Source organism: Dreissena polymorpha, chromosome 1, assembly GCF_020536995.1.
Source record: "Dreissena polymorpha isolate Duluth1 chromosome 1, UMN_Dpol_1.0, whole genome shotgun sequence".
Taxonomy (NCBI): domain Eukaryota; kingdom Metazoa; phylum Mollusca; class Bivalvia; order Myida; family Dreissenidae; genus Dreissena; species Dreissena polymorpha.
Window position 1 is genome coordinate 7,031,527 of NC_068355.1, and position 288,358 is coordinate 7,319,884.

Below are 288,358 nucleotides of genomic sequence, written 5' to 3' on the forward strand. Positions count from 1 at the left end.
GAGAGGCGCAGGGTGGAGGCTGAGAAAAGGAAGGGGCCAAAGACCCCTAACTTTACCATTGTCAAGAAGGAAGGGGCAAGCAGCACAGATGAGGTGAGTGGGATGGGGTGTACTCTCAGAGGTGTCTTATAGGAACTGTTTATGAAGGCTGTAATATTAAGATTTCCAAGTAAAATTACAGAGTAAATCCAAAATAAGAGAAGTTTCAATTATAGTAACCTTAGTGTTGTCAGCTCACCAGAAGTTGTCATAAGAAACTATTGTGGTCACCCTATGTCCGGTGTTATTCATCTGATATGTCTGTTGTAACATTTTGCTAGTTCTCATGCTAGAGGTCACATTTTTCAGCCTATCTGGATGAAATGTGCTTAGTAAGTTTATATTGATAATATCTAGGCGTTATAAAACTATGTGAACATTTTAAATCTGGGAAAAACCTTGTTATTACTTTAGAGGCTACATTTATAACTTAGTCTTGATGAAAGTCATAGTGAAAGTGGTATCAAGGCGGAGATCAAACCTGAGTTGCTTGTAGAGTCCCATGTGCCCTAAATAAGATCATAATGTCAAATCTTAGAAAAGCTCTTTTTATTAATCTTGAGGTGGCATTTATGACACAATTTTTATAACAATTGGTCTGAATGTTTATTCTGACCATGTCTAAGCAAAGTTCTAATGTAGGTCAAATGCATAAAAAAATAGGTCTCTATGAAAAATGTTTAAATAAAACTTTTGACCACTCTTGAGGCCACTTTAATCACTCTGTCTTGATGAAACATGGTCTGATTGTTTGTTTATCTTGACATAACAAAGACGAGTTTGATTCTGAATTCCGAGCGTCAAATAACTAGGTCCGTAGGTCAAATAACTAATTCTGTAGGTCAAATCTTGATGAATCTTGGTCAGAATGTTGAGCTTGATAAATACCTGCGTCAAGTTTTAATCTGGATCATGTGCCCAAAAATTAGGTTAAAAGGTCATGTTTCAACAATTGAGTCGCGTTTTGAGAAAAACTGGGCATAATGTATGTGCATAAAGTGTCGTCCCAGATTAGCCTGTGCAGTCTGCACAGGCTAATCAGGGACAACACTTTCCGCCTAAACTTGATTTTCTGTAAGGAGGGACTTCCTTGAAACTAAAAATACCATAAAAGCGGAAAGTGTCGTTCCTGATTTGCCTGTGCAGACTGGGAGGACACTTAAAGCACAAGCATTAAGCCCAATTTTTTCAGAACGTATTCAATTGGTTTACCTGGATATCAGGTTAGCACTTCAGGGCAAACATGGCCATCTTGTTTCATTTATCTTAGCAGAAGATGAATGCATGTGTTGATAAGCACAGAAATTATTGTTTTCAACAAATATGCTACTTCACACTTTATGAAACATTTTATCATGTATATCTTATTCATTTAAGAAAAAAATATTTGCAATTTTTTTCCCAACACATGTATATACCCTATTCAATGAACATGTTTTATTGCTTTTGACTAGGAGGTAGAAAAGAAAGCTCCCCAGAAAACCAAGGAGGACCTTGAGCGGGAAAAGCAGGCGTCGCTGAAAACTAGGGTGGGTACCGTGCCTGACATGGGCTCCATGACTGCTGACCAGCTGAGGGACACCGCCAAGGAACTGCACGACCAGATCTGGAACGTCGTCAGCAACATGTACAACATGATGGAGCGCTATAAGAGGCAACAATATGACGTAAGTGTCTGGCATTGAAATGTCATGTGCAATTTTTATTAATTTTAAGAAAGAAGTTCGGCCTTACATGGAAATCAGCTCTTTGAGCATGGCATCAAATAAGCCTATAATAACCGGCCTTTAAACTAGCATTCTTACTCTATTATTTCAGTCAAAAGTTGTACCTGTCTTTTCTAAAAACTTCATATACTCTATTGTAACTTAAATAAAAGATTGTGTGAGACACTTTTGTGACTAATATGGGTAGAACTGGTACTAAGGTATTTTAAGTAAGATCTATTAATCAATTTATATTAGTCGTGTTCTTAGAAAACTGGGCTTAATGCATGTGCGTAAAGTGTCATCCCAGATTAGCCTATGCAGTTTGCACAGGCTAATCAGGGACAACACTTTCCGCCTAAACTTGATTTTTGGTAAGGAGTGACTTCCTTTAAACTTAGAATACCATAAAAGCGGAAATTGTCGTCCCTGATTAGCCTGTGCGGACTGCACAGGCTAATCTGGGGCGACACTTTACGCACATGCATTAAGCCCAGTTTTCTCAGAAAGCGGCTCAATTTTGTACAGTGTATGGATCAGACTCACAACCTCCTCATTGCTAGACTGTGCCTTCTCCATTAAGCACTGCTGTAAAGCGGGTTGTTGTATAGCTGTTCTTATTTCTTACTAAATTATTCAACGAAGTTTGCAGTTATCTTACAAGATCCTTTATTTGATCTTACCAGCAAGACATATTATAGTGCTTTTTCTGAACATGTTTGTTTTTAAACTGCATTTTAATACAGTACTTAATGGTCTGAGAGTTACCTACTGTCAGTTACCTACATATAGATTCCTCTAAGAATGTTCTGCTATTGTTTCTTACAGATCGTTGAGCTCCAGGAAAGAGCCAGGGCTATGAGCAAAACGTAAGTTCATTAATGTTTGATCTTATGTTTTAAATATTATTTGTCAACATGTATTCTATTTAAATTTCTTACTTTTGTGCGTGGTATTTGTTGCTTATTATATGAACCTCTCGCTGTTCTGTTAGTATAAACTGTTTTTAAGTTCTTTTGTACCAGATGAAGTTTGTTGTTGTTCCCAGCTCAGAGTGGACCTCATACACTTAACCCATTTATGCCTAGTGGACTCTCCCATCCTTCTAAATTGGACTTATTTCCAAAATTAGGGATGTCAAGTATATTTGTTTCTATATTTAGAATATTTATGCCCCCCTTCGAAGAAGAGGGGGTATATTGCTTTGCTCATGTCGGTCTGTCGGTCGGTCTGTCCACCAGGTGGTTGTCAGACGATAACTCAAGAACGCTTGGGCTTAGGATCATGAAACTTCATAGGTACATTGATCATGACTCGCAGATGACCCCTATTGATTTTGAGGTCACTAGGTCAAAGGTCAAGGTCACGGTGACCCGAAATAGTAAAATGGTTTTTGAATGATAACTCAAAAACGCATACGCCTAGGATCATGAAACTTCATGGGTAGATTGATCATGACTTGCAGATGACCCCTATTGATTTTGAGGTCACTAGGTCAAAGGTCAAGGTCACGGTGACCCGAAATAGTAAAATGGTTTCTGGATGATAACACAAGAATGCATACGCCTAGGATCATGAAACTTCATGGGTTGATTGATCATAACTCGCAGATGACCCCTATTGATTTTGAGGTCACTAGGTCAAAGGTCAAGGTCACGGTGACCCGAAATAGTAAAAGGGTTTTCGGATGATAACTCGAGAACGCATAGGTCTAGGATCATGAAACTTCATAGGTAGATTGATCATAACTTGCAGATGATCCCTATTGATTTTGAGGTCACAAGGTCAAAGGTCAAGGTCACGGTGACCTGAAATAGTAAAATGATTTTCGGATGATAACTCAAGTACGCTTTTGCCTAGGATCATGACACTTCATAGGTACATTGATCGTGACTCGCAGATGACCCCTATTGATTTTTAGGTCACTAGGTCAAAGGTCAAGGTCACAGTGACAAAAATCATATACACACAATGGCTGCCACTACAACGGACCATATATGGGGGGCATGCATGTTTTACAAACAGCCCTTGTTCTTACAGAAATTCCTTTAAGCAAACAGCTCAGACCCTCATGAGACGCCGCATCATGTGGCGTCTCATCTGGGTCTACGCTGTTTGCCAAGGCCTTTTTTCTAGATGCTAGGCATAAATGGGTTAAACATTGCAAGAGGCTAGATTTCTGTAGTTCTTTATGTTGATGACTTTCAGAAAGAAGAAGGGCATAGCAAGTGTACAGGTTGATGACTCGTAAGTTGTTTCTTGTCAGCTTTATTGTGTAATGCAATGCAATGAGTTGTCTTTTGGAATAATAAATAATATGGATATGAATATGAGGCTGTTAAATGTAACTTAATATTTATTGTTAACAGTAATATATATGAAACACATTGTTTGTGGTTCTTTTTTTTCTTTCTTATTTATTTGTTTGCTAGCAGTTCCTTTAGTTGAAATACTATGCGTTGCTTCTTAGTACTTTCTAAGGACTGGTCTTTTATGGTTTTTGTGTCTGTAGACAAATAGTTATACATTTGTTTGCCATTTCAGTTATGACAGAATGAACGACAAATTTGGAAATGCACCTGTAAGTATTGCATATGTAAATAAATATTGTACATGTATATACTTATTTATTGCTAAGATGAACTGGAAATTCATTTTTGTTTGTTTATTGAACATTCAGTTAAGTAAATGGTGTTGGTATGCTCATTTTATGTTTGCAAAAATTAATAAAAAAATGATTACCGTAATTACTCTATGTTTTCGGACACTAAGTTTTTTGACACCCCATTTTTTAGCAAAAATAATTATTTTTCGTGATTTTATTTTTGGACACACGAGTTTTCGTCCATAATTAATGTCTTAAAGTTTTCGGACAGTCTTTTTTACAGCGCTATTTTACCAAATTTCGGTCCTGTTTTCAATATCTAATGACACTTCGATCATGGGGTTTTACAACCAGATTAACATCATAAAACATGGCAGGTGCATGCCTGAGGGCAACAGACCATTACATTTGCGTTATTAGGTAATTAATCTTGTAAGCCGGTATGAAACAATGGTTTCACCCGATAGCATAAGCGTTATGACAATTATCAGGGGTAGTGCCAATTAACACTTCAATTATCTACCGCAATGGTACTACCATTCTTAGTAAAATAACTGTGACAAATACTGAACGCTTCAAAGTGTGATGCACCCTATTGCAAGTTTACGAACAATGGAACGTGTAAGACAACAACTATCGAAAATAAACAAATAAAGAATTCATACCAGTAGTTTTGTTTGTTTTTTGCGTTAATTACATACTAGCGAGTATCGGTACATCACATGCTAATCTATGAACTCTTGGTGAAAGTATAACCTTGAAGTGACTTTCTGTCAAATAAATTAAGCATTTAAAATTATTTTAATTGCAGTGCAAACATATATATAACTGTAATTTATACTATACGGCATAGTATTTTTCAAGCGCTTGCTATTACCGGTTGTCGTTGAATTAACGCTATTTTCGGACACTTCAATTTTCGACTTAAGTTTTCGAACACCTGTATTTTGTGAATACTTTTCGTATCTAAGTTTTCGGACACGAAAAAAAAATTATTTTTAAGTGTCCGAAAACATAGAGTAATTACGGTAAAACAAATTATAAAAAGTATATATATAAATATACTTAAGTCTTTGGAAATTAGAATGAATAATATTACATGTAATGGCATTCTTGGATTAATAATGATGAAAAGTGCAACTTAATCTCTTTAAAAATCTGTGTTGCTCCTACTGTGTTTTTGCTTTCTAAAAAATCAAGAACTGGTATTTTGATATGCGGTGAAAACATCAATTTATGCGTCTGAACATACATATGTTGCAACAAAGATAAATACTGTCTATTAATTAGTAATTATTTGATGTTTTGAAAGAAAACTCAATAAGTAAATTGATTAAAGATTGATGTTTGCTAGTGACAAATTAACTTGATGCCAAAAGTCTTAAACAATAATACATGATTGTAAAGTTTCAAGTTTACACACTTCTTCAAAATCTTGGATTTTCAGCCAAAAATTCTTGTTGCAAATAAGTATGAAGCGAACCTAGACCGCCGTTCCTGGAGGGAAAAGGTTGATGCTTTCAATACAAAGGTAATAAGAGTGACAATATATGTTTGCATCACCTCTCATTCTCATCTCACATTCTTGTCATTTTCCCCCCAAAACCTCCACACGTTCTAGCCCAAAATCCTGCTGTGCAGCAAATATGAACGGCACACTGACCAGCGTTCCTTTGACCAACGCTACAAACTATACGAGGAACTGTCGGCTGATAAGCCCTTACCTGAGCTGTTAAGACTACAGGCATTTGGACCGGGCTATCAGGAGGACTAGCATAACCATAGCAACTGTTGTCAAGGGTGAAAAAGGTGAACTGGATTGCATGTTATATACCTGCAATCATCCTTGATTGTAACCCATTTGCATGGGCTGTCGTATAACTCTGATCAGCTGATAATATACACTGATAATATTCACTACACCTTCCTAACTTGTAACATGGCTAAGCAATTGAATAATAACTATTAACATGTAATTCTTATATAGGTATGCACAGAACTTCTTAGCGCCTTTAAATGTTTCTGTACATCTGTTAATATTTGTTTTTTGAGTAATTCTTTCTTGCATATGAAACGTATTTAAAATAGATTCTGTTTATGTTCACCTTTTTCTCATAATAAACATAGCCTTCTGTGGCTTTTGAAAGTTGTTGACTTTGTGCCTACATGAAATACTGATTAAGTCAACACATTCATGGGCTCCTGTGTTGATGTTTAATCTTTAGTACTTGCATTAACACTCCAATTCCTCAACCACCTATACACATCTTCTGAGGAAAAGAGAATGGGTCCTCATATCTGTCTTACATTAAAAAATATATTTTAATGTAAAGTGTGACTCATAGTTGCCATAGGAACACACATTGTGATCTATTTCCTCATATGATAGGTTGAAAACACTTCAAAACTATGTAAACAAAATGGACAGGTTTAAATGGATTGAACTGGTGAGATTCTATTTTGACTTTGAATTATTTGACCATGGCCCAGTTGTTTTTTAACTTTATTAAAGCCACACACAATATTTGGCATAGTAAATTTAAGTATAAATAAGAAACATATTTTATCTATGCCAATTAGAATATATCTGGTGGTTTCATGGTAGAAATCCGTATTTTTTGTGCTTAAAAACATTAAAATAATCGTGTTTGTCGAAATGGACGTATATGTCTAGAAATCCTACTTTCGGTTTTAAAAGCGGTACCGTTTGAAAAATAATACATTGCTTACTAGGCTAGAGTTAATTTTATCTATGCCATTTAGAATATTTCTGGTGGTTACGAGGTTGAAATACAGCTTTTTGCGCTTAAAAACTTAAAAATAATCACGTTGGTCGAAATGAATGGATGTTTACGTCCTACTTTCAGTTTTAAAAGCGGTACCGTTTGAAAAATATTAAATTACTTGCTAACTAGGCTATAGATTTAATTTTATCTATGCCAATTAGAATATTTCTGGTGGTTCTAAGGTAGTAATCCATCTTTTTTGTGCTTTAAAAAACTTTAAAATAATCGTGTTTGTCGAAATGAATGGACGTATACGTCCAGATATCCTACTTTCAGTTTTAAAAGCAGAACCGTTTGAAAAATAATAAATTACTTGCTAACTAGTCTATAGATTTAATGAGAATTTGCACACTTTTGCATTGCATCTATATGTATTGATTAACATGTATTTCATTTCAAAGTCAGAGGCAAGGTGTGTGGCTTAAAATGATATTGCATGATTGTGAAGAATAACTATTAACTATTTTAACTTCGTATACTTAATGCTTATTTTTATTCTATACATGTATATATAAATGGGAGGGGGGGGGGGTTGAGGAATGGGATTGTTGATGCAAGTACCTGACAGTGTGGCTTAATAAAACTAGTTCACTTTTAATGCTTTTGAAATATTTAATATTGTTTGTCTGCTAATGCACAAAATGCTATACCTCAAATAGCAAAAATAACCTTTTTAATTCTCAGTGTGTGGTTTTGTTAATTAAAAATTTCAACTTACTTGCACTTATCAATTCTTCATGTCATTGATTTTGTCAAACTACTTTTCTCATTAAAATTTCACATTCATAGAGATTCTACAATCTGGTCAAATACTTTTCAAGAAGCACCTCATAATTTGGGATCAAAATAAACTAAAAAATTGAAAGTTTGCATGTCTGTAATTATTATGCTTTTGCATAATTAACCATAGATATATCCAATCCATAAAAATATTATGCACACCAGGCATCTATTCATGTTCAAATACCCTGGCATTGCTTTCTAAGATGTCCTTAAAGAGATGTAATTAAGTAGAGGTACCTTAATTATCCATGTATACTAGACCAATAGTATTGCCCTTCATTCATATTTCATATATCATCCATATATTCCTGAATTTGCATGCTTTATCACAGTATTTGTAAATAATTTATAACTTATGTATATATATGATGGTTAGTATGTGCAACAAAATAATATTAGTTTGATAATAAAGTAGTTTTAAAAACTCATTTATTCCAGGTAATTAATGGAGAACTGTTTTAAAACATGTGGATGCAATTTTAAATTACTGTTAATAGTCAAACTTGAGTTTTTTTCTTTAATTAAAAATAATTCATTTAAATATACAGTGGTAAAATACAGTTATACTGATGATAATGTTAAAAGTGTTGAAAATTAAATATACTTTCTACATGTACCTAGTAAAGCAGACCAGTAAGTTGTTCCTTACATTGATAAGCAAAAAAGGATATCAGGTTTCTTTAACAGTTTTTGGCAGGAAGATGCCTTTGAGCAGCGCTCTCTGTGAAATGAGGACTTACTGCATGTGTGTTAAGTTTCATCACAGATTAGTCTGTGCAGTCTGCACAGGCTTATCAGGGACAACACTTGCCACTATTATGTAATTATTTCATACTCTACATGGAAAGTGTTGTCCCTAATTAGCTTGTTTACACTGCACAGGTAAATCGAGGTGAAATTTTTCGCACATGTATGAAGCCTGGTTTTCTCCGAGTGTAGTGCATTTGTCATTATGATGAATTTGATTGATCCAGCAGTTGGGTTGTGTCAAGAGCTTACAGGTCTGTTTTCATAAAAGGGAGACGGCTTAGCCCTTTCAGCGCTGGAACCGAATTTTAAATGAATTTGCAAACAGTTTGGGTCCAGATGAGACGCCACAGAACGTGGCGTCTCATCAGGATCCAAACTGTTTGCTATTCTGATGGTATTCTTTGAAAAAAAATGTCGAAGAAAATGCAAATTTTAGAAATTCAGCAGACGACATTTTAGCAGATGACACATTTCCCAGCATGCAAAGCGTCTTACTTTGCTCTGTTGTCTTTTGCAGGAGGACCTTTTAGATCTAAATAAAGTATATAGTGACTATTACAATAATTTGGCGGATACGTATCTTACAGGAGGATATTGATATTGGACTGAAAACATTTTATGCGTTTGCATGTAAGTATACTGCATTGCGGTAGTACCGCTGCGCTTGCTGGCACCTTCAAGCTATCATTCTGTTGTAGTACAAACAAAACACAAAGTAATGCTGGGCTGCTTACAAATGATAACATGGTATGATCACATTTAATCCCATGATTTTTTCCACCCGAGCTAATTGATACAGTGAATATTTAAATGTGGACATGAGGCCAAAACCTAAAATGATATTTTAAATTATCACTTTTAAATGCAATCAGGAAAAAAATCAGAAAAGTTTGTTACAAATTTTAAAATTGTGTTAATATATACATTTATACTTTGTTTGGTATGTTATGAGAGCAAAAGGACCTATATTACAGTGATATTGAATAATAGCTTGTTGGTGTTTTAAGTAACAGTAGATGTTTATGTATGAGGCATGGCGTAAATAATTTGCACTATTCAGCTAATAGTTAACAATAATATTGATTACAGTAAGACAATTTGAAAGCATTTTGCTACTGGATATAGATTTTCTTTATGATGCAAAGCAAAGCCTGCAAAGAGTAATGCCTGGGTATATGCTTTTCAGATTTTTCATGTAAATAGACTAATTTTGTGCACAATTGTGGTTTGAAATACATTCTTGTATCAATTGGATTTCTTTGCACTCTCAGGCATTTACATGTATCATATCTTCACAACTTTATCATCATAGATAAATGCGTCTTTTTCTTACTGGAGTACCGCTTTAGTGATTACCTTGTTTCATTTTTTGCAAACACTCTGGAAGACTTATGTTTTGACCAATTTTCATTTAAGTTTGTATGAACAATTGTTTCAACGATATCTCAGCTGACTTAAAAATTGGTTGATGTTGGTTCAAAAACTTGACAACTAGGTTAACTTCAGAAAAAGCTTGTGAACACTTTAGGTCAATTTTTAGGTCAATCATCCTGGAACTTGCTCATAAAATTTGTTCTTATGATATCTTAACTGAGTTTGAAAATGGTTTATGTCAGGAGAAAACATTGCCGCTAGGGTTTAGGGCAGTAACACATCTTGATATAGTAAAGCACACTAGAAATCTAATTTCACTTTACTTTATATTGAATTTATTGAGTTGGTTTTATAATTTATTATCACACAATAAGGTACCTTTTTAATATGTTTGCAAATTTTTAAGTTTCACCATAGCTTCGCTTTACTATATATTAGTTTATTATCAATTACTTTTACCCTTTGTTTCCATTATTTTATTGGCATTATTCTAACATTTATTAGGGCATTTTGAGTGTTTGATTTGAAAGAAGTGTTGCATATTAAGTGTAATTATTTTGTTAACACAATGAAAAGTGCATCTCAACATATTGTAACATAGAACAATTAATTACCAATGAGATTTGTTGAAAATAAATGGATGAAATTTACCACAAGAGATGTGTTTGATCATGCTTGTGATTTTTGCACCAACTAATACACTAAAATAATATTGGTATCAACTTTGTAAAAGTGATGATATTTTTTATACGTTGTGGTCTATAAATTGTAATACATGTATTATTCTAATCACTGCTTTTGTCATAAAATTTTCATGATGTAATTTAAAGCTGGAATCATTTTATATTATCATGCTTAGTCTGGACATAAATTGATTTAGCATTTTTATTCAGTTCTAGATTTTTACAGTATGATAGCACCTGTGCCCAGACAGTGGAAGTTATTATTTTTATTTTTAATATTTCTGTTGCATTATCCTTTGTTTTCGTACATGTATACGTTTTAAGTGTTGCTACTGTCAATTAAAAAATATGTTACTTTTTAACGTTGAAAACGGTGCTTCTTCATATTTGCTTGTTCATGTTTTTAATTCCCCGACACCAAGGGAGAGGGGTAGTAGAGAAATGACCTAAATAAGTCTGGCTGCTCAAAAGCTCATATATCATATGATTAATAGGCATTTAACTTGCACCTTATATGAATGACATTTATATAATGAGCAGAAGGCGTGAGTCAGTTATGCAGGTTTAAGATCAAGGTCATACTTCAAGGCTGAAATTTTAAGTCTCTATTTCATGTCAGCTGAATATCACCTATACCATTTGAAGTATTGTGATCAAACTTTTGTCCAATGTTATGATAAAGACAATATGCAGAGCTAGAAGGCATAAATAAGTCACGGTGGTCAAAAGTCAATGCCATACTTCAAGATCAAAAGTTAGAGCCTTTATTTTTGTGTCCACTATGCCTCCTCATAAAATTAGGCTTTAACCCATCTATGCCTAGTGGACTCTCCCATCCTTCTAAATTGGATCAATTTATTTCCAAAATAAGGGATGCCAAGTATATTTATGCCCCCCCATCGAAGAAGAGGGGGTATATTGTTTTGCACATGTTGGTCGGTCCGTCCACCAGATGGTTTCCGGATGATAACTCAAGAACGCTAGGCCTAGGATCATGAAACTTCATGTACATTAATCATGACTGGTAGATGACCCCTATTGATTTTCAGGTCACTAGGTCAAAGGTCAAGGTCACAGTGACTCGAAATAGTAAAATGGTTTCCGGATGATAACTCAAGAATGCTTAGGCCTAGGAACATGAAACTTCATAGTTACATTGATCATGACTGGCAGATGACCCCTATTGATTTTCAGTTCACTAGGTCAAAGGTCAAGGTCACAGTGACTCGAAATAGTAAAATGGTTTCCGCATGATAACTGAAGAATGCTTAGACCTATGATCATGAAACTTCATTGGTACATTGATCATGACTAGAAAATGACCCCTATTATTTTTCAGGTCACTAGGTCAAAGGTCAACAGTTAAATGGTTTCCGGATGATAGCTCAAGAATAATGAGGCCTAGGATCATGAAACTTCATAGGTACATTTATCATAACTGGCAGATGACCCCTATTGATTTTCAGGTCACTAGGTCAAAGGGCAAGGTCACAGTGACAAAAAACGTATTCACACAATGGCTGCCACCACAACTGACAGCCCATATGGGGGACATGCATGTTTTACAAACAGCCCTTGTTATTTCTATATTTAGAATATTTCTTACAGAAATTCCTTTAAGCAAACAGCACAGACCCTGATGATATGTCTCATCTGGGTCCACGCTGTTTGACAAGGCCTTTTTTCTAAATGCTAGGCATAAATGGGTTTATATTAAGGTCATGGAGAAGATATGCAAAAGGCATTAGACAGTCACACTGGCTCTAGGTCTATGCAATAGTTTAATGTCAAAAGTTTGAGCCTTATTGTCATGTCTGCTCAATATTTCTTTTACCGTTCGAAATGTGTCAATAGAACCTGGCTTCAGTGTTAAGGTCATGAAGATGATGTGCAGAAGGCATGAGTAAGTCAAGCATGGTTTAGGTCACACTTTAAGGTCAATAGTTAAGCCTAGTTTTCATGTATTTTAGGTACTTTCCATTCCCATTGAAGGACTTTCATGAAAATTCAATGTCATCCAGAAGATGTTCAGAAGAAATGAGTTAATTGCCCTGACATATAGTCACTTTCACCAAAACAAGTTCAAAAGAATCTTAGTGGGGAATAATGTCTTGTATTAAATATTTAGGCACATGTACAATGGTGGTAAACAAACGAGGACAATAGGCACTTTAAATCCCCCACAAATTAGGATAAATAACAAATGTACTTTGTATGTATATACATTCTTCACTTTGGTCATTTAGTTAAAATAACTTCAAGATAAAATGTCACTCAGTGGATAGGTTAAATGTAATTTTCTTTTTAAGTAAGTTTCAGCAAAAGTTGAGCATGTTGTGACACTGTGTTTTTAGCCCAAAGTCAAGGGCACATGCATAGGGCCATAGCTATGGATCAACCATGTATTGTTTACGTATCTGTGCCTGAGGAACATACATTTACCATACAGTTTCTGCAATTTTATATCAGATTGTTAAGTGCATATGTATATATTTTTGTATGCCAACACTGTATTTGATATTTTCGGTCTTTTATAGCGTGTACAAATTGAATTGTTTAACATTTTAAGTAAAATATGAACTGCTTAATTTGCACACTCAATATATTTGTACCTAAATTAGTCTTTTTTATAGGTTGACATGTTTTTTTTCTGCAAATATTGTCATGGTGACCATAAATTGAAATGTTTGTCTTTTGAAGGGTAGAGGGAGCAGCTCAAGTGAAACAGTAATAAAATTTGTAAAAACAAATTTCTTTAGCAATCAAGATCAGATCCAGTGTGGGTGTTAACAAATCTACTATTTCTGTTTCAGAGACGTCCTCCTTTTTTCGCTTCACCTCCTATGTGCTATGCTGTATCCATGGAAACCAACTCTGAATTGTACCTCAGCAACAGCAACAATATTGAAACATAAGTCATATGTATTCATAAATAGAACAGTTGTGAAGTTTTAGTTAAATGTTAAGGCAATGGATAAAGGAAGCTTTTTTTTTGGTAAACATGTTTGTTTCATCTTGTTACCTATAAGTTACATCTGTTTGAGGTTATAAAAGGTCGATACAAGTATGCTATATAAGTAATAAGCAAAATTGTAGTCATGAATTGGTTAATAAAATACAAAGTATTAATACAAATGCGAGCAAGTATTGTTAGCTCACTATTTCTTTAATGGTGATAAAAAGAGTAAATTGCAAGATTTTGAAGCGCCTATTTAATGCTTGCCAAGTTGTGTGGGTTCATTCTTTTTATGTACTTTTGAATATTAACCTTGACAACAGATGCAATGTATGTGATTTTATGGAATGTGTATATGCTATTAATTTTGTATTTCCTTTTATTTATTTTCTCTGTCGTTTTTTCACTGTGTTTGTGAGATACAATATTTGTTTGGAAAAATTTCTACGAAATGTACTGATCTATAACTACTACCTTATGTTTATAATTTCCTTCATGGTGTATATTGCAGTCATTTTGTTATTATTATACATGCGCTACAGTATATTTTGGTCTAAAAAATATAATAGACAAATCAGGAGTCGAAACAGAAGTATGGAGACTAAAACAAAAGACGCAAAAATGGTTTTTGAAATAAGATCTTCAGTGTGTTAATGAGAGTTGTGTCTCGAAATTATTTTTCTGTTCATTGTAAAAATGTGTGTCTGTATTTGGTCCATGTACAATTAAACTCTGCTAACGTTAAACAAAATTGTTCACTTTTAGTTCATAATAGCGCTAAGGCTCAAATTGAGCTATTGTTAAAATGTTATGTCAGGTGTTGTGTATTGTCATTCATCTTATTTGTCAACACTTTAGAGGCCACATTTTTCATCCATTCTTTAAGTTACTGTGACAGAATGTGAATATAAGTTGGAATCAGTCAGAGTGTAATAATTGTTTAAAAACAAGGTCTTGAAAATCTTTTTAAATTGATACCTTTTAAGAAGCAACACTTATTTCTTAGTCTTGATGAAACTTTGTCAAAATTGTTATTCTGTCAATATATAGGCAGAGTTTTAATCTGGGTCTTGTGCGTCCAAAAACAAAGTCACTAGGTCAAATCTTAGAAAAACTTGTAACTACCTAAAAAGCCACATTTATTACTCAATCTTCAAGAAAATTTGTCAAAAATACTAACCTTGAAAATTTCAACGCATAGTTTGAATACGGGTAACATTTGTACATTAACGAGATAACCAGGTTCACTTGTACATTAACGAGATAACCAGGTTCACTTGTACATTAACGAGATAACCAGGTTCACTTGTACATTAACGAGATAACCAGGTTCACTTGTACATTAACGAGATAACCAGGTTCACTTGTACATTAACGAGATAACCAGGTTCACTTGTACATTAACGAGATAACCAGGTTCACTTGTACATTAACGAGATAACCAGGTTCACTTGTACATTAACGAGATAACCAGGTTCACTCTTTAATACAACAACAATTTTACTACTTAAGAAGCCACATTTATAACTTTTTTTTTTCTTCGTCAAAATGTTTTATATTACTTATACTTACCCAGTTTCATATAGGTAACATGTGTACTAAACTATGTCAAAAGCCACTTTAAAGCCACACACCCTGAAATGAAATACATGGCATAGTAAAATTAAGTATAAATAAGAAACATATCTAATCTATGCCCATTAGAATATATCTGGTGGTTACAAGGTAGAAATCCGCCTCTTTTGCGCTAAAAAAAAAGAATCGGCTTTGTTGAAATGGACGTATACGTCTAGAAATCCTAGTTTCGGTTTTAAAAGCGGTACCGTTTGAAAAATAATAAGTGACTTGCTAACTAGGCTATAGATTTAATTTTATCTATGCCATTTAGAATATATCTGGTGGTTACAAGGTAGAAATCCGTCTTTTTGCGCTTTAAAATTTAAAAATAATCGAGTTTATTGAAATGTACGTAAATGTATAGAGATCTTACTTTTGGTTTAAAAAAAATAAAAATACTTGCTTACTAGGCAATAGATTTAATGACAATTTTGCACACTTTCAAATTGCATCTATATGTATTGATTAACATGTATTTCATTGGGATTTCATTTCAAGGTGTGTGGCTTTAATGACTCAATCTCAGTGAAATGTGGTCAGAATGTGTTTTTTTGGCAAAATGTACTAGATGCTATGTCACTGTCTTATCTGGGTAATGTGCGATTAAAAAAAAAAAGGTCACCAGGTTAAATCATCAAAATAAACTTAATACCATTCTAGAGGCCAAATTTACCTTATTAAATGTATAAATAACGTTAATATTGGGGTATACGGACATTTGCCCCTTCGTGAAATCAGGAGTTAACGGACATTTGCCCCTGCACTCAAATTATCAAGGTGGACATTTACCCCTTCACTCAATTTCTCAAGGTGGACATTTGCCCCTTTGGACATTTGGTGCTGAGAATAACTTCCATAATGAAAATATGATGAGTTATGTGGATAGTACATTTTTGCATTTCTTTTTATATCATTTGTATAAACTAATAAACTAATGTCACTTGAGTTAAGGGGCAAATGTTCACCTTGAGAAATCGAGTGAAGGGGCAAATGTCCACATTGAGAAATTGAGGCAAGGGGCAAATGTCCACCCTGAGAAATTGGCTAAATCGTATAAAAAACCTTTCCTCTGTAGCAGCCACATTCAGCACTCAATCTAGATTAAATGTAATATCTTGACAATATAAAGACAAAGTTAGAATATGGTCACATTTTCCTCAGACATCTATTATAAAGTTCTTAACGCTGTGAAAGCCATATTTATGAATCAATCTTAAAAAAACAATTGTTATCATGACAATATCAATATCTAGACAAGACATTTGCTAATTAGTTTACATTGAAATCAGATGTGTGCTTAAATGCAATCATATCCCTTTTGTATTATTTACTAGTATATAATTTTCTTAACATGTTCATGCCCTTTCTATTACACCTTTCTATATGGATTGTGTCAAACTAAAGAAACAGCATGTGTGGGTGGGGGTCTGAAAAAGGTCAGGGTGATATATTTTGTCAAAATTTAATGGATGGTAAACATCATTCATAAAAAGCGACTTAATAATGCTGTTATTGTTAAAGTACTCATATTTAATCATCTATTCAGCATAATTTCATGAGATATTCTCTGTATACAATGTCATAATAATATTAAGTAATAATGTACTGTACACAATTGTCAATAGGCCAATACAAACACATTGTGCGTTACTGTTTAAAGTGTTTTATCAGAACATTGGCTGGATAGCAGAAGAATCTTTTTTTAGCCGAAAGTGTATACAATACGGATGTATAAATATAATTACATATTAACATATGTATGTTATAGATCTAAGCTGGAAGTACATGTAGAAACACTCCCTACGCCAGAGTTTTGGGGCGGGGCAGTTTTCTTATATTTATATAGTAAAAAAAAGCTTGTGAACACTCTAAGAAGTCACATTTGCCCAATCATCATGAAACTTGGTGATTAGATTTGGTTTATATATATCTCAGATGAGTTTGCAAATGGTCCTGATGGGTCACATGAATATGGCTGCCAGGGGGGTGGGGCAGTTTTCCTTATGTGACTATATAGAGAAACCTTGTGAAGGAATTTATAGAAGTCACAATTTTTGCCCAATCATTGTGAAACTTCGTTAAAACATTGGTTTTATTGATTTCTTGGACAAGTTGGGAAATGGCTCAGATCGGTGAAACACACTTTTTAGCTCACCTGATTTCTCAGGTGTGGTTTTAGGATTGGTCTTTGTCCGCTGTCTGTCCGTCAACATTTGGTTTGTAAACACTCTAGCATTCACATTTCTTAAGCATACTTTATCAAAGTTGCTGAAAGATCTCAGTCAAGTTTGATGATGAGCAAAATCACATAATTAATTCCATAATTATTGCTCTTAGATTGTCCAAATTTTAATTATATTATACAAAATCCTTGTAAGCAAAGTTTGATGTTTGGGGGGTCAACTCAAAATAAAGGTCACCATTTCAAATCTTACAAAAACACTCCCTACGCCAGAGTTTTGGTTCAATAATGATGAAACTTGACCAGGATGTTTGTCTAGTCAATATCTAGGTCATGTATGACATTAGGTAAAGATTGAATGAACAGACTCCTCTCAGGTGAGCAAACTAGGGCCATCTTGGCCCTCTTGTTTACCTTGAAGGATGGCCTTGATCTTTCACTACTAAAAATGTGCAGCTTCATGAGATACACATGCATACCAAATATCATGTTGCTATCTTCAATATTCAAAAAGTAATGACCAAACTTTTAAGAAAGGTAAAGTTTAAGGAAAGAAAATACAATGATCTTTGACCTTGAAGGATCACATTGACCTTGACTTTTCACCACTCAAAATGTGCAGCTTCATGAGATACACATGCATGCCAAATATGAAGTCGCTATCTTCATTATTGCAAAAGTTATCAAACTTTAACCAAGTTTAAAGTTTTGGGACAGACAGACAGGCCAAAAACAATATACCCCCGATCATTCGATCCGGGGGCATAAAAAACAGAAGTAGACATATATAAAAAGGGTGGAGATAATTCACAGAACTTGCCATGTTTTCATAATAATGAGCAAATAGAAATGGTTCAATAGTTAAACTATCTCTGCATTGAATTTGTGTTATCAAGTGGTGGGTCATTCGTAAAAACTACTCAAACTTTATCAGATATAGGCTTGATACATCCAAATAAACATGCTGCTATGACACTTGCGTCTTTTTTAATTATCCGGGTGAACACGTATTCGTTTAGTATGAGTATCTATCAAAAGTACGCCTGTTACATTTTGGGGGCTCGTCCGTACTAAAAACAAATAACTAGTTAGTCATTTTGTGTGTGTTTTATTTGAAGTTACAACATCAGAGTATGCTCAACATGTCAATGTTGTAACAAGGTTTAAATCTCTACAACAATATGTGTACACGCTACAGAAATGGTAGTGGCTTTATATATGCACTGACTTGTAATAGATACAAAATTGAATCGTATCATCTATAACATACTATTTTGTTAATACAAACACATCACTTGTTCATTGAAGAGCGAAGTGTGGGATATACATAATGAGGGGTTCCGATTCAAACAAGCAAATACACATAGATCTACAAAGTAGCTATACACAGTTTAAATAATTAACTTGGCAATTTGTAATTTAAATGTATGACAATTAGTTAATAAATGTCAAATGCCATGGTGGGTCCCTTCGAGAGAAACAATGGAAGTTAAATGATCAGAACTTTCAAAGTCAAACGGATAACATATCACAATGTTCATTCAAAACACTCATACACACAATGCCTGCTACGTCGACAATGCCAAGAACGACTAGGCAAACTTAAGCTTCAAACACATACCAACAAACACATGTGTAAAACACCAACACCAACTTGTATCAAGCACATTACAGCGAACACCTGTGTCAATTAATTACCATCAAACCCCCGTGTCAACCACATAATTATCAAAGCAGGTCATAACGAAGTGCAACAAATACTAACACGTATGGACAAGGCTCTGATGCACACATGATAATGCTGCATTACAATACAAGCAACTCTTACATTGACACACAAATGCACCCAAAGCAGTAGACAAACACATACAATACATACCAACACAAACATCACACACGCGGACACACAACTTCACCCAATGTATCACACATAACACAGTGGGCGAATACCGCAAATGAAAAGTAACACAGGGCCTGAAAAAATATCATGTAGAAGTTTACAATCAAGAAAATCAAGCTGCTTACATATGGGCACACACATTGACCGTATGTCACAAAATCTACCAGCTTTGGCTATGCCTAACACAAGCTTTTGCTGCAAGTGTACCCCTCTGTCCAATCAGATACACGAGGTATGTCCAGTTCATTAACAACTTGTCAAGACCGAAAGTACGAAGTCACGTACAATTTAGCCAACCATCATTAATTTATGCAGCCATTGCTTTGGCAATATAATAAGAGGCATTCGAAGGCTCTCATGACATTCTAACAAAACCCTAGGTTCGATTCAGATACGTTTCACTTAGAATGAAATACAATTAAGGAAGGCCAGAAGGCGAATGACACATAAGACAATATTGAATACTTATTAAACGATCAGCTGACTCAGAAATGGCAATCCATGCAAATATGGGTTACTTTTTCAGCAACAATTTTAAGTTGATCTATACAAAGTAGTACACAAACGAGGCTAACTTACGGCAAAAACGGTTATTGATGTTAATCGGGCCGATATTCCAGTTACTTATATGAACTTGACTAATAGAAGTAAACAAAAATGGACCGACAATTGACAACAGCTTGCAGCCAACGTTGGCAGTGAATGAGATAAAAGAACATAATATTGCAATTCATGACCCAATAAATTTGCCTACTCATATGCAGCCATTATTTGATAATGCTTGCAAAACTCGCAATACTGACCGAACAAAATCAGCTTAAAAGTCGCCTGCGTGAGTATAAAGACATTTGATGATAACTCTGAATAGGTCTCATATAAAGGCTTGGTAGAGCATAAAGTTGCTGAAGAAACGCACAATCTGTATAATTTCACCCAAGACGTGTTCCTAATGCTCAGAAAGTTGGTTTGAATCTGAAATTGAAAAAATGCTTAATGATGAAATGATTGAATCTAGTTCCAGTGTTTTGCGGCAAAAAATGTTTTAGTAAAGAAAACAGAAAATACTGTCCGATTTTGCAATGACTATCGCAAACTTAACGCATCAACTAGAAAAGATGAATATCCTTTACCTAAAATTTATGATGCCCTTGATACTATAACATGTGAAAAATATTTCTGTACATTAGATTTGACTAGTGGATATTGAACAGTAAAGATGGCCGATGAACATATGACCGCATTTACCTCACATTGTTTTAAAAAATAAAAGGTCTTGCCCTTTGGCATATATAAGGCACCCGCACCTTTTGAGCGGTTGGTAGCATTAGTTCTGCGATGCATTGAATATATATATATATGGTTTTCGATAGATTCCGTACTTCAAAGTTGTTTCTAAAATCAACGAAATGTCATTTGTTTAAAAAGCAAGTTGAATATTTAGGCCACATTGTTTTAGAAGAAAAACATTCATATCCTCATCAAATATCGAGACAGTTCAATTATTGCCTGTGCCACAATATAAGACTGAATTAAAAGCTTCTTCGGCATTTGCAATTACTTCAGAAAGTTTATTCCCAATTTTGCTCATATTGTTTTTCCATTAACCGAATAAACTCAGAATTGGTGCAGCTCTTTCTCAAGTCCATGATGGTGTTGAAACAGTGGTGGCGTTTGTCAGTAGGTCACTAAATAAGTCACACTTATTAAGTATAACAACCACCTCCTTCAGGTCACCTGTCCGTCGGTCAGTTGGTTTAAAAAATCTCTTAACGATTACACATATTTATGGCTTCGCTGCATATATTTAGTCACAATCACTTATACAATAGAAATAGAAATACATTGTTTTAAACGATTGGATAAACTATGACTCGAAACATGACAATTCATCGACACAAGTTTCAACGTTGTATTCATTAATCTTCATTACTTTTGCTATGTTAAAATATGTATGCAACGTTAGCTTCCTTTATTATCTCAGAATATTACTTCTATCCTTACTTAAGTTATGGCTAAGAAACTGTTTTAAGTTACAATGACCTTGACCTTAAACCGCAGATCGCAAGCTATGTCTTCATGTAAGGAAATTATACACAACATGCATTGCAGTAATTCCATTGAAAATTTGAAAACATATTGACGTAGATTTCGATCTTTAAACCTCCGAAGTATGTTTCTCGTATTTTTGTTTCGAAGAGCGATCCTTCTTAAGCCTTTGTCGCAACGCATATGTTTTTAGTTTTTCTCTTCGCTTCATGTAGTTTGATTTAATATGAATCCACACACTCGTCAACAAGTCAAATACGCGGCAGCCAAATGTCCATTTAAATATTCAAGAAATACAGGACGTATTCAACAGAGAGATTTTAATTTTTAATAAATCTAGTAAAATCGATACTTTTTCTATCAATTACTAACGAAGACAATAATTTAAGTTGGCGTAGAGTTTTTGTTTGATTGTAAATCTTAGCAGGGGATGCAATTTGAAGAGACGAGTTGTACCGACTTAAGAAAGTGAACACATTAATCTTAATAAATAGTTTTCTAACAACACGCGTTTTTGCCATTGATCATATTTTTATTTATAAATAATATGTCGCATGCGATATATAAATAAATAATAAGTAATCACAATGTAATGTATTAAGTTACGTTATCAAAAACAATGAAAGATTTATAACCGTGTCGTTGTAGGCCGTGTTGTAAAAAAATAAGTAATAATATGCATATATAGCATAAGAGTATATACGAAACATAGCATAAGACAATATACGAAACCATACACGCATTTAGTTCTCCTAGTCAAATGCATTAACAGTGCGTATTCATACAATTTTCCAACATAATTGACACATATTGTTTTACTACTCATTTAAAACATATTTCAAACGGCTACTACATGCACTGTAGAGAGAATATTCACGTATCAGGTGTAACGAGTATTTTAAAAGATACTTTTAAGTCATGTACTGTCATGCATTACTATACCTGCGACTATACACGCACATGTAATTACATATGTATATATGTTGCTTTTGCGTTGTATATGTGCTCTTATTATTGTCATGGTAATTTGTTAAAGCTGATTGTACATGCATTTGTAACTGTGCATTTCGTATGGATGTTGCAGGCTATTTATCAAAGCTCGACAATTATGAAACAGAACAAACATTAAGGAGAACAGGTTATTAAATAGCTAGTTGTGGTTAATTGATACATAATACTGTCGTAAGACATTTTAATTTTGTGTTTGGGAATGCTTTAGCAGAGGGGATAATCACATGATAGTCAAGATGACGACGTCCATGCCGAGGTAGGGTTTTTTCGCTATTGTAAACCCTTTCTTACCTGTATTTTTTAATGCCGCTCACTTTCCAGACATATCATCAAGAAAGTTATTAGCGTTGATTTCGTATTAATACTTGTTCTTTATCTCGACTTACTCGCTGCGAAATTTCTAAGCGGGTTGACCTAAAAACAGCTCCATAAAGAAAACGTGCGGGAGTAAAGTCGAGATATAAAGCAATTATTATTACGAAATTAACGCTGATCACCTTTTTACTAATATGGTTAGAAAGTGAGCGTCATTTGACAATAAAACAAAAGTAATAATGGGTATAAAACGGCGAAAAAATAACTGTTTTAGCATGAACGTCGCCATCTTGACTATCACGTGATTACCCCCTCTTTTTACATTGAATGCCGTTGTATGTGCTCTCTAGAGTATGTAAAACCACTGTCGTCATGTACTTAAGAGGATCAGTTTTTCATATTAGTCTCCACGCCAATAAAATATTATGCCGTTAATGGGAAATACTAGTCAGTACTTCAGATATTTAAGATATACTTAAGATATTTCGATATATACAATGTCTCCATCTTACAATTGCGGTTTTTGTTACGTATTGACTTTTTCATCTCATATTGTCGCTTTTTCGGCGTAAGCTGTATTAAGCCAGCTTTTCACCCTGACTTGACCTTTGTAAGTGTCCAATAATATTCAAATAAAATTTCCCGCGGCTAGGTACGAATGAATACACTTCATTTATAGCTTCTACCATTGGCTGATTTGAGTTTAACACCAGAACATTGGAAACATATCCGCGTCTTTGTAACACTGTTTTACTGCATGAAACAATTTTATCTCTAATGAAAAGGCTCAATAGATAGAACAGTTTTACAATCGATTTTCGACATAAATACAGTTTGTGCGTTCACCTTTTATTTTCAGAGAATTACCAACGCAAAAGCGTTTATACTAAAGGCTATATTCTCATATTTAGTACTTACTTGCATTGCATTTCAACCCGCGAGGTTTCGGGTCAATTCGCGGCCAGTGTGTAAAAGTCAGAGTTTATATACAGTTCATCACCGGAGTTCGCAGAAGGGGTTGCGATCTTTTCATTGAAGGAAAAAATTGGAATCTATGCTATTTTTGTCTGATGGAGTAAATAGTTCGTTTAGTCGCTTTGTCGATATATCAATATTTTAGGCACAGCTATTGCCTTGGTCGTGTACAGTTGGCGTAAACAAGCCGTCGTTTCAGCAGCAGAATTGTTACCTAACTTTAATGCATTGCATTCCAATCCGCAAGGTATCAAGGTCAGTTTGCGGTCAGTTGCAGAAATCTTTATATAAACGCCGTCTCGTAAACTTTGTGCACTTGAAGTCTGTTTTGATCAGAAAGATACTAAATAAAGATATTCGGCGATATTATTGTGGTATGTCAATCATCGATTTTTAATATGTTTTCAACATTTGCATGATAAGGACCAATTTTGATAAAATAAATGAGAAATATTTATCCATTTAGACCAGTTTATTAAGCATGAGCACAATAATTCACTATACTATAATTATGCAATTAAATTAAGATTTGAGTATTGCCGGCTGACCTATATGCACTCGTTTATTTTCATGTTTCTTGTGTTTTTCTATTCTGTAAATATAGATATCTGAGTAATAATATCACATAAAGCAAAATAAGCCACGAAATCTGGCGCAACACCCCGTAATTGATTTGCTTGTGATGTAGCTAAGAACTTCGCAGAAAAAAGGCATCCGCTACTTTTTATCTCATAGAGATAACTTTTGATCGTTCATAAACATCGACCACAATCAACGCCGTATATCTTTTTTAAAGATATTTCTTGTTTTAACTAAGACGTGTTAATTGAAACAGCGTGAAAACGAACTGTTTTTTGACAGAACCATTTAGTGCGCAAAAATTAAACTCACGTCTACATGTGTTTTGTCTTACACAGCTTTATGCTCAGACCAATATCCTTTTAAAGTGAATCGTCATGAAACATTGATTTCAAAGTTTGCAAGAGCAAGCGAATATTGTGTCATGCGTACCACATTTTCCTTGATTTGCGAGGCACTTTACGCTCAACCTCTACCATCATAAATAAATAATCACGATGAATCGATAATAAAAATTAATTTATATAAAAATTCGTTTATTTTATGTGAAGAAGCGAATAATTGTCTTCGGTTGAGATAAATGTTTGAATCTCTTTTCATTTAAAGAATACATTAGGCGTGACCTAATTATTTGGTTTGATTCCTTTGGACATTTCGACGGGTTCCCGTTGTTCACGATCGATACTGGCTATCAAATGACGAAATCAAGTTATTTACTGATAGTTCGGGTGATTTATGTTTCGGTATCTGGTTTAATTTTTAAAGCATAACTGCCACCCTCAAACCGACTATCACTGAGTGATAGATGACGACAAAATGTTAAATGGACCTCCCCCGGACGTATTTATTGCATTATATAGTTATATATTTATATTTTTAATGCTGCCGGTCACCTAAAACACAATAAATTTCCGCAACAAACTTCATTTATATATTATCACCAATATTCTATGACATGTTTTAAACTAATTTTGATAAAAACTCGCGCACTGAATCCGAGTTCATGTAAGTCCGACATCAGATAAATTGATCGACATCATTCCTAAAAAACGGGGAATTCCAAGTAAAGGTCGATTTTTAAAACACCCCCTCTTATATCGAGCATAATTTTTGTGGCCAAAGTGATTTACACATTCGGTTTGTATATATGTCTTTGTTTTCCGTTTCTGGAGCCCAAAATTTGAATCTTTGCAAAATGTCTGTCAAGACTATGATGGTTGCTGGAAATGCAATATCAAAATATTCAATTTAGTCTTGAATTCGTTTAGATTAGTCCGGTTATGCCGGACCAAATCATTACCCCTCCCCCTGGTAGACTTCTCATACCATAGGTGGCATCTGGAATAGAGCGGGGAGCCCCATCTGGTTTACGTCGCCTGCCCACGCCATTGCGCAAAAGCCCATTTAAACTACGCGCGTTCCACCCGGGGGTTAAGGTTTGGCATCCCTCGCTGCTGATCCAGCGGACCGGCCAATTAAAGGATAGAATCTCCCATGATCCACACTTCTGAAATGACATATATAGAAGGGTAATTACCAAATATATTACATCTACGCATTCGAGTCCTACCTTGCAATCCGCACCTTTAGTTTGATCGCCTGACACCCCCATACTTGCTAAATATGTCCCTCTGGCTATTCTAAATACGTATGATTTAAACATATTGCAATCAGAGCCAGACTGTACTAAACACTGCTTAAAGGGATCTTTTCACGCTTTGGTAAATTGACAAAATTGAAAAAAGTTGTTTCAGATTCGTAATTTTTCGTTTTATTTATGATATTTGTGAGGAAACAGTAATACTGAACATTAACCATGCTCTAATATAGCCATTAAATGCATCTTTTGACGATTTTAAAACCTAAAAATTATAAAGCGTTGCAACGCGAAACGATTGAATAATTTGGAGAGTTTTGTTTTTGTCGTTAAATTTTGTGAAACTACGAAGATTGCTTATATAATGTATTAAATACGTCAAGAATGTGTACTCGGCGGAATAGCTCAGTAGGCTAGAGCGTTTTTACTTTAGGACTCTGGCAGGACTCCAGGGGTCACTGGTTCGAACCTGCCTCGGGCCATGTTCTTTTCCTTTTTTTATTTTTTTTCTTGATTTTTTACTGGAGCTTTTACGACCCAATGTTTACATTTATCAATATAAAGCATTTAATGAATAAGTTAAAAAATGTCAAAATCTGTGAAAAGGCCCCTTTAAATTCGATAACACGTGAATGGTCTATAGTAACTGTGAACAATTAGCTGACCCGATGTTACGGACCTAATGCCAAATTATAGATTGAGGTTGCAAAATTGGCTTATTAATTTCACAAGGAAGTCTTGAGTGAACAGGATTCCTAAATAAGTGTTTGACGCCCATAAACATATAAAAAAACTTGCTGAAGACTTGCGGCAAGCATACGTCTTCAAACAAAAGTGACCTATTGCCATTTGGTGTAAAAACTTATTCGCTGATTCTGAAGTAACCAAACGTAAAGATAGTCTTGAACAATACAGATTCGAATTTATCATGTGCAACCGTTGGAAGAATTGAACATATTTTATTAAAAATTAGAGATCGTTCTAGGGGCTCTTTTATCCGCGACAGGTTGTTACCTACGACAACCTTTGAGTATTTTGCTTACATCGAATACGTCCAAGATGAAGTACCAACCATCAATCATATGAGAAAAGGGCAACCTCGATATGGATGTAGTTATAGAAGACGCCGAATAATGTTTCTCGAAATAGTACGTAACAAACATAATTAAATAGCAATGTGGAGCTGGACTACTAGTAGATTACTACAACTATTCTATACAACTCACTGAATCTTTTCTTAAGCTCTATATTGAATATACTCCATAGATAGGTCGGTATAAGAATTTTCCGCCAACGTAGTAAGTCTCCGGACACGCTCTTGTTGATAAAGCATCTGCAATATTGTTTTTTTTTCTTCCGGGCATATGTGCCGCTTTATGTACACAATTGTAAAAAATTCCTTGCCTGGGCAATACTCTCAATAAAGCAAGAACACGAACTGACTTGGACGGCATCGAATTCAAAATTTTAACAACGGCCGTATTGTCACAACGAAAGCGACTTTTCTTGCAAGTCATATATTAACCGAACACGACGGTCTCCACCAGTATAGGACACAACTCCAGTAATGTTAAGTAAGCCCTTTACAAACCCAATCTGCCTGCCACTTTTGGGCACCAGTGGATCAATACGGATAAAGTTTGTAGGAGATATATATAAGTATGAAAACTTTGTTCATATCTGTTGATAAATAATCGAACAATAATGAAAATGTCAGCTTGTGAATGTTCATAACATTTAGAATTGTAGAATGGGAAAACTAATAGACTGAACGACATAATTATTTGTAATCTCCATAGCGGACAGAGGAAATTTTAGTATAATGCGTTTTTGTACGCAAATCGACTTTGCTCGGCATAACGATCGTCTAAAAACCGTCGCAACTGTAGCGTTTTTACACGGAAACTCTTTTAAATGAATTTCACAATCGTATAGATCTATCTTTTTAAATCAACACGGATCTTTGTAATACAATAAAATATATTTTGATTATTTATATTGTTGACGATTTACATGCTTACAAAGTACGGAAAGTTGTGGCTTGCGGTTTGTCATTGGGAAATGAGCTCAGACAGTTATGGCAAAATGTCAGGATGTAAAGTTAAACCAATTGTAAAAAGCAACAATAGTAAACCACTGTTGATCAATCATTATCAACAACGTGTTTATCTGTTCAATGCAACAGTAGTTTTTGACTGTTTAATGAATGATATTGGTTTGTTTGTGTTGAACGACGTTTATAATTTTATGTCAGTCATATAGTTGGGGTTAAGTCAGCTGCATGCAATAGGGAAGCTTAGAGAATCTTAGCGATTCACAAGAACTCTCTTTGGAACTGGTCAACCGAATTAAATGCTTTGAGGAGAAAAACCATTTTCCGAAATCTTACCAGGATGTTAACTCAAGGACCCAGTACTGGTAGTCCTGCGCTCTAGCGATTTGGACCTTAATATATTACAACAGTTTAAGAAGCATTATGCAAGCGCATAAATAAGAATGAGGAATGCTACATACAAATATTTAGGTTTATTGGTCTAATAAATCAAATGTTGTTTACATCAATGAAATTCCTAACAAGAAGTTTGACACGGATACAAAGCCGTTAACGCGTATGTGTTGCTAAAGGCAAATTATCCCCAAGTTCGTATAAACGAATCTGCACTATTAATGGGGATGTCCCGAGTTTGAATTTATATACATTAAAGATTTGCTCAACAAAATGCAATTATTAACAAATGTATAAATCTCTTGTCTCAATAATGATCCGGTACATCTTTTCCTAAGCTTCTATTCTTGTTTTTCAGGAACTTGTTTTTTCATCTGTTTTGATAAAAACAAAGCAATAAATTATCTACTCGCTGTACTTATGTACATTACTTAAATTTTGAACATTCCACAGTGGTAACCAAGAACTCTTGTTGTTTATTTCTGAACTGAAAATCCAAATTAGCTTTTCTTGCTGTTTTGAAATGTCAACACTTTTTTCAGGCGCAGATACTGTATAACATGTTAACATTTGGTTATTGCAATCTATTGTCTTGTGCCTACTTAGGAAAAGGGTGAGTACAGTTAAATTTTATATGTTTGAAAACAACAATACGATTCGTTTCATGTATTGTGTGTGTCTATAAAAGGTATTTATTATAATATGGGACACATTTGCGTTAAACATTTGAATTCATACCTTTAGCAAGGGTAAAATGTATTACATAATGGCTGTATGGTATTTAAATGATAACCATATTTATGATTTCTACCAACATATGGCAAAATGTCAAACTAAAACTAGTGCATGTTTTATAACTTTGAAGCGAATGTTTTTTTTCACTTTATGGGCCAGCCATAAAATGGGATCAAAGAAGAACACATATTTTAAAGTTGTATACATAAAGACAAAATTTACTTGAATTTGATCATCGTCTGACTACTAGTTTGTTATTGCATTCAATTCCATTTAGTGTCAAATAAACCTTCATATTTAGGTTTATATTTGAACAAATTCCAGAAAATGACATCATTCGTGCTGATTGTAGCGTTTGTCGTCACGTGCGTCTCATGTCAAAGTAATACTTTTGATGTAAAAGGTACGGTTGGACAGGATGGGCACATAATTGGTGGATGTACACCTGTCTTTTGCCCCTTAAGGCCCAGAGGGAACTTCGGGGACTTTATTAGGGGTTTGAGCAGGTTCGAACGTAAAAGGAGAAGTGTTGAACAGGTTAGGTATAGTTTTGTTATATGTTATAAATTAGTTCTTTAATTGTATTTTAATTATTTTTTTTAATCAAAGGGATAATTCTATATTATGTGTGGAGTGTTTACCTAGTGTTTTACTTTCAGATAAGGTATAAATGGGAAACATAAATTAGGTTCGAGTACTAAAGGAATACAAAAAGTTATCGTTTATTGTTCAAAGAAAGACATGTTATTGTTATTGCTATTTTATTATTTCGAGCGGGACAATCTTACAGATTGTCGATCTTGTTTCTTGTAAAGGCGAAATACACCTTTGAGATATATATCTACATTTGACACATTGTAAGCGGGCTTAGTCATTTTGCTCAAGTGAGTGGCTGAATGTTAATATTATACAAATTCGACCAGTAGTATAAGCCAACGATTTGTATAGAAAAGTATAATATTTTATTAACCAATAACCACTTGCAAGTTTTGCTAGGACAAAGTTTGTGTGCACTTTTATGTAAACGGTGAAACATTGCAAACGTCGGATCATTTGTTTATATAAACATTCACTGATTTGTTTCAGATGAAGTTTTTCACTCTGAGTTTGGATGTCAATAAGTGCAACTTCAATCTGTACGATGCCAACCGAGATGATTTTCTAACAAAGGAAGAACTTGTAACAGTGTTTGGAGACAACACGAACACTACTGCATTGATTGATGCACTTGATATGTTATCCGGTGAGTCAATATGTTCAAGGATTTCATACCATACTTCTGCACGTAATTACATGCACACGTGTGTATGTGTTCGATAAAGATTGTATTGCAGTAAGCACTAGATTAACTAACGGACGCTGCGTGGTTGACTGGGCCAATATGAGTAACTATCATAAAACATATACGTGTATTTCATAAAACAATCTATACTTCATATACGTTCACTGGTCCCCGTTAATCTAAACAAATCTTATTAATGCTAAAGCCAATTGAATCATATGTAAATATTTCTGTATGTGACAATATGAGCGTTTACTGTGTTTGTTCGTCTACAACGATTGATATTTTGAAGGTCAGCCCTTATCATTCGACATTAAACACGTTTGATATGAACTAAATAAACAAATACTCTCATTCTATCTTACTCCAATTCATAAAAAGTTTCGCCATACTGAAAAAAGCAGTACAAATTACCACAGCGTTTTTACAATATTAAAGTAACTATTTCGGTGCGCGTTTTTTGTTGTTGCTATGTTAGATATCCGATACAAACAAATACAAAGATATTTCTTAATTGTCGAGCTAAGACATACACTGACCGACGCATCTGCCTCGCCTTTTCGTAAGTATACATGTGATGCATTATTTGCAGGTGACGGTTTAGTTAACAGAGAGGAGTTCCACTATGTGATGTCGAGAACAGTTGAAGGATGTTGAACTGATGTTGATTTCTTCGTACGCTTGGGTTTAAATTCTTTTAAACGCTTGAAGGAATTTCAACAATGACGCTTTGTGGGAAGATTTTTTAAATTGTATACTTAGAAAATCAACAGAAAACACCGATTGAAGATTGTATACCTGTTTGTGATTGTTTTGAAACCGTTTATGCTGTACACCTATCATGGACTTGAATTTCCAAAAATGTTCAAATAGTCAGAATAAATCTTAATACATATTTAACTACTTATTGTTTGTGTATATTTAATTAATTTAAATATCTTTTGAATTGCGATGAATACGACTTTTTAAAATGATTATTTTATCTCAGTTAATCGTACATGAACGTGCCTATAGTTCCAGTAGGAAGCTACGCCACAAACTTAATTTAGTGAACGATGCGTGTACGAAAAGCTCATACAGTAAAATTTTAAAACTAATAAATATGTTTCGATTTGATAAATGACATAAATAAAGTTTATACATGTAGTATGTACCTATAAAGAGTAAATGAAACTAATGGGAAATGGAAGGTTTCACAAACATTCATAAATGTGTAAATATAAAAAATGGTCGTTATAACATTAAACATTTAAACTGACATTAACATCTGAAACGAAAGATTTGCGAATATTCGCCATTAAAAACTGACTCTATCCGTCATTACAGTATTAATTACAAACGGGATATTTGGATCTGAGTTTAAACGTACCATTCATAGACAGGCCATTAAAAGAGATCAATGTAATTGGACAATAACCCAATTATCTTATCTTTCAAAAAGAACATGTCTGCATTTTATGTTTTATATTGGGTACACGGTTAGTGAAAAGATTTAATTATCATGGCGTCCTAAATTAATAATTATTTATGTATTGTTTTAATGATTGACTCGGGAATTTGCAGCTGTTGTTTAAAATAAGCGATGAATCATGTATGTATTCTTATTTCATTTAAAATTCTACATCGGAGAGGATTAGACTTAACGATAGGTCGTTAAAGATAAGCCTATGCCACGGACATTAACATTTCTTCCGCGATCCTTATTACTGCTCGAATCTTTTTTATGTCATGGTATATGTCTTAAATATGTTACAATTAATCTCGGAGAAAAAAGTATTGAAAATATTTTTTTTACATTTTGAGACCGGTTATTACGGTTTAATATAAGTTATATTCCAATAAAACGAACGTCAATATATTATTTTACCGTGTTCAGCACTTTTATCTGATAAGTACATCCAATCAAATGCATATAATGTAGTGTATAACCAAATAATAATGTAACAAAGAAGGAGAAAAACACAGCAAAGGTGTGTCTTATCCTACCGCTTCTTATAACATATCAGGTTCAAATATGATATAACACATCAACAGCATGCAAAACCAAGCCAGATGTATTCTAAAATCGTTTACATGTCCACGTATAACACAAAAATGGTCAATTAAAATGTTTCTAAATCAACTGTCACATTCGCAAAAATGTTAAAAAGGGGTGTTGAAAAACCACGACTTATATGTTTTAAATTGTCTGTTATTATTCAAATAAGTTCACACAAGTATATTTACAAGAATTCATAAGAAGACACACACGTTTACATTCGAAAGAACATAAATTCATATAGGTTTTATCCTGCCTCTGTTGCAAACATTCACCTTATAAAGCAGGGTCAAATAAACTAGTTGATATAAGGCAGTACCTCGCGTGAACGCGTTCTACCGTAAGTACGTATTCCTAGGCGCCGATTAACAAGTTCGAATATTTGACCTTAAAATCGGTCTTTGAAATTTATTGAGACGCATTATGAATGTTATCGTGTTATTATATATGACCCTGTTTTGTTTATTCTTAAAAATATATAACCGAACCAGCTTTCCGTATTTTTTATTTTCATTTACTTGATTTCGCAATTTATGACGTACCTAGTGTGACCTCATTTCTCTGACGAAATATTCTAGTTCAAGCAAGACTTTCTGTATTTTAGGGACAATTTTGACGTGGTGCTTTTTAACAGACGTAATACTTTTTTTAAAGCATCGAACGAATCCATTACGTATTTCGGATTGTGTGTTTGTCTTACTTAATGAGTAATACATTTTTTAAAGCATCGAACGAATCCATTACGTATTTCGGATTGTGTGTTTGTCCTTCATAATAATTGATAACTTCAATAGCATTTTTTAAGGAATAAAATATCGCTCTCCTACAGGATTACGATTTCGTAAATCGTGTTTTGGGTCAGACTCAGGGTCTGAGAGTGGTAAGCATTTGATACAAACGCTATCAAAAAAGTGTGGTTTATAATACATTTCGATAAAGGGATGGAAGAACGGAAATGGATTTTGATAAAGGAATGGAAGAACAGAAAATGGAAGTTCATATCGGTGTAACTTTATTGTTATATGCAATGGATTAAAGTTGTCATTGAGGTAAATAAAATTGAGTTTTTGTTTTGCGGTTGCATTGTTTTTTCAATTTCTACCAAGAAAAGTATCATATTCTCGTTTCGTTTTTTGTTTCTTCTCATATTTTCAATAGGAAAGTATAAAAAGGAACAGTTTAATGTGAAACTGTTTTTTACGTGACACAATCGGTATTTATTCGGTCGTAAGGAAAGCTGTGTACACGAAGGAGGCCCGACCAAAATCATTATTTTATGTCAACCGATCATGTGTCTTTGATAAAAAGTGTTAACGGCGTAAATCAACGTGAAGCAGGATAAATATAATACATGGTTGGTGCCGAGATGGAGAAAGTTCATCTGATTCGGCCCGAAAAAGAAAAATATGTCTCGCTAAAGTTCGTCCTATTTTCTTTTTCTAAGCCTCATCGGATCAACTTTATCTATCTCGGCACCAACCATGTATTCTCTATGTCATCTGTAAAATGTTCACTACCCCACTGAAATGCTTCATTTATTACATTTACCGTTAATAAAGAACATAGTACTTGGAGTCTCAAGTGAAGATCTTGAACACACTCCTCAGGTGGTTATAAAATCCAGGACTTCCTGATGTCTAGGCAGACACTACATATAATATAAAGCCGCGACCTTTATCGGGGCATAAAACACATTTTCTGAGCAAGCTACATTTTTATAAGGCTTCACTTATGAATTCTACAAAGTTTGCAAGATTAAAATATCGCCATACGAGAAAACTTGCCATTTCCCCTGATGGCCATGTTTTGTCAGTATATCAGAACCATTTTAAAACTAAAGTATCGTAAGACAAAATATTTCTCGCAGGTTCCCTGATGCTGGGGAAAAATGTGACTTATGAAATGTTTACAATGTTCCACAATAGCCAAATATGGAAAAACTGCCATGCACCTTGGTGAGCATATTGTTTATTGGCACAGAACCATTTTCAAACTGGGCCCGATATAGCATTATTAGACATGATGTTATGGGCAAGTTTCCTGATGATCAGGCACAAAATATTACCTCTATAATTTTCATATGGATTTAGAAAATCTTTATTAGAACAACTGATCCATCTCTGGCAGACATGCTGTGCAGTGGACAGAAACAAATTGTTGAAATATATTGAGATAAAATGTCCCGGGCAAGTTTCATAATAATTTGCCAAAATGACGCATAGATTGCTTACAAGCTTTTACTTCGATACCCTTTAATCAAGTTTTTGACCCCCATTAGGCCATTCCAAATTGAGTTGTTTGTATACGGATATTTTTTGAAAAATAAATTGAAGAGCCGAGCGAAAATTAAATAAAAATATTTTGTTTTAACAGGAACATTCTCGAGCGAGCAAAGAGCGGAGAATAAAAAAATTACATTTCGATAGAAAAATATTGCGTTAACAAGAGATACAGGTTTAAACAGCTATATTTTACATTCAAATCAATTCTTATACAAAGAAAAGAATCTACGATGCTACAGCAAATTGACGTTAACAGATATGAGGTCGATGTATATAGACCTCATATTTATAGGAGTAAGTTGCATATGACCTTTGACCACGAAATATAATCACATTATTGAAGTGAGGGGCACATGTCTACCTACCGCTGCTTATATTTGTTTGGAGTTTTAAATAGTGAAAGCTGTGAAAAGGTATACCATGTTGCAAGCTGTGAAAAGGTATACCAAGTAAGCCCATGTTGCAATAGAACTTGAAGAGGGATTCTCATCAAAATGATAATGACAGCCAATCGGACAAAGGCCATGCATATAATCCATTGTCGCTACCTTATTTTATAAGGGGCATATCGATGGCTAGTACAGTATTGTATTTTTCTGAAACAAATTTTTACAAATTACAAAAAAAAACGTATTTGATGTTTCTGAAATACACGGACCTAGCTGTTAAACATGTTCCATCAATCATGTATTTTAATACTTATAAAACATTTTACCTGTGACACTTTTAGAACCAGCCTCTCATGATTTTTTTGTTAATTTTTTGTTCACTTAACATTGTGTTAAAACACTTAAAATTTGCTTACATATAGGAAAATACCGTCTATTTGCCCATTTAATGAAGAAAAAATCTTACGTCATGATTTCATGTTTCCCGATGTTGTTTGAAATTGATCATGCTCCAACGGTATCTGCTGATAGTTGCATGTACGAACGTGAACAAACACATTTTAATAAGTCACATAACGTAGCAGATGTGGTTATATTTATAAGGGTTGGCTGCAGGAACTTTTCCCGGCAATTTGTTAATACGGTCACGACAGCGAAACATGTGCTGCTCACGCAGGAAGTCATTTTTTCTGGTCGTCTCGATCGAATTTTTGAGCGTCTACACTAATCGATTAAAAAGGTTACGAAACACTATATTTGGCATTCGTATTCAGTGCCAAACTCGTTTCTGCGAGATTGCGTTTTTTTGTTTTTTTTGTTTTTCACAAATTAAAAAACACACACGCGCTATGGTTACAGAAGGATACAAAAATGAGTGCGAGTGGTTTTTTTTGTTTTCCATATTGAAAAAATAGATGCGGCAAATCCGACGACCAACACATCAATTTGGAGTGGCCTTAACCGGTTTTAAACTAGAGCAATTATAATATGTATGTATGTATGTTTTTCTTTAGACCTTGCAGTCAAGGATGACCCATACAAGTTCAAGCACTTATTGCCGATGGGGTCCTTTGTTTTTTGCTGAAGAGACATCAAGCAGAATAGACAGTATTGAGAAACAAAGAATCCGGGTGCGATACCCTAGCTCTATGCGAATAGATCTCTTGTTTCATTTACGTACTCAAGTGTATAGCATCGATACACGCGAGAATTACATTGGTTTCAAACCAGTGCATCTCTAGTTGGGTGGGAAACACTTGAAGCATTTCTAAAATTGCAAGTGCCCCGGCCAGGAATGGAACCGGAGACCTCTGGAATTGTAGACCAGTGTGTTTCCACTCGACTACCGCATAAATCTGGACTTTAGAGTATACACAATGGCAATACTCCAGAACATATGACATTATAAGGACAAGCTAGCACGAACAAAAATGGATAAACAAATTTGATCTTGAGCACGTGATATTCAGGTAAGCTACAAACTCGAAAACACACACAATTACACACACATTAATTGCACTATTTTTAATATTTATTTCATGCATTACATTATTGGGATTTGCTTTGTTTTTCACAGGAATAGAACTCATGCCCATCTTAAGGGTTAATACCTCAGACAAAGGGATCACTGCGCTAGAAAAATGCGTCTCTTTTTTTTCATAACATTTTATTTCTGAAAACATACATTTTACAGTTGTACAAAATACCATAGAGGATTGGATGATTGATGCTTAGAAACACTGTTATGTTATATAGTGATGCTCTGTACTTACAAGACGGGTTATTGAGATCTGCGAAGAACTAATTTTATTGCGCATGAATTAAGTGGTAAATCGGACTTTTGGGAATTTGGATTTTGGCAGCCAGCCAATTCTGACTGTCTCCGAAATGTGTATCATTGCTTTGGCCTTGGGGTTACGCCAATTCTCAACAGTATCTGTAATGGACTCAATTAGAACAACACACATTAATCAAATGTTGTTTTGATACAATTTGTACCGCTTTAGTTGTTTTTATAAGATATTTAAATGATAAATAAACATGATATAACAAAAATAAAATAAAGCATGGACCCAATGATTTCTAAAATGCCACTTCATACACTTGATATATATATATATATATATATATATATATATATATATATATATATATATATATATATATATATATACTTACATCATTTACATGCTTCTGCTTGCGGGTTAGCCAAGAAAAACAATGACTGACATATAAATAAGCTTATATGATTACTGATGATCTATGTTTTATTGTATGTGTTATTTGAATGTTTAAATTAAAAAAATATGGATGATATAACATTATGCATTCTAATATTTGCATTGAAATCGTAGAGCTACAAACAAAGTTAATGCAGTTTAGACTGTGATTTAAGAATTGCTATAAAATGGCTAGCTTTAGTGGCGACAAAATTAAAATATTTTGCTACAAAATGGCTAGCTTTAGTGGCGACAAAATTTTAACTCTTCGTCAATAGTTTGCGAAAGAAAATAAGAACCCTGCAATATACATGTGTTTATAAAATATTTTAATTGCAAAACAAGTATGCTGTCATGCTGTTTCACATAATTATACATTGATAATAAAAAGACAATTATCGGTGTTAACGTTTCCAAACAGTAGAAATCATTCTGCTGATGAAGTTCGTAGAAGACGGACGAAAGCTCCAGGTATGGCTTTCAATACTTTGTGTGTTTAATTTGACAGTCTAAAACTTATTGTTTTAAACAAAAATCCTGTCAAATTTGTCAATCAAAATTGATTTGAAACATCACATGATTTTGATTTTGTTAAATCAGTGTACTGTATGCTAAAACCAACTGCTTTTGCAAGATGTTAAGTTGACTTGAGACATTTGATGAAATAAACTGTTTCCTGGGTAGGACTAGTACTTAGTGTCTTTAGGGTGATCTAAAGAATGATCCCACTTAAGGGATCAAAACAGAGACCTCCCAGTGACTAAGCCGACACCCTATCCACTATACCTGCAGCAACCGAACAAGCTTTAAATGCATGCGGCTAGAAAACACAAAATTATAAGATGCTAGATCTTAAAGCTAGGGACATGTAACTCGTTTTAAGATTGATTTGTTTGGATGCATTACTTTATTATTGAAACAGTTATAATATATTGAACACAATAATATCCATGTATTTATTAAAAATACATGGTTATCAAAAACTTAAATAGCTTTTGCCCGTAAATTAGGTAGCACCTATAATCATATTAGATAAATGCATATACTCACTATTATCAACGTGTTTCGATAAGCCTAGGAACACATCTTGGGCGAGAGATAGTTTATACTTGCCTTAGTTTTATTTGAACTTGCCTCAAAAAGTTATGTTGCTGTGCTGTTCAGCTAACATTTTAGTAGTTTTAAAAGAAAATTAAATTAAATTATGAATTATCTATTGTATTGTTATTTTATTTGAATTGCGATGCTATTAGGTAAATTATAATTAACACTTTAATGTTTGTTTTAATTACTCTTGGCAAAGTGTGTACAATACAACTGCTTTGCGTTCATCGGTCCTAAGCGATGGCCCCAGGTTTATTACTTATTGTGAGTTGTTTGTGTTTGCTTGTATCTAGAAGATCTACATTTGTAACGTGTCTCACTGTTTAGTAATAGAAAACTTGACATAATAAAGGACCACATGCTGTAATACGGCTTCTCTCCTCATGATGCAGCTGAAATTTCAATTTGTGTATTTACAAGATAAGTATTGATGCAAAGCATCAAAGGGCGTCGGGAATTTCAGTGTAAAAGGCACTCAATGGAGTTACATGGAACTGATTTTTTCTACTGTAAATATTAATATATTGGCCGATTATTTTAAACAAAATATAAAAAGATACTGGTATAACCATTATCTATAATTTTGTGTTATAACCCCCAAATAACCATTATTAATGATGTTGTGTTATAACCCCCCCCCCCCCAAAAAAAAACAACAACAAACTATTATCAATGATTTTGTGTTGTTACCCCCCAAATGTTTCATAGTTCATTTTATTTACATTGGTTTCCTTTTTTTACTGGCATCCGCGTGCAGTTTTCATTAATGGAACAGAACTGTGTAGGTTTAAAAAAATCTGCTTCATCTTGTAAGCGTAATTTTATATTTTTCACAACTTCAAGGGGAGATGATTCTGAACTTATTCTTACGTTGCTCATTTACGAATGGGGTTGAGAACTCATTGATATGAAAACACTGTAAACGTTTGAAAATATTTTGAATGGAAACTGTAAATTGCATAAAGAAGCTGCATTTCACAATACTTTGAAATTCAGTAAAAGATCATAATATATTTATTGCTCCGATATTCGTCATTTTCAATAGGGTTCGAGTAATACTGATATAAAAACACTTAACAAGTTTTGAAAGATTCAGACGAAAATTGTGAAATCTTTTAAACAAGTGGAAATTGTTTATTTTGTCAAATTAATAGAAAAAAAATCTGGACTTATTGTCCCGATGTTTTTTTCATTTTAAATGAGGTAAAAATGCTCATTGTTATGAAGACACTGTAAGTTTGGAAAGAATCTGATGAAAAATGTTGACATAATCACCTAACCAATCAGCTTTTCACTTTTATTTTTAAATTCAAAGAGACATAATTCTCGACTTATGGTCCGATATTGCTCATATAGAGTTTAGGTTGGGTCCTCGTTGATAAAAAAAACCTGTGCAAGTTTGGGAACAATCGGATGAAAATTTTGGACTTCGAACAACGATTTCGAAATTTCTAAAATTCTAAGGAAGATAACTATGGACGTAATGGTCGGATGATGCTAAAGGGCCCATACCACCTTGATAGTAACACGTGTCGCGCTTCGCGCTCTATATGTGGTTCTTAAAAAAAACTCCGAGCAGTGCTTGACTCTATGGAAACGGGTTGCTGGGACACAGCTCCTCCTTGATAAGCGGCTGCTTCCTTTATCGCAACTCATTGTTAAAATCAATAATACTTGTCGCGCCTCGCGCTCTATATGTGGTAGGGATAGTACTGAGGGCCTATGATAGACAAGCATAAAATACATGGATAATATGTGCTGTTTGCATTTGTTTGTTAATATAAACACACTTGTATTTTTTTATAAGATATTTAAGTGATGTAAGAAACTTTAATTAACGTTGTTACCACGCGGCATCCATTAATTTTAATAAAAATGTCCAATTGTAGTAAAATGAATTTTAAAATGCCTACATAAAATAAAGCTTTATTTGATTTATTAACCTGACTGCAAAATATTGTCAGCCTTCGAACTGTTCCGTTCGTGCCGGAACCGGGGATTGAACCTGGGGCCTTTAGATGATTGTTGCGTAAACAACTTCATTCTAACGCTCTCCCAACTGAGCTATTCCGGCTGACATTATTCATGTACTGCTATTTGGTGAAGTTGTTATCGTTATCATATGTCTATTAATACACTAATACATTGTACGTTTTCGTACCACTACGCCTTCCAATAAACTTGCTAGCGCGATATGTCGTCAAATATCGTACTACATTGATTCTCTACTAAATAAGCAAATTAGAAAAACCACAAAATAAATATATGTTGATTATGTTTCGTTTTTATACAAAACCAGAAAGTTTCGCGTATTTGCCCAGTCCCTGTGATCTTTCCCCTGTGACCAGTTGTGGATCAGTTATTAATTAAAACAATTAGCTTTGCATTATTGGCAATAAGTGTTGTATTAAAGTGAATAGGCACAAATGAAGTACTTATCTACACTAATTTACACAAAAAATCACCACTATGCAAGATATTCTTAAAACAAAAATATATATATTGATCCGTAAAATAACTTCTCCTCCCATAAGCGAAAAAAATTACAGGTTACGCATGCGCAATTAATTTCCTTCTATATTACATATAAAATAGTTGATGTTCGATATCAATTTTTACCATGACCAAGCGTTTCAACACTATATCATCATACATCATTGGAAAGATAAATGCATAATCTTTTGAAAAAAATGCATGCCATCAAATTCTATGTGTTGTAACTCAAAATATTTACCTTAGAATAGGCACACCAGTTTTGACACATGTGGAGGCGACCATTTTTACTCAAATAGTATGACCTACTTTCAAAGCCGGGAACCATCGACAGAAAAAATAGAGTACAAAAATGGCTTTTTTTCTTATTGCTTACAAATATACCTTCAAATTAATACCAAAAACAACCATTTGTATTCTATTTTACAAATCCTAGGCAGCATTCACTGAACAATGTGTGCTATATATCAAATTGACTGCATGTAACCCTGTAAACAGGAGTTCCGGTTTGGGATTATGTGACCTTAAAGAGAACCCAACCCCTTTAAATTTATATAAAAGGCACTTTTCCCACAGGTATAATCTGTTTTGAGACAGATCACAAAGTTCCGGTACAATGACACACAGATTTATTCATAAAAGTCGCCGTTGAAAGCGTCATGCGCAACAGCGTTTCGCGTCAAGAATTATGGAAGAAAAGCCAAACTTGGTTTCATCATACATGCAGCACTTAGACTTCATACAAGTCATCACTTTCGATTCTAATAGGCAAAGTTGATGTAACAGATGACTGAAGAAGTGACAAAAATCATCAATGGCAATATTTGTGCATCAAAGCAGGTTTTGAACAGGTTTCGAACAAACTTTTTTTTGGGGGGGGGGGCACATTTTAGGTAAAATCCATGTAGAAGCAGCATTTCTGATGTCATTTCACCCAACAAAAGGGCTTGCTTGCATGGAAAGACAACACACTTGAATTCCTGACTCAAAAAAAGTGATCGTCAGACATGAGCTTTAAGTCTTTTGCCACACCTGGACCTATGATTCCTAGGCTCGCGTTCCGTCTCGGACAGGCTCCGGAAAGTGTCAGTCTGGCCCGGGTGCTCGATTCCGTGTAATCTGAGGAAACAAAAAGGTTTCTTGTGCACATTTACCAATAACGGTGCCAACTAATGTAAGTGGGATACAATTAGAGTAAGCTTTCAATAGTCTTTGTTGCTTTATTTGCTGCAAAGGGATAAGTCACCACGCCGGAATCACATTGTTGGGCACACTGGTAAAGTTATCGCCTTAAAATGTTGTTTCAGAGCTGCAGTAAATGTAAAACACCCAATTTTCCTAATTTTGGGGACAAACGTGTTCCAAGGTATCAAAGAAATCATTTTACAATAGATTTAATTGAAAATAACGGTGTACTTACCTACAAAGACACCGATCCTCTCGACACGACTGGGCGAGTGTTGAGGGCTGTCTCCGAATCAGTCATGCTGTACAGTTTTTGATGGCCTGTCACTTCAGCCGGACCTGTAAACCAATTGGACGACAGTTCAGACAGAGCTATAGACCCATTTCGACAACGCCTACAAATGCACGCTTAGGTTTACGCATAATAATAGTGATAATGGGGTCACTTAAATACAGATTCTCTGGTGTTTTTCATGCGGGGTCTATGACAACAACATTCCTCCAGCAAAGAAAGCATAATATTATTATCATTTTTGTGTTTTCAGCTGAACACTTGATTTTGCTTGAACTCAGCAAGATATCCAAACAGGAAAAATAAGGCAAAGTAGTGTTATTAAAACTTATTCTGAGTAGAATTGCCTGACGGGGTTGAAAGCGAAGGCAAATAACAGTGTCGGTCAAATATTGGCAGGCATTTTTAACAGTAAAAGGTTCAAAAAGTAAACAATAATAATAGATACAGATGAAATAAAGACATGCATTAGGTTCATTTTTGAGATTGATGCAAATTAATGTCAAAATGTCACTAAAAACAATACCGAGTGTTTAAGTAGTCTTAGAATATGTCTCCGGAACAGGTTTCGGTGTGATTTTCCAGCATTTACCCCCCTTATTACCCCAAGTGCTACAGCCCAATTGCAAACAGCCCTAATTTAGGTCAAAATGACATCTGGCAGTTATGTTTTGCAATACAGAGAGTTTTTGATGGTCAATTGTCAAAATTCTGGCAGACGACTAACTTGGTCGGAAGTTCTTAAAGGTTACGCATGCGCAATTAATTTCCTTCTATATTACATATAAAATAGTTGATGTTCGATATCAATTTTTACCATGACCAAGCGTTTCAACACTATATCATCATACATCATTGGAAAGATAAATGCATAATCTTTTGAAAAAAAATGCATGCCATCAAATTCTATGTGTTGTAACTCAAAATATTTACCTTAGAAAAGGCACACCAGTTTTGACACATGTGGAGGCGACCATTTTTACTCAAATAGTATGACCTACTTTCAAAGCCGGGAACCATCGACAGAAAAAGTAGAGCACAAAAATGGCTTTTTTTCTTATTGCTTACAAATATACCTTCAAATTAATACCAAAAACAACCATTTGTATTCTATTTTACAAATCCTAGGCAGCATTCACTGAACAATGTGTGCTATATATCAAATTGACTGCATGTAACCCTGTAAACAGGAGTTCCGGTTTGGGATTATGTGACCTTAAAGAGAACCCAACCCCTTTAAATTTATATAAAAGGCACTTTTCCCACAGGTATAATCTGTTTTGAGACAGATCACAAAGTTCCGGTACAATGACACACAGATTTATTCATAAAAGTCGCCGTTGAAAGCGTCATGCGCAACAGCGTTTCGCGTCAAGAATTATGGAAGAAAAGCCAAACTTGGTTTCATCATACATGCAGCACTTAGACTTCATACAAGTCATCACTTTCGATTCTAATAGGCAAAGTTGATGTAACAGATGACTGAAGAAGTGACAAAAATCATCAATGGCAATATTTGTGCATCAAAGCAGGTTTTGAACAGGTTTCGAACAAACTTTTTTTTGGGGGGGGGGGGCACATTTTAGGTAAAATCCATGTAGAAGCAGCATTTCTGATGTCATTTCACCCAACAAAAGGGCTTGCTTGCATGGAAATACAACACACTTGAATTCCTGACTCAAAAAAAGTGATCGTCAGACATGAGCTTTAAGTCTTTTGCCACACCTGGACCTATGATTCCTAGGCTCGCGTTCCGTCTCGGACAGGCTCCGGAAAGTGTCAGTCTGGCCCGGGTGCTCGATTCCGTGTAATCTGAGGAAACAAAAAGGTTTCTTGTGCACATTTACCAATAACGGTGCCAACTAATGTAAGTGGGATACAATTAGAGTAAGCTTTCAATAGTCTTTGTTGCTTTATTTGCTGCAAAGGGATAAGTCACCACGCCGGAATCACATTGTTGGGCACACTGGTAAAGTTATCGCCTTAAAATGTTGTTTCAGAGCTGCAGTAAATGTAAAACACCCAATTTTCCTAATTTTGGGGACAAACGTGTTCCAAGGTATCAAAGAAATCATTTTACAATAGATTTAATTGAAAATAACGGTGTACTAACCTACAAAGACACCGATCCTCTCGACACGACTGGGCGAGTGTTGAGGGCTGTCTCCGAATCAGTCATGCTGTACAGTTTTTGATGGCCTGTCACTTCAGCCGGACCTGTAAACCAATTGGACGACAGTTCAGACAGAGCTATAGACCCATTTCGACACCGCCGACAAATGCACGCTTAGGTTTACGCATAATAATAGTGATAATGGGGTCACTTAAATACAGATTCTCTGGTGTTTTTCATGCGGGGTCTATGACAACAACATTCCTCCAGCAAAGAAAGCATATTATTATCATTTTTGTGTTTTCAGCTGAACACTTGATTTTGCTTGAACTCAGCAAGATATCCAAACAGGAAAAATAAGGCAAAGTAGTGTTATTAAAACTTATTCTGAGTAGAATTGCCTGACGGGGTTGAAAGCGAAGGCAAATAACAGTGTCGGTCAAATATTGGCAGGCATTTTTAACAGTAAAAGGTTCAAAAAGTAAACAATAATAATAGATACAGATGAAATAAAGACATGCATTAGGTTCATTTTTGAGATTGATGCAAATTAATGTCAAAATGTCACTGAAAAACAATACCGAGTGTTTAAGTAGTCTTAGAATATGTCTCCGGAACAGGTTTCGGTGTGATTTTCCAGCATTTACCCCCCTTATTACCCCAAGTGCTACAGCCCAATTGCAAACAGCCCTAATTTGGGTCAAAATGACATTTGGCAGTTATGTTTTGCAATACAGAGAGTTTTTGATGGTCAATTGTCAAAATTCTGGCAGACGACTAACTTGGTCGGAAGTTCTTAAAGGTTACGCATGCGCAATTAATTTCCTTCTATATTACATATAAAATAGTTGATGTTCGATATCAATTTTTACCATGACCAAGCGTTTCAACACTATATCATCATACATCATTGGAAAGATAAATGCATAATCTTTTGAAAAAAATGCATGCCATCAAATTCTATGTGTTGTAACTCAAAATATTTACCTTAGAATAGGCACACCAGTTTTGACACATGTGGAGGCGACCATTTTTACTCAAATAGTATGACCTTCTTTCAAAGCCGGGAACCATCGACAGAAAAAGTAGAGCACAAAAATGGCTTTTTTTCTTATTGCTTACAAATATACCTTCAAATTAATACCAAAAACAACCATTTGCATTCTATTTTACAAATCCTAGGCAGCATTCACTGAACAATGTGTGCTATATATCAAATTGACTGCATGTAACCCTGTAAACAGGAGTTCCGGTTTGGGATTATGTGACCTTAAAGAGAACCCAACCCCTTTAAATTTATATAAAAGGCACTTTTCCCACAGGTATAATCTGTTTTGAGACAGATCACAAAGTTCCGGTACAATGACACACAGATTTATTCATAAAAGTCGCCGTTGAAAGCGTCATGCGTAACAGCGTTTCGCGTCAAGAATTATGGAAGAAAAGCCAAACTTGGTTTCATCATACATGCAGCACTTAGACTTCATACAAGTCATCACTTTCGATTCTAATAGGCAAAGTTGATGTAACAGATGACTGAAGAAGTGACAAAAATCATCAATGGCAATATTTGTGCATCAAAGCAGGTTTTGAACAGGTTTCGAACAAACTTTTTTTTTGGGGGGGGGGGGCACATTTTAGGTAAAATCCATGTAGAAGCAGCATTTCTGATGTCATTTCACCCAACAAAAGGGCTTGCTTGCATGGAAATACAACACACTTGAATTCCTGACTCAAAAAAAGTGATCGTCAGACATGAGCTTTAAGTCTTTTGCCACACCTGGACCTATGATTCCTAGGCTCGCGTTCCGTCTCGGACAGGCTCCGGAAAGTGTCAGTCTGGCCCGGGTGCTCGATTCCGTGTAATCTGAGGAAACAAAAAGGTTTCTTGTGCACATTTACCAATAACGGTGCCAACTAATGTAAGTGGGATACAATTAGAGTAAGCTTTCAATAGTCTGTGTTGCTTTATTTGCTGCAAAGGGATAAGTCACCACGCCGGAATCACATTGTTGGGCACACTGGTAAAGTTATCGCCTTAAAATGTTGTTTCAGAGCTGCAGTAAATGTAAAACACCCAATTTTCCTAATTTTGGGGACAAACGTGTTCCAAGGTATCAAAGAAATCATTTTACAATAGATTTAATTGAAAATAAAGGTGTACTAACCTACAAAGACACCGATCCTCTCGACACGACTGGGCGAATGTTGAGGGCTGTCTCGGAATCAGTCATGCTGTACAGTTTTTGATGGCCTGTCACTTCAGCCGGACCTGTAAACCAATTGGACGACAGTTCAGACAGAGCTATAGACCCATTTCGACACCGCCTACAAATGCACGCTTAGGTTTACGCATAATAATAGTGATAATGGGGTCACTTAAATACAGATTCTCTGGTGTTTTTCATGCGGGGTCTATGACAACAACATTCCTCCAGCAAAGAAAGCATAATATTATTATCATTTTTGTGTTTTCAGCTGAACACTTGATTTTGCTTGAACTCAGCAAGATATCCAAACAGGAAAAATAAGGCAAAGTAGTGTTATTAAAACTTATTCTGAGTAGAATTGCCTGACGGGGTTGAAAGCGAAGGCAAATAACAGTGTCGGTCAAATATTGGCAGGCATTTTTAACAGTAAAAGGTTCAAAAAGTAAACAATAATAATAGATACAGATGAAATAAAGACATGCATTAGGTTCATTTTTGAGATTGATGCAAATTAATGTCAAAATGTCACTGAAAAACAATACCGAGTGTTTAAGTAGTCTTAGAATATGTCTCCGGAACAGGTTTCGGTGTGATTTTCCAGCATTTACCCCCCTTATTACCCCAAGTGCTACAGCCCAATTGCAAACAGCCCTAATTTGGGTCAAAATGACATCTGGCAGTTATGTTTTGCAATACAGAGAGTTTTTGATGGTCAATTGTCAAAATTCTGGCAGACGACTAACTTGGTCGGAAGTTCTTAAAGGTTACGCATGCGCAATTAATTTCCTTCTATATTACATATAAAATAGTTGATGTTCGATATCAATTTTTACCATGACCAAGCGTTTCAACACTATATCATCATACATCATTGGAAAGATAAATGCATAATCTTTTGAAAAAAATGCATGCCATCAAATTCTATGTGTTGTAACTCAAAATATTTACCTTAGAATAGGCACACCAGTTTTGACACATGTGGAGGCGACCATTTTTACTCAAATAGTATGACCTACTTTCAAAGCCGGGAACCATCGACAGAAAAAGTAGAGCACAAAAATGGCTTTTTTTCTTATTGCTTACAAATATACCTTCAAATTAATACCAAAAACAACCATTTGCATTCTATTTTACAAATCCTAGGCAGCATTCACTGAACAATGTGTGCTATATATCAAATTGACTGCATGTAACCCTGTAAACAGGAGTTCCGGTTTGGGATTATGTGACCTACACACTAGTCGCCATACTCCAGAGCGACGCCAATAAGAAAAACAATTTCATCGTAATATTACGTTAGCGCAGTATTTTGCATATTTGTTTCACTGGTGTATGGCCCAATGTGCGTTTCGATAGTCTGATATTTATTACTTTCTATTTTGCCTTATTCACGTTTTTAAAATATGATAGAGTAAATGCGCATTTTTTGCTGCAATTTCACAAAATATTTATTGCGCATATTGCATTCATTTGGCGGACGTTTTGACCGGCCTGTTACGCGATGTACTGAAAAGCACGTACAAATGATGGACACGCCTGTAAATAGGTCAGAAAATGATGCCCTTCTTATCAAGGACTTGAATTACGAAGTACAAACGGCCGAATGTCGTTTATCTTTATCGAGCCGACTATTTATAGATTGTATATTTATAAAGGAGAAGATAACGGTCAGGGGTTTAATAAAGGTGGTAACAGCTAGCTATCACATATCTGCGTAGCTATCAAATTTGTCATAAATGTATAATATGTTTGATTGAACGAGTGTGCATTCAGATTTGAAATTAAATTCGATTAATTTGACATATACTTTCACAATTTAATTTAGAATATGAAATACCTCTATGTGAATGCGCTCTTTGGACAATGATTTGCAACAATAATTTACTATGTGTGTTTAAAATTGTATATGTCATATGCTTAGTTTAAACACTGTCGAAAATAAAAACCGGCAAAAACTTCCGTTATGTCAGAACATTTTTTAATAAAGTAAAATGTAAATTGTTGCTCGTGAATATAAAAATAACATGATAACATACTGAGCCATTTTAATAGTGAATATCTATGTTATCCGATGTACATGTTAATATGAACGAATTTTCTCTCGTGATTGATCTCTTCCAATTAGTATGTCAATAAGTGTTTTGAAGAAAATAGCTACAACTATGTCACAGCGCAGTCCTTGAAGGTACACATGTCCTTTTTCCCATACAGAAATCTTATCTCAACCAATACAATGGTGAAACTATTACATGTGAATGACGTGATTAATCTTGGCGTTGTTTGTTTAAACGTAAAGTCGGCAATTCATCGCGTTTTATAGTGGTAGACAAATAAGTGCAAACAGTCAGATATGTCCAGGGGAAATTCGTTTGAATCAATACATAAGTAAAATGCATTACTATGAATGTTTACTTCAGTAAATATGGACATGTGCAACACAGATTTATGTATTACGGTAAGATACAATTTATATTATACGGTGGAACGGATGGAAATTATTCAGTTTTATAACAAGGTTGAACGCTATTTGTCACGTGCGGAGATGGCATTGACAATTTAACAGTGTGAAATGAATTTCGTCGAGGAAATAACATTTCAATAAATGTATTGGTATGTAAACATTTAATATACTTGTTGTTAAAACTTCATTAAAATATTAAATAATAATAATAATATTAACATCCTGGCAATTATAAATTTGTCGTTTGAAAATTCGCGAATTCCGTCAGTCCATATGTCATAACAGAATTGAAAACAAATTTGTTTCCATAAGTTGATTACTAGATTCGTTTTTTAAATTTTGTGTTCAATGGTTTCAATACTAAATCACATTGACGCATACAAACACGCTTAAATGATTAAACGCAAAAACATATTTGAAGTGTAAAAGTTAAATTGAACACACTATACATATTATTAAGTATATTAATTTATATGTGGGTGCATTTATTTAAGGTTTTATTAACTTTGCGTTCAAATGTATACATGTTGAACGGCTAATGTAGCTCGTTTTGGTTAGCAATACGCCCAATATGCAACGTTATTTAAATGGAATTGGTAGACGTATATTGTTATTTTGAAATGTTATGATTTTCTGACACCACTGAACGTTGATATAATAACCATATTATGTTGTAAGACAAACTACTTAAGATTGTATTAGAATCAACATTACTGAGCGTTCAACGTTTATTGTTTTTTTAATTCAAACCAAGTTATTGTTCCGATACTTGTTGTATGCCTACTACGTTATTCTAAGCGGATCCCAGTTGGTAATTGCCACAAAAAACATTGCTCATCTGTCAGTTATTTCTCCAAAAAGTACTATATATGTAAGTTTTGAATCACATTTACCAATACAAGAACACTTGACCACTATAATAAGTTTGTACCTATTCATTCTTAAAGATATGAAATTGATACATGTTAGTTTTTCACAGTTTGAATTAATTAAATATATTATCATAATCGTGTACAGCCGAAGAAAGGCATATTTATATAAGACGACTATTTTATTGACAAGAGCGTAAATTTAAGAATTTGTACATTCTATCGCTATTATAGTCTTATCTACAGTGTCGTTGTATACAATAGTTTCCAGTATATTATTTTGAATTACAATTGTTCATGATTTTGATTAGGAGAGCAATGTTTGTATCAGAAAATCGTCTAAAGAGTTCACTACATCAAAGCAGGGGATCAAAAACTTGAAACAAACATGCAGGTAATCATTATCGTTGGAGTTTATCTATAATTTATACTGAACATAATACATTCATATACAAAACTAATCAGACATAAAGGCCAACTAACAGACAGACATGCATACAGATGGAATGACGGTCTTACGGACGGACTAAATGACGGAATGAACAAAGAACCGGTCGATCGACAAAAACAAATAAGTCGAAAAGACAAATCTGCTTGACAAGATAGGCAATACATACATGCATATAGAAATCAGGCGGACGAACGGGCACCATTCGACCGGGTGGGATGGCGAGGAGTCGTTCGTACTGGCAAACAGACAGACATATATACATAAAGATAGACAGATAGACAAAAAGGAAGCACAGACTGACTGACGGACAGCCTTTTAGATTTAGGACAAGACAAACCGACCAGCAGGTATGCGGGCAGATAGACGGGCGAAACTACCGACTTACAGACATGATAGACAACCAAAGTTATATGTCGACTATTGTTCTGTTAAAAAAAAACTTTGTTTACCAAAAAAATGTTACTTTTTTGTTAAAACAAACAAATCATGATTAAATTAGACTTTATGTAATTGTATTTGTATCATATCTGATTTATCTGTAATTGGGCTTATATCGATTTTTCAGTTCTCGTGTACATTTTAAACAACTTTACAGAATTTAATGATAAGACTTCAACCTATTGAATCAGAAATACAAGGAATACACTAGGTTTCATACATTAAACACAACGCATGTTTGATACAAAACAATCAAATTCACTAGTAAAGAGATATATACAAACATACGAAACTTATTTATATCAATTTAAGCAAATGACATAAACATATGCATCAGTCCCATTTTAAAGCTATGTAAAGACTGTATGTAACATAACACAACTAATCAAAAGTGAAATAATATGTGTATTCTAGGTTTCAGAACAATTCACAAAATTGTCTATCCGTTTGTCTGAAGAACTTGATGACAGTGGGGCCGGAAAGATAGTGTAAAGGAGCGGAGACGAACTTTCTAATTAAGGGAGGGCATAGAGATGTTAGGATGGAAACTAGATTGAAAGGACGTTGAATGTTTTCATTTTGGGAGCCAAACGGAAGGCACCACCATTCCCGGTCTCCAATCTGATATTGATATGTTAACAAGTCACAACAAGGTGAATATCATGAGAGTCTGGGGAGACTGGGAGGCCGGGCTTATTAACGTTCTGATGCTCCGCGACAACATTACACCTCCTCAACAGTACCTACTACAGGTCTTCAGAAAGGACTCACCCGAATCGATGGCAAATCTGTTTGTGAGGAAAGACTCTGGGCAAATACTGTTCAGCGCTCAACGATGGAAACAGTATCAGGAGCATACAATGCAAGATTACGGACACCCAACATAAATGGCCCTTCTGTGAGTTATATAGCTTACTGGGATATGGTGCAAGGGTGTATCGTACGCAAACCTCTTCCTGAAATACAACACTGGAAAGACAGATGTAGATGTAGAAACTGGCCGCCGGTTCAGCTACTTGAGTCTGCATGGTTAGCTTCGTGTTTCCTGGTACCATCCGGTCATCACGATAGTGATTATAAACGCGAAGAATGGCGCCTGTCTCCGAACCTGATAGAACGAATGTTAATGTTTAGCTTTAATATGACACAAATAAAATGTAACATTGTGTTAAAACTAATTAACAAATCCTTATTTTCAAATGTCGAGGGAGATTATATAACAAGCTATCATTGTAAAACTTTAAGGTTTTACACCATAGAAAGAACGCATCCGTCTCTGTGGTGCGAACGTAACCTCATGTTTCTCCTTTGGCTTTGTTTACATGCATTGAAGAAATGGCTGCGATTGGGAAGGCTCCCGCATTATATCATAGGAGGAGTGAACTTGTTCGATGGGAAAGTTTCTAAGTTGCAGCAGAGACGCCTTTTAGTGTATATAGACCCAATGATAAAGAAAAACTTGCAAGATGCATTTTACATTGATATAGATGAAATAGGAGGTCGGTTACAAGCATGTAGTATACGGCGAATTGGACAAGATGGAGGGCTTGGACGTGAATGTTTACGTAACAGCATCAGCTTACTGCTGAAATTTGAGTTTTTGGAAACAGTGTTCAACTCTTTTCCGCGTTGTATATTTAAAAAACACGGTTCTTATGCAACCTTAGAGCAAGAGATACAATGTGCATTTCGCAAAATTTTTGAATACTCCAATGATATTAGATTGAAAACGGTTGCTTTAGAATTTATTAAACACGTGTATGCGTTACAAAATTCAATGCAATCATCTAAATGTTTGCGACTTCGAAACGTTCTTATCAACAAAAATTTAAGTCGTTTTCAATATTCCTTTAACACAGATGTAGCTTCTTGTCGCTTGAAGATGGCTTCAATATTGTACTAAGTGGGCATTTTCACGCGGCCTTAAGAGTGTTGAAGGATTCGGAAAGAAGGTATCACAGCAAGGTAAAGGCTGTGTGCGGATTAATACTTATAGAAGGAGACCGTGATCTCCAGATGTTTGCTAACATGCTATCAGGTAGCAGTGACAAGGGATTCAGTGAACACCCATTCGCATGTTGTGTCAGGTTTCTAAGGGAAGAAGCTTACTGTGTTCCAATTATATTATGGTATGAAATGAATCGCAAAATCACTGATCAGGAAGTTGCAGAGAGACACCTTGTTCATAAACGATGGATGGGCGGTGCTGAGGTGGATGCTCGTCCGTTCCTACACTACTTACAATACCTCACGTATGGAGGGCTCGGTGATCGTGACAATCAGCTGCGTGCATTGGACGCCTTGTGGTCTTTTGAATATGGTGCAAGAAATAAAATCAACCTGTATCACCATGAGACTGCACTGAACTTGCTGGGGCATTGCTATGAAATTGTAGGAGAATATGATTTTGCGTTATATTACTACGAGTTGTCGTTAAGTGGGTGCAATTCGAACAATGCTGCTAACTGGCACGTAATGCGTATGCGGCGTCTTATAAGAGGTTAAAAATAAGACAAAAACAATTTTCTTCTGAACGATATACAAAATACTGTACACGCATTTGTTAAGGAAATCAATTTTGTGATCAGTTATTTTCCTATGTTTAATATTTTCAATAATATAAAACGATGAAGACAAGCAATGTTCAAGTATATTTCAAAATAGTAATATAGGTACTATGGTGCATGCCCTGTTATGATTTTCTCATACAGCAGGAACTATGTTGTAAACTGTGTGATGTTGTTTTGTAAACTGATTAATGCGTGTTGTCAATGTCCATGTATGCATAAGTAAGAAGTTATGAGGTGCAACTACAATTATTAATATAACTCAATTTGAAAATGATACGTATGTACATCGCGATTCCGATACCGTCGTACGATAAGACTTTCATATAAATCCTGTACATGTAACACATTTTATTTCCAAAATAAAGAACGGTATAAAATACTCTCAAGCTCAATTGATCGCTCAAGATTTTTGTGAAGAATATCAATTTGTGCTTTAGATACGTGTTCTTCTCTTGAATATTTAACATAAATGGATAGCATTTGTAAGTAATTTACGAATTATTAAAGCTTAATTTGATTAGTTTTTATTAGCATACCTTGGCATTGAAGTGCTAAAGGTTAGCTTATGTGATCGCACTATGTCGCCCGTAGTCGTACAGTGTGCGGTCTAGGTCGAGTTTAAATCTGGATAATATGCGTCCCACAACTAGGTCACAAGGTCATATTTTTAGTAAAACAAACATTGTAACCAGTAAAGAGGCCAAATGTATTACTAAATCTTTATAAAACTTGGTCAGAATGTTTTTCTTAACATTTTCTAGACTGAGTCCGAATCTTGGTGCCAATAACTAGGCCATAAGGTCGAATCTCAATAAAAAAAATATTGTTATCACTCTATAAGACACACGGTCGCCTCAATCTTGTTGAAACTTGGTCGTAATGTTTATCTTGGCAATATCTAGGCCGAGTTTAAATCTAGTCACACGCGTCCAAAAACTTGGTATTTAAGTAACCAGGTCACCTGGTGAAATTGTTGTTCAAAACAACTTGTTACCACATAGAAGCAAGAGTTATTACCCAATCATGATGAAACTTGGTCATAATGTTTATCTTGACATCTTTTCAGGCAGAGTTTGAATTACGGTCACGTGCGTCCAAAGTGAAATCTTAGAAAAACCTTGTTATCACTTTAGGGACCACAATCATATTTCAATATTGAAGACACTTGGTCAGAATGTTTATCTTCACAAAATTTAGGCCGTGTTCGAATTTGTATTATGTGCTTTCAAAAACTAGTTCCCCAAGTCAAGTTTGACCAGTAAACATTATATTCGTAATGTAACTTTGTCACTAATCATTCGTTTTTATATCCGTGAATGTAGGTAAACACTTGAAAAACAACAACACTTGTTCCCACTTTAAAGGCCTCATGTATGACTTGATAAAACATGGTCAGAACGTGTATTTGGGCAGTATATAAGCCGAGTTTGAATCTCATTCGCATTTGTTCAAAACCTAAGTCACCAGTAAAATGTTTTGTATCAATAAAACACTTGTTACCACCCTAGAATCCAATGTCAGTATTCAATTTAATGACTAATCATGGCCCTCTTGTTTGACACTGAACTCCTATATAACCGTTTACCGAAAAAAATAACTATAATTACCCAACATGAGCTTGTTTTAACCTCGGCTTTATGCATGTAAATATCCATAATGTACAAAACATGCAAGACTCAAAATATTTTGGAAATTGAATATATGTCTTATTATGTTTATTTCTTGGGACTTCTTCTTCGGAACTTTTATTTCTTTTTTTATGAATCACCGTTTTATCTGATTTAAAAAGATATAAGATCGTATATATTGAGTGATAATACTCACCTTAAGATTGTTTAAATAAATTTCACAAGCTATGACCTTCTTGCGTATGAATCTTTAATATTAATATTGATAAATCTGCAAAGATTAACTGCAAGAAAAAATAATATTCATCACTGACAAAACATTACGTTACATGGACTATTTTATTCCAGACAAAACCCTTGATCAGCTTTGAAAATACGAATAACTACTTAAGTGAATAAAGAAAAGGTCTGGAAAAATAAAGTTCAAGTCCAATCAAGCATTATAAACACACAAACTCAAATTAAACACATACAATTAAACTAAATTAGGATATCTGATTTTTAAATCTATATCGTGTGACGATAAGAACGATGAATATAACAATCGCAAATACATTGCAATATTGAACATTTGTCATATGTTAAACGTCTTAACGAACTATATCTCTATTGTAACAGCGCTACGTCCTTACTACACGGTCACTGTATCACACATGTATTGATACATTATTTAGGTTTTAGGCATAAAACGTAAAAGATAAAATATCAAAAAACTCACGAAATTTTCCAACCTTCTCTAGATATTTGACTAGATCAGCGCGTATATCGTATTCAACCACCTCGCAGAGATTCGCCTGGTTCTGATCGAAAATCTTATTCAATCCCGAGCATATATGTGACTGGATCAGAGCGTAGCTCGTATTCAACCCTGGCATACACATCACGTGCTCATAGTCGATTCTAATAATGGTTTAATTATACATGATTTTAAATAGTTTTTTTTAACTAAAATTTACTTTTGTCTCTGTAAACTATACATAAAAGGTCGATTATTCGCATCACATTGCTTCGATTTTACTTAAATTAAAAAAAAATTACACCAATTATCTTTCCAGATCTGGAAGGGCTTGTAAATGCTGTTTCTGTCGTTGACTCGATAACCTTGTTCTAAGGTTTTGTTAACATGCAGAAATAGTTACAATACGTGTACAATGCCTTTTAACAAACACACATTTAACATTTTCATACCCTTGAGTTGTTTAATCACAAACATAAAAACTCAAAAAATGTATTCGGCGTATGTTAAACTACAGTGTACATAAGGCCGATAAATCAAGTTCACACATACAGAATTAAAACAGTGTAACTAAAGTCTTGATTATAATTGAACACATTACTTAAACGCTTATGGGACACCATTATATACTGGTACATGTTTTATCTAATAACACGTATATGTGTTTCAAACATCAAAATAATACATACCATCTATGATTAATTTATTAAGAATAGTTATAAAAAACATTCTAACTGTTCGCAATTATATATTTATAATATACTATATCTGCTCAAGTTTTATAACAGCGTCTGACAAAAAAGAACAAGAACACGCTGTTAAACAATCATCTTCAAAGAAGGTGCTTATCTTAATAAGGTTTGACCCTGTATAGACATTTCAATAATGAGAGTCATTCGCTTTCAACAGTATGAGTCGATGAGATCTTGAACATAAACAACAGTATGAGTCGATGAGATCTTGAACATAAACACACGATAAGAGTCATAACTGTAAAACTGTTTATTAATTTGAAATAAAATTGACCAACAAAACTTATATGCATACATAAATTCGTATATTCTGCCAGAGTGTTAGAGTGATTGAAAATTGCCAATTTGATAAAAAATGACAGGCATTTAAAACATAGAACTCGCCATAAGCATAATAAGTAGGTTCTTGAAAAATAGTGTGGCAAAATGATGTATGTTTTTGTTAAAATACTATCTGTGTAATAGTTACAACCATTGCCACTGGGAATATTTAGTTAATTCATTGAACTTTCAAAGAAAGTGTGCTGCATTATAATGGGTTAGGATCATAAAGAGCATGGTTGGATTCCGAGAGGGGCCTGATGTGACCTTGGGGCGGAAGAGTACTGCAGTAATGACCGGTGTATACACAACGGAACATTCCCAGTGTTAGCGGAAACCTCCGGAAATTAGACAATATTGTCATCAAAGGTCGTGTATCTAAAGTAAGCTATGGAAAGAAGAATGGGAGCTTCTGTTTTATTTATCAACCAGTGCCAATTCTAGTCTTCTTTTTCATGTAAACTATTAAACTATAATTATATAATGTAAATTGTTAAACTAGTATTATACATCTGACGAAGTAACAGCAAAAAAAATACACGTGAGCTGACTGTACTTCATGGGAAATCCGCGTAAAATCCATGCTGTTACTTCCGATTTCACGTGAAACATTAACCGATTGTCATGGCTTGTTTATTTAAAAGTCATTATTAATTCAACTGAACATAAGCTTATCTTCTTGTTTTATACATTAATATCAATAATTATACATCTTACAATAATACCAGTGAAAAACGTATACAAGAGCCGTCGATTAACTCACTGTCGATTTTATTTGAGTCGTTATTGTATTGTCATGATATACTGATTCGAGCAAACAGGTGAGTAATATTGTCTATTTTTTTATTTATTATAAAATGTTTATTAAGGAAGGCGTTATATTTTTAGGAGTTTTAATATAAATAATAATTCTACCATGTATAAGTAAAAAGTGTACATTAATATGCATAATGCTGCATGCTGACTGTGAGATATATATTGAATCTTATTTAAAAAAACAATCATGCATTTATAATGATTTAATAAAAATATCATATATTTTAAAGCGGATTCATTGTGAATATATATCTGACCACATTTATGAGCATTTTTATACAATTTATCGTGCTTACGTCATCGAACTCAGTGGTCGCCCGTTCAACCCTTAACTACTCTCGCATGAGACATTAAACGAATATGCAGTATAGATGGTGATGCACAAAAGGCACTAAAAGAGGCAGGGTCGTCTTAAGAACAGGATGTTTCCTGTTTATCGCATTATCCCCAGTAACACAACAAACAAGTCTAAGGACCGAAAGTGTTTACAATACAACGGGAATTATTTAATTTGTCGCGGTTGGAAAACCTAAACCGCAAAAATTGGGAACATAAACCAAAACATATGAGAGACTTACTGGATATCCTAAAAAATCAATTTCCTCTGCCTTTGCAAGAAAGAAAAAAGAAAAACAAAGACAAAACAAACAAAAATGGAGGCAATCAAGTTTACATCAGTTGAGAAATTATTGGGTCAATTCATGTGTAATTGACCATTTCACACCAAGGTTCACCAAATGTCTTAAAATAGCACCAAAAGGTCTCCAATTTAAATATTTCTGAACTATTTACCAAATGACTGAAAACCGATTGCTGACTGAAGCCGGTTATTGCTTAGTTAGATTGTATGCATAAACAAAGCTGCTGCAAATTTCAGTTCTCTCAATTTCTTTTATTTTAAAATACCATTTATTGCAAATTGAAAATTCTGGAAACAATATAAAATTGCACAGATTGTCAACGTTCACTTCTTCGTTCACCTGCGATAACATAAATATAAAAAAAACGGCAAACCAGACGAAACTGTTCACTGTGTAAACACACCATAGAGGCCTCGTTGAAAAGTATACTTCGTTTCTAAAAACGAAACAGTATTTAAAATATTTAAAATCAAACGCCAGTACGGTCGTTAGATAACTAAATAAACTACTTTTAAATAAGTTTTTTAAGAATTACGTACTATTACGTTGATTTTCAAATCTAGATAACTATGTGTTCACTTGGACATACTTTGATATATTTTAAGTGATATTTCCGTTTCTCACACTATTGCTATACGATAGAACGTATGTGCATTTTATTGCAACTCACACCCTTTCATTGTGCAAATTGCATTCATGATTCGTACGTTTTGACCGTTCTGTAAAGCATGTTACCTGGAAGGTAAACATACCTTTATATGTGTCAGAAAATGATGCCCGACAAACCAGTTAATTGAATTATAAAGTTCAAACTGCGGCATGCCGTGCATCAAGTTGACTATTTATATACACTCTATTTATAGAGACGCAGATTATAAACAGGGTCTCGATAAAGTTAGAGTAACAAAAGGTAGGCACATGCTAGTTAAGAAATAGAAAACCTCACTGAGGGCCCTATGTCAGAATAGTTACCAGCAAGGCCACCAAATTTATATAGCGTACTTTTCATACTCGAGATGTGCGTTCAACAAGGTGCCTGAACCACGTGACGTTTTCGGCTATGTGTGGGACAATTGGATGTAAACAAAACGTCGCTTCATATAACGTTTTTGATAATTTCTTCATTATTTCAAAACCATTTTCAAAAAAAACAAAGACGAGTTCCCGGTCATTGTCAAAAGACACAACTTTGGTAAATTTGCGCTAAATTAATTAAGTAATTTTTCCAAAAAGCGCAACCGCGTGCTTGAAACACACGAAGTGAAATGCTATGTGTGGTATATTCTTTAATCGATCAACAAAAACGTTGATTACAATGTTGTCGAGGGTTTAAAAAGTAGGGCGGACATTGTAATTCTTCAGAGAAGCTACATACATTGTATGTTTGCGCAAATACATCTGATTCGGAGTGTGTGTATGAAAATGTAATGATGCTATGTGTGGGACAATTTTTTTAAATGCTATGTGTGGTATACAAACTAAACTAGAGAATCGAAAGATTGACATTAACGTCAATAATATTTAAAGTCTGTCTGAATAACAAAAGTTGGTCAATAAACATTGTTGGTAGTGTTTTGCGCGCCTTCAATATGATAAACCTACGTTCATGTCACTCAAAATTATCATGATTGTCGATAACTTATATTCATATTTTGTTTACTTTTAGAATGCCATTTGTTTGCGAACAGTGTGGCAGAGAGGTCAAAACACGGTCGGAGATATCCTAACACAAAGCCTCCCACGCACGGATAGGAAAAAAGTTCCGTTGGGCAAACTTTTTCTTGTTTGTTTCTATAAAATTGATTGTTACAAAATGTTGAATTTTCAGTGAATTGTTACTGCCAACTAATGCACTTGTTTAATACACAAAATCGTAAGGATTGTTTGTGCAAGATGTCATGTGAATATTATTGTAACAAAACTACAAAAAGTGTTAGTTGTGTATTTTTTAGCAGGAATGTGTAGGCATTTTTGACTGTAACGATAGTTATTAAATAAGCATAAAGAGATCATACAGCATTTTTAAACAAATAGACACTAGGATAAATAACATTTTTTTTTCTGGAAAATCATGTATTTGTATCTAAATCCTATTGAGCTATCTGATATATCACGCATGCTATTATATTTTTTTTTAAGTTTAACAGTTTATTTCATTTGTATTTTGTTCTTTTCAGGGAGATTAAAGTATTTTTGGAAGCACCTTCAAGAGACGTACTGATATCTTGATCAATGAAAAGTTGTCATATACAAACATGTATAGTAAATGTTCCAAAGTTTAAATAACTGTTTGTTTTATTACCAGATGGTGCACGTATTGCAGGGAAAGAAAACAATCAAAGTAAACATTACATAAAAATTTGACATTTCAACAAATTGAACAACATTATATGATTTAATGTTAATTACTTGGTGCAGTGGTAACAAGATCTTGCAGCGCCCTTTCATGACCGGGGCAAATGAGTATTTTCATTAAACATCTCAAACTATTTTCAGTTATTCAGATTTCATTTGAATTTGAGTAAATGAAGTATTGATGCAATTCAATATGTTTGTTGGTATAATAACCCCCACAAGTCAAGACGTTTTGGCGATGATCATTTGTTATGACTTAATTGGAGCATTCATATGTTTGAATAGCAAGATTTGCAAATTCATAAATTGACTGATTACAATTTCTTTGTGAATACTAATGTACTTCTTTATGTATTTGGTGCTTTAATTTCTATTGTTATATGTGCATGCTAGTTATAAAGTAATGTTATTATTAATGACGTGTTTATTTTGATATACTGAAGATATTCATATGGAGATAATATTGGAACAGACCACAAACAAGCATTATTGGATTCGAAGATGTTCATATGGAGATGATATTGGAATAGACCACAAACAAGCATCATTGGATTTAAATTGTTATTTGTTATGAAACACCTGTTTTATTAACACACATAATCAGATTTTATATTCATCTAATCAATTTTAGTAATAACATAGTTACAACACCCATAAATATACACACATATCAATACACACACTTTGTTTTGCTTATGCAAAAATACATGTTAAATGGTATGTTTGCATAGTTGAAATAGCTTTCCATAAACATCACAGAATAAAGCGGGGTCCCTTTCTCTGTCACTGTGGTTTTGATAATTAACTTGCCACATATCACCTTCCGTGTGGTTTGATGGTGTTCATGTAGTTCTTACACAGCTTCGAACCTTAAAAGCGTTACAGATCTTTCGACTAATCCTTTTCAAGTCTGAAAAACAATAGAAGTAAAACCCATTTTAAAGCATGTGCTCTTATTTTCTTTGTCATTCATTAAAAATGGACCAAATTCAATGATCAGGCAGAAATATGAATCATTATATTTATTTAAAGACAATAAGTAAAACAAAGAAGTATTATATTTCAACATAACATGTATGCTTTTATAAGAATTATGTTCAGTTAAACATAAAGTGTTTAATCATTACACGATTACTTCAGTATTCAATAATGTAACATTTGGTTAATTTGATATATTTTCAGGACAGACTAAAGTTTATGTTCTAGATTCTTACAAAAATGTGTTCAGATTAAATGCAGAACTGACGGGCAAATTCTTGTATACCACACATAGCATTTAAAAAATGTGTCCCACACATAGCAGTATAACATTTATATACACACACTCCGAATTAGATGTATTTGCGCAAACATACAATGTAAGTAGCTTATCTGTGAAGAATAACAATGTCCGCCCTATTTTTTAAACCCTCGACAATATTATAATCAATGTTTTTGTTGATTGAACAAAAAATATACCACACATAGCTTTTCACTTCATGTGTTTTCAAACACGCGGTTGCAATTTTTGGAAAAAATACCTAATTAATTTTGCGCAAACTTGTGTCTTTTTACAATGACCGGGCACTCGTCTTGGTTTTTTTGAAAATGGTTTTGAAATAATGAAGAAATTATCAAAAACATTACCTGAAGCGACGTTTTGTTTACATCCGATTGTCCCACACATAGCCGAAAAAGTCACGTGGTTCAGGCACCTTGTTCAAATGCACTTTACATTTTTCCCTTATCACTGGGTCTTAAGTCGTCCGTTAACATCTTGGCGCAGTATGCAGCCACGGCACATTGGCTTATTTACCTCACAGGTACCAATTTATACACCTGAGTGGAGAGAAGCAGATGTGGGGTAAATTTCTTGCTAAAGGAAATTCCAGTGGTCAGGGCGGGATACGAACCCGGGACCTGTCGATCCCTAAACCAGTGGCCTACCATTAGACCTCTGCTCCCACAAATAGTACATGGACCGAAGCCGAAGGCTGAGGTCCATATTCTATTTTGGGTTGCCTGGCTGGTCACTATTATGCCATTGAGCCTGAAGTGAAGTTTTCTATTTCTTATATTTTGCCGAACATTTTTGAGCAGATAAATGTCAATAGAAATAAAAATAAACACCATATAAATTCCATCAATATTTATCAGTTACTATTAATAATATGTACCGTATTCTTGTTAAGCGCGAGCTGTCTCCCTGCGAAAGTTGGATAAGGAAAAATTCACTTCTTTATACAAAATTCTTTTTTATTGTAAAGCATTTCACATACTGAGATACATTTTACGTAAAGATAACTGCTTATATCACAGACAACATGTACATTTTTGTATTTTTTAAGATGTGATTAATAATAGAAAAACACATTCGTAACCTGCCAAACGAATCGTGCGTTTATACTTAGTATGCAAAGACAAATCTTTGCGTTGTATAACTTGCACACATGTAACAAATCAATCTCCACGCAGAGTTGTCGTTTCTTGCTCTCACATACAACTCTGCATAAGGCTCAACACGCCATTTTGTCTACCAAATAGTTAAAACCGAACAAACGCAATCAATGTATATTTGAGTGGATATTTAAGACCGCATGCATTAAATTAAGAAATATGACTTTGAAATTTACGATAAATCGTCCAAAAACTTGTGAGTTTTAATGCAACTCTTTGGAACTATTTTATTGCCCATTTACACAGATGGAAACATTCCACGCACTTCACAAATGTAAACAATTGAATATATTTTTTATTGAGTGACGTTAGGCATTTCTTCGACGTATTTATGTATGGTGGTTTCTAAACATAAAAAAAAAACACATCAATTTTATAATAATGAATTAAGACTGATATAAGATATCATGTTATGAGATGGTTTTCTTTTTAGCAGTGATTGTAATGTAACCGTCGGGCAAGAGATTGTTTAGTATACTGTAACCTCAATGATGAACGCTTGGAATGATCATGACATGAATGAGACGCTTTCATAACAATAGTCCGTTCTGTATGGAAGCATATTTGTGCCACTACTTACCAAATGAAATAACGTGAAAATAATGGCGGATTTCGTGATAAAAACTTTTTTTTCTCGATAACAGATAAATTTTCACGAAAATAAAATGAATTATGTTAACACAAATTTGTCCCTGTTAGTGCTCTAAACTGCCACCACATAAAGATAAATTAAAGTTTTCACGAAAATAAATTACTTTTCTCGAAAACAGATAACTTTCCATGAAACCTTGGAAATAATACATTTTCACGAAAAGAGTAAAATAACGGAAGACTCTTCTTGAAAACTTTTCACGAAACCTTAAAAAACTCGCGAAAGTTGCCAGATCTAAAACTAGAAGCACTTCAGAGCCTTTAACGTGAATACCTAACATGGTGTTCTACGCGTGGTCTGTAAGTATGTTTTAATTACCTAATACAAAGTAGATCTTTTAATTGCATAAAAGAATGATATTAATTGTTATTAAAAATGTTTGAATTGTTTTTGGTCTACACTTCTTTTATCAATATAATTTGGGAAGGCATTTTTTCATAAAAATCAATGTTTTCAGTGGTAAACTTATATTTTTTGTTACAGCTGTCCCAGAGCTTTTTTACTTTTTGCTGTGTCGTAAATATACTGCAATAGAGGTAACCAGCAGCTGGAGGGGCATTCATCTGGGAACCATCAGCTGGACGGGCATTCATCTGGGAACCAGCAGCTGGAGGGGCATTCATCTTGGAACCAGCAGCTGGACGGGCAATCAACTGGGAACCAGCAGCTGGAGGGGCATTCATCTTAGAACCAGCAGCTGGACGGGCATTCAACTGGGAACCAGCAGCTGGACGGGCAATCAACTGGGAACCAGCAGCTTGACAGGCATTCAACTGGGTACCAGCAGCTGGACGGGCATTCATCTGGGAACCAGCAGCTGGACGGGCATTCATCTGGTAACCAGCAGCTGGACGGGCATTCATCTGGGAACCAGCAGCTGGACGGGCATTCGGACCATGATTATGTGTCACCAGTGGTAAGTTGCTTAAATTCTCTTTAAAAATGGAAGCAAGCTGGAAATACACCAAATTTCCCTGTTTATGTACAAGAGATGATATTTATTAGATGTTGTTCTTCATTTTGTCAACTGATTTCCTTAAAAAATAGAGTTTAAACAATTCTAAAATAACTAATGACCCAGAGTGTGAGGCACTTTATAAAACCTTGTAAGACCTTAATTATTTAACATGAAGTGTTAAAAGTGTAAGTATGGTCTTTGTGAATGTTTTTGTTTTTTCTTTTCAGAGTATTACGTATCCTAGAATTCCAACATGCCAGATTTGCAGAGATAGATATTGCGATACCTTTTAAGTCTGTGGACACATACTGTGCTACGTTTGCAGCTGCGAATTGGAAGAAAGGGGTTCAGTATGCCCCATTTTCAGGTGTCAGTTCAAAACGTCACAAAAACTGTTTTACTAAATAAAACTATGTTTCTTGGACAGATTTATGGTAAGGGAGTAGTTGGGTACGATTGATAAACCAATGAAAACCCAGATGGTTTTTTATACAACCGTAACCAAGCTCATACTATGTAGTTTTAATAGATATTTAATGAAAAGTATTAAGAAATACCCAAGGAGGGTGACACTCATGATGTTATGATGTTTTTTCATTATTTTAGAAATTAGGTTTTACTCACTTGAGCACAAAGTATTTCTTCTTTTGATTTCCATGTTGTCCTGTTGGTAAATAGTTTTACATAGACTTATTTAGCGCCATCTTGGCCTTGTTTATTTGACTTGAAGGTTTTAAACATGAGATGCCAGCATATATGTTCATGTATACTTGTGTACTGTTGGATTTTGTTCTATAATTGCTATGTTTTTACATTTCTTATAGAGCACTTATTAATTCACGGTATCTTAAGTGTTGATATTAATTTGTTCAAATTTGGATATTGATTTCAAATTTCTTAATGTCAGATTGACATAACATGAGTAAATATTTTGATATTTTTATATATAACATAGTTTGTTTTAATTCTTCCAGATTTCATTTCAATGAAAGTGTATATTTTAGCAAAAGTGTCAAATGAACCAATTTAAGACAATAGAAGTCATTTTTGATAAGGCTGAAAATAATTAATATTGTAAATTAACTATAAAATACATTTTAATTCACCCTAGAAATTGCTTGATAGCTGGTAAAAATATTCCTGCTAATGAAAGGGAAACTGTGTCCCTTTATGTAAAACGGTAATTTTTTAAGATTTTATTCTTCAGAACAAAGTTTAAACTTAAGTTTTCTGATAAAAATATGTATACTTTTAATAACATTTAATAAAATATTAATGTATTCTTTTAGTAACATTTTAATAAAAAATAGCAAATACCAATGAACATAAATGTTATACATTGTCATCTTTGAGATTATTATTTAATAAAGCTTACTCAGTATAAAAGGCCTGTCTGTGAAGAGTTTGAAATAGATCTGTATTACACAAATGTTCAAGTTTTTTCGCGTTTTATATCCTTCTGTTTTAGTTGTTATCCCACCTGATAGGTCGGAGGAGGATATGGGAATCGCGATCGTCCGTCCGTCTGTGTGTCCGTCCCGTTTTTGTCCGGATCATAACTTTGCCATTTATCACTGATCAAATTTCACTCATCTTGCTACAAAGGCTCCCTACTATAAGACGATGTGTCTCGCCATAAATTAAGATTGCTACCCCCAAGATCAATGTCACACTTATAGGTCAAATGTCCATATATGACAATATGATAGTGTTTCGAGTCCAGAGCATAACTTCGTCATTTATCAAGAAAATTTCTCTTAACTTGGCAAAAGTGATCCCCATCAAAAGACGATATGTCGCGCTTTACAAACCAGGGTCCCTACCTCTAAGGTCAAGGTCACTGTTATAGGTCAAATATCTATTAATGACAATTTGATACAGTTTTTAATGTCTGTCCGAAGCATAACTTTGTCATTTATCATGCAAATTTTAATTAACTCAAATGTTCCCCATTATTTGATGATGAGTTGCACATAACAACCATTTCCCTTTCTTCAAGGTCAAGGTCACACTGATAGGTCAAATTTCTATATATGACTATACGAAACAATGTTTTGTGTCCGAAACATAACATCTTCATTTATCAAGCAAATTTCATTTAACTTGGCACATATGTTCCCCATCATTTGCCTATGTGTCGCGCTTAACACCCAGGTTCCTACCTCCAAGGTCAAAGTCACACTTATAGGTCAAATGTCCATATATGACAATATGATAGTGTTTTGTGTCCAGGGCATAACTTCGTCATTTATCAAGCGAATTTCATTTAGCTTGACACAAATGACCCCCTTAATTAAACGATGTGTCACGCTCAACATCGAGGTCATTACCTCCAAGATCAAGGTCACACTTATAGGTCAAAATGTCTATATATGACAATATGATACAATTTTTTGTGTCCAAAGCATAACTTCGTCATTTATTAGGTGAATTTTAATTAACTTGGCACATATGTTACCCATCATTTGACGATAAGTAACGTTTAACACCTAGGTCCTTACCTCCAAGGTCAAGGTCACACTTATAGGTCAAATTTCAATATGACAATATGATACAAGGTTTTGTGTCCTGAGCTTAACTTCGTCATTTATCAAGCAAATTTCATTTATCTTGGCACAAATGTTTCCCACCATTAGATTATATGTTGCTTTTAACACCCATGTTCCTACCTCAAAGATCAAGTTCACTGTTATAGGTCAAATGTCCATATATGAATATATGGTACAATGTTTCGTGTCTGGAGCATAACTTTGTCATTTATTAAGCGCATTTCATTTAACTTGGTGCTAATGTTCCCCATCATTAGACGATGTGTCGCGTTAAACACCCGGGTACCTACCTATAATGTAAAGGGCACACGTATAGGTCAAATCTCCATATATGATACAGTTTCATGTCTCATTCGTGTCTGGAGCATAACTTCGTCATCTTTCAAGTGAATTTCATTTAACTCGGCACAAATGTTCATCATCATTGTCCATTGTGTCATGCTGAACAGCCAGGTCCCTACCCCCAAGGTCAATGTTTCATGCCCTGTCTGCGTCCGTAGCACAATTTTGTCCGCGGAGTTCTTGTTTGTTTGTTGTTTTTTCTTAAATTCTTAACTTTTTGATAACATTGATTTCACATTGATTGCTATGTTGTGATATGACAAAAAGTCTGTCTTATTTTAAATAAATAATTTCTAAAATAAACAGTGTCATTATTAATTTTATTTGCCCTTGCTTGACTTAATCATGTTAATGTGTTTTAGCTTTACTTTTCGACGCATGTTGAGTTATTGTTATCAGACCAGTGTAGTTGAGGACATCAGTCTTGTTTAAATGTATGACTGGTGTCCATTTTTCAACAACAATCAAAGGTTTTCACCTCTAACTTTGAGCACTTGCAGCCAGTTGTGTAAACTTTGATAAAAGTTATCATTGGTTATCTTTTTCAATATCTCTGGTTTTTGGATAATTTAATTTGGATTCCAATTGTATAAAAAGATTAACGAGACCATGACATGCTTTTGATATTGTTTTTTTGTTGTTGTTAAAGTTAACCAAGGTTTTAACCAATTTGGACAAATTTAAGCAGTGGACAAAGATAACCGGCGGATAAGATATCCAAGTTTTATACAATGGGCTGTTGTTAACTATCAAAAGGAGAACACAAACTTGCAAGACAGATAATCCAAAACATATTTTGGCAGAATTATGCCCCATGTTCAACGTATATTTGTTCACTTAGATTTTCATTTTATAATAATAATCTAGCACTGCCCTGAGAAAAGTCGAGTGCGTGAATGTCGAACGGTTCTTGTTTAAATATCATCTTAATTACCATCAAACAAATTCAACTAATACAGCATTCTCTGACTAACCTTTGCACTTTCACATACTCGGTGTAGTTGTACCTTAACAAATAGTTAGTTGTACATAACTCTTGATGTATTTATCCATATATACTGGTGTGTTTGAAGTATGTTACTCAAAGGTCAAGGTCACATGTAGACTACTGCATAATGAAAATTAGTTTGGATATGAAACACTTATTGTATGGCATAAAACTGCTATTCTCACCACACATTGGCGGAAAAAGGCAAGACGAGAAGTGCCTTATGACAACCCCTGCATTCACGGCAACACGAGAAAATGACACCTGACAGCCCTCTGCCATGACTGCAAGACACAATGATATCAAATTTGACAGTTGTAATGAGTTAGTTTCTCTCGTTTATCTTTAGTCTTTACAGAACCGTCACAAGGCGCACCTTGTGTTGCCTTGTTCATACTGTATGCCCCCAAAAAATTATAACCATTTGAATGTATAAGGGTGATTGCCACACATGGCCAGAACAGAAATATTCCACCGTTCATATGAAATTTGGAAGTGTTACAAAAACAGTGCAGTGATCCAGAAATTATATTTCCAGACACTCTACCCTCGTGCAACACTACTTCCCCCGTGACGGTATTGATTCCATATACACCGTAACCGGGTTCGTGTTTTATTTTATTTTAGGGTGTTCATAACAAATAAAAGTAACATTTTGGCCACATATTTAAATGATATTTTAAAGCGAAACTGACAAAATATGTATTGTTTTATTGACACACAATCATACATGGCAATGACAGCGCATACAAAGCCAACAGCTTGTTTAAAACTAGTACTTGCTCTGTTTTCAGACACAACTATATCAATTAATTGACATTTTGTCAACCAATGCACAAGTTAGCCAGCTTATAAGGAAATATCATTAAGTTCATTTTTATTTCATTTCCGTGTTAAACGAGGCAACCAATGTACATGGTTATTGCAGCAAAGAGCTCTGTTGCTTCTTCTATGTTTCTAGGTGGGTATTGGAGATTCAAATCTCCGAAAGCTGCTTTGCAATTGTCAGGAACTCTTGTGATACACCAAGTTCTGGAGGGCGTTGAGAATACTCCCGTTCCACATCATTTAATTCCCTATTGTCAACCAATGGTATTTTACAATCTCTTGCACCATATACCTCTGGCTGAAAGAACAACACCTCAGGTTTTCCTGCAGGACATGAAATTCGGTTATTTCGACGAACACGATGAGTATTCCAAATATTGCAAACTTCATTCAGGTCTTTACTAACGACAGGAAGAAAACAGTATCTAATGCATTCTAAGTATACACTATCAGATGTGTCCAGTAATCCGAAATCACTTATCTTTAAAATGGTTCATCCATACATTTCCACACATTTCTCCAAGACTTCGCCAAAACTTCTCAATTCTGACATTTCTGTTAGATGAAACATAGACGAAGCTTAGGATCCCCTGGTACTGATCTGCGTCTGTCCATCGTAATGCCATTTGCACATCACGGACAATAGAATTTTCTGTACCGCGGTCACCGTAAACCCGTACTGGAATGCAATTAATTTCCCTAATGTTGTCTAATTAAAGCAAGATATGTACATCGGCGTTTTGTTAGAATAACAACATTTCAGCCACAACACTCTACGGGAAAATCCATCCACAGCTCAATGAATTGACAAACCGCATGGCTTCAATTTGTCCCAGCCATCTAAATGGATTGCAAAATTGGGACCATTGTTTATATAAATTCTCCGCCTTAACCTTCCCGCCTGACTTTATGCAACACCTTGTGGATCAATGAGTCCTAAAATTAGACGAACCATCTCAAATGTAGCTGCAAGTCCATGATAAATCAGGAGTCTTTGACGCATTTGCCGGTAACCAGCATTTTCACCGGGAACTGATAACTCAAGCAATATTCCTTGAATAATTTCTTCGAGACTGTGCTAACTTTGGCCTCTAGTCAGGCGGTAACGTCTCAAGACTCGGAAAATTGATCGTTCGCTTGTTATTTTTCCATTTCGTATGGCCATAACTTCATTATTTCACGTATAGACTACCCACTCTGACGATACTAAACAATAAGCTGTGATGATGTCATACCCTCAAGATCGGCGTCCTGAATATCGTATGCGGGCATGATCTGGAATTATCATAAAAAAATTAGAGATCTATTATTCAAATAAAAAATCCAAAGGTCTAACAAGTGGCTTTCCAAAGGGGGACATTGGTACTGTACCGTTTTCGACCTTTGAACTCTAAATGTGACATTAACACTGTATAGACTGTTGCATTAATGAATACAGAAAAATCGCACATCCATTTCTCACCCAGTAATTTCCATTTTTGTGTCTGAAAATAAATATTTAAAAACAGCTTTATGTATTTTCGTCAACAAAGATGCATTTACATTAAAAATATCAATCAATAAAAGGAAACTTACTACTTGCTATAGTATGCACGTATAATCCAGTTCTTGGTCTGTATGATAAAGACAATGTTCACCGATTGAAGAGCATCTATTTTTATATAACTGGCATCTTTCGCGAATTTATATTCATAATTTCATGAAGTTATCTGTTTTCGAGAAAAGTTATTTGTTTTCGCGAAATCTTCCATTATTTTCATGAAAATTTAATCTGTATGTGTTGGCAGTTTAGAGCACTAAAATGCATACATTCGTGTTAACATAATACATTTATTTCCGTGAAAATGTATCTGTTTTCGCGAAAATAATTTCTTTTTCGCGAAATCCTCCATTATTTTCATGTTATTTTAAGTTGTTAAGTGGTGGCACAAATATGCTTCCATAGTTCTGAGCCCAACACAGAGGTGAATGTAATGTAACCGTCGTGCAAAGAGATTGGTAACAAATAACTAACATTCTAGCGGGCACTATTAGATGCGCGCGCATCTAGTCATCGGGCACTATTCAAAATAACGGACCTGTGTAGTTTACATACGCAAAGAAGACAACAAATTTATTTGAGGTATAATATTATAAATTAGCTATCATGTATCTGCGTAGCTATTTTAGTTTTCCCCGAGGTAAAACGTGTGTTATTATACGTAAATATGTTTAAATCTGTACAAAAAGTCGATTGACCACGCATATAATATCCTTATGAATACTTAAGAACATGAAATACAGTAGCATGCGCTCTCTTTACAGGAAATTATGTATCCATTGAACAATATCGTTTGCATATATTAAATACTGCTGAAACCAAAAACTGGCACAATTCGTTGATGACGTCAAAAAAGAAAAAAAAGAAATAAGGATTTGAACTTTTTATGGAAAATATATATGGTATATTGCTTGAAGGGTGTTTTTTAACCAATTGTGACTGACGTCATTTTGTACAATACGCTTAGTATAAATAATTGAATGTTTCTCTTCCTTAATTATAATACTTATCGTTATTCGTCTTTTCCATTTTGTATGTCAGTACGCATTTAGAAAACAATAGCTACGCTACAATTTATTTGTATGTCACCTTTCTCGTGCATACATCTTATATCGACCAATGAATTCCCGTTGCAAATATCATATGACAATCACATGATAAAACTTGTCCTGGTTTGTTTTGGATATCACCTCTTCACAGTCGGTAAGTTTTCTAATCTGTTAGCGGTTGATGAATTACTTCAATAAGTAGCAGATGCCTAGGGGAAAATCGCTCGAAAAATGTTTAAATAGAGTTTATAACTATAGATAATTATGGCAGTAACTGCGGACATTTGAACACAAGCGATTAATGTATTAAGGTAAGATATGTATTTAGATAAGATACGTATTAGGGTAATAAATGTATTCTGATTAGATAATATGTATATTATACTGTGCGAGGGATGAAAATTATTGACTTTAAAAACAAGTTTGAAGAAACGAAAAATATTTTCCTCGTGTGATATATGGCGTCGTCAATTAAACAGAGTGTTATATGAGGTTCGTCGATGATTTAATATTACACTTAATCTATTAGTATGAAGCATAGATTCTTCTTCTTCGCCGTATCTCTGTGCTATGGCACGTCGACGTGGGCTCTCACATGATTTGACAATAAACGCCATCGGTTCCTGTCTTGGGCCGCCCATGTTAGGATTTTCGGACCCTCATCGTATCTTGAGAACGCTGCCGACTCCCATGTTGTTTTTGGGCGTCCACTTTTAGTTTTTTCGTCCAATCTTTCATTTAGTGTCATGTTTGCGATCATATTCTTTTCCATACGGAGTACATGGCCGAGCCCCTGATGTTGTCGGACAAGTACTCTTTGCATTATCGTTTCGTTATGGTTGAGGGCCTTCCTGATATCATCATTTCTCATCTTTTCCATGATGCGATCTCCAAGTATCTTTCGGAGTGATGCCATCTCGAACAGTAGCAGTTGCCTTTCTTCAGCTTTTCAAAGAGTCCAAGCTTCGCATCCGTACATGGCAATCGGGACTATGAGGACATTATACAGTCGCATTTTGGGTTTCTGATTAATGTTTGTGTTCTTCCAGATGCTGTCCAAGTCACTCATTGAGCCCAACGCTATGGCTGTTCTCACTTTGATGTCTTTCGCGCTGTCACATGTTGTGGTAAAGGTCGATCCGAGATACTTGAAACTTTCTTTATGTTGTAGTTTTTTTTCCTGAGCAGCATTTCCTCTTCTATACTCTTCTTCACTGTTTGCTCAGATTTCAAACTCAGTAGCATCCACTCTGTTTTGTTGTTGCTGATCTCTTACCCGTACCTTGAGCTGACGCTATCAACTCGTTTTACTTTTTGGAAGAAGGTGCGCATGTCATTCTTTCGGTTAGCTTCTTCTGCCTCACAGCCTGTTAAACCAGTCGTCAACGCACTTCTCGACATTATTGTCAATGACGACCATGAGCTGAGAGTATAATTGCTTCAATTTCTCATCCTGTGGGCTACTGTTCTTCCTTGCCTTTACCGTTCGTCGTTGGTCAGCCAGGTCGAGTACATTGTCACTTATCCAAGGAGAATTCTTGGATATATTGAAGCCAATTAATTCCTCAGCTGTCCTCTTTATCATGTTGGTAACGACCTTCAGTGCTACATCTACGTTTGCTTAGACGAACACATCGCCCTAGAGCTTCGAAAAGGTTCTTGAGTTCAATCTCATCTCTCTCTCTTACCTCAGATATTCTGAGTCGTTCAACGTCCACCCGTCTTGTGAGCGATCTATTTTGAACATTGCATCTTATTTTGAAATTTCCCATCACTAGGCTGTGATCGTTTTGCACATTCGGCACTGTTGCACTTTGGAAGATGCGTGCATTGTTGATACAGCTACACCATCTCTGGTCAATCTTGATGTAATCGATCATTTGTTGCGTTCGGTCTCCATATGAGCCCCATGTCCATTTTCTTGAATTGTTATGGATTAACCAGGTGTTCATGAGGTTCAGTGTGTTTAGCCTGCAGAACTGAAGGAGTCGCTCACCTCTTTTATTAATTGTGCCGTAATCAAAGCGCCCCAATGTTCCATCTCATGTGTCGCAGTCAGAACCGACATGTGCGTTAAAGTCTCCAAATATGATCCTGAAATCCCTTCTTGGCGCGTTGTCGATTACTTGCTGTAGTGACTCGTAAGCGCAGTCAACAGCCTAGTTACTATGGCTTTTAGTTGGTGCCTACACTTAAATGATGGTGATATTGTGGCCTTTTGTAAATGAAACGCGCACTGATGACTCTTGACGGCAAAGGATTCCAATCAATTAGGCTTTTGGCTGCCTTTTTCGAGAGCAGCAATCCAACACCACCTTGATGCGCCTTCTCTTCGCCCGAATACTGAAGTTTGAGTTCGTCATGCTTCAATTTGCCCTGCTATGTTCGTCTCATCTCTGATAGACCAATAACGTCCCACCTGAACCACTTGTTAAGATGGTCGATCAGTAGTTCAAGGCTCTCGTTCTTCCAAAGCTTTCTAACGTTACATGTGCCGATTGAAGTTTGGTGTTTCGCATCAATCAGCTTCGTTTCACTGTTCCTTCCCTGTAGACCATTTATCGAACTAGAAACCAGGGTTTCCCTAGGTCTACGACGGGGCGCGTGTTTTTTCCGGCGACCGCCCAGCTCGCATTCTCCATTATGTAGTTGTCTTCTCATGTTTGTTTATTGTGGATTTTTTCGCGATGCGGTTCCAAAGTCAACACTATCTAGCTTTCTGGCATAGGTACACACCGTTGACCTCACTTTTAGGTTCATCCGCCATTGTAGGTAGCTTTTAACTAACACGGGCATCACCGAGCCCTTCTCGCAACTAGCGAGTAAGACCATTTAACCACAAGTTAAAGCACGGTTTATGGAACGGTTTAAGTCCTGTTGATTTAACGTCATGAGCTGGACGAATGTATAATTATTATATTTTAGAAGACAGATACATAGATTATAAAATGATATTGTTGAAACACGTTAACATAACACATAATAATAATATCAGCATGGTAGCAATTCTAAATATGTCGTTTGAAACTCTCTTGTTTAGATTCCTTAATGACATTCTGAATTACGATATGTAAGTCAGAATATCATAAAGGAATCTAAACAATTTCGATCCATTCATTATTTTACCAGAACCAGTTATAAAACAGCTTGTTCAATTATTTCGACACTAAATCACATAAACAACGTAAACAAATATCCACTTGTTTAATTCATAAATGCAAAATAAATACTTATGTATGCAGGGTAAGAAATTGAAATTGAATGAACTTAACATATAGCGTGTATTAATACATAAAAGGGTGCGTTTATGTAAGGTTTGATTAAAATTAGCTTTCAAATGTATTCAACAGTTAACCTAGCGCATATTGATTAGCAATAAGTACTAGATATTCAGTTATTTAAAAGTTACTAGTACATGTAGCGAAGTATAGACTAAGTTTCTATTATTCTTACTTACGTTACTGGTCAATGTATCAAAAACTGTCCTAATGAAATGGAAAAATTTAATCTGTTTATATTCGAAATAATTAGTATTATTCGAAATATTATATTGTGCGTTGAACTATGTTGTTTAATTTACTAAGTTGTCTACGTTCCGTTGTTGTTGTTTCTTGTTGTTATTGTTTTGCGAGTTTGTCTTGTTTTGGATCTCCTTAAAACCAAAACAAAAACAGTCTTAATAAAACTTAGTCAGTACTTATGCCCCAATGATATCTCGGACGAGTTCGAAATTATATTACGTGGGATAAAACACTAGATCACTTGGTCAACTGAAAGAAAACTCTAAACGTTGTTTTGGAAAATCTTCATAAAACTCCCAACAACATTTGTTCCAATTATACTTCGGTCGAATTCGAAAAGGAGTCCTCTACATTGAAAACATGGCCATCAAGTCGCTGGGCAGTTTTCTATGTATGGAATTAAACGTTATGAACACTGTAGATGTCACACGTATTGCTTAATCTTTATGAAATGCGCTCAGAACATTCGTCATAATATACCTCAGCCGATTTCAAAATTGATTCTGGTCCATTGAAAAACATGCCGCCCAAGGAGGGCAATCTTACTTACACGGCTTGAGTGAAACCTGTGAACACTTATAAGTCACATTTTTTTCCAAACATAATGAAATTGCTAAGAACATGTGTTATAATGTATCACGGCTGAGTTCGAAAACAATTATGGTCCGTTGAAAAACATGTCTGCAAGGAGCTGGGGCAATTTTACATATACTGGTATATTTAGACCTTTAAATTTATTAGTTGAATGAAATGAACGTACGGAGAGCTGATTCAATAATAAATTTAACTGAAGGAACAAAATGGTATGATATGTAATAAAACGAAATAATATACGGCAGAGCAAGACCATAGCCGTGTAACGGCCACGGGCCTTTTATATACATCCGGGCATCCCGTATGCTCTTGTCTAAACATACGGACCTTTTAAAATGTTATGATTTTCTGAAACCATGGACACGTAGACAAAAACTTTTTATGTTATAAGATAAGTTAGATACGACTGTATTAAAATAAAAATGTATATAGCGTTAAGCGTTGAGTATTATTGCTGTAATAAAAAAACGGTTCGTCGCTCCGATTATTTTAATGTCCACTACTTCCTATTCAGCGGAACACTAAACCCTTGATAATTGCCACAATAAACCAAGCTTATCAGTCAGTTTCCCTAATATACTTATACCGACGATTTACTTTTGGCGCAAACATATTTATATACAAGCGAAACACTTGAATACTAAATCAGTGTGTAGCTATTTATTCTTAAAAATATACTTTATGATATTTATAGTTTTAAACAGTCTGAGTGAAATTAATATTATATAATATTCATGTACACCGAAATACAGGCATGTAACGTTGATTAAGGTAACAAATTCAATTAACAAGCTATAAAATAGATATTACATTTCATTCGAGTTATAAATTTTATACAATAGTGTCTTGTATTTTATTTGTGTTTATCAAGGTACATGTGTTCGATAAGTAGCGTACTATTTCTGTCCGTGGCAGAAAAGCTTGAATGGAAATCACTACACCAACGCGATCAAAGAACAAGCAATACCAAAATCACAAATATGCAGGTATAGTATTAACAATTGTTTGTAGTATAGTTGTGTTTATTTATAGTTTACACTGAACATAAATACATAACACACGTTTTTAGACAGATGGGCCAATCGATAGAGCGACAAAGAATGATATACAAACGAAATTACGGACTAACGAACGGACGGAAAGAAAAAAAAGACAGATATATACTAGTCTATAGACAAGCAGGTGCCTGGCGGGTATTGTATCAGCGTGCGGATGGGCGAACAAACTGACATGCGGACATAAAGTCAGACAAACAGAAGAGATTCAAGGATTGACAGCCAGACTTTCAGACTGATTTACGGACAAACCTACGGGCAGTGGTGCGAGCGGATGGATCATGGGACCGACTCACACACAGACACGAAGAGAAACCAAATTCATAAAATGACGAATTCCTGTTGTTAAATTATTTTTTAAACGCATAAAAAGCAATTGTTCAAATCATGCTTCAACCAATTGAAATTTTATCATAATAGATGTATTTGTAATCTGGCCTTAATCGATTCATCAGTTCTCGTGTCAAATTTTACAGCCTATACACATTTTAAATGATAAAACTTCAACATATTGAATACGAAATACAAAGAATACTTTTGTTGTCATATATTACACACACCGCATGTTTGATACAAAACAATCAAATAGTATTCACTAAAAATATATAAAACATTTATATAACACACTTAGTTATATCGCTTTAAGCCAATGGAATAAACATGTGTATCAGTCTCATTAGGACTGTATATAAGGTAACCACAACTTCAAAAGTGAAATAGTATTTGCATATCTAGATTCCAGAAAACTTCACAGAATTTTCTATCCAGTTGTCAGAAGCACTTGATGACAATTGGGATGGAAAGGATACTGTAATGGAGCGGAGACAATCTTACTTGTGGATGGAATGCATGGAGATGATAGGATCGAAACTAGATGGAAAGGATTTTAAATGTTTTCATTTTGGGTGCAAAACGGAAGGAACCACAATTCCTAGGCTCCAATCTGATTTTGATATGTTAACAAGTCACAACAAGGTGAATGTCATGAGAGTCTTGGGAGACTGGCTGACCGTGCTAATTAACGTTCTGATGCTCCGCGACGACATTACAACTCCTCAACAGTACCTACTACAGGTCTTCAGAACGGACACACCCGAACCAGTGACCAATCTGTTTGTGAGGAAAGACTCTGGAGGAATACTGGTGAGTGCTGAACGATGGAAACAGCGCCTCGAACATATAATGCAAGATCAAGGAGAGGCAACAAAAAATGGGCCTTCTGTGAGTGATATAGCTAAATGGGATTTGGTACAAGCATTTCATGTACAAAAGCCTCTTCCTGAAATACAACACTAGATAGACAGATGTAGGGGTAGACACTGGCCGCCAGTTCAGCTACTTGAGGCTGCACGAGTAGCCCCGTGTTCCTGGTACCAGACGGTCATCCAGACAGTGATTACAAATGCGAAGAAAGGCGCCTGTCTCCGAACCTGATAGAACGGATGTTAATATTTAGATTTAATAGTACACAAATAAAAGGTTATATTGTGTTAAAACTAATTAAGAAATCCTTATTTTCAAATTGTGTAGGAGATTATATATCAAGCTTTCATTGTAAAACTTAAATGTTTTACACCATAGAGAGAACGCATCCGTCTCTGTGGTGCGAACGTAACCTAATGTTTCTCCTTTGGCTTTGTTTAAACGTATTGAGGAAATGGCTGCGATTGGGAAGGCTCCCGCATTTTATCATAGATGAGGTGAACTTGTTCGATGGAAAAGTTTCTTATGTGCAGCAGAGGCGCCTTTTAGTGTATGTAGATTCAATGATAAAAAACAACTTGCAAGATGTATTTTACATTGATATAGATGAAATAAGAAGTCGGTTACAAGAATGTAGTATAGGGCGAATTGGACAAGCTGGGGGGGGGGGGGCTTGGACGTGAATGTTTACGTAACAGCATCAGCTTACTGCTGAAGTTTGAGTGCTTGGAAAACTTGTTTAACTCATTACCATGTTTTATATCACAAATACACGGTTCTAATACTTTAACCTTAGAGCAAGAGATACAATGTGCAGTACAACAAGTTGTTGAATTCTTCACTAATGTCAGATTATACACGTGTATGCGTAACAAAATTCAATGAAAGCATCTAACTGTTTGCGACTTCGAAATGTTATTAACAGCGAAAGTTTAAGTCGTTTTCAATATTCCTTAAACACAGATGTAGCTTCTAGTCGCTTGAAGTTGGCTTCCATATTGTACTGGAGTGGACATTTTAACGCGGCATTAAGAGTGTTGGAGGTTGTGGAAAAAAGGTATCACAGAGTGGTCAAGGATGTGTGTGGAATAATACTTATAGAAGGAGACCGTGATCTCCAGGTGTTGGCTAACATGCTATCAGGCAACAAGTACAAGGGATTCAGTGAACTGCAATTCGCATTTTGTGTCCGGTTTCTAAGGGAAGAAACTTACTGCGTCCCATGCATTTTGTTGTATGAAATGAAGCCTAATATCACTGAAGAGGAAATTGCAGAAAGACACCCTGTTCATAAACGATGGATGGACAGTGCTGAAGTGGATGCTCGTCCGTCCTTGAACTATTTACAATGCCTCACTTATGGAGGAATCGGTGGTCGTGACGATCAGCTGCGTGCATTGGACGCCTTGCGGTCTAATGAATATGTTGCAAAAATTAAAATCAACCTGTATCACCAAGAGACTGCACTGAACATGCTGGGGCATTGCTATGAGATTGAAGGAGAATATGATTTGGCGTTATATTACTACGAGGTTTCGTTAAGTCTGTGCAATCCAAACAATGCTGCTAACTGGCACCTCGAGCGTATTCTTCGTCTAATAGGAGGTTAAAAATAAGACAGAGACTTGTTTTCTAAACAATCTTACAAAACAAAATACTAAACAGGCATTTTGTTAAGGAAAAACTATTGTATGATCAGTTATTTTGCTTTGTTTAATTATTCAATAATATAAAACTATGTAAGACACGCACTTTTCAAGTATATTTCAAAATAGTAACATGCATGCCTATGGTGCATGCCCTGTAATGATTTTCTCATACAGAAGGAACTATGTTGTAACCTTTGTGATGTTGTTTTGTAAACTGATTAATGTGTGTTGTCAATGTCCATGTATGCATAAGTAAGAAGTTATGAGCTGCAACTACAATTATTAATATACATGTGTAACTCCATTTGAAAATGATACATTTTATCACCATTATCATGTTCAACTAACATTGGATTCGTTAGTTGTTTTAACGACTTAATAGCTTAAACAAATAAGTATTGATTCCATTCACCGTACCGATTTAGCCGTAACTGCTAGCCATATGTAGATGTCATTACTATTTTTAGGTAAATTAACCACTAGTATTTGCAAATATTCGAATTCCAACGTATTGTTCTTGTTGGAAATTATAGTAAACGTTGTTTTATTTTTTTTAGAAATCGCGTTTACATGCGAGATACATAATCATTCAATTTATCTCATTCAATACTAGAAATAATCGACCCTTTGTACAGCCATCATTCCGATCATTTCTCAGTAAATCATAGATAGATAGATATATAGATTGATTTTAGTATAAGGATAAAACATGATAAAACATATCTACATACATGATAAAATAGTAAAACAATAAACATGTATAAGAAATGAAACCATGCTAATTACATTGCACCAAGGATTATTTCCATTGTGGTCCTTGTATAGTGACATAGAGAGGTATGAGAAGAATATCAGAGATTTGAGTTATAAAAGACAATTATTTGCATAAAAAGGTAGATATATTAAAATGTGAATCAATTAAAAATTAACTATATAGATCTAAAAGAGTGATTACATATTAAGAAGATGAGTTTTGACTGACAACTTAAAATTAGATATACTTGTAATATTCCTTAAGAAGGAAGGTAGTTTGTTCCACAGAACACAAGCATTATATGCAAAAGATTAAGCACCAAAACCTTTGACTTTGGGTAAAATATAGCACCCACGTTCGCTTGACCTAAGTGTAAGGTTGAGCGCTCTATAACCAGGTTTAAACCCCCAATGCTTTGCATTGACCGTTCCAAGGCGGTGACCCCAGCTTTATTCATATTTTGTGTTTATGTTGGTTTGTATTGTGCTGTATTGTGCTGTTTTGTACTGTTTGGGAAATCGGCCACTTGCCTTAAATAAAGGACCAACTAATTGTATTTAATGAAAATTCAATACTGCTCCAGCAGCTGGCGTTTCACTTCTTTATATTGTATGAATAAAGAGTGTCAAAGGGAACAAAGTTTTCACTCATATATTCAGGAGCCAAACCATTTTTGATTTTGAAAGCTTTCTCCACTCTCTTTTGTACAGATAATCTGTTAAGTTTATCTTTCCAAAATTTGGTAATACCATGATACCAAAAACAACATGCGTAATCGAAATGACATTGGATTAGAGCCATGACCAGACATTTCTTAGTGTGGAATGAGAGCAAATCACGTTTTCTATACAGAAACTTTAACATTGTATTGGCCATTTTAACATCAGAACTACCCATGTAATCACCAGACAGAGACTGATCAAGTGTAGAACCATAATATTTGACTGTAGAGGTTGACTGAATATGAGTACCATTACAACTAACATTAACAGAAGCACCAGACTTTAACCTAGATTTAGAACCAAATAGAATTGTCTCTGTTTTACCTAAATGAAGAGAAAGTTTATTGTGAATTAACCATTGGCTGACAGACTGTAATTCATCTGTCAGTTCTTTTTGAATGAAAGAAATGTTTTTACCTGCAACAAGAATGGCAGAATCATCAGCATACTGAAGAAGTTTATTTTTAACCACTGCCTGCATATCATTTACATATATTAAGAAAAGTAGTGGCCCCAAGATGGATCCCTGGGGAACACCGCAACCTTACAACTAGAAGAGAAAAAAACAACTACATAAACAAGTTGTTGCCTGTCAGAAAGGTATGACTTAAACCATTGAAGAACATCAGGACTGAGACCCATGGCTTCTAGTTTCATAAGAAGAACTGAATGGTCTACTGTGTCAAAAGCTTTTTGAAAATCCATAAAAATCATGCCTACAAGGTGACCTTTATCCATATGAAACTTAATAAAGTCTGACAAATGAATAAGGCAGGTGTCTGTGGAAACACCACCTCTAAAACCGGATTGAAATGTATATAATAAATATTTTTCTTTAAGATAAGTACACATTTGGTCATATAAAACTATTTCGAAAACTTTTTAAATAATACTTAAAATAGACACAGGACGGTAATTACCTACTTCAGATTATCATCTTTTTTATAAAGACGAACAACTCTAGCAGCCTTCAAATCATACCTTGTAACTATAAGTGACAAATTTACAATATGTGTTAAAGGAAAAGTAATAATAGTTGCACTATCCCGAACAAAACGAGATGGAATACCATCTAAGCCAGTAGGTTTATTTTCCCCTAGCTTATTCAAATACTTTAAAATACTATTTTCTGACACCAATGAAAAAGAATAACTACTAGGTGTAATGCATTTTGATGAATAAAAATTAGATACAAACTGTTTGCCAAATATGTTCAATGTTCCATTGAAACCTTTGACGAACCGTCACGTGTTGCTTCCGCCAAAGCAATACTACAATTATATATTTAAATAATGAATATTTAAAATCCTTTTTTATGTTCAATTTCATCAAACCTAATGATCATTAATTGAATTCATCTGTGTGTGCCATATATCGTATTTATCTTGTTGCTACTTTATTTGTATTTGTGATGCACCGATTACATAGTGTTGTTACTTGTAATTTATAAACACATGTAGTGATACCAAATTTGGACTCAATGGAATGTTTTTGTCATTTTAATGACATAATTGCTGTGAATTACGTTTAAACGCCTGTATAAATATATATTTTTAAAACGTTGTTTTAATCGTATCTTATGAAGTGTAGTATAGAGAGCTTAAAAACTGTTTACTGTTTTGTTTTGAAAAGAAATGGTAAAATTTCATTACCCCAATTTCAATTGTTTTAATCGTAACTGCTCTTTTACAGTTAATATTTTTTATATTAATTGCCTGTTCGAGTGTATAACATGTTTACGCTTATATGCTTTCTATTTGTAAACAATGATGTAGCATTGTTGACCACATTACCGGATGAAAACTGAAATGCGATTGCTTGTATTTAAGCACATAATTTTCTCGATTATGCTCTCTATACTTATCTCAAAAAACGCTTGTTCTTTATGATCTTGTCAAGTCGTTTCCCCTTTGGCTCTTGTCCATCTGGACATTCTTTCAGATGAACAACTTATTTATGTGAATATAAGTCACCAAGAAAGGAGTCTACAGGATAACTGGTTTATGTATTTATGTTCTAAACTATTTAGAGAATGTATACCCTTTGCGAACATAAAATACAAGTACTAGAAACGACATTATTTTGATTAAGTGTCGTTATAGTTTGACAACTTTCAGTACATTACCGTTAGCAACTAAATTCAGTAGTTTTTACAAATATTTAAATTTGAACATTTTCTAAGTTACAAAGTAATAAACATCTTTTAAAAATCTAAACTTTAGCATGTGAATGTTTTGAAAGAACAGTTTAATTCTGGTTGTACCGATGATCTTAGTTTACCACCACGCACTTATCACATCGTATCAATTATTGTATTCGTACTCAACAAGAATCAGACAAGAACACATTATATTTACCGTATTTCACCATTAGAGAGTTTGCGGATAACTAAAAGCTGACTTTTTGTGAAACGAAAAATTCAAAACCACCCGATCTTTCTTTTTCCAGCACATAACAATTCGTATTGCAGAATATTACATTTGTAACCCAGGTATAAATCTTGTCAGGGAAAGTGAAACTTACTTATTTATAAACCTTTAATAGTACAATCATTACTCTTAAAAAGTTAAAAGCAGACACAAATCATGACCCTTAACCTCTAACTATTGACCTTTCACTTAGAAACATATAATTGTACCTGACATATACTATGGTCAGCGTGTTCAAACACGTTTACATTTCCACTAGGCATACAATGTCACATGACATAAATTAAACTAAATACAGTTTAAGCTTGACTTCTCCAGTGTAAGGTTATGCAACGGATAATCAAATCAATACATATTTACCCTTTCCCCCCATAAGAAGCAAAGTGAAAATCGCTTTTACAACCAGCATATAACCAGAACAGCCTGCGAGTAACTCATCTGCTCATCATTTACTAAGGTTGGAAATAAAGCCTTTAAAACTTGAATCTAGCAAGAAAGGTCATTACATAAATTCAACTCTCTATGGGACTATAAATGCGTGAAGTCAAAGTACGTATCTAAGTGGTAAAGGGTTAAGCAGTCACTGCCCCGCCTTTTTTTACAACTGTGATGTCAGATTATGGTCAATCATTACATAATTTATAATAATAACTATCGGTATAATCTTATAATCGGTACCATATATCATCAGAAAAATTCGTAGTTTGGATATACATTTATTTATCTAGATATATATATATATATATATAAAGTGCTTTGGGCCATTTTACCTTTGAATGTTTGGCTATTCCATTTTTGTAAAGATAGGACTCTCAGTAATGTTTATGTATATAAATGGCAGATTAATTACATAATCACTTTTTCATTGTTTCTGTGCACTCTGTTATAATGTACTTACTGGTCGACTACTTGCACTGAGAGATTGAGGGTATTGACAGAGTGTTGATGAGCTGGTGTTTACAACTGAGTTAACTATAGCTCTGTGTTGTGATATACATGTATACTTGTGTAATCTGTATATATGTAAGTTTACATATGTTCTAGGGTAAATGTGTCTAAAGTACAGTTGTGTACATGTGTCTAATAGCAGAAATGAGCCACTACACACAAGATAATGTTTAAGCCTGTTGTTATTATTATTTGTGATATGTAATGCACTAAATGTGATATATAAGATATTCTGAAATATTTGGATATGTGACTGATATACATTACATGAGATTTAGTATTGTTAATATATACTTTCAGGATGAGTATAAATACACTTATGAAATGATCTTGAGCGGCTCATTACTTACACATAAGGTCAAGAACAGAACATACACCCTTAACGTTTGCGGATTACTATACCTTTAATAATACGGAACTTTACTAGTAATCCGACAAAGTAACAGTAGATTAAGACGGAAAACCAAATTCTAACCTGGACTCGCGTCAGCCAATTTCGAGTCAAGATATGTGTGGCATTCAAAGGATGCAAGATGACAATATATCTCTCGATGGCTATGATGGTCAAAACGTTGATTCTAGTTGATTCTAGCGATGTAACATACGTTCCATATATAATAGTATATCTCGCACATAACCTGCAAATTTATAAAGACTACATTTAAGCAGCAAAAGAAAACAATTCATTGCTAAAGCATTCATACAATATTCTTATTGTTAGCTTTTGTCAATCAAGCCAAATCATGTGTAAATCGAGAAAAACACGAATTTATTTTTAGGAATACGTCTATTTAATATTTGATAACACGACAAATAATTTAATATGCAAAGTACTGCAACAGCTAAGTAAAAATATGAGATGCTAATAACGTAGCTTAATTTAGCAGATAATCGTTAATGGCTTGAAGGCGTCTAGATCTCTACGTACGAGAGGTTTTATATCAAATAAAGCAATAAGATGAAACCGAATTGCACCCACATAAAAAACAAAACTTCTTTGTTGACCAAAAACAGAAGTCGTATCAACGGTTAATATATAGAATCATAAATGTGGAAAGTCTGAGCTAACGATAGGTTAACACGTGTTTTAATAAAACAACCCAATTTCTTAATTGTTTACATTTAGTTACATCAAGAAATATAATTGAAATGTTCTAAGTCGTATATTGACCTCTTTGCGTTAAAATTGAACAACTTATTGCCTTTTTTGACAGCGTCCTGTTTATGAAGTTCCCTACATAATGGTTAATATGACATAAAGCTAGGGTCGCGTTGAGTGTTTCCGACGTAGATATATTTTCATGGAGAGTAAGTTGGTTCCTTTTTCCTAGTCCCTTATTCCTTATTCGAATAAGGAACTTTCCTTATTCCTTATTCAAGCTTAACATATTTGATATAGGGTTTTAAAGAAACATATTATACAATTCTTCAGTAAATCAAAACAAAATAACTCGAATACATTTACTTAACGTATAACGTTACAAGTTCATGTTTCTTCCTCGCGCTTGCATAGGATTTCTTATTTAAACCGAAACGATATTTTCTAATTCGAATACCAACTTCACATCCACAAAACCTTAAGCATATAACATTATTTTATATGTATTTGATATAAAAGTGCAATCTTGTACATTTCAACATGTCTGTTTTAATTTATAATCCAGATCCTTTTTCTCGGCTGAATAAGGAAAAAAAGAACCAGTTCCTTATTCCTTATTCAAGCCTCATAAGGAACTGGTATTTTCCTACTTAAACATCAAGGAAATTGATCCAAAGTTAACCACATATAAATGAACATCATTATATATAGATTGTATATTTAAAATACTAATTGCAATACATTTGTTCTTAGTTTTAAGTAATGATAATCCAGTTCCTTATTCAGTTTGAATTTGGAATAAGGAACTGATTCCTTATTTCTAATTCAAATCGAATAAGGAACTGGCATGTTCTTTCTTAGTTCTGGCTACCATAATTTTAAATATCGCTTTTCATGATTTTTGACTGGCGCGACTTTAAACAGGTTTGTCAAAACTATATAAAATGTGCGCTGAAGTTTCTTTAGCAAGTTCTTTCTATAAATTATAAATCAAAATGAACCAACGAGACGAATAAATCAACGAAATTATTGTAAATGTAGAAATGGTATAAAACTATTAATTGCAGTGCATTTCTACTTTGTTGAATATAATTATTATAATGTTCCTTATTCGATTTAAAAAAGAAATACGGAACTGGTTCCTTATTCCTTATTCAAATCGAATAAGGAACTGGCATTTTCTTACTTAACAAATAAATAAATATGCATAAAGAGACGCATAAATCAAGGAAAATCACTGTTTATGTAGGTTGGGAATTAAAAAATATGTATTAATTACGGTACATTTCTTTTTAGTATTCTTTTGTAATGATACCATAGTGCCGTTTTCGCGGCTGAATAAGGAAAGCGCAATCGGCTGCAATATCTAAAAATATCACTTTAACTACCGAGAACAGTGCAATTTTGTCGGTTCCCACGATTCTTAATTGTGTGCTAAATGCTAATGTTGAAGGTCGCCGGAGGTAACGTTGGCATCCTAGACCGAGAAAACGCGCTTTCGGAGATAGAAAATCTAGAAAACCATAGAAAACCACCCAATTACAGCTATGTTAGTTTTGGTTTTTAATTGACCCCCCCCCCCAACAACAACAGCAACAACGAAATACAGAGCATTTCGATGAAACTTTCCATTCTAATAGAGGCACCTGGGCCGCTGCTTCCGGTTCAGTCTCACTTTAATGTGACATCAGTGGCGTCGCACTGATGACAATGCTGCACTGATGACAATGTTGTCCGGAACATTTGCATTCGTCAGGTTGAAAGCCGCCTAATGTACCGTTGGTCTGCATGAGCGAAAAAAAACGCGTTTTCGCACTAAAAATATATTAGACGAAAACACACTTTTACAGCTAGGATGCGCGCTTTTTCGTTTCAATTATAAAATAGAATAAAATATTGAGGCATTTCGAAACTTTCAAGTCTTCTAGAGGCACTTGGACCGCTGGTTCCGGTGCAGTCTTTCTTTTCTGGAGACGTGTTGAGATCATTTTGCATTCTTAATCATATCCCTTCGTAACAGTTTTCGTATGAAAACGGAACAAGATTTCTAAAACATGTTTAGTTTTCAGCTTTCATATAGTCTTGACAAAAGTTCAGGGTCAAATAAAACTTCAAGAACTGTACCAGAGATATAAATAACAAATCTTACACTAAACATCGCCAATAATAACCAATTTAAAGCTGTGCTATTCCAGAATGATCCAAATTTAAGTATCATAAATTATGGCTCCTAAATAAGGAATTGGGCGTTAAGTTAGTTCCTTATTCGGAAGCCTGTATTTCGGATGATCACTTTCGGATATGTTATATTTTAGATTGTTAGAATAAGGAATAAGGAACTAGGAAAAAGGAACCAACTTACTCTCTATGAAGATCCACGTTCATTTTCACTGAATTAAAATCCACCTCCTCCCACGCCTCCTCCTCTGAGTATATCATACTAGGTTTGGGATTTTTGTTACATGGCCTGGGATTTTTTAATATTTCAGTTTAAAAGATTTGTCTGCAAATTTATATATCTCATTTGCTTATATTATAGCTATTTAAGTTAAATGTGTTTTGCATTTAAGGTATGATTATAGTCTTAAAAGTTGCAAAATTGTTATATGATTTAATTTGCTTTACATTCTGGCTATTTTACTACTATGTTTTATTTGTTTTGCAATTAAGCTGGCATTCTAGTCTTCAAAGTTGCAAATTTTGACTACCAGTGCTATACATCTATAACAACTTGTCAGTTGGTTATTGTTATATTTAAAACATGTATGATTCTAGTCTTTGGGTCGGCGGTTTTTTGCCTCCCAGTTATGTACATTAGGAAAAACATTTATAATATGTTTGCTTTGATTATATATTACGTAATCATTTGTTTATGTCAGTTTATGGCATTTATAATAAATGCTCAGTTTTCATTTAAACATAGTTTTCTGTTTTCCCTGTTCCCATAATCGAGATACTGTTATCTCTCCCGTCAGGACAATACATAAATAATACATGAGGTACGCAACAAATAGATCTCTATAGACATCAAATTAAATCGACAAATTCAATCGAATAAACATTTGTCACGACTCAAACAAAATTGCTTAATAGAACAAGTCAATAAAGAATCAATACAAACATCCGAAAACCCACTACTTACATGATAAACTTTGGATTTCTTAAGATTCGTATCAAACGTAAAATGCCTGAATTTACACATTGACGAGGAGACGGAAGAGGAAGAGCAAAACACACCCGAAAGTTCACCTTACTACCCAAAAGAAACGAAACTGCAAAAAGCTGCTACTTTGCAAAAATAACGAAAAGCATATGGAGGTAACATACTCCCCCTCCTCGAGAAAGGTCGTCTCGACTAAAAATGTAAAACACCTCAAAACATCCAGCACTACGGAGAAGTAGCCTCAAACACAACTTTTGCTTTGAAAACAATTAAATAACAACTAAGGCAAGACAAAGATAAACAAAAATTGAACATTCATAACACCAGAGAATCTTGGCAATAAAGGAAAAGTTCTATGCATTCAAAGAGTTAAAATGAGAAACAACAACACTAAAACATGTGTATCTGCATCATAGGCATTATGAAAATGATAACAAAAAATGTATGTATGTAGCAGGGTTCGGTATAAGGAGAACTTATATTGCCTTGCTGTATGAGCTAGCTTTTATAGCGACGCGGTAGAGAGTCTGCCTGATCTGGAACAGGGAGGTCCCGGGTTCGATCCCCACTGGTCGGGGAATTTTCTGGCTGGGTCACATCAACTTCTCTGACAAAATCAAATATATATAACAAGTTTTTTTTTCAACTCAAAATGACCCTACAATATGGTGCATCGCTTTGAACCGCCATTACTTAATTAATTGTGCAGTGATTTCAATGAAGTCGGTCTTATTAAACGCAGAAATAAATTTCCTAGCTGGCCATGTATATATCTTTACATATTTAACAATTGTTGGGTCAAATTTAAAGAAATAACAAGAAACATAACTCGCGTGGCGTACTCGTCAACGATCTGACCCGATCCAACTAATAATATCAAAGAGAAAATACACACCTTCGCGTTGGACCAATGAAATCGCTCGTGTGTTTAAAATGTCGGCCAGTTGAAAGGTGTTTAAACAAAGGTTTCAAAAGGCGCTCGACAGTTAGTTTTGATGCATAATGTCACGGCAAGAACGGTCAGAATGTTTTTTCATGCGTTTTATTGAATTATGGTACCAAGTCCCTGAATTTTGCAGGGAAAATGCCCTTTACTCCGTGAAGATTTCTGTCCTTGATCGGGTCAGATCGCCTACGAGTAGGTCACGCGAGTTGTGTTTAGTGTTGTTTTTTTAATTCGATTCAGATATTGTAAAAAATATTGCAAGATATGTATATTTCCAGAAAGGAACGCATATCAGCAATTATAATCACATGGGCATATTGTAACAAAACACAATATGGACGTACTAAACACATTATTATATTACCATTGTGATATGAATCACAAATCACTACAGCTTTTATATACATGTTAATACTATTTCACTCTGAACACTAAGATTCTCTTCCACAGTCCAACAATAATGGAGAACGTGTTACTGCTGTAGCAGACTGAGTATATTTCCCTCGCCCCGTTATTGTCTGAAGCGGGAGTAGCCAGCTCTATGCCTCCGCTCTATGCTCAAATTTAGGATAGTGTAGGACGACAATGGACATGCCAGCAGAATCTTGCCTGCAAGGATCACATGTACACCATGTTGGAACACTAATTCTTGATGTGTTAAAGTGTTTATTACGGTCTCATCTCCACGGTGCCTATACCACGTTACTTTTTTAAGATTGGTATTGGGAGAATAAAGCGCGACCCAGTTAACATTTTTAATGATGTCTTTTTAAATATTTCACCATTATTAATGGGATGAAGTAGAGAGCCCGCTCATTCGTGAGAGTTTTCTATAGGTATCATGATCTTTTTAAACAAATAAGTTTTTTCCGTAAATAGCAACAGCGTTTGTAATATGAAGTCCCGACACTGATCCGACATTTTTCTAACCGTTCAAACGCGCGGTTGCACTTTACTGAAAAAATACTTATTTGTTTATCATTATAGAAAACTCTTACGAATGAGCGGGCTCTCCACTCTATCCCATTAAAAATGGTGTATTATTTTAAAAGAGATCCTTAAAAATGTTAACGGGGTCGTACTTTATTCTCCCAACACAGATCCGAAAATGTCACGAGGTATAGGTACCGTGATCTCTGGTCAGGGTGAGGAACCGGTGTTCGGAATGATCGATGATGTACAGCTTGCCCCATGTGAGACCTGTTATTGAGGCTTCAAACAAGATTGATGCTAGACACATGATTGCTGCTATATACATGAATGGTACTAGACACATGATTGCTGCTATAAACATGATTGGTACTAGACACATGATTGCTGCTATATACATGATTGGTACTAGACACATGATTGCTGCTAGATACATGATTGATACTAGACACACGATTGCTGCTACACATGATTGATACATTCGTAAAACAAAACCGATGCTGTTAGATATATGATTGATGCCCGATACATGATTAATGCTAGTTACATAATTGATACCAGACACATGATGGCTACTAGATACATGATTGATACTCGATACATGATTGATGATAGACACGTAATTGCTGCTAGACGCATGATTGTTATTAGACACATGACTGATGCTCGACACATGATTGATAACAGACACATGATTGATGCGAGACACATGATTGATGCTAAACACGTGATTGCTACCAGACACATGATTGATGCTAGATACATGATTGATGCTAGACACATGAGGGCTACTAGATACATGATTGATGCTCGATAAATGATTGGTGCTAGACACTTAATTGCTGCTAGACACAGAATTGCTACCGGACCCATGATTTGCTCTAGACACACGGTTGCTGTTAGACACGTGATTGCTATTAGACACATGACAGCTGCTCGACACATGACTGTTACATGTGACAAACATGGATTGAAATTGTGTTGAAATTAATATGAGCCTAAGTCTAAAAAAACAGGGCTTAAAGCACTTTCTAGGTAGACAGGGCTTAAAGCTCTTTCTAGGAAAAACAGGGCTTAAAGCTCTTTCTAGGAAAACAGGGCTTAAAGCTCTTTCTATGAAAACAGGGCTTAAAGCACTTTCTAGGTAAACAGGGCTTAAAGCTCTTTCTAGGAAAACAGGGCTTAAAGCACTTTCTAGGAAAACAGGGCTTAAAGCTCTTTCTAGGAAAACAGGGCGTAAAGCACTTTCTAGGAAAACAGGGCTTAAAGCACTTTCTAGGAAAACAGGGCTTAAAGCTCTTTCTAGGAAAACAGAGCTTAAAGCATTTTCTAGGAAAACAGGGCTTAAAGCACTTTCTATGAAAATAGGGCTTAAAGCACTTTCTAGGAAAACAGGGCTTAAAGCACTTTCTAGGAAAACAGGGCTAAAAGCACTTTCAAGGAAAACAGGGCTTAAAGCACTTTCTAGGAAAACAGCTTACAGCTCTTTCTGGGAAAACAGGGCTTAAAGCACTTTCTAGGAAAATAGGGCTTAAAGCACTTTCTAGGAAAACAGGGCTAAAAGCACTGTCTAGGAAAACAGGGCTTAAAGCACTTTCTAGGAAAACAGGGCTTAAAGCACTTTCTAGGAAAACAGGGCTTAAAGCACTTTCTAGGAAAACAGGGCTTAAGGCACTTTCTAGGAAAACAGGGCTTAAAGCTCTTTCTAGGAAAACAGGGCGTAAAGCACTTTCTAGGAAAACAGGGCTTAAAGCACTTTCTAGGAAAACAGGGCTTAAAGCTCTTTCTAGGAAAACAGAGCTTAAAGCATTTTCTAGGAAAACAGGGCTTAAAGAACTTTCTAGGAAAACAGGGCTAAAAGCACTTTCTAGGAAAACAGGGCTTAAAGCTCTTTCTATGAAAACAGGGCTTAAAGCATTTTCTTGGAAAACAGGGCTTAAAGCACTTTCTAGGAAAACAGGGCTTTAAGCACTTTCTAGGAAAACAGGGCTTAAAGCACTTTCTAGGAAAACAGGGCTTAAAGCACTTTCTAGGAAAACAGGGCTTAAAGCACTTTCTAGGAAAACAGGGCTTAAAGCACTTTCTAGGAAAACAGGGCTTTAAGCACTTTCAAGGAAACAGGGCTTAAAGCACTTTCTAGGAAAATAGCGCTCAAAGCACTCTCTAGGAAAACAGGGCTTAAAGCACTTTCTAGGAAAACAGGGCTTAGAGCATTTTCTAGGAAAACAGGGCTTGAAGCACTTTCTAGGAAAACAGGGCTTAAATCACTTTCTAGGAAAACAGGGCTTAAAGCACTTTCTATGAAAACAGGGCTTAAATCACTTTCTAGGAAAACAGGGCTTAAAGCACTTTCTAGGAAAACAGGGCTTAAAGCACTTTCTAGGAAAATAGCGCTCATAGCACTTTCTAGGAAAACAGGGCTTAAAGCACTTTCTAGGAAGATTGATGCGATACACTTGATTTATGATAGACACGTGATTGCTACCAGACGCATGATTGATGCTAGACACATGATTGATGCTCGATAAATGATTTCTACCACACACATGCTCGATTCTAGACACATGATTGGTTATAGACACATGATTCCTGATAGACACATGATTGGTTCAAGACACATGATTGCTGCTAGACACATTTTAAGGCTAATCATATGATTGATGCTAGATACATGATTGCTTATATATACAACTTGATGCTAGATACATGGTTGAAGCTAGATACATGATTGCTGCTAGATACATGATGGCTGCTAGATACATGATTGCTACTACAAATATTATTGCTTTTAGCCTGCTTCTACATACATAAGTGTTGCTAGATAAATGATTGCTGCCAGATATATGATTGCTGCTAGATACATGATTGGTTCTAGAAACATGATTCCTGCAAGATACACGACTGCTGCTAGATACATGATTGCTGCTTGATAAATGATTGCTGCTAAATACATGATTGCTGCTTGACACATAATTGCTTCTAGATACATGATTGCTGCCAGCACATAATTCACAGCTTTTAGACACATGATTGTTGCTAGACACACGATTGTTGCTAGACACACGATTGTTGCTAAACACATGATCACCTGCACCATGTTATATTCGAACACAACTTTCTCACATGACTGTTGTTCGACGTGATTGCTTGGTCAGAGTATACCGTAGTCGTTAGTATCTTATAAACCAAGTATCTGGTATCGTCTACAACAAAAGTGGAATATATTTCTAGGCAGGCTTGCAGTATTGCAAATCGTTGTTTTGTTTGTTATTCAAGAGCTCCGAAAGTATCATTTTAACATTAACTTGCTTTCTTATCATGAATCAACGAGGCAAGAGAAAATCGTTTGATACATAATTAATGCTTTTGTGGATTTCTAATAAGTAAAATGTGTCTGAAAACATACTTGATACCCGAAGCCCGGATAACAAGTTTTTATTTATAGGACTCTGGTCGACTATAGTGAGATACTTTTTACATCGGTATTAGTATGTCATGTTTCATCAACATGTTCAAAGTATCATTCGTTTTGCGTCAATCGTCTAATTAAAGACTGTAGTTTAGATGTACATTTTCTTCAGAATCAAAAGCCAACTGTTAACCACTGCACCACGCTGGCTTTTGTATCTAAATGGTAGTTTAACGATTTGTCGTTTAAGTTTGTTTTTTTCTAAAGTTACAAACGACTCATTATTTTTCCGATTTAGATTAATGATTCTCCATAAAGAAAATATACGTTTTACATTCCTGTATAATTATTTTGCTCGCTAATATATAGCTATTGCATACAGTATTTTATCAATCTGTGACCTTTGTATTGACATTTTCCAAATGTATCGAGCATCAATCATGTATCGATTCCCTTTAAACGTGCGTTTTTGCAACAAAATACAAAACGAAAATAAATAAATACTATTAAAATCACATTGTCGTATCTTCACCATAATTGATAATTGTATGCATGTACAGTTTTCGAGCTTCTTTTTAAGGGCATTGCTTAATAGGGACGCTAAACATACTAGTTAATAAAAATCAACAACACGAATTGATGAGCTAAAATTGACAATAAAATGCATAATCTTTTTATATAGATTATATATGGGCAGCCCATTCATTATCATTTTTCATAGATTGAAGACATTCGCTCGTTGCCAACCCAAATTGAAACTTTGGAGCCCGGTTGCACTTATGACATACAGAACACATGCCATTATGTAAAATTAAATATTAAGAAAAAATGTATGTATGACCATTTTATCGCACCATTACAAACTACCATCCTCTTTGCGTCAAATTTCTTAGATTTATTTCAAGACCATTCTCAGGGTGCAGGATCACGTGACTTTTTTGGGTTCCACCTTTTAACTTTTACGGATTTAAACGACGGTAAGTGGTGGTTTATTTCAAATAACTTTTTAAAACAAGTTTCAACTAGTTCACAGATGTTTATTCTGCTTATTGCAATGTGAAAAACATCAGAATTACTTTATTTATTTTGTGTTCTTCTTAAAAAATTCCATTTTTACTGCATACATGGTGCGCAATGTGACACGCAACGTGACATTTTGTCACCGTTTTCAGACGTATTCAAGCAGAGGTTCTGAAATATTTTAAGAGTCTAATTGTCCAAGGACAAGTAAGACCCACAAATTCACTTGTCCGTACCAAAGAAGTACTTGTCCGTACTTTTAAGATAGATAAAGGAAAAGGTCATTACTAATTAAGCAAATAATACAAGCATACACTTTTGTTAACTTCTATTTTAAATTATAAACATAGTTAACTAGAAAATTGAACAAAAAATACAAGCAAGATGTGCATATAATAAGATCACGTTTAAGTCACACATGATACTAGTCTTATTTATAAGACGCGCAAAGAATTTAGAGATAGATCTACTTTTTATGTGGGCTAAATTCTTTGGAACTCCAAATATTACCAATATAAAAAGTAGCATAATATTTGAGAGCGTCAACAAGTTCGACTAACATGATACCATCTCGGATATTTAATAATCTCAACATGACTAGACAATTCACTTGAAATAAAATAATCTCTGTTAATTATAAGTATATAATTATCCGCTAATAAAGGAAACTCCTTACGAAGTTTACATTTACACACATCGGCAACGTTTCAAGCCAAGGAAAATCAATTAGCCAAGACTAAAAAAATGCTCGTTTCCGCTTGGCGTCGTGTGTTTATCATATTCATACTTGGCTTTTCTCTTCTTTTCCGACGCCGAACTGATTTTATCATTGGTCTGATTAGCGTCATGGCTAGACTTTGAAGTGGTTTTATTATATAAAAATCGAATGCAGGTCGTTATAACATGTATGCGGCCATTTGCAATGTACGAAAAGTGTTATCTTAAAATTCTTATGCGTGATTGGCTGTTGCTATACACATGTGTGCTGGTTTCTCTATTAAAACAGGGACATAGGTCCCTGATTAAAATTGTTTTCTTATGCGTGATTGGCTTTTGCTATATATACTCGTGGACTGGTTTTACCACATTAAATAATTATTATCGGAAAATAACATACCTCCAGTTAAAAAAGTGTGCTAGTCCGCAGATTAATCATAAGCTATTTATATAAACTTCGTTTTTTATTTTCGAAAATTATTGAAGTTTCGTTCTCGAAACAAATTTTACCACGGAAATTTTACATGTCCCCGGACAAGCCAGCTTTCAAAAACTGCTTGCCCGGAAGGGTAAATTGACGACTCGGACAACTCGGACAGCATAATTCAGAACCCCTGTCAAGGATTTATTCTCATAACGTTAGATATTGTCAAAAACTGCAAGAAAATCAATCTTTTAAGCACTATAGATTGTGGCGGGTGCTACTAAATACCACTAAGGACCGCTAAATACCACTAATAACCGCTAAGGACCACTAAGGAACCACTGAGGAGGTCCAAATGACCAATAAAGAGGTATTTAAGAATTATAGCATGCAAAAAAGCTATACAACACAAAACCTATTTAGCTCATCACTTTGGGGTAGAATGAACACTGATTTTAATATATAAAAAAAAACTGGAAATATTTATCACTTTTAATAATACAATTCAATGCCTCATATATTTATCAACACATACAAAATTAAAACAATAAACTAGCAATACGAAATAAAAGTATTACTATAATAGCAAACCAAGATTGATTCTTGAAACTGTATTAGATGATACAGAAATGAATGATAAACAGGAAGAATCTGAAATATTATGTATTTACTTAATTAAGTAAAAGAAATAAGTTCATTAATTGTTCTATTTCATTTAAGTATGAACTGTGCTGCCCGACTGGACAAGATGTCTGATGTATCCAACTGAATCATTACACATTCACTTCCTTGGTGTAATGTTCTTGTAGACTTAGCCCGGGTCTTCTGTTCTGTTTTTTTACCACTGCCGGAGTCTTTCAAATGGTGTAAGTGGCATCTGATGACACAATATTTTATGGCACTTCCACTTTTGATGTTGCATTAAGAAATTTCATCTGGTAAGTAATTTGTTAACTATTACTTTTGGAGCGCCACACCCCCTCAACTAACCTTAACCTAGCATACTTGACACTAAGAGAATAATTGCCTGTTCCATACAACGAATGTTTGACATCTACGTGTTGAACCATTACAGTGTCATAGAAGTGTTGGACTAGTTAATCAGTCGTTTTCGGCTTCCAGTCTGTTGCCACTTTCAGTCGATTGTTCATTGAATCAGTGTTATTATTTGTCCACAATTGATCCTGGTCATTGATACAATAATCCGCGATTTTGCTGTTTACATAACTTTCATAATATGCTAGGAAGTCTTCATGGCCCTTCTCCCTTAATGACTCTTTTAGCTTTTCATTTCTTTCATAAAACATTGCACTTGTATCTGCGCATGCTTCACCATTTGGGCCAAATATTTCTTTTACAATTTCATTTAGTTCTTTCTCATCTTTGGGAATTTTTTGGGGTCATTTGGCTTACAAGATTTTCTTTTATGTGCTTAGTGCACAGTCTGCGATTAGCCTCAGCAAAGAAAGAGTCTATTGCATTTGTCATAGCCTTCTCATCATCCGTTCCAATCAACATTTCAATGCTTTGCAGGTCAAGATCTAATATTCCACGAAGATACGAAAAGAAGCGGTAATACATTTTAGTCTTGCCTTCCAATGTAACATCATTGGTTCTAGCAGTATAGGGTGCTGACCTGTTCCTTTTCGAACAACTTTCAAACTTGTGTACACTAATAATGTCACATAGCATCGCCACAGAAAAAAAGTCCTGTCGATACCCACAACACCTCCATAAGATTTCAAAAAGGACCTTAGATCAGCTAATTGTTTCTAGCTACAACACAAAATTAGTGGCTGTTCGCTGTCTCTAGAATTAATGATTTCACTATTAAATGGACGGCCTTTCAGTTCTCTTATTACATTTAAAATTTTATCTGCTGCATTATTTGCTTTGCTTTTATTTGGATTGGATTTTCCCTTGTAATATTGGCATTGTTTTATGTCTTTGGGAATGTTGCTGAATCAACTAATTAGTCAATTTATTGTTTTATTGTTTCTCGATGTGTCCTTTTATATGGATTAGCATTACTAACCACGTCACTGGTTCTCAATTATAGACACATACTGCCTAGCCTTAAGTGATTCTGGCAAATTTTCAAACCAAACCAACTTACTCTTTCATATTCTTCATTTTCTTTCAATACGGTATAAAACCTATGTGATGTCACTACATATCTTCAAATAAGGTTGAGGTTGCATAGGTGTTTTCACAATTTTCCCCTTAACTTTATTTTCAACACAAACTACATCATCGTTCACATGTACAAATTCCATATTTTTCGAGCCATTACCGGAATCCTCAAGAATAAATTTTGTTTTGCAAGTTCTTGACTTAGCCCCATTCCATACCCCACAGTCATTATAATAACTTATCTTTTACCAGCCAAGTTGGCCTTAATGTTCTCTTCCCCATTTACTAGTACAAACACGTTATCCTTCTTACCGCGCGGAACATTTGGCACAGTTGGAGCATCTCCATGAATTGCGTTCAAGAAGTCATGCACTGGAATGAACTTTCCATTAGGCAGAGTCTGAAAATTTCCATTGTACCAATCACTTTCAATTGATACATTCTGATTTGATTCACTTTCATTTGATGCATTCTGATTTGATTAAGTTTCGTTTGATAAATTTTGATTTTATTCACTTTCATTTAATGCATTTTCATTTGGTTCACTTTCTTTTGATACATTCTGATCTGATTCACCTTCATTTGATACATAACTTGCATTTGATAAATTCGGATTTGATTCACCTTCATTTGATACTTGAATTTTTCACATTTGAATGACTTTCAATGTTGACATTTGATTCGATTTCACTTATTTCTTCAAAACTACTCACAGCATTTATATTTTGGGGGTGTGGCACTGTCATTGTCCATGGTCCATGGCTGTGCATAGTCTGTCTTGTTTAATGTGCCTGTAAATAAACCCTGTATTTCATACTAATTCACAATGAGCATTTCATGTAATGTCAATAAACACATATTTAACCTTGCTGCACAACTATTATTGTCCCCTACCGGTGAAACCGGAGGGGACTTACGGTTTGCGCTCTGTCTGTCTGTCAGTCTGTCAGTCTGTCAAACTTTTCTGGATCCTGCGATAACTTTAAAAGTTCTTCATATTTTTTTCATGAAACTTGAAACATGGATAGATGGGCAATATGGAGATTATGCACGTCATTTCATTTTGTTTCTACGTCAAGAATTCTGGTTTCTATGGCAACAAATGTCAATGGCGGAGTTTCACCGGTAGACAATATTGCTTGAGAATCTCTTGTTGATTTTAAATTAGCATTTTCAAATTACTGTAAATTTGGTATATGTAATACTTTTTACTAGACAGACTCAAAATTTACTAGTAATGATGTTGTAATTCCATTTATGTATAATAAAATCATGTGTCACATGTTATCACATGTTTATGGGAATGAAATAACGCCAAAGAATACCAATAAATCATTAAAGCGACGGACCATATTTTTGCAAAATATTTTAATAAAACTTAGCATACGCAAGTTGACATTTATTCTGAGATTGAAAGTAGCAAATTTGTAAACAAAATATCATTCTTTCCATCATCATACAAACATAGTTTTAAAAAATAGTCTGTCGTTTTAAAATTAAAATTAAATGCTGACACATACCCGAGTAAGGATTTTTGCTGTCTGGTTAGATTTTTTTTCATTTTTGAATATACGGAATATATATCTCTACACACGGCATCTGATGCTACCTGTATTGTCCAAGAAGTTGAATAACTACCAGGCACGGAGCGTATATTGACATCTGGGCTCCGTTTACCAGGGTATAGCACACTGACGACAGCTGTTGTCATAAGATTCGGAGACCAAGAGAAAGTTTTTTCAATATTCCTGAGAATTATAATACTCTTTGTGCAACACCATTTCTTCATCTGTGCGCACACGAATCTCTTCACTTAACCACTCACTACCACAGACACTAATTGATAGTGCATTAAATAAGCAATAGCCATCACCCCTGGTAAGAATTGGATGGTGATCATTCTGGACATCATCCTTGCAAATGTACTTCAATAACTAGAGATATTTGCAAAGATAGAGTTCTTAACGGCGTGATTACATTCTGTCCAGCCCGTGTGTAAACCCATGAAAACCCCGTTGATTCTTCAACCTGATTCTGATGTGTGTACTTTGAGTGCCGATTTTCCACATTGGAACTTAAACGCTCAACCGACTTCTACACTACACAAATAATAAGTCACGTGATATAAACACAAATCCAAAATGGAAGCAACATTGCGAAGAACTATGAATACGGTGACAGATACACTGTTTCCCGTGTCAAAATCAATGAAAGATCCTCTAAAACATCAAAATATTAAAGCAGGTACAACAAGATAGCAAAGGCCTACCGACAGTTTAACTGTTATATGCAACGATTCAGTACTATCGCGGTCGATCATGTTTGAACTTGGTTAAACTCTACTTCGCCCGACAAAACGGCGACATATTTCGAACAATTAAACTCTTAACAGCAGTTCAGGCATTTGCCCATTCGCTTTCAGAACAATAGTGCCGCAAAAACTTCTGACACCATGTAGCTTCGGGCGGAAAGGTGTGGTTTCATCCGGAAACTCAGGCTTTCACGCACAAGACTTCACAAAAATTGCAACATTTTCACTGACCACAAAACAGCTTAAATTGCTGCTGTAATTTAAATTCTGTAAAGCGTTCAATCAAGACATTTTATACAATAGGAGTGCTGGGACAAATATTATACAGTTTTAGACGCTGATGGACCGCATAAACGTTGAAATTACACACACCCCACACTGTTAAGCATTAAGTCTGAATTGTCACACTCAGCACAATTATTTCAATAAACTGGTGATAGACCACATTAGAACTTACATTTATTTCAGCCATGGAAATACCTATTCAATTGTTAGATCATAAGCTATGTTTTGTTGATTTATTAAAATAGAATGTAGAAGAAACAACATGCTGGTGCAGCGTTTTTTTTGTCTTCTTAAACTAGTACCGGGGAAAGGTACCTTTCCCAAAGCCTACCGGAGGCTTCCCAATTTTAGCACCAGACCTTTCCCAATCTCCATATCTACCATTCCCAAGGATTCTAGGTGCCGTTCCCAATCACCAGTGCCTTTAATTTTCGCTGGAAATATATTTTGAAATCGTCGAGCCTTTCATTTTCTGTCCTTTATATTTCCTGGAAATTGTCGCGTAGAAAGTAAACAAACATTTTCAAAAGGGGGCAACTAGAACCGTCGTGTAAAATGTGAATGGTTTACACAATGGTGACAAGTGATCGATTTGATCTATTGTTAAAAGATTTCAAACCAGTCCAAGTTCCATTGTTGTTGTTTTGTTTTTTAAGATTTTAATTTAACTCACATAAAACTTTGCAGAAGGCTCTTGTAATGTTGGTACCCTCTGATTTGGCTGTTGTGTACATTGTCTGCAAATGTAAACAATGACCAGCTGTTAATGTTAGAGAGGTTATTTTGAGTTCAATGTAACTTTGTGCCTGTGTCACTGTGAGGAGAGATATGTTTGACTTTGATCTGATTATCACCTGTTTGGGATTAAACATATAACTTGATAATTCATGATTATTATTTTAAATTGTTAATTGATATCACTGTAAATGTTCACACAAAAAATGACTTTCCAGAGCTTGTGAGACTTAAAGGGTTTAAACAAAATTATAAATATTATTTTTAATGCAACCTCAGTGATTATGCCTATCACTAGCAGATCCATTGACAGCACATTTTTAGCTCATCTATTTTTTGAAAAAAAATTATGAGCTATTGTCATCACCTTGGTGTCTGCGTCGGCGTTGGCGTCCGGTTAAGTTTTGCGTTTAGGTCCACTTTTCTCAGAAAGTATCAATGCTATTGCATTCAAACTTGGTACACTTACTTATTATCATGAGGGGACTGGGCAGGCAAAGTTAGATAACTCTGGCGTGCATTTTGACTGAATTATGTGCCCTTTTTATACTTAGAAAATTGAAAATTTTGGTTAAGTTTTGCGTTTAGGTCCACTTTTTTCAGAAAGTATCAATGCTATTGCATTCAAACTTGGTACACTTACTTACTATCATGAGGGGACTGGACAGGCAAACTTAGATAACTCTGGCGTGCATTTTGACAGAATTATGTGCCCTTTTTATACTTAGAAAATTGAAAATTTTGGTTAAGTTTTGTGTTTAGGCCCATTTTATTCCTTAAGTATCAAAGCTATTGCTTTCATACTTGCAACATTTACTAACTATCATAAGGGGACTGTGCAGGCAAAGTAATGTAACTCTGACTGGCATTTTGACAGAATTATGTGCCCTTTTTATACTTAGAAAATTGAAAATTTGGTTATGTTTTGTGTTTAGGTCCACTTTATTCCTACAGTATCAAAGGTTCAAAGCTATTGCTTTCATACTTGCAACACTTATTAACTATCGTAAGGGGACTGTGCAGGCAAAGTTATGTAACTCTGACTGGCATTTGGACGGAATTATGGGTCCTTTATACTTAGAAAATTGAAAGTTTGGTTAAGTTTTGTGTTTTGGTCCACTTTACCCCTAAAGTATCATAGATATTGCTTTTATACTTGGAACACTCGCAAACTATCATAAGGGTACAGTCAAAGGACAAGTTGCATAACTCTGGATGTCATTTTTACGGAATTATGGCCCTTTTTTGACTTAGTAACTTTGAATATAATATATATATTATATGGTTAAATTTTGTGTTTCGATCCACTTTATTTCTTAAGTATCAAGGCTATTGCTTTCAAACTTCAAATACTTTCATGCTATCATGAGGTTACTGTACCTGGCAAGTTGAATTTTACCTTGACCTTTGAATGACCTTGACTCTCAAGGTCAAATTATTATATTTTGCTAAAATTGCCATAACTTCTTTATTTATGATTAGAATTGATTGATACTTTGACAAAACTACTCTTACCTGACATACCACAATAGACTCCACCCAAACCATCGCCCGTGACACCCCCTTCCCCCCCCCCCCCACCCGAATCCCCCCCCCCCCCCTATTTTTTTTTTTTTTTTTTTTTTTTTTTAAGATCATCTCACAAATGACCACCACACCCTCACACTATACCCCTCCCACCCCACCTCCTCCCCAAATTATTTTTTTTAACGGTTAAAATACAAAACTATTTATTTTGATTATTTTATGTTTGAAATACCGTCCAACCATCGCACCCAAGAATCCCCCCCACCCCCCCCCTCCCCCCACCCGAATCCCCCCCCCCCCCCCTAATTTTTTTTTTTTTTTTTTTTTAAGATCATCTCACAAATTACCACCACACCCTCACACTATACCCCCCCCCACCTCACCCCCCCCCCCCCATTTTTTTTTTAAAGGTTAAAAAACACAAATATTTATTTTTATTATTTTATGTTTGAAATACCGTCCAACCATCGCACCCAAGAATCCCCACCCCCCCCCCCCCCCCCCCCCACCCCTCCACCCCCATTTTTTTTTTCTTTTTTTTTCGCATTTTTGGAAGATAGTGTAATAAATGTCCACACCCCCACACAATGCACCCCTCTTCACTCCACCCCTCCCTCCTTTGTGATTGAAAATGAGAGTCCCTTCACCTTTAAAAAGAAAATAGATGAGCGGTCTGCACCCGCAAGGCGGTGCTCTTGTTACTGAAGTTGCAATAATACAATTTTCACATGACATGATATAATTGTCAAAATATCATCACTAGTAGTTTTCTGTTAAACCCTAGAGCTTAAAATGCTTTGTGATGCAGAATATAGCCCCTTATGATAGATATGATGCATTTAAAAGATTCACAATTCATCAATTTATCGTTTCGAATTTTCCCCAATTCATTGATTTCGCAACTCATTTTTTTCCCAATTTGAAGATTTCACAACGCAACAAAATTCCCAATTGTAGGGGTACAGGTACCTTTCCCAATTGGGGAAAAACGCAGTGGTGGTTACCATTAAATCAGACAACACATCCTCCCAACTGCAAGTCCTCCCCCAGTGACAGAACACAATCTTGGGGGAAAGGCTAGTGGATCATAACGGATTATATTTTAACCACACATATGTTATGTAATGAAATCATATTATGATGTAAGACAGCCATTATGTCATGGTAAATATTTCCACATATTGTAATGTTGTATTATTGTTATTTCAGGAAATGATTATGTAACAAACTTGCCACTCCAAATGGCCATCTACTTCAACTCGTTTTTTGCCCCATTCTGGATAACAGTAACAATTGTTGGCTTGGAAGTAAAGGTACTCACACCACATATATTTCTACTTTCATAAATATTGCATTTTACATTTAAAAATATTATTATTTAAATTGTTAAATTATTAGAAATGGATAGAATGCAGATTGTATTTAAAATATTATATTAGAATCAACATATAATTGTATTAATACATTTGGTATTGTTGAACATTTTCTGGAGACAGATTGAGCTACTGTATACACAATTGTGACTTTTGAAAAAGTATGTATGTTCTTTTTTTCCTGAAATGTTATTATACAGTTTTAAATTAAAACATAATTCCATTTCTGGGTATGTTTTTTAGCTCACCTGTCAGGAAGTGACATGGTGAGCTTATGTGACCGTGTGATGTCCGGCGTTCGTATGTGCGTGTGAACGTCAACAATTTGTTTGTGTAGACAGTAGAGGTCACAGTTTTCATCCAATCTTTATGAAATTTGGTCAGAATGTTTATCTTGATAGAATCTGGATTGGGATTGTATTAGGGTCATCTGGGGTCAAAAACTAGGTCACAAGGTCAAAAACTAGGTCACATAATAGGTCAAATAATAGCAAAACCTTGTTTAGACAATAGAGGTCGCAGTTTTCATCCAATCTTTATGAAATTTGGTCAGAATGTTTATCTTGATGAAATATGGGTTGGGATTTTATTTGGGTCATCTGGGGTCAAAAACTAGGTCAGATAATAGAAAAACCTTGTGTAGACAGTAGAGATCACAATTTTCATCCAATCTTTATGAAATTTGGTCAGAATGATTATCTTGATGAAATCTGGGTTGGGATTGTATTTGGGTCATCTGGTGTCAAAAACTAGGTCACTAGGTCAAAAACTAGGTCAAATAGTAGGAAAACATTGTGTAGACAGTAGAGGTCACAGTTTTTATCCAATCTTTATGAAATTTGGTCAGAACGTTTATCTTGATGAAATCTGGGTTGGGATTGTATTTGGGTCATCTGAGGTCAAAAACTAGGTCACTAGGTCAAATAATAGAAAAACAGTCAACAATTTGTTTGTGTAGACAGTAGAGGTCACAGTTTTCATCCAATCTTTATGAAATTTGGTCAGAATGTTTATCTTGATGAAATCTGGGTTGGGATTGAATTTGGGTCATCTGGGATCAAAAACTAGGTCACTGGATCAAAAACTAGGTCACTAGGTCAAATAATAAAAAAACCTTGTATTGACAATTGAGGTCACAGTTTTCATCCAATCTTTATGAAATTAGGTCAGAATGTTTATCTTGATCAAATCTGGGTTGGGATTGTATTTGGGTCATCTAGGGTCAAAAACTACGTCGCAAGGTCAAATAATAGAAAAACCTTGTTAGACAATAGAGGTCACAGTTTTCATCTAATCTTTAAGAAATTTGATTAGAATGTTTATCTTGATGAAATCTGGGTTGGGATTGTATTTGGGTCACCTGGGGTCAAAAACTAGGTCACTAGGTCAAATAATAGGAAAACCTTGTGTAGACATTAGAGGTCACAGTTTTCATCATATCTTTATAAAATTTGATCAGAATGTTTATCTTGATGAAATCTGGGTTGGGATTGTATTTGGTTAGTCAGGTGAGCGATTCAGGGCAATCATGGTCCTCTTGTTCAGTTTTATCCTTCCAGCTTGCGATTTAATCTCCTTCAATTTTTATTTTGTATTTAAAATATTTCAAAAATCTATAAAAAAAACATTGGTGGACATCATTGACATTTGCGTTAAAAAACACAATATTTTTCTAGTAATACAATACAAATGACACAGTTTTAGCAGTTCATATTGTTGATAAAAATATTACAAAGTGAAATACATTGATAAGACAATTTGAAATCAGAAAATTTATTTTCAACAAGGGCTGTTTGTAAAACATGCATGCCCCCCATATGGGCTGTCAGTTGTAGTGGCAGCCATTGTGTGAAAATGTGTTTTGTCACTGTGACCATGACCTTTGAGCTAGTGACCTGAAAATTAATAGGGGTCATCTGCCAGTCATGATCAATGTACCTATTACCGGTAAGTTTCATTATCCTAGGTGTAAGCATTCTTGAGTTATCATCCAGAAAACATTTTACTATTTTGAGTCACTGTGACCTTGACCTTGTGACCTGAAAATCAATAGGGGTCATCTGCCAGTCATGATCAATGTGCCTATGAAGTTTCATGATCCTAGGCGTAAGCATTCTTGAGTTATCATCCGGAAACCATTTTACTGTTTCGAGTCACTATGACCTTTACCTTTGACCTAGTGACCTGAAAATCAATAGGGGTCATCTGCCAGTCATGGTCAATGTACCTATGAAGTTTCATGCTTCTAGGCGAAAGCATTCTTGAGTTATCATCCGGAAACCATTTTACTGTTTCGAGTCACTGTGACCTTTGACCTAGTGACCTGAAAATCAATAGGGGTCATCTGCCAGTCATGATCAATGTTCCTATGAAGTTTCATGATCCTAAGCCTAAGCATTCTTGAGTTATCATCCAGAAACCATTTTACTATTCCGAGTCACTGTGGCCTTGACCTTTGACCTAGTGACCTGAAAATCAATAGGGGTCATCCGCCAGTCATGATCAATGTCCCTATGAAGTTTCATGATCCTAGGCCTAAGCGTTATTGAGTTATCATCCAGAAACCATCTGGTGGACGGACGGGCCTACAGACCGACATGTGCAAAACAATATATCTCACCTCCTACAAGAATGACCTACTCCGATTAGCTTAGAGCGGTCACATGCCCATGGAGCATTTTCCATACACCCCGAGTAATTTCCATACTACCCGAGTAATCGAGTAGTCGGTTGAGATATAATCATTACACCGTTAGTAACTGACGGTGTATGGGAAATACACCCTCAGTAATTTAATACCATACTCGAGCTTCGCTCTCGTATGGTATGAAATTACTGAGGGTGTATATCCCATACACCGTCAGTTACTAACGGTGTAACTAATAATATCCCCTTTTCTTCGAAGGGGAGCATAATAATTGTGTACCTCCGGTACTCTTTTCAGTATGATGAGCTGAACATTCTGTACAAGATTACTCTCATTGCGGTCTACATCACGTTCACTATTATTGAGGTTGTCCGGCTGTACGTTGGATACACTGGAAATCTAATGGAGAGGGTATGAATGGCATATTTTGTCTTTTTACTGAAGATATTAGCATGTTCAACCAGGTCATAATGACACATTTACTTGGTATTTACTTGGTAAATGATGATTACTTTTAATGCATTTATGCTTCTAGTTGAAAGCATGTTATTAGGTAACATTCATAATAGTTTTAAGTATGTTATTACATGACATTGAAAATGGGAAAAAATGTTTCAAACAATAACTTTGTATGATGATATTATTGATGCAATGTTTTGATTATTCATACAATGTTTTGCTTGGATTGTGGCCTACAAATCACATACAATAATGGACTGAAATGAACTAGACAATTGAATATTTGAGCCTAGCTAGCTGTGAGAAAAAACAGGCTTAATGCTTGTTTGTGAAGTGTTCGCAAAAGCTAATCAGGGCAATCACTTTCTGCTTTAATTTAATTTTAGCTCACCTGTCACAAAGTGACATGGTGAGCTTATGTGACCGTGTGATGTCCAGCATCCGTATGTGCGTGCGTGTGTCAGTCAACAATTTGTTTGTGTAGACAGGAGAGGTCACAGTTTTCATCCAATCTTTATGAACTTATGTCAGAATGTTTATCTTGATGAAATCTGGGTGGGGATTGTATTTGGGTCATCTGGGGTCAAAAACTAGGTCACTAGGTCAAAAACTAGGTCACATTATAGGTAAAAAAATTGTAAAACCTTGTGTAGACAATAGAGGTCGCAGTTTTCATCCAATCTTTATGAAATTTGGTCAGAATGTTTATCTTAATGAAATTTGGGTTGGGATTGTATTTGGGCATCTGGGGTCAAAAACTAGGTCACTAGGTCAAAAATTAGGTCAAATAATAGAAAAACCTTGTGTAGACAGTATAGGTCAAAGTTTCCATCCAATCTTTATGAAATTTGGTCAGAATGTTTATCTTGATAAAATCTGGGTTATGATTGTATTTGGGTCATCTGGGGTCAAAAACTAGGTCACTAGGTCAAAAACTAGGTCAAATAAAAGAAAAACCTTGTGTAGGCAATAGAGGTCGCAGTTTTCATCCAATCTTTATGAAATTTGGTCAGAATGTTCAACTTGATGAAATCTGGGTTGGGATTGTATTTGGGTCATCTGAGGTCAAAAATTAGGTCACTAGGTCAAATAATAGAAAAACCGTCAACAATTTGTTTGTGTAGAGAGTAGAGGTCACAGTTTTCATCCAATCTTTATGAAATTTGGTCAAAATATTTATCTTAATGAAATCTGGGTTAGGATAGTATTTTGGTCATCTGAGGTCAAAAACTAGATCACTGGGTCAAAAACTAGGTCACTAGGTCAAAAACTAGGTCACTAGGTCAAATAATAGAAAAACCTTGTATAGACAATAGAGGTCACGGTTTTCATCCAATCTTTATAAAATTTGGTCAGAATGTTTATCTTGATGAAATCTTGGTCGGGATTGTATTTGGGTCTTCTAGAGTCAAAAACTTGGTCACTAGGTCAAATAATAGAAAAACCTTGTGTAGACAATAGAGGTCACAGTTTTCATCCAATCTTTATAAAATTTGATCAGAATGTTTATCTTGATGAAAACTGGGTTGAAAGTGTATTTGGGTCAACTGGGGTCAAAAACTAGGTCACTAGGTCAAATAATAGAAAAACCATGTGTAGACAATAGAGGTCACAGTTTTCATCTAATCTTTATGAAATTTGGTCAGAATGTTTATCTTGATGAAATCTTGGTTGGGATTGTATTTGGTTAGTCAGGTGAGCATTTAAGGGCCATCATGGCCCTCTTGTTTAATTTGTTTTTTAATTATCCCCTGCCAGAGGCGGAGGGATATTGTTTTGGCGTTGTCCGTCCGTCCGGCTGTCCGTCCGTCCGGCACTTTTGTGTCCGGAGCCATATCTTGGAAGTTCTTTGGTGGATTTCATTTAAACTTGGTATGAGTATATATATGCATAAGAGGATGATGCACGCCAAATGGCATTGTACACCATCTGTTAAAAACAGACTTATGGCCCTTTGTATCTTGAAAAAATGCTTTTTAGTGTCCGGAGCCATATCTTGGAAGTTCTTTGGCGGATTTCATTGAAACTTGGTATGATTATATATAAGCATAAGAGGATGATGCACGCAAAATGGCATTGTACACCATCTGTTAAAAACAGACTTATGGCCCTTTGTATCTTGAAAAAATGCTTTTTACTATAGGCACTTTTGTGTCCGGAGCCATATCTTGGAAGTGCTTTGGCGGATTTCATTTAAACTTGGAATGAGTATATATATGCATAGGCGGAGGGATATTGTTTTGGCGTTGTCTGTCCAGCTGTCCGTCCGTCCGTCTTCCTTTGTCTTAGTTTTGTGTTATTGTCCTCCGTCCGTCCATCTATCATTATGTTCATCCGTCCAATTTGCACCCATCCTCAAACAAAGCATATGTTGTGGGGAATACCTTGGGCCTTTCAGGCCCTCTTGTTTCCATTAAGTCTCTTCTTTGCAAAAATTTCTTCCACTATTATTGAGGTTGTAAGAACTGCACAGGCTCATATGTGACGCCACTTTAGGAATATGCAGTAAACCCTGTTTTCCAAGTGCGTGGCTCATTTGCATATTTGGCAGGTTCCAGAGCTTGCTGGTTTCTGGCTGCTGACGTTACTCATCCAGTTTCCTCTTATTCTTCTGATGCTTTTTAACGAAGATGCCAGAATCCTGCCCTTTGAAAGGGCCGTGAACATCGTGGAGACCTGCTTTGTTGTGTTTGAGATTGTGTGTGGATACATCGCCATTAGACAAATGGTAAACTACCAAGTGACCAAGTTCCATTTACGCCAGTTCACAGACCTCACTGACATGACAGACAATGAGTACTGGTTGGAACAGAGGAATGAAGTGCATGAACATTCATTCTAAAAAAATGGTTATGTTAGAGTAAATGCCTCAAAATAAGTGCAGCAAAACAGTTACTTTGGATCAATTTAACCCATTAATGCCTAGTGGACTCTTCCATCCTAAATTGGATCAATTTATTTCCACAAATTAGGGATGTCTAGTATATTTATTTCTATATTAAGAATATTTCATATAGAAATTCCTTTAAGCAAACAGCGCAGACCCTGATGAGATGACGCATCATTCTGCATCTCATCTGGGTCTACACTGTTTGCCAAGGCCTTTTTTCTAGACGCTAGGCATAAATGGGTTAAACTTTGCTATATCTGAGGGGGTAATCACGTTACCAACAAGATGGCCATGCCCATGTGAGGGTATTTACGCTGTTTTATGCCCTTTATTGCTTGTATTAAATGTTTAAATGCCGCTCATTCTTCAGCCATGTCAGAAAGAAAGTGATAGGTGTTTATTTCGTATTAATATTCGCTCTTTATTTCGACTACTCAATGCAAAGATTCTTAGTGGGAGCTGTAATTTCATGACCCGCTAAGAAATTTGGCATTGAGTAAAGTGGAGATATAGAGCAAATATTAATACAACAATTAATAAAAGTTATAAAGGATATCAAGCGACGAAAAATACCTGTCTCGGCATGGACATTGTTTGTTACCTGATTAACCCCCAGTTATAATCAGTTTTAAGCCAGTTGGTTGGCTATTATGATTGGTGTCGGACCATTTTTTCTTGATTAATAGCATACTCTGTAAGGATATGAAAATCTGTTGATGTTCAATCATTAGTTACTATCGTATTAAGATATTATATATTTATTTATCTTTTTATGCTCCCCCAAAATTTATTTTGGGGGGAGCATATAGTCGCCACTTCGTCTGTCCGTGTGTGCTTCTGATTGTTTGTCCGTCAGTGCACAATTTTTGTCCGGGCTATTTCTCAGCAACAAATGACCGGAATTCAATGAAACTTTATGGGAAGCTTCTCTACCAAGAGGAGATGTGCATATTATCAGCGGGTTCTGGTCGGATGATTTTTCACAGAGTTGTGGCCCTTTGATATTTTTTATATAAAAATTCGTGTCCCCCAAACTACTGTGCCCTCAAGATGCTTCCTTTTATCTGAATATATAGTGCAATATTCTGACAAAAAAAACTTTGGAGAGCATCACCCGTCTCAGACGGTTTCTTGTTTGTATTTGTACTAGATTATGTCATGCAGATCAGCTAGTGCATTCCGTCCATATGGCATATCTGTATTGTGTGTGTTATTTATTTTAGATGCTATTTAAGTGTATAAAGTTGTAAAAATTCTAAATTTTATTTGTCATTCTTTATATGTTTATGTCCCCCAGCACTGTAGTGGGGGTCATATTGTTTTTGCCCTGTCTATTGGTTGGTTTGTTTGCTCAAACTATAACATTTTGCCATAACTTTTGTTATATTCAAGATAGCAACTTCATATTTGGCATGCATGTGTATCTCATGGAGCTTCACATTTCGAGTGGTGAAAGGTCAAGGTCATCCTTCAAGGTCGAAGGTAAAAAAAACAAATCCAAGGGAAGTAATAAGCTTTAAAAATCTGAACCTGCCAAATGAAAAAAATAAATAAAATAAATCATAGCGCCGCAGTAGGGGACATAGTGTTTCTGACAAACACGTCTTGTTTTGTAAGCAGTAGTGCCATGACAAGCATCATCAACAGATAGAAGAATATCAGTGAAACTGACCGATACTTCTCAATAATGCCCATTGTTGATGTTGATTGAAAGCATGTGAACAAGTAAATGAGGCAAAACTCTTTGAAAGATCAACAGTCTAGAGCAATCTGTCAATATGTCGATTGCCTCTTGGTTGTGAAGAATTTTTACTGTGCAAGCTGTCTGTCCCACTAAAAATATAAAAGATATGAGAAGAAAAGTCACAATAGCTGTACAAATAGACCTTAAACTTGCAGATTGATACTTCAAATTAATATAAAAAAGATTGGGCCGGACTTTAACATAAAATATATAATTAAATTAAGAAGGAATAAATCAGGACTGAAGAAAGAACTTTGAAAAAAATGACATGAAATTCCATAAGTAATTGTGATCCTCAATAGTTTGAAATATTGATTGTCAAAGCAATCAAGATGACCTGCGGGGAAAAAAGTCTATAGAAAAACACTTTGCATGTTACAGTGTTATAATTTTAAGGGGCTAGTGATTCTCTATAGCGGTCAGTCAAGTCAATTATCATAGTAATATAACGATGGTATCTTCGATTGCTGTTTGTATCTCCTTCAGGCTAATATTATTGTTAAACAGTTATATATAACACACTCACGTTTTTGGTCCAATCTTTATAAATCTTGACTATATAAGTTATAGCCATATAAGGAAAACTGCCCCGGCCTTTGAGGCCATGATTTACAAGGGACCGCAGACATTGTTTAACGCATAGAAGACATCATCAAAACAAATGTTCTGACCAAGTTTCATAAAGATTGGACTAAATGCTTGCAAGGTTTTACAATAGCTATATAAGGAAAACTGCCCCTTCCCCTGGCAGCCATGGTTTGAAAGGAAACAGAACCATTTGCAAACTCAGCCAAGATATCATTAGAACAAGTGTTCTGACAAAAATTCATGCAGAGTGGACAATAACAAAAGACAAGGTTATACTATAGCCATATAAGAACAAGAGATGTGTTTGTCAGAAACACAATGCCCCCTACTGCGCCGTTTTGAAGCCATATATTTGACCTCTGACCTTGAAGGATGACCTTGACCTTTCACCACTCAAAATGTGCAGCTCCATGAGATACACATGCATGCCAAATATCAAGTTGATATCTTTAATATTGCAAAAGTTATGGGCAATGTTAAAGTTTTCTGACAGACGGACAGACTGACTGACCGACAGTTCAACTGCTATATGCCACCCTACCGGGGGCATAAAAACTGCCCTGCCATAATTTTTAATTGATCAGCTGAGTTATCATTGAGACAAATATTCTGACCACGTTTCATGAAGATTGGACAATTAATGTGGCCTCTAGATTCTTAACAAGCTATACGTTGACGACTGACTGTGCACAACCAATAAAAGATAATCACAAAAGTGCACCATGAGCATGTGCTTAGGTGAGCTAACAAAACAAAACAAACAATTTTATAGGAAACATCAGTACTGTATTTGATATTTGACAAGTAACACTATTATCAATAACATATGCAATTCAATTGTACTTATTATTAAATGATGATGTTCAGTAACTAAACATGACAAATGTTGGGTGATAGTGCTTTTTATGATAAAATACAGGTAATGCAAACAAACTCAACAAATTAAAATCATACAAACCTAACAAATTATCTCTAAAAAGCTGCCGTGAAGTATAAAGTTATTATTAATCTATATGTTTAGATGCTTGAAAATATCTGCATCTTTAGTTTTTTTTATCAATGCGTGATGTGATCCAAAATACTTGCTGCTTATAACTATGCAAAAATGTTTAATTAGCCAGTTTCAAAATATACACTCTGTCGTACTTTAAACACAATTCTTACATTTTTAATGATTTCTCTATAATTGACTAATTACGTAGAAATTTGAACTACCTAGGCTAATTGAAATTAAATATTAAATGATACGCAATTTGCTTAATTATCATGAAATAAGCAATATCACGCTTAAATAGTCACAAACATTACACAATCTATTTTTTTACTTTCAGTGTAAATCATGAAACAATTGATCAAAATTGAATGTTCACTTATGATGTGTATTTGAATCTGGTTTCTCAGTATAATATATATGTCAACTCATGGTTATGATGACATGTTGACACATTATTTATCTCATCAAAAACCAAGTCGATCTGAGGAAAGCTGATTGAATATTCATCCATTTCCAAATACAGGTCAGTTCAAGTTGTCACATGACATATAGGGTTGCTGGTCACATCTGTAAGCGCATTTGCTTCTTGTAATAAATGCAGAATTATTTTGGATCCTGTGATTTTGATAGCAGACCAAGTCATTTTCAAGACATTGTTACAATTATTCTCTTTTTTCATTCAATTCATAGCATGCACCGATGAATTTTAATCCAATAAACACAGTTAAACAGTTAACTCTCAATTGAATGTTGCAAGCAACTGGGCCCTAATGTGTATCTTCCAGATGTTCCAAGTCATTTTCAATACATAAAAACAATAATTATCAAATTTATGTCACAGGGCTTTTCACCCTTATATCGACCATTCCCAATCGAATGCAATGAGCTCTAATATGATTAAGAATGCACCACAATGTGTCTTTTAATAGTTCTGCACAATGAAAAGGCCCTGTTTCAAAAACTTAAAAAAACACGGTCTTCCCAAATTTAGCAGTTATCGCGCATGAAATTCCCAATTTGAAAGGCCCCTGCCCTCTTCCCAATTTCCTGATGAAAAGCCCTTTGTCATTTCATGCAACAAATGAAGGATAAGAGTAAAACAGTTTACTCTTAATCATTGTCTTTCCTCTCTAAATCTTCAACCAATATGTTCACTCCTCATTCTATTTATATATCTGTGCTAAATAACCAAATACGGCTGTATAATTTTATTAATTTACATGAAATCATTTGACATACAGCCTCATACTAACAGAAATGTTATGCAACATGTCAAATGTTCCCCAGACAGCCCACTACAAGACCTGCAAAGACTTAAGAACCCATTGCTTTAATATGCACCTGTAGAAATAGACTCCATGACCATTTTGCTCTTTAAATAATTGCATTCACATCTTTATTTCCCTCCTAATTTATTCCATTATTGACTTTGCACATAATCCCTATTAGGTGTACAAATCAAAGTCGATCCTCTTGGAGGAGTAAAACTGACTGCTGGTTCCCACCTTCCTGCAGTAGACACCCCCCTTGAAGAAGCCTTCCTCCTGCCAGTCATTCATCTGGGTGCTAGTGAAGGGGCCATGCACTTCCTCCGAGTCCTTGTCCTCCCATCTGTACTCCCACATAACCTCACCTCTTGGCTCCTCTACAGATGCCTTCACTGCATTCTTACCTTCATCCTTTTCCACCTCAGCTGCAACAGGAATAAACATATTTGAAAAGTTTGGAAGTCTAGCTTTGTACCAACATATCACGAAAAATGTTTGTATCTGGGCTTCAAAAATATGGTTTGTTCAGAAACATGGCTGTCCTTGAGAAGACAGCCTGCTAAAAGTAATTAAGTTATTTGGATTGTCAGGTCCTTTTGTAATACATTTAACTTATTGGTTGGTGTATTGGAGCATTTAAGCTAATTAGAGTATTGACCTGTAACTGTTCTTTTACTGAAATATTTTTTTAGGCTTTCCTTCTTCCATGGAGAGAGACATTATCATAAAACAAGTCACTCTCTCAAATATCATATAGTAGTGACACTACAGATTTCACAAGGCAAATTCTGATCTATGATTATGATAAATTCTAATACCGGTATTTGCAAGCCAAAGAATTCAGTTTTTTTAATTAGATGATTGAAATCCAACTCAATGGATGAGGTGTTTAGAGACTTAACTCTTTCAGTGCTGGAACCTAATTTGCAAACAGTTTGGATCAAGATGAGACGCCACCGAATGTAGCGTCTCATCAGGTTCCAAACTGTTTGCTATTCTGATAGTATTCTTTGAAAAACAAGAGCACCACAGAATGGGTGCCACGCTTGGCTGCAAAAGCATGTCAGATTATTTTTTTAGAGGTCACAGTGACCTTGACCTTTGACCTAGTGACCCAACAAGAGATGTGTTTGTCAAAAACACAATGCCCCCTACTGCGCCACTTTGAAATAAAATTTATATTTATCATTTGGCAGGTATAAACATCATCTCCCTTTAAAGCTTTATTACTTCCCTTGGATTTTGTCCAATCCAACCGGATGGGGGGGGGGGGGGGGGGTCTGTAGACAGTCAAAAATGACCTAGTCAGACATCACTGACAACCAAGGCCTGTGGTTTATCAAAGAGATCATAGCCAGAGTTCATCATGGACATAGGTCCACTGGTATTTAATGAAAACTAGCATTCACAAATTAGAACAGGTAAGAAATGATAATTATATCAAGATATGTGTTCTTCAGAAACACAATGCCCCCTATTGCGCCGCTTTGAAATAGAATTGCTTTTTATCATTTGGCAGGTATTGAAATCATCTCCCTTTTAAAACTTATTACTTCCCTAATCCCTTAAATTTTGTCCAACCGGGAGGAGGGAGGGTCTCACAGTAAATTATGACCATGTCAGACATCCTTGACAACCAAAACCTGTAGTTTAAAAGAGATCATAGCCAAAGTTGATTATGTATCTATGGACATAAGTCCACAGGTATGTAATGAACATCAAAGAAATTATAATTATATCATTTAAAAAATAACTTTGAAAAATCAATCATTTGAGTTATAAATAATCAAAATAATAAATATGTACAGTTACTGTGAAAAGAATTTCAATTCTTGGTAAGGAAATACATAATATGAGATTTATAATTAAATAAATTACTTCCCTTGAAAATAATTGTCTCTAACAAATCTCTATTTTTAGTAGCAAATAATTAAAAGGCACTACCGTGACTGTGATTGACCCCTCGAAATGTGCAGCTCCATGAGATACACATGCATGCCAAATATGTAAAGTGGCTATGTTAAATATTGAATAATTTTCTCCGTTTTTAAAGCATATTACTTCCCTTAATTTTTTATTTTTTACCGTAGACCGTAAAGGATGACCTTGACCTTTTACCACAATGTGTTTGTCAGAAACACAATGCTGCCTACTGCGACACTTTGATTTATTTAACAAAAATATATACCTTGACTTTGTTTTTTTTTACCCTAGACCTTGAAGGATGATGTTCACCTTGAAATTTTACCACTCAAAATGTGCAGCTCCACGAGATACACATGCATGCCAAATATCAAGGTGCTATCTTCAAATTTAAAAAGTTATGGCCAATGTTAAGGTTTTAGCACGACGCCTACGGCGGACAACGAGCTGGCTATGACAATAGCTCGGGTTTTCTCCGAACACAGCCTCGCTAAAAAAACGAAGAAAATGCTAATTTGAGAAATTCAGAAGTTGACATTTTAGCAGATGACAAATTTCCCAGCATGCAAAGGTTTATTAAGTTGTCCTACCTTTCTTCCCATCTTCTTTGTTTGTATCACCATTATTTGCAGCCTCTGAGGCATCGGAAGCAGCATAGTCCTTGCCAATCTTGTCAGTCTCTTTTTTATCAAAATCATCAGCAAACATGTCCAGAGCATCATCATCATCATCCATTTTCTTTTCAAAAACATTCGGCCTCCCATTTCCCGTTTCCATTTTCTTTAACTCATATCTTATTTTTTCATGTGTCATTTCATACACCTCCATATTTCCACTGGATAACACTTTATCAGCAAGTTCTGTAAGGTCTAGAAACTTCTGTCTGTCCTCTTGTGCCTTCAAGTCTTCTGCTGTGTCCCCTGTTTTTTGTTTCTTTGTCTTCCACTTCTGGCTGGCCGACTGTGTCTTTTTATTACCACCAAGTCTCCTTAAGGCTCTGGCAACTGTCTCTCCCTCGTTAATAAATTCCAGCATCTTTCTGAGAATGAGAAAATATTCTGTAGCAAATTTTTTGCTGCAAAAGATTTTTCGAAAACAATTCCTGATCGTGTAGACTGTCTGATTTGCAAACTGTACATACTTAATGTACGTACCAAACCATATATGAATATCTGTAACCTTCTTTGCCTTAGTTGTAATTAGTTCACACAGATATTTATGAAGAATTCATTGACAGGATGCCATGTGATTAATAAAAATTCCTACATAGGTCTTTTCCTAATATTGTTAAGCCCTTAAATGGAACATTGTCAATCAGATAGTGTTGTAAGGTCAATAACATGGGACACCTTTAATGATTATAATATTGGCATGGTTATCCTCACACCACAACAACTACCCATAGTATTTGCATTGACATGATTCCTATTGAATTACATAGTACCTGTATATATTCTGTAAGTCAATACTTTCTTCCTCACTATCTGACTCCTGGTTGTCACCTGTTCCTGTAGAACCTTCAGTTTCTTTGATTTTTTCCCAGTCAATATTATCCATCCATTCATCTTTAATGGCATCCTGAATATCCATGTTCATTGCTTTTAATAGTTGTGATTTGAAATTCAAATATAAAACTTTATGTTGCAAGCCAAATAAATATATTTTAAATACCGGTATCTAAAATAAACATGTATCCAATATATATCAGAAAACATTGATAACCATACAGAAGTTGTTTTTAATTTATTGTATAACACTAGAGAACCATTACTTATTGTTTAGGGGGAAAATGTAAAATGTCATGAAAATTATTACTTTAACTAGTAAACAAAACATCTATCTGCCTTTGAGCACCTTGTGATAGAGTAATAAATGTGTTAAATAACCATGCATCAGAATGAGATTTTTTTGTATGCACAATGTTGAGTTTACATGATCAGACAGGCTAAATATATTTTTCTAAACTGTCCTCATGTTCAGGATTCTTTTGTTAGTTGAGTTACAGAAATAAAGATAACAAGAGCTGTCCCCATATGATGACATATGCCCCCTATAAAAGCTTTGATAGAAGTTATGAGCATTTTTCTAAACCTAAACGCAGATTTCGAAACCTAAATGCGGACCCTAAGTTCAAGGTCAAGGTCACAGGGGTCAAAATTTGTGTGTGTATGGATAGTTCTTGTCCATATACACATGCATACCAAATATGAAGGTTATATCTCAAGGGACATAGAAGTTATGAGCATTTTTCTAAACCTAAACGCAGATTTTGAAACCTAATCGCGGACCCTAAGTTCAACGTCAAGGTTACAGGGGTTAAAATTTGCGTGCGTATGGAAAGGCCTTGTCCATATACACATGCATACCAAATATGAAGGTTATATCTCAAGGGACATAGAAGTTATGAGCATTTTTCGAAACCTAAACACAGATTTCGAAACCTAAAAGCGTACCCTAAGTTCAATGTCAAGGTCACAGGGGTCAAAGTTGTTGTGCATATGGAAAGGCCTTGTCCATATACACATGCATACCAAATATGAGGGTTACATCTCAAGGGACATAGAAGTTATGAGCATTTTTGAAACCCTAACGCCAAGTGTGACGGAAAGACGGACGGATGGTCCGATCACTATATGCCCTCCTTCGGGGGCATTAAAACATACTAAGTATACATGCTACAGTAAACAGTATTCAGTCACCTTGTCTCTGTTGAAGATGTACATGCCATCCTTGTCAAAGTGGCCTTCCTCCATTTCCTCCTTCATGTTGAATGGAGTTATCTTGATGCCTTCATCATTGTCAATTGTTTCATCTTCCTGACCTACAATGCACAGTAATGTACACTGAAACAGTAAAACATCTTGGAAAATGGAATGTTGGTAAAAAAAAAAACAGTTGCTTTTATTAACCAGAGAATGTTTTGAAAAACATGTTTTTTAGCCTGATAAAAAAAAGCTAAACTGATAGCAGTTAAAATTAGAGGTTTGTTGAGCAAGTCTGAATTATTCTGATCAGAACAATTAAACAAAAAAAATAAATCTGAGTCCAAGGCTTTTCAGTTACTATAGTTTGCTTACTTCAATTACTTACTCCTACACCTTTGAACCCCTAGAGATGAACCTTTGTAGAGCATGTCAGCAGTGGTCTTTTTTATGAAGATATGAATTAATCCAATAATGTACCCTCTCAGTCACTATTCTAAAATATCCTTTGATAAGCAAAACAATTTAGGCTATGTAGCACTATTAAATTACTTCAAAAATGAACAATTGTGGAGGGCCAATATGAGCAAAGGTAGAAAACTGTCACTGTATGTCTAAAGGGGGAAAAACCAATGTTGGTCACTATTAGTAGTTTTTGTGCTATAGTATTTTACATTTACATATGGTCACTGTTCTGACTAAAGTAGTCAATGCTATGTGTAATTTGAATTGTTTTATTTGTTTTGTAAATATCCCGGGTATATTATACCGGAAATTTTTGCTGGAGGTCCAGGGGGCCACTAGGACCCCTGGTGGGTGCAGGGCAAAGCCCTTATAAGGGGGGCATGGGGGGCAAAGCCCCCTGAAGCTCCAGAAATTTAGCCAATTAGAAACCTTTTTAAGTAAGTTTTAGTACTTATCATGCTACTTCAAAAGACCATCTTATTTTCTCCATTTTATTTACAATAATGTATTGATTTATAAAGAATGGCATTAAAAACAATATATTACCGGCAATTATGGACCAAATCAGCAGATATGCATCCATACATGTTAATCCTTTTTGTCATAACACTGCAGTATAAGGGAAAGGTCAGTAGATTCACTAAGCCTTTGCGTGTTTTCATAACGCCAAACACTAAATTCAGTTTTTCCAAATGTTTTCTTCAATCAGTATATAGTACAATAGCTGTTTCAATAATGACTTAACTAAAAGACTGTAACGATAAAAATATGGCGTGTTTTATTTCAAATTAATTAAAAATAATACTAATTTGCCAAATTATTCCCAAAATAAATTAATTTTGTTAAAAAGAACTAGAAATGGCGCGGACACGGCCGACACATATCCCCACGCTGCAGCTTTTGACCCAGGGGTCAGATCAAAATTCCAAACAGTGAACTGTCGCACATATGCTCATAGCTACCATGTGTTTAAGTTTCAATATTCTAGTGCTAATAGTGTAGGAGGAGATAGTGGCAAGGACGGACATACGGACAGACAGCGGAGATAACCACATATTCCCCCCGCTCCAATTCAGAGCGTGGGAATAACAATGAAACTTTTAACCAAAATCAGCAGATCTCAATGTTCTCTGTGCTACAAATTTGTTATCCAAAAATCAATATACGTATGCTTTCCATGGGTGTGGTTTGATGTTTTTCATGGCCACATAAATTTTGCGCATTTTTTGTCGGAACAAAGGGTTAACATAAAATACTTGAGGATGGTTTATTTGAAGCTAGAATTATTAAGGTCAGGTTGCGTTATCATAAAAAATCAAAAGTGTGATTACAAATATAGGTTAGATGTGTTGCAAGTGAGAATTCAACACAAGAAAAAAATAGTTCAGCACTGCTACAATTGGTTAATTATAAAAAAATATGTGGAATTTCTAATTATAGCTGTATGGTAATTTCAATTCTGACAGTGTTGTATCGAGGCAGATCTGGTTTATATGAATACATTCCGGATGTTTTTATTGAGTAACATGAACTGGCGTCTGCCATCAATAGGGTGCCTACCCCCCCCCTCCCCCCCACACACACAGAGTCACCTAAATAGTTCTGGCTACCATAACTTTAAAGGGGCCTTTTCACGCTTTGGTAAATTGACAAAATTGAAAAAAAAATGTTTAAGATTCGCAAATTTTAGCTGAAGTTATGATATTTGTGAGGAAACAGTAATACTGAACATTAGCATGCTTTATAAAATCCATTATGTGCATCTTTTGACGATTTAAAAACCTGAAAATTATTAAGCGTTGTAACGCGAAATGATTGAATAATTTGGAGAATTCTGTTGTTGTCGTTGTATTTTTTGATACTATGTGGATTGCATATGTGAGGTAAAAAATACATTGGAAATGGTATAAGAGCGGATGGTCTAGTGGATAGAGCATTAGACTTTTGCTCCATGGCTCCAAGGGTCAGTGGTTCGAGCCCCGTTGAGGGTTACTTTTTTAAAATTCTTTAATTGTATTCTTGTTTTTTTTAATGGAGATTTTTAGACCCAATGTTAACATTTATCAATATAAAGCATTTAATGAAAAACTTCAAAACATGTCAAAGTCTGTGAAAAGGCCCCTTAAAATGTGGCTTTTTATGATTTTTTGACTGGCGGCCGCGCGACTTTCTGTCAATACTATATAAACTGTACGCTAAAGTTTCTTTAGCTAAGACCTAAAATGTACTCAATGGATTTACGAGATTCAGAAAAATGGCTTAGGCGGTGATTCCAATACCGGTTTAACCCGGAACACTTTCACCCATGCGTATATTGTAAAAACACGGAGCTTCAATGGGGGATCGAACCCACGACCTCAATAGTGGTAGTCAGACACTCTAACTACGTCAGTCGCTGAAAAGCTAGCTCAACAGCAAGGCTGTTGCAAGTGACCTTAAATCACTACACGTATGTACTCATAAAAGCTAAGAGAATTCAAGAAGAACTATTAAAATTTAAATACCTTCAATATCTTCATCGTCAAGTCGGTCTTCATTTTCGTCTACTTCCTCGTCGCTGTCGAGTGAATGTTTCTCCTTAAATCTTCTAGATTTTTCTGCCTCACTGACACTAGGCGCAGCCGGCTCTTTAAATTCAACTTTTCTTTTTGACATTTCGATGAATTTGCTGAAATAATTGAAAATCCACCGTCGACAATTGTTTATGTTGTTGTTGTTGTGTTTTGTGTAACAAGCGGAGTTTCTCACGGCACATTTCCGAACAAAGCTGTTCGCGAAGCTCTGCGGACTTGATAGCATTCCTATTTTACTATATATAAAGCTTGAGAAATATGTTACTAATGATTTTGACTTTTGAGATTCAAACATCGGAACAAAGAACTTTAAAAATGCTTTAAATAATAATATATGTTTGCTGATAGATCTTTAATCGGAAGCAGTAGCCAGAGCCTCACTTAAACCATGTATGTATATTATATATTATATTATATTATTATTTATCTTGTATACATACCTGCTTCAACCGTGGGCTCACTGACATGTTTACAAAAATTATATCTGATTCGTTTTCGATGGTTTTTAAACACACACACAACATAATAATTTTGGGTTTAGTTTATAGCTTATAATAATAATTTTACCGTAAATGTTTTCATCCATTGATTGTGATGTCAATCATTATGATCACAAATCATACACATTTTGAATTGACTAAGAACAAAAACAAACAAACGAAGCTAGAACTTAGGCTCGATAGGTCATTGTCGACTCGGGTACTACTTAAATGTACCCCGGGTACTCTTAAGTGTACTTATATGTACCCCTGGTACGGAAAATATACCAACACGTACCGGCCAATTAGACTGTACCCGAGTTTTATTCACGCCAAAAATCTGATGTCGTAAAACGCGCTACGGAATACGAAACAGAATTCACTTTGTAAATATCCTGCGTAAACATCCTTTTTGAAGTATGAGTTTCGATAATATAGAGGTCATTGTACACAATTTTGACATATATATGACCATAATTATTTGGAAAAAAGGCCGACAACGACCAATTTACAGGAGCATCGGAAGCAAATTGACATTGGGACGGCGGAGGGGGTGGGTATGGGAGGGTGTATCAACCTCACGTTGGTGTGGTTCCGGGGGGACCTCCCCCTGATTTGTTTTCAAATTTTAGCATCAAATGGCGCATTCTGGTGCGTTGTTATGCCCGATGCCAGACCTTATACACGTCTAATGCAGGCATATTCTAAACGACAAAAGTTGTGACAGACAGACGATGGAGAAGTGATCTATATATGTCGCAGTTTGTACTTTGTAGCAGGCGACACAACAATAGGGATAATGTTGGTTGAAAGAACGTTTTAGCGTAAGAATTCAGGGGAAGGTTTTAGTATATTTACCGTACCCGGGGTACATTTGAGTATACTTAAGAGTACCCGGAGTACATTTAAGTAGTCCCCGAGCCGACAATGACCAATCGAGCACAACGCTCTTAGTATTGTAAAGGTATGACGATCCCCAATTACGGTACTTAAGTTTCGACGTATCGAAATATTGCAATTGCAAAATGCGTATTTTGCAACATACAAATTTATGTCTTTATTTTTTGATAAGGCAACAACTGGCATTATACTTACATATTATTCAAGCGTTGTGATTTAAAAAAAAGAAGAATCAATGATTACCGGTAATCATTTTGTTTTAATAGCAAATCTAAAACGGAACAGCTGTTTCGGAATGCCTCAGCATGTCCACGAGTGTTGAAAGTAAAGGCTTGTGTTTTCGATTGTGTTTGTTGCAGTGTGAAGGACGCAACAATACATTTCAATACATAGTGGCTGATTTCTTCCGTATCGTTCTGGAGTGCAATAAACGGTTTGAAAATTTTTCGAGTTTTATTGTGTTTATTTGCATTTTATCATAAAATAAATATATTCTAAAACAAAAACATTTGACTGAAGCGTTCTTGGTAAGCTATTTATTAAAAAACTGTGAACAAGTGAATATTTGAAACTTTAATCCATACCAAATGCAATTCATTCTATCCATAAGCGGTCAAACAATTAAATGCTTGCTTCGACTGATCTGGCCGTCTCTATTGCTTTTTGCCCACCGTAAACTTTTTAGCGTTTGGGTTGATGCCTTTAATCTGTTTTAACTAGAGGTCTTTTCTCCTTTGAATTTGAATCTTGAAGATATCATTAATAGCCAAACGCTAAAAAGTTTACGGTGCACCTATTGCACCTCTGAAGGCGATAAAAAATGCTCGTTTAATTTTTTTGCGCCACAATATATTCTATGTGCATTTCCGCTTACGATATCCGAACATTTACGAGCTAACAAGAGATTGGCTTCGGGCAGCTTCGGAAGGCAGACGTAGTTCTCATTAAAACGTCGTTCTTCCGACGCTGCCCGAAGCCAGTCTCGCGTTCGCACGTAAATGTCATATGTTGCCATACCACATCAAATTTCGGCTATTGCAATAAGGAACTCTGATTTTTATGGGTTAAATTTATTTTACGAAATATTCGTTGATTTTGAGTATTTATGTTACTTTGAGCAATGGTGAAACTGGCTGCTGTGTGTGTGTGGGGGGGGGGGAGGGGCGTGTCCCCGGTGTCCTCCGGTATATTTATGTGAAGATATTTCACTTAAGATACATGAACGTGGTCTATTCTTAGATACATGTGTTAATGAATAAAGGACTGAACGTACGAACAAATACATGCACGGTTTAAGTTTTGTTAAGCGCCCAAAACGAGCAGTGTATTTATTTGCACATGTTAACGCTCACAAATAAATTCATTACAGGTTGCTACGCGTATGCATGACCTCATGCACGAGCTTAAAGTGTCACGTGACACTATGGATAGGGCAAGTGACTGAGTGTTCATGATAACAGATAATATCAATTATCTCCCTGTTCAGTTTTGAAATAACGCTTTATCAAAACGGAACCATACGCTTAATATATAGTTGAAGAATAATATATTATCAATTTCAAGTTTTCATTTTAAATGTAATGCAAAATGTGTTTTTAACCCCAGTCAACTAGACTATCCTTCATTTATTGTTCCAACTCTATATTTTTATATTGACATTTTTCTATATCTTTGCTTGCAATGTAATACAAATATATAGATCTGTAGTATGTAACAAATATTGATTCCTGCAATAATACTTAAATGACACAATGAATAATAAATTGACCAAGATACGCCCTTGGGTTTTCAATCAAACTGCAACTTTATATAGATGAGCAAAATCTTCCTCGAATACCAATCGCATACATTAATTGCTAAGTTTATAAAGATTGTCACTCACGAAATTCATATAACTACTTGTAGTTTAGAATGTAAATAAAACAATGGCTGTTTGTAAAACATGCATGCCCCCCATATGGGCTTTCAGTTGTAGTGGCAGCCATTGTGTGAATACGTTTTTTGTTACTGTGAATTGACCTTTGACCTAGTGATTTGAAAATCAATAGGGGTCTTCTGTCAGTCATGATCAATGTACCTATGAAGGTTCTTGATCATCTATAGGCCTAATTATTCTTGAGTTATCATCAGGAAATTTTACTGTGTCGAATCACCGTGACCTTGACCTTTGACCTGAACATCAATAGGGGTCATCTGCCAGTCATGATCAATATACCTATGAAGTTTGATGATCCTAGGCGTAAGCGTTCTTGAGTTATCATCCGGAAACCATTTTACTGTTTCGAATCACCGTGACCTTGACCTTTGACCTAGTGACCTGAAAATCAATAGGGGTCATTTACCAGTCATGATCAATGTACCTATGAAGTTTCATGTTCCTAGGCGTAAGCGTTCTTGAGTTATCATCCGGAAACCATATTTCTGTTTTGAGTCACCGTGACCTTGACCTAGTGACCTGAAAATCAATAGGGGTCATCTGCGAGTCATGATCAATGTACCGATGAAGTTTCATGATCCTAGGCGTAAGCGTTCTTGAGTTATCATCAGGAAACCATTTTACTATTTCGAGTCACTGTGACCTTGACCTTTGACCTAGTGACCTCAAACTCAATAGGGGTTATATGCCAGTCATGATCAATGTACCAATGAAGTTTCATGATCCTAGGCCTAAGCGTTCTTGAGTTATCATTCGGAAACCATCTGGTGGACGGACGGACGGACCGACCTACCGACATGTGCAAAACAATATACCCTCTCTTCTTCGAAGGGGGGGGGGGCATAATAATAAATATGAAAACAATAAGACTGTTTCCATTAACATCAAACGCCCAGATATTGATTGTATCAGTCGACCTCCGCGCGGCAAATGCCAACGCCACGCGGCTTTAGAGTACTATGTTGTGCGATCATGTGAGAAACCTGCGCATGCGCTTTACATGCAAATTCTTTTGTGTGAGCAGTACGCGAACGATCTGTGTCTGTAAATTGGGTTTCATATCTTTGAAAAATACCACGTCATTTGAATGCCTGGATGGGAACGTGTTTTTCTTAAGCGTAATTAGTATATGATCTTGACAGATATTGATTTTTTAAAAGGAGATGTCAAATAAATATCTCAGCATCAGTGAAAATATCGTTGGCTAATTTTTTCTTAAAACCAAAATGGCGCTTATAGTCGCGAGACCAAAATGTGTCAGGTAAAATAATAATATTTGTGCACGAATAGTTATTGTCATGACGTATAAAATGTTTATCTTAGACAATGATTAATTTAGAAAATTTCGACAAGCACTTTTCTTGAAATTTAATTATTTATTTCATTTTCTCTTAAGCTAAATTCAAGTTTCTTTCTGCAATTGAACTTAAAAGAAAGCTTTTGATTTCGCAATAAAAAGTTTAAAATTACGATAATTATTAATGCGTTCAATGCGTCAGAGCTTTGAATGTGTTTCCTGTACCAGTTATAGATTGCTAGTACATTCATTCACCCTTTTGCAAATGACATTGGTTTAAATATTTGCTTTGAGTCATACAAACTAATTTGACACTGCTTCACTTGTTGTTTTTTTCTAGATGAGTTAGCTTTCATCTGGTCACCATTCTGGCAATTGAGACAGGCTGGCCAGTGTGGTGTGGTACCAGTACATATATAATCAGCTACTATGGCCAGTCTCACAGGAGCTTTCTCTCGAAAGCGGGTAAAGCTAGAAGTTGTTCCGCCTGCTGATGAAGAAATTTCTTCAAAGCGACAGCTGATTTTGGTAAGACCAGGATAAAATTCTATTGTAAAAGTGAACATTTTGCTTGACTACACCTTTGAGCTTTGCAGGTTTTTTCCTAAAAAATGTAAACAATATTTTGTTTTTGACAAGGGTTAAGCGCTCTCTGTCCCATATGATCAGTAAAAAATAATATAATATTGTATTTAAAAATTTCCTTTGGCAGGATGAACAATATGCAAAAATACTGGAAGTTAAGGAGGCCTACTATGACCACCTGACTGAAAGCTTTTTCCTGCAACATGGCGGCCAGATGATGGATTATGAGGGTTGGCGCAAAAAGCAGACACCTGAGCTGGTTGCTTATCTAAAGGCTGGTCTTCTGGACAGTGATGATGAGGATGAAAACCCCTTGAAATACCTCAAGGATCTTAAGTCCAGTGAAGAGGTAGGTGGCACTTATTTTGGTTTTGAAAGAAACAGAACTTTTGGGTTTGAGCTCATTTTTGTCCCCTACCGGCGAAACGGGACTGGACTTTTCACTTATGGTTTTCGCTGCTGTGTGTCAGTCTGTCTGTCAGTCCGTCACACTTTTCTGGATCCTGCAATAACTTAAAAAGTTCTTCATATTTTTATGCCCCCCCCCCCCCACCCCCTCGAAGAAGAGGGGTATATTGTTTTGCACGTCGGTCTGTCCGTCCACCAGACTCAAGAACGCTTAGGCCTAGGATCATGAAACTTCATAGGTACATTGATCGTGGCGGGCAGATGACCCCTATTGATTTTGAGGTCACTAGGTCAAGGTCACAGTGACTAAATAGTAAAATGGTTTCCGGATGGTAACTCAAGAATGCTTAAGCCAAGGATCATGAAACTTCATAGGTACATTGATCATGACTGGCAGATGACCCCTATTTATTTTCAGGTCACTAGGTCTAAGGTCAAGGTCACAGTGTCTCGAAATTGTTAAATGGTTTCTGGATGATAACTCAACAATACTTACACCTAGGATCATGAAACTACATAGGTACATTGATCATGACTGGCAGATGACCCCTATTGGTTTTCAGGTCAAAGGTCAAGGCCACAGTGACCAAACAGTTAAATGGTTTCCGGATGATAACTCACGAATGCTTACGCCTAGGATCATGAAACTTCATAGGTACATTGATCCTGACTTGCAGATGACCCCTATTGATTTTCAGATCACTAGGTCAAAGGTCAAGGTCACAGTGACTCAAAATAGTAAAATGCTTTCCGGATGATAACTCAAGTATGCTTAGCCTTGGATCATGAAACTTCAAAGGTACATTGATCATGACTGGCAGATGACAACGATTGACCCCTATTGAATTTCAGGGCACTAGGTCAAAGGTCAAAGTCACAGTGACAAAAAACGTATTCACACAATGGTTGCCACTACAACTGACAGCCCATATGGGGGGCATGCATGTTTTACAAACAGCCCTTGTTTCATGAAACTTGAAACATGGACAGATGGCAATATGGAGATTATGCACTTCAATTCATTTTGTTCCTATGTCACAAATTGTGGTTGCTATGGAAACACATGTAAAAAAATTACTGTCTATGGTGGAGTTGCACCAGTAGGGGACCATATTGCTTGGCAATCTCTTGTTTATCTTGGTTGCATGTTAATACACATTTCATAAGTCCTAATGAACCGTTTTAATTAAGAAGTTATTTTATTGACTTAATAATGCTTCTTGTATGATTAATAGGTGAAAACTGAGCCTTCCTCCTTCAGCACATCACAGGCAGGTCAAGAAGATGGTAAGTAATTCTGCAACTGTATTAACCTGTCAAGTCAACAGTTTATTAAAGAAAAGGAATCTACGATAACAATAAAGTAAAACCTATGAAATAAGTTGCCGATCAAAAGATATTTGCTAAAAAAAATCAGCCTAAAATAACTGAATTTTCTTTAAAAAATCTTTTCTGCTTAAAAACACAAAGATAATTTTTCATGATCAGGCTTACAGTTAGATATTGCTGTTCCTGAACATCCACTAGCGTGCAACACTGGTTTCCATAGTGTTGAAAATATTACTGAGTTGCACAAGTCAGGTATTTACATATATTGTCTGGTGTGCTGTATAGGTGGTACAGTGTAGTTTTCCTTGCATTATAGACGTTGTTGCCCTTGCTTGTAAAATATTTTTTGTGAAACATAATCTGTTTTGCATGCTATGACGAAGTAGCCTAGCAAGATAAATATTGACCTCTGATTGATTGTTATGCCCCCGTATCGAATGATAGGGGGTATATTGTTTTTGGCCTGTCTGTCATTCTGTCCCAAAAGTTTAACCTTGGTTAAAGTTTTGCGATAACTTTTGAAATATTGAAAATATAGCAACTTGATATTTGGCATGCATGTGTATCTCATGGAGTTGCACTTTTTGAGTCCTTCAAGGTCAACGGTTAAAAAAAAAACAAAGCGGCCCAATAGGGGGCATTGTGTTACACTAACACATCTCTTGTTTGTTATACATTTGAATGCACTTTCCAGGGGTGTACATTTGCAAATTTTGTTTGAGGACCTAAACTATTTGTCGTTATTAACATCGTGTTTTGCCTGAATTATTTTGGCTTCAAGTATTGTGCTGTATCATGTTTGAAACTATTTGATGTTTAAATGAATGACACTTAATCAGATTATTGTTGTTAAATAAAAATACATGTATGTGCTGGTATTTTAAGCTCTCCTTAGCACAATGTGCTCATGGTGAGCTTTTGTGAGTGCTTTTAGTCCTTCATGTGTCGTCAACCTTTTCCTTGTTTACACTGTAGAGGCTAGATTTATTTCCAATCTTCATGTAATACCTTGGTCAGAAGATTTGTCCCCATGATATCTTGGACATATTTGAAAATGGTTCTGTTGGTTGAAAAACATGGCCATTAGTGTGGGGGGGATTTTCATTATATGGCTTTATTAAAACCTTTAAAAAAAAACTAAAGCCAACAATTTTTTCCTGATCTTCATGAGACTATGTCAGAAGATTGTCCCAATGATATCTTGGACTAGTTTCAAAAATGGTTCTACTTGAGTGAAAAAATGGCTGCTAGGGGTGGGGCATTTTTACGTATATTGTTATAGTAAACCTTGTAAACACTCTAAGTCACACATTTGTAGTCCAGTCTTTATTTAACTTGGTCCGATTAAAAAAAATATCTTGGATTAGTTTGAAAATGGTTCCGTTCTGTTGAAGATCATAGTCACCAGATTTCATGCATTTTCCTTGTAAAGTCGAATTTTGTTAACACTCATGTACATAAAAGTCACATGTATTGTTACATCTTCATGAAACTTGGTCACTACATTTATTCTGATATATTTCTCTGCACAGAACAGGTCAGTTCCTTTGTATATCTTTGTTCCTTTGTTTGAGCGACTCTGTGCCTTTCAGGCCCTCTTGTTATAATAATATTTATACACAAACACCAGATGACTGCGATATAGGTGTTTGTTATCTTTTTGATGTGTATGAATGAAACTAAATTATGCAGTGTACGTTATATATTTGTTATAGCTATTATTTTCCCTCCTATGCAGGCACTACTTTGTCTCCGCCTGGGATTCATAGATCATACTCGGACTCTCGAATGGGTTTCTTGTCCATCAAGTCAACTTCACAAAGGTATTTATGGTTGTGATTTCTCTTAAAGCAAGCTTTAGCATTTGGAATGTCACTTGAAATTTTAGGTAAATTGACATTCTATTAGACAATAAATAGTGATTTTTTAGTTTGGCGTTTTCGGAGAAAACCCGAGGTATTGTCATAGCCAGCTCGTCGTGTCGTCCGCTATCGGTGTCATGCTAAAACCTTAACATTGGCTCTAAAATTAAAGTGCTTCCACCTACAACTTTGAAACTTCATATGTAGATGCACCTTGAGTTCTACACACCACACCCATTTTGGGGTCACTAGGTCAAGGTCATAAGACCTCTTTAAAAAAAGAAAAACAATTCTGACAAGCTTTCATTTATTCAAAACTGCACCCGCAGCCGAGCGATGGCACCCGTGTTGCGGTGCTTTTGTTAAATGTAAGGATTTGCTCTATTAATTCAGTTCCAGTACAAAGAAGTCTATCTCCCCTGTAAGCCTGAAACAACACAGCTATGATGGCACAGTTATTAAAGGAATTTCATCACAAGAAGCCATTGTAGAAAGAGCCAAACAGGCAAGTTCCAACTAATATTAAAATGTGAAACAAGAAACTGCTTCAAGAAAGTACATGTAATTTTTTCTTTTTTTCTTTTTCATACATGTAATTTTTAATGCTAAACATAAAGTAGTTGCTTTAAAAGTAGGGATGGCATCGAATACCAATATCGGTATTCGAATGTTCGCAAATTCATTCAATCGAATATTCGCATAAAACGGCTGGATTGATTTTACCTTGTTATGTATTAATTCCAATGGTTTGTAAGTTATATCCTTTTGCTAAATACGAGGCTGTTTATTAACGTTGCTATCGAATAATTGTATCGCTGTCGACTAAGGGTATCACGTTTACAGATTTTTCTAAACGTTGAAACGAAATTAAATAAACAAAACGATACCGTTCAAACGGTATCCATACGTTCGTTTTAAAAGCATCAGTGCCATCACATTTCCAAACTGAAAGTAGTGATTATTTCCGGAAGTTATATTTAGTTCATAACCCAATTGCACAATGACGTGATATTAAAACCAACTGTTCTCGTCGTTTTCTAACCATTGGGTTACGCGTTTTCTACTTACATGCCGTAATATTTTGTAACAAAGATGAATTAATATTTAACCCACATTTCTTCAATAAGAGTACACCGGTGTTAATTGTTTTTATTGTTTTTACTTAACAAGATGTACATCAAAACGAGTATTTGTTCATTAAATTAAAAATGAATGCCGATGAATAAACTGCGGGAAATTTTCCTCATGCACTTTATGCCGACGCGCGTTGAATGTTCAAGACGATAAGGGGCATGATCATGCATGAAATAGCGGGAAACTTTTCCAGAGCACTTCGTGCCGATGCGGGTTAAATATTCAAGACGTCTAGGTCGTACAGGTATATTGTTATGTCTATGGTACTGTGAATAAGGGCCATCTGGCGCACGTGATACAAATACGAGTCTTTTTCAGCAGCTTTTAATGAGTTTTGCAACATCGTAATGTAATGAATTAAATGAATTCTGTTGACATTGCCTGTCGTTTAGACGTTTATTGTTTTTTTTGTAAACGTGTTTGAGCAAAACACGAAACGCCATCATTTAAACGTTTAAACGTGATACCCTTACTGTCGACTAATTCTATGACCGATACTGTGATCGGGCACAAATAGAATGAAAAACATCGTGTCATAGAATTTTATTTTTTAATGATTCCACAGATTTGTAGCAAACCGCGCATATGTAAAACTAAGTTTACACACATTACACGTTGCGGTCTTCTTATACACAGACCGTGTAAAGTATTCCATACTGCAGAAGGGGCTGGTGGCATTTTCAGATTTGAATTATGATTCCTTGATGATTGTTTAATTTATATCATCTGTTACTTTTGAGTAATTCACATATTTAAATGTCTGTTCAAACTGTGATCACAAAAACTAAATTATTATTCGCAAGTAAATTGAAGCCCTTAATTGGTACCTTATTGACAAACAACAGTTCGGACCCTTTCTTATAACTGTTAGTATATTGCATTGCGCGATTTGAGTAATTCACACATTTTAATGGCTGTACATACTGTGATCACAAAACTTAATTATTATTCGCCAGTCAATTGAAACCGTATATTGGCACCCCATTGGCAAACAACAGTCGGGGCCTTTCTTAGAGCCTGTATATTGCATTGCGCAATCAACACTGATACAAGCCGCGTTATCAGTTTGACACGAAGAACGTCAGGTCAAACATGTAACTCCCAAGTGATTTCGGTTGCTTTTTAGTAAGCGGTTCGCAGTTCATTAAATATTGGTGAAATTACGTTTGGAAAAAAATGCGAATATCATTTTTATTATTCGAATGCTGACCATTCAATCGAATATTCGATTATTCGAATAATTTCCCTATTTAAAAGTACCTGTTAAATGTTTCACTTGTTCCAATACCCAAATGCTATTGGTTGTTGACATATGGTCTGACAGCAACCATTTACTTGTGGTTATATTAATATCATCACTTTAGTTCCAAGCTGTGTGATAAACTTGCAGCTTTCAATAGTGTATGAAATAGTTTTTCATACAATTTAGCTTTGATCATTTATTGGGAATACAATCATTAAATTGTGTCTACTTCTGTATGTATGTTCAGAGCTCCAGATAAGGGTCGTATTTTCGTAATTAGGAATTTTTTTGAAGTCCGTTACGTATTTATTTTAAAATCTTGTGGTTCGTTTCGATTTTTATTTAGTTCTTTTCGCGTATTAAAGATCTTTTCGGTGCTTATATAGAATGGTTATCGGGTTTGTTTAAAAAAGCACATTTTTTCCAATAAAAGCGGCTTGTACAGTCTATCTGTCAAAAAACATTGGCGGCGCCCAGAGAGCCTCCTAAAAACTGCAAAGCATGCAAAAACATGCTTTTAACATATTGTACGCAAAGCGAGCCGAAGTTGAATGTTAAGAAAGACTATAGAAAAGATCTTATACGATGTTGTATGTTCAGTTGCCGGCATAGTCGGAAAAGCTAAAAAAAAACGCGACACAACGGGTCCAAACTTAAACAAAAAAACATTGAACGAGTGGAAGGGACAATGCCGTGGCTAATCTTTGAAAAGATTAAAGGAGAGACCTGTTTTAATTGTGAAATATGTAAAAATTCATCGAAGGCATGCAATCTAAGCACAGTTTGGGCATATTAAGGTATTTGAAAAATAAAATTGTATAATACTGGATAGACACTGTTGAACTCGTATAAATAAAGTTGCTAGTATGTTTATTTGGATTTTTTGCATGAAAATAACCATTATTATTTATTTTTAGGTCATTTAGAAAAGTTAAGAATTATTTTCCAAAACTTAGTAGTAACGTTAAGAATAAAATTTCAGATTTAATTCTGGTAGTAACGTTAAGAATTTCACAAAACCTATTCTGGAGCTCTGATGTTTAATAGTACATGAACAAATTGTATACTTGTAACATTGAACAGGAGGCCCAGGTAATGAGCCGCATAGCAGAATTGCGTAAGGAAGGTCTCTGGTCATCCCGAAGGCTGCCCAAGGTCCAAGAGCCTCCACGACCCAAGGCACACTGGGACTATCTGCTGGAAGAGATGCAGTGGCTAGCTGCTGATTTTCATCAGGAGCGCAAGTGGAAGAAGATTTGCGCTAGAAAGGTAAGAGAAACACTGAAATTGGCGCTGTTAGTTTACATGTAAAAGTAATAGTTGTTCAGTTTGGATGTAGAGGTCGAGTTAATATTATTTATGATGTCTTATAAACTGTGCCCTTCAGCTCACTTTCCGTGCTCATGGGTAGCTTTTGTAAGCATCGTTTGTTTGTCATGCATCATTAACATTGTGAATGTATCAGTGGCCATGTCTTCTTAAAACTTAGAATATTTTTACCTATGATCTGTTTGCTGAGCTCAAAACATGTGAAGTCAAAACCAAGGTTACCTTGACAACAAAGTAAAGTCTTTAATGCTTCCAAAGAACATTTTTTCCACATTCCAGGGCTCAAATTTAACTTTTTTTTCTACTTGCAAAACATTACAAGCAGCTTTAATACCAACTTGCAAAATCAAAAACATTCTCGCTAATTTTGCTGAAAACATAATTTAATATCGTTTTTTTTATTCAACAGTTAACTTTGCTTTATCTTTCGTATTGTTATTTGCGTCTGTGGGCAAACAGAAACTAGTTATTTTTCGCTTCGACGCCATGTCTGTTCAAGTTCAATGAACACGTGTGAATTAGTCGACTGTTTCACGTTCTTTGTACCAATACCATCCTCGTATCTGTACTATAAGTATACCAGTCTACATACAAGGTGCGCTCTTCCGCATAAGGGTATAAGGACGTTTTATGAGCTACGGTTTAGCATTCAGGACGTCAAACGCATTTAGCAATATTACTGTGTTGTTTTTTTCACTATTTCTTTACTCGCAAAAAATTACTAGTGGCTTAAAACTTAACTCGCAATCGGTTTTTTCACTTGCATTTTGCGAGTGTTAATTTTGAGCCCTGCATTCATTTGAAAACTTAGTCAAAATATGCGTCTCAATTATATCATGTTTAGTTTGGAAACTTTTCTGGTTGGTTGAAAAATATGTGTGCCAGGGAGAGGGGGCGAAATAGGACATTTCCAAGTATGTCCCAAGTTGTGGAAACTGGGTCATATGGTTTAACATTTTGGTAAACTTGCAATTAGAATTAGAAACTCAAGAGGTCACATTTATGAAATCATAGTGAAACTTTGTGCATACTAGTGCTGCAACAATACGCCAAAAACCCGTATTGCAATATATCGCAATATATTGCTTACTTGTACCTGAATTATAACTCGCCAAATACCCGATAATCCCGTATATTCCAGTTTTTAAGCAAATTCTGGTAAATGTGTACTGTAAAAATGCTCAAGAATAACAAAAAACACAAACATGCACCAATTTTCTTAAATATCAAATACATTTTTGCATTTGTTACTATTTAAAGATGTGATGAAATAACTTCCAATCGGGCGTTTTTTTCCCCACTGAACACGCGTAAATAGCCTGACGTGATGTTCCTGTTTTATACAACACAAATACACCCACACTGCACGCGAAGTTCTACATGTCTGTATAATTTTCGCGCGCTTTTTATTGAGAAAAAGAATAAAGCACTTTTTTTATTGTCGCGTTAGCATTACATTTCGGAAGCGTGTTTCCGAAATTCGGATTACAAATTTAATAATGCTCATTTCAGAATCGAACGAAACATTTAGTTGTGTGTAATTAATTCAACGATAATTCGTTTAAAAGCATAGAAGAATGCTCCCATGTAACAACGCTACTCAGTCTCTGTATAATAGACTTTTTAGAATGCCATTTTTACGTTACAATTTATTTTTACAAAATACCGCTTTGTTTTGTTTACCTTGATCTCATTATTTTGGATGGCTTTTCTGAACAAAATGTAGATGCATGTTTGTAAAATTTTCGTACCGGTATGACGAAAATCGTATCGCAATACAATATGCGGATTGCGTATTGCGATATATACCGATATACCGGTATATTGTTGCAGCACTAGTGCATACATTTGTCTCGAGGATATCATTTTAGTACGATACATGTCACTTGGTTTTACAAAGGCCTTGCTAAAAATGGTAAAGCCCTTCTCTATAGAGAAGATAAGTCTGGTAAAGTCGGGCACTAGTCTGACAAGCATCAGGTCAGGTATTAAAAACTATGCTCTAATGAATGATAATTCAGTGTTTGTAAGTGTTTTGGCTTGGTTCTATGAAGGATGACAAGTCATGGAACATTGGCAATGTTTACTTGCGGTTTGTGATGCCATCTAAGGAACCTTCCATATGTCCAAGAATTAAAATAATTGAACTTTCTGTGATGAGACGATGACGAGGCTGATTAAAAATTGGTCTTTCTTGTGGAAACAGTTTTTGTCTCCTAGAGATACTATCAGTTTCTAGTTTTGATGCCACATGAGGCATTTGTCTGAGAAAGTTATATCAATGATCTATATTGGTTGATAGAAAGTTAACCTGTGATGCCTTTGCACTCTTGTATGCTGTTTGAGTTGCAGATTTTTTTTTTTACAATGTGCTATATTGTCTTTTTTTCAAATAAATATGTAACTTTTGTAATCATAATAAAAAATGAACCATTAATTCTTTAAGTCATTTTAGCCACTGCACTCTTGTATACAGTTGACATTGCTGCATACTTTTCATTTGTGGCTTAAAGCATTGAACATTTTTCAGTCCCCAACAATGTGCTATACTGGCCATGTGTTGTCAATGAAAAATGTAACACCTCAGCTCATTAATCTGTAAAATAATAATACATTTCATCTTACATGAACCTTTAGGCACTGCACACTTGTGTATACAGTTAAATGTACGCACATATTTTTATGTGGCAATATGCAATTTTCATATTTCAGTCCCCAGTGCCTGTGTAATCGTTGGTGTTGTCAGTTGAAAATTGGAACAGTATTTTATTTGTGTATGCTTTGCTATGATTTTCGCTACTTTGTTACACATGTATGTTAATGAATTAAAAACAAATAACTGTTCAAAGTACATCTGCTAATTATGCGTCTTCTTTTCCTGAACAGATTGCCAAGATGGTACAGAAATATTTCCAAGATATTGAACAGAAAGAGCAGAAGGCAGAGAAAGAGGAAGGTATGCGGTTGAAGCGCATCGCCTCAAACATGGCCAAGATGATCAAAGAGTTCTGGACCAATATTGAAAAGGTATATTTACAAGCCTGATAGTTACAGTAGGTATTATTATTGGCCTTGTATTACATTTCTATTTAATTCATGATATAAATTAGCTGGCTTTTTGGTTAAAAAGGGTTCAATGTGCATTCATTGATTAATAGAAATTATAAAGCTTTGTTGGTTTGGATAATGACCATTCCATTTGACAATTGAATTCCTATCTTTATTGAATTTCAAAATGAACCATTGCAAAATAACAATTCAAGTTTCAACAATTCAGGTTGTGCAATACAAACAAAACAGTCGCCTGGATGAGAAAAGGAAGAAGGCTATGGATGTGCACCTTAACTTCATTGTGAACCAGACCGAGCAGTACTCTACATGGCTGACTGAGGGTCTCACCAACAGCTCCAATACCACACCTGACCCTTCCGTGGTGGGAGATGGTAATATAGGAGAATGCTTATCTCAAAACTGTATAAAATAGTAAATGTGTGGGTTCTTCAGGTATCTTACAGTCATGAAATAATAGACTTATTTATAAATATTAGAGGGCAGTATAAAGGGCTCTCAGAAACACTTAAGCATATTTGTTCGCATACATTAGAACAAATGGTGATATCGGAAACCAATTTTGAGAGTCCCCGGGATGTACTTTTTTAGATAAATGTTGTTTTTTTAAGTCAATACATTAACAAATAATACATGTAAAGCAGCCTCCTATTTAAATTCAAGCAAACACGTTTATTTCCTCACATCTATTTGAAATCTAATGAATCCAATGCAGTAACATGTCCTTAGTTTTCTCACTTTACGTCCTCTAGTCCATGGAACTTATTCATTGATGCTGTATCTGACAGTATTTGGGAAAAAACGTCGATTTTTGCAATTGGGAAGCAGCCGAATATCGGCTGTAATTTTGGGCAAAAAAAAGGAAGCATTTGCACTCAATTTGGCAGTTGTAACTAACGGCTTGAGGCATAGGCTAAATGATGTCATCTGGTCACAGTGTTAGAATTGTCATTCTTTATTTAAATGCATTTTTTGCTGAATTTTGAGGACATGAAATATTCAATGGGAGTCCTTTCCTTTTGAACTTCTTTTTCCAAGTAAGGAGACCAAGGACTAGTGTTTTTATATCCTAGTGACACCCCTGATATTGTTTGTCAGAAGTTGCTTATGTCTCATTATTGAAAGTATGAAAATAATATCTGGTATTATTTTTATGCCCCCGGATCGATAGATAGGGGGTATATTGTTTTTGACCTGTCTGTCTGTCATTCTGTCCCAAAACTTTAACCTTTCAGTAAAGTTTTGCAATAACTTTTTGAAATATTGAACATAGCAACTTGATATTTGGCATGCATGTGTATCTCATGGAGCTGCACATTTTGAGTGGTGAAAGGTCAAGGTCATCCTTCAAGGTCAAAAATTAAAATTTTTAATGTATTAAAGTTTTGCAATAACTTTTGAAATATTGAACATAGCTATTAGCAACTTTATTTTTGGCATGCATGTGTATCTCATGGAGCTGCACGTTTTGAGTGGTGAAAGGTCAAGGTCATCCTTCAAGGTCAATGGTCAAAAATTTTAAACTTTAATATAGTAAAGTTTTGCAATCACTTTTGAAATAATAAACATAGCAACTGGATATTTGGCATGCATGTGTATCTCATGACGCTGCACATTTTGAGTGGTGAAAGGTCAAGGTCATCCTTCAAGGTCAAAAGTCTAAAAATACATTCCAAGGGAAGTTTTAAGCTTTAAAGGGAGATAATTTCTAACCTGCCAAATGATGTATTGAAATTTTATTTCAAAGCGGTGTAATAGGGGGCATTATGTTTCTGACAAACACATCTCTTGTTCTACACAAATTCCATAAGTAAATTATTTCAACACCCAACAATCTTATCCTGCAGATGAGTTTAAGCCTGAAGACAGTGAGTCTGATGATGAGGAAACCATTGAAAAGGATGAGCAAGGCATGAATGAGGCGAGTACTGACTGGGATTTTCATTTGTATAAATTTGGTGTAAAAATGATTGTTAAAAAAATATCACTGCGAAGAAATGTTGTGCATTCACATTTTTATACGCCCAGTAGGGTGGCATGTTGCAGTGGCAATGTCAGTCCAGCGTTCCATTTTAAGAAGTTTTTTTTACGCAACGCTTTAAAATTTTGAGCTTACTTTTGGTATGAGAGTCTCTTTTTTGGCTTTGACAATGTCTTTTTTGACAAAAGAATAAATATTTGTTAAAGGGATATAATCTAAGGGAGGAGCTTCTTTCAATAGAAATAGAAAGGCATGGAGATATAGACATTTTCTTTATAATAACATTTTCCTGAGTTTTTATGCTCCCCGACAATTTTCGGGGAGCATTTAGTTGCCAGTTTGTCCTTACTTCCTTCCGTCACACTTTTGTTACAGTTTCTCATAGCGCCTTTAATATTTTACCGATCTCTCAAATATTTGGTATGTAGGAACCTTGCATGGACTTCTACCTTTTGATGAGGTTTGAGGTCACTGGGGTTAAGGTCAATGAGGCTAATAATAGATTTTCTTACGGTCACCCTTTGATTACAGTTTCTCAAAATTTATGGGGAGCATCCATCATTTTCAACGATACTTGTTATATGCAACACTTAAAGATATTAGGTTTTTCTGTAGGTTTTTTAGGCAACTCTTTTAGATATTTAGATATTGTTAGGATCTCAGTTGATTTTTTTCTATGGCCTTTGGCAGTCTTGTTTTTTGTCCTGCATATATTCAGTGCCCCAGATAATTATTTCGGAAATAGGGTTTTCACCCACTGATTTTGAAAAATAGGGTGATTTCATTCTTGGAATAGGGTGAAATGAGTTATAAGATGCATACAGTAAAACCATTGCTGCTTTACTTCTGTTGAAGCTGCACACAATTGTATTGATTCAATAAAACTGTAAACTAATATAATTAACTTTAATAAACTGATGTTTCATAACATCTTTTATCCTTGAAACTGTCAATAATATAAACTTTAAACTTTAAAAAAATCGATAACACAAATGATTCGGCACTTATTGGCTCTTGCTTTCTTGGTTCGAAAAAGTTAGCGATCGACTGATATTTTGGCGCAACAATTGCGGACGTCTTTCTCTTAGACATTTTTATTACGCATCGTATTAGAAACTGAAAGTACAGACACTTTACAAATACATGCACAATGAACGACGGATTAAGTCAGATTGAAAACGCATGTATGTCGTCGTAAATAATTTGGTCAGCCGCTTTATTTAACTATGAAATCTAGTCCGCAGAGCGTTTGGATAGCTTTGACTGTTTTATTGCTCCGTCATCCAGGCGCTTGCTGAATAAAAGCGTCGCCGCGTAACGAAAATAATCACAAAAACCGACGAAAATGAGCAAAGTATTTTCGATCAAAGCTATTGTATCGTACGCATCAAATAAGACGAATGTGCGTAAAAGGCAAATCTGGTGCGTTTTCAATACGCATGATATTGAATTTTTTTCCGTTTTTAAACATTTTAATAGGGTGAAAGACGCAGATACGCAGCTTATCTGGGGCACTGATATATTTTGCTAAGGACAAAGGCTAAGCATTATATGTGATAGTAACATGATAAATCAGTTTACTATTGCGAAATTCAGGAAGAAACCATGGATGAAGTTGCAGCTCTGCAAAAAGAAAGTGAACTGCCAATTGAAGAATTGATAGACAGTCTACCAAAAGAAATTCTAGAACAACCTGCTAGCATTCACTCCGAGTCTGAAGATGAACAAAATGAAAGCAAGGGAGAGGTGTGTGATTTTCATAGCATTGTTGGTTAAGCTAACTTGATCCTATTTGATGTGCATAGAAGTTTGTGTTTACAGGGCATATTCTCTCTCCCGTGTTTTCATGGGATTTAAGTTTTTGTTTTACTGAAATGAACTTGACAATTAAATAAAAACAATCTTTTGTTCAGTGGGATAATGAAGACATTCTTGGGGGTATAAATGGATAAAAAAAGGCCATGGTACTTAACATTGTTTCAGGAATAATTTTTCTTCTCGTCAACAGGATGAAGAATTTGCTGTAGAAGAAAGTGACAGTGATGTTGAAGAAACAATAGAGGAACAAGAGAAACAGGAAGAAAAGGATTACAAAGAAGAACTTGATGATCTTAAAAATGAAGGTATTTCAATTTATGTTCACCATATATTTGGAATGTGTTTGTGGTTTGTTTTAGTTCACCGACCAAGTTCTATATCTTGAAACATGCAATTTAGAATGATTATGCCTTCTAAAATATCACTGCTTATACTTCTACTTTTTGCGCAATTATCCTGCAATTAAGCAGTTAAACCTTATTTTTGTATGTAGAAATATCGATGTTTCTACATCGTTTGGTTCTAAGATTGGTTAAGGTAAACTTCTATAATCTCTATATCACTGTTTCTGCTTCTTGCATTGAACTGATACTGAACACATATTTTAGGTTATTGCATAAGTTTACATGCAAAGCTCCATAAATTGACCTTCAATTGAGCTGAATTGTGCCCCCTTGTGTACTTTCATAGTTAGAAGTCCGGTTAAGGATAAGGGTGTCGTGTTTACAGATTTTTCTAAATGTTTGAATGAAATGAAATAAACGAAGCGTTTCCAAACCGAAAATATAATTTTATTTCCGGAAGTAATATTCAGTGCATATTCCATTCGGGCAATGACGTCGTATTAAAACCATAAAATATTATAAAACAGAACATGCGAATCACCACATGTGTATTCATCATTCTATAAAACAATTTAAAGAACGTTGAAATTAATGTAAAATCAATGAAAAATACTGTTTCCGAAAATGACTGTCCGAAACAAATGCACGTATTTTGCATATGAAATACAATGCGCATATCGTTTGACCGCAGAAAATGAAAACCCAGATAACTAGCAAAAATGTAATCAATATATAATTTGGTTAAAATATTGCTTTTCAACATGCTACCGCAGTGTTTGACTTGGCTAATCAATCACTTAAAATATTTCAAGATGGCGGCATACACACTGTTTCGTTGCAAAGTTGTAAGATTTTTGGAAAGTAGCAAAGATTTTCCGTTAGTTTCCGTTTATGTCTGTGCCATCCGCTAACCAACCAGAAATAAATTATTACCGAAATCAGTAGCCCGGATTTACCGCAAGTACCCGGATTTCGCAGTTTGTCATCGATATGCTTCGTACGGCTAGTCGGCTATGTTATTTGCACCCCAATATTTATTATATTGATATTGACTGTCGTTTAAACGTTTACTCTTTTGGTAAACGTTTTTTAGCTAAACACGAAACGCGACCGTTTAAACGTGACGCCCTTAGTTAAGGATTGCCTGTCATCATTTTGAAGTTTGCATACAAACAGTAAATTTCTATGTTACCACTACATGTATATAATTGAAACTTCTCTTCAGGTTCAAAATATTATGATAAACACGTGTTGTATTTAGAATTGCAAATAAAGGTTTTTTTTACCTGAACATTGTGTCACCCTGACAGTGTTGAATAGAAAGGATACTTTTAGTGCTGGAAATTATTTAATTGCAAATTTTATTGTGCCAGTGCAGGGGTTTTTTTTACTAAGAAAGTGACGCCGATATTCGGCATCTTCCCCTACCAGAATTTTTCCCCTTAAAAAACCATTTCCCCTTCCAAAAATATAATATTTAACCCTCAAAGAAACATGTTTTTTTTCTTTTGGGAAGTCGACACTTATCCAATTTGTACCATGTACACAACAATCTCGCTCTCTCTCTCTCTCCCGACGAACACTCAAATCTGGGAATCCCAGTGATTCTATATATAGCTCTTAAATTAGGTCATGGAAACCGGGCAACTAATCGTATTAATTATGTGACTATTTTACTGGATTCCGTTCTTGCGCGAGAATGGTGTTTCGTCAATTAATTACCGGAAACCAGTTGAATTTTCATCCGGGTTATGTGAAAGCCAAGATTTAAACGTTAAAACAGAAAAAAGTCTCACAATTGGCGTTCATACACGAACAAAATAAAACGTTCAGACTCGGAAAATATTAATTGCGTTGACGCATTTTTTAAGAATGAATCATGAAAAACCATTGAAACCCGGCAGGATTCGTAGGTACATGTAATCAACATCGATTAATACTGTCGGATTATTGTTAAAGTGAAAGTAGACAATCGGCAGCTGTCGCACCTTTCCCTTCCAATACTGTAGCAGATCTAGATCGTCAACCCATTCATCATGAAATTAAAATCATAATATTGACATCGTTCCCCGGCCCCAGTTGAAAACATGTCCCATTATTAGATCTACACCTGCAACTTTATTTAGGACTTTGACTTTAATATCATACTTGTTCATGTATTTAAGAACAAAAAGGTCAGAGACATGCCTCTTTTTCTAAAAAAAAAACCTGAAGTCTGCAGGTGAGTTATAGACATTGAAATGAACAGTTTTTTATTTTTTCCCCAAATATGTCTCTTTCGCGCTTGATTTTCCCCTTCTACCCAGCGCCCAGCGTCTTCCCCTTTTTCTAAAAAAAACCCCTGCAGTGGAATTTACACACCTGTAATTCTGTAGAAAATTATAAACATTTATACAGGAATCGAGCATTACTACCTCTATAATAAAAGATATGGGAAAATTTATAAAAGTTTGGTCATTCATTATAAAGGGGAGCTGGATATTGAATTGCTGCGAGCCAAGTATTCCGGGGCCTATGAAGAAGGGTTTGAGATGCCTGCAGACAGTGAAGAGGAATCTACAGAGGTCGAGGATTCTGATGAGGAATCAGTTGAGGAGTCGGAAGGTATAATGGTGATAACTCTCTGTGTCAGATGTTTTGAATTTTTATGTCCCCCACAACTATAGTGGGGGACATATTGTTTTTGCCCTGTCTGTTGGTTTGTTTGTGTGTTTGTTTGCGCCAACTTTAACATTTGCAATAACGTTTGCAATATTGAAGATAGCAACTTGATATTTGGCATGCATGTGTATCTCATGGAGCTGCACATTTTGAGTGGTGAAAGGTCAAGGTCATCCTTCAAGGTCAAAGGTCAAATATATAGCTTCAAAGCGGCACAAAAAGGGACATAGTGTTTCTGACAAATACATATCTTGTTTTATGATGTAATTGTTTAAAAGCCATTTCTGAAAAGCTTTTTTTTAAAGAAAGGAACATGATGTTCATGTTTTAATATGAATTGTTGTTAAGTTGATAAATGATGAAGCTTAATGACGGGCGGACATAATAATATTGCTGATTGTCACTTAAATATCTGATATTGATAAATTATTTAAGACTTATGTCTTTCAAGTGTTTCCAATCAGTGTTTGGAAATAAAACATATTTCATACTTATCATGAAGTTGAATTTTTTAAGTTTTCAAGCAACTTAGTGCCTCCGTGTAAAGGTACTATCTCTTGTGTGTAATGGTTGGCCCACAAGCCCTTAGCCTTATAGTAAGGGTTGGCCCACAAGCTCCTTGCCTCATAGTAAGGGTTGGCCCACAAGCTCTTAGCCTCTGTGTAAGGGTTGGCCCACAAGCTCTTAGCCTCTGTGTAAGGGTTGGCCCACAAGCCCTTAGCCTCTGTGTAAGGGTTGGCACACAAGCCCTTAGCCTCTGTGTAAGGGTTGGCCCACAAGCCCTTAGCCTCATAGTAAGGGTTGGCCATCAAGCCCATAGCCTCATAGTAAGGTTTAGCCATCAAGCCCGTAGCCTCATAGTAAGGGTTGGCTCACAAGCCCATAGCCTCATAGTAAGGTTTAGCCATCAAGCCCTTAGCCTCATAGTAAGGGTTGGCCCACAAGCCCATAGCCTCATAGTAAGGTTTAGCCATCAAGCCCTTAGCCTCATAGTAAGGGTTGGCCCACAAGCCCTTAGCCTCATAGTAAGGTTTGGTCATCAAGCCCTTAGCCTCATAGTAAGGGTTGGCCCACAAGCCCTTAGCCTCATAGTAAGGGTTGGCCCACAAGCCATAGCCTCAAAGTAAGGTTTAGCCATCAAGCCCTTAGCCTCATAGTAAGGGTTGGCTCACAAGCCCATAGCCTCATAGTAAGGTTTAGCCATCAAGCCCTTAGCCTCTGTGTAAGGATTGGCCCACAAGCCCATAGCCTCATAGTAAGGTTTAGCCATCAAGCCCATAGCCTCATAATAAGGGTTGGCCCACAAACCCTTAGCCTCATGGTAAGGTTTTGCCATCAAGCCCTTAGCCTCTGTGTAAGGATTGGCCCACAAGCCCATAGCCTCATAGTAAGGGTTGGCCCACAAGCCCATAGCCTCATAGTAAGTTTTAGCCATCAAGCCCTTAGCCTCATAGTAAGGATTGGCCCACAAGCCCATAGCCTCATAGTAAGTTTTAGCCATCAAGCCCTTAGCCTCATAGTAAGGGTTGGCCCACAAGCCCTTAGCCTCATAAGAGTTCTGGTTGGTTGGTAGATTTTTAATTGAATCCAGAGGCAGACTCTGTACAAAACAAGTAATGGAAGAAATAAAGGCTACTCAAAATGATCATTAACAGCTCTGCTAACTTGAACTGCTATTTTTGTGATAATCAAATGGTTGTTATTCAGATGAGGAAGAGGAGATGGGGGATGATGATACTGAGATGGGCCTTGAAGCATTAGTACCAGAAGATGAAACAAAGTCGAACAAAGTGCAAAAGGTAAAATTGGAAACATTCTCGTCACATCAGTTGTATGACCATGAGTACTTTCTAATGATCAATGACCTAAAAACCTTTTCTGTCTAACAACATTTTGAACTTTTTAATCAGATTGTGAATTTCATCAGATTTTTCCAGTGGCATTCTTGAAAGTATTGTTGGCTGTAACCCAGCATCATAGAGATAATGTCAAATGATGTCTTTTACAGCCATAGAATAATAGACTTATTTACCAATATGCTTCCAACATGGAAAACAATGTAGTAGCTCAAGTCTAACAATTAATGTCCTTATTATCTTGAATATTTTAATTTGTTGAAAATCAAAATCAATGTTTTTACATTGTGTTTGCTTTAACCCTTTACCCCTTAGATACCTATTTTTACGCCTTTGTAGTCCCTTAGAAAGTTAAATTTAATTAAATACCTTTCTTACTAGATTCAAATTGTTAAGGCTTCGTCTCCAAACCTTAGATACTGATGAGCAGCAAAAAGCAGAACACGTGAACAGACTGCGAGTTACTCGCAGGTTGTACTGGTTATATGCTGTTTGCAGATAGCCATTTTCACTTTGCTTCCAAGAAGGAAAGGGTTAAATTATTGCAATGGCTCAATAAACTGAGAATATGGGGTGATGATTATGTTCTCAAAATAGGACATCCTGTCTTGGTATGTTGACATTTACATGGGGAACAGTCTGATCATGTGTTAAAATCTATAAAAAGTAATCAAAACAGTTTACAAGTTTTTCCATGTTCTGAACATCTGAGCCCATGTCTCCCTATAGGAGGATGAGGAGGGTCCTGGCCAGGACCTGACTGACATAGCAGCTGAAGCAGAGAGCCTTCAACCAAAGGGATACACATTGCAAACCACAGAGGTATTTTTTGTGTTGTTTAACCACAATTATCGCCTATATCCATGCAGATTAAATATATTTTAAAGAAAAAATATGAAAATAAACAACATTCCATTGTACGTGCATATAAGCCAATAAATTGCATTGTCATCTTCTTGAAGGAGAAAATGTTTTCAATGTATGTACATGTAAAAAAAAATGTTGTGTTCCAAGTATCAAATGACCTGCCCTAATCTAGGTGACCTATCAATGTTTCTTGACTGCATTGTCATGAAGTATGATGTGCCTCAAAAATAATATCTGCTTCATTGAATTGTCGACCACAGAGGTATTTGTTGTGTTCCAAGTATCAAATGACCTGCCTTAATAGAGGTGATCTATCAATATTTCATGACTGCATTGTCATGAAGTACCATATTCCTCGAAAATATTATCTGCTTCATTGCTTTGGCCATCTCTAATGAGGTGCTCAAATCTCAAGACAGGTACAAAACATAAGTATGAGGGTCTAACACTGAACCCGACATTCTTAGAATTGGAATAAAAAGGAATAGACAAGTAAATAATGTTACAGTGTTGATTATGTAGGAAAAAATACTATCCAGATTCAACATGAAACGGGGTCTTAATTTTGTTACCTCAGCGTTTTTGGAGAAAACCCGAGGTATTGTCCTAGCCAGCTCGTCGTGTCGACCGACGTCCGCGTCGTGCTAAAACCTTAAAGTGAGATTATACGATTTTTTATATGTGTAAAATTGTAATAAATTGATAAAATATGTCACAACAACACAAAATAGGCAAGACAAATTATACATTAATTAGAATTTCATAAAATGCAGCAAAGACAAATTAGCGCCCCAAGTCGATTGCGACGAACATATTTTCCTACAATAACCGAAGCATTCGTCTTTTTATTTGAACCAGAGTTAGTGTTCGTGTGTCGTATGAATATATATTGTTGCAAAAATTTAAAATGAACCGTTTAACTAAGATTAGATTCACATCGTACATGCTTGATATACATGCTGGCGAATTTGACTGTATAGCCGTTTTCGATTTCAGAATTAAATATCTGGCTTAGATCGCATTTTTCGACATATGTTCTTCTGAACTTTTATTTTATATTGAAAGATATATATAAGAAGGTTTTTTACAGTTTATATAAATTCATTTATATTTGACAAAATCGTATATACTCGCTTTAACGTTGGCTCTAAAATCAAAGTGCTTCCACCTACAACTTTGAAACTTCATATGTAGATGCACCTTGATGAGTTCTACACGCCACACCCATTTTGGGGTCAAAGGTCAAGGTCACTGACCTCTCTTTCATTCATTCAAAACTGCACCCGTAGCGGAGCGTGGCACCCGTTATGCGGTGCTCTTGTATAAGTCCAGGTTAACATGTTTTTAACAATGCTGTGATCTTCAGGTGAAAACTGAAGTGCCATTCCTTTTACGGGGCACATTGCGAGAATATCAGCATGTGGGTCTGAACTGGCTGGCAACGATGTATGAGAAGCGGCTCAATGGAATCCTGGCTGATGAAATGGGCTTAGGGAAGACAATCCAGACCATAGCATTACTGGCTCACCTTGCCTGTGAAAAAGGTGTGTTCTGTGGCCTATGAGAGTTATGTTTCAAACCTCACAATGCTGCTCCTTACATCATGTATTTAACTTTTACTACCGCATGTTCCTCTGTACTATTATGTATGCGAGCCTTTTTTAGCCGCATGAAAGGTAGACATTATTCAGTATCAGAGATTACACATGATGATTCATGTGCTCAGATGCAGAGTTTTGACTCTTGTCATGTTTACACACACATGGCGAATAGTCTGATTAAACTAAATTCTAATTGGGTTGTCTGAAGAATGTATCCAACCATTATTTTGATATTTGGCTGTAACCAAGCATTCAATGATTGGTGTCTTCATCAGCCATAAAGTAAAGAGACTTATTACCAACATTGGAAGGCGTTGTTGTCTTCCAGTGGTTGCTTAAGTCTGACAAGTACTTTTTATGTGTTGTAACCCATAGGGGTGTGATTTTTCAGTGGATTCCACGGATCGGGTTGTTTGCGTAAATTTGTAAAAATTCATAAATTCGTGAATCTTCGGGCGTATTAAATAAGCAGCCAGAACAATCCGCAGCCTGCCCAATCCAAAGGGACCCAGTCTCATTTCAAAAATGGTTGGAAAAAACACTGCTTGTAGTTTTTTTGTCTGCATTAGTTTGCGGGGCAAACTACTTGACATTTCTCGAGCAATTCAAGAGAAACTTATGTGTATTTAGTTGGTAGTGTACGACACACAAGTTCTGCAGATATGTTGACCTTGAACAAAGTTTATAGAAAGGTGCATTATTTTTTGTCCCAAATGTGACCCAGCTTGAATTTTATTGGTAGCAAGGTTATGAAGTGTTAAGTTTTGTAATAGACTACACATGTTGATTCAAGTTCTCAGGTACAGTGTTTGCCACATAAATGGTGAACAGTTTGATTCTATTTAATTCTGTCTTGACTCTTGACTGGTATGCTGGATCTAGGTTGATTTTCTTTGGCTGTAACACATAATCACAAAGCAAATGTCAAATGTTGTTTTTAACGCCCATACACCATCATAATTTAATAACATATACCATTGTTATTTAATAACCAACATTTACGGATACGAAGGCTCCAAGTGGGTTCTTTATATTTACAGTTCTTTTTAAACTTGTAATAGCATATGTATGATATTTAGCTCCTATTTGTATTTTTGGGACTATAGTCTTATATGAAGTGAGTCAATATAGTTCCATTCCCATGTCAACGCTCCTGTTTGATTTTCATAGTCTTTCAGGATTACTTAAACATGGGCAGAATAGACATCCTGACTATAAACTCTAGTTGTCATTGGTTGACATCTGGAATCCTGGGTCATGAAACAATATTACAATATATGTTAAATTTTATTGAGCTCCCCTGGGCACATGGTGAGCTTTTGTGATCTTTCTATTTCCAGCTAGTTGCCACCCTATAGGCCACAATTATGACTCGATCGTGATGAAATGCTTATCTCAACTATATATAGTCGGAGCTTAAATATGGATCACATTTGTCCCAAAACTAGGTTACCAGGTCAAATCTCGGAAAAACTTTGTTACCACTGTTAAGGCCACATTTATGAATCCGTCTTGAAGAAATTTGCTCAGAATGATTACGATATGAAGGCCTAGTTGGAATTGGAGGTCAAGTGGGGTCAAAACTTGATAACCAAGTTTTCATAATTGTGGCTGAAAAGGGCCATCATTGTGCTCTTGCTTCTTAATATTGCATCTTTAATGCAGTAGTCATTGCATTGCAATTTGATGGGAGTTAGCATGCGCCTCAGTTAATTTTGTTGTGATTTTCCAAGTATCTGTGATAGTTTATGGAGTAAACTATTATTACTTGTGTGCTGTAGTTATGCACTGCTAATTTATTTATGTGTACTAACCCCAAGTCAACGCTTCTATTTGATTACCATAGTCTCATAGGATTTAATAAACTTGGGAAGAATTAACATCCAGGCTATAAACTCTAGTTGTTATGTGTTCAAATAGAATCCTGGGTCACGAAACATGTTGGACAGAGCACAAACAAACTTAAGCCTTAAGTAGTTACTCATATACAACTATTAGAGCTTTTGTACCACACTACATAGGTTTTGTTACAACTGGATTAATAACCTTGAGAAACACTTCTATTTGATTGTCGAAGTCTTATATGATTACAAACACGTGGAAAGGAACCTTTCATTATGAAACAGCTTTTTGAATCTGATTTTTTTTAAACTAATGTTCTAAAATAAAAATACTGAAATCTACACTCTTTTTACCTGAAACCTTTTCACAATTGTTTTTAATGATGAGAGTTAACAATGAAAAATCAATTATCAGTTGTAAATGAGTCCTGATCCTGCCATTTCAGGGATCTGGGGCCCTCATTTAATTGTTGTGCCCACCAGTGTGATGTTGAACTGGGAGATGGAGTGCAAGAGATGGTGCCCGTCCTTCAAGATCCTCACATACTATGGCAGTCAGAAGGAGAGGAAACTGAAGAGACAGGTAGGACAGTACCTGCTCTGTTAACCCTTTGCATGCTGGGAAATTTGTCGTCTGCTAAAATGTTGTCTGCAGAATTTCTAAAATTAGCATTTTCTTCGATTTTTTTCAAAGAATACTATCAGAATAGCAAACAGTTTGGATCCTGATAAGACGCCACGTTCTGTGGCGTCTCATCTGGATCAAAACTGTTTGCAAAGGCCTTCAAAATTCGGTTCCAGCACTGAAAGAGTTAATGTATGGTTAACTCGTAGCTTGTACTCTTGAGTTAAATTTGTTCACATTTGATCACAAATAATTGTTGCCTATAAACTTCTATAGCTTTAAAAAAAAATATCTGAGAGCTGAGTATTTCAAGTTTCTTTCTGGCCTAATGTTTATAATAGCAAACAGATATTGAAGAGTTTTGAAAGTTTTTGTCTGGCCTAATGTTTATTATAGCACACACATATTGAATAGTTTGACATGTTCTCATCCTTATTTCTTTTACTTAATCTTGGTAACATTTTTATTTTGTAATGATGTCCATCATCAACTGATTGTATGTTCACTTATTTTCAGGGCTGGACCAAGACCAATGCATTCCATATTTGTATTACATCCTATAAGCTTGTGATACAGGATCACTCGTCCTTCAGAAGGAAGAAGTGGAAGTACTTGATTCTTGATGAGGTGAATAATTTATGTAATTTTTGGTCATTTTAATGGCCTCATATTGTTAATTTATCAACTATTTACTGATTACAAGAAATATGGTATTTTTCCATTAATTCGTACAGTTCTAACATATGTTTCTATTATTTCTGTTTAATAGGCTCAAAACATTAAGAACTTCAAGTCGCAGAGATGGCAGTGCCTGCTGAACTTCAACAGTATGCGTAGGTTGCTGTTGACAGGGACCCCCCTGCAGAACAGTTTAATGGAGTTATGGTCCTTAATGCATTTCCTGATGCCCCATGTGTTCCAGTCTCACAAAGACTTCAAGGAGTGGTTTGCCAATCCACTTACTGGAATGATAGAAGGAAGCCACGAGTACAATGAGAATCTCATACGAAGGCTACACAAGGTACAGTTCAAACGTAATGGTGTCTTACATTTCTATGACCTTAAGATGTAAATCTAGATACATTTCTCAAGCAATTCAAGAAAAACTCATTTGGTTGTAGTGTTTTATCCAGGCCGTTTTAGCGTGGCGCGGCGCCACGCCGCTTTTTTGAAGCGCCTCGCTGCCCCTTTCAAAGCAAATCAGCGCCACGCTGCCCTTTTCAAAGGCCGCCGCTCTGTTTTCCGCCGTGCGTTACCTTATTGATAACATCTTAATTGCCTCTTAACCAAGCTTCTAAGCCGACTATTATCAGCGAAGATTCGCGCGGTTGTGAATACGTCATGCGTGAATAACCATGTGTCAATATCAATCGATAATTTCAGTGGCTTTGTAACACAAATCGGTCCGGATACAATCGTGCACAGTTACTTAGGAGACTTGATGAAAACCTCGATGTTATTCACGTGGAAATTGTGCATTTCATGCATAATTCAGTTATATCAAAACATTTATTTTTACGCGTAATTAAATTAAAAAAAAACACCAGTTGTATCTGTAAAATATTGATTGGATTTCAATTTAATGCAAAACAGTTTTAAGTTAATAAAAATTAATTTACAGGGCTTACACTAAGCGGCGTACGGCCGTATATTACGCCCAATAATTGTTTCCATACGCCGATTACAAAACCCCATGACGTCCACTGTACTTCCTGAAAATTGGCCATACGCCGAAAATAGCAACCCGTGACATATTAAAGCTGTCGATTAAAATAACGCTCCGCCTCCTATCCAATACAATTGGCGCAGGCTCATTTTAAAGCTGTCGATTAAAATAAAGCTCCGCCTCCTATCCAATTGGCGCAGGCTCACAGTAGATGTGTGTTGATGAATTGTAGCAGACGACAATCTTAACACGTTTGCTGTTCACGGTTAGGCAGACTGCGCTTAATTGGAGCACGTGCTTGTTTATTGTCACGATGTTTTGATTACAATAACGTGTGAATGTCGGCAAAGAAGTTGATCCCCCGTCTTGGACCCTGTTTAGCCAAAAGTTGTTTATTGTTGTAACAGTAGTAGGCCTGCACCATTGGTTCAATTAAGAACATTATGACCCGTTTGTAACTTGTCAAAATATGTTAATTGGCAAACACAGATATGAATTTTACAAAAATATTGAACTTGTACCACTTATCATTCGTGTTTAGAATGTCGCAACGCACGCTTTCCGATTTTGGCATTCCACTTTCGACGAAACGTAAATTAGAAATTGATGCAAATTGCTTTGTAAGCAAAACATGTTTATATCGGAGACCAATTAACGTGTATTGAATTAATTGACAATGAACAAAAGACAGTACGGCGCCGTTCCTAGTTACACTTTTTGCGGAATAAAATGTACACAATACAACACGTGGTCATGAAAACAATGTCATTACGCAGAACTTTCTGACTATTTAACAAAGTGTTAGTGTTTGTGAATCTCCATTTAAGATGCATATAAAGGACTTGTTTGTGCAATGTGTGTAACGTTTTAAATATAAATAATTGTTTAAGACGGTAACTCATTTAACAGTATTCTAAGACTTCTTTGAAAAGCTATAGTTTGTATAAGATGTATATTCTATGGTGTTTAATCTTGCTTTTTGTTACTACATGAAAATATAAAACACATAATAAAATATACATTCTGGATTTTGTTGGTTTAATTATTCAACAATAAATCTCAAAACTATACATACAATGTTTGTGTGTAACAAAGCTTGTTATTAAGTCACTATACAGATATATTTGTGCCCTTTTTATGGATGTCGCGCGCTAAAGTGCCCTTTTTTGAAATTTTGCACCACGCCCTTTTTCCTTCCTGTATAAAACACTAGGTTGGAAGTGCAAGGTGCTTTCATTACCAGTAACGCACACATTCTGCTGATAGGTTGACCTTAAACAATGTTTATAAAAAGGTGCAGTATTTTTGTCATATGTGTTGCAGCTTGAATTTTATTGGTTTAATGTAGCAAGGTTATGAAGTGTTTTTAGTTTTGCAATAGACTTAGTACTATGATGATTCATGTTCTCAGATACAGGGTTTGACTCTTGTCATGTTGACACATACATGGGGAACAGTCTGATTAAACTGAATTCTGTCTTGACTTGTATGCTGGATCTACATTGATTTTGTTTTGCTGTAACCCAGCATCACAGAAATATGTCAAATGAGGTTTTAAACACCCAAATACCATCATAATTTAATTATATAAACCATTGTGATTTAATCACGAACATTCAAGAGTTCAAAGGTCAAATTGGCCATAAATGATAATGGCATAATGATTCTTAAAAATCGCCATAAATTAGCTTCTCTTGTGTGAAGACAGCATGCAAAATATTCTGTGTCAAAGCAGCATGTGGGGGTATACGTCACATCTGTGACAAAGCTCTAGTTACTGCTGAATTAATTTATATAATAGGCTGAAATGGACGGCTGATTTTAACACGCTGCTTTTTAATAATTATAAGACATAGATAAATAAAACCTGTTATTTTATTTGTTGTCCTTGATTTTATATTTATCTTAATTTAAATCAATCCTGGTGGTCTTGAAAAAATATCAGCAATAGTTGCATAAAAGCATTCGCTCAATGGGAGCCGATGTCCAAAGTGTTGATTAAAAGACTTTTAAGGTATGCCGGTGACACCACATATCCTCACAAGTGTAGATACCGTTATTAAGATATCATGTGTCACATTCAAATAACATGTAAAATGACAATTAAGACCTAAGTCATGCTTTGTTGCATTACTCATAGAATGCAGATGAACCTTGTTTCTATTAATCACATTACAAAAACCAACTATTACTTGATGATTAGATCGATAAGAGAAATTATTTTTATCTTCAAATATACTCATTAAAATTGTTTAATGGTTTTGCTTCCTAGATTTTGTTCTTCAGTACCGTAATGGCGGCCCGTGCCAGGGGTATAATACAGGAGTTATCAATTTCTGGGATTGTCTATAATTCAAATTAGAAGAAAAAAATCATCTCTTTTACAGTTATTTACTTGGTTATTAGAAATTACGTTTTTTTTTCCAACTAAAGTTGTGTGAACTAATGTCAATAATTGCCCAAGAAATAAATAGCATACACAGTTGACATAAGCTGTGTGGTGTGAGCTTTCTTGGGAGAGAAATTGGTCTGGTCCATCCATCTGGTAAGGCTCATCAGCTTGCTAGATCAGTAACCACAGGCACAGTAGCAAGATATTAGATTTGCATAAATATCTTAAATTTTTACTAGTTATTATCAGTTATTACTTGAGGCCAAGATGGCTAACATTTTATGTCAATTTGATGGATCTTTATTGCCATGTTGTTTTTGGAAATGTAACTTTTCAAGGCTGTATCTAAGATACACTTCAAGATTTCAACATGAAACTTCATGGGTGTATTGATCAATGAGAAGAATTGCAATGCATAAAATCAATTACCATACACTTAATTTTTATGTCTCCCACCACTATAGTCGAGGACATACTGTTTTTGCCATGTCTTTTTAACCAGGTTTTCCGAAGGAAAAAACTGGTTATTAGATTGGCGAATGCGGGCGGGCTGGCTGGCGGGCGGGCGGAACAAGCTTGTCCGGGCCATAACTTACAAAGGGGGTTAATTTTGTTTGTTCATTTCAAAAGTTCAGTTTGAGTTTTCTCCCTTTATCACATTTTTTTTCACAATGAAAACCTGGTTTTGTGACAATTTTGTCCCTTGTTTGCGTGTTTGTATGATTGCGCCAACGTTTGCAATATTGAAGATAGCAACTTGATATTTGGCATGCATGTGTATCTCATGGAGCTGCACATTTTGAGTGGTGAAAGGTCAAGGTCGTCCTTCAAGGTCAAATATATAGCTTGAAAGCGGCGCAAAAGGGGACATAGTGTTTCTGACAAACACATATCTTGTTTTTATTATTATTAAACTGTATATATAGGGCTTTGCACCCATCCTTAAACAACATGTATTTTATTACAGGAATATCAGTTTAAACATATTTGCTTGTTTTTGTACTTAACAGTTTTATTTTTCAATATCTGAAAGTCAAACCATCATTATGGAATGTTGGGACTGGATTTGGGGGAAGAAGCCTAAATTTTGCAATAAGGAATATGACCTTTAATGGCTATATCATCAACAGAAAAACCCTGCAAAGCCTTTGCTGAGGAGTGACAGGGCTTCCTCTGCCATTCGCCAAATAAACCAATGGCTTCAAATTGACCTATCTGGCTAAAGAAAATTTTGTTTGGCTACAACTTTTTATTCATTAAAATTCATAAAATAGTCCAAAATGGAAGAATTTTGCCTTAGCAAGGCGAATTTGGCTAAACAAAAATTTGAGCCAGGGGAAGCCCTGAGTGAGATTTTACTAGAAAATTACTGGGTTGTATACTGAAGGGAAAGTATAATGTGCCACCCCACTACTACAAAGGGTATTGTTTCCCCGCGCACTGTATATAATACTGTAATACAGGTGTTGCGTCCCTTCCTACTAAGACGTCTGAAGGATGACGTGGAGAAGCAGATGCCCAAGAAGTACGAGCATGTTGTCATGTGCCACCTCTCCAAGAGACAAAGGTTCCTCTATGACGAGTTCATGGCTCAGGGAAAGTAAGTCACTAAAAAATTTACTTTCAAACTGTCTGAGAGGAGTGATCATTTTTAACCAGGTTTTTGGAAGAAAAAAACTGGTTATTAGATTGGCAAATGTAGGCGGGTGGGCGGGCGAAACAAGCTTGTCCGGGCCATAACTTTGTCGTTTATTGTCAGATTTTAAAATCATTTGGCCCATTCGTTCACCATCAATAGACGGTGTGTTGCGTGAAAGAATTACGTTGATATCTCCAAGGTCAAGGTCACAATTTGTGTTTGAATGTCAAAAATGGCCATATATGAGCTTGTCCGGGCCATAACTTTGTCGTTCCTTGTCAGATTTTAAAATCATTTTGCACATTAGTTCACCATCATTAGACTGTCGTTCCTTGTCAGATTTTAAATCATTTGGCACATTAGCTCACCATCATTAGACGGTGTGTCACGCAAAATAATCAAGTCAATATCTCCTAGGTCAAGGTCACAATTTGAGTTTGCAGGTCAAAAATGGCCACAAATGAGCTTGTCCTGGCCATTACTTTGTGATTCATTATGAGAATTTAAAATCATTTTGCACACTTGTTCACCATCATTAGACTGTGTGTCTTGCGAAAGAATCACGTCGGTCCGTCCACCAGATGGTTTCCGGATGATAACTCAAGAACGCTTATGCCTAGAATCATGAAACTTCATAGATACATTGATCATGACTGGCAGATGACCCCTATTGATTTTCAGGTCACTGGGTCAAAGGTCAAGGTCACAGTGACTTGAAATAGTAAAATGGTTTCCGGATGATAACTCAAGAACGCTTATGCCTAGGATCATGAAACTTCATAGGTACATTGATCATGACTGGCAGGTGACCCCTATTGATTTTCATGTCACTTGGTCAAAGGTCAAGGTCACAGTGACTTAAAATAGTAAAATAGTTTCAGGATGATAACTCAAGAATGCTTACGCCTAAGATCATGAAACTTCATAGGAACTTTGATCATGACTGGCAGATGACCCCTATTGATTTTCAGGTCACTAGGTCAAAGGTCAAGGTCACAGTGGCTCGAAACTGTAAAATTGTTTCTGGATGATAACTCAAGAATAATTAGGCCTAGGAGCATGAAACTTCATAGGTACATTGATCATGACTGGCAGATGACCCCTATTTATTTTCAGGTCAAAGGTCAAGGTCACAGTGACAAAAAACATATTTACACACTGGATTCCACTACAACTGACAGCCCATATGGGGGCATGCATGTTTTACAAACAGCCCTTGTTTTCTAATTGAAATCGAGGTCAATTTTACACAAGGGGGTTAACAACACACATTTTGAATTGTCTCCCTTTATCAGACTATTTTCCAACTGAAAACCTGCTTTTGTGACAATTATGTCCCTTGTCATACTGTTCAGGTTTTTTTTTTGGCCTGATTTTATAGCCGAAATGTTCCCAATCCCAAAAAGTATACTTTTTTCCCAAAATGTGGCAAAAAAATCCCAATTTCCAAAAAAAAAAAAAATTATTATTTTTTTTTTTTTTTTTTTTGAAAGAAGTCTTATGTGTATTTTATCTCAATTTTAATTCAAATACATCTAACAAAGTTTTATATGATTTTGTTCTTTTAATTTGAATGATTATAAAGGGTTATATCAAATTTAGTATTTCCCTAATCAGTGGACTTTTCGTGTGGAAAAAAAGGCTAATTAATTTATTTTCCCAATTTCATGAAAATGCCGATAAAATTCCCAATTCCAAAGCCATGGGCTATCTTCCCAAAAAGGGGAAAAAAAACCCTGCTGTTCACCAGTTGAGAATTTGGAGATTCTGGCCTTGTGACTACAAACGCTATTGAAGTGCTTTTTTTGTCCATCCCAATGTAAAAAAAATAATCCCAAATGACTGCATACTATTCCAAGGAAATAAATACATCCCAGGGGACAAAAATATTCATAAACTGCACTTGTCCTGCAGGACGAGTGCATTAAAATTTTCACTCGTCCTGCAAACACACGCACTCGTCCTTCAAATATGTGTGAAATAAAGATTGCAAAGGGCTGATATGACTTATAAAATTTCCTAAAGTATATCACTGCTAAGCAGTGAAATAAGTTACTTTATTTATGAGGAACACAAAATAAATATTTTTTTCTAATGCTCGCGTGCTTACCGTTTCGGACGTTTTAACATCGCCCCCGCCCCCTTTAAGAACGCTCGTATGGCAGACATTTTTCAAACGAAATTCAGACTGGTTTAAATCTGGTTTTAAACCGTACTTCGCGCTTAAATAATTCTTTAAAAGTCAATACTAACAGTGACTGCAGACTGCAGTCGCATGGTTCCCTGTCAACATGTACGCGCAAAGCTTACACCAAAAAGCCAATATTTACTCGGGACACAAGTCTCGCATAACAACACGCACCTGCTGTTTAAAATTTACAATTACAATTTCCGGTTCATTCGCATTCTACTTTCGGAATAGATATGCTTTTAGAAAATGATTTTATTAAATGAAAAATAGTCTTACTGGTCAGAAAATTCATTTTTAACATCAGCTTTTTAACCAGGTTTTCCGAAGGAAAAAACTGGTTATTAGATTGGCGAATGCGGGCGGGCTGGCTGGCTGGCTGGCTGGCGGGCTGGTGGAATAAGCTTGTCCGGGCCATAACTATGTCGTTCATTGTCAGATTTTAAAATCATTTGGCACATTTGTTCACCATCATTGGACGGTGTGTCGCGCGAAATAATTACGTCGATATCTCCAAGGTCAAGGTCACACTTTGAGTTCAAAGGTCAAAAATGGCCATAAATGAGCTTGTCCTGGCCATAACTATGTCATTCATTGTGAGATTTTAAAATCATTTGGCACATTTGTTCACCATCATGGGACGGTGTGTCCCACGAAAGAATCACGTCAATATCTCCAATGTCAAGGTCGCCACGACTAAAAATAGATTTAAAAAAAAAAAAAAATACAAAGGGGGTTAATTTTTTTGGTCATTTCAAAAGTTCAGTTTGAGTTTTCTCCCTTTATCAGATTTTTTTTTCACAATGAAAACCTGGTTTTGTGACAATTTTGTCCCTTGTTTTCACTTGTCCTGTAGGACGAGAGCTTTAGGGAAATTCACTCGTCCTTTCAAGATTTCACTCGTCAATACGAGCGGACGAGTGGAATTTTTGTCCCCTGCATCCCAATGCTTCATCTCTCATCAAACTCTTGTAGTTGAGCCTAAGTATATGATAAAGAAAGCATTTTTATCCTATTTTCATGCCCCCCGGATCAAATGATTGGGGATATATTGTTTTGGGCCTGTCTGTCATTGTATGCGTCTGTCCCAAAACTTTAACCTTGGTCATTACTTTTGCAATATTGATGATAGCAACTTGATATTTGGCATGCATGTGTATCTCATGGAGCTGCACATTTTTAGTGGTGAAAGGTCAAGGTCATCCTTCAAGGTCAAAGGTCAAATAAAAATCCAAAGCGGCGCATTAGGGGGCATTGTGTTTCTGACAAACACATCTCTTGTTTAAGTACTGTGAAACCATTTATTTTCGTCGGCACAAAATTTCGCCCTTTTCATAAAAATGACTATTTCGTCCGCTCTTAAATTCGTCCATTTCTGGTTTTGAAAATAAACAACAAAAAACGTCTGATTTGTTTGTAATACATGTAATACGCGGTTGCGAAAAAATCGTGCTGGGGAAAGAGAGGTGACACTTGGTAGTCACTTGCAGGAGGTGGGCCTTGCCAATTAGCAAGTCTGTTATTTTAGGTGATAGTAACTGTCCCTTATTATTTTATGTCATTGACACGTTCTTTGTTATGATTAGGGGATAAGTGGGACTGAATAATCGTTAACGAGTGTTTTAAACAACGAAGCCAATTGCCAATTAGTCTTTTTCCATTACTATCACGGTCAAACTGATAACAATCTTACCTTTATCGGCGCCAATTAGAGAAGGTGCGAACATTATGGGTTATAATTAGCGAAAGCAAATTAATTTGGTCATATTTCATTAAAGTTTCAAGCGTTTTGCATCGTAAATATTTGAAACCAAACAACCAAACACAAATAAAAATGTTCTTTATTAATTTGTAACAAAGCGCAGAATATATTTCAGTCAGGTGTTGATCACACATCGTCATATTTTAATTGCGTTTAATAGTACTGTCTTTAATCCGGATTCGCCGCGTGTAGGTTGTATAATCTGCAACACCCCTGAAAAACACAATACACACAATGGGTAATAAAGTTGTTAACAATTAGCGCTAATCAACACTATTATACCTAAACGAAGTCGACGCATTCGATACAGCCTTATTGCATTCGCGTTTTACAGGAAATGTCAGTTGTCAGTACACTGTATAATGAACACCCCTTTGTGTCAAAACCGGATTTAACTTGAGTGTGAATAGTCGACTGTTTCATGTTCTTTGTATCAATACCATCTGTGTATCTGTATTATAAGTAAACCAGTCAACAAACAAGGTGCGCTTCCGCATATGGGTATTCGGACATTCGAAAAATTGACGTACGGTTTAGCGTTCACGCCGTCGAACGCATTAAAGCAATATAACTCGTTTTTTTTTTCATTATTTCTTTATTTGCAAAAAATACTAGTGGCTTATAACTTACATGGCAATCTTTTTTTCTCGCATTTTGCGAGTGTGCGAGTGTTAATTTCGAGCCCTGTGTATATGCGTGGATTACGCTGGATTTAAATGCCTCATGCCTACGGTAATTCAGTCTTATTTGTTTCAAATATGGGACATGATTGTTCGTTAGGATCTTGAATTCGTCCATCGGTCGAAGGACGAAAAAGGGAAAATTAATGTCGGACGAATAATAATGGTTTCACAGTATTTTTTAGCTACAGTTAACATCCACACAAATTGCTAATTCAAGCCAAAACAACACGATTTTTCAAAATCCTTAGGAACCCAGTCCAAGCACAAATGGTTGGGGAAAATATTGTTTTAAATCACAACCATCAAAATATTTGCCAATTAAATGTTTGTCATTTTTGAGTGTTTATTTTATATAGTTAAATAGATTAGTTGAGACTTGAAATCGAAGTTATGTTTGTAGTTGCGATTCTAGATGTATGTACTGTCACAGGTTTGTAACGTCCTGCAGCTTTATGATTTACTTCTAGTAGTAAATGAACATAATCTTTCATTAAAAGTAATAATTAAAAAGGAAAGATATTCACCTTCATTGATGTGATGTATCACATTGATTTTTATCTTTCCTATAACAAATTCAAACTCAGACACTGACTACAGTTTTTGCTGTAACCAGTCGCATTGTTTGAAACATAAGTTTTGATTAATGAAAAACTTATTTTCCAAAGACTTAAAATTGTTTCAACTAATCTTAATAATTGCCCAAGAAATAAATAGCATTCACAGTTGACATTAGCTGTGTGGTGTGAGCTTTCTTGGGAGAGAAATTGGTCTGGTTCATCCATCTGGTAAGGCTCATCAGCTTGCTAGATCAGTAACCACAGGCACAGTAGCAAGATAATTAGATTTGCAGAAATTTTGAAAGATATAAATTATTACCAGTTATTGGCTAACATTTTTTATCCTATTACCAGAGGAAAATAGATAGTATAACAACGATCGTATAAACATGGGCTTTATACTATCGCTATTTTTAGACCATGGTTTTCCGATCTCTATGTTAAGAACACTATATGTTTCAATGTGACGTCATAGCAAATGATGACGTTGAAGTAAACAAACATTTCGGAATCAACTTGGAAAACCAGCGCTGTTTCTTTGAATTTTAAAGTAGTTTTACACTTTCTGAACGATAAACGACCACAAAATAATAGGATAAATAGAATATTATGTGAGTTTTGGATAAAGATCAAGTTTATCATGCTCGGCACGAACCATGTCAGCTACATCGGTTCTAAGCCTCGCATGATAAACTTGATCTTTATCCAAAACTAACATAATATTCTCTATGTCAATTTGATGAATCATCTGAATTATAATTTGCTCTCTTTTGGTTTTGGTCATGTTGGAATAATAATTATTAACATAACCATCATGCTAAGAGTTTTAATTTATGAATGAATTTCTGCATGTTTTTTCTTTGTCACATTTATCAAGCAGAATCGTAAAAATTCCTGATTGCTTACAGGACGAAGGAGACGTTGGCCTCCGGCCATTTTATGAGCGTCATCAACATTCTGATGCAGCTGCGTAAGGTGTGCAACCATCCCAGTTTGTTTGACCCCAGACCTATCATCTCCCCTTTCCAGATGGAGGGCTTAGTGTACCACACTGCCTCACTGGTTCTGCAGGTCCTGGAGTATGATCCATTCAAGGTGCGACTTGTTGTCTCAAGTGAATTAGCAATCATGTGCAACTCTAAATTATTTTTTATATATACTTGTAAAATGTTGGACATTTGATTCTTAATTTGGTATACACTGTAACTGCAATATAATGGGAATGACAAGGTCCAAGCCACAAGACAGCGTTATAAACGGATTCGTGTTATCATTTCTGAGCACATTCATTCATACATTATTGCATTGTTTTGTTGTCATTTGCCAAAACATGCATGTAAACGCTACTGTATTGATAACTGTATACGTAATGTTTTTCCAATGTACATATAAATCCAATGTTACTTCCAGAATATTGAGCTGCATAAGTACCCGGGCCTTGCTGAGATGGAGCAGGATCTGCCAGCCTTCATTGCGCATCGCGTGAGGAAGCTGCAGACAGGCTGTCGACTCATAGAGGAGATAGACATCCAGCCCTCACCCACCCCCAGACCTGCACCGGGAAAACTGAAACAAAATACTATTAGATCTGTATCTCCTGCACAGCAGGTACGTCTGGTTTAACTCTAGAGGCAGTGGCTTTTATAAAATTTAAATAATAACTTAGTTTTAATATCATAAATACGTTACCTGTTATCTCTAGCTTACCCCTTTCCAAGGGAGTTATTTCATCCGGAAAATATTCAAGCGCTGGGAATCGTCCACCTCTATAAGAATCCAAATCAGGTTAAACATAGTACAATGCAACCTAACAGGAAATCAAGAACCACAACTCATCTTTCCTTTCTGGATAAAACCATGTGCACGCCTATTTTAGGCTCAGGACTTATGTGTTCTTTTCACTGTGTTTTTGTCGGAGTTTAAAAGGATAAAGTTTATTTATCTTTTATTTGTATCATTCGGTTTATATTTCTATACTTTTTGTTGCAGTAATTGTCATATTTCTGCTTTTGCTGGGTTTCTTTGTTTGCATCGTCGCTCATGTACATGACGTCATGAGCACGTGAACCACGAGGAATTCGTGCCTATTCCCCAATAAGTAATTGAGGTCAATTGGACAGCGTTCTTTGTGTTTACATTTTGTGGTTTAACTTTTTATTTGAATTTATAATCATTAATTTGTCTTTTGTAGGTTCTTTCTGTTTCTTTTATTTCAGAATGAACTTACAGGATAGAGGTTCTTGTGGTCATATCAAAGCAAGGTGGGATTCCCACGATACTTGCTTGGCATGTACCGGTTGCACATTTAATAACAAATGTGCGGTTTGCGATTTGTGGGCTTACGACGTATGGACAAAAGCAGGTCGCCGGAGGACGTCGATCAGCCGCAAACGCAACGAACCTCCATCCAACGTTGATTACCCGGTGACTCCACTGGTCAAGGATGACCAGCGGTTTTGTCAGTCACTGGGTACCGGGCAAGATGGTGTTGTTGTCAGTCGATCGTCATCAGATCTTATGACTCACACCATGCATACCGGGGACATTGATCGTGGAACGACTGGATCAATGTCAGACCACATGGCAGCCGCCATTCTACGGTCTTTGTCCGGTGACGTAACCGGTCATAATATGACCGGCCGGTCACCGGTCCGGTCATGTCACCGGTCTGGTCCGGTCATGTCACCGGTCCGGTCACCGGTCAACAGTCATCAGTTAGGCCTGCCACCGATAACACCAATCGCCGGTCAAGAAGAACTCGGTCTTCATCATCGGCGTATTCTTCTACATCCGTTTCGTTGTCGAATACATCGTCTTCATCAAGGAGTGGACATCGGACACGCTCTTCTTCGTCGAGCAGTTATCATCGTTACGGCGCTCATAAGCGATCACGTCGTCACTCACGGAGACGGTATACCAAAAAATCTCGATCTCATCGCAGCCGATCCACATCTCGACAGCGCAGCCGATCCAGATCTCGACATTGCAGGAAACGAGGACGTCGGCAACGTTCACGTAGACAGCATCGGACTTACCATTCGTATAGTCGTTCACCATCGTATTCCGTTATGGAATCGCATGTTTCCATGCCAAATTTGTCGGTTCCAACGTTGACTGCCACACGTATTGCATCTTCAGGAGCTCATCTCACTACTACGGCGTCAGTGTCAACACCACGGGTATCATCTACCGTATCTAGTCGTGTACCCCCTACAGCTACCCTGTCGAATCCTGATACACTATGGATACAGAATTCGGCGGGACATTTTGTACCGGTCAATGCTGATAATTTACCATCTTCCGGTTTACATTATCAGTTTACTGACGTCGGGGATGATCATTCGCTGTTACCAGACAATTACAATCCGGTACAAGATATTCTCACTTCTGTTCCTGCTGATTCTATACAAACCGCTGGTGTTGTAGAGAGTGAGGCTGATTCAGATGCAAAATCTAATGTTGAGACGGATCAATATTTAGCTCCGATTGGTCAGATCTATGAACTGATGTTTCGTACTCTTGGTGAAGATTACTGTCCAAGACCTGCTGAACTGTCTTCAAATGGCGACAATTTCTGTGACAGAACAACTTTTTCGTACATTTGATCCCAACAGGGTTATTAAGTCGACGGCTCGTCCTGACCCGCGACTTCCCATTGGTTCTACTGTTCTATCTGTTCTTCAATCATTGGAATCAGCTAATAAGACTATTCCAAAACGAGGAGAAACATGGAAAATTCCTAAGGAACTGGCTGATCCAAAACACCAGGAAGGTAGTAAAAGTTACAAACCTCCTGTACCACATGCAACATCTGGGTTGGATTTTTCAAAACTTCCGGTTCCAGATCCGGACATTAGCAAGCTATCTCTTGTAATGCCAAGTGGTTCCAATTCAGTTTCTGTTCCGTTTTCAATGTTGGAAACTTGGGAAATGAGGGAACGTAGATCATTAGGTTTGACTAACCAAATTGACTTTATGCTAGCGACAATTTTACAAATGGTGTGTGATTGGTCGGAATCTGTTCCGGAGGAACTCCGTGATTTGTTAATTCATCTCTCACGGACCACACTGGCCTTATCTCACACTTCTGCTTCTTCAATGTCCGAGATGCTAAGGATTCGTAGAGATCTTATCCTTACTTCTTTACCTAAAGATTTCCTGTTGGAACCTGGTATGAACTCGCTCAGAACAGCTCCTCTCACATCAGGGTTCCTTTTTGGTGGAAGGATACAAGAAGCAATCACAGCTGACAAGGATGACCAACTTCATGCTTCTTTAGCTAGAAACAACTCTGGACAACGCCAAGGGGTCTTTAAGCATCCTGCTTCTAGGCCACCAGCAGTTCCAGCATTCAAGACGGCTAAGAGAAATAACCTTTTCTCTAAAAAGCCTTCTTTTAATCCACGGTCAGGTCCTAATAGGCAGTCTTCCTATAACAGACCTTCTTTGTCACACAAGTCTTCTAATAAAGATTCTGGGAAAAAGGGCAAACCCAAGCCGGGACAGAGGAATTTCAAACCTTCTACCGGCAGGGGCGCACCTCCTGCTTATCAGCCCTAGGTCCCTTCCATTTCTACTGCCACAACCTCCGATGCCGGAAATACCAGTCGGGGCCAGACTTTTTCACTTCTCAAATCGATGGCTTCAAATTACTTCAGACGCATGGGTTCATTCTCTTGTGACAAAAGGCCTGACTTTTCAATTCGAAAAAAGGCCTCCACTTTCTCGCGTCCCTATAGAGCTGGTATCTCGGCATCCACATATTCCAGAGTCCATTCTCGGGCTCTTGGAAAAACAGGCGGTAGAAAGGGTTCAAGATCCTTATTCTCCAGGATTTTACAGTCGTCTTTTTCTTGTTCAAAAGAAAAATGGTTCCTGGAGACCAGTAATAGATTTAAAAGTGTTCAACATGTATCTCCTCAAACCAACTTTCAAAATGGAGACTCCTTTCATACGGGAATCCATCAAACCCCTGCACTGGGGGGTGTTTTTGGATCTGGAAGATGCTTACTTCCATGTTCCTATACATCCCAACTACCGGAAGTACTTGCGATTCGCCTTTCAAGGCCAAGTCTACCAGTTCCGGTCTATGCCTTTCGGGTTGGCGACAACCCCACGAGTTTTTACCAAACTAATGTCAGCAGTCGGATCACACCTCAGAGTTCACGGGATTATTCTTCTTCAGTATTTCGACGACTGGCTCTTACACCAGCTCGATCGTCAATTGCTTCTGTACAACCTAGAATTCTCTTGGAAGGAACTCCTCTCGTTAGGGCTCCTTCTCAATGTAGACAAATCAGACCTCATTCCTTCACAGGACTTAACGTTTGTGGGAATGAATTTCTTGACCCACATCAATCGGGTCAGAGTGTCTATTCAACGTATATCAGACCTTCTGATGAAGGTCAACTGGGTTTTGTCCCAATCTCATATAACAGCTCAAGAATTCCTCTCTCTCAAGTTGAGTCAACGGTATCCTGAGCTCAGTAGCAGACTTTGTGCAGTTGGGACGTCTCTTCCTACTTCCTCTTCAGCACTATCTCTCAGCTTGTTGGAAATGGTCTCCAGGCAATCTATTAACACAGATTCCAATCCTTCCCTCCTTAAGGTTTCATCTTCAGTGGTGGCTAGACGAGGAGACTCTGTTGGCAGGAGTACCCCTTCTTCCTCCGCAACCGTCATTATATCTAATAACGGATGCGAGCAAGGAAGGGTGGGGAGCTCACCTGGAACCTCTCAGTCTGATAATTTCAGGGTTGTGGTCTCATCAGGAATCTCACCTACATATCAACAATCTAGAAATGCGAGCAGTATTTCTAGCTGTATCTCATTTCCAATCACATCTTCGAGACTCTTGTGTGATGGTGTCAACAGACAACACATCTGTGGTGGCTTACATCCAGGCACAGGGGGGAACACATTCTCAATCCCTGTATCTGGAAACCAGAAAATTACTTGTTCTTTGCAAAACATTCATCTGCTGGCAAAATATATACCAGGTCGCCTCAACGCCCTGGCGGTTTGTCTCGCAAACACCAGTTACTTCCATCGGAGTGGACATTTCATCAAGAAGTGACCAACCAGATCTTTTTCAAGTTCGGTTATCCCCGTGGGACCAACTGGACGCTTACGCCTATCCCCCACCCATTCTAATACCCCAAATATTGGGGAAAATCAGGGTGAGCTCTTGCAGGATACACAAGATCTTGGTTCAACGATCTTCTCAGTCTCCTGTACGATTATCCCAGGAATCTTCCTCACAGGTCAGATCTTCCGTCTCAAAGCGGCAGACTACATGCGGACCCAAAAATGTTCCACTTACACGTCTGGCCGTTATCAGGCAATCTTTGCAGAAGAAATGTTTTTCTGTCAGGGCTTCAACCCTCGTTGCTTCGGCAAGGAGAAAATCCACCAGAGCAGTCTATGATGCTCGTTGGAAACTCTTCTCCAATTGGTGTTTTCGAGGGAAAATTAATCCCCTCAATCCCTCTGCTAGACGAATAGCGGATTTTCTCATTTATCTTTTTGATGATAAGAAACTTTCTCTTAGTTCCATCAAAGGATACAGATCTATGATTTCGCATACATTGGCTTTCACTAAGTCTTCACAAGTCTGTGCTGATCCAGCTATTTCAGAACTTGTTCGAGCTATGGAACTTAGTCGTCCTGTATCTCGTACACTTGCTCCTAAATGGGATTTAGCTTGTGTGCTCAGTCTTCGAATTAGCCTATAAGCCCGAAGCCCGAGTCGATTCTTGGGCCGGTCGGTCGATCCTAAATGCTTATAAAATAGCCCGATCGGTCGATTAAATATTTGAGCGTCATATCAATAACCTGATTTATACGCGTTTTTAAGAGGCACGATTAAATTCGCTATTTAAATGCCTAAAATAACGCTATACGTTTTAAAGAATTGCATGAACACATGCAGCCGCCATTTTTCTAAACTGTCGTGTAAACATCCGGGTGTGTTGCTATTTAAAGTAATGATGCAATTGACGCCCAATCGAGATGAGGTTATTCAAACTGAACATGCGTAGATCACATTCCGGGATGTTCGCGCATTGGGCACTTCGTAATGTTTGAAAATAATGAACAATCTAAAAGCGTATTTAATTTTAGAAGCGTTTTCCGAAAATGTATTTATAATTTATGAAAAATGGCAAAAGGAATTTTTCAATAAAATAAAAGAGTCTGTAAGGGATATTGTACGCATTGCAGGGCAAAAACACCAACTTTGGGGAAAGGGCTACAGCCTTTTTTTCGGGGAAAAAAGGACACAATTTTCTGGCTTTGGGAAATGAAAAATACTGAGGTAGATTGGAAATTTAGAGAAAAATGCATGATTTTAAAGAAATTTCTGTATGGTAAATGGCCATTTTGGTTAAGGGGAAGAAAAAGAGGCCCCTTGCGAAGAAGGGTTATTTGGCCCTGCATTGGGTTAAAAATAAATTGATCCTTATTACAGTTAGATTTCCATGTGTTTTAATCAATTATTCTTGCGTATTAGAAGACGTTTTTTCAACTAATTATTAATAATTGTAGTACTTTCGTTTGTTCTGTAATCTCGTTCTGCTACGTGACCTACATGTACTTTGCTACTTATAATCTGTTTACGAATATATACAATACTTTTCACGGTTTACACGTGCTTATCAAAACATCGGGAGTAAATTAAAGAAGCAGACATCGTCACTTGGTAGATTGGGCAATTAACACACCCAGTGGCCTTTTGTTCTGAAGCCACATTATGTAAACGACAATTCAGAAATTCACCGGCGATCGTCCTAGTAATAATACGATAATAATCAATTTGCTTTAAAAACAAAACCAAACACCGGTCAAACTGATTAATGGAATCATCGAATGAGAACATGTGTAACAATAAAGTTACAATAAACAGCATAATTATCTGGTGCATTTTGTATAAAATGCATTTCAAAAGGAAACAGAATACCCTTAAATACTGTAATCACATGCATCTGTTTTTATTAATGGAAGTAGATTTTCTGCTTGTAAATAACTATTTTGGTGTTCCTGGCCAAAAAAGTCATAAAATTTATATTGACCTCTTTGGGCTATTGAACATGTCTTCGGGCTATTCAAAATTCCATCTGATTAGCCCGAAGGGCTATTTGGCTCAAATATTTAGCGTGAAGACTGTGTGTGCTAGGTTCGCTTATTAAGGCTCCCTATGAACCTCTTGATCAGGCTTCATTACAATTCCTAACATGGAAGACCGTTTTCCTTCTTACTATGGCTTCAGCCAAACGGAGAAGTGAAATTCATGCTCTTTCTATCGAGGATAGTCATCTTTGTTTTGACTCTTCTGATGGATCCGTTACATTGTTATGTCAGTCAGGATTCCTTGCTAAAAATCAACTCCCCTCTATGGCTTCCAAACCCTTCAAAGTTCCAAGTCTATCTAGAACTTGTGGACATGAAGATGATGATAGACTCCTTTGCCCGGTCAGGGCTTTGAAGTTCTACCTTAAAAAGGTAAAGTCTATTCGAGGTTCTCGCAAGAGACTTTTCATTCCATTAAAAGGGGGGGGGGGGGCGATGTGTCTGCGGCTTCTATTTCTCGTTGGATAGCCTCCACTATAAGGAAAGCTTATTCTTCTCTTTCATCGAGGGATTTATCCCTGTTTAAGATAAGACCGCATGAATTAAGAGCTCTTTCGGCTTCGTGGGCTTATATTAATCAGACCCCACTATCTGAAGTGCTTCAAGCTGCTTTCTGGAGGAATCCGACCACCTTCTCCTCTTTTTATCTTCGTTCTCTTGAGTGCCAACAAGACAATTTATATAAGTTGGGTCCTCTTGTAGTGGCTCAAACTGTAGTTTCTTCTATGGCGTAAGTACACTGGTGCCATCCGAGAATTAAGTACTATACTGTACTAACAAAGATTATAAGAGGACGTGATTCTACTATCTCTGGCTGTAAACCCTCTATATGGGTTCTGCTGTGATGGGAAAAAATATGCGAACCTTCCCGCCGCAGCTGCAAAATCAGCTAGAGATAACAGGTAACGTATTTATGATATTAAAACAAATTTTCTTAAAGTAAAATTCATTTTAATTATTAAATACTTACCTGTTATCGGTAAGTCCCACCTCCCACCCCGCTCATCGCCTTTTTATGTTTGCGTAAAGGAAAGATGAGTTGTGGTTCTTGATTTCCTGTTAGGTTGCATTGTACTATGTTTAACCTGATTTGGATTCTTATAGAGGTGGACGATTCCCAGCGCTTGAATATTTTCCGGATGAAATAACTCCCTTGGAAAGGGGTAAGCTAGAGATAACAGCTAAGTATTTAATAATTAAAATGAATTTTACTTTAAGAAAATTTGTTTTAAATGCTGGATTTTACATTATTTCATGGAAGTTTGCAGTATGATGAAATTTTCAAAGTGACGGGCGGACATAATAATTATGTTGAATGTCACTTCTCTGAATGCATATTAACTAAATAACTATGCAGGAATTGCAAACTATCTTTGTATTGCACGGCTTGATATCATTATGGATGACTTGAGAATAGCACTGATGTGTGTCTTGTATCCACAGCCTGGCCTGGCGTCCCCATCTGTCCCTAGTGGAGCAGAGTCCTCCGCTGTTGTACACTCCATGCCTGTCAGTACCGCACAGACCCCTTTACAGTCTGCAGTGCTTTCAGCATCTGGTAAGGAATTGGTCTTAATCTTAATCACAAGATCTGGTTGAATAGCTCACATTGGTCAATAAGTATTAAAAAAGGAGAAGTTATTAAAAATGTTGAGTAATTGAACGTAAGATGTGAATAAATCTTGTAAAATGTCAATTTTTTTTAATGTGAAAATTGACTTGATTGAAGAAGCCTCAGCAAACCCTTGGTACTAAGAAAAACAATTTTGATATTCCAAAATGTTATTTTTATAAGTTGTTGCTACTTTTCAGGTGAAACTAATGGATGTGCTGTGCCCACTTCTCAGCCAATCAGTGTGCACATTCAGCAGACTGAGCTAGGGGCCAGGCTTGTTGTTCCATCTAGTCAACTTGCACAATTGCCAGGTAAAAACCTGTGACAATTCATGTATTTATTATAAAAATTAGTTTATCATGCGTTTTGATTTTAATGCTTATAGTGTTTTTGTGTGTGTTTATGCCCCTTTTTCGAAGAAAAGGTGGCAAATAGTGATCGGACTGTTCGTCTGTCTGTCTGTCCGTCACACTGTGCGTTTAGGTTTTGAAAAATGCTCATAATTTCTATGTCACTTGAGATATAACCTTCATATTTTGTTTGCATGTGTATATGGACAAGGCCTTTCCATACTCACAAAAATTTTGACCCCTGTGACCTTGACCTTGAAGTTAGGGTCCGCGTTTAGGTTTCGAAATCTGCGTTTAGGTTTTGAAAAATGCTCATAACTCATATGTTAACTTTTTAAATCAATATTTCAAACTGAAACTTGTTTAATTTTGAAACCGCTATTTATACTTTTTCGGCAGTGACGTCAATGACACGTGACGACCATTAAAGTAAAAATATCTATCAATGAACGTTATATGAAATGGCGGATTTAATCAAGGAATGAGATGCAAGCGTTAATAACAATATTATATAAATACAATGACAAAAACGTAAGTTAAGCAATAGGCATCGGATGAAATATATAAATATGATGTTTATGCATATTGTGAATAACAATTTATTTTAATAATAAGCATTTTAATTTAATAACGAGCGTTTGTTTACGCAAGGCTTTGTATAACGGAATGGGTGGGGTAGCCTAGCACTTCATAGGTACATTGATCATGACTCGCAGATGACCCCTATTGATTTTGAGGTCACTAGGTCAAAGGTCACGGTGACCGGTAATAGTAAAATGGTTTCCGGATGATAACTCAAGAACGCTTATGCCTAGGTTCATGAAACTTCATAGGTACATTGATCATGACTCGCAGATGACCCCTATTGATTTTCAGGTCAAAGGTCAAGGTCACGCTGACCCGAAATAGTAAAATGGTTTCTGGATGATAACTCTAGAACGCTTATGCCTAGGATCATGAAACTTTATAGGTACATTGATCATGACTCGCAGATTACCCCTATTGATTTTCAGGTCACTAGGTCAAAGGTCAAGGTCATGGTGACCTGACATAGTAAAATGGTTTCTGGATGATAACTCAAGAACACTTATGCCTATGATCATGAAACTTCATAGGTACATTGATCATGACTCACAGATGACCCCTATTGATTTTCAATTCACTAGGTCAAAGGTCACGGTGACTCAACTTATAAAAATGGTGTCCGGAGGATAACTCGAGAATGCTTACGCTAGGATCATGAAACTTCATAGGTACATTGATCATGACTCGCAGATGACCCCTATTTACTTTCAGGTCACTAGGTCAAAGGTCAAGGTCTCGGTGTTTTGACACAGTAAAATGGTTTCCGGATGATAACTCAAGAAAGCTTACGCCTAGGATCATGAAACTTCATAGGTACATTGATCATGACTCGCAGATGATTTTCAGGTCACTAGGTCAAAGGTCAAGATCACAGTGCCAAAAAACGTTTTCACACAACGGCTGCCACTACAACTGACAGCCCATATGGGGGGGCATGCATTTTTTACAAACAGACCTTGTTCGTAAATTTTATTTAAAAGTTTTAAGTATTTGTTGTAAGTTTACAATTAAAAAAAAAATCCCATTTGTAGTTGGAAGGAAGCGATATTTTCTAATCATAATTAAACGTGGCCCAATTCCCCCAAAATAACTGGCTTCTTATTTAATTTAAAGCTCTAAGCCTTATCTAAGCTTCTTTTTTTGTATCGATACATTGATCATCTTAATAAGCTACTTCAACATGTGCTGAAATATAATGATGATACTAAAAGTGACGGGCGGACATAACAATTATGTTGAGTGTCACTGATCTGACTGTATTGCATTTTATCATATGAGCCTTGTTCTGATAAAACTGGGCTTGTACAGGTTAATCAGGGACAACACTTACCACCTAAACTTGATTTTGGTAAGGAGGGACTTCCTTGAAACTAAAAATACCATAAAAGCGGAAAGTGTTGTCCCAGATTAGCCTGTGCGGACTGCACAGGCTGATATGGGACAACACTTATCGCACATGCATAATGACAAGTTTTCTCAGAACGCGACTCATTTTATCATTTGAGTTCAGGGTTCTATGTCATATTGCATCAATAAGTCTGTTGAATGATTCAAACTGAGAAATAAATAGCATACACAGTTATCAATAGCTGTGTGGTGTGAGCTTTCTCGTAGAGTAAATGGTCTGTAACATCCATCTAGTAAGGTATCAATGTCCTTGCTGGACCAGTGTTCTGCTGACACAGTTGCACAATGTACTGCACACACCTAAGAAGACTTACCAATTGCTTCTGTAATGCATTGATAGGTTTTTCTGTCCAGGTTTCATCCAGCTGGTTCAGACATCTGCAGGACAGACTGTTTCAATTACAAACACGCTGTCTAATACAGCTATCGGTAAGCAGTTATTATGGTTTTATTATTTAATTTCACGTATTGTAGCATAAATTATGTTACATTGGGGATGCAGTTGATGTTAAGAATAAAAAGGGTAATACTATTTATGGTTGTAATGACAACATTGCTATAAAAGTTTCATGCTCATAATGATGGGTGCACTATTTTACTACGGTTTTGTAAACAGGGCATATCCAACAAAACATGGCAGTGCTAAAAAACATTGGGATTGGACTACCAGGACTGACTCCAACTGGTATTGAAGGTTTTTTGAAAAAAAGAGTTATGTAGTTATCAATACCTATCTAATCAAAACATTTTTAACCAGGTTTTCCTATGTCGTTCATTGTCAGTTTTTAAAATCATTTGGCACATTTGTTCACCATCATTGGACGGTGTGTCGCGCGAAATAATTACGTCGATATCTCGAAGGTCAAGGTCACACTTTGAGTTCAAAGGTCAAAAATGGCCATAAATGAGCTTGTCCTGGCCATAACTATGTCATTCATTGTGAGATTTTAAAATCATTTGGCACATTTGTTCACCATCATGGGACGGTGTGTCGCACGAAAGAATCACGTCAATATCTCCAATGTCAAGGTCGCCACGACTAAAAATAGATTTTTTTTTTAAACAAACTTACAAAGGGGGTTAATTTTGTTTCTTCATTTTAAAAGTTCAGTTTGAGTTTTCTCCCTTTATCAGAATTTTTTTTCACAATGAAAACCTGGTTTTGTGACAATTTTGTCCCTTATCTGTGATTTTTGTTAGAAGAATTGTGTTCAGGTGTTGAGCTTTTAAGATGTATCAAAAAATGTATGAAATCTTATATGTCTGCTGTGGTAATGTTTCAGTGAATGGCAGTCCAGTGGTGACGATGGCAAGCTCCAGTCTGAAGACTGTAGTATCGAGCACTGTGAGCCAGGTGAAAATGTCCTCTGGCATACAGGCCGGGGTCCAGTCATTTGTACACCTACCAGCATGGAATGGGAGCCAGCCTCAAAAACCAGTCTTGAGGGTGTCACCACTCTCTGCACAGCACTCCACAAGTGCAGAGGGACTGGTCTTCTCAACAGGTACCAACAAAATATACACGTGAGATAGGAAAACAAGTGTTGTTATCCCCCGCCAGAGGCGGAGGGATATTGTTTTGGCGTTGTCCGTCCGTCCGGCTGTCCTTCCGTCCGTCCGGCACTTTTGTGTCCGGAGCCATATCTTGGAAGTGCTTTGGCGGATTTCATTGAAACTTGGTATGAGTATATATATGCATAAGAGGATGATGCACGCCAAATGGCATTGTACAATATCTGTTAAAAACAGAGTTATGGCCCTTTGTATCTTGAAAAAAAGCCTTTTACTATAGGCACTTTTGTGTCCGGAGCCATATCTTAGAAGTGCTTTGGCGGATTTCATTGAAACTTGGTATGAGTATATATAGGCATAAGAGGATGATGCACGCCAAATGGCATTGTACACAATCTGTTAAAAACAGCGTTATGGCCCTTTGTACTTGAAAAAATGCTTTTTACTAAAGGCACTTTTGTGTCCGGAGCCATATCTTGGAAGTGCTTTGGCAGATTTCATTGAAACTTGGTATGAGTATATGTATGCATAAGAGGATGATGCATGCCAAATGGCATTGTATACCATTTGTTAAAAACATAGTTATGGCCCTTTGTATCTTGAAAAAATGCTTTTTACTATAGGCACTTTTGTGTCCGGAGCCATATCTTGGAAGTGCTTTGGCGGATTTCATTGAAACTTGGTATGAGTATATATCTTGCGCCAGAGGCGGAGGGATATTGTTTTGGCGCTGTCCATCCGTCATCCGATTTGCACCCATCCTCAAACAAAGCATATGTTGCGGGGGATATCAATTCTACGAATTTGCTTGTTTTATTTGCCAATAGCTGAAAACAAATACAAATTAGCATTCTCCAAAATGAATCATGCCTGACTGATAGGATCTGTATCCACTCCACAAGTGCTGATGAAATACACAGCTTAGCTGTATTGGATTGATTACCATGCCCTCTTAAAGTCAATCTTTCGACAAAACTGTTCACAGAAAACAATGTTTTCACTAGATAAAGATAATTTAATTCCCTCCGAGTGCCTGAGCAAATTCTTATCTTGCCTTGTTGAGCTGGTTTTTTTTGTGCTGACACTTTGATTACAGTATTTGCATAATTAAAGACACTGACTCAATGAACACAATATCAAATTTTATTAAAATTACATACCAGTTAATGTTGATGTGGAATTTCCTGTTGTTTTTAGCATTTGGGGCCTCCAGCACCAAGCTTGTGATGTCCACTGCTGGCAAACCAATCACATGTAGCGTACAGATGTCACAATATTTAGACAACAAAAGGAAGCATCACAGCAAACACGATTATTTTTTGGTTTGTAAAGGGTTCTTAAAATCATTTTTTGGTCGCCCCATCTCCACTAATTAACTTTGTTGATTTGCACATGTAGGTGCGGTGATTTGACCGTTGTCTATTTCTGTTCAACATGCAGGGAAGTCTATAACCTAAAATCAACCTATTTGGCATGCAAGATTTTTGTTGAATAATGCCTTAAAGGGACTGTTTCATTAATCTGGTTGATGGTCCCTTTAAGATGACAGGTTGGATTTCAAGGTCTTGGGAACTTGTGAATTGTTTCTGCCCAACATTTAAAGAACGGTTAAATTATTATCCAATTGGATGCTGGTAACTATTGAGGAAAAAGAGACTTAATTGTGATGTTTAATGCAAAGGTCACAGAGACTTGTAACATAGAGTGTTATTTCAACCATCGCTTCATGTTTCCATTACAATATGCATTGTTCAGTTACTGTCAGTGTTGTACTCTATACATTAGTGCTTAAGCAATTACTTCTGTTGTCAGCATGTCAGCAATATTTCTATTTTGTGGATAACAGAAAACACTATGATAAACTTACTATGGTAGTTGGCTGTCCTGTATGGATGTACACAAGTCACATGCAGAAAGTTGTGCATGTTTGTCTGTTAGCAATATTTTGGGACTTGTCTACTGTGACAATTGTACCAAATGCTGAAATGTCTGACTGATAGTGTTAATGGCTTTATTTCACCTTGAATGAAGAAGTGTTATAAGATCTTGTTTCACATCAAATAGTAGTTGGTCTGTCTTGATTTTTCAGGATGACTTGTTCGACAAGCAGCTGTGTGCACGGCAGCAGAGACTGAAGTACATCTCTCAAACAAATAAACTTCATTGTGAAAAGAAGCCAGTGTATGGACAGGACTTGTGTGATGCTGTTAACATTTTCAAGGACCCGTTCTCAAGCAAAATGTACAAGCACAGAGACTTGAGCAAGTGGCACGGCCTAGGTCATATACATTGCCATTGTGCTAAATTGTGCCACAATCCTTCACACCCAAAATATATATGGAACCAAACTGCCGTGCTTTCAGACATTATTCACACTCCAGAACAATACTTAAAGGAATTGGAAGATATTGTTGAAAGGTTTGTTTACGATTTTGATCCAAGGATGCTTTAAAAAAAGTTAGTATATAAATCAATGTTCTGAAGGTTAAGGTAAAGAATGATGATTTTTAGCTCACCTGTCACGAAGTGACACGGTGAGCTTATGTGATCATGTGATGTCCGTTGTACGTGTGTGCGTCTGTCAACTATTTGTTTGTGTAGAAAGTAGAGGTCACAGTTTTCATCCAATCTTTATGAAATTTGGTCAGAATGTTTATCTTGATGAAATCTGGATTGGGATTGTATTTGGGTCATCTGGGGTCAAAAACTAGGTCACTAGGTCAAATGATAGAAAACCTTGTGTAGACAATAGAGGTCACAGTTTTCATCCAATCTTTATGAAATTTGACCAGAATGTTTATCTTGATGAAATCTGGGTTGGGATTGTATTTGGGTCATCTGGGGTCAAAAACTAAGTCACTAGGTCAAATAATTGAAAAACCTTGTGTAGACAATAGAGGTCACAGTTTTCATCAGATCTTTATGAAATTTGGTCAGAATGTATATCTTGATGAAATCTGGGTTGGGATGTATTTGGGTCATTGGGGTAAAAACTAGGTCACTAGGTCAAATAATAATAAAAACTTGTGTAGACAATAGAAGTCACAGTTTTCATCCAATCTTTATGAAATTTGGTCAGAATGTTTATCTTGATGAAATCTGTGTTGGGATTGTATTTGGGTCATCTGAGGTCAGAAACTAGGTCAGGACCTAGTTTAATGAGTCAGGTGAGCGTTTTAGGGCCATCATGGCCCTCTTGTTGTTGTTTTTCGCCTCTTTAATGACTGAATGAGTGAAATCAATGCTCAATGTGTATCGTGGTGTATTACAGAAATTGGACCTCGTCATCAGCATTTTATTGGAGTTACAGTGTATTAGTGATATCACAGGGAATGATCATTTTCAAGCCACAAGTTATTACAACAACTTTGCTATTTGTTGCCATCCATACATATTAGTTGTAGTAATGGAGGCAATGTAGTAATGGAGGCAAGAGTCACCACAGTAATTGTATGTTACTTTGGTGCTACTGCGCTCGTAGAGAAAAATCAGTACTTTTCCCCAGCCTTCTCTGTTTAGAGTGGTTGGTTTCCAAAAGCTGAGACACTTCAAACTCACAGTACACTTTGGCTATGGTATAACCTTATTTGTTGCCATAAATACATATTACTTGTACATAATCGAGGCAAGAGTCACCGCAGTAAATGTTTGTTACTTTGGTGCTAATGCGCTCGCAGAGAAAACATCAGTACTATGCCCCAGCCTTTTCTCTATAGAGCGGCTGGTCGCCAAAAGCTGAGACACTTATTTACCTCACCATGTAATGTAGAAGCTTTAAGATTGATTCCTTATTCAGGAGATAAACATGGATATTTTTTGGGGGATCATTATCAGTATTGGAAAAAGAAATTAAAAACACCTGTGAATGTCCCATTTACAGGTTTGTGTTTGCCACCCCGCCTGTGCAATCTACACGGATACAGATGCATGTGTCCCACCCACCACCTTCTTTCCTACAAGAGCAATCCAGGAGGGTATCTGTGCTCCGAAAAGAGCTCTCTCCAAAGACTGCCAACTACCACAAAATCAGTACAAAGATGACAGTCCAGTTTCCAGAACTTCGGCTCATTCAGTATGATTGTGGTATGTATAGCTGTCTTTTTTATACCCCCATTATCATTGGTAATGGGGGCTATATAGGAGTCACTTTGTCGGTCTTTCTGTCGGTCTGTCCAGAAATTTCATCCGATCTTCACCAAACTTGGTCACAAGTTGTATCTTGATGATGTATAGGTCAAGTTTGAATATGGGTCATGCCGGGTCAAAAACTAGGTCACGGGGTCACTTAAGTGTGTTTTAAACCGAAAGTTTGTCCGGTCCATAACTATGTCATTTATCGTTAGATTTTAAAATAACTTGGTGCATTTGTTCACCATCATGGGATAGTGTGTCAGGTGAAAAAAGTACGTCCATATCTCCAAGGTCAAGGTCACACTTGGAGTTCAAGGGTCAAATGCTTGTCCGGGCCATAACTTTATCATTTATTGTGAGATTTTAAAATCATTTGGCAAATTTGTTCACAATCATGGGATGGTGTGTCGCGCATTACGTCAATATCTCGAAGGTCAAGGTCACACTTTGAGTTCAAAGATTAACAATGGCCATAAATGAGCTTGTTTGGGCAATAACTGTCATTCATTGTGAGATTTTAAAACCATTTGGCTCATTTGTTCACCATCATTGGACGGTGTGTTGCGCGAAAGAATTACGTCAATATCTCCAAGTTCAAGGTCACACTTTGAGTTCAAAGGTCAAAAATGGCCATAAATGAGTTTGTCCGGGCCATAACTATGTTGTTCATTGTGAGATTTTAAAATCATTTGGCACATTTGTTCACCATTATTGGACGGTGTGTCGCGCGAAAGAATTACGTTGATATCTGCAATGTCAAGGTCACACTGCGAGTTCAAAGGTCAAAAATGGCAATAAATGATCTTGTCCTGGCGATAACTATGTCATTAATTGTGAGATTTTAAAAATACCTGGTACATTTGTTCACAATCATTGTACGATGTGTCATGCGAAAGAATTATGTCGATAACTCCAAGGTCAAGGTCACACTTGGAGTTCAAAAGTAAAAAAATGGCCATAAATTTGGACGGCATGTCATTTGAAAGAATTCAAGAGTTCAAAGGTCGAAATGGCCATAAATGATAATAGCATTATAATTCTTAAAAATCGCCATAAATTTGATTCTTTTGTTTTGTGAAGACAGCATGCAAAATAGTCTTGTGTCAATGCGGCATGTGGGGGTATACGTCACGTCTGTGACAAAGCTCTAGTTTCATCTGCAGTGGCAGGGGGGCATTTTAGTTGTGTTGATTACAACTTGTGAAGTTATTGTGCAATTATTATCAATACAGGTTACTTGGAATAAGATAAGTCCAGTTTTTATTAGTTTATGATCGATCAAATCCAAAGGAACATGTGCCCTGTCAGATCATCTTGCCAACTTGTAAATGTATTTAATGTAAAGCTGATCACAATTTCGAGGATCAATTTAACGAATTGCCCGATATCTTCTCCAGGTAAACTTCAGACACTGGATATATTGTTGCATCGGTTGAAGACTGGAGACCACCGTGTGTTGATCTTCACCCAGATGACCCGCATGTTGGACATCCTGGAAGCCTTCTTGAATTACCATGGACACCGCTACCTCAGACTGGATGGTACAACCAAAATAGAACAAAGACAGGTTGGTATTTATGGGTATTGCATTAATTTACAATAAAAAAGCCTCCTGTACAAACTAATGTATGGCTCCTGTTGAATATGCCTTTATATAGCTTATAAACCCCCGCCAGAGGCGGAGGGATATTATTTTGGCGTCCGTCCGGCACTTTTGTGTCCGGAGCCATATCTTGGAAGTGCTCTGGCGGATTTCATTGAAACTCCGGATGAGTATATATATGCATAAGAGGATGATGCATGCCAAATGGCATTGTACACCATCTGTTAAAAACAGAGTTATGGCCCTTTGTATCTTGAAAAAATGCTTTTTACTATAGGCACTTTTGTGTCCGGAGCCATATCTTGGAAGTGCTTTGACAGATTTCATTGAAACATGGTATGAGTATATATATGCATAAGAGGATGATGCACGCCAAATGGCATTGTACGCCATCTGTAAAAAACAGAGTTATGGCCCTTTGTATCTTGAAAAAATGCTTTTTACTATAGGCACTTTTGTGTCTGGAGCCATATCTTGGAAGTGCTCTGGCGGATTTCATTGAAACTTGGTATGAGTATATATATGCATAAGAGGATAATGCACGCCAAATGACATTGTATACCATCTGTTAAAAACAGAGTTATGGCCCTTTGTATCTTGAAAAAATGCTTTTTACTATAGGCACTTTTGTGTCCGGAGCCATATCTTGGAAGTGCTTTGGCGGATTTCATTGAAACTTGGTATGAGTATATATCCCCCGCCAGAGGCGGAGGGATATTGTTTTGGCGCTGTCCGTCTGGTTGTCTTGTCACTTTTGTGTCCGGAGCCATATCTTGGAAGTGCTTTGGCGTATTTCATTGAAACTTTGTATGAGTATATATATGCATAAAAGGATGATTCACGCAAAATGGCATTGTACACCATCTGTTAAAACCAGAGTTATGGCCCTTTGTATCATGAAAAAATTCTTTTTACTATAGGCACTTTTGTGTCCGGAGCCATATCTTGGTAGTGCTTTGGCAGATTTCATTGAAACTTGGTATGAGTATATATATGCATAAGAGGATGATTCACGCCAAATGGCATTGTACACCATCTGTTAAAACCAGAGTTATGGCCCTTTGTATCTTGTCTGTCTTAGTTTTGAGTTATTGTCCTCCCTCCGTCCATCTGTCAGTATGTTCATCCGTCCGATTTGCACCCATCCTCAAACAAAGCATATGTGCGGTGGATATCAATTCTATGAATTTGCGTGTTGGTATTGTATGTATATTTTGGAAAGTAAGAAGTAAGTGAGCTAGTTCTCCCTATAAGAATTCTTGTGATATATATCGTACAACAAAACTGTTGTTAGCAAACAGACGTTTGGTTTCTTTCAGCAATTGATGGACCGCTTCAATGCAGACCGTCGTATATTCTGTTTTATCCTGTCCACACGTTCTGGTGGTATAGGAGTGAACCTAACTGGTGCTGATACTGTGATATTTTACGACAGTGACTGGAACCCTACCATGGATGCCCAGGCACAAGATAGGTGTCATCGTATTGGGCAGACGAGGGATGTGCACATATACAGGTTGGCAGCAGTCCTTTCTTAACAGGAAATGGTTTGAATTTTCATCGAGTTTCATATGTTAAAACTAACAGTAATTGGTTAGGCCTAAAAAAATAAATGTTGTGGTTCCGGTCACCCGACCCTACCTAGAAAAATGCGCCGACCCTAAAGTTTTTATTGACCGGGCCGACCCTAAACTGTTTTTTACCGTTTTCCGGTAGGATAAACATCAAAGCGATATCGACTTAGCCGAAAATTGTGAGAGCCGCTTTATGATCCTCTGTCAATTACGTCATGTATCTCTTTACCCACCTAAAGCCCGCCTTAAGGCAGATTGTTGTTGTAATTGGCCAATGAGAGCGCACGCTTTGAATGAGTGACAACACTCGTAAGCAGTCATACCTGTACCTGAAGTAAAATCATGCGGACGACGAGTGACTTAATTTTCATATGTGTGTGATTTTATGGCAGTTTGTTGGCTTTGTTATCTTACAACACTCATCGGTCCCTACGGTGAACACCTCCACGATGAAATTTCGGCCACTTACTTAGAAGACAGATGATGGCAACCGGATGAAATCCTCGTGGATATTGTGCATTTCATGCATAATATGGTCAAAACATTTATTCGACACGTGGTGCTCTTTAACAAATTATCGTTTCATTAATTACGCACAACTGTAAATGTTTCGTTTGATTCTCAAATGAGCATTATTCAATTTGTAATCCGAAACACGCTTCCGAATTTTAATGCTAACGCGACATTAACAAATTCTAGCGTCCAATAAACAGTGCTTTATCCTTTGTCTCAATAAAAAGCGCGCGAAAATTATGCAGACATTAGAACGTCACATAGAAAGTGTGGATGCATTTTGTGTTGTATAAAAAATGAACATCACGTCAGGCGATTTACGCGTGTTCAGTGGAATAAACCTTGCCCCGATTGGACGTTATTTAATCACATCTTCAAATAGTAACAAATGCCAAAATTTATTTGATACTTTAGAAAAATGGCGATTGTTTGTGATTCTTGAGCACTTTTATTGTATTTACTAGAATTTGCTATACAACTGGAATATACGGGATTATCGGGTAGTGTCAGAGTAGCGACGGGGAAAGTAGTAAGTATATGCAGTATTAGATGGAAAGTATGGTTGATACGGAATCGATCGAGACGGGATTATGCGGGAAAGGGTAAAACTTTTTTTTTTAATGTCGTTATCAATGACGCCATTGCTGTTTTTTTATTGAAAGTCATATCGCACCAAATAACGTCATTTCACTCTACAAATGTTATAGAAATAACGTATGGAGGGTGCAGCCCATTCCCCCCCCCCCACCCCCCCCACCCCCCCAGCACTGGGTAAGTTTCATGCGATCGTGAGTGGGTTGGGTAAAACAGTGATTTTTTTTTAACTTTCAATTACGTGATTTAATAATATTGATATATTCTTTAAGCAAGTTGCATACGTACATACACCCGTAGTAAACCAAGTTTTTGGGCGTAAACCGGAATCATGGTGGTTGTTCTGATGGTTTTTATAATAGGTTGAATCTCACCTGGCTGGAAAAAAGAATTGTTAAAATGATAAATATGCAAAGACGATCACTACACAATCATTGGAACACTTTTCTATGGTGTACATAGATGTTTTATGTGAAAACCATCAGCATAAATTGACTTAAAAACAGGCATCTTGTCTGGAGAAAATAATAATAAAAAAAAATCAACTTCCCTACCTAGAAATTTTGGCAATGTTACCAGAACCACAGCATTATTTTTTTTACACCTTATATTGAAAACATGATTTTTGTTTGTCAGTTCACTGAGTATCCAACGTGCTATTTCTTGACAGGTTGGTGAGTGAGAAAACTGTGGAAGAAAACATCTTGAAGAAAGCCAACCAGAAACGCATGCTTGGAGACATGGCCATTGAGGGAGGCAATTTTACCACGGCTTTTTTCAAACAGGTAATACCACCACTAATGAGATAGAGGACTGTTCACTTGTGTCACCGATGGCCTGGATCTCGAAGGCTGCAGCCTTGTGTTGCTGTCTTCTTTGAAGGCCTATAGTAAAAGCCTCTTTACGAGCCTTTTCTGGTTTTATCATCAGAACAGGTCCCCAGAATTGGGCAATATTTGTTGACCCTGTTTCATCAATACTATTTGTTTGTCTTTTTGTGTAGCTTCTGTGCAAGAAGTAAAAAAAAATGCTGTCCTATTGCCAATATATTCTAAGGTATATCCATCTGAAGTGATCTTACCTTGTTCATACTCTAATGTCATCATTTGTGTTATAATTGACAACTTGATGGCATTCAAGTTTGGCTGTCACTTAATAATTAAGAAATAGTACAACTGCTTAGCACTGGCTTGTCAGCTTAGGGTCAATTTTTTCCATTTATTCTTAAAATGCATTTATAAGGATACAAGTTTGCCCAGTGGTCCAGTGGACAATATGAATGCAGATCATTGTGATAGCGATATTTGTGTGCGTTACAGAACACCATCTCCGAGCTGTTTGCCACTCCCTCGGGTCTGGACTCACTGGTGAAGGAGAAGGAGCAGGAGGAGATTGAGAAAAAGGAGCGCGCAACTCGAGCCCAGCGCAGGCAGGAACAGAAGGCAGACCCCTCCGAGCAACAGGCACTTGCCCAGTTTGAGAAGGTTTGTACTTGGCTTTTTTCTGTTCACTTTTGTTAATATGAAAGGTTGTTTAGCCTCAGCTTTCACCTGGTGGTTTGCATCTAACCAAATTCATATGTTTTATTTCTGTGCTTATGTGCCTATGTCTAAGCAGCCAATTTAGTTTTTGTTAAGATATCTATTTCTAGCCATGTACCTGGGATGCCCTTTGTGTGGTCATAACTTTTGTTATGTCCTCTCCATCTGTCCTGATAAAGTGTTGAAATATGTTAATTTATTGAGACCATGTGCTGAGGCACCAGTCAGTAATGCAGACCTAAGGTCATACTTGAAAGGTGGATATGTTTTTGGATTGCCATGATAAATTATTTTTATGTCGAGGCAAGAGTCACCGCAGTAATTGCATGTTACTTTGGTGCTACTGCGCTCGTAAAGAAAACATCAGTACTATGCCCCAGCCTTTTCTTTCTAGAGTGGTTGGTCGCCAAAAGCTGAGACATTTCAAACTCACCGTACACTTTGGCTATGTTATAACCTTGAAAATTCTCCAGGTCATAATTTTGGTGCCTTAAACCTATAATATAAATAATATAGATCTACAGATTATCCTCCAGTACATGATTTTTATGCCCCCGGATGGAATGATGGGGGGTATATTGTTTTTGGCCTGTCTGTCAGTCATTCAGTAAGTCATTCATTGATTCATTGTGTGTCCCAAAACTTTAACCTTGGTCATAACTTTTGCAATATTAAAGATAGCATCTTGATATTTGGCATGCTTGTGTATCTCATGGAGATGCACATTTCGATTGGTGAAAGGTCGCGGTCATCTTTCAAGGTCAAATATATTGCTTCAAAGTGACGCAATAGGGGGCATTGTGTTTCTGACAAACACATATCTTGTTTTATCCTGTTACATGGTTTCAGGGGTTTTCTTTGTCACTCTTGTGACTTATGTTTGTGCATTTGTACATGCATTGTCTCTAATTGTGAGCTGGAATGTGCCCATGTAATGCAGGCCCTGACCCAGACTGAGGAGGAGACAGATGCTGTTGCTGTAGACCAGGTGAAGGCCGAACAGAAGGATGAGCTGGCAGAGTTTGATGAGAACATTCCCTGGGAGGAGGGGGAGAGGAGGGAGGAGGGGGAGTCACATGTGGAGCAGGAACTGGCCATGCTGGATAAGGAGGTAAAATAGTCTCTGTGCATATCTGGGCTCATCAAGCTGTTTACCCCTTCTGCACTCTTATGCTCTGTAAGAATTTGTTAAAATATGTAAATTTTGAAGAAAAGTTGTGGGAAAAAAATGAAGAGATTTGCGATAGTTCTTATACACACAAGAAGACTAATGGGTTCTTCACAATGCTACAAATTTATTCTGATAAAAAATTATTTTCTAAATTGAAATGTAAAATTTATGTAACTATTGCGTTATATAGTGTGTATGCCCTTCAATGATCAGTAGGTCTATTTAAATGTTTGTAATGACAATTGACCAGTCGCCAAATACACTATCGCTCCGCCCACTAAGTTGTGTTTTCATAAAACACTTATTCCATTACTCCAACAGTCTTTGTTTGTCAGACCATGTGGCCGCAATAAACAAAATCTGATTATTATGTGAGTTTGATTGACAGCTGGCGAGTGGTCAATTGATGTATGGTTGTTTTTTATGCCCTCGGTAGGGTGGCATATAGCATTTGAACTGTCAGTCCGTCCGTCTGTTCGAAAACTTTTACAATGGCCATATCTTTTGCAATATTGAAGAAAGCAACTTGATATGTGGCATGCATGTGTATCTCATGGAGCTGCACATTTTGAGTGGTGAAAGGTCAAGGTCATCCTTCAAGGTCAAAAGTAACCAAAAAAAACAAATCCAAGGGAAGTAACAAGCTTTAAAGAGAGAAAATTTCTATTTATCATTGGCAGGTACAGATCATTTTTACAAGAGAAGTAATATTTGTTAAAGGGATATAATCAAAAACAAAAATAAATCAATAAAGTGGCGCAGAAGGGGGCATTGTGTTTCTGACAAACACATCTCGTGTTTATTATGTACATTAATATAACAATTTAGCTAAACAAGAATTACCACAGATAACAATACTGACATGGTTGGTATGTTAATATTTAAGGCTTTAAGGCAAGAGTCACCGCAGTAATTGCATGTTACTTTGGTGCTACTGCGCTCGTAGAGAAAAATCAGTACTTTGCCCCAGCCTTCTCTGTTTAGAGTGGTTGGTCGCCAAAAGCTGAGACTCTTCAAACTCACAGTACACTTTTGCTATGGTATAACCTTATTTGTTGCCATCCATACATATTACTTGTACATAATTGAGGCAAGAGTCACTGCAATAATTGTATGTTACTTTGGTGCTAATGCGCTCGTAGAGAAAACATCAGTACTTTGCCCCAGCCTTCTCTGTTTAGAGTGGTTGGTCGCCAAAAGCTGAGACACTTCAACTCACAGTACACTTTGGCTATGGTATAACCTTATTTGTTGCCATCCATACATATTACTTGTACACAATCGAGGCAAGAGTCACCGCAGTAATTGCATGTTACTTTGGTGCTAATGCGCTCGCAGAGAAAACATCAGTACTATGCCCCAGCCTTTTCTCTATAGAGCGGCTGGTCGCCAAAAGCTGAGACATTTCATTGTTCACTTTAACCTTTATTTCATTGTTAAGTTGATGAACATGTCCCAACTGCTATATTAGTATTTTGTGGAGTGCACAATTGATGTATATTTTGCAGTTGACTCCTATAGAGCGATATGCTGTCCAGTTCACAGAACAGATGATGGAACCAGTCAATGAAGAGGAGCTGAAAATTGCAGAGGTACCAGTATGAACTTTTCCATTTGAATAGTAATTGTTAATATTTAATATTTATTTCAAAGACAGTTCGCAACTTCATGTGCATTGTAAGCTTTTTACAGTGAGAAATGATTTTGCAACTGACAATTGTTGAAAACAAAGTTTTATAATTAAACATGGCTTTGATCTCATAGTTTTCAGTCATTACTGCTTGCTATTTTTGAAAGCCAATATTACGGTACACCCAATTACGAGCCAGTTTCAGTGTGTTTGGAACTGGTCCCTGACCTTGGGGAACAAGTGTAGTTTTTCTAAAATTTTGTAATCTTTGGACTAAATAAATAAAACATTGCGCAAGTTGACATTTAAATTTAGAAAATAAGACATTTGTAAGACCTCTCATGATTTACTTGTTTAGGACGACATTGAAGCTATCAAGAAGGACTGGGAGCTCAACCGGCTGAAAGCCTTGAAGGAGGAGGAAGAAAAGAGGGCAGAAATGGAAGAAGACGAGATGCTGTATACATACAGCAGAGATGATGCCTACCAACAGGTGAAAATGCGTAATCAGCAGCTTGCTGTTGAGGCAAGGAGAGCTGCTGCAGAGGCTCGAGCCTTGTCCTCAGGGCTCTCCCCTAGAAAGGCTTCTCAAGCCAGTGGGGATGGGGCTGAAAATGGTACTCCTGATGGTAGGAAAAAACAGTGGGTGTATAAGACACCCAAAATAATTAAGGACTTGGTGAATAATAGAAATGTTCCTATGGATGAGTTGTCTGAGAGAATTTCTAAGGCTAAGGTGGTAAGAATTGATGATGATAGTAATGAAGATATTGATGTTGAAACTGTAGATCAATCTGAGGAAAGTAGGCAAAAGTTGAAGCAAGGAAAATCTGATAAAATTAAAAGGCCAAGAAAACCAAAAAGTGCATCACCAAATAAAGTTCAAAAACAACCAGTGTCACATGCTGCATGTTCTACTGAGGCTACACGACTGGAGGCCCTGCCTGGTTACAGTATGGCCCAAATTCGAGAAAGTTTGCTCCAAAAATTGCATTCCCCCTCAAAATCAGTTCAAGATCGGGCCAATATATTTGAACAGTTTGGGCTACAAGTTCCTCAGTCACCCGTCTCCATGCCTGGGATAAGTTTTGTTCAGACTCAGAACCAGCCTTCTATAGTCAACCCTTTGGCTGGCAGCACAGTGCGACTGGTGAACACTCCACAGGGACAGAGAATGGTGGTTGTGAGTTCAGGCTCTGGATTGCCAACTGCAAATGGTCAGAATGTTGTTTTCTTGCAAGGTGTTCAAGGCTTTCCACAAGGCTTTGTTGTTGGTGGTAACATATTGTCTTTACAGGGTACATCCCTGAACGTTTCCCAGGTTGCTAGACCAGGTGTTCCAATCAATATACAAGGTGCCAGACTAGTTGGTACTCCCCAGATAATCAATACAAAGCCAGGGGCTAGAATCATCTCGCCCCAGCAGCAGAATCCAGCTCTGGTGCAGAGAATAATTCAAGGACAGCAGGTATTTACCTGTCAGGGACAGCAGATATTTACAGGTCAGCCGCTTCAAGGTCAAGGTGTGCATGTGCTGTCTAGTCACCAGATGCTACCTAGTATGGGGTCCAGTATCAACCTTGCACAGCTGAACTCACAGCCAGTTGGCATTCAGGCTGCAAATGTGCCTCAAGTGAGAATAGCTGCACAATCCGTACAGAGTTTTAGCAACCAGTCCGGCAATGTTCAGTCGGTACAGAGTTTTAGCAACCAGTCCGGCAACGTTCAGTCGGTACAGAGTTTTAGCAACCAGTCCGGCAACATTCAGGTTAGCCCAACTCCTCAGAAGAGACCCCCACAAACTATAGCTAACTTGATAGCTGCAGGGAAAGTACCTGCAATTCGGCCTCCACAATCTCTTCATCAGTCCCCTCAGGTGCCTCAGGTTAGACCACTTAATGTCCCAAACCTTGCAAACCTTATGAGAGCTCAAATCCCAATCTCCACCTGTAGTTCAACATCAGCCACAACATTGACTCAGTCGCAGGTTCGAGTTAATCCAGCTGTGGCTAAATTGGTAGCTTCTCATATTCAGAACATCAGCTCCCAATCCCAGGCTGCTACACCACCTGCAGGGAGAACACCTAGCCCAGCTGTCATCAATCTGACTGCTATATCCCGATCTCAGAGCCCTACAGTTGTGAAGGTTGTTTCAGTTTCTAGGACTGGCAGTCCCTCCCCCACTGTGGCCCCTATCCCTGGCACCAAGCTGCCCACAACTGTTCAAAGAGGAGAGAGTCCAGTGGCAACAATCAATATTAAAGGATTACCTCCTGGCGTTTCCCTTAATGCCAATCTTGTCAATTCTCTGGTCTCTGGTTCTATTGGTGGAATTTCCAAAGCAACGTTGAAGCCAAATTCTGTCAATACTCCTCCTGCAAAGACTGTTGTTCACCTTGAACATCCCAAAGAATCTAAGGTTATCAGTAACCATATTGAAGCCATAGTACCCCAGAATGGTAATACAATCTTCAATTCTCTACCTGAGCAAGTAAGAACCCCTCCACCCATTAGATCTATGGCCCAGTCTACACCAGTAGCTGCAAGCCCCCCTACTACTCTACAGGCCTGGTCCAATCCCAACCTTGTGATCAGGACTCGGAGGGCTGCTCAGCATTCACCGGTACCCCAGGTTCGAGCCCCACATCAGTCTAATACGCCCAAAATGAACGGACCATCCATTATTAAAGAGACTGAGAGTACTAACAGACCTGTGTTGGTTAGTAGCCCTGTGGTTAAAAATATGCAGCAGTTGCCATTGGTTGTTCAACAATTAGACAATGAACACTTTGGGAATCCTGATAATGGTGGGCAAACTAATGGTGGGCTGTAGATAGATGTGATAGTTTACTATCTGTATGCACATTGAATGTGCTGTGAACATAAACTGTACAAGTGTATTGTTTGTTTTGTCATAATTTTGATGGTCTTGATGGCCATCAATGGAAGTCTTTCATTATTTTGTACTTATGCATGACTTGTTTCTGCCAATTCCTTTGAAATTGTGTGGCATTAAAATGCTTTACAGCGAAACAGGTCTAAATTATTGTATATGGTGCAACTGCACTACCAAATCCATGTTGCATTTGTAAATCTGTTTTTCCTAGGAGTGCTGGCTTTGTTCATTAATGTTTGAATGTATGGTTATGTAGTAATTTAGTTTTGTTTGTTGTAATTGATATCAAGACTTGCGTGTTAAACAAATCGGTTCTTGATTACTAAAATGTTGTAAATGGTCATATGGTTTTGAATGATTGAAATTTCTGATCTATTTGCTGGTATGATTTTGTTACTTGTTATATTTGGTCATTGTAAAATTTACAAATAAAAGTGTAAAAATGCACCCTTTTTCTGTGTCTAAATCCCATATTTCTCATTGTTATTCATGTAATAGGAATAAGTACACTATTATAATAAATAATGTTTGTGTACTCCTTCCTATTTCATTAGTTTTGGTGAGCCCCAGGTTAGAACTATTACAAAAAATGAATTTTATTCGTTTGTATCTCAATTTCCTCGCTCGAGGTATTAACAGTTTTGGTTGAGGGATAAAAAATTTGTAAACTGAAAGAATAATCAATAATTGCTTTTCCCCTCACCAAAACTACTAACAAATGAGCAGATGGGATTGAGATGCATATAGAATGGTTCAGCTGACTGGAAATGTGTCCAAACTTTTAGGAACATTATATATTTTGATTAAGATTATTTTCAAGTTAAAATACTTAATTCTCAACTACACAGAGTATCTTCAAACACAATTTCGAAAAAATCATCCAGCATTCTACATTACTAATAACCAAGCTTAAAATAGGAACGGGCTTATGTGTAAACTATAATTGAAATAACACTTGATCAGCAAAGAGTTTATTCAGAACACACTTGATATAAGCACTTGGCATTGGATCTGTTGATAGCAAGATTAAGATAGCTATGGATTTAAAACCACAGTTTTATCGATATGTTCCAAACTACGATCAAAGTCTGTAAAACAATACATAACATGTTCTAGGTTTTCAAAAGGTTCAGATAATTTGTTAAAAATGGTTCAAAATTGAACTTACCGAGTCGTTAAAACAGTGTTGCAACCATATAATAGTGGTGGATCATTGAGCTTTTGTTCAGTGTGCTTAAGCAATTTTAAGATCAAGAAATGTTAATGCAACTTTGTCAAACAGTGTTCTTGGAAACAGTAAAAGGTTTTCCCAGTCTTCATAAAATATTGAATATTTGGTCTTCAAAACATCACATGTTTCAATAATAATTAGTTGAATTCTGAAGAGGGTCTTGTGCGATTAAAAGTAGTCACTTGGGCAAATTAAAGAAGAAGAAAAAAGGGCCATTGTGAAAGATATTTTGTTATACTATTCACTATTCAGTGTCTAATTGGGTTTTTAAGGTTTGAACACTATTAATGACATTTTAATATTTTTAAAACTGATATTGTTCGCATGTATGCAACATATTTACTACAGAGAACAACAAAATTGAATACAATACATACATGCTGGTGCGCAACAAGGCTTATCATCTCTTGCAGGTTTTCCTGGCTGATCTGGATCTTGAACAAATGCCTGTGAGTACAATCTCCTGGTTTCTGGTAATATTAGTTACCGTGTGACAGTGCTCCAGTAGCAATGCATAGCACAGTGTATTTTCCTGGTCAAGTTTGCAGTTTAAATATGATAAATTTGGCACAGCATGATGTCACTAGGCCTTAATGTCCAAATCATTGCAATTTCACTGCTTAAGTCTGTTTACAGGAACACCAGTAGCCTTTGAAACGAACTAGAAATGCATGTTATTTTGTGATTATCAAAATAAACAGCATTTCTAATTTGGTAAAAAGGCTAGGTTTAGCACCTAAAAAAAAAGATGGTGTGAAATAACAGTATTGTCACATATTCATACTTGTAAGAGCATGCATTTAAGCATCCTTTTTAGCTCACCTGATTGCTCAGGTGAGCTTTTCTGACCGGTCTTTGTCCGTCGTACTTCCGTCCGTCTGTTAACATTAGTTCATAAACACTAGAGGCCACATTTCTTGTCCCATCGTCATGAAACTTGGTCAGAAGCTTTGCCCCAATATATCTCGGCCGAGTTCGAAACTGGGTTGTGCCGGGTCAAAAACTAGGTCACTAGGTCAAAAAAAAGAAAAACCTTGTAAACACTGTAGAAGTCACATTTTATGTTCAATCTTCATGTAACTTTGTCAAAATGTTATCTTATATGTATATTAAAGCTTATGAACACTCTAGAAGTCACATTTTTTGCCCAATCATCATAAAACTTGGTGAAAAGATTGGTTTTATATTATATCACATAATTAATGCCATAATTATTGCCCTTAGATTGTCCAAATTTTCATTATATTATACAAAATCCTTGTAAACACTAAATAATAAATATAAAAAAAATAATAAAAAAGGTCACAATTTTGTTTCAGTTTGCATGAATCTTGGTCATAATATTTATTTTTGTAAGCAAAGTTTGATGTTTGGGAAGGGGGGGTCAACTCAAAATATAGGCCACCAGGTCAAACCTTACAAAAATAAAATCACTCATATGCCGCCAGAGTTTTGGTTCAATAATGATGAAACTTGACAAGGATGTTTGTCTGGACAATATCTAGGTCAAGTTTGACTTTTGGTAAAGATTGGATGAACTGACTCCTCTCAGGTGAGCAAACTAGGGCCATCTTAATTATTTGATACAAGAGTTGAGTTCAAAAATGGTTTCAGTCAAACCTTGTGATCGAACACTATGGAAGTCACATTTTTATGCCCCCTTCAAAGAAGAGGGGGTATATTGTTTTGCTCATGTCGGTCCGTATGTCTGTCCACCAGATGGTTTCCGAATGATAAGTCCAGAACGCTTAGGCCTAGGATCATGAAACTTCATAGGTAGATTGATCATGACTCGCAGATAACCCCTATTGATTTTGAGGTCACTAGGTCAAAGGTCAAGGTCACGTGCACCCGAAATAGTAAAATGGTTTTGTGCACCCGAAATAGTAAAATGGTTTCCGGATGATAACTCAAGAATGCTTACGCCTAGGATCATGAAACTTCATAGGTACATTGATCATGACTCGCAGATGACCCCTATTGATTTTAAGGTCACTAGGTCAAAGGTCAAGGTCATGATGACTCGAAATAGTAAAATGGTTTCTGGATGATAACTCAAGAACCCTAATGCCTAGGATCATGAAACTTCATAGATACATTGATCATGAATTGCAGATGACCCCTACTGATTTTCAGGTCACTAGGTCAAGGTGACCCGAAATAGTTAAATGGTTTCTGGATGATAACTCAAGAACGCTTATGCTTAGGATCATTAAACTTCAAAGTGACATTGATCATGACTTGCAGATGATCCCTATTGATTTTCAGGTCACTAGGTCAAGGTCACTGTGACTCAACTTAGAAAAATGGTTTCCAGATGATCACTCAAGAAGGCCTATGCCTAGGATCATGAAACTTCATAGGTACATTGATCATGACTTGCAGATGACCCGTGTTGACTTTCAGGTCACTAGGTCAAGGTCACGGTTACTTGACATAGTAAAATGGTTTTGGGATGATAACTCAAGAAAGCTTACGCCTAGGATCATGAAACAATATAATGGTCAAGTTGATAGAATTTTCTTATTAAATAAATCAAAAATGGAATTTGTTATGTAGATGTTTGGAACATCTTATAACTTTGTTATCCATCTGACATGTGTGCATTATAATTATTGCATCTTTTTTTAAGATGTTTGTGGTTTAAAGGGGTTTTTTGTTTTGGTAATTAAACACAAAGCACTAAATTGACAATTTCAAGACAGACTAACAGTGGGCTGACCTTGAAACAATGCAAGATGGAATGTAATTCATTTGTATGTTTTGTAATTTAAAATCTTAACATGTCAACTATGAAAACACTATACAATTATTATTTTGTTATCAGACTAGGACACTACGGTTCATATGTGCTCTAAAATCTACAAGTACACAAAAACAAACACACAGGACTCAATATGATATTAACCCATTGATGCCTTACATTGATTATGAGAGAGAGAGGAAGGAATTAGTCATGCTGAAGGATACACACATTGATTGTTTATGAAGTTAATGTATGGGATCAGGAATAACATTTTGCTGTAGTTTGTTGGTGAGTGAGCTCTTGTCAACAGGCTGTGTTTAAAGAAGACATTAACAATGGATAAATGCTACTGCTGATAAAGGGTTCTAAAATATACAGCTACATGTACCAAATTTAGGTTTGGAATGTATATTGCTAACTGTTGGCTACATTGATCATGACTCACCAATGACCCCTATTGATCTTCTCGTCACTAGGTCAAAGGTATCAGTCACAGTGATTCAAAATACAAAAATTGGTTTTCAAATGATAACTCAAAAACACTTTCACCTAGGATAAAGACTTCATAGGTACATTGATCATGATAATAAAAATACCCCTTTTGAATTTCAAGTTACTACATGAAAGATCAACATCACAGTGACTCAAAACAATAAAATTGTTTCTTGATATTTACTGACAATGCTTATGTCTAGATTCATGATCTTCATAGTAACATTGATCATGACTGGCAGATGAACATAATGTTCAAGTCACTAGGTCAAACGTCTTAATAAAAATGACTCAACACTGTAAAATGGTGTCCAGATGACAACTCAAGAAACCAAGGTCAAAAGTCATTGTCGCAATAACTAATATATTCATATTCACACAATGGCTGCCATTACAACTGACAGCCCATATGCAGGCATGCATGTTTACAAACAGCCCAATACATTTGGTAAAAATTCAATGAACACACTCTTCTCAGGTGAGCAAACTAGGGCCATCTTGGCCCTCTTGTTTTAGCTCACGTGAGAACTACGTGCTCAAGGATAGCTTTTGTGATCGCCTTTTGTCTGTCGTGCGGCATCAACATTTGCATTGTTATGACTCTAGAGGCTAAATCAATCGGCCAATCATTATGAAACTTTGTCAGAAGATTTGTCCCAATGATAATTTGGATAAGTTTGAAAATGGTTCCAGTTGCTTGAAAAACATGGTCACCACAAGGCGGGGCATTTTTCCTTAAATGGCCATATTAAAACCTTGTTAATACTCTAGAGGCCTTATTTATTGTCTGATCTTTATGAAACTGGGTATAAAGATTCGTCTGAATGATATCTTGGTTGAGATAAAAAATGTTTTCGGTTGGTTGAAAAACATGGCTGCCGGGGGGGGGGGGGGGGGGGGGCAGGAAAGTTTTCCTTAAATGGCTATAATAAAACCTTGTTTACACTCAATCAAGGCCATATTTATTGTCTGATCATCATGAAACTTGGTCATAATAGTTGTCAAAATGATATCTTGAAGAGTTTGAATATGGTTCTGGTTGGTAGAAAGACATGGCCACTGAGGGGGCAGGGCATTTTTTCCTTATATGGCTATAGTAAAACCTTGTTAGCACACTAGAGGTCACATTTATTTCCAATCTTAATGAAACTTGGTCAGAAGATTTTTCTAATAATATCTTGGATTAGTTTGAAAATGGTTCTGGTTGGCGAGCAATTTATCCTTGTATGGCTATAGTACAACCTTGTTAACACTCTTAAGTTACTTAAAAGTTCACTCTTCATGAAACTTGGTCAGAACATTAATTTTGTTCTAATGATATCTTGGGCTGCACAGAACAGGTCAGGTCCTTTGTATCTCAAGTGAGTGACTTTGGGCCTTTCAGGCCTTTGATTCAAATATGAATGTAAACATGTGATTAAAGCACATCATAAACATTGTCAGAGCTAAATAAAACATCCATTATTTTGTTTAAAATTTAAATATCCACATGCATTATTACTACTGTGTACACTTTGAAATCAATTATTTTCCTGGTTGGAAATTTTAAGCGTGAGAAAGCAACATAAATTACCATGTGGTTATTTAAGAAAAGCATCCATTAAAATAATGTAGGTGATTGCATATGTTATTGGCAGGTAATTCAGTATTCAATAAATTTGTGGAGCAAATCAACCATAAGACTGTATTGTGATTTTAACTGCTTAGGGGTCCTGTGTATAGATGCGAAGAGCAGTTATCATGTTTTAGTTGTCCAGAAACTTTGCAAGCCAAAGAAACTGTTGTTGGTGATTTGTATCAGTGTGTGCAGTCGGATTGTGATCTGTGGACCTAGATATCATTTGCTTTTTAGCTAACCTGAGAACAGGATGCTCATTAAGAGCTTTTGTGATCACCTTCCGTCCCATGTCATTATTTTCCCTGTTAACACGAGGCCACATTTATTGTTCATTTTTCCTGAAAACTTGTCGAACATGTGTCACAATGATATCTTGGATGAGTTGCAAAATGGCTGTTGAAAAACATGGCCGCCAGGCCTTCTAAGGCTAGAATAAAAGCTTGTTAACACTGTGGAAGTCAAATTTATGCATATAGTTTCATACTCATTAATACTTCTTTACTACATACTTTGATATATTATAACAATTCAACATATTGTATTCAAATATCCCAAAACCGTTTCATAGACACTCTATCTATTGAAAAATGAACATCTAGTGATTGCACTGTCCATCTGTCTTTCCGTCACACTTTACGTTGAGGTAGTGAAAAATATTCATAACTTCTATGTCCTTTCAGATGTAACCTTGTTATTTGGTATGCATGTGTATATGGACAAGGCCTTTCCATATGCCCAAAAATTTTGACCTTGACCTTTAACTTTGGGTCCGCGTTTAGGTTTCGAAATCTGTGTTTAGGTTTCGAAAAATGCTCTTAAATTCTATATCACTTCAGAATTATTCTTCATATTTGGTATGCATGTGTATATGGACAAGGCCTTTCCATATGCACACAAATTTTGACCCCCTTGACCTTGAACTTAGGGTCGGCGTTAAGGTTTCTAAATCTGCGTTTAGGTTTCGAAAAATGCTCATAACTTTTATCAAGGCGTTTTGCAGGGGCATATGTCATCCTATTGCGACAGTTCTTGTTTGTATCGAAAGCTGTTCTTGCAAAAACAAGTTTTAACTAGTCACACTGCATAACATCCAAAGATACTGATATGCTTATCTCTTTATCTCAAAGCCAAACAACAATTTGTTAAAGAAACAACAACTTCTATTGCATTTTGCCGATTATGCTCATATTTAAATTACTGTCCTCACATTACTTTTATGCAAAATATAGCTTTTTTGCTATGGGTAACACATGTAAAAAACAAAAACATAAACACACACACTCGCACAAACTACTTAAGATACATAAATTCATATATCTGCAGAAACAACATAATTTCTTTTCACAAAACAACGTAGAGAGCCCTTGATTAACTTTATTACTATTCAGGTGAGCGACCAAGGCCATAGCCCTCTTATTAGAATATTAGAGTTTATGCCAATACATGCTTATATTAACCCAAATTGTTCACACACTATCTTAAGATTTTCAGTTGTATGTTATCTTGATTAAGATTTTTGATAAATGTCACTGATTTGTAGATGTGGTCTCCGCCCACTCCACCGCATGATGACAATGATGTGTACATCGACCAGACCATGTTCTTCCTGTATGAACATGTAGTGATGCCCGAAACACAACTACCTCCTATCTACGTGAAAAAGGAACGCAAGAAGATCAAAGTAGAAGCCATTACAAGTATGCAACAAAATTACTACCTAAAAAACAATATTTATTGCGAGCAAGGGTTTAATTTTTTCTGGTTTCCCCATTTTTGGTGGCAAAATAGCTCAACTGAACGATTACGATTGATTAAAGGTGAAGTTAAGTGTTTTGCTGAATCCTGTAATGATTAGAGCATTTTCTTCTCGAGAGTTGCACAAAAATGCACACCTGGCAACACAAGTTAAAAGTAAGCTTCACAGTATTCATAATGATGCAGACAATGCCCATTGGATTTTCAATCTCATGGACAATATTTTTCAAAGTTTTTTTGAACACTTGAAAGGCCACATGTATTGCTGAATCTTCTTGGACTTGGTCAGAACATTTGTTCCAATTAAATTGTTGCCGAGTTTGAAACTGGGTCACTTAAAGTTTGAAAACTAAGTCAGTTGGTGAAATAGAAGGAAAAGCTTATGAAAACTTTAATGGGAACATTTATTGCCTTACTGTCTTCAAACTTGTTCATAACTCCTGACTCAATGAAATCTCATACATATATAAAATTGGGTCATATTTCAGAAAAACCTATTGGTCAGGTGGGGTAAAAAATAGGTCAATAGGTCGAATGAAATCTTGATGCCACATTTATTGCCAAATGTAAATGAAACTTGTTTAGAACATTTGTCAAAACTATATGTGACTTTAGCAACTGGGTTTATCTCGGTAAGAAAGAAAACAGGTAAATTTTTATGTCCCCCACTATAGTAGTGGGGAACATATTGTTTTTGCCCTGTCTGTCTGTCTGTTGGTCTGTTGGTCTGTGTCTGTCTGTTTGCACCAACTTTAACATTTTGCAATAACTTTTGCTATATTGAAGATAGCAACTTCATATTTGGCACGCATGTGTATCTCATGAAGCTGCACATTTTGAGTGGTGAAAGGTCAAGGTCATCCTTCAAGGTCAGAGGTCAAATATATGTGGCCAAAATCGCTCATTTTATGAATACTTTTGCAATATTGAAGATAGCAACTTGATATTTGGCATGCATGTGTATCTCATGGAGCTGCACATTTTGAGTGGTGAAAGGTCAAGGTCATCCTTCAAGGTCAGAGGTCAATTATATGTGACCAAAATCGCTCATTTTATGAATACTTTTGCAATATTGAAGATAGCAACTTGATATTTGGCATGCATGTGCATCTCATGGAGCTGCTCATTTTGAGTGGTGAAAGGTCAAGGTCATCCTTCAAGGTCAGAGGTCAAATATATGTGGCCCAAATCGCTTATTTTATGAATACTTTTGCAATATTGAAGATAGCAACTTGATATTTGGCATGCATGTGTATCTCATGGAGCTGCACGTTTTGAGTGGTGAAAGGTCAAGGTCATCCTTCACAATGTCAAGGTCATCCTACAATGTCAAACATCATATAGGGGGACATTGTGTTTCACAAACACATCTTGTTCAAAGTTAAAAAAGAGCTTGTGAACTCAAAGATCACTTTTTTGCTGTATTTTGATGATCTTGGTCAGGGCTTTAACCCCATTAATATTTTCTTCAAGATTGAAGCAATGTTCCGACCAAATGCAGTCAGGCTTAACAACTTTTCTTACGTGGCTATACTAAAACTATTTAAACAACCTATTTTTTTAACCCAGTAATGAAACTGACTTATAGCATTAATTGTTAATTTTTATGACATCTGGGGACTTGGCTGAGCTTGAAACTGGTTGTTGTTGTTCAAGAGGCTGCCACTTGTTTGGATGGCTGTCCTTATCCCTCTAATGTGACAACTTATTAACGCTGTATTCTTTGAACAGTTCCTTGAGGTGTTGGTTGAGAGCCTCTCTTTTTTCACCCGTCAGACATGCAATCCTTGTTGACCAGTGCGGACCTTTGATTTGGTTGTTCTTGACAGTTGGGACTACTGTTAATGTCAATCCTCTGAATAATTACAATAATAAATGAATATTTAATGGTTCTTCCCATTAAAAAATCTTGAGAACAACAATATATGTTAAAACTCCAGCTGCAATTTTTTTACTTTTTTTACTGTTATTTGTAGCCCGAAAGCAGAAACAGAAGCGAGAGGAGCAGCCTCGGGTTCCCCGGTCCCTGTTTGATCGTGCCAACCAGCAGCTGCTGCGTATGCGCCGTGACGCAAAGATGCAGAAGATGAAGCTGGGCACCCTGAAGCCCTACCGCCCGATGCCCAGCCTGCCTCCCAAGCCTCTCATGGAGCAGGCACCCGACCACCCTGAGTGGCTCATACATGAGGACTGGGCTCTGCTGCAGGTAGGCACCTGACCACCCTGAGTGGCTCATACATGAGGATTGGGCTCTGCTGCAGGTAGGCACCTGACCACCCTGAGTGGCTCATACATGAGGACTGGGCTCTGCTGCAGGTAGGCACCTGACCACCCTGAGTGGCTCATACATGAGGACTGGGCTCTGCTGCAGGTAGGCACCTGACCACCCTGAGTGGCTCATACATGAGGATTGGGCTCTGCTGCAGGTAGGTACCGAACAGTGCTCTACTGGTGGAGCAGGCACCCGACCACCCGGAGTGGCTCATACATGAGGACTGGGCTCTGCTGCAGGTAGGTACCTGAGCACCCTGAGTGGCTCATACATGAGGACTGGGCTCTGCTGCAGGTAGGTACCTGAGCACCCTGAGTGGCTCATACATGAGGACTGGGCTCTGCTGCAGGTAGGTACCTGAGCACCCTGAGTGGCTCATACATGAGGACTGGGCTCTGCTGCAGGTAGGTACCGAACAGTGCTCTACTAGTGGAGCAGGCACCTGACCACCCTGAGTGGCTCTTACATGAGGACTGGGCTCTGCTGCAGGTGGGTACCCGACCACCCGGAGTGGCTCATACATGAGGACTGGGCTCTGCTGCAGGTAGGCACCCGACCACCCTGAGTGGCTCATACCTGAGGACTGGGCTCTGCTGCAGGTAGGCACCCAACCACCCGGAGTGGCTCATACATGAGGACTGGGCTCTGCTGCAGGTAGGCACCCGACCACCCTGTGTGTCTCATACATGAGGACTGGGCTCTGCTGCAGGTAGGCACCTGACCACCCTGAGTGGCTCATACATGAGGACTGGGCTCTGCTGCAGGTAGGCACCCGACCACCCTGAGTGGCTCATACATGAGGACTGGGCTCTGCTGCAGGTAGGCACCTGACCACCCTGAGTGGCTCATACATGAGGACTGGGCTCTGCTGCAGGTAGGCACCTGACCACCCTGAGTGGCTCATACATGAGGACTGGGCTCTGCTGCAGGTAGGCACCTGACCACCCTGAGTGGCTCATACATGAGGACTGGGCTCTGCTGCAGGTAGGCACCTGACCACCCTGAGTGGCTCATACATGAGGACTGGGCTCTGCTGCAGGTAGGTACCCGACCACCCTGAGTGGCTCATACATGAGGACTTGGCTCTGCTGCAGGTGGGTACCCGACCGCCCGGAGTGGCTCATACATGAGGACTGGGCTCTGCTGCAGGTAGGTACCGAACAGTTCTCTATTGGGATGTTATTGGACTCCCCTTGTAGTGTCATATATATGTAAAATATGTATGGTTAGATTCCTAATTGTGTGTCTTACAATGTTGGATCCAATGGACCACTGGATTTCAGGGCTGATGTTAAACTCTGTGTCTAGTGATCTTTTTGTGGATTGTGGTTGTGATATGAAAAAATGAGGATATATTAATGGCAATATTGAGCTTGGTGTTTCAACATTGTTGTAAATGTGTTATGATTATAGGTTTACACAAACTACTTTTTATTTGAAGAAATGCATTTTATACAATTGACATGCTGTTATTTCAAACAGATTATTAAACACTTTGTAGGATTTTTAAGGTATAAATGCTGGTGATAATTTTGAGTATTATTTATTCTTAACATCCAGTGATAACTGTTTCATTATAGGCAGTTCAGAGCTACTTTGATGTTCCTTTAAACCTGATGGTAGTGAATCCGGCTCACACACCAAACTGGGACCTGGTAGCTGATGTTGTCAACAGCTGCAGTCGTGTGTACCGATCTGCAAAACAGTGTCGCCATAGATACGAAAGTGTCATCATACCCAGAGAAGAAGGCAGAATGATGTTTGACATGACCCCTCGCAAACAAAGGAAACAGAAGGGAATATACAAAATGGTATGAGGAGGTTGTGAGTTTTAGTTCATATAACAAGGACATAACACTATGAAAAACTCTATTTTTTCAAAGTCTGGGGACTGGACTGAGAAATGAACTGTGAAATAAGTTATTATTCAAATTAAACATTTTCTGTCTAATCTTAGAAAGGATGATATAATCTTAGGATGATAATCTCAGAAAGGATGACAAAGTCTCAATTATCAAAATGTATGTTAGCATATTAACTAGATATATGGCCAGATTAATGGGTTTGAACTAGTGAAAATGCAAAATTGTGGAGTGGAAAATAACATAGAATTTCTTATTCAACAAAAAGTAGGATTATATTTCACAGTGTTAAAAATAACAGTGTTGTACTGTATTTATAAGTTCTATATTTCATTTTGTTAGTCACTTTATATTTAAACTTAAAGCATATCAATAATTTTTGAAGGATTTTTAGTGATACCATGATAGTTTACAAATGGATTGTTTGTTCATTTTGTAGACGAAAGGTAACCGAGCCATGAAGACTGGTCAGATTCACAGTCAGGATAATAACAACGGCATGACAATCCTGTACTCCCTCCGCTTTGACTCGTCCAAGAGTATAGCTGCCAAGCGGCCGCCCTCGATGCGTCAGACCCTGGTGAACCCGACACTGAAGAACCCGAAGCATGCGAGTGTCCTTCAGGAGAACAACATTCTGTATGACCAGCCTATGAACCCCATGCAGGTGGCTGAGATAAGGGCCCAGAGAATTCAGAGGGAGAAGAAAGAAAACCAGTCTAGGGTAGGTTTGAGTAGTAGTCTAAGAAGTAGTAGTCATTATATTCCAACAAACAAAGTTAAGGGGGGGATATAGGAGTGAGCTCGTCTGTCTGTCTGTCGGTCATTCCGTAGAAAGTGTCCGCTCTCTAATTCAAGTTGTTTTCATCTGATCTTCACCAAACTTGGTCAGATGTTGTATCTTGATGATGTCTAGGTCAAGTTCGAATATGGGTCATGCCAGGTCAAAAACTAGGTCACTTAGTGCGGTTTAAACATTGAGCATGGTGTCTGCTCTCTAATTCAAGTAGTTTGCATCCCATCTTCACCAAACTTGGTCGGAAGTTGTATCTAGATGATGTCTAGGTCAAATTTGAATAGGGTCATGCTGGTACTAGGTCATGGGGTCACTTAGTGTGATTTAATCATTCAGCATGTTGTCCGCTGTTTTTAGCTCACCTGAGCGATAGCTCGGGGTGAGCTATTGTGATCACTCAGCGTCCGTCCGTCCGTAAACAATTTGTAAACATCTTCTTCTACTAAACCATTGAGCCAATTTCAACTAAATTTCACGTGGAGCATCCCAAGGTCATGGGACAAAAGAATTGTTAAAAAAAAAATTTGATCACATGACCAAGATGGCCGCCATGACCATATAAGGTAAAAACCTTAAAAAATCTTCTTGTCAGAAACCGCTCATCAGATTTTCAAAAAATTTCACAGGGATGACCTTTGAAGGCTCACCTGAAAAAGTTGTTCAAAGAAATTTGATTCGTCAAAAAACATGGCCGCAGGAGCTCGTTGAACTTTGCATGTTTATTCGTTTTTGCCTATTTTGTAAAAACTTTCAAAAATCTTCCACATTTTTTGTCTGATCCTTTCCAAATTTGCACAGTGTCTTTATATCAATGAGGACACGAACCCTACAAAAAATGAGCATTATTGGTCCATGAAGTACAGAATTACCTCCCCTTGAATTGAGAAAATGGTGTTTATGCAATGAAGTCCAAATTTTTCATCCAATTCTTTCCAAACTTGTAAGGATTTAGAATGGTTCAAACAAGGGAAACAACTACGGTTTATGCATGTTCTTTTTATTACAGATTTGCCTCCCTTTAATTCATTCAAAATCTCATTTTACAGCAGAGATTCCAAATCTGACCTGTAAATGAGCCCCATATTTACTGCCAGTGCTAGGTTACCTTTTCCCATTTGATCATTCTTAAGTATTGGTCTTGTAATGCTGCTACTGCTTATGTTACTGCTACTGCTACTACTACTACTACTACTACTACTACTACTACTACTACTACTACTACTACTACTACTACTACAACTACTACTACTACTACTACTACTACTTCTACTACTACTACTACTACTACTACTTCTACTACTACTACCACTACTACTACTACTACTACTACTACTACTACTACTACTACTTCTACTACTACTACTAGTACTACTACTACTAGTACCACTACTACTACTACTACCACCACCACCACCACCACCACCAATACTACTTCTACTACTACTGCCACTACTACTACTACTTTTACCACTACTACTACTACTACTACTACTACTACCACTACTACTACTACTACTACTACTACTTCTGCTACTACTACTACTACTACTACTACTTCTACTACTACTACTACTACTACTTCTACTACTACTACTACTACTACTACTACTACTACTACTACTACTACAACTACTATTACTACTACTACTACTACTACTACTACTACTACTACTACTACACCACCACCACCATTCACAGTGACAAAATACGTATTCACACAATGGCTGCTACTACAACTTATATCCCATATAGGGGGGCATGCATGTTTTACAAACAGCCCTTGTTTCTATGGGATTTTAACCACAACTGTTCATGTTTATCTCCGACACATATTTTTAGGTCACCTGTCATGAAGTGACACGGTGAGCTTATGTGATCGTGTGATGTCCGGCGTCCGTTGTGCGTGCCTGCGTTTGTCCATGCGTCCGTCCGTCAACAATTTGTTTGTGTAGACAGTAGAGGTCACAGTTTGCATCCAATTTGATTAAATTTGGTCAAAATGTTTATCTTGATGAAATCCGGTTTTGGATTGTATTTGGGTCATCTGGGGTCAAAAACAAGGTCACTAGGTCAAATAATAGAACAACCTTCTGTAGACAATAGAGGTCACAGTTTTCATCCAATCTTTATGAAATTTGGTCAGAATGTTTATCTTGATGAAATCTGGGTTGGGATTTTATTTGGGTCATCTGGGGTCAAAAACTAGGTCACTAGGTCAAATAAAAAAAACCTTGTGTAGACATTAGAGATCACAGTTTTCATCCAACCTTTATGAAATTTGGTCAGAATTCTTGATGAAATCTGGGTGGGATTGTATTTGAGTCATCTGGGGTAAAAATCTAGGTCAAATAAATAGAAAAACCTTGTGTTGACAATAGAGGTCACAGTTTTTATCCAATATTTATGAACTGTGGTCAGAATGTTTATCTTGATGAAATCTGGATTGGGATTGTATTTGGGTCATCTAGAGTCAGGAACTAGGTCACTAGGTCAAATCATAGAAAAACATTGTGTAGACAATAGAGGTCATAGTTTTCATCTGATCTTAATGAGTCAGGTGAGCAATTCAGGGCCATCATGGCCCTCTTGTTTGTGAAGACAACATGCAAAATAGTCTGTGTCAATGTGGCATTTGGGGGTATTCGTCACGTCTGTGACGAAGCTATAGTTTATTGTTTACCACAGTATGAATTATTGTTTACCAAAGACGTTTTGTTTTGAATTGTTGATTATATATAAGTACGGAATTATCGTGAAGCAATGGTTTCTTGAAGTTAATACACACTGTTCCCTCACGAAAGCGGTTGTATAACTCTGGAATCATCCTTTAGTTTGTAGCCCTGCTAAGCTCAAACAAGTGTTTTTAAATTGTGCTGTGTGTACCTTGCCCCAAGTATGATATAAATGCCGCATTCTTAAAAAACTGGGCTTAATGCATGTGCAAGTGTCATCCCAGATTAGCCTGTTCAGTCCGCACAGGTTAATCAGGGACGACACTTTCCGCCTAAACTTTATTTTTGGTAAGGGGGGACTTCCTTGAAACTTAAAATACCATAAAAGCGGAAAGTGTGGTCCCTGATAAGCCTGTGCGGACTCAACAGGCTAATCTGGGACGACACTACGCACAAACATTATGCCCAGTTTCCAGACTCAAATGGTCTTGCAATGTGTCTATAGTGATGGTGATTGTCTCCTAGGCTCAAGCAGCAGCTGCAGCGGCGGCCACGGAGCAAGCCACAGCAGCCACCACACCCCAGAGGCCCACCCAGACCGTGCTAACAGTTACCCAGGGGGCAGCACCCACCATTGTATCCATGACAACTGCAGTGGCCACACAGCTGGCTGCCATCGGTACATCAGCTGGAACTGCAGCCACTGTCCTGGTTAGTGAATGTAGTGGCTATGATCCATGGAGGTGCATGTTGGCAGTGTTCATTGTAGAAATCGAAAAGTAGGGGGGAATTTCCCCCCTCACTTTGAAAAATAGGGGGGATTTTTCACAAATGGGGGGGAATTGATCAAGTACCATTTATATGTTTTCATTTTCGTTTTAATGTTTATTTGTTTTAACTTCTACATTACTTAAAACAGTCAAGTCAGTGAAATACCATTGTAACTGCTGTTAAATATAACTGCACTTTCCATAGTATAGTGCTGACTTAAATAAAAACAAAGGATTATGAAAATAATTGTTCACATGATATTTCTGTATGATTTAAAACAAAAAAAAAATACTGATTGTCTATCATGATATGATATGAATGATGATATGATATTAAAACCTAAGTCATGTAAGTGTCTTAATTAATGTATAGAATTAAGTTTTTACATTCCAGTATCAAAGGACAATTTTCTTCCTTAATCATTCACGAGTCGCATCCCTTTATTTTTTAAACGAAATTTCTTATTTTTTAATTAACCCAAGTATCATTTTAAGCGAAAATTCTTTAAAGTTTATTAACCCGTGAATCGAAGAGTTAATTCCCTTTGATTTCCGGTGTTTTTCTCAATAAATACGCGAAGCAGAATTTAACAGTTTAAAAAACCCGTAACGGATATCGAGTGCGCGAATTTTCTCGCACACATTCTGCAGATGTGCGCGATCTTTGAAAAAATAACGCGAATCGCGCAATCGCGCGGTCTAGAATGAACACTGTGTTGGTGTAAAACCTTGGCAAATGTTTTAAACAATAACCATGGGTGTTTTGCTAGTTTATAAATATGTTAAAAGTAAGCAATAAATATATTATACTTAAAGAGCAAAAAAGGCAATAATTTAAAAGAAATTTGTTCTGAAAATCAGTTATGTTAAGAAGGAACGTTTGTATTTGGAGGCTGCCAAGAATGTGGAGCATATAGGCACCATTTGAACAGTCAGAAAGTTTATATTGATGTAATGGTATTTGCATGGCTCTGAAAGATACGAGTCGTGTTCTGAGAAAACTGGGCTTAATGCATGTGCGTAAAGTGTCATCCCAGATTAGCCTGTGCAGTCCGCACAGGCTTATCAGGGACGACACTTTCTGCCGAAACAAGATTTTCTGTAAGAAGGGACTTCCTTTAAACATAAAATACCATAAAAGCAGAAAGTGTCGTCCCTGATAAGCCTGTGCGGACTGGCATTGATGGAATTATGTGCCCTTTTTAACCAGGTTTTCCGAAGGAAAAAACTGGTTATTAGATTGGCGAATGCGGGCGGGCTGGCTGGCTGGCGGGCGGGCGGAACAAGCTTGTCCAGGCCATAACTATGTCGTTCATTGTCAGATTTTAAAATCATTTGGCACATTTGTTCACCATCATTGGACGGTGTGTCGCGCGAAATAATTACGTCGATATCTCCAAGGTCAAGGTCACACTTTGAGTTCAAAGGTCAAAAATGGCCATAAATGAGCTTGTCCTGGCCATAACTATGTCATTCATTGTGAGATTTTAAAATCATTTGGCAAATTTGTTCAGCATCATAGGACGGTGTGTCGCACGAAAGAATCACGTCAATATCTCCAATGTCAAGGTTGCCACGACTATTAATAGATTTTTTTTTTTAAACTTACAAAGGGGGTTATTTTTGTTTTTTTCATTTCAAAAGTTCAGTTTGAGTTTTCTCCCTTTATCAGATTTTTTTTCACAATGAAAACCTGGTTTTGTGACAATTTTGTCCCTTGTTATACTTAGAAAATTGAAAATTTGGTTAAGTTTTGTGTTTAGTTCCACTTTTTTCCTAAAGTATCAAAGCCATTGCTTTCATACTTGAAACACTTACTAACTATCGTAAGGGGAATGTGCAGGCAAAGTTATGTAACTCTGACTGGCATTTCGACAGAATTATATGCCCTTTTTATACTTGAAAAGTTTTGTGTTTTGATCCACTTTACCCCTAAAGTATCCTAGATATTGCTTTCATACTTGGAAAACTCGCAAACTATCATAAGGGGACAGTAAAGGACAAGTTGTAATTTTTACCGAATTATGGCCCTTTTTTGACTTGGTAACTTTGAATATATGGTTACATTTTGTGTTTAGATTCACTTTACTTCTAAAGTATCAAGGCTATTGCTTTTAAACTTTAAATACTCTCATGCTATCATGAGGGTACTGTACCTGGCAAGTTGAATTTTACCTTGACCTTTGAATGACCTTGACTCAAGGTCAAAATATTAAATTTTGCTAAAATTGCCATAACTTCTTTATTTATGATTAGATTCGATTGATACTTTGACAAAACAACTCTTACCTGACATACCACAATTGACATCTTACAAACCATCCCCCACGCCCCCCCCTCCCCCCCTCAATCCCCTCCATTATTTTATTTTTAATTAAAGTTCATCTAATTAATGACCACCACACCCTCACACTATACCCCTTCCCCCACCCCCACCCCAAAAAAAATATTTTTATGCCCCCGGTAGGGTGGCATATAGCAGTTGAACTGTCCGTCAGTATGGCAGTCAGTCTGTATGTCAGTCAGAAAAAAACTTTAACATTGGCCATAACTTTTTCACTTTTTAAGATAGCAACTTGATATTTGGCATGCACGTGTATCTCATGGAGCTGCACATTTTGAGTGGTGAAAGGTCAAGGTCATACTTCAAGGTCAAATGTCAAATTTACGGTGTCTGTCCGTCCAAAAGCTTTAACATTGGCCATAACTTTTTTTAGCTCACCTGATTGCTCAGGTGAGCTTTTGTGACCGGTCTTTGTCCGTCGAATGTCCGTCTGTCCGTCCATCCGTAAACATTTGCTCGTAAACACTTTAGAGGCCACATTTCTTGTCCCATCTTCATGAAACTAGGTCAGAAGCTTTGTCCCAATGAAATCTCAGCCAAGTTCGAAACTGGGTTGTGCCTGGTCAAAAACTAGGTCACTAGGTCAAAAAAAAGAAAAACCTTGTAAACACTGTAGAAGTCCCATTTCATGCCCCATCTTCATGTTACTTTGTCAAAATGTTTGTCTTAATGATATCTTGGTTGAGTTCAAAAGTGGTTCCGATCCGTTGAAAAACATGGCTGCCAGTGGGCGGGGCAGTTTTCCTTATTTGGCTATATAGAAACCTTGTAAACACTCTAAAAGTCACAATTTTTGCCCAATCATCATGAAAGTTGGTCAAAACATTGGTTCAGTTGATGTCTCGGACGAGTTCGAAAATGTCGAGATCGGTGAAAAAACATGGCCGCCAGTGGGCGGGGCATTTTTCTCTATATGTATATAGTGGCAGTTTTCCCTATTTGGCTTTAGAGAAACCTTGTAAACACTCTAGAAGTCACAATTTTTGCCCAATCATCATGAAAGTTGGTCAAAACATTGGTTTTATTGATATCTCGGACGGTTTGAAAATGTTTGGGATCGGTGAAAAAACATGGCCGCCAGTGGGCGGGGCATTTTTCTCTCTCTATATATAGTGAAAACATGTGAACACAGTAGAAGTCACATTTTTGGCCCAATTTTCATGAAATTTGCTGAGAACATTTGTTCCTTGATACGAGAGTTGAGTTCAAAAATGGTTCCGGTCAGTTGAATAACATGGCTGCTGGAAGGGGGGCAGTTTTCTCACTATGCCCCCCCCCCCCCCTTTCGAAGAAGAGGGGGTATATTGTTTTGCTCATGTTGGTCGGTCTGTCCACGAGATGGTTTCTGGATGATAACTCAAGAGCGCTTATGCCAAGGATCATGAAACTTTATAGGTACATTGATCATGACTCGCAGATGACCCTTATTGATTTTCAGGTCAAAGGTCAAGGTCACGATGACCCGAAATAGTAAAATGGTTTCCGGATGATAAAATTCAGGAACACTTATTCCTAGAACTCCATAGATACATTGATCATAACTCGCAGATGACCCCTATTGATTTTCAGGTCACTAGGTCAAAGGTCAAGGTCACAGTGACCCAATGCAGTAAAATGGTTTCCAGATGATAACTCAAGAACGCTTATGCCTAGAATCATGAAACTTCATAGGTACATTAATCATGACTCGCAGATGACCCTTATTGATTTTCAGGTCACTAGGTCAAAGGTCAAGGTCACGGTGACCCGAAATAGTAAAATGGTTTTCAGATGATAACTCTAGAACGCTTATGCCTAGGATCATGAAACTTCATGGGTACAATGATCATGATGCGCAGATGACCCCTACAGGTTTTCAGGTCACTAGGTCAAAGGTCAAGGTCACGGTGACCTGAAATAGTAAAATGGTTTCTGGATGATAACTCAAGAACGCTTATAGCCTAGGATAATGAAACTTCATAGGAAAATCATGACTCGCAGATGACCCCAATTGATTTTCAGGTCACTAGGTCAAAGGTCAAGGTCATGGTTTCCTGATGATAACTCAAGAATGCTTACGCCTAGGATCATGAAACTTCATAGGTACATTGAATATGACTAGCAGATGAAATAATGATGAAACTTGACCAGGATGTTTGTCCGGACAATATCTAAGTCAAGTTTGACATTTGGTAAAGATTGAATGAACCGACTCCTCTCAGGTGAGCGAACTAGGGCCATCTTGGCCCTCTTGTTCAATATTGAAGATAGCAACTTGATATTTGGCATGAATGTGTATCTCATATAGCTGAACATTTTGAGTGGTGAAAGGTGAAGGTGAAGGTCATCCTTCAAGGTCAAATGTCAAATATATGGCGTCTGTCCGTTGGAAAACTTAAACATTGGCCATAACTTTTTAAATATTGAAGATAGCAGCTTGATATTTGGCATGCATGTGTATCTCATGAAGCTGCACATTTTGAGTGGAAGAAGTTCAAAGTCATGGTCATCCTTAAAGGTCATCCTTCAAGGTAAAAAAAATTATTTCAAAGCGGCGTTCTCATGAAGCTGCACATTTTGAGTGGTGGAATTTCAATGTCATCCTTCAAGGTCAAAGGTAAAAAAGCAAATAAAAAATTTCAAAGCGGCATTATCATGAAGCTGCACATTTTGAGTGGTGGAAGTTCAAGGTCAAGGTCATTCTTCAAGTTCAAGGTCATCCTTCAAGGTCAAAGGTCAAAAAAAATATTCAAAGATGCGTTATCATGAAGCTGCACACATTGAGTGGTGTAGGGTCAAGGTCATCCTTCAAGGTCAAAGGTCAAACAAACAAAAACAAAGCGATGTTCTCATGAAGCTGCACATTTTGAGTGGTGGAAGTTCAAGGTCAAGGTCATCCTTCAAAGTCAAAGGTAAAAAAAAAATAGGGGGCATTGTGTTTCTGACAAACACATCTCTTGTTTTTTCAAACATGGTTAAAAAACAAATATTTTTGACATACTGTCCAACCATTCCACCCAAGAATCCCCCCCCCCCCCCCCCAAAAAAAAAAAAATAAATAAATGTTTGCATTTTTTTTTTGCACTTTTGGAAGATAATGTAATAAATGACCACACTCCCACACTATACACCGCTCTCCACTCCACCCCTCCATCCTTTGTGATTGAAATTGAGATAGGTCCCTACACCTTTAAAATGAAAAATAGATGAGCGGTCTGCACCCGCAAGGAAGTGCTCTTGTTTATATTTAGATTCATTTGATTACAAAAGCTGAAATCACTGTGTCAAAAGGAGATAATCCTACATCTGGGTTAAAAATCAAAGGTCGGCATTCATCCCAAATGGCCTTTTTTTATTTAAAGACCATTTTATTAAGAGACCACTTTTGGTGACTCCCTTTAGTGGTCTCTAAATACAAGATTGCCTGTAATGTCCTTTGAGAGCTTCACTTTATTTATTCCATTGAGAGCAAGTTAATTATGTAATAAAATACTTGCTTCTATGTTTGTTTAATTTAATTAATGTTACATAATTGTATTATAACTCCTGTGTTGATGTTGACAGTTCGCGGGAATGTTACAATGACCTTGTTTATGAAACCGGAACAAAATTGCACATGGTTGTCCATTTTAATGTCATTCAGAAAAGTCAACTAATGAAAAAGCGTGTAACATTATTGGAGTTTTCATTAAAAATTCTGATAATACTCACTTTAGCCTTGAAACTTTTCTGAAAATAGTTCATGGAATTCCAAATGTCGCCATAATTTTTACCGGAAACAAGGAGCACATCCGGATTTTCTTAATTATAATCAGAAAAATCTGATGACGGATGGTATTTCCAGGGTTTTTTTTTACAAAGAAAGTGACGCCGATATTCGGCGTCTTCCCCTACCAGAATTTTTTCCCCTAAAAATACAATTTCCCCACCAAAAAAATCATTTTTCACCAAAATATAATATTTTCTCTCAAAGAAATGTTTATTTTTCCTTGGGGCATTCGACAATTATCCAATTTGCACCATGTACAATGATCTCGCTCTCTCTCTCCAGACGAACACACAAAATCTGGGAATCCCAGTTATTCTAAATATAGCTCTTAAATTACGTCATGTAAACTGGGCAACTAATCGTAATAATCATGTGACTATTTTACTGGATACCGGTCTTGCGCAAGAAGGGTGTTTCGTCAATTAATTACCGGAAACCAGTTGAATTTTCATCCGGGCTATGTGCAAGCCAAGGTATAAATGTGAAAACAGAAAAAAATGTCTCACAATTGGCGTTCTTACACAAACAAAATAAAACCTTCGGACTTGAAAGATACTGAACGCATCGAGGCATTTTTAAGAAAGAATCATCGAAAACGGTTATAACCCAGCAGGATTCTGAGGTAATCAACATCGAACATTGTGAAAGTGAAAGTAGACAATCGGCAGCTGCCGCTCCTTTCCCTTCCAATACTGTATCAAATCAAGATCGTCAACCCATTCATCATGAAATTGAAATCACAAAATTGACATCGTCCCCCGGCCCCAGTACAGAAATATAGTTGAAAACATTTCCCATTATTGGATCTACACCTGCAACTTTATAAAGGACTTTGACTTTAATACCTGTTAAATGTGTTTAAGAACAAAAAGGACAGAGACAAGTCTCTTTTGATGAGTTATAGACATTGAAATGAACAGTTTTTATTTTTTCCCCTAATATCTCTCTTTCGCACTCTTTTCCCCTTTCACCCAGCGTCCAGTGTCTACCCCTTTCTCTAAAAAAAACCCTGATTTCGGAAGGACTTCCGCTGTCCCTGATTAGCCTGTGTGGACAGCACAAGCCAACGTTGTATGGCACTTTACGCACATGCATTAAGCCCAGTTTTCCCAGAATGTGGATCAAGACAATTTTACAGCTTTGTGACAGATGATCCAAAAAGGATGAAATTCTTTATGCAGTATCCCTACAGAGTGGACATGGGCATATTGTCAAGTTGTTCCACCCCAGTTAGTTAACAGGGAGTTATTGTGGTTTGAATAAAAAAATTCTTCACACAAAACTAGCCCATTCATTTACAAAAGCTCTTCAAAGGATAGCATCTATAAGTTTTACGGATAATCTTGTTTAGTAATGAAGAGCTATTTAATTTAATTTTTAGCTCGGCTGTTTTCGGAGAAAACCCGAGGTATTGTCATAGCCAGCTCATCGTAGTCGTGTCGTGTTGTCCGCCGGCGTCGTGCTAAAACTTTGACATTTTGCTCGAAAATCAAAGTGCTTCCACCTACAACTTTGAAACTTTATATGTAGATGCACCTTAATGAGCTCTACACGCCACACCCATTTTTGGGTCTCTGGGTCAAAGGTTAAGGTCACTGTGACTTTAAAAATAATAATCCGATAAGCTTAATCAGCCGAGCGTGGAATCTGTTATGCGGTGCTCTTGTTTTTTATCCCTTCACAGACTGTCCCAATCAGTGTTTCAGCTTTTGATAAGAAAAAAATTAAGCTTAAACAAGTTTCAACTTCTATACTTGACATTTTCACTACTAGACTGTTACGGGGAATCCGCTTGCCCAGGCAGCTCTGCGAGGTAGAGTACAGGAGATCACAGGTGCCACAAGTGTGATTGGGCAGGTAACCATGGCGTCCCAGGTGCGAGCCCAGCTCCAGCAGGTGGTTACTACTGCTGTTCCCACCTCACTGACCCATGTGCAGCTGGCGCAGAGAATCACCCCGGCAACCACTCTCACTGCTGGAGGTATGAATTCAAGTTGATGCTTCCACTTTATTATGCCCCCCTTCGAAGAAGAGGGGGTATATTGCTTTGCTCATGTCGGTCGGTATATCGGTCCGTTCACCAGGTGGTTGTCGGATGATAACTCAAGAACGCATACGCCTATGATCATGAAACTTCATAGGTAGATTGATCATGACTTGTAGATGACCCCTATTGATTTTGAGGTCACTAGGTCAAAGGTCACGGTGACCCGAAATAGTAAAATGGTTTCCGGATGATAACTCAAGAACGCATACGCCAAGGATCATGAAACTTCATGGGTAGATTGATCATGACTCGCAGATGACCCCTATTGATTTTGAGGTCACTAGGTCAAAGGTCAAGGTCACGTTGACCCGAAATAGTAAAATGGTTTCCGGATGATAACTCAAGAATGCATACGCCTAGGACCATGAAACTTCATGGGTAGATTGATCATGACTCGCAGATGACCCCTATTGATTTTGAGGTCACTAGGTCAAAGGTCAAGGTCACGGTGACCCGAAATAGTAAAATGGTTTCCAGATGATAACTCAAGAATGCATATGCCTAGGATCATGAAACTTCATGGGTAGATTGATCAAGACTCGCAGATGACCCCTATTGATTTTGAGGTCACTAGGTCAAAGGTCAAGGTCACGGTGACCTGAAATAGTAAAATGGTTTTCGGATGATAACTCAAGAATGCATACGCCTAGAATCATGAAACTTCATGGGTAGATTGATCATGACTTGCAGATGACCCCTATTGATTTTGAGGTCACTAGGTCAAAGGTCTAGGTCACGGTGACCCGAAATAGTAAAATGGTTTCCGGATGATAACTCAAGAATGCATACGCCTAGGATCATGAAACTTCATGGGTAGATTGATCATGACTTGCAGACGACCCCTATTGATTTTGAGGTCACTAGGTCAAAGGTCAAGGTCACGGTGACCCGAACTAGTAAAATGGTTTCCGGATGATAACTCAAGAATGCATACGCCTAGGATCATGAAACTTCATGGGTAGATTGATCAAGACTCGCAGATGACCCCTATTGATTTTGAGGTCACTAGGTCAAAGGTCAAGGTCACGGTGACCCGAAATAGTAAAATGGTTTTCGGATGATAACTCAAGAATGCATACGCCTAGGATCATGAAACTTCATGGGTAGATAAATCATGACTCGCAGATTACCCCTATTGATTTTGAGGTCACTAGGTCAAAGGTCAAGGTCAGGGTGACCGGAACTAGTAAAATGGTTTCCGGATAATACCTCAAGAACGCATATGCCTAGGATCATGAAACTTCATAGGTAGATTGATCATGACTCGCAGATGACCCCTATTGATTTTGAGGTCACAAGGTCAAAGGTCAAGGTCACGGTGACCCGAAATAGTAAAATGATTTTTGGATGATAACTCAAGAACGCTTTTGCCTAGGATCATGACACTTCATAGGTACATTGATCGTGACTAGCAGATGACCCCTATTGATTTTCAGGTCACTAGCTAGGTCAAAGGTCAAGGTCACAGTGACAAAAAACGTATTCACACAATGGCTGCCACTACAACGGACAGCCCATATTTTATTCTGTTTTCACACTGTCCAGTTAAGAGACTTACAAATTGAATTTTCGACACATGTTCATTCATAATGATGTATAAGCCTTTGTTTTTGTGCCAGTAAATACTATGTTTATGGAAATGACGTGAGAATTCAACATTTAAAAAACCAATGTAATATGATATGGCAACAGGACAGTTGTGATTTGCTGGGTCAATTCTATTTAGCTTGACCATCCAAGATGTTGATAGCTTTGACAAACTGGTGGTCTGAAACATTGAGAAAATGTCACGGTTCACTGACAATAAATCAAACATGTAATTCTTGCTACGCATCTTGCATTTAATTTTGTCAATTCAAATTATACATAAAAATATAATTAATTTTTAATCTGCTTGTTAATTGAAAAACAGCAACACAGTTTGTATGTATAAAACAATGTTAATACAAAAATAGGATCAAGCATATTAAAATATCAACTTAGATTTAGTTTCCTTTACTGTACAGGATTTGTAAAGTTAGGTTAATATTTGTGTATTGAACAAAAATAACAACAGTGTAAAGAAAAGTTAATTTGGGGATGTTCTATCCAAACCCTGAGAGTTCAGATTTCCTCAAATGCCAAGTAAAGATTGTAAATTTCAACCCACTCCTCTGGTTAGTTTTCAGAGCGCACATATAATTAACTTTTGAGCTTAATGTCTCATTTGTAAATGCATAACTGTATTAACTCCAAACCAACTAGTACAAGTGGTAGGCCAGTATTACATGGACTGGTGTTCACTGTTTACACCATTTCACAACCCCATCTGATACTGGTCAGTATCTTGGCAAGTGGCCAAAGTTGGGAGTGGAAATAATGGTCTATTACATAACTGACTTCTGTGTGTGGTAAACACATGATACTGGTCATGTGGTAAAGTTGCACTTGTATACATTTGCCCAATACACAACACTAGCCTTGGCTATTTTTAATCAGATTGCATTGCTATCTATTGTGGTCATTGACTAGGGGAGTTAACTGCTATAAATAACATGATCATTACCATTAATTAATAAATAAAACATTACAAATTGTGTGCATGTTTCACATATTGTCAAATAAGTCCAAATATGTGAAAGGAATCCAAAAAATCAAAGACTCAATCATATAATGGATATAATTGATTAGTATAGCTCCTGGTTGGTTTTTGCACTATTAATTGGATACATTTCACAGGTCATTGACAGAAGTGTCATAAATTGTAGACAGAATGTATAGAGAATTTCATCTTAGTATTAATAAGTAAATGATTCCATGATACTTATTGGCTTTTATTTCAGGGTCACAGTGACAAAAAACATATTCACACAATGGCTGTCACTACAACGGAGAGCCCATATGGGGGGCATGCATGTTTTACAAACAGCCCTTGTTTAATTTCATACTTAGTATAAACTACAGCCAAACTGAGAACAGTGGTCAGTCGAGGTAAATGGCCAAAGTGGCCCTTGTCCACAAGTGTCCTCTGTTTTCTAATTACCACTTTTTAGATGGTACGTCAGTTGGTAGTATTGCTACCTTGTAATCCCCCCTTCTTTTGCACACAGTGTAACACTAAGGCTCATTGCTGATATATAGCATAATAACATAAATAACTTATAGTGAATAATACAGAATAATATCTTAAAAATTGATTAGTTTAAGTTTTTTATGCCCCCAGATGGAATGATCGGGGGTATATTGTTTTTGGCCTGTCTGTCTGTCAATCTGTCCCAAAACTTTAACCTAGGTTAAAATTTGATAACTTGTGCAATATTGAAGGTAGCAACTTCATATTTGGCATGCATGCGTATCTCATTGAGCTGCACATTTTGAGTGGTGAAAAGTCAAGGTCATAGGTAAAATATAATTGTATTTTTCTTTCCTAAAACTTTAACCTTTGTTAAAGTTTGTTCATAACTTTTTGAATATTGAAGATGGCAATATTTGATATTTGGCATGCATGTGTTTCTCATGAAGCTGCACATTTTGAGTGATGAAATGTCAAGGTCATTCTTCATGGTCAAAAGTCAAAAAAATGCAATCAAAGGGAAGTAATAAGCTTTAAATGGGAGATAATTTCTAAACCTGCCAAATGATATATTGATATTTTATTTCAAAGAGGCGCAATAGGGGGCATTGTGTTTCTGATAAACACATCTCTTGTTAAATTTTAATCTATGATTTAGTTGATTTAACTTCGTATTTTAAAACTAAATCTTTGACTTGATCAGCGATAGTACTATTGTTGACTCATGCGTCTCATTCAGTAAGTAAATAAAGGTTGTCACATGTCATTGACATCAAATCCAAACAATGATAAAAAGCTGATTTTCTGTCATAAATCGAAAGTAGGATGTAATGGTATTGTTTTCATTCAAAGAAAAAGACGCCAAAATCATGTAAAAATGTATTTGCACGCATACATCACACAAACAGCATTTTCAATCAACAACCTCGTACAAAACAGGAACATTCATTCATTGGTTTTTGGAAAGAACAGCAAATCATGCACAACAAAGCACAGCAATCAAAACAAGATAACACATCATACAAAAAACTTCAAATCGCACACAATCATTTTCATTCGCAACAATCTCTTCTATCCATACTCCAGGTTGTAAGTACAATGTACTAATTAGAGGTCATTTAATTAGTGATAATTACTTTAAACATGTAAAATATTTATCATATCAAAGACAGTTACCAGTATCAGATTCTTTACGCAAAAATAGACGCACAAATGATGCTTTCTGTTTTTACTTTTTTCGCAGCTCAAAACAACTAACGCCTGACCATTGTTTTCAGTTCAAACATGACTTTCATAGTGAAATAATCTGGCTGTTAGCTGTTATGGATTGGGGGGGGGGGGGGGGGGTTGAAGTTTTCGTACTACCCCAAATATTTTCTTTGTCCCTTGACATATTGCTTTCATATTTTGCATACTTGTTTACCAACATGACCCCAACCTATAAACAAGAGCAGACAACTCTATCAAGCATTTTGTCATAATTATTGCCCCTTTTATACTTAGAATATGCAAGTTATTGAGTAATCTATGTTAAAGTTTGCGTACTACCCCAAATATTTCCTATATCCTTTGACATATTGCTTTTATATGTTGCATACTTGTTTACCAACATGACCCCCAACCTATAAACAAGAGCAGACCACTGCATCAAGCATTTTGACATAATTATGGCCCCTTTTACCCTTTTGAACATTTTGCTTAAATTGCCATAACTTCTTTATTTATGATCACATTTTATTATTACTTTGACAAAACAACACTTACCTGAATACCACAATGGATTCCACCCAAACAATACCCCACACCCCTACCAGAATCCCTTTCCCCCCCCCCTCAAATTTTTTTTTTTAACATCTAATAAATTACCACACCCCACATTATACCCCCCTCTCACCCCCTACCCCCTGCACCCCAAAAAAATATTATTTTTTAAACAATCTAATAAATTACCCCCCCCCCCCCCCACATTATACCCCCCTCTCACCCCTACCCACCCCCCCCCACTCCCCATAATTTTTTTTTTTAACATCTTATAAATTACCACACCCCACATTATGCTCCCCTCTCACGCCCCCACCCCCTTACCCCCCCCCCCCACCCCCCAAATAAAAACTATTTTTTTTAAACATCATCTAATAAATTACCACACCCCACATTATACCCCCCCCCCCCCCCCCTCCCCCCCAATTATTTTTTTTCCTTTTTTTATTTTTGAAAGATCGTCTAAAAATTATTGAATATGAACAATTTCCCCATGCTGGCTTACGTTATACTGTCAAGCACTTGAATAGTCGAGCGCGCTGTCCTCTGACAGCTCTTGTTAGCTCACCTGTCACAAAGTGACACGGTGCGCTTTTGTGACCGTGTGATGTCCGGCGTGTGTGCGTGCGTCCGTCAACAGTTTGTTTGTGTAGACAGAAGAGGTCACAGTTTTCATCCAATCTTATTGAAATTTGGTCAGAATGTTAATCTTGATAAAATCTGGGTTGGAATTGTATTTTGGTCATCTGGGGTCAAAAACTAGGTCACTACATGCAGGTCAAATAATAGATAAACCTTGTGTAGACAATAGAGGTTGCAGTTTTCATCTAACCTTTATGAAATTTGGTCAGAATGTTTATCTTGATGAAATCTGGGTTGGAATTCTATTTGGGTCATCTGGGGTCAAAAACTAGGTCACTAGGTCAAAAACTACGTCAAATAATAGAAAAACCTTGTGTAGACAGTAGAGGTCACAGTTTTCATCCAATCTTTATGAAATTTGGTCAGAATGTTTATTTTGATAAAATCTGGGTTTGGATTGTATTTGGGTCATCTAGGGTCAAAAACTAGGTCACTAGGTCAAATGATAGAAAAACCTTGTGTAGACAGTAGAGGTCACAGTTTTCATCCAATCTTTATGAAATTTGGTCAGAATGTTTATCTTGATCAAATCTGGGTTGAGATGGTTTTTGGGTCATCTGGGTCAAAAACTAGGTCTCTAGCTAAAAAACTAGGTCAAATAATTGAAAAACCTTGTGTAGAGGTCGCAGTTTTCATCCAATCTTTATGAAATTTGGTCAGAATGTTTATCTTGGTGAGATCTGAGTTGGGATTGTATATGGGTCATCTGGTGTCAAAAACTAGTTAACTTTGTCAAAAACTAGGGCAAATAATAGAAAAACCTTGTGTAGACAATAGAGGTCGCAGTTTTCATCCAATCTTTATGAAATTTGGTCAGAATGTTTATCTTGATGAAATCTGGGTTGGGATTGTATTTGGATGATATGGGGTTAAAATCTAGGTCACCAGGTCAAAAACTAGGGCAAATAATAGAAAAACCTCGTGTAGACAATAGAGTTGGCAGTTTTCATCCAATCTTTATGAAATTTGGTCAGAATGTTTATCTTGATGAAATCTGGGATGGGATTGTATTTGAGTCATCTTAGGTCAAAAACTAGGTCACTAGGTCAAATAATAGAAAAACCGTCAAAATTTGTTTGTGTAGACAGTAGAGGTCACAGTTTTCATTCAATCTTTATGAAATTAGGTCAGAATTGTTATCTTAATGAAATCTGGGTTGGGACTGTATTTTGGTCATCTGGAGTCAAAAACTAGGTCACTAGGTCAAACTTTGTTTAGACAATAGAGGTCACATTTTTCATCCAATCTTTATGAAATTTGGTCAGAATGTTTATCTTCATGAAATCTGGGTTGAGATTGTATTTGGGTCATCTTAGGTCAAAAACTAGGTCACTAGGTCAAATTATAGAAAAACCTTGTGTAGACAATAGAAGTCACAGTTTTTTCATCCAATCTTTATAATATTTGATCAGAATGTTTATCTTGATGAAATCTGGGTTGGGATTGCATTTGGGTCACCTAGGGTCAAAAACTATGTCACTATGTCAAATAATAGAAAAACCTTGTGTAGACAATAGAGGTCACAGTTTTCATGCAATCTTTATGAAATTTGATCAGAATGTTTATCTTGAAGACATCTGTGTTGGGATTGTATTTGGTTAGTCAGGAGAGGGATTCAGCGCCATCATGGCCCTCTTGTGTATTTATGGGAATCGGCATGGTAAGAATGCCCTCTGTTTGTACTGAAACCTGTTTCAAATGTCAAGGTCATCTTGGCAATTTGCCGAAGGTAGGACTTCTCTCCAGCTTGAGGTAAAAAGGGTGAATTGTGTAGCCTTGAATTTATGCCACTCGACTCATTTCTGGATCTTGTATGCTTTCTGGAGGATTTTCCTGACACTTTTTGTCATTGAGACAAAATTCAGGTCTTATTATTGTGGTAGAATCTGTGCTGCCTTTTCCAGCCACAGTTCAGCAGCAGCTACAGGCAGGTGGGCACACCTTTCTCCCACAACAGATGGCTATCTTGCAGCAGCAGACCCTGCTAAGACAGAAGACGGGCCAGCTCGTGGTTCCACAGCGCACTGTACAGAAAGCTGCTAATGTGGTGGGTGCTTAAACCTATAGTTAACTCTTGTTATATTTTACTCAAAATTTGCTAAGAATTACTTGTTATAGTATGTGTAATTTGAAGTTCACCCCTAGCTAGATTCAGCCAGCATCACACATCAATGATAAATCAATACATAAAAATGAAATTAAAAACACACATTCAAATATTAAAACCTTCAAAATAACAATTTAAAATGAACGTAATCCAAAATTGAAGATGATAAAATAAAAAGTGATCCTTAGCAAATTTTGAGTAGTATAATAAAGCCATAAAAGTATTATGTTATATCCAACAAATAAGTGTTTATTGTATTGAACCACCAGAATGTGTTAGGTCTTCATTGTTTTTACAGAGACACAAGAACATAATTATGTGTGTTCTGTGAGCAATCTTAAACCAGTATGGATGTGGTGTCCTTAGAAGCAATCAATTAGTGTAGAGTGTATTCAAACAGCAACCAACACAGCAATAACATAAGGATAACAGTTGGGTTCTGAAAAAACTGGGTCTAATGCATGTGCGTAAAGTATCGTCCAAGCTTAGCCTGTGCAGTCTGCACAGGCTAATCAGGGACGACACTTTCCACCTTAACTGGATTTCGTGTTGAAAGAGACTTCCTTTTAATGAAAAATACCGTAAAAGTGGAAAGTGTGTCCCTGATTAGCCTGTGCAGACTGCACAGGCCTATCTGGGATGACGCTACGCAAATACATTAAGCCCCGTTTTCTCAAAAGGGGTCTGATAATGTTTGATGTTTAGATTGACCCAAGACAACAACAGCAACAACAACAGCAGCTGAAGCAGATCAAGACTCCGCTGGCCCTTCCTGCCCAAAAGACTGTGATCACTCAGCAATTGGTCACCAGCAACCTGCCACAGGTAACCAGGCAGTAGTATTTCACTAACCACAATAGAAGAACTCATCACATTTATTTCTCACCCCATAGTTGTATTTATGCTCTAAATTAAGCTGAACTGGAGTTCCAATTGTCCGATAATCTTCAGCAGAAATTCCATATTGATTAATACCCAACTCTGTTTTTACAAAGTTCTTTTTACAGAAGACTAGTAAATCTTAGTGGTAAATTGTTCAATTGAATGTTTGGTTCTATAAGAACTAATTTCAACAAGAATTCCGCAATCAGAGACATATGACCCCAAACAGGGCTTTGACCTCTAACCTTGTGATCCTAATTTCAATAGAGGTCATCTACTCTGTAAGGCCAATTCACATGTGCAGTATCAAGCCAATCGTTCTATTTGTTGATGTTATCGATCAGAAACAATTTTCACACTTATTGTGACTTTGACCTAGTGACCCCAATTTCAATAGGGGTCATCTACTGTCCAAGGCCAATGCACATGTGAAGTATCAAGCAAATCGGTGAATTCGTTGATCAGTTATGGATTAGAAACTAAACTGGTCTACTGACGGACAGACTGGTCTACCGACAGAAAGACCAACCGACATCCAGCAAAAGAATATACCCCTTCTTCTTCAAAAGAGGGGCATTATAAAATCTTCTTCTTCGAAGAGGGGCATTATAAAATGAGAGGTGCCGGAAATGTTTACCATTATCTTGTTTCTCACTCTTATGTTTTCTCCGTCTCAAGGCTGGTCAGTTGAAGGGACCTGCCACATTCAACCGCCCGGTCAGCCTGACCCCAGAAGGGTATAACCGACTGAAACAGCAGCAGCAGCAATTGGTGCAGCAGAAGCTGCCTGTGGGGACATCCGTGGCTCAGATTCAGCAGGCAAGTCAGGTAGGCCTTTCCTTCATTGTTGGCCTTGCTAGGTCATGTTACAAGTCCGATTCTGATAAAACTTCTCACAAATGTTCCTTGGGTGAACCTATTTCAAATTTGTTCACATTATGCCCCTTGGGTCAAATTTGACCCTGCCCCGGGGGTCAATAAATTGAACATATGCTTATATAAAGCCTCTTTTGTGAAAACTTTAAAAATCTTATTGACCTAGGGCTACCAAATTCGGTATGTAGTGACATCTAATAGTTCTCTACTTAGTTCGTTCAAATTATGCCCCTGGGCTCAAATTTGACCCTGCCCCGGGGTCACAAAAATGAACATACGCTGAAATAAGGCCTATTTTGTGCAAACTTTAAAAATCTTTTTGTCCATAACCGTATGGCATAAGGCTACCAAATTTGGTATGTAGTGACATCTAATAGTCCTCTACCAAGTTTGTTCAAATTAAGCCCCTGGGATCAAATTTGACCGTTCCCCAGGGGTCACAAAATTGAACATTTGCTTATATTGGGCCTTTTTTGTGCAAACTTTAAAAAAAATCTTGTCCATAACCATTGGGCCTATTTCTACCAAATTTGGGATGTATTAAAATCTTAAAGTTCTCTACCAAGTTTGTTCTTATTATGCCCCTGGGGCCAAATTTATCCCTTGAAGGCTCCCATTAAAAAGTTGTTCAAGAAAATTTGATTCATCAAAAAACATGGCAACAGGAAGTCGTTGAACTTTGCATGTTAATGCGTTTTTGCTATTTATTCATTATGGGATGAATAAACTATTTTCTTCTCAAACTAAAAGTGTATAAAAATACACTTGGAATAACTTTTCAAAAACAACCATGACAGGTAACCAACGTCAGATGGATAAAGTAAAGGAAAGTTAGGTCAAGCTAATTGTTTGTCATGATATCTCTTTAAACCTCATGCCATATGCAAGTAGTGTTGCCATGATCGCAACATCTTGATGAATTATAATTATGCCCCCCTTCGAAGAAGAGGGGGTATATTGCTTTGCTCATGTCGGTCGGTCTGTCGTCCGTCCACCAGGTGGTTGTCAGACGATAACTCAAGAACGCTTGGGCCTAGGATCATGAAACTTCATAAGTACATTGATCATGACTCGCAGATGACCCCTATTGATTTTGAGGTCACTAGGTCAAAAGTCAAGGTCACAGTGACCCGAAATAGTAAAAGGTTTTTTGAATGATAACTCAAGAAGGCATACGCCTAGGATCATGAAACTTCATGGGTAGATTGATCATGACTTGCAGATGACCCCTATTGATTTTTAGGTCAAAGGTCAAGGTCACGGTGACCCGCAATAGTAAAATGGTTTCCGGATGATAACTCAAGAATGCATACGCCTAGGATCATGAAACCTCATAGGTAGATCGATCATGACTCGCAGATGACCCCTATTGATTTTGAGGTCACTAGGTCAAAGGTCAAGGTCACGGTGACCCGAAATAGTAAAATGATTTTCAGATGATAACTCAAGAATGCATATGCCTAGGATCATGAAACTTCACAGGTAGATTGATCATGACTCGCAGATGACCCCTATCGATTTTGGTGACCCGAAATAGTAAAATGATTTTCGGATGATAACTCGAGAACGCTTTTGCCTAGGATCATGACACTTCATAGGTACATTGATCGTGACTCGTAGATGACGCCTATTGATTTTCAGGTCACTAGGTCAAAGGTCAAGGTCACAGTGACAAAAAACGTGTTCACACAATGGCTGCCACTACAACATACAGCCCATATGGGGGGCATGCATGTTTTACAAACAGCCCTTGTTCAATTTTTTGTCTCATAAACATTTACTTTGTTTAACAAACAAGCTCTACAAAGTTATCATTCCTACTGCCTTTCAGCACCTCATGAACCTGAAAAACTCATAACTTTATGTTCCTCAGGCAAATATCTTCTTGGTAAATAAACAATTTCTTCACCAGGTTAACAATCCTGCTACACTCACTAATGCCTCAAGAATGAAGTAAAGTTCAGGTGATCTACGTCATTAGGTATTTTGCATATGTCATGAACTATATAAGTAACAGAAACTTTGAAACCTACAAACTCTTTTTGGAATTTTGGAAAAAGATTCATGATTGATTGAATTAAGGAACTTTCATTCATCTTGCAAAACATGCGTAAATTTGATCTTCAGCATCTAAAAATATGTGAAATAGAAAGAACAACAATATCTTTGGAGAGATAAATGTACCTACGTTATTAGCAAAGGACCTGTGCGACAATTCTCGGGCTTTTTAGTCTGTTTAGTTAACACCGTTGTAACGTTTTCCATATATTAAAATGCTCACCCTTCCAACTTTAAGCACCCAGTGGGACGAGGGATAGAAAGAGAAAGTCACATGCTTAAGTACATTTCAACCCATGCGCATTGAACGCTTTTTTCGCATAAAAAAACAGTGGAGCGATACAGGGCCATCATGGTCCTCTTGTTTACTTTGGGGTTAAGAAATTATTTGCATGTGTCCAATGCACATATCATCTGGAGCTGCCTTTCACAGTTTATGCACGACCAACACAATTTTATGAGAACAATATGATTGTCACTTTTTAGCTCACCTGATTGCACAGGTGAGCTTTTGTGACCGGTCTTTGTCCGTCGTATGTCCGTCCGTCCGTAAACATTTGCTCGTAAACAATCTAGAGGCCACATTCCTTGTCCTATCTTCATGAAACTTGGTCAGAGCTTTGTCCCAATGAAATCTCGGCCGAGTTTGAAACTGGGTTGTGCCCGGTCAAAAACTAGGTCACTAGGTAAAAAAAAATAAAAACCTTGTAAACACTGTAGAAGTCACATTTCATGCCCAATCTTCATGTAACTTTGTCAAAATGTGTGTCGGAATGATATCTTGGTTGAGTTCAAAAGTGGTTCCGATCCGTTGAAAAACATGGCCGCCAGTGGGCGGGGCAGTTTTCCTTATTTGGCTATATAGAAACCTTGTAAATACTCTAGAAGTCACAATTTTTGCCCAATCATCATGAAAGTTGGTCAAAACATTGGTTCAATTGATGTCTCGGACGAGTTCAAAAATGGTCGAGATCGGTGAAAAAACATGGCAGCCAGTGGGCAGGGCATTTTTCTCTATATGTATATTGTGGCAGTTTTCCCTATTTGGCTGTAGAGAAACCTTGTAAACACTCTAGAAGTCACAATTTTTGTCCAATCATCATGAAAGTTGGTCAAAACATTGGTTTTATTCATATCTCGGACGATTTTGAAAATGGTCGGGATTGGTGAAAAAAACATGGCCGCCAGTGGGCGGGGCATTTTTCTCTATATGTATAAAGTGAAAACATGTGAACACAGTAGAAGTCACATTTTTTGCCCAATTTTCAAGAATTTTTGCTGATAACATTTGTTTCCTTGATTCGAGAGTCAAGTTCAAAAATGGTTACGGTCAGTTGAATAACATGGCTGCTGGGAGGGGGCAGTTTTCTCATTATGCCCCCCCCCCCCCCAACCCCCTTTCGAAGTAGAGGGGGTATATTGTTTTGCTCATGTCGGTCCGTCCGTCCACCAGATGGTTTCCGGGTGATAACTCAAGAGAGCTTATGCCTAGGATCATGAAACTTCAAAGATACATTGATCATGACTCGCAGATGACCCCTATTGATTTTCAGGTCACTAGGTCAAAGGTCAAGGTCACGGTGACCCGAAATAGTAAAATGGTTTCCGGATGATAACTCAAGAACGCTTATGCCTAGGATCATGAAACTTCATAGGTACATTGATTATGACTCAAAGATGACCCCTATTGATTTTCAGGTCACTTGGTCAAAGGTCAAGGTCACAGTGACCTGAAATAGTAAAATGGTTTCTGGATGATAACTCAAGAACGCTTATGCCTAGGATGATGAAACTTCAGAGGTACAATCATGATGACTCGCAGATGACCCCTATTGATTTTCAGGTCGCTAGGTCAAAGGTCAAGGTCACGGCGACCTGAAATAGTAAAATGGTTTCTGGATGATAACTCAAGAACGCTTATGCCTAGGTTCATGAAACTTCATAGGTATATTGATCATGACTCCCAAATGACCCCTATTGATTATCAGGTCACTAGGTCAAAGGTCAAGGTCACAGTGCCAAATAACGTATTTACACAATGGCTGTCAAGGTCATGGTGACTCAACTTGGAAAAATAGTTTCTGGATGATAACTCAAGAATGCTTACGCCTAGGATCATGAAACTTCAAAGGTATATTGATCATGACTCGCAGATGAAATAATGATGAAACTTGACCAGGATGTTTGTCTGGACAATATCTAGGTCAAGTTTGACATTTGGTAAAGATTGAATGAACCGACTCCTCTCAGGTGAGCGAACTAAGGCCATCTTGGCCCTCTTGTTATGATTTGAGGAAAACTGCCAAAATTGAAGTGTGTGCAATCTGTCCTAACATCTGATGCAAATGTCTTCTTCAGATCCTGACTGGTTCCCATTTGCAGCAGGTGGGACAGGGTTTAAAGGTTACAATGGCCCAGGGAGCGGGGGCTACCCTTGTGAAGACTGTGACCGCACAAGCTGGAGTCACAATACCCGTCTCCAATGTGAGCATAAATGTCAGCGTGCCAACAAAACCTGGAGCTGGTAAGTGGAAGTCCTGGGTCTGATGAGTAAGATCTATCAAGTAAAATGAAGGTTCAGTTATATCAAATCAATTACTAGTATTCAGTTGTCAAAAGTTCATGATTGTGTTATTTTTAGCTCATCTATTTTTTGAAAGAAAAAAAATGAGCTATTGTCATCACCTTGGCGTCGGCGTCCGGTTAAGTTTTGCGTTTAGGTCCACTTTTCTCAGAAAGTATCAATGCTATTGCATTCAAACTTGGTACACTTACTAACTATCATGAGGGGACTGGGCAGGCAAAGTTAGATAACTCTGGCGTGCATTTTGACTGAATTATGTGCCCTTTTTATACTTAGAAAATTGAAAATTTGGGTTAAGTTTTGCGTTAAGGTCCACTTTTTTCAGAAAGTATCAATGCTATTGCATTCAAACTTGGTACACATACTAACTATCATGAGGGGACTGGGCAGGCAAAGTTAGATAACTCTGGCCTGCATTTTGACTGAATTATGTGCCCTTTTTATACTTAAAAAATTGAAAATTTTGGTTAAGTTTTGCGTTTAGGTCCACTTTTTTCAGAAAGTATCAATGCTATTGCATTCAAACTTGGTACACTTACTTACTATCATGAGGGGACTGGGCAGGCAAAGTTAGATAACTCTAGCGTGCATTTTGACAGAATTATGTGCCCTTTTTATACTTAGAAAATTGAAAATTTTGGTTAAGTTTTGTGTTTAGGTCCATTTTATTCCTTAAGTATCAAAGCTATTGCTTTCATACTTGCAACACTTACTAACTATCATAAGGGGACTGTGCAGGCAAAGTAATGTAACTCTGACTGGGATTTTGACAGAATTATGTGCCCTTTTTATACTTAGAAAATTGAAAATTTGGTTTTGTTTTGTGTTTAGGTCCACTTTATTCCTACAGTATCAAAGCTATTGCTTTCATACTTGCAACACTTATTAACTATCGTAAGGGGACTGTGCAGGCAAAGTTATGTAACTCTGACTGGCATTTGGACAGAATTATGGGCCCTTTATACTTAGAAAATTGAAAGTTTGGTTAAGTTTTGTGTTTTGGTCCACTTTACCCCTAAAGTATCATAGATATTGCTTTCATACTTGGAACACTCGCAAACTATCATAAGGGTACAGTAAAAGGACAAGTTGCATAACTATGGATGTCATTTTTACGGAATTATGGCCCTTTTTTGACTTAGTAACTTTGAATATATGGTTAAATTTTGTGTTTCGATCCACTTTACTTCTTAAGTGTCAAGGCTATTGCTTTCAAACTTCAAATACTTTCATGCTATCATGAGGTTACTGTACCTGGCAAGTTGAATTTTACCTTGACCTTCAGTGCCTTTCCCAGGAATTGTTCAGGCGCCCCGGGGCCGACCGGGGGTGGGTTCGGGAGGCGTGTCCCCTCCCGACGTTGATTTTTTAAAATTTAACGTGTCAATTCACGTTCTGTGGTGCGTTATAACTCAAAGAAAAACAGCGTCAAAAGACGTCATTTGGTGCGCTATAACTCTTCAAAAAATCCCCCAGTCATTTAAAAATATTTTTTTTTTTTATTGTTTAATTGTTATAAAACTTTTCCCCACAGATAGTAAAATCCCGACTCGAACGATTCCCCAATACATCTGTTTCAACCCGACTATTACTGTATACTTACTATTTTTCAAGTTTCTATTTATTACCCGATAATCCCGTTTATTCCGTTTTTATCAATCTCTTTCTGGTAAATATTTTACAATAAAAGCTTTCAGTTATTTCTTTAACACAAACCTTGCCATTTTTTAAGTGACTATTTATAGATTTGATGAAATATTGCCTCTGAATATGCGTCAATCCCCTGACCTGTTGTGTGCTTGTTAAAACGCTCAATACACGCCATTTGTATGCAATAGACGCGACGATGTATATGTTGCATAATTTTCGCGCTCTTTTTAATTGAGAAAAAGATTCGACACAAAATAAATTTGCACTGCTAATTTGAAGCAAAAATATTTAACGTTGCGGTAACATTTACATTCGGAAGTGTGTTGCGGAATAAAAAAACGCGTTAAAATCAACTTAAGGTAATGGGTTTCGGATTACAAATTTAATTATTCCCATTTGAGATTTCAACAAATATTAACCGTTGCGTTATAAATTAATTGATAATTTGTTTACACACTTTACGTGTCGAATAAATGTTTTGACGGAATTATGCATGATATTCACGTTGTCCACGAGGATCACGGCCGGTTGCCATCATCAGTCTTCTAACTATCGATTATCGGACGAAACATATACAAGTGTGCGTAATTAATTCAACGAAAATTTGTTAAAGCGCATTACGTGTCGAATAAATGTCAGAAAAACAAGGTGAATCAGTTCTATAAATGGACATGTTGAAATATACATGTACTGGAAGTAAATAAATTGTTATCATATAATTGTAACCGGGAGTCATTTGCACAACTTACTCGCTATAATAATTAATTGTTTACCACTTGTAATTAATTTCTCGTATTAATTATGAGTCATAGGTAACACTTGTTTACAGTAAAAAGGTGTGATGATGATGCCCAAAACCGTCTTTAATGTTCTGTACTGTACTAATTACCGGTTTTATATTACTCAAATGGTACAACTTCTTGCTAATCAAGCTGCGATAAACTCTTACTTCATGCCCGACGTCAATCAAAAATAATGGTCGCTAGTTAACCCCGCCCTCAAAAGCATTCGCGTAACCAATTGGACGATGAACTTCACAGTTTGACGACTGGAAAGTTACCAGATACATCCTTGTCAGCATTTAAATGACCGTGTAATGTGGCTAGAATGATCGATACGCGCGTCATGCTATTCTCTTATCAGTGGATTATCCATTACCCCATGTGGTGTTTATGGCGATTACTTGTGAAAGTAGGCACCGAGTGCTCTTTTAAAACAGGGAATATTGATACACTGATAGGGAAACCTTGATTTGTTTGGACAATCTCCAGTTTCTTTTACTGAAGAATACACTGATTGGAAACTTTCAAGCGCCCCGGGGATTCTGATTTCGAAATTCAAGCGCCCCGGCAAGGGGCGCTTAAATGGCCTGGGGAAGACCCTGACCTTTGAATGACCTTGACTCTCAAGGTCAAATTATTAAATTTTGCTAAAATTGCCATAACTTCTTTATTTATGATTAGATTTGATTGATACTTTGACAAAACTACTCTTACCTGACATACCACAATAGACTCCACCTAAACCATCGCCCGTGCCCCCCCCCCCCCTATTTTTTTTTTTTTTTTTTAAGATCATCTCACAAATGACCACCACACCCTCACACTATACCCCCCACCCCACCCCACCCCCTCCCCAAATTTTTTTTTTAAACGGTTAAAAAACAAAACTATTTATTTTGATTATTTTATGTTTGAAATACCGTCCAACCATCGCACCCAAGAATCCCCCCCTACCCCCACCCGAATCCCCCCCCCCCCCCCCCCCCCCCCTAAATTTTTTTTTTTTTTTTTAAGATCATCTCACAAATTACCACCACACCCTCACACTATACCCCCCCCCCCCCCCCCACCTCACCCCCCCCCCCATTTTTTGTTTGAAACGTTTAAAAAACACAAATATTTATTTTTATTATTTTATGTTTGAAATACCGTCCAACCATCGCACCCAAGAATCCCCACCCCCACTGCCCCACCCCATCCCCCCCCCCCCACCCCCAACCCCCCAGATTTTTATTTCCTTTTTTTTCGCATTTTTGGAAGATAATGTAATAAATGTCCACACCCCCACACAATGCACCCCTCTTCACTCGACCCCTCCCTCCTTTGTGATTGAAAATGAGAGTCCCTTCACCTTTAAAAAGAAAATAGATGAGCGGTCTGCACCTCAAGGCGGTGCTCTTGTTTTAAAGAGTTAGTGTGCTTTGATTTAAATTAAATGTTAGATTCAGGAACCTTGTGCAGTTTTGTTTTAATTATTTTGAAATTCAATAGAAAATTCACAACAGTTTCCCCTTAGGAGACAGCGCACATGTGGCAAGGGAAACAGTCAAGGATACAGTGTCTGGGACAGCTTCTTGTTTCAGTTTTTTTGCCCCCTGATCGAATTTTGTTTTGGTGTGTCTGACCCAAAACTTAAAACTTGGTCTTAACTTTTGCAACATTAAAGATAGCAACATGATATTTGGCATGCATATGAATCTCATGGAGCTGCACAATTTGAGTGGTGAAAGGTCAAGGTTATCCTTCAAGGTCAAAGATCAAATATATGACTTTAAAGTGCAGTAGGGGACATTGTGTATATCCATGTACTTCTGATTGTTAAAATATGTTATCATTATTTTTGGAATAATATAGAATTTGCAAATAAATGTATTTCAGCAAAGCAGATAAATCAACCAATGGCCTTAATCCAGCAGCAGAATAGAAAGCCAGGAGTCACACAGAAAGGTAGGTTCAGTATAACAAATTGTAACTAAATTATACATTCATTACCATTGATGACACTATCCGATAGATGACTGTTGTGTTTCATTAGCTCATCTTTTTTTTTAAGAAAAAAAAAAGAGCTATTGTCATCACCTTGGCGTCGGCGTCCGGTTAAGTTTTGCGCTTAGGTCCACTTTTCTCATAAAGTATCAATGCTATTGCATTCAAACTTTGTACACTTACTTACTATCATGAGGGGACTGGACAGGCAAAGTTATGTAACTCTGGCTGGCATTTCGACAGAATTATGGGCCCTTTTTATACTTAGAAAATTGAAAATTTTGGTTATGTTTTGTTTTTAGGTCCATTTTATTCCTTAAGTATCAAAGCTATTGCTTTCATACTTGCAACACTTACTAACTATCATAAGGGGACTGTGCAGGCAAAGTTATGTAACTCTGACTGGCATTTTGACAGAATGATGTGCCCTATTTATACTTTGAAAATTGAAAATTTGGTTAAGTTTAGTGTTTAGGTCCACGTTTTTCCTAAAGTAGCAAAGCTATTGCTTTCATACTTGCAACACTTACTAACTATCGTAAGGGGACTGTGCAGGCAAAGTTATGTAACTCTGACTGGCATTTTGACGGAATTATGTGTCCTTTATACTTGAAAATTTGGTTAAGTTTTGTGTTTTGGTCCACTTTACCCCTAAAGTATCATGGATTATGCTTTCATACTTGGAACACTCGCAGACTATCATAAGGGGACAGTAAAGGACAAGTTGCATAACTCTGATTGTCATTTTTACGGAATTATGTCTCTTTTTTGACTTAGTAACTTTGAATATATGGTTACATTTTGTGTTTAGATCCACTTTACTTCTAAAGTATCAAGGCTATTGTTTTTAAACTTCAAATACTTTCATGCTATCATGAGGGTACTGTACGTGGCCAGTTGAATTTTTACCTTGACCTTTGAATGTCCTTGACTCTCAAGGTCAAATTATTAAATTTTGCTAAAATTGCCATAGCTTCTTTATTTATGATTAGATTCGATTGATACTTTGACAAAACAACTCTTACCTGACATACCACAATAGACTCCACCCAAACCATCCCCCCCCCCCCATTAATTTTTTTTAAATTATAGATCATCTCATAAATGACCACCACACCCTCACATTATACCCCCCCCCCCCCCCATCCCCCACCCCAAAAAAATAATTTTTATCCCCCGGTAGGGTGGCACATACTGTCCGTCAGTATGTCAGTCAGTCTGTCCGTCTGTCAAAAAAAAACTTAGCTCTGTCTGTCCGAAATTTTAACATTGGCCATAACTTTTTTAATATTGAAGATAGCAACTTGATAGCTTCATGAGAACACCGCTTTATTTTTAACCAGGTTTTCCGAAGGAAAAAACTGGTTATTAGATTGGCGAATGCGGGCGGGCTGGCTGGCTGGCGGGCGGGCTGGCGGAACAAGCTTGTCCGGGCCATAACTATGTCGTTCATTGTCAGATTTTAAAATCATTTGGCACATTTGTTCACCATCATTGGACGGTGTGTCGCGCGAAATAATTACGTCGATATCTCCAAGGTCAAGGTCACACTTTGAGTTCAAAGGTCAAAAATGGCCATAAATGAGCTTGTCCTGGCCATAACTATGTCATTCATTGTGAGATTTTAAAATCATTTGGCACATTTGTTCACCATCATGGTACGGTGTGTCGCACGAAAGAATCACGTCAATATCTCCAATGTCAAGGTCGCCACGACTAAAAATAGATTTATTTTTTTTTAAACAAACTTACAAAGGGGGTTAATTTTGTTTGTTAATTTCAAAAGTTCAGTTTGAGTTTTCTCCCTTTATCAGATTTTTTTTTCACAATGAAAACCTGGTTTTGTGACAATTTTGTCACTTGTTTATTAATTTTTTTACCTTTGACCTTGAAGGATGACCTTGACCTTTAACTTCCACCACTCAAAATGTGCAGCTTCATGAGATACATATGCATGCCAAATATCAAGTTTTTTTTGCATTTTTTTTAAGATAATGTAATAAATGACCACACCCTCATGCTATGCACCCCTCTCCACTCCACCCCTCCCTCCTCTGTGATTGAAATTGAGATAGGTCCCTACACCTTTAAAAAGAAAAATAGATGAGCAGTCTGCACCCGCAAGGCGGTGCTCTTGTTTCAATTTACGAAGTCGTCATCACCAAGGAAAACATTTTCGGATAACGGATACGGTTATCTGGATACTGATTTCAGATACGATTCCCATGGCTAATAATTACATATTTTCAACAAATATCTGTTTTCATTTCCTTGTAACAGTCCAACTTCTAAAAATATGGTTTAAATGATTTACGTCCCAATTTTTGCCATGTTTCCCATGAATACTTTAGTAAATTTTTAATAAGCCCATCACTAAATTGTGTAATACAACAGTTATGTGTCAACTACAGGTCTGCAACAGAAGCCTGGTCCCCCGTTGCTGGGTGCAGTGCAGATCATTCAGCAGTCGGGTCCAGGTCGTCTGACGGTGCAGCAGCTGCAGCAGCTTATGAAGCAGAACCAGCAGATGATCCACACGTCCCAGCCCACCATCATAGCCTCCGTGACCCAGCAGGGGGTGCAGGCAGCCAGCCAGCTGCCAAAGGTCATTGCCACCTCAGCTACCATCCAGCCCACTCAGATACAGCAGGTTGTTGGGGGCTCAGGGCTTGTGGCTGCCAGTGGGGCCAGTGGCTCCATGGTCACTGTCCCTGTCCAGTTAACGTCTCTCAATCAGGGCCAGTCACCCTTGACAGCCGTTGTGAAACCTGCGGGTGGTGTGGAAGGGGCCACCACTGTTCAGATCCACCCCTCATCACTGTCCCAGAGCAAGCTTACAAGTGTTCCCCAGAATGTTGTAGTGACGGCTGTTCAGCATGCTGTTACATCACATAGCCACTTGCCAGCTGCCTCCCAGGTGGTGGTGTCAGGGACCACAGCTTCTGGGCAGACACTACAGGTGACTGTGCCAGCGTCATCTCTGATGCAGAGTCCCCCCCATCCAGGGAGTATGCCTCATGTAACTGTGCAGGGGACCAGGGCAGTGTCTGCCTCCCCATCCCCTGTCACCAGCGTCACACTGACTCCTAAAGCAGCAGCATTGGGTTCCCCTGCCACGGCCACTTACACTGCCACACCTATAACTATTAGTGCGGCATCAAGCCAGTCTAGCGGGGAGCAGGTGACCATTCTTCAGCGCCAGCCCAGTGGTACCACAGTGCACATACAGCAGGTTCCGTCCCAGCCTGGCAGTCAGACCATACAGATTCAGTCCCAGGTCCAGTCAGCACCTGGGGGCCAGGTGGCCTCACCACAGCAGGGCAAGACTGCATACAGCATGAGGACCAGGAACCAGTCGAAACCACAGTAGTGTGGCGTGCAGAGGGGACCAGTCTTAACCACTAGTGTGGGGTGTCGAAACCAGTTGTATTGCGTTAAGGGGGAACCAGTCCAAACCACAGAAGAACGGGGTAAAGGGGAGACAGTCTAAGCTACCTTGTTGAAGTGAATGTAAAACAAGTTCAAATGTAGTATTTAGAGTGAAGATGGAGCCAGTCTAAACCCAGCAAGAGTAATAGGAACCATTCCAAACCTCAGACTTTGGTGCGGGCAAATGGGGGGAACCAGTCACAACCACCCAAGTGAGGACTGGGAATCAATACAAATACCAGCAGTTGGGTCGGGTTATTATGGAACTGGTCCAAATCCCATCTTCTGTATTGCTGTATAAGTTGTTGCTCATATATTAATGTGAGGTGTTCAGGATTTAATGATAGTTCAATGAACACTTAAGATATTGAGTTTTAATAGACTTTTCTAACAACATACAGTGGCGATTGTAACGATTATCAGGCAGCTAGCATTTTGATTTATACTGGTGTTTTGTGAAGTATTAGTAAATCTATATTGTTAACATATATATTTGTGTAATACTTACTCCAACTGTTATAAAACAATGGTTTAATTAAATTCTTTATATAAAAACAAGCAGGAAAATTACATTACAGGCTATATCATATCGTGTAATGGTTATGAAATAAGGGTTCACGCTTTACATTTTATTTTTCCTCTCTTCAAAGAAGAGGGGGTAAATTGATTTGCTGGATGTCGGTCGGTCTGTCTGTCGGTAGACCAGTTCGTTTCAGATCAAAAACTCGTCAATGAATTGACCCATTGTATTGATACTTCACATGTGCATTGGCCTTGGACAGTAGATGACCCCTATTGAAATGAGGTAAAAGGTCACTGTCACAATAAGTGAATTGTTTCCGATCAATAACTCGTCAACACTTCATATTTGATTGGCCTTGGACGGTAAATGACCCCTATTGAAATTGGGGTCACTCGGTCAAAGGTCACTGTCACAATAAGTGTGGAAATTGTTTCTGATTAATAACTCGTTACCAAATTGAACCATTGGCTTTATACTTCCCATGTGCATTGGGCTTGAACAGTAGATGACCCCTATTGAAATTGGGGTTAAAGGTCATGGTCACTGTCACAATAAGTAGGAAAATCGTTTCTGATCAATAACGTGCAACCAATTCACCTATTGGCTTAATACTTCCCATGTGCATTGGCCTTGGATAGTAGATTATCACTTGAAATTTAGGTCAAAGGTTAAGGTCACAATAAGTGTGAACATTGTTTCCGATCAATAACTCGTCAACGAATTGACCGATTGGCTTAATACTTCATATGTGCATTGGCCTAGGACAGTATATGACCCCTATTGAAATTGGGGTCACTTATTCAAAGCCCTGTTTGGGGAGGGTGGCATGTGTCTCTGACTGCGGAACTCTTGTTATTTAGTATCTGGTTCATGCTATACAGTATTATCTGCATAAAATGTTATGTACAAGAAATAATGGTTTAATGTGTTGAAGTTTTTTTTATATATTTGTCTAGCAATCACAACTGATTCAGTGATTTCAACGCATTTGAAATACATGTATCTATAAATACCGGTATGATATCATACTTATTGCCAAAAGCGAGGTGAGCTATTGTGATCACTCAGCGTCCGGCGTCCGGCCGGCCGTCCGTATACAAATTTGTAAACATCTTCTACTAAACCATTGAGCCAATTTCAACTAAATTTCATGTGGAGCATCCCTAGGTCATGGGACAAAAGAATTGTTACAAAAAATTTGATCACATAACCAAGATGGCCGCCATGACCATATATGGTTAAAACCTTAAAAAATCTTCTTGTCAGAAACCGCTCATCAGATTTTCAAAAGATTTCACAGGGATGACCTTTGAGGGCTCCCCTGAAAAAGTTGTTCAAAGAAATTTGATTCGTCAAAAAACATGGCCGCAGGAGCTCGTTGAACTTTGCATGTTTATTCGTTTTTGCCTATTTTGTGAAAACTTTCAAAAATCTTCCACATTTTTTGTCCGATCCTTTCCAAATTTGCACAGTGTCTTTATATCAATGAGGACACAAACCCTACAAAAAATGAGCATTATTGGTCCATGAAGTACAAAATTACTTCCCCTTGAATTGAGAAAATGGTGTTCATGCAATAAAGTCCAAATTTTTCATCCAATTCTTTCCAAACTTGTAAGGATTTAGCATGGTTCAAACAAGGGAAACAACTACGGTTTATGCATGTTCTTTTTATTACAGATTTGCCTCCCTTTAATTCATTCAAAATCTCATTTTACAGCAGAGATTCCAAATCTGACCTGTAAATGAGCCCCATATTTACTGCTGGTGCTATGTTACCTTTTCCCATTTGATCATTCTTAAGTATTGGTCTTGTAATGCTGCTACTGCTACTGCTACTGCTACTACTACTACTACTACTACTACTTCTACTACTACTACTACTACTACTACTTCTACTACTACTACCACTACTACTACTACTACTACTACTACTACTACTAGTACTACTACCACCACCACCACCACGTCTACTATTACTACTTCTACTACTACTTCCACTACTACTACTACTTTTACCACTACTACTACTACTACTACTACTACTACTACTACTACTACTACTACTACTACTACTACTACTACTTCTACTACTACTTCTACTACTACTACTACTACTACTTCTACTACTACTACTACTACTACTACAACTACTATTACTACTACTACTACTACTACACCACCACCACCACCATTCACAGTGACAAAAAACGTATTCACACAATGGCTGCTACTACAACTTATAGCCCATATAGGGGGGCATGCATGTTTTACAAACAGCGCTTGTTTCTATGGGATTTTAACCACAACTGTTCATGTTTATCTCCGACACATATTTTTAGGTCACCTGTCATGAAGTGACACAGTGAGCTTATGTGATCGTGTGATGTCCGGCGTCCGTTGTGCGTGTGTCCGTGCGTCCGTCCGTCAACAATTTGTTTGTGTAGACAGTAGAGGTCACAGTTTGCATCCAATCTTGATGAAATTTGGTCAAAATGTTTATCTTGATGAAATCGGGTTTGGGATTGTATTTGGGTCATCTGGGGTCAAAAACAAGGTCACTAGGTCAAATAATAGAACAACCTTCTGTAGACAATAGAGGTCACAGTTTTCATCCAATCTTTATGAAATGTGGTCAGAATGTTTATCTTGATGAAATCTGGGTTGGGATTTTATTTGGGTCATCTGGGGTCAAAAACTAGGTCACTAGGTCAAATAATAGAAAAACCATGTGTAGACATTAGAGATCACAGTTTTCATCCAACCTTTATGAAATTTGGTCAGAATTCTTGATGAAATCTGGGTGGGATTGTATTTGGGTCATCTGGGGTAAAAATCTAGGTCAAATAAATAGAAAAACCTTGTGTTGACAATAGAGGTCACAGTTTTCATCCAATATTTATGAACTGTGGTCAGAATGTTTATCTTGATGAAATCTGGATTGGGATTGTATTTGGGTCATCTAGAGTCAGGAACTAGGTCACTAGGTCAAATCATAGACAAACATTGTGTAGACAATAGAGGTCATAGTTTTCATCTGATCTTAATGAGTCAGGTGAGCGATTCAGGGCTATCATGGCCCTCTTGTTACTTGAGCATGTGAAGCACATCGTTGTAAACATACATATATATAACAGCATGAGTTGAAGAACTCACAAACACACATCATTTTAAAGAACAGTTAATCTAAATAAACATGAAATAAACATATTTCGTGAGAATGTCACATGGATGAAGTTAATGAAAGGTGATCACACAATGTGATACGTATAGTTTTACAATTGTAGCAATAATTACATAATTCTGACCTTATATTCTTTGTAAAAAAAGTATTATTATACACTAAATATAAATGACATTTTCTCTTATTTTAACATATTTTAAACTAAACATGGCAAGCTTTTGTAATACAGTTTTTAACCAGGTTTTCTGAAGGAAAAAACTGGTTATTAGATTGGCCCATGGCTGGCGGGCAGAACAAGCTTGTCCGGGCCATAACTTTTTTTATCATTGTGGGATTTTAAAATCATTCAGCACAGTTGTTCACCATTATTAGACGGTGTGGCGAGCGAAAGAATTACGTCTATATCTCCAAGGTCAAGGTCACATTTGAGTTCATAGGTAAAAAATGACCTTAAATGAGGTTGTCCAGGCCATAACTATGCCATTCATTGTGAGATTTTAAAATCATTTGGCATTTTTGTTCTCCATCATTGGACGGTGTGTCGCACGTAAGAATTACGTCAATATCTCCATGGTCAAGGTCGCCACAACTAAAAAATGGATTTATTTTGAAACAAAGGGGTTAATTATAAACAATCAGTTCAGTTTGAATGGTTTCCCTTTATCAGACTTTTTTTCAAATTGAAAACCTGGTTTTGTGACAATTTTGTCCCTTGTTTTTAACTATTTAGTAGTTTAATAAACTTGAACATATTTTGCCGGATTCTATACTATTTTGGAATTGATGCATTCCTAACATCATTATAATACGGACATTTTAGAAGAAAGTGAAATTCATCCTTGATGTCATTAGGTTACATAATATACATTTGCGTTGATCTCTTTTAATGTCCTGGTGTCTGCCCATTTCTATAGATAATTTATTAGATTTTAGCAATAATGTTCCTATGTTTTTTTATTTTCAACAATATCAAGATACGATGATCTTTCAAAAACTGGTTTAAGTTCCTTATATAGGATCATTGAGCTACACGACGTCACAATGGCATTCCAGTTAGTGATTTACTGATCTCGTAATCTGTTTTTGAATAACGGTATAAATTAATAATTGTCAACAGATTCGGGGAATAGCCATACATCGGTGAAACCGATTTGGTTAAGAATGCCCCGTAATTTCGATGACCAATTGTTTGCATTATTTTTACGTTCAATTTCTAATCTCTGTAAAAGAGCAACTTGTTTGAGAATACTATTTCCCTGTTTCACTGTATGTAATTTCAAAATAATATTTAAACATCTTGACATCTGTCCATATGCAAGGGAAATCGACCAACTTCGGCATTTTTACGTTCAATATTCTTACAAAATTTATGGTGAACGCGCTCAATATTTTCCCCTTTGATGGATCCCCAAACTTCGCAGTTATCGTTTAAATTAATTAAGCGTAAAATAAACATTTTAACGGGTACGTTCATACCTTTTGTTAGGTTGAACAAAGAATGTATTGCTTTTAATGCTTTGCCATATATAATGTTTTTGTTGCGGACACAAACGATCCATCACTTGACATAACAATTCCAAGATAATTAAAATTATTAGAAAGTTCTAGTTCTTAACCTGTACAAGGCCATTTTAATGTTCAACTGATTGAAGCACCTTTTCAGAAAACCATTACCTTGGATTTTTCAATGTTAACTGTTAAATTCCACTGATCGCAGGTTTCTTAATTTATAATGATTCTTGAAGACCCTCTTGTGTGTCAGAAAATAAAACGCATCGTCGGCGAATAATAATATATAGATATTTGGTCTAATGTCATTCCGGCGTTTATTCCATTCTGCAGACTTAATTCAATGTCATTAATAAAGAATTAAAACAATATGGATATATCTCCCCCTGAATTAGAGCAATGTTACTATTGAATATGTCTGACAGATTAGCCATGTGTTTAACCTGTAATTTAACTACTTTGTACATGGATCAAATAAGTGTTGACAGTTTTTCCGTTGATGTCCAGATTATTCATTTTACTCCATAATTGACCGCGATTGATGACGTCATATTCTTTCCGGTAGTCAATATAACAATATAGGTTTTCTTTATTCTGCAACTGCCTTTCTTCGAGGGCATTAAGAATAAATATTGCATCTACTGTGCCACAATTTGGTTTCAAGCCGAATTGTGCATTCGTTAAAATTTCATTTGTTTCCGCCCATTTTTAAAGGGGCTGTTAAACAGATTTTTGCATGTATTGAAGCATGTCATTAAATGCTTTATATTGATAAATTTAAACATTTGACCTTAAAATCTCCAGTAAAAAAACAAGAATAGAATTTAAACAAGAGATTGACAAGCAATATGGTCCCCTGAAACTCCACCATTGTTAGTAAAATAAAAATTATTTTTTTAATTTGTTGCCATAGCAACAAGAATTCTTGACGTTGGAACAAAATGAAATGTGCATAATCTCCATAATGCCATCTATCCATGTTTCAAGTTGTATGAAAAAATATGAAGAACTTTTTAAGTTATTGCAGGATCCAGAAAAGTGTGACGGACTGACAGACAGACTGAGACACAGCGCAAACCTCCAGTTCCCTCTGGTTTCACGACGCTTTATAATTTTCAGGTTTTCAAATCGTCAAGATGCATAAAATGGATATTTAAGAGTCAGTATTACTATTATCTCAAAAGTATCGTAACAAAAACGAAAATTTGCGAATCTAAAACTACTTTTTTTAATTTTGTCAATTTACCAAAACATTAAACGGCCCCTTTAAGTTTTGTGTTGTTGTTTGTTTATTCAACAAGCATTAGTTTTTAAAATCTAAGCGTATAATCAGAATGCCTTGAAAGGGTTTCGTCACGAAAGAATGTTAATAATTTATAAATGTAAAGATATACAACAGATTCACGTTTTGTTTGAGTCCTTTATTACAATATTTAGGTATTTGTTAAACAAGTTTATATTTGAATATTGATGAAATTGTGGTTATGTTTATACATAGTCCTATGTACATAGCAGAAAGCACTCATTTGTTAAAAATGCATGCATCTAATCACACTTAAAGCAACATACATGTATAGCAACACACATAATATATATTTAATTGCTAAGGCTAAATTTGATATGGATAAAGATCAATTAATAGCATTGTTAACATAACAAATACCAGCCAAATTTGTTCTTGTTTAACTAATTTTAATACGTTTAATATAAAAATGAACACAAATCAAAGCAGATTCAAACAAGAATATGTTTACACAATCTTCCTTTATTATAATTAACAAAGTTTAACAATCGATATAATAACCCTTTAACATGTTAAGCCATGAAAGGGATTGGGATCTACTACTGATATTTGCAAGAATTATCATTTAGTTATTCTAAGGCTCTTAGCCTGACACATACAAAACAAAATATGGATTACAAAACTGATTAAATTTATTGAATACATAACGTTAACAAACAAAAATGGTACACACGTTCAGCCTTGATGGAAGATGTGGGATTAACAGGATCCAACATACTTTTTTGGCATGAATAATTTCTGACCATCTTAGACAGTTGAAACCTTTAAAACATCTAAAGACAATATTTTTTAAATAAATGCACATTGAAAATACCTGTAATAATACACCATAGATATTCCCAACCAGTAAAAACTTTGAAAATATCAGACTTGCCTGATTATTTGACAGAAAAATTGAATGTCATGAAAAGCAGATCCGACAATATTTACTTGTCCCAAAACAAAAAAAAAATATCATTAAAAGATGAGTACCAGTAAGTAGAAATAAGGTATATAATAACATAAAGGACACGTATATCACAGCTTCCAATCTGCATAAAATACAAGATTCTGTCTCTCTGTCATTGAAAAGAGAAATGAGCCTGTAGTGTTTTTCCCAGGCCATTTTAGCGTGGCGAAAAGCCACGCCGCCCTCCCGGATCGCCACGCTGCCCTTTTCAAAGGCAAATTTCGCCACGCGCCCTTTTTTTCAAAGGCAAATTTCGCCACGGGCCCTTATTGATAACATCTTTATTGCCTTACGATCTAACTTGGTCTGCAAAATCAGCTTCCTTGATTGTCTGTGACGCTCCGACTGTGCTTGATTTACTCGAGAGACGTCAACGTCTAATCGACTATATTTAATTGAGCAGATTTAATCTATAACAGTGCTCGATTTATAGGTAGGTCTTACTGACTGCTCCAAAGCTGTGAATTAGTCATGCGTGAATAACCCCGTGTCAGTATCAATCGATAATGCCGGAGGCTGTGTTATACCAAGCGCACTTTTCGCTCGGCAATGTGTACTCCTCCACGATATAATCATTTCTTCGGAGACTTTTGATGAAAAACTCGATGTTATTCTCGTGACAATTGTGCTTTGCATGCATTATTCAGTTAGATCTATATCAAAACATATATTTTTTTACGCATAATTACATTTAAATTCACAAACTTTATCGTTTTCGTCTTTAAGATAATTAGATCTAATTATTGAAATAATTACTGAGACGTATACCAATTTCACAAATGCGAATCGCGTATACGATTTAACGTTGCTATGCGCACCTGTCGCTTACATCATTTGACATTTCATCAACATGGCGGACTATACAGAATTAAATTGTGACTCGTCAAAAATGGCAAATAAAGTCGTAAACGATCGAATTAACGATGGAGATTATACATTAAGAAGGAATTAATGAAATGTCTGTGATAATCAACGATGCATAAACATGTTTTAGATAGCAACAACATTATCTATTTATTTGTAATCTACTAGGTGGATGTATGTCACGGAAATGAGTTTTCGCATATTGTAAGCGATCAATTTACTCGCAATTTTATTTTAAACATCTGTCGAGATTATTGTTAGAACATGGGATAAGACAAATATGGTTTCATTTATATGTTAGTGGATCTGTGTATAATCAGATTCATATCATATATTGCTTTATTATGTTTGTCGTGCTGTACAGTTTATTGAAACAGCATGGAACTTAAATGTACATTGCAAGGTAAATATATTAATATAAATCATAGTAAGTTAAATACATCTTTTACCATTAAATGTGCTTTTTTATGTTATTTTTTCCACAGCTGCTTCTGATGTGTTTAATGTTTCCCCGTAATTCAGGTATTCAGGGAACGTTTTTGCCCTTTTTTGCCTAAACTGCGCGCTAAAATGCCCTTTTTGAAAGTAATGCGCCATGCCCATTTGCCCTCCTGGGAAAAACACTAAATGAGGCAGTTAGTACACAAACGATGTTAAATGTACAACTTGTTAAAGTTCCAATTTTTACTCGGACAAATACACATTTTTTACTGAATATGTTTTCAAGATTTTGACAAATAATAAATTCATGTCTGCATACATATTTGCTTCATACAAAATGTGTGTTGAAGCAAAATAGAAATCTATGAAATACAAACATCACCTTTTGATAAGTCTTCAAACAAAACAATATTACTAATACAGAATACATGACAATTTCTTAAGATTATGCTACTTGTTACACTTCATGTGTGTTATAAAAAAATGTATTTTATATTTGCGTAACAGCCAAGCAGTAAACTGTTAAGATTCTATGAATTGATAATTTAACCAACGCTTGTCAACAACTGACATTTTATTTGACTGAAATAACACTATTCCCAATTTCATCAAGAAATTTTGATGCAAACCAAATACAACAAGGTACCCAATACAACAAGGCCTGCCTGAACAACAACGTAAGGCCACCCCTGCACAGAGAGTATACATTATAACTTATACAGCAATTCAGAACCATCCCATAAAAGGTCTCTCAGATGTTGTCAAGTAGCTTTCCAGGCCCCTGTTTAGGGGTCAGTCATTGCGTTCAGTGGTTGTCTTAGTTGCACGTTCCCGGAATAATAAAACATAGGAAAAACGACTCCTAGCACAAGATTACTGTCAAATCTCACCTGGAAATAAAAAGGCAGACAATTTTGTCATCCACATTAAGCAGAATAACTTGAGTGTGATTACATCAGGATAGCATCAGAATCATTAACATTTCTGAAATTACTTAATCAATAGAAATAGATCCATTCTTCATCAACATTTAAAATGTTTGAAATTTACTGGATTACATATTATGGTGGGTATACCTCATTTAGAGTTTTATATGATCTGTCATATCATTGTACAATAATTCGTCTTTTTCAATACATGCATTCTGGTCATGAGCTCCTCTGTTGGCAGAAGAGACCATGTGACTTTATAGCGCACAGCATAGATCATGACCAGACTGCGTGATTATACAGCATAGATCATGACCAGACTGCGTGATTGTACAGGCTAGTCTATAGCGCACAGCTTAGATCATGACCAGACTGCGTGATGTACAAGCTGGTCTGTAGCATACATCATAGATCATGACCAGACTGCGTAATTGTACCGGCTGGTCAGGGGCCATGATGGATGCATATGGCACAAGACCTATTTTGACCAGTGTAATGTGTTTATGTTGCGTTACAAATCACACACTCATGCAAATATAATTATCTACAACAAACATTCTGGCATGCAAAATAGATGCACAGTTAGAAAAAACACATACAAAACTAACATAATAATAAGTGAACTATGCATACATACTATGGTCAAAATGATTGGTTAATCTTGGACTAGAGAGGGTATCGGTCAAAAAACTAGACGATGACGTTAATCGTGACCTGGTTTCACTGTCGTAACTTCGCTGACGACTGATGAGAGGTGAGCGTTTATTATTGGATAAATGTGACTCAACATCTGAATCAGAGTTGTCGTCTATCTCGCTGCAACAAGACAATGGGAACATACAATGCATTCGTACAAACAGACACAGACAAAAAAATATAGTCATGCTCTATGAAAATGGGACTTAATGCAGGGACGACACTTGGCGCACATACATCAAGCCCCGTTCCCAGGGCCTAGCTCATTTACATTACCATAATCATGTTCTTCTCTTTCCATTACAATTATTAAAATATCCAACACAGTGTCACACAAATGGTAATATCTAACTTTATTCATATTGATTTTTTTTATTGAACACACCTTCAATCAAAAAGCAGACTTTTTCAGAAAATACATGTTTATTCTGTGCAAAAGGTAAGTTTATATGAGTCATGTTCTGAGAAAACTGGGCATAATGCATGTGCGTAAAGTGTCGTCCCAGATTAGCCTGTGTAGTCCGCAAAGGCTAATTAGGGACGACACTTTCCGTCTAAATTGGATTTTTGCTAAGAAGAGACTTCATTTAAACAAAAAATGTCATACCAGCGGAAAGTGTCGGCCCTGATTAGCCTGTGAGGACTGCACAGGTTAATCTGGGATGACACTTTACGCACATGCATTAGGCCCAGTTTTCTCAGAACATGACTCATATTTAGAAGGAGACTTTGTCTCAATAGGTGAACAAAAAACAAGAAGTTTTAAGCTTATGTATAATAGTTCACAACACAGAGGACCATCATATTTCATGTTCATTTAATCAGCAGTTTGTATTGGAAATTGCTTTACACTATGAACTGAAAACCTGTTTAGATATTGGTGATGTTGAGAACAAAGATTTACAATTTGACAACTAAGAACATGGTGAAATTACAAAAACACATGGAGGCATTCACAACCTGTGGGTATAGTGTCAACAAAAAACACAATGTGCCGACAGGAAAACAAATGTATTAAGTAATACAAGCACACAGTAAGTTCCTCACTGGTTTTGGTGATAATAAAAATTATTAAATTCAAACAGCATTCTATATTTAAGTCAACTGTTGTTTAAAATTATGTAAAATCCAATGTCCATTCTTTTAACTAACCACAAGTTAAAAACTACGATATACTTGCCTTATTAACTATTATTATTATTATTATATCTATTATTATTGCTTCTATTATTAATTTACCAGTATTATTAATAATATTATTGTTGTTATTATTATTATTATTAGTTCTATTCTTAATTTTGAAGCTTCATATATCGCTAAAAGTATTAAAACTCGAAGCACAATATCTTTAATACTACTCTGCATGTAACTGAGATCCATAATTTACCAAGGGAAAATTCCACTATGTTCTCAGAAACATTCTCTACTGGTTTGTCTTCCTTGTCACTAGTCATGAATAATACATTTTGCATATAACATTTAACCCACTAATGCCTAGCGTCTAGAAAAAAGGCCTTCGCAAACAGCGTAAATCCTGATGAAACGTCACATGATGCGGTGTCTCATCAGAGTCTGGGCTGTTTGCTTAAAGGAATTTCTGTAAGAAGTATTCTAAATATAAAAATAATTATACTAGACATCCCTAATTTTGGAAATAAATTGATCCAATTTAGAAGGATGGGAGATTCCACTAGGCATAAATGGGTTAAGATTGTTATTGGTATATAATCTTATTGACATCACAACATACACTAAAACAAAAAGTACAATGTTCAGCATCTAAATAATGAAGTTTTCTCTACAATTTAATTAGTTTGCTTGCAAAGTTTGCGTAAACACCAAGTAAATTTAATATCTGTTCCTAGTTTAACTAAGAAGAAGACCTGAAAGGCTCAAAGTCGCTCACCTGTGATACAAAGGAACTGACATGTTATGTGAAGCCCAAGATATCATAAGAACAAATGTTTTGACCAAGTTTCATGAAAAGTTTACTATAAATGTTACTTTAATAGTGCTTACAAGGTTTTACTATTGCCATCTAAGCATAACTTCCTTGCTCCCTGGCTGCCATGTTTTTCAACAGACCAGAACTTTTTTCAAACTCATCCAAGATATCATTAAAACAAATGTTCTGATGATGATTAGACAATAAATATGACTTTCAGAGTGTTAACAAATTTTTACTATAGCGATATATGGAAAAATGCCCCAACCCTGGCCGCCATGTTTTTCAACCAACCTTAACCATTTTCAAACTCGTGTCATAAAGATTGCACAATATATGTGGACTCTAAAGGGTTAACAAAAATTTACTATAACCATATATAGCCATATGAGGAAAAATGCCCCGTCCCCTGGTGGCCATGTTTTTCAAGCAACCCGACCCATTTTCGCACTCGTCCAAGATATCATTGAGACAAATCTAACCAAATTACATAAAGATCGGAATAAAATATGGCCTCAAGAGTGTTAACAAGGTTTTACTATAGCCATATAAGGAAAAATGCCCAGCCCCCTGGGGGCCTTGTTTTTCAATCAACCAGAACCATTTTTGAACTCGTACAAGATATCATTGGGACAAATCTTCTGAGCAAATTTCATGAAGATCAGACAACAAATTTGGCCTCTAGAGTGATAACAAGGCAAATGTTAATGCCGCACAATGCACAAAGGACAAAAGGCGATCACAAAAGCTCTCCATGACCACATTGTGCTAAGGTGAGCTACAAAAAAAAAGCACTTCAAATTAACAGACATAAAACAACAATACAGTTTATTTACCTGTCTGAAAAATCCGTGTCAATGCCCTCTTCCAGGGCTGCCTGTAGGTCAGATATTCTCTTAAACGCCAACTTTAGGTCAGACTGGTTTTGCTCAAAATCGGACTCCAGTTCAGCAACTTTGTTCTCCTGTTCAGAATAAATGTTTATTAACTATTGTCTTCTCTGTGTTGCGAATAACTGCTGGTTAAGTTAAATTTAAAAAAACAGTTTAATTTTTTGTCACGAGTTTAAAAAAAAAAATAAAAAAATTACTGACATTAAAGGCATCAAGAACTTAAAGAAATTTTGAGAATTACTTGACACTTCAGTAAATAAATAATAAACGAGTATCAACATGAACGAAAATCACAAACTCCACATAAAGGCACAGTAAAGACTTCAAAAAAAGTTTTTATGTTTTGCTTCACTCACATTCTCTTTATACTTGTGTGCCATTTCCATCTCTCGTTTCTGTACGTCTGAGAACTCGTCCCGGAGGTCACGAAGCTGTCGCTGCACCCGCTTGATGTTCTCCTCAGCCTGTGCCTTGGCTGTGTTCAGCTGCTCCTTCTCCTCTGTCACACGCTCACATTGCTCCTTAGTGCGACCCAACTGAACCTGCGGGGAAAATGGGGAATACTTAGGTCAACAGCACGATTCCAATTATGTGAAGATGGGTTTGATTCCATAAGCGTACAGCCAGACTAGCCTGCGCATTTGCACAGTTTGGTTGGTTTATTGCAACCCTGTCCACTATAATTGTATCGCACTACCGGACTGCACAAATGCACAGGCTGGTCTGGAGCTAGGCTGGCCAATATGACCTATTTTGTATGGACCTCAAATCTAAAAATTTATAATAATAAGCTGGTTGAATGAAAAATAAGATTTGAAATTTATAGCCATGCATACTCCAAACAAACATGATTGAAAGTGAAAAAATGTACAAGTAAAGTACAAGTAAGACACTCAAATACAGAAAACGTAGGTCATAGCTATCTTGTAAGAGAATAACTGTTCAATTCATATGTAGACTAAACAAGAGCACCGCATAACGGGTGCCATGCTCGGCTGCGAAAGCTTGTCAATTTTTTTTTTTTTAAAGAGGTCACAGTGACCTAGACCTTTGACCCAACAAGAGATGTGTTTGTCAGAAACACAATGCCCCCTACTGCGCCGCATTGAAATAAAATTTCTCAATTTTTACTTATCATTTGGCAGGTATAGAAATAATCTCCCTTTAAAGGTTATTTCTTCTCTTGAATTTTGTCCAATCCAACCGGGGGGGGGGGGGGGGGGGGTCTCAGAGTCAATTATGACCATGTCAGACATCACTGACAACCAAAGCCTGTGGTTTAAAAGAGATCATAGCCAGAGTTGATCATGTATCTATGGACATAAGTCCACAGGTATGTAATGAACATCAAAGAAATTATAATTATATCATTTAAAAAAAAGCTTTGACAGATCAATCATTTGGGTTATAAATAATCAAAATAATAAATCTGTACAGTAACTGTGACAAGAACTTCAATTCTTGGTAAGGAAATATATAATATGAGAATTATAATTATATAAATTACTTCCCTTGACAATAATTGTCTGTAACAAATTTCTATTTTTAGTAGCAAATAATTAAAAGCCACTACCGTGACTGTAGATTCACCACTCAAAATGTGCAGCTCCATGAGATACACATGCATGCCAAATATATAAAGTGGCTATGTTCTATATTGAATAATTTTCTCCCTTTTTAAAGCTTATTACTTCCCTTAAATCTGTATTTTTTACCATAGACCTTAAAGGATGACCTTGACCTTTTACCACAATGTGTTTATCAGAAACACAATGTCGCCTACTGCGCCGCTTTGATTTATTTAACAAAAATATATACGCGGGCAGGTCAGATAACTATGTCCATTTAAAGCTTATTACTTCCCTTGACTTTTTTTTTGCACCCTAGACCTTGAAGGATGATGTTCACCTTGAAATTTTACCACTCAAAATGTGCAGCTCCATGAGATACACATGTATGCCAAATATCAAGGTGCTACCTTAAATATTCAAAAAGTTATGGCCAATGTTAAGGTTTTAGCACATCTCCTACGTCAGACGACGGACAGCGGACGACGAGCTGGTTATGACAATAGCTCGGGTTTTCTTCGAAAACAGCCTTGCTAAAAAATGCTGTTTTGACTTTTATAAAGATTTACCTCTTAGTTGATTGTCTCTGGGATACAATAACCCACCATGATTGTACACATAAGATTTACCCCCTAGTTGATTGTCACTGGGATACAATAACCCACCATGATGGTACACATAAGATGAACCCCCTAGTTGATTGTCACTGGGATACAATAACCCACCATGATGGTACACATAAGATGTACCCCCTAGTTGATTGTCACTGGGATACAATAACCCACCGTGATGGTACACATAAGATTTACCCCCTAGTTGATTGTCACTGGGATACAATAACCCACCATAATGGTACACATAAGATGTACCCTCTAGTTGATTGTCACTGGGATACAATAACCACCATGATGGTACACATAAGATGTACCCCCTAGTTGACTGTCACTGGGATACAATACCCACCATGATGGTACACATAAGATGTACCCCCTAGTTGATTGTCACTGGGATACAATAACCCACCATGATGGTACACATAAGATTTACCCCCTAGTTGATTGTCACTGGGATACAATAACCCACCATAATGGTACACATAAGATGTACCCTCTAGTTGATTGTCACTGGGATACAATAACCACCATGATGGTACACATAAGATGTACCCCCTAGTTGATTGTCTCTGGGATACAATAACCACCATGATGGTACACATAAGATGTACCCCCTAGTTGATTGTCTCTGGGATACAATAACCCACCATAATGGTACACATAAGATGTACCCCCCAGTTGATTGTCTCTGGGATACAATAACCACCATGATGGCACACATAAGATGAACCCCCTAGTTGATTGTCACTGGGATACAATAACCCACCATGATGGTACACATAAGATGTACCCCCTAGTTGATTGTCACTGGGATACAATAACCCACCGTGATGGTACACATAAGATTTACCCCCTAGTTGATTGTCACTGGGATACAATAACCCACCATAATGGTACACATAAGATGTACCCTCTAGTTGATTGTCACTGGGATACAATAACCACCATGATGGTACACATAAGATGTACCCCCTAGTTGATTGTCACTGGGATACAATAACCCACCATGATGGTACACATAAGATGTACCCCCTAGTTTATTGTCACTGGGATACAATAACCCACCATGATGGTACACATAAGATTTACCCCCTAGTTGATTGTCACTGGGATACAATAACCCACCATAATGGTACACATAAGATGTACCCTCTAGTTGATTGTCACTGGGATACAATAACCACCATGATGGTACACATAAGATGTACCCCCTAGTTGATTGTCTCTGGGATACAATAACCACCATGATGGTACACATAAGATGTACCCCCTAGTTGATTGTCTCTGGGATACAATAACCCACCATAATGGTACACATAAGATGTACCCCCTAGTGGATTGTCTCTGGGATACAATAACCACCATGATGGTACACATAAGATGTACCCCCTAGTTGATTGTCTCTGGGATACAATAACCCACCATAATGGTACACATAAGATGTACCCCCTAGTTGATTGTCACTGGGATACAATAACCCACCATAATGGTACACATAAGATGTACCCTCTAGTTGATTGTCTCTGGGATACAATAATCCACCATGATGGTACACATAAGATGTACCCCCTAGTTGATTGTCTCTGGGATACAATAACCCACCATAATGGTACACATAAGATGTTCCCTCTAGTTGATTGTCACTGGGATACAATAACCCACCATGATGGTACACATAAAATTTACCCCCTAGTTGATTGTCTCTGGGATACAATAACCCACCATGATGGTACACATAAGATGTATCCTGTAGTTGATTGTCACTGGGATACAATAACCCACCATGATGGTACACATAAGATGTACCCCCTAGTTGATTGTCTCTGGGATACAATAACCCACCATGATGGTACACATAAGATGTACCCCCTAGTTGATTGACTCTGGGATACAATAACCCACCATGATGGTACACATAAGATTAACCCCCTAGTTGATTGTCACTGGGATACAATAACCCACCATGATGGTACACATAAGATTTACCCCCTAGTTGATTGTCACTGGGATACAATAACCCACCATAATGGTACACATAAGATGTACCCTCTAGTTGATTGTCACTGGGATACAATAACCACCATGATGGTACACATAAGATGTACCCCCTAGTTGATTGTCTCTGGGATACAATAACCACCATGATGGTACACATAAGATGTACCCCCTAGTTGATTGTCTCTGGGATACAATAACCCACCATAATGGTACACATAAGATGTACCCCCTAGTTGATTGTCTCTGGGATACAATAACCACCATGATGGTACACATAAGATGTACCCCCTAGTTGATTGTCTCTGGGATACAATAACCCACCATAATGGTACACATAAGATGTACCCCTAGTTGATTGTCTCTGGGATACAATAACCCACCATAATGGTACACATAAGATGTACCCCCTAGTTGATTGTCTCTGGGATACAATAATCCACCATGATGGTACACATAAGATGTACCCCCTAGTTGATTGTCTCTGGGATACAATAACCCACCATAATGGTACACATAAGATGTTCCCTCTAGTTGATTGTCACTGGGATACAATAACCCACCATGATGGTACACATAAAATTTACCCCCTAGTTGATTGTCTCTAGGATACAATAACCCACCATGATGGTACACATAAGATGTATCCTGTAGTTGATTGTCACTGGGATACAATAACCCACCATGATGGTACACATAAGATGTACCCCCTAGTTGATTGTCTCTGGGATACAATAACCCACCATGATGATACACATAAGATGTACCCCCTAGTTGATTGTCTCTGGGATACAATAACCCACCATGATGGTACACATAAGATTAACCCCCTAGTTGATTGTCACTGGGATACAATAACCCACCATGATGGTACACATAAGATTTACCCCCTAGTTGATTGTCACTGGGATACAATAACCAACCATGATGGTACACATAAGATTTACACCCTAGTTGATTGTCACTGGAATACAATAACCCACCATGATGGTACACATAAGATTTACCCCCTAGTTGATTGTCTCTGGGATACAATAACCCACCATGATGGTACACATAAGATGTACCCCCTAGTTGATTGTTTTGGGATACAATAACCCACCATGATGGTACACATAAGATGTACCCCCTAGTTGATTGTTTTGGGATACAATAACCCACCATGATGGTACACATAAGCATGTTCTACCTCCAGCCTGTGTTTGTTGGTGGTCTCCAGCTCTAGTTTGGTTTCGAGGTCTCTAATCTTGTTCTCGAGTCTCTGTACTGCAGTCTTGTCTACGCTGTTCTCCTCAAAAGTCTGCACTCGAGACTTCAGGTCGTTCACCTGGGCAATTGAGTTGGTGTACTTATTAATGCAAAATTTTGCGGCAATTAGAATTTAATGCTTTTAAGATATTATGCAATTAGAAGTCTATCTTGAAAGATAACAATATTTAAGTACATATTCTCTCCATGAAACAGACATGAAAGGTTTCTAAATAAACATATAGCTTTCAACAGATTCCAGCTTAAATAAATTGTTTACCAAAAAAAAAAGTTAAATAAAACTTAATTAAATTTTTCCCAGATCTCCAACACTTACCGGTATAACACTACAAAATTCCAATCAATCTTTCAAATAACCACCCAAGCCTTGTCAACTTCTGTATCTGTCTCTATTGTAAAACCCAGGATTTTCTTTATTCGTTATTTTATTGGGGAGCTAGGGGAGATATATCAACACAAACTGACGTGGGAGATGAGAAGGTACACTACTCTCCTGCCCCTTTACCTCAGACTTGAGTTTGTCCCTCTCGGTGACCAGTTCCTCAATCTGTTGCAGACGGTCGTTGAGGGTGATCTGGTCGAGGGACTGCTGCTGTACCACAGCCTTGTACTTCTTCAAGATGTCCGCCATGTCCTCCTCATTCTCCTCCAGCTGGGACTGCAGCTCTGTCTTCTCCCGTAGCAACGCCATAGACTTGTTCTCAGTCTGAAACAAAATATTTGAGTCACGTTCTGAGAAAACTGAACATAATGCATGTGCGTAAAGTGTCGTCCCAGATTAGTCTGTGCAGTCCACACAGGCTAATCAGGGACGACACTTGCCGCTTTTATGGTATTTTTCGTTTCAAGGAAGTCCATACCGAAAATCAAGTTTAGGCGGACAGTGTTGTCCCTGATTAGCCTGTTCGGACTGCACAGGCTAATCATGGACGACACTTTACGCACATGCATTAAGCCCATTTTTTTTTCCGAACACGACTCATTTAATTACATGAGACATGCTTGGCCAGGATTAGCCTATGAAGTCAACAATGGCTTATTAGGGACAACACTTTCTGCTTTTTTTTAAAATGTTTGTTTAAAGGAATTATCTTCTTAGCAAATTTCCAGTTAAAGTGAAAAGTGTGGTCCCTGATAAGCCTGTGTGGACTGCACAAGCTAATCTGGGACATCACTTTATGCACATGCATTAACTCCAATAATACCAAAACCAGGCACATATATTGCATATTTTATTATTGATATTATAATTATTTTACCTCAATTGTTAATTAATACTTGTACATCTTTCACAACATTATTGTTATAAACCATGGCATTTGAATGTCATAAAATCCCAATCAGGCTATAATTGTCAATAAACATCATGTTTAGGTCTAAAAAAAGTAATATAGATTAACCAAAAAAAATCCTTTAAGCTGGTTATTGACTGTGTAGTCCGTAGAGGCCTATCAGGGACAACACTTTCAGCTTTAATGGAAATGTTCGTTTAAAAGAAGTATCTCCGAAATGAAAATCCAAGTTAAGGCGGAAAGTGTCATCCCAGATGAGCCTGTGAGAACTGCTGCACAGGCTAATCTGGGATGACACTATACGGACATGCATTAAGTCCAGACTCAATACATCCCGTACAAACCTCTTGCTTAGACTTGAAGACATCGTCCAGCTGTTGCTGCAGGTCGGCCAACTCCAGCTCCATCGTCTTCTTGGCCTTGATGGCTGCAGCTGACGAAAACTCCAGGTCCTCCAGCTAAGTAATAAGGAGCATTATACGAGACGTGTTCTGAGAAAACTGGGCTTAATTCATGAGCGTAAAGTGTCTTCCCTGATTAGCCTGTGCGGACTGCACAGGCTAATCTGGGAAGAAACATTACGCACAAGCATTATGCCTAGTTTTCTCAGAACACGGCTCATACAGACTTACTAAACTGTTTCTCATCGTTCAAGTTTTCATAAATGGTAAACAAAACTATTCTATATACTTGTTTGAAATTTAGAATATGCCACAAACATTTCATCTTAAGAAAGTCATAAAAAGTTGTAATCAATATTTAGACATAAATAAATAATACAGTCAATCTTGTGGATGCGACGACTTGAGAATTAAGCAACCTTTGTCTTTGTCCCCCCCTCTCTCCCCATCGAGTGTTTTCACCCTATTTTGACATTGTATTAAGCAAGTCTCGTCTTACGCAACCAGAGACGTCTGATTTTTCAGTATTTTGATGTCCAAATATTCAATTTTGTGACCACATGGTGATTGAATTTAATATCTGGATTATTTCATATAGTTTAAACGTTGAACAAGATAGTTGTGTCACAGAATCGGTCTATGAATTTGATACTGACGATGATTTTTCTTTTTTTCCAGAATGCTCTTTTTTATTTAAAGACCACTTTTGGTTACTCCCTTTTGTGGTCTCTTAAAAACAATATTGACTGTACATATATCAACAACCCCAAACCCCCCACCCCACCGCAAAAACAACAACATTAATTCATTGCCAAATCAACCAATTTTAAAGAAACATATAGAACAATGTTATTTCTATGATTGCTTGCGATGCTGCCTCATGTTTGTTACCTGGTTCCTGAGCTGCCTCACTTGATTCTTGGAGCCCTCTCCCGTCTTCTGTTTTTGGAGCACCACCTCTGCATCTTTCAGAAGAGCCTTCGTTCTCCTCAAGTCACGCCGCAAACGCTTCTCTGCATCTGGAATCACAACACTTTCTGTTAATTATAATCACAGATTAAAATAGATTCAAGTTAAAAACAGCAACAAAATACACATGCAATCTGTAATTTGACAACAATTTATGAGCTTTTCTCTTTGAGCTCATGGTTTGATACCAAATGTAAATAGTGTTTGGAAATACTTTCAGACTTAAACTTATTCTGCTAACATACCGTCACATATTAAAACTGCACTTTGTTAGGATTGAGCTGTGACAGGCTCCAAAGTATGATCATCATGTATACTGGCCACATACCTTTGTCCCTGTTGACTGCCTACTGGCTGCCTACCTTTGTCCCTGTTGACTGCCTATTGGCCACATACCTTTGCCCCTGTTGACTGCCTACTGGCCACATACCTTTGTCCCTGTTGACTGCCTACTGGCTACATACCTTTGCCCCTGTTGACTGCCTACAGGCTGCCTACCTTTGTCCCTGTTGACTGCCTACTGACTCCCTACCTTTGTCCCTGTTGACTGCCTACAGGCTGCCTACCTTTGTTCCTGTTGACTGCCTACTGGCTGCCTACCTTTGTCCCTGTTGACTGCCTACTGACTCTCTACCTTTGTCCCTGTTGACTGCCTACTGGCCACATACCTTTGCCCCTGTTTACTGCCTACAGGCTGCCTACCTTTGTCCCTGTTGACTGCCTACTGGCTGCCTACCTTTGTCGCTGTTGACTGACTACTGCCTACCTTTGCCCCTGTTGACTGCCTACAGGCTGCCTACCTTTGTCCCTGTTGACTGCCTACTGACTCCCTACCTTTGTCCCTGTTGACTGCCTACGGGCTGCCTACCTTTGTCCCTGTTGACTGCCTACTGGCTGCCTACCTTTGTCCCTGTTGACTGCCTACTGGCCACATACCTTTGCCCCTGTTGACTGCCTACAGGCTGCCTACCTTTGTCCCTGTTGACTGCCTACTGACTCCCTACCTTTGTCCCTGTTGACTGCCTACTGGCTGCCTGCCTTTGCCCCTGTTGACTGCCTACAGGCTGCCTACCTTTGTCCCTGTTGACTGCCTACTGACTCCCTACCTTTGTCCCTGTTGACTGCCTACTGGCTGCCTACCTTTGTCCCTGTTGACTGCCTACTGGCTGCCTACCTTTGTCCCTGTTGACTGCCTACTGGCTGCCTACCTTTGTCCCTGTTGACTGTCTACTGGCTGCCTACCTTTGCCCCTGTTGACTGCCTACAGGCTGCCTACCTTTGTCCCTGTTGACTGCCTACTGACTTCCTACCTTTGTCCCTGTTGACTGCCTACTAGCTGCCTACCTTTGTCCCTGTTGACTGCCTACTGGCTGCCTATCTTTGCCCCTGTTGACTGCCTACTGGCTGCCTACCTTTGTCCCTGTTGACTGCCTACTGGCTGCCTACCTTTGTCCCTGTTGACTGCCTACTGGCTGCCTACCTTTGTCCCTGTTGACTGCCTACTGGCTGCCTACCTTTGTCCCTGTTGACTGCCTACTGGCTGCCTACCTTTGTCCCTGTTGACTGCCTACTGGCTGCCTACCTTTGTCCCTGTTGACTGCCTACTGGCTGCCTACCTTTGTCCCTGTTAACTGCCTGCTGGCTCCATACCTTTGTCCCTGTTGACTGCCTACCTTTGTCCCTATTGACTGCTTACCTTTGTCCATGTTGGCTGCCTACTGACTGCCTACCTTTGTCCCTGTTGACTGCCTACTGGCTGCTTACCTTTGTCCCTGTTGACTGCCTACTGACTCCCTACCTTTGTCCCTGTTGACTGCCTACTGGCTCCCTACCTTTGTCTCTGTTGACTGCCTACTGGCTGCCTACCTTTGTCCCTGTTGACTGCCTGTCCTTGCACCTCCCCCAGCCTCTGCTCCAGGTCCCTGTTCTTCTGCAGCAGCATTTTGCGCTCCTCATACTCCTCCTCAATCTGGCTCTCCATCTGCTTCAACTGGAAACGGACAAACAGGTACATGCCAAACGCAAAAATACAAGCATTAAAATGCCTTAACCTTTTGCATGCTGGGAAATTTGTCGTCTGCTGAAATGCTGTCTGCTGAATTTCCAAAATTAGCATTTTTTTAATTTTTTTTAAACAATACTTTCAGAATAGCCAACAGTTTGGATCCTGATGAGACGCCACGTTCTGTGGCATCTCATCTGGATCCAAACTGTTTGCAAAGGCCTTCAAAATTCGGTTCCAGCACTGAAAGGGTTAATATAAATCTAGAACAGAGAAGCAATTACTTTACACATTCTCCAATTAAAGCCCCTCTCTGTGTCTATGCTCACATCATTTTAGAATGGCTGACGTTTAAATGCATGGGCATAAAAGGTTGTAACAGATAAGCCTGTGCAGTCTGCACAGGCTATTCGGGAAGAATTCGGGAAGAAGAGTCTCCCTTCAAACGAAAACTGCAATAAACACGTGAAGTGTTATCCCTGATTAGCCTGTGATAACTAACCTGGGGGGACACTTAAAGACATACATTTAGCCTAGCCAGTGTACCTTCTTCTGCGTGGAGAAGCGCAGGTCCTCCATTTCCTGGTCCTTCTCCTCGGCCTCCTTCAGGCTCTGCTGCCTCGCCTTCTCCAGGTTCATCTCCAGGCGGACCTTCGTCTGAAACAAAACAACACCACATTGATCAGCTCCAGACTAGAACTATGTTCATCTCCAGTCAGACCTTCGTCTGAAACAACAACAACACCATATTGCGTCGTGTTCTTATAAAACTGGGCATTATGCATGTGCGTAACGTGTCTTCCCAGATTAGCCTGTGCAGTCTGCACAGGCTAATCAGGGACAACACTTTCCGCTTTTATGAAATGTTTCGTTTAAATGAAGTCTCTTCTTAGCAAAAATCCAATTAAGGCGGAAAGTGTCGTCCCGGATTGGCCTGTGCGGACTGCACAGGCTAATCTGGGATGACACTTTACGCACATGCATTATGCCCAGTTTTCTCAGAACACGACACCATTGATTAGATTCAGACTAGAACTATCAACCTTTTTAAACAAGCAAATTAATTGAATCGATTTTTCCTTCCAAATTAATATTGTTCATGGATGGGGTCAAATCCCTTGATATATGGTATAATCATAAAGAGTATAGGGTAATTGTTTTTATGCATTGCAATTCTCCTCATTGAAACTTATACACCCATGCAGTTTCATGCTGTATCATACAAAAAACAATGGAAAATAACAATTATTTAAGAAAATGCGGATTATGGTTCTTAATCGTATCACTTCCCCTCATTAATATAAATACACCCATGACATTTTATGTTTAAGTCTTGCATTGTATCTGAGATAAAGCACTGAAAAGTTACATAATACAAAAAAGGTCGATAGCTCTTATTAAAGAAAGTGTAGGGTAATGGTTTATGTGCATGGCACTTCTTCTCTTGATCTCTACGAGCCCATGAAGTTTCATGTTGAAATGTTGTATCATACAAAAAAACTATGGAAAATAACTTTTGTTTAAGAAAGTGAAGGGTTATGGTTCTTAAGCATGGCACTTCTCATTAATATCAATACACCAATGAAGTTTCATGTTGAAGTCTTGCATGGTACCTGTGAACGATTGTAATTTAGCCTGAAATTAACGGTCGATTAACGTATTTCGTGCATCCGCCATTTTAACATTCACCATGCGAAATTAATATAAATTACGCATTTTTTTGTTTTCGTTTTATCCTTAATAGCCACAGAATTTAAATAGTTATAAAACTGCACAGGCTATTCTGGGACGACACTTTACACACAGGCATTATGCCCAGTTTTCACAGAACAAGGCCCAAGTAATGCAAGGTGTCACTGTCTCAATAAGAGGCAGAGTAGCTTCTAACCAGTCTTCACAGATGTGCTGGAGCTACGCTGGCTGCATATGCCATTAGATGCACATTGCATGACACAGTTCCCATATCAGCCTCCTAGACCCATATTGCATGACACAGTTCCCATATCAGCCTCCTAGACCCATATTGCATGACACAGTTCCCATATCAGCCTCCTAGACCAATATTGCATGACTCAGTTTCCGTATCAGCCTCCTAGACCCATATTGCATGACACAGTTCCCATATCAGCCTCCTAGACCCATATTGCATGACTCAGTTTCCATATCAGCCTCCTAGACCCATATTGCATGACACAGTTCCCATATCAGCTTCCTACACCCATATTGCATGACTCAGTTCCCATATCAGCATCCTAGACCCATATTGCATGACTCAGTTCCCATATCAGCCTCCTAGACCCATATTGCATGACTCAGTTCTCATATTGCATGACTCAGTTCCCATATAATATTGCATGACTCAGTTCCCATATCAGCCTCCTAGATCCATATTGCATGACTCAGTTCCCATATCAGCCTCTTAGACCCATATTGCATGACTCAGTTCCCATATCAGCCTCCTAGACCCATATTGCATGACTCAGTTCCCATATTGCATGACTCAGTTCCCATATTGCATGACTCAGTTCCCATATCAGCCTCCTAGATCCATATTGCATGACTCAGTTCCCATATCAGCCTCTTAGACCCATATTGCATGACTCAGTTCTCATATCAGCCTCCTAGACCCATATTGCATGAAGCAGTTCCCATATCAGCCTCCTAGACCCATATTGCATGACTCAGTTCTCATATTGCATGACTCAGTTCCCATATTGCATGACTCAGTTCCCATATCAGCCTCCTAGATCCATATTGCATGACTCAGTTCCCATATCAGCCTCTTAGACCCATATTGCATGACGCAGTTCTCATATCAGCCTCCTAGACCCATATTGCATGACTCAGTTCTCATATTGCATGACTCAGTTCTCATATCAGCCTCCTAGACCCATATTGCATGACGCAGTTCCCATATTGCATGACTCAGTTCCCATATTGCATGACTCAGTTCTCATATCAGCCTCCTAGACCCATATTGCATGACGCAGTTCTCATATCAGCCTCCTAGACCCATATTGCATGACTTAGTTCTCATATTGCATGACTCAGTTCCCATATTGCATGACTCAGTTCCCATATCAGCCTCCTAGATCCATATTGCATGACTCAGTTTCCATATCAGCCTCTTAGACCCATATTGCATGACTCAGTTCCCATATCAGCCTCCTAGACCCATATTGCATGACTCAGTTCCCATATTGCATGACTCAGTTCCCATATTGCATGACTCAGTTCCCATATCAGCCTCCTAGATCCATATTGCATGACTCAGTTCTCATATCAGCCTCCTAGACCCATATTGCATGACGCAGTTCTCAAATCAGCCACCTAGACCCATATTGCATGACGCAGTTCTCATATCAGCCACCTAGACCCATATTGCATGACTCAGTTCTCATATCAGCCTCCTAGACCCATATTGCATGACACAGTTCTCATATCAGCCACCTAGACCCATATTGCATGACTCAGTTCTCATATCAGCCACGTAGACCCATATTGCATGACTTAGTTCCTATATTGCATGACGCAGTTCTCATATCAGACTCCTAGACCCATATTGCATGACACAGTTCTCATATCAGCCACCTAGACCCATATTGCATGACTCAGTTCCCATATCAGCCTCCTAGATCCATATTGCATGACTCAGTTCCCATATCAGCCTCCTAGACCCATATTGCATGACGCAGTTCTCATATCAGCCACCTAGACCCATATTGCATGACGCAGTTCTCATATCAGCCTCCTAGACCCATATTGCATGACTCAGTTCCCATATCAGCCTCCTAGACCCATATTGCATGACTCAGTTCCCATATTGCATGACTCAGTTTCCATATCAGCCTCCTAGACCCATATTGCATGACTCAGTTCCCATATCAGCCTCCTAGACCCATATTGCATGACTCAGTTCTCATATCAGCCTCCTAGACCCATATTGCATGACTCAGTTCCCATATCAGACTCCTAGACCCATATTGCATGACTGAGTTCCCATATCAGCCTTCTAGACCCATATTGCATGACTCAGTTCCCATATCAGCCTCCCTATTGCATGACTCAGTTCCCATATCAGCCTCCTAGACCCATATTGCATGACTCATTTCCATATCAGCCTCCCACCTGCTCGAGCTGCTGTATCTGTCCAGCCTGGTCATCTAGCTCCTCCTCCTGGTCAATGACCTTGGCCTCAAGGTCAGCCTTGGCACGTTTCAAGGCTGCAACATCGTGATCGTCTTTGACTCCTGTGGAGGTCATGGACTCTGATATCTCCTTCTGCAGTCTATCATTCTTGCCCTCCGCTGACTCTAGGTCACTTTTTAATCTCTGAATCAAGGAGCAGACAATTCACAAATTTTTGCTCTCTTTTTGTTCCATTCCAGCATTTATTGGTCTATTACAACTAAAGACAAGGGACAATATTGTCACAAAACCAGGTTTTCATTGTGAAAAAAAATCTGATAAAGGGAGACAACTCAAACTGAACTTTTTAAATGAACAAACAAAATTAACACCCTTTGTAAGTTTGTTTTAAAATAAATCTATTTTTAGTCGTGGCGACCTTGACATTGGAGATATTGACGTGATTCTTTTGTGCAACACACCGTCCCATGATGGTGAACAAATGTGCCAAATGATTTTAAAATATCATAATGAATGACATAGTTATAGCCCAGACAAGCTCATTTATGGCTATTTTTTACCTTTGAACTCAAAGTGTGACCTTGACCTTGGAGATATCGACGTAATTATTTCGCGCGACACACCGTCCAATGATGGTGAACAAATGTGCCAAATGATTTTAAAATCTGACAATGAACGACATAGTTATGGCTCGGACAAGCTCATTTATGGCCATTTTTGACCTTTGAACTCAAAGTGTGACCTTGACCTTGGAGATATAGACGTAATTATTTCGCGCGACACACAGTCCAATGATGGTGAACAAATGTGCCAAATGATTTTAAAATCTGACAATGAACGACATAGTTATGGCCCGGACAAGCTTGTTCCGCCAGCCCGCCAGCCAGCCAGCCAGCCCGCCAGCCAGCCCGCCAGCCAGCCCGCCCGCATTCGCCAATCTAATAACCAGTTTTTTCCTTCGGAAAACCTGGTTAAAAAGCCAACAACAATCATACTTATCATCCAAACACAAGTCAGTAAAACTATTATGACTGTTTGCATTGTTATTATAGCAACAACTGTTCTGTATTACAATCACAACTGGTGACCATTCGAGCCTTGTTCTGAGAAAACTGACCTTAATGCATGTGCGTAGTGTCATCCCAGATTAGCCTGTGCAGTTCACACAGGCTAATCAGGGATGACACTTTACGCCTAAATTGCATCTTTGCTAAGAGACTTCATTTAAATGAAAAATGTCATACAAGCAGAAAGTGTCGTCCCTGATTAGCCTGTGCAGTAATCTGGGACAACACTTTACGCACATGCATTATGCCCAGTTTTCTCAGAACACGACTCATTCCGTACCTCAATTTGTTTCTCCAGTGAGTACTTATCAGAAGCCAGTGTGTCTCGTTCTCTCTGCAGTTTCTCCTTCAGGAGTTTCTCGGCCCTCACTTCCTCTGTAGCTTTGCTTAACTCTGTATCAAACCTGTGGAACACATTGTCATAATTGTCAAGTAATCACTACACTTAAACTGTGCAAGTAAACATAGATTTAACATACATACCGAGGCCTATTTGACCTGTACATGGGGTACATCCAGTGTGTGCAGGCTAAAATAACATAACGCAGATTGCAGGACCCATTTTATTGATGTAGTCCTTAAATAAAACTATTTAAATAAACAATGACAATATTTTCAAGAGCAACACTGATGTAAATGCTCCAAAACAACAACTAATTTATACCATCAAGTTGTTACATTATCAAATCAATCCTATTAATTCCAATGCAAGGAACACTGATGTTATTTTTTCTAGAAAATGAAGACGGAAACATGAAGTTACATATTCTCAGCACCAAGGATGAAGCATGGGCTAAATCGATTGAAAAATCAAGCAACAGTTTGCCACTCGCTAAGAAATGTTATATATGCCTAATCATAATATAGGTCAGATATGATTCAATACTGAAATCACCAAATAGCATCTTTACATTAACAAGGGCTGTTTGTAAAAATTGCATGCCCCCCATATGGGCTGTCAGTTGTAGTGGCAGCCATTGTGTTAATATGTTTTTTGTCACTGTGACCTTGACCTTTGACCTATTGACCTGAATATTAATAGGGGTCATCTGCCAGTCATGATCAATGTACCTATTTAGTTTCATGATCCTAGGTGTAAGCATTCTTGAGTTATCATCCGGAAACCATTTTACTTTTTTGAGTCATTGTGACCTTGACCTTTGATCTAGTGACCTGAAAATCAATAGGGGTCATCTGCCAGTCATGATCAATGTGCCGATGAAGTTTCATGATCCTAGGCGTAAGCATTCTTGAGTTATCATCCGGAAACCATTTTACTGTTTTAAGTAACTGTGACCTTGACCTTTGACCTAGTGACCTGAAAATCAATAGGGGTCATCTGCCAGTTATGATCAATGTATCTATGAGGTTTCATGATCCTAGGCGTAAGCGTTCTTTAGTTATCATCCGGAAACCATTTTACTGTTTCGAATCACTGTGACCTTGACCTTTGACCTAGTGACCTGAAAATCAATAGGGGTCATCTGCCAGTCATGATCAAGGTTCCTATGAAGTTTCATGATCCTAGGCATAAGCATTCTTGAGTTATCATCCGGAAACCATTTTACTGTTTCAAATCACTGTGACCTTGACCTTTGACCTAGTGACCTGAAATCAATAGGGGTCATCTGCCCGTCATGATCAATGTACCTAAGAAGTTTCATGATCCTAGAACTAAGCATTCTTGAGTTATCATCCGGAAACCATTTTACTATTTCGAGTCACTGTGACCTTGACCTTTGACCTAGTGACCTGAAAATCAATAGGGGTCATCTGCCAGTCATGATCAATGTACCTATGAAGTTTCATGATCCTAGAACTAAGCATTCTTGAGTTATCATCCGGAAACCATTTTACTATTTCGAGTCACTGTGACCTTGACCTTTGACCTAGTGACCTGAAAATCAATAGGGGTCATCTGCCAGTCATGATCAATGTGCCTATGAAGTTTCATGATCCTAGACGTAAGCATTCTTGAGTTATCATTCGGAAACCATTTTACTGTTTCGAGTCACTGTGACCTTGACCTTTGACCTAATGACCTGAAAATCAATAGGGGTCATCTGCCAGTCATGATTAATGTATCTATGAAGTTTCATGATCCTAGGCGTAAGCGTTCTTGAGTTATCATCCGGAAACCATTTTACTGTTTCGAATCACTGTGACCTTGACCTTTGACCTAGTGACTTGAAAATCAATAGGGGTCATCTGCCAGTCATGATCAAGGTTCCTATGAAGTTTCATGATCCTAGGCGTAAGCATTCTTGGGTTATCATCCGGAAACCATTTTACTGTTTCGAGTCACTGTGACCTTGATCTTTGACCTAGTGACCTTAAAATCAATAGGGGTCATCTGACAGTCATGATCAATGTACCTATGAAGTTTCATGATCCCAGGCCTTAGCATTTTTGAGTTATCATCCGGAAACCATTTTACTATTTCGAGTCACTGTGAACTTGACCTTTGACCTAGTGACCTGAAAATCAATAGGGGTCATCTGACAGTCATGATCAATGTACCTATGAAGTTTCATGATCCTAGGCCTAAGCGTTCTTGAGTTATCATCCGGAAACCATCTGGTGGACGGACGGACCGACGGACCGACATGTGCAACACTATATACCCCCTCTTCTTTGAAGGGGGGCATAATTAGTCACCATAGCCAAACCAGCTACAGTACCCAAGCCTACATCCACTAATTTCCTCTGTTAACACAACCAGCATTCAGTTCCTCTGTTAACACTACAAGCACTGACTTCCTCTGTTAACACTACAAGCACTGACTTCATCTGTTAACACTACAAGCACTCAACATAAAGTTAACACTACTGGCACTCACTTTCTCTGTTAACAATCCCAATACCTACTTCCTCTGTTAACACTACAAGCACTCACTTCCTCTGTTAACACTACAAGCACTCACTTCCTCTGTTAAAATTACAAGCACTCATTTCTTCGGTTAACACTACAGGCACTCACTTCCTCTGTTAACACTACAAGCAACCACTTACTCTGTTAACACTACAAGCACTCACTTCCTCTGTTACACTACAAGCACTCACTTCCTCTGTTAACACTTCAGGCACTCACTTCCTCTGTTAACACTTCAGGCACTCACTTCCTCTGTTAACACTACAAACAATCAATTCCTCTCTTAACACTACCAGCATTTACTTCCTATGTTTACATAACAAGCACACACTTTTTCGGTTCACACTACAAGCACTCACTTCCTCTGTTAACACTACAAGCACTCACTTCCTCTGTTAACACTTAACCCCACTCACATCCTCAATTAATACTAAAAGTACTTATTTCCTCTGTCAACACTACAATACTCACTTCCTCTGTTAACACTACATCCACTTACTTCTTCTGTTAACACTACATCCACTCACTTCCTCTGTTAACAATACATCCACTCACTTCCTCTGTTAACACTACATCCACTCACTTCCTCTGTTAACACTACATCCACTCACTTCCTCTGCTAACACTACATCCACTCACTTCCTCTGTTAACACTACATCCACTCACTTCCTCTGTTAACACTACATCCACTCACTTCCTCTGTTAACACTACATCCACTCACTTCCTCTGTTAACACTACATCCACTTACTTCCTCTGTTAACACTACATCCACTCACTTCCTCTGTTAACTCTACATCCACTCACTTCCTCGGTTAACACTACATACACTCACTTCCTCTGTTAACACTACATCCACTCATTTTATCTGTTAACATCCACTCACTTCCTCTGTTAACACTACATCCACTCACTTCCTCTGTTAACACTACATCCACTCACTTCCTCTGTTAACACTGTATCCACTCAATTCCTCTGTTAACACTACATTCACTCACTTACTCTGTTAACACTACATCCACTCACTTCCTTTGTTAACACTTCATCCACTCACTTCCTCTGTTTACACTACAAGTACTCACTTCCTCTGTTAATGCTACATCCACTCACTTCCTCTGTTAACACTACATCCACTCACTTCCTCTGTTAAGTCTACATCCACTCACTTCCTTTGTTTACACTACAAGTACTCACTTCCTCTGTTAACACTACATTCACTCACTTCCTCTGTTAACACTACATCCACTCACTCCATCTGTTAACACTACATCCACTCACTCCCTCTGTTAACACTTCATCCACTCACTTCCTCTGTTTACACTACATTCTCTCACTTCCTCTGTTAACACTACAAGTACTCACTTCCTCTGTTAACACTACATCCACTCACTTCCTCTGTTTACACTACATCCACTCACTTCCTCTGTTTACACTTCATCCACTCACTTCCTCTGTTAACACTACATCCACTCACTTCCTCTGTTAACACTACATCTACTCACTTCCTTTGTTAACACTACATCCACTCACTTCCTCTGTTTACACTACAAGTACTCACTTCCTCTGTTAACACTACATCCACTCACTTCCTCTGTTAACACAACATCCACTCATTTCCTTTGTTAACACTACATCCGCTCACTTCCTCTGTTTACACTACAAGTACTCACTTCCTCTGCTAACACTACATCCACTCACTCCCTCTGTTAACACTACATTCACTCACTTCCTCTGTTAACACTACATCCACTCACTTCCTCTGTTAACACTACATCCACTCACTTCCTCTGTTTCCTCTCGAGGTCGTTGTTGCGAGACATCTGCTCCTCTAAGTGCAGTTTTGAGTCCTGCATCTCAGACACCAGTTTCTGTGACTTCTTCTTGGCGGAGGTCAGCTGCCTGCGCACGTCGTCTGCATCCTCTAGGGCCTCGTGAAGCTGCAAACAAACAAACACAGGCTTAGATTATGGCACAATATATGTTTAAATGTATTTATAAAACAATTTTAAACAGCATTTCAAACATATTAAGGTAGTCAGTTGACCTTGACTAATACATTTCAATGGAAAGATTGTTTTAAAATACTTAATGCACATAACTAGGCCAGTAACAAAATATTATTTTCAAATTGTACATAAAAAAAGTTCATTAAATGAACGCTGTTCAGTAGCATTCTGATTTTTTTCTAAAATATTTTTTTTTAAACATAACTATGTAAGATTTCCAGTAAGTTATAATACAAGAAAAAAGAAATATTGTTACCACTTTCATTGGTCTAACAGTGCCAGTTACTTGTCATGTTTTTGTGCTTTTATTGTTATTGCCTAAAGAATGACAAAAACATATAGTTTTTTTTATGAATGACAGAACATTCATTTCACTTGAGATTAAAGAAACGATATATTTTTACTTGTGGCTACGCATCTCGTAAATTAATAATAAAAAAAAATCTCTTAACATAAAATTTGATCATGCAAGCAAATCAATAATATTCTTTTTTATTTTATGCTTTCAGGTGGTTTATAGAGAAATATCAGTGAAATAAAACTGATATTTCACTGTTTCAAACAGTGAAAAATAAAAGTGAAAAATATCGATATTTTTCACTGTTTTATTGTGAAATTACATCATTTGTTTTCGAAATGACGTCATTATTCCAGTGAAATTCTCCATTTAATCTTTTTTACAATGTAAATAAACGGTGAAAAAAAGCATAAAATAAAAAGATTTGTTGGATTTGGTGGAATATCGCCACTCATGAAAATATTATTTTCTATGATCACTCGTGAATTAAAATCGATATTCCACTGAATCCAACAAATATCCTCTATATATCATTTCATTCAAATTTAGAATAAAATTATGAACACATCACAGAACCCAAATTACTTTTCCTCAAGCTTTTAATAACTTGTGAAGCTGTCTTCCCTATAATGCAATCTGAAATGTAAGCCCTTACACTTACATTTAATTTAAGAGAAAATCACAATAAATGTATGAATAAGTGTTTCTCTATCCAACATTTTTATCATTAAAAAAATCCACAATTTTCATCACAAACTTCTTTGTTCAAATAACTTCAAGGTATTATAAATGTTGTAATATTCGCTGAATCAGGTACCATGATATTGTTTAAATAGTAGCTCATAATTATCTTCAATTATTTCTAACAATGGTTTACTCAATTGTTTTAATGGCTTACATTTGTGTTAGAGTGACAAAGAAATGACAATATATGCTATTACCAAGTTATTGTAATTATCTTGTAATTGTCTTTGAAATTATCTTAGCAATGTCATAATGAATTAAAGAATCTTTTGTTAAGCCAAAATTAGCTGAAAGTAGGACTACATAATGCAGGCTACATAGCCCTCAAACTATATAACATACTACTGTCAAAAGAAAATATATCATACATCTTATGTGAAAAACTGGTTTGAAACAAAAAATTTAATAACTTTTAAACATTTTACCTGACTTGAAAAATTAAGCCTTATTCAAGTAGTCAAACATCACACTTTCACAGCTGAAAAGCATTTGGCTACACATTAAATCATGCAAAACATTCAATATCTTAAAAGCAGGTGCCTTTGAAGACTGTTCATGCTATATGTCCATGACAAGGTCATTTGTTGTCAGTTCTAATCACGGCCCATATCTTTGAAGGCACAATAATCTGTCTGTGTGTATCTCTTGTCTGACAATGGCAAGATCAGAGGGATCAGCTGCCAGTTTGTGTCAGAGGGATCAGCTGCCAGTTTGTGTCAGAGGGATCAGCTGCCAGTTTGTGTCAGAGGGATCAGCTCCCAGTTTGTGTCAGAGGGATCAGCTGCCAGTTTGTGTCAAAGGGATCAGCTGCCAGTTTGTGTCAGAGGAATCAGCTGCCAGTTTGTGTCAGAGGGATCAGCTGCCAGTTTGTGTCAGAGGGATCAGCTCCCAGTTTGTATCAGAGGGATCAGCTGCCAGTTTGTGTCAGAGGGATCAGCTGCCAGTTTGTGCCAGAGGGATCAGCTGCCAGTTTGTGTCAGAGGGATCAGCTGCCAGTTTGTGTCAGAGGGATCAGCTGCCAGTTTGTGTCAGAGGGATCAGCTGCCAGTTTGTGTCAGAGGGATCAGCTGCCAGTTTGTGTCAGAGGGATCAGCTCCCAGTTTGTCAGAGGGATCAGCTGCCAGTTTGTGTCAGAGGGATCAGCTGCCAGTTTGTGTCAGAGGGATCAGCTGCCAGTTTGTGTCAGAGGGATCAGCTGCCAGTTTGTGTCAGAGGGATCAGCTGCCAGTTTGTGTCAGAGGGATCAGCTCCCAGTTTGTATCAGAGGGATCAGCTGCCAGTTTGTGTCAGAGGGATCAGCTGCCAGTTTGTGTCAGAGGGATCAGCTGCCAGTTTGTACCAGATGGATCAGCTGCCAGTTTGTGTCAGAGGGATCAGCTGCCAGTTTGTGTCAGAGGGATCAGCTGCCAGTTTGTGTCAGAGGGATCAGCTGCCAGTTTGTGTCATCTAATATCCTCATTGTGACAATGGTCACCTTTATTGTATTGTTATGCACTCATGCTCATACATTTTTCGCATGGTAATTCTAAATTAATAAATAACATAAATATTGAATGCGTCCTATTCAAATATCCATTTAAAAAAAGGAATTATTTTAAACTTGACAATTTTATTAATAATTAGTAAAATCATTCTGATGATAAATACAAATTATTTATATTGTAACTGAAACAATAGTTTGCTTTGAATTAATATAATAAACATTTTAAAATTACTGACATTTCAATTTTACAGTGCGAGTTAATATATATTTTTGTCCATATTTTGCATGAAGATTTTTTAACATCTAAATGTAATTTTAATGATATAAATTATGTCATAGAGAACAGAAGAATGGCAACTACAACCATGCATCCCCTTCTCCACGACCTCCTTCCCCACAATTCAAGGGCATCTTCACATTTTACATTATATGATTTTTTTATGACTGGGCCATATTCACACATAAATAGTTATACATCAACCTTAAATTAAAGAATGTTCTTCAATCTGTTTTTGTCTATAACTACTTAAAGTTTATGGCTAGCATGGCAATTATCAGCAAATATTACACAATTTTACAGGGAGAACAGTTTGTCAAGAACATAAGCCCCAGTTTAAGCCTTTATGTCTTCAAATTCTAAACTAAAATCTCAGGAGTCAATTCTTTATTTTTGATGCTAAGTTAACACTGGTGAATATGCGCCGCAGACGAAGAAATATTTGTTCGAATCCAACAGTACATTACTTACCCTCTTCTCTATTGCCTTCTTAGCAGTATGCTCTTGGTCAAGCTCCTCTGCATGCAGTACATTACTTACCCTCTTCTCTACTGCCTTCTTAGCAGTATGCTCTTGGTCAAGCTCCTCTGCATGCAGTACATTACTTACTCTCTTCTCTAATGCCTTCTTAGCAGTGTGCTCTTGTTCAAGCTCCTCTGCATGCAGTACATTACTTACCCTCTTCTCTATTGCCTTCTTAGCAGTATGCTCTTGGTCAAGCTCCTCTGCATGCAGTACATTACTTACCCTCTTCTCTAATGCCTTCTTAGCAGTATGCTCTTGGTCAAGCTCCTCTGCATGCAGTACATTACTGACCCTCTTCTCTACTGCCTTCTCAGCAGTATGCTCTTGGTCAAGCTCCTCTGCATGCAGTACATTACCTTCTTAGCAGTATGCTCTTGGTCAAGCTCCTCTGCAAGCAGTACATGACTTACCCTCTTCTCTATTGCCTTCTTAGCAGAGTGCTCTTGGAGTACATTACTTACCCTCTTCTCTATCGCCTTCTTAGCAGTGTGCTCCTGGTCAAGCTCCTCTGCATGGTCTTGTTGCATCTTCTTACTAGTGAATGTGAGCTCCTTGCGGATACGCTCATACCTCTCCTTGTAGATGCCACCTATAGAGACGGACAACAGTTTATAGAGAGGGACAACAGTTTATAGAGAGGGACAACAGTTGTAGATGCCACCTATTGAGGGACAACAGTTTATAGAGAGGGACAACAGTTTATAGAGAGGGACAACAGTTGTAGATGCCACCTATAGAGACAGACAACAGTTTAGTCATCAAATTATTACAAGCCCTGCACTGAAAAATGCCTATAGAGACGGACAACAGTTTAGTCATCTAATTATTACAAGCTCTGTACTGGTGAATGCCTATAGAGACGGACAACAGTTTAGTCATCAAATTATTACAAGCCCTGCACTGGTAAATGCCTATAGAGACGGACAACAGTTAAGTTATCAAATTATTACAAGCCCTGCACTGGTAAATGCCTATAGAGACGGACAACAGTTCAGTTATCAAATTATTACAAGCCCTGCACTGATGAATGCCTATAGAGACGGACAACAGTTTAGTCATCAAATGATTACAAGCCCTGCACTGATGAATGCCTATAGAGACAGACAACAGTTTAGTCATCAAATTATTACAAGCCCTGCACTGAAGAATGCCTATAGAGACGGCCAACAGTTTAGTCATCAAGTTATTACAAGCCCTGCACTGATGAATGCCTATAGAGAGGGACAACAGTTAAGTTATCAAATTATTACAAGCCCTGCACTGATTAATGCCTATAGAGACAGACAACAGTTTAGTCATCAAATTATTACAAGCCCTGCACTGATGAATGCCTATAGAGACGGACAACAGTTAAGTTATCAAATTATTACAAGCCCTGCACTGATTAATGCCTATAGAGACGGACAACAGTTTAGTCATCAAATTATTACAAGCCTTGCACTGATGAATGCCTATAGAGACGGACAACAGTTATGTTATCAAATTATTACAAGCCCTGCACTGATGAATGCCTATAGAGACGGACAACAGTTATGTCATCAAATTATTACAAACCCTGCACTGATGAATGCCTATAGAGACGGACAACAGTTAAGTTATCAAATTATTACAAACCTTGCACTGATGAATGCCTATAGAGACGGACAACAGTTATGTTATCAAATTATTACAAACCCTGCACTGGTAAATGTCGACCTGGGCTTGCTCAGAATCTCAGTTTCACATTAACTTAAGCAAGAATAATTCAAATTTAACTTTAGGCTAGATCACATAAAGTCAGTTTATCAGAGCAAGAATCATTCAAATTTAACTTTAGGCTGGATCACATAGTCAGTTTATCAGAGCAAGAATCATTCAAATTTAACTTTAGGCTAGATCAAATTAAGTCAGTTTATCAAATCAAGCCTCAGCCAAATTTTACTTTAGGCTAGATCTCATGAAGTCAGTTTATCGCTGAGCGTTTCATTCAAATTCACCTTTAAGCTAGATCACGCGAAGTCAGTTTATTAAAGCAAGCCTCATTCAAATATAATTGTATGCTTGTCAAACTAATTTTGTTTATCAAAAGAAAGCTCATTCAATGTGAAAAATGGCCATCACTCTAGGAAAATAAGGTTTATTTCATGTGCGTAAAGTGTCGTCCCAGATAAGCCTGTGCAGTCCCTAAAGTGTCGTCCCAAATAAGCCTGTGCAGTCCCTAAAGTGTCGTCCCAGATAAGCCTGTGCAGTCCCTAAAGTGTCGTCCCAAATAAGCCTGTGCAGTCCCTAAAGTGTCGTCCCAAATAAGCCTGTGCAGCCCCTAAAGTGTCGTCCCAGATAAGCCTGTGCAGTCCCTAAAGTGTCGTCCCAAATAAGCCTGTGCAGTCCCTAAAGTGTCGTCCCAAATAAGCCTGTGCAGTCCCTAAAGTGTCGTCCCAAATAAGCCTGTGCAGTCCCTAAAGTGTCGTCCCAGATAAGCCTGTGCAGCCTGTGCAGTCCCTAAAGGCTAATCAGAGACAACACTCTCTGCTTTAATGGTATTTAATGTTCTTTTCAGCAAAAATTTCATTTCAGGCGGAGAGTGTTGTCCCTGATTAGCTTGTATGATCTGGGATGACACCACGCAGTGTTGTCCTTGATTAGCTTGTATGATCTGGGATGACACCACGCAGTTTTGTCCCTGATTAGCTTGTATGATCTGAGATGACACCACGCAGTGTTGTCCCTGATTAGCTTGTATGATCTGGGATGACACCATGCAGATGCATTAAACCCTGTTTTCCCAGAGCAATGGTAAATAGTAAGTGCATGGAAGATGACGTACCATCAACCTCCTCTTCCTCCATCTCCCCATCCTGTGTCTCAGCCTGCCACAGTCGCATCTGTGACATCTCCATCTCCAGTTTGTCATGGTTACGCTTCAAAGCATTGTAACGACCCTGCAACAAAGGAGGGAAGCTGGTAATTGCTCATAAACAGATCAATTATATAACAGATTTATATTAATCAATAATTCTACAATTAAGGATTGAATCCTACAAATTAGCGCAGTAAATTCATAGTATATTCATAGGAAACACAAACCATTCCAATGGAATATATTTGTGTCTGTTTTTGTCAAATTAATGGACATTTTTTAACTGTTGTTGAACAAAAAGAAACAAGCTCACAGAATAGCAAAACTTGTATTTAAAATTCTAAAAATGGCCCTGTTCCAAACACTATACAGGAAGTAGCTCAAACTGTCTGAAGTTAAACACATATGAGCATTGCGGATGAGAAAACTGTAAAGCCTATTTTTAAAGTTTACATCACTGTGAGATGTGTAACAAATGTGAAAGGTAAACATACCACCAGGGATAAAGGTAAACATACCACCAGGGATTACATCACTGTGAGATGTGTAACAAATGTGAAAGGTAAACATACCACCAGGGATAAAGGTAAACATACCACCAGGGATAAAGGTAAACATACCACCAGGGATTTTAATCAAAGCAGAATCCTGCTTTTTGACCCAAGAATTTTGAAATTTTGTCTCATTTGATTCCTTTATATTAACTTCCTGTGGTCATTCTGGGGCAAATGTACCAGTAACAAACATACACATGTACTATGTACTTAATGTAATAGAAATTTATACAAAGCAGCATTTGAAGAACAATAATCACATTTTCTGAAACAAACTACCCAGAGTTCATTACTTTTATCCTTAAAAGTGTAATTTAACCTGTGAAAATTCCAGCACAAGTAGCATGTTGGTCATTTGACTCATTGTTTTCAAAAGCTTTTGAAATTGCTGGCCACGTACCTGTAGGTCCTTGAGATCCTTCTCAAGCCTCATGCGTTCTGCAGACTCAGACTCAAGCATCTCCGAGGCCTGGGTGGCCGTTGTGTTCTCCTCCGCAAGGTCCGCCGTTAACTCAGCAACCTGACAACAGACACATAATGGTACTATATGTGGTGTGTGTGGCTATTGAACCAAGATAAGGAGTTATTAATGTTTAACATCAAAATTGGTGGAAATTATCTTACTCTTTCAACAATCAAGAAAACTAGAGCTTTGTCAAACCAGTACCACTTTGTCAGCTACATGTAATAACAAGGGAAAATCAGTCATGAAAGTGTTGATCTAAAAGTGATAGAAGTAGTTAGCTCTCCAACATGAAAACATTTGAGCCTTGTTCTGAGAAAACTGGACACAATGCATGTGCGTAAAGAGTCATACCAGATTAGCCTGTGCAGTCCGCACAGGCTAATCAGGGTTAACACTTTCCGCCTAAACTTGATTTTCGGTAAGGAGTGACTACCTTGAAACTAAAAATACCATAAAAGCGGAAAGTGTCGTCCCTGATTAGCCTGGGCAGACTACACAGGCTAATCTAAGACGACACTTTACGCACATGCATTAAGCCCAGTTTTCTTAGAACAAGACTCATTTTATGCAGACTGGCCCACCATTCAACAATGTGACCAACAGAGTAAACGCAGTATATCCCAACTTAAATTTGTTGTTGGGGTTTACTAAACAAATCTTAATACTTTGTACATCATTTTCAAATGACCCAACATCTCAACGACTTTTATAATAAAACATGGGGTTTACTGATTTTCTTGACACATACAAAGTTGATTGTACATCAACATATTTAAGTGAAAAAAAGTGATTTGTAAACATCAAGCTTAATAAAACCTTCTTGGTCCAATGCCTGGAAAGAACCAGAACTCGGTGTCTCAAGATCGAAGATTGTGGGTCTTGAACCCAGGACTGACTGATTGCTAGGCTGACACCATATTTTACAGCCACGCAAATTCTGTACAAATAAGTATAACAAGCAAATTCGTTGAATTGATATCCCCCGCCGATATGCTTCTGGACACAAAAGTGTTATATTTGATACTCAAAAAAGCATTTTTTCAAGATACAAAGGGCCATAACTCCGTTATTAACATATGGTGTACAATGCCATTTGGCGTGCATCATCCTCTTATCCATATACCGTCTTTATCCTAATAAACGCTCCCTCCCTAATAAACGCGCCCCTCAATAAAATAAAATGAAGGAGTGATCAAAATAAAAGCGCCCCCTTTTCTCGGCTGCTAAGGGGTAAAGTAATTGCATTTTATTTATGGAAAATTCTTTTTTTATCAACAAGGTACAGTACAGCTCACGCAATTCCACCAAATTCCGCGATCCGCGGAGTTTGACGACATCAAGCGCTCGCGGAGTTTACTCGGCATCGACCATCTGGTTGCCGCATCTGTTTGCCGAGACACGCCTCGGCATGATGCCGAGGAAATTGTTGGTGATTTGACACTCCGCAAACACTCTTATTATCTATAATTTACCTTGGATAGATTCTGATTACAAGCCCATCCCCTCCCAGAAAAATAAAATTAATTTGTCTGTAGAACAATATGGGATTGTTAGCGTTGTTGTTTTCAAATTTCAACATGTATTTCACACCGTGACAGTTTTTTCTGTCTTCTTAAATGCCGCGTATAAAACAAAACCGTGTTCGCACCTAGCTGTAGGATACTGCACCTGGAGTGATAATTGCGTGTTTGATAAGGTAATTAACAGTTTGAAGCCATAGAGAACTCATAACTGATTGTAATAATCGTATTTTCCCGAGTCTCTCGATTCCCCAATACATACGTTTCAACTGTGTCAATCGCATACATGTACATGCAACTTCACCCGTCTTTATACATTACTGGATAATCCCGCATATGCCCAATTTCCATTTTTAAAAGCAAATTCTGGTTAATATTGATGATAAAAGTGCTCAATTTCTGCATATGCTCTATTTAAATATTTGATGAAATAAGCGCCCAATCAGGACAGTTGTATCACAACATGCGTAAATCACCTGACATGGTTTGCACTCGTCGTGTACAGTAAATCACCTGACATGGTTTGCACTCCTCGTGTACAGCTATTTTCGGCTACAAATTCTAGCTACATATACATAGTGCACTTGAATTAAATGAATTTCTTTGTTCTGAAAAAGCGCGCGAAAATTGGCGTGGGTGTATTTATTTGTGAATAAACATTTCATAGCGGGTACAACATTGAGATCATTAATTTTAATTTCCAATAAAATTTTCGTTGTGAATTTAAACTAAATTACCGGGGTATCTCACAAATTACTTGGCATTCACATTATTTCCTCTTAATAAAATATAATTCAAACAAGCTGTATGGTTACCATTACGCTGTTTTAGTTCCTTCATTATTGAAACAATTATTTTATTGTATACTGATAGCACACAATTAAGTGTCGTGTACAGTTCATATTCGTCTGCAACGACCAATTAACAGCTTAAATAGCAGCCAAATCGGGACAGCGGTATTCCCACTGAACACGCACCAGAAGCAATGTGTAAATTTAAATTTAGATGCACATGTACACAATTAAGTCATTTTCTGAAAAAGCGGGAAGAAGTGAAAGTTATCATTTAAAAAATAAACCAACATTTGATTTTATTCAAATGGTCAACATTATTTATATTTTTGTCATCTGTGTATTTTAGCAACTCGATCTTATGCAAATAGATATCCTTTTTTTTCGATGTTTAAAGCAAGTCTCGTTTCCGAGATTAAACTGTGTAAATTTTTTCGATATGGTTACTGACCTACATTGTTTTGACAGATGACATCCGATGGTAACTGTATGAAGTATGCAGACAAGCTGACGAAATGTTAAAACAATCGCGTTTAAATAAGAATAACAGGGTATTATCTGTATCTGTTTCTTATATTCATTAATTTTAAATTCTTTTATTCGTTAATTTGAAAATTATTTAACATTTGTTATAGTATACAATCAATATTTGTACATATTTCTGCTCGGCGAATCGCCGCGTGTCAAGACGCGGCGTGATTCGGCGGATCGATGCCGAGGCAGAAACAGAATGATAATGGGGTGCAGTATTCTGGTAAAACTAATTGTGATATGTTTACAATTGCGCAATGAACTTGGAACTTTTTGCAAATACTTGTAAACACATTTTACGTGTCAGTTCATATTATACCTAAAGGGGGGTGCAATAAACACGCCCCCTTTGTGATTTGCATTGCGCCCGGGCGCGTTTATTAGGATAAAGACGGTATATACTCAAACCAAGTTTCAATGAAATCTGCCAAAGCACTTCCAAGATATGGCTCCGGACGGTCGGATGGACACGCCAAAAAATATCCCTATGGCCTATGGCGGGGGATAATTATTTATATACATGCATAATGAGTGCTCACCCTGTTTTCTAGGCGGTCCATCTGTAGCTTGTAATCGCTCCTCTCTCGCTCGATCTTCTCTAGCTTGGTCTTCATGGTCTCGAGTTCAAGCTGCAGAGTAGAACATTGTGTACATGCTGTGTGCGTCTGACGGTAGATATAGCTGTAACACTTCACCTTGCTCGCCATCATGTTCCCAAATACTGATACTTCAAAGTGAGTGATACCAATTGATTGTCAATATTCTTATTTGTATTCCGCAAAAGGTTTCGTCACACTCTTTGTAAGGGCATAACAAGATTTTAATTCAAATTCTTAAATAACCCTTTGTCAAACTTCTTATTGACAGTGAATTTGATCAATTTCTAACAAATGTTTATGTCACACTCTTTATTGCTCCATATATTGTATGAGTGAAAGGTAACTTATGTGGCATAGCACATAATACTGAAAAATGTCCCCTACAATCAGACCTCTTTCACTGTCAGTAACTAAATATTAGAAAAAAAACAACAAATAACTAAAATTTCTTTTTTCACTTTTAACACTCTATAACACTAAAACTTCAAGCTTATGATAAGATTAAAATATTCTGAAACTTTGCCATTATCAAAAACAGTGTAAAAACTATTAGGTAAAAATATTGTAAATTAAAAAATCAAAGATACTGTTCCTAAAGCTTTTTGCCAAAAAAAGCAATACGAAGATAAAATTGTATTCCTAAGAGCCGGTACAATAATGTTTGAATTAATTAAGACAATAATGGAAAGTAGGGCTTAATGCAAATAGTGTCCTCCCAGATTAGCTTTTGGAAAGTAGGGCTTAATGCAAATAGTGTCCTCCCAGATTAGCTTTTGGAAAGTAGGGCTTAATGCAAATAGTGTCCTCCTAGATTAGCTTTTGGAAAGTAGGGCTTAATGCAAATAGTGTCCTCCTAGATTAGCTTTTGGAAAGTAGGGCTTAATGCAAATAGTGTCCCCCTAGATTAGCTTTTGCAATCAACAAAGGCTATTCAGGGATAACACTTCCAATTTAATTGTATTTTTCCATTTAAGGAAGTCTCTACTAAGAAATAATCCAGTTAAGGTGATAAGTGTCTTTCTTGAATTACATGTGCACACTGCACAGTCTAATCTGGGATGATATGAGTCGCGTTCTGAGAAAACTGTGCATAATGCATGTGCGTAAAGTGTCGTCCCAGATTAGCATGTGCAGTCCGCACAGGCTAACCAGGGACGACATTTTCCGCCTTAATTTAATTTTTGCTAAGAAGAGACTTCATTTACACGAAAAATGTCATAAAAGCGGAAAGTGTCGTCCCTGATTAGCCTGTGCAGACGGCACAGGCTAATCTGGGACGACACTTAACGCACATGCATTATACCCAGCTCTATCAAACGATTAAGTATTCCCAATACAGCACTATTAGACAACCAAACAATAAGGACACTGATTCCACATCCCATGAACCACAGCCGAAAACTGTCTGAACTTTTACAAGTTAAGGAGCTCGCAATACGGCAGCCAAAACCAGACACTCCCAACATAAACAAAGACCAAATCTGATGGCTGTATACCACTCTTTCTTCTCATAACAAGACCTGTACAGGGCACTTCTACATGTAAACTATTATCATTTATGCCATATCTTGTCTGTAACCAGACCTCTTCAAACATAAAAACAGATCCTATTAAACATTTGTATATTGGAAATGCTATCTTTACAACTGCAATTATTTTGTCATCCACAGATATTTTTCACAAACTTAGACTCATAGCATGCCAAGAAATGCTCTAAAACAATCCATCTGATATCTCTGAGTGACACAGACAGAATTTTGATCATAAAAATATGTTGCCAAGTTTTAAAACGCTTAAAAAATATTTAGTAATTTAAAACTGATTTTATCGCCTATCAAGATTGAATGCACTTTTTTCTTAAAAAATAATATACAGGAATTTAAGCTGTTTCATTTTCTCTAAGATATCTTCTTTAGCATAATTATCCGTCATTAATAAATGAAAATTTACAATTTACTGATTCCACTTTACAATATAATTATACCAATTAAAAAAAAAGCCAAAGATGCAAATAATTGCAAGAAATATTTATTTGTTTAAAAAAAATTGCTAAAGATGCAAATAAATTGCAAGAAGTATTTATTTGTTTGTCTGTCTAGTAAAGTATTCAGCATTTTTCAAGAGTATTCCACTAATACAATAACCGTAATGATAATCCTCAAAAAAGCATACAAACACTGTTGACCATTGAACTGTTAACACATATTTTAAGATATTCTCAATAAGCACCACTCTCCAACAATATCCTGAACAAAACTTCCAAGGAAATTTTATATTTCACTTGGCACAGAATATTAGATCTAATGATGACTCCAAACACACTTTTCCAGGTGTTAGCGCACTTTCCTCACTAAGGTCCACAGATCACAATCACCTTCAGTGAGAATGCACTTAACAAATGCTTGAAGCTGAAGTTTTTTGTTGCATCATGCACATCAAAATGCACAGAAAGAGCAGCAATATGGACCTTGTAAGGCTAAAACAACAGCTTGACCTCCCAACTGCAGTGTGACAGGGTAATAAATACCGCACCAGTCACACAGTTAACAATTATCTCATCTGATCATCTGATATTGGGTTTTGACACATTTATTTATTTGTTGTCAACTCAGTATGAATACAAATGTGTATATTTTTTTTAAATAATGACTTTTTTGTTTTTTGCAATTTGTAGAAATTTCCAAAGAAAAGAACTGTCATCCAAAAATAAAAATAAAAACAAATAGAAATTCACAAACTTCTGAATTGCATTCTTTAATATTTTTTATAGTTTTAAGTTGATCAGTAATCCAATTGTAGCTTTTGTTGCTTTTTCTTTCAAACACTTATAAAAAATGCAACTTTAATTTTTTTTTAAATCTAGAAAGCTGTGTCTTCAATACATACAAATTACAAAAGAGTTCAGTTTATTGAGTAATACCAGAAACAAAAAAGTTATGAGGAACAAAACTTTAATCTCACAAAAATATACATGTTTCACACAATCACACAGCACAGACAAAAGACAAAATAAAAAAAGCGGAGAGTATGTTTTTGATTCATTTTGACTGAGGTAAACTGTGTTAGAGACAAATCACACGCCTACAGGGAGTTTCAACATTAAAGAGACACATATACAAGAATTGCTACTAATAAAATAGATAAATTATGACAATTAAATATATTGCCATAAAATTGTATTTATTTTAATAATTTAATATGAACGTGCCTTCATTTGTTCAGCTCATTTACTACGCTGAAAGAGTATGACAGAGTTTTGTAAATTAATGTTATGCATACATGCCAGAATTTTTTAGGTCCAAATCGGGACTTTCCTTAAAAATTGTCGGAACATTTGACCAAAAAGCGGGATACCTAAAACGATCAATCAATTCACCTTTTCTTTAGTCAGTAATCAGTATATTACTTACAAAAACTTTTAATTTCTGCCCAATATTGATGATAAATGTGTGTTCAGAATTTCGTGAACGCATACGTGCTCCATTTTCCAGAAGTAAACGCACTCCATGAACTGAAATGTGGAGTGTCCCCATTTGCCTCGATTTGACATCCAATTGGTGCAGGGATATCCCCTTGAACCTATGTATATCGTGTGACACGATGTGAGCGCATCAAGCACTATTCTTATTCAACCAATCGTAAATTAACTCTAAATTTAGATTGATGCAATATGTACAAACTATTTTCTGAAAATTCGTCGAAAACGAAAGGTAATTTGTGAGAAACATCAATGTGTATTGGACAGCATTCAATTTGTTTGATGTACAAAATCGGTGTTTTGACAGGTTTTATAACTTTGGGTTGTATAATACACAGGATAATATTATTGTTGTACTTGATTGGGCCATGAAATACAAACGCAGGCGGCGTTTATTTCTGTACGATACATCTTTGGATAGCAATTAGCGACTCCTATCATAAAAACACCATGGTGTGAATGCTGATTAAATCAATAAGTTGACAATAAATCGCTGATAAGGTGTCAAAAACAACACTGGTGCACTCGAGTAGTAGAAGTGGGTTGTAAATTGGGGGCAATAAAGGGATTAGCGATGGTAAGTTTTAGCCAGAAAGAGCTTAAAAAGCGAATTTTATTGGGAACTTATAGACCTTACATCGTTTTTAACAAATGTAGGGACAAATTGTCTCATATAGGGATTTTGGGACAAGGAGCCCAAAACCAGGACTGTTCAGCCGAGATCGGGACGTCTGGCATGTATGTTTATGGCAAGGTTTTATTGTTTTTTTCGTTCTGTGTTATTGTTAGTTGCCTTTTTGTTACGAGTCCTAGCAGAAACAACACTAACCCTTTGCATGCTGGGAAATTTGTTGTCTGCTAAAATGTCGTCTGCTAAATTTCTAAAATTAGCATTTTCTTCTATTTTGTTCAAAGAATACTATAAGAATAGCAAACAGTTTGGATCCTGATCAGACGCCACCTTTTGTGGTGTCTCATCTGGATCCAAACTGCTTGCAAAGGCCTTTAAATTTGGTTCCAGCACTGAAAGAGCTAATATTGTGTTCTTTTTTCATTTTATTGCTTTACTTGCATGCTCATAAATATTTTGAATAATGATTCCATTTAAAACACGACACATAACTGATAATCACAACGCATTCAAACTTTTCATTTGCACTCTTACTCGACCCAAGTCCCTTTAAAAACCTCTACAACTTTGCATACATCAACCCTGACCTGGCCATTGGCTACAGGCTAGATGAATGACTCTGTCTCACCAAAGCTCTTAATGGAGGCATGAGACAGGACCTGCCCGGGGGTAGAGGCTGACTCACTGGGAGGACACATGGTAAAAACAGGTTACCATTTTGGTTGTTGGGCAGTTATTCACCATGAGTTAACAGATCATAAAATAATAGGGGACCAGAAATATCACCCATCATATTAACCCATTTATGCCTAATGCACTCTCCCATCCTTCTAAATTGGATCAATTTATTTCCAAAACTAGGGATGTCTAGTATATTTTTTTCTATATTTAGAAAATTTCTTACAGAAATTCCTTTAAGTAAACAGTGCAGACCCTGATGAGACGCAGCATCATGCGACGTCTCATCTGTGTCTACGCTGTTTGCCAAGGCCTTTTTTCTAGACGCTAGGCATAAATGGGTTAAGTTGTTGGGCAGTTATTCACCATGAGTTAAAAGATTATAAAATAATAGGGGACCAGAAATATCACCCATCATATTAAAATAGAGGACCAGCAATATTCTTTTAATATAATTCAAATCTGTGTTTGTAAAGCAATGATTATTGGTCAATCTGTTATCACTTTTCCACATTCAAACAGCATCTTAACCCTTTGCATGCTGGGAAATTTGTCGTCTGCCAAAATGTCGTCTGCTGAATTTCTAAAATTAGCATTTTCTTCGATTTTTTTCAAAGAATACTATCAGGATCCAAACTGTTTGCAAAGCCTTCAAAATTCGGTTCCAGCACTGAAAGAGTTAATGAACACCAGCTCCACACTTTCATCTCACATACAAACTAAATAAACTGAAATTGACATGAGCTCAATTTGAACACCATGATAATTTTTT

At 36.9% G+C, this 288,358-nt stretch overlaps 7 protein-coding genes and 2 long non-coding RNA genes across 32 annotated transcripts in view; 6 read left to right on the forward strand and 3 right to left on the reverse strand.

Annotated features, from left to right (window-relative positions):
• Positions 1-18,454, forward strand: part of LOC127869716 (troponin T, skeletal muscle-like) — a 38,497-nt gene extending 20,043 nt beyond the window's left edge. For 7 of the 10 annotated variants that reach the window (XM_052412374.1, XM_052412399.1, XM_052412412.1 and 4 more), the window contains exons 5-12: positions 1-93; positions 1,494-1,706; positions 2,574-2,614; positions 3,954-3,992; positions 4,290-4,326; positions 5,798-5,881; positions 9,187-9,299; positions 13,540-18,454. The exon at positions 1-93 is cut by the window's left edge and continues 54 nt beyond it. In XM_052412374.1, coding sequence (XP_052268334.1) covers positions 1-93; positions 1,494-1,706; positions 2,574-2,614; positions 3,954-3,992; positions 4,290-4,326; positions 5,798-5,881; positions 9,187-9,267 — 588 coding nt within the window. In that variant the 3' untranslated portion in view covers positions 9,268-9,299; positions 13,540-18,454. Of the gene's footprint in view, positions 94-1,493; positions 1,707-2,573; positions 2,615-3,953; positions 3,993-4,289; positions 4,327-5,797; positions 5,882-5,971; positions 6,160-9,186; positions 9,300-13,539 lie in introns of all 10 variants that reach the window. The other 3 variants (XM_052412405.1, XM_052412388.1, XM_052412381.1) reach the window with 3 other exon arrangements.
• Positions 18,455-28,902: 10,448 nt separating this feature from the next.
• On the forward strand, positions 28,903-31,192 carry LOC127868059 (uncharacterized). The gene is made up of 4 exons (XM_052409650.1): positions 28,903-28,963; positions 29,410-29,622; positions 30,172-30,328; positions 30,960-31,192. Exons 2-4 carry the CDS (start codon positions 29,413-29,415, stop codon positions 31,022-31,024), a joined length of 432 nt encoding a protein of 143 aa, XP_052265610.1. The 5' UTR covers positions 28,903-28,963; positions 29,410-29,412; the 3' UTR covers positions 31,025-31,192.
• Positions 31,193-41,801: 10,609 nt separating this feature from the next.
• LOC127869802 (uncharacterized) lies at positions 41,802-47,898 on the reverse strand. 2 transcript variants are annotated; one of them, XR_008044690.1, is made up of 7 exons: positions 47,235-47,898; positions 46,651-46,754; positions 46,263-46,349; positions 44,483-44,586; positions 44,095-44,181; positions 42,313-42,416; positions 41,802-42,011 (listed from the first exon to the last, which is right to left on the reverse strand). It is a non-coding gene; the product is annotated as an uncharacterized LOC127869802 (long non-coding RNA). The 2 variants fall into 2 exon arrangements; XR_008044691.1 differs by having other exon boundaries at positions 47,641-47,655.
• A 1,038-nt stretch (positions 47,899-48,936) lies between these two features.
• Positions 48,937-53,548, forward strand: LOC127869813 (uncharacterized). Of its 4 annotated transcripts, none has more exons than XM_052412482.1 (3): positions 48,937-49,302; positions 50,334-50,416; positions 51,326-53,548. In XM_052412482.1, exon 3 carries the CDS (start codon positions 51,747-51,749, stop codon positions 52,812-52,814), a length of 1,068 nt encoding a protein of 355 aa, XP_052268442.1. In that variant the 5' UTR covers positions 48,937-49,302; positions 50,334-50,416; positions 51,326-51,746; the 3' UTR covers positions 52,815-53,548. The 4 variants fall into 4 exon arrangements, with proteins under 4 accessions (XP_052268442.1, XP_052268450.1, XP_052268434.1 ...); XM_052412490.1 differs by having other exon boundaries at positions 51,333-53,548; XM_052412474.1 differs by having other exon boundaries at positions 48,937-49,147.
• Positions 53,549-72,236: 18,688 nt separating this feature from the next.
• On the forward strand, positions 72,237-81,475 carry LOC127865308 (uncharacterized). Its single transcript, XR_008042580.1, has 3 exons — positions 72,237-72,383; positions 77,059-77,173; positions 77,978-81,475. It is a non-coding gene; the product is annotated as an uncharacterized LOC127865308 (long non-coding RNA).
• Positions 81,476-100,911: 19,436 nt separating this feature from the next.
• Positions 100,912-112,275, forward strand: LOC127869842 (transmembrane protein 17B-like). The gene is made up of 4 exons (XM_052412505.1): positions 100,912-101,032; positions 104,856-104,959; positions 107,964-108,077; positions 110,677-112,275. The coding sequence occupies exons 1-4, from the start codon at positions 100,930-100,932 to the stop codon at positions 110,965-110,967; spliced, it is 612 nt and encodes a 203-aa protein (XP_052268465.1). The 5' UTR covers positions 100,912-100,929; the 3' UTR covers positions 110,968-112,275.
• Positions 112,276-114,111: 1,836 nt separating this feature from the next.
• LOC127869853 (CD2 antigen cytoplasmic tail-binding protein 2 homolog) lies at positions 114,112-123,421 on the reverse strand. The gene is made up of 5 exons (XM_052412515.1): positions 123,204-123,421; positions 120,232-120,353; positions 118,977-119,110; positions 118,123-118,571; positions 114,112-116,034 (listed from the first exon to the last, which is right to left on the reverse strand). The coding sequence occupies exons 1-5, from the start codon at positions 123,352-123,354 to the stop codon at positions 115,787-115,789; spliced, it is 1,104 nt and encodes a 367-aa protein (XP_052268475.1). The 5' UTR covers positions 123,355-123,421; the 3' UTR covers positions 114,112-115,786.
• Positions 123,422-127,585: 4,164 nt separating this feature from the next.
• On the forward strand, positions 127,586-240,187 carry LOC127869930 (helicase domino-like). Of its 2 annotated transcripts, XM_052412598.1 has the most exons (49): positions 127,586-127,848; positions 128,225-128,412; positions 128,597-128,818; positions 130,113-130,164; positions 131,945-132,029; positions 132,462-132,573; positions 135,529-135,714; positions 138,661-138,801; positions 139,052-139,217; positions 140,691-140,768; positions 142,425-142,570; positions 142,833-142,947; positions 145,456-145,590; positions 147,355-147,446; positions 148,233-148,325; positions 149,737-149,914; positions 152,259-152,395; positions 152,954-153,064; positions 153,207-153,458; positions 157,959-158,095; positions 164,233-164,419; positions 164,735-164,932; positions 172,895-173,009; positions 173,264-173,377; positions 175,763-175,837; positions 176,692-176,913; positions 178,118-178,242; positions 179,010-179,338; positions 180,801-181,003; positions 182,449-182,618; positions 183,974-184,170; positions 186,006-186,120; positions 186,655-186,819; positions 187,817-187,987; positions 189,556-189,639; positions 190,036-190,170; positions 194,218-194,253; positions 200,201-200,357; positions 202,392-202,621; positions 204,268-204,498; positions 204,989-205,273; positions 208,543-208,728; positions 216,653-216,860; positions 224,286-224,428; positions 225,194-225,313; positions 226,049-226,198; positions 230,663-230,828; positions 235,199-235,267; positions 237,718-240,187. In XM_052412598.1, the coding sequence occupies exons 2-49, from the start codon at positions 128,314-128,316 to the stop codon at positions 238,674-238,676; spliced, it is 8,082 nt and encodes a 2,693-aa protein (XP_052268558.1). In that variant the 5' UTR covers positions 127,586-127,848; positions 128,225-128,313; the 3' UTR covers positions 238,677-240,187. The 2 variants fall into 2 exon arrangements, with proteins under 2 accessions (XP_052268558.1, XP_052268550.1); XM_052412590.1 differs by lacking the exons at positions 127,586-127,848; positions 128,225-128,412; positions 128,597-128,818; ... (5 more) ...; positions 139,052-139,217; positions 140,691-140,768 and having other exon boundaries at positions 226,049-226,189.
• Positions 240,188-245,357: 5,170 nt separating this feature from the next.
• Positions 245,358-288,358, reverse strand: part of LOC127869864 (unconventional myosin-XVIIIa-like) — a 146,679-nt gene continuing 103,678 nt past the window's right edge. For 9 of the 10 annotated variants that reach the window (XM_052412557.1, XM_052412582.1, XM_052412544.1 and 6 more), the window contains 17 exons: positions 282,740-282,829; positions 279,293-279,412; positions 278,306-278,420; positions 275,964-276,091; positions 271,952-272,106; positions 267,578-267,701; positions 266,210-266,413; positions 262,628-262,738; positions 261,946-262,069; positions 260,002-260,129; positions 259,054-259,167; positions 257,923-258,123; positions 257,338-257,475; positions 252,328-252,513; positions 251,915-252,042; positions 249,075-249,253; positions 245,358-248,398 (listed from right to left, as the gene is read on the reverse strand). In XM_052412557.1, the coding sequence (XP_052268517.1) occupies positions 248,388-248,398; positions 249,075-249,253; positions 251,915-252,042; positions 252,328-252,513; positions 257,338-257,475; positions 257,923-258,123; positions 259,054-259,167; positions 260,002-260,129; positions 261,946-262,069; positions 262,628-262,738; positions 266,210-266,413; positions 267,578-267,701; positions 271,952-272,106; positions 275,964-276,091; positions 278,306-278,420; positions 279,293-279,412; positions 282,740-282,829 (2,256 nt within the window). In that variant the 3' untranslated portion in view covers positions 245,358-248,387. The remainder of the gene's footprint in view (positions 248,399-249,074; positions 249,254-251,914; positions 252,043-252,327; positions 252,514-257,337; positions 257,476-257,922; positions 258,124-259,053; positions 259,168-260,001; positions 260,130-261,945; positions 262,070-262,627; positions 262,739-266,209; positions 266,414-267,577; positions 267,702-271,951; positions 272,107-275,963; positions 276,092-278,305; positions 278,421-279,292; positions 279,413-282,739; positions 282,830-288,358) is intronic. The other variant, XM_052412537.1, reaches the window with a different exon arrangement.

Bases quoted from the DNA above. Each gene is read 5' to 3' on its own strand.
- LOC127868059 (XM_052409650.1), top strand. From the start codon at position 29,413: ATGACATCATTCGTGCTGATTGTAGCGTTTGTCGTCACGTGCGTCTCA. The intron at 29,623-30,171 runs GTTAGGTATAGT...GATTTGTTTCAG, and splicing joins AAAGGAGAAGTGTTGAACAG to ATGAAGTTTTTCACTCTGAG. The intron at 30,329-30,959 runs GTGAGTCAATAT...CATTATTTGCAG, and splicing joins TGCACTTGATATGTTATCCG to GTGACGGTTTAGTTAACAGA.
- LOC127869813 (XM_052412482.1), top strand. From the start codon at position 51,747: ATGGAAACAGTATCAGGAGCATACAATGCAAGATTACGGACACCCAAC.
- LOC127869842 (XM_052412505.1), top strand. From the start codon at position 100,930: ATGGAAGCAACATTGCGAAGAACTATGAATACGGTGACAGATACACTG. The intron at 101,033-104,855 runs GTACAACAAGAT...TTGTTATTTCAG, and splicing joins ACATCAAAATATTAAAGCAG to GAAATGATTATGTAACAAAC. The intron at 104,960-107,963 runs GTACTCACACCA...TACTCTTTTCAG, and splicing joins TTGTTGGCTTGGAAGTAAAG to TATGATGAGCTGAACATTCT.
- LOC127869853 (XM_052412515.1), bottom strand. From the start codon at position 123,354: ATGTCAAAAAGAAAAGTTGAATTTAAAGAGCCGGCTGCGCCTAGTGTC. The intron at 119,111-120,231 runs GTGACTGAATAC...ATGGATATTCAG, and splicing joins ACATCTTCAACAGAGACAAG to GATGCCATTAAAGATGAATG. The intron at 118,572-118,976 runs GTACTATGTAAT...TCTCATTCTCAG, and splicing joins GACTTACAGAATATATACAG to AAAGATGCTGGAATTTATTA.
- LOC127869930 (XM_052412598.1), top strand. From the start codon at position 128,314: ATGGCCAGTCTCACAGGAGCTTTCTCTCGAAAGCGGGTAAAGCTAGAA. The intron at 164,933-172,894 runs GTACGTCTGGTT...TTGTATCCACAG, and splicing joins CTGTATCTCCTGCACAGCAG to CCTGGCCTGGCGTCCCCATC. The intron at 181,004-182,448 runs GTATGTATAGCT...TATCTTCTCCAG, and splicing joins GCTCATTCAGTATGATTGTG to GTAAACTTCAGACACTGGAT.